Source organism: Pagrus pagrus, assembly GCF_965226575.1.
Source record: "Pagrus pagrus genome assembly, chromosome: 5".
Taxonomy (NCBI): Eukaryota; Metazoa; Chordata; class Actinopteri; order Spariformes; family Sparidae; genus Pagrus; species Pagrus pagrus.
In genome coordinates, this window is record NC_140189.1 from 4,152,514 (window position 1) to 4,440,871 (window position 288,358).

General features: G+C 41.0%; 4 protein-coding genes across 6 annotated transcripts in view; 2 read left to right on the forward strand and 2 right to left on the reverse strand.

Moving 5' to 3' along the window:
* The first annotated feature begins 74,960 nt into the window (after nt 1-74,960).
* ppargc1b (peroxisome proliferator-activated receptor gamma, coactivator 1 beta) lies at nt 74,961-178,107 on the forward strand. 2 transcript variants are annotated; one of them, XM_084352742.1, is made up of 12 exons: nt 74,961-75,063; nt 142,952-143,137; nt 148,168-148,368; nt 159,680-159,805; nt 163,265-164,333; nt 165,189-165,234; nt 167,062-167,126; nt 168,105-168,762; nt 169,851-169,908; nt 170,267-170,385; nt 171,414-171,541; nt 171,797-178,107. In XM_084352742.1, the coding sequence occupies exons 1-12, from the start codon at nt 74,983-74,985 to the stop codon at nt 171,886-171,888; spliced, it is 2,829 nt and encodes a 942-aa protein (XP_084208868.1). In that variant the 5' UTR covers nt 74,961-74,982; the 3' UTR covers nt 171,889-178,107. The 2 variants fall into 2 exon arrangements, with proteins under 2 accessions (XP_084208868.1, XP_084208869.1); XM_084352743.1 differs by lacking the exon at nt 74,961-75,063 and adding an exon at nt 141,125-141,148.
* An 8,511-nt stretch (nt 178,108-186,618) lies between these two features.
* pde6a (phosphodiesterase 6A, cGMP-specific, rod, alpha) lies at nt 186,619-223,412 on the reverse strand. Of its 2 annotated transcripts, XM_084353856.1 has the most exons (23): nt 223,076-223,412; nt 221,741-221,882; nt 217,437-217,589; nt 216,601-216,690; nt 215,841-215,981; nt 214,035-214,109; nt 213,316-213,380; nt 212,908-212,974; nt 207,485-207,532; nt 203,944-204,093; nt 202,399-202,542; nt 201,539-201,604; nt 200,171-200,317; nt 199,855-199,962; nt 199,221-199,330; nt 197,687-197,774; nt 196,446-196,546; nt 196,090-196,197; nt 195,941-196,004; nt 191,535-191,609; nt 188,555-188,638; nt 188,034-188,202; nt 186,619-187,794 (listed from the first exon to the last, which is right to left on the reverse strand). In XM_084353856.1, the coding sequence occupies exons 1-23, from the start codon at nt 223,402-223,404 to the stop codon at nt 187,751-187,753; spliced, it is 2,568 nt and encodes an 855-aa protein (XP_084209982.1). In that variant the 5' UTR covers nt 223,405-223,412; the 3' UTR covers nt 186,619-187,750. The 2 variants fall into 2 exon arrangements, with proteins under 2 accessions (XP_084209982.1, XP_084209983.1); XM_084353857.1 differs by lacking the exons at nt 215,841-215,981; nt 216,601-216,690; nt 217,437-217,589; nt 221,741-221,882; nt 223,076-223,412 and adding an exon at nt 214,319-214,502.
* A 5,564-nt stretch (nt 223,413-228,976) lies between these two features.
* On the forward strand, nt 228,977-236,601 carry slc26a2 (solute carrier family 26 member 2). Its single transcript, XM_084352909.1, has 5 exons — nt 228,977-229,066; nt 231,230-231,855; nt 232,263-232,553; nt 232,725-233,173; nt 235,704-236,601. Exons 2-5 carry the CDS (start codon nt 231,244-231,246, stop codon nt 236,530-236,532), a joined length of 2,181 nt encoding a protein of 726 aa, XP_084209035.1. The 5' UTR covers nt 228,977-229,066; nt 231,230-231,243; the 3' UTR covers nt 236,533-236,601.
* A 47,035-nt stretch (nt 236,602-283,636) lies between these two features.
* Nucleotides 283,637-288,358, reverse strand: part of htr4 (5-hydroxytryptamine receptor 4) — a 175,458-nt gene continuing 170,736 nt past the window's right edge. Inside the window, exon 7 of the mRNA XM_084352815.1 lies at nt 283,637-284,968. Coding sequence (XP_084208941.1) covers nt 284,887-284,968 — 82 coding nt within the window. The 3' untranslated portion in view covers nt 283,637-284,886. The remainder of the gene's footprint in view (nt 284,969-288,358) is intronic.

Consider the following 288,358-nt stretch of genomic DNA (forward strand, 5'->3'; position numbering starts at 1 on the left):
ACGTCTGGACTGGTCTGGACTGGATACACTGGTCTCCTGTCTGTCTTCACTCTCTGTATGTATTTCTATTGATTTGCCTAACTTTTTGTCTCCTCACTCCTTGACTTGTTTCCGAACTCATCGTTTTTTTGCCATGTACACACACACGCACACACACACACACACACACACACACACACACACACACACACACACACACACACACACACTCACACCTATTCCTGCTGTTTGGTGTATATTTCTTCAGCGCCAGGGAAGTTCACCATGATTAACACAATGCATCCCATTCATCATATGTTTGGGCATTTATGACTGTGTGTGTGGGTGTGTGTGTCTGTGTCTGTGTGTGTGTGTGTGTGTGTGTGTGTGTGTATACATCAAGGCTGCATGGGTGGACACCCTGCGATATGCCAAGATTTATACCAAAGTCACTCCAATCCCAGAACACATTTTCTTTCTCTCTCTCTGTGTGTGTGTGTGTGTGTGTGTATGCATGTGTGTGTGTATGTGCCCACAGCTCTCTCATCTCGTCTCAGACTGAATTCATGCTGCTCCTATCTGGTCGTCTATTAAACATGAGCGGCGGTATCTGGCCGGCGAGCTGCTGCCAGCTGCAGCCACGCTGTGTTTGGTGATGAGGTGATTCGGATGATTTTTTGGCAGCGAGAACAAAAAACAGGAACAGATTTTACTTTTATCTTCTCGAAAAAAGACAAAAGAGGCTTCACTCTTGCTGCTGGTGGGTTCTGTTTTCTGTTTGCAACCCAATCAAATCACCTCTTTGCCTAATGTGACCATAATGAGGTATTCAGCTGAGACAGGCTTTATTCACATGAGTAAGGGGACTATTTTGCTATGTACCAAGATACATTACAGATGATCATGCAAGTTATAAACACACCCCACGCTAGAAGACTTATTTGGAGGAAAAAATGAAGGCTAAAATGATTACCCAACCTGTCGTAAACATACATCACAGCACAGTTTTCTGTGTAATAAGGGACTGTTACTGACATTTCAGCGGGACTCACATTTGGTTTTACCCCAAAATAATGTGCTTTAGATAATCTGGCTGAAGTGATGGCTTGTTTACAACGTGTCTGACTGTCTGACTGCTCTTGTTTCTCGACTAATCAGACTTTGAGGTATAGAGATGTTGACGTGTTCCCAGAACTAATCATATGTTATCATAACTGAGAGAAACAAGGCCAAAATGAGTGGCACGTCGTAATAAACCAGAAAAGTCCTTCAAAATAATAAATGCAGCTGTTGTTTGGGCTACTGATCCTACTGAAAACCAAATACTTCATTTTGTTGGACCATTTTTATGTACAGTATACCAATGATGTAAAAATACTTCTGTTAAAGTACAGAAGTATTATCAACAAAACCTTCTAAAGATATCAAAAGTAAAAGAACTTGTACCACAAAAAATTGTCCTCTATTACTGATATAATATTATTACAACATTAAAAGCATATCAGAAGTCTGATAAGTAGTAATAAGTATCTGCAACTGTCAATAAATGTAGTGGAGGAAAAGGAACAGCATTTCCCTCTGCTCTCACTATTAAATATATGTTATGCTTTTATATTAAAAAGATTGGTCTCCACCAATTGTCCCTCTGTCTCTCATCGTGGTCTGCTTGACCTCGTTGTTTGGTTGTAAACAGGCTGATGATGACTCGATGTATAGAGAGCGAGGGGGTGTGGTTTCTATACTACATGTACAATGAAATGAAGACACACAAACACACACATGACCATAAACATGCACGTTTTACAGTGACATCACACATGTTGGTGTGTAAGAGAACAGATAAGCATGTGTGTGTGTGTGTGTATTGCCCTACTTCCAAAAAGATCAATATTGTTATAAATTTGACTCGAGGGCTGAAACAAGATGGTGACCCCTGGTTCAATATACATCTGTCTATATATACACTCATACTGTAATATGTGTCATTGTGCATGTGTGTTTGGGTGTACGTTTTTTGCAAGTATGCGTCTTTATGTACATTTTAATAAATGTCTGTGTCTGTATTCTGGTGTCGGTGTGTTTGTGTGTGTGTGTGCTGTTCAAGTATTTGTGTGAATGCATGATAGTGTGATTGGTATTGGCCTGTTACTGGGTTCACGTGAGTGTGTGTGCGTGTGTGTGTTGTATATGTTGAACATGTGAACTGGATTTACTCTGTGTTGCCTTATCAGGTTAAACTCTAAGCAGACACACTCATTAGAGCGTGTCAATGCTGCAAGTTGGAAATTAACTCAAGGACTGGATCAAACTATTATTAAATTAAACTTGTTCACTTGTGTAAGAAGTCTTTACATAATATTTGATCAATTTAGCAGATAATCTCGCCTCTGTATGATCTTTTGAAGTTATAATCCTTAAATGTTCAGTCCTGGTTACTGTTGGTAACAGAAAACGTGGCTTAATAGTTCAGCAAACACTCTTACAGCAGCTACTCTTGTTATCAGTTTACAGTCAGTCGAACAAACTCTTGTTGTTTTAATTAAGAAGTCAGTCAATAATAACTGTACCCGGGATGTGATTTCATGCTGCACATGGCACAGGTAGCTTTTTCACACACAGCAGGACACAGTAATAGGTGTTTGTTACCTTGCTGGGGAGTTGGACATGTGCAGCTTGCCTCCTGACAGCTCACTGTGGAGGTTCCTTCTTGTTCCATTACTCCCTGCAGAATTTCACTGATTCACTGTCAAAATATCCTGAAAATTACTGTTGTCTTTTGTTGTCTTGTGACACATTTTTGAGGAACAGTCATGGTCAGCAGTGACAAATACATTCTGGTCCTTGTGACTGCTTCACAGTGAAACAGATCCTGTGTTTAGCCAGTTGAATGTGAACATGTAGGAGTAAGAAGTGTTGTGTTTGCATTAGCAGTGACTTAATGCATATGTGAGCTGTAGGAGAGTGAAGACTAAACAGTTAGGGTGATATCCATGAGATAAAATTAAATTATGCCGAATCTAGTGCATGCATGTATTACTTGTGAATGCCTTTTGCGTAGATGGGTTGCACCATAGAGATGACGAGATGAGATGATGTCTTTGTGCAGCCCTTCACAGGTCAACAGTGGAGAAAGGACTACAGTGCATCGTCTATATGCAATCCAAAATGGGAAATATATGCAAGAATAATCATAACTGGATGATTCTGTTTTATTACAGACTATGAAACAACAAAAGAGAGAATCAAGATGTAAATAAATATGTGAACAGAAACCAAATTCTGAGAAAGCAAATACCTTGGGTGTGATAAAGTGGCTCGAGGGTTCAGCACCCGGACAACAGAAAAGAGTAAAATGTTCATGTAATGCTGAAAAAGTCATTGAATGACAGAAGAGAGAGGAAATGAAAGCAGAGGGGAGAAGGTGCGAAAGCTCGTGTCTTGTTGTGTTTCTTGTTGACGAGAGGACTGCAGTGCTGATGATGGCTGACACATTCAGGGTCGGAGGTTACAGTGACTGACAGCTCAGGCCTGGCATGAGCACAGCCTCCGGCCTGACAGCGATGACAGACAGGCGGAGAGACGACCGGTGGCTGGTCGTCAGGACCAAAGAGGGAAACTGGGAGGTGGTGGTCTGCAGTGTGGGCCAGTTCAGCTGGGTTGAGGATGAAGACGATGATGACAAGTGAGGTTTTTTTTTACATAAGTTACTCCCAATTCGACCAGTTGGTGTGTTGAAACAGTCCATACAGTATTATCAGATTGAATATTTACAGGAACAGTGTCCGCAATAGTGGAGGAAGTGGCAGCAGTAATGTACTAGTAGTAGCAATGGTGTCAAGGAGCAGTTGTAGTACAGTAATAGCAGTCAAATGATGGAATGCAAAGGAATTAGTAGCTACAGTTTCAATGTGTGGAGGTCACTGGTGAACGATTATCGCTGACAATGCTCAGTGGAATTAGTGTAAGTAACCAAGAATCATAATATCTGAAGCAGTGGCAGCACTTTTAATCTTTAGGGAGTTAGGGGGTTAACCAATAGTAATATTGTTTAATAGTACTTATTGAATAAAGTTGCAAGATCTTCATGAATAAACACCATGCCAATCACTCTCAGAATGTGGATTAGCATCCTGTTGCCATCAAAAGCTCTGATTTTGGTTAAGTGACTGGATGCACCAAAAATCCAGTCCATAATTTGCGTAAGGTATCACAGGGGCTAGGAATAAGGTGGATAGCATTAGCATTAGAAATGACAGTTACAGTAGTAGTACATATTAGCAGTATTAGCATTAAGTGATAGTAGCAGTTGCTGTAAGCCTAGCAGCAGCAAAAGTCATACTTTCGATGGTGTAGTTGTACACTAGAAGTACAGTTGTAATAATGATTGTAGCAGTTTTTGAGTTGTTCCTGTTGTAGTTTATGTACAGGTGATAATTGCAGAAGAAGTACTACTTCTGCTGCAGTGGTAGTGCTTAATGCTTTAATAACAACAGCAGCAGAATTGGCAGCAACTCCTATGAAAGTAGTCGTAGTATAAGTCACAGAGGCAGTTGCAGTTGTAATAGAAGCACTAATAGTATCAGTAGTAATAACAGAGGTAGTTGAAGTAATAACGGTAATAAGTGCAATATAATATTTGTAATTGTAAAAACAATCATAGAAGTAATATAGTATTAGTCAAAGTAATAGTGGTTTCTGTGGTGGTAGGGGTAGTGGTAGGTAATAATCCAACAGTAGTGGCCACATTAGTAGTTGTAGTTGTAGTGGTACAGTACTAGAAGTAGTACAGTAGTAGTAGCTGTAGTAGCGATGGTGGTTGTAGTAGTGATAGTAGTAGTAGATGTAGGAGTTCAGTATTAAAATTAGTCGAAATAGTAGTAGCTGAAATAACGGGTAGAAATAGCAGTAGTATGGGTAGTAGCATTATCAGTAGTAGTAGGACTAGTTATAGTAGTTGTAGTAGTAGGCATAGAAGTAGTGGTTGTAGTAGTAGCGGTATAGTACTTGAATTAGTACTAGTATTAATAGTGGTGGTGGTTGTAGTAGTAGTGAAAGTAGGAGTACAGTACTAGTTGTAGAAATACAGTAGGCTACCTGTAGTAACAGTAGTAGTAACGACAGTAGAAGTAGTAGTAGCACTATCAGTCGTTGGAGATTGCAGTGATGTTGTAGTGGTGGTACAGTACTTGTAGTAGTACAGTAGTAGTACTAGTAGTAGTGGTGGTGTGGAAGTACAGTAATAGTAGTAGTGGAAGTAGGAGGACAGTAGTAGTATTGAACATTGTAGTAGCTGTAGTAACACAAGTGGTAACATTAGTTGTAGTAGCTGTACAGTATCTGTAGTAGGAGTAGTAAAAGTAGTAGTAGTAGTGGTATAGTACAAGTACTAGTAGTAGTAGAAGAAGTGGTAGTAGTTGTAGTAACACTGGTAGTGACAGCAGAAGTATTGGCAGTAGCAGTATCAGTAGTATGATGAGTAACAGCAGTAGTAATTGTAGTAGTAGTGGTGGTGGTATAGTGGTAGTGCAATTGGAAATACAGACGTAGTAGTCATAGTTGTAGTAGCTGTGGTAACAGTTTACAGCACTGTAGTGGTAGAAGCAGTATTAGTTGTAGTAGTGGTGGTAGTAGTAGTAGTAGTAGTAGTAGTAGTAGTAGTTGAAGTGATTGTAGCAGAATGACTTTTAAATGGAGGTATAGTGGACATGTCTGTCAGTCTGTTAATCTGCAGACTTCCTGCAGTGGTCAGATGTTTCACCTTCTGTCCATTTTAGCCAGATGATGATGCTGTAATCCCACATCTGAAATCTGACCCACTCACACACACGCACGCATGCACACGCACACACAAACACACACAGTTGCCATAACTCATTTCATGAATCCAGATAGCCTTTGACATGTAGTCATTGTATTCATTTTTACATGCACATACTGTCCCCCTGTCTTTATCTGCCTCACTTTCATAACCACACTGTAGTAGAATTACAGTCACACAAACTCTTACTTTGCAAAACCAGCACATACACATCAGTCCAGCTGTGCTGAGATGATAAATGAAGTGTATTATATACACAGTAGAAACACAGAAAAAAACATAATGAAAAAAACGTATTAAGAAACTTACTGTTATCTGAAAACAAGCACAACAAACATACACACTGGAATGTAGGACATCATTAATATCTTTATATGTCTTCTGCAATAATACATATTCTTCAGTAGTTATAATATGTATTGATCAGTTGCTTTAAAAACATGAACTACTCAATTTTGAGAAAATGTAGGCAAATAAGTAATAACTCTTGTGCAGTGCGTGTGTGTTTTTGCGTGTATTTATCTGCATTACATTGAGCACAGTTAATGAGTAAACCACCTCCTTCTCTCTTTCTCTCTCACACACACACACACACACACACACACACACACACACACCATGACCTCTATGACTCCTGCTCTCCGGCTCGCCCTTCATGCTTCTGCTGCTGTGTGTCGTTCACCCATCGTGTCGCTGATATGCTTACTGCAGCACTCCGTTTCCTCAAAGGCAAACCATTAACAGCAACACAGCATCATGACACGGTGTTTGCCTGATAACCGAGCTACACCTCGTTAAAACACCAACACACACACACACACACACACGCATGATGACTTTGTCAAAGGATCAAGTCTGGTCTTGATAAGGCGCTGCGATCGACCTGAACCGCCTTCAAACAAGGATCAAAGTCACCCTTAAAAAGGCCAAATGAGGCTCCATTTCTCGCTACAAGATTGCACTCAATCAATTTTTCATTCATTCATTTTATTCACATCTTGGATTTACTGTGCAGAGGTGATGATAATCTGTCAGCTATGAAGCAAATGGAAGATGGTGGAGAATAAAGTCTAAATCATCAGCAGTGCTTCATAGAATGATGTTGATCATGTTTCAAACGCTAATTTCTTTTAAATTAACCTTTCATTTTTTACTGCTAAGTACTCCAAACCTCTGGTTTCAGGCTTTCCACCAGATTTTAGAAGGTGTTGGATGTGGTTGAGGCCAGGTCTTTGCGCAGGTCAGTCAAGTTCTTCCACACCAAACAAGGCTAGCCATTTCCCTATGGACCTGGCTGTATGTACGGGGTGTTGTCGCATCATTCAGCATCATTTCAGCTAAGGAACCAAGTTGAAACTATCAAAAATAATTAGGGCTGTAACGATTCATCGAGTTACTCGAGTTACTCGATTACAAAAATTGGTCGAGGCAAAAACTCTGCCTCGAAGCGTCGTTAAATTCCTATGACGCGCAGGGATCTTGAATGTTCCACACGGACCGTTGTTACTACTGCGTAAAGTGCCGTACACGGACACAGAGAGCCCTCTCCGTCGCCGGAGAGCCTGACGGAGAGCCTCTCCGTACTCTCCGGGCGCATGAAAGATTTTTTAAGTGTCCGTCACTCCGTCGAGGGGAAACGGAGACGGCAAGGGCTGTGATTGGTCCTCTAAACTCACGTCCTCACGCTGGTTCTCCAGCAGCCCGGGGTGGATTGCATTGCGTATCCGCCACCACGACGGAGAACTGCGAAGGCTCGAGATGACATGCCAGAGCAGAATCAGTTTGTGCGCGTTTAAAAAACGTAGATATGATATCTGCTTTACAGACAGTTGAGACCGACGTGACATGTTCTCTCTCTCTCTCTGTCTGTCTGTAAGTGTGTGTGCACGTGTGTTTGTTTACGTCGGTCCGGAGCTCCTCCCTTCGTAAAACAGAGCGGAGGAGAATTGTAGATGCGCGACGATGAAGAAATTATTAATTAAACGAACACGGTCCGGACCGGTTCTATAGGAAAAGTGACCTTAAATGACTTCTGTTGTGATTTGGTGCTATGTATAACATAAATTATATATAACACAGCATGCGTGCACACACATAGGTTGCTAGGTTACCATAGCAAATAGGCCTATCCCAGAGATGATATATTATTTGTTAGTAGGTGGTTAGAAGGTGCAATCCCTTTTTGTAATGTTGTATAAGACAACACTAAGGCAAAATGGCCGTTAGTATTTAAGTTTGTATTGATTCATAGTGTTACATGTTATACATGTTTTACAGTAAGTTGAAACTGTATTGTTATTTAATTGTTTGCACTTGCACTAAATGGGTAAATTGCAATAAAGTTTTGGAGCCAAATGTTGGAGTTGTAAGAAATACCTCTGTTTTTTTAAGAAATAAAAGCCAAATGGTTGATCATTTTACAGCCACATCATTTTCGTCATGCATTATTTGTTTTGGTTGTTTAAAAATGCAAAAAAAATAAAATACGATTAATCGATTAATCGATCGATAAAGTGCTAGATTAATCGATTCCAAAAAGAATCGATAGCTACAGCCCTAAAAATAATCAACACCAAAAGTGTCTAAATATTTTAATCTGTACACCATCTTTAGTCTAAATTTAAATCAACTTCAATGTGTAATTCTTGCCATTTAATGTCCAGTGCAGAGGCAGACCTTCTGGGGGAATAAACACCAGGAGTCACATCAGATTCTGCTACCGACGGGAGGAGAGCTCAGAGATTACTTTTAAACTTTTGGGATTAAAATGTGAATTTATCTTCACTCCTGTTTATCAACCTGACTGCAGCAGTGATCCACGGAGGTGACCTCCATAGTTGTCCAGTGTAATGTTGACTGCTGACTGGAGCTGGAGGGGAAATGGACTTTGCCTGGTGGACCTAATGTTACAGAGAGGAGAGGGGAAAAAGAATAGAGAGAACTGAAGTCTCTGGTGAGTGCTGAGATCAGTGATAGTTGACCTGAATTCCTAACAAACAGACACTAGTTCATGGCGAATGTGTCAGTGACACGAATTAACACTAATGATCCTGTAGTCACACTTGCTTTGCTAGTGGTGAACTTAGCATTAAAAAAACACCATTGCTGATCAAAATTTGACGTGATTTAGGCACAAATATTTACAGACGAGATAATGTTTTAAGGTTTAGGTTTCACATTCATCAACCTCCTTCCTCACTCTCTGACTTCAAACATATAGTGACTAGTGACCAAATGAAAAGTTACCCTGTTACCCTAGGTGAACCTGTGGATTTCTCTGGGTTTGAACATTGTTGGAAACATTTAGGACAATATAAGTACACAACTCAACAAAATATATAACAAAAGACTCGTTGTTTTTGGACTTTTTACTGCAGAATATTTAATATTATATCTTTAAATTAAGTTTTTGGATTGCATTTGTTGAAGCCTTGACTCCAGCTGTATCAGTGGGTTTCTGTTGAATCAGTATTAACTGGCACTGAGAGTTTCCGTCATGTGACCAGCTGTGTGTGTTTGTGTGTGTGTGGATAGTGGGGTCGTCTAGTGGCTACCAGCAGAGTTATTGATGCCGGTGACCTTCAGGCCCTGAAATGACGGCGTTCTTCTCAATAATAGATTGGACTGCTCTTACAGGGAAAAGTGTGTGTGTGTGTGTGCGAGAGAGAGAGAGAGAGAGAGAGAGAAAATGACAGATATACAGCTCTTTATAAGCACATTTGTGAGTGTGTGTGATTTGTGAAAATGACTTTGAATCTGTGTGTGTGCGTGTCCACCTGTGTGTTATTATTATATTTTGCAGCATCTGCAGGGGAGTTCACAGCTTCAGTACACATGCTGCATATTTTTCTCTCCACAGGAGGTGGTGGAGAAACTGAAGAGGCAGGGAGATGCATGGGGAGGCAAGGGAGATGAGAGAAGGTGAATGCGGAAGAGATGAAGAGGAGGTGAAGTGAGGATGATGGTTTAAGAAGAAGAGGAAAAGGAGGAGGAGGGTGATCATGAGGATCAGAGGAAGTGGGCAAGAGGTGAATAACACTGTTTTCTCATCAAAAAGCAGCAAAGATGATGGTTTAATTGGGTCACTTGCTGAAAGAATTGGATGTGCTTCAGGATTTGGGTGTTACAAACTCAACTCAATAAATCATTAGCCAGAAATAATATCCAAGAGCAGTCTTAGTTTGCTGGATATGTGTATGTTAATACATATATATACGGGGAAACAAGTTGACAATAAATCACTCTACTGATGTCTTTATTGTTAATTTATAGCATCTTTAGGTCTAATAGTTGTGGAGAAAGGGCCTTAATCCCGATGAGGTGACCACACCCAGCAGTTGTGTCGGTCCACTGCAGTGTTACAATTACAAGTTACAGTTTCATTATAACTTAAACATTAGAGCATTAGAAGTGCTGTAAGATAATTGCTGACAATTTCTCAGTTCATCAAAACCCCCCCAGAACTGTAACTTTTGTTGTTTTCAGGAGGGCTCCGGTCTCCAGCTGAGCCTCACGTCTGTCCCCATAATGCAAACACTGGCCAACTATTACATGAAGATTGCAAAGACGGATTCCATGTTCTCACTCATGTAACAACTAGCTCCAACTTATTTTATCACGTAGTTGCAGTTGATGAAAACTGCATTTTGTAACTTGTCATTTTATTCTTGCAATTCCGTAAATTTACAGGCACAATCCATCTTCTGTTGTTTGCTACTACTTTTACAGCATATCCACAGCTAAACTGAGAGTGATCCACAGTCTTACACGAAAAGAAAACAGTATGTACAGATCCAGTCTCAAACCAAAACCCAAACCATGATACAAACAGGTCTGTTATGTGGATTGGTGTGATACCAGGTTGGCATATCTAGCTAGCTTGGTTAGCCTACAAGGTGCCCTGGAAGGAGATCCTTATCTAGTTAGCTAAATAGCTAATCCATGGGGTTAATGTCTATGTTTACTTTTGTTTCGACTTGGAGAGAAAGTACTGTATGAAAGGTTTAATGTAAAAGTCTGCATTTGCATGATCTTTACAGCAGATGTGATGAGTTAAAATGTAGCATGGCCAATAGTCAGGCAGGAGGCGATTATGAAACTACAACCAAGGCTGAAGAATTGTGAAGAATTACATTTTAAAATTAGATTTCCTGGTGGTTTAAATTATTATTTGACTGGCAAATAACCGCTTTTATCTGGTCTCAACACTGGGGTCAGGTGAGGAGCTTGAACATCGGCAGCGAGCTCTGACTAGAATCACAGCCCCCTCACAATGAAAGGAGCCAGTGGAGGTGGTTTGGACATCTGGCTCGGATGTCTCCTCTCTGTTGAGGTACTTGTCAAACTCAGAGGAGACCCTGAGGCAGGCCCACAGTTGCTTGAGGGATAATATATATCTAAGCTGACAAGGGAACCCACTTGAATTCCCAAGGAGGAGATGGAGGAAGTAGCGGGGGAAACGGGTGATAAACAGCAGAAAATGAAGTGTGGAATGTGTGATCGGAAAAGTGCCATTTTTGATTTTCATGCCAACATATTTTCTAACAGTCACTGCTGTTATTTCTAACTTGCAGGTAATCATGCAACAGACTGCTGCTGTTGGAAGTCATTGTTGGAGGAAAAGCTTTCTCAGAGCTTCTCAACACAGGAAATGAATTGAATTTCGTGCTACTGTTCATCTCCTTTTGTCGCTGTCAGTCTGAATTGGGCGTGGGAGGAGCAGGAAGGTAAAAGCAGGTGACGGGGAGCTGAGGTGAGGAAAAAAGAAAAGGAAGAGTTGAAGAGGAAAAGAAGAGCTTCTCTGTATGCATTAGTCAGCCGAGATTTGCAGAGAAGTTCTGCTTTATTGTGTGAGTCACTGTTCCACTGAAGAGGAGATACGGAGGGATAGATGAGCACTACCTGGATCGAAATGGTGTTGAGAGTCCCTGCAGCTGAAACTCCAGCAGAGTGAGAGAGAGAGGAAGAGACAGATGAAATATTTAGTGTAATAAAGTTTAGCTGTAATTGAAAGGAGCTTACAGAGAGGAGGATAAAGAAACACAAAGAGACAGACCATACAGGAAAGTAGGAAGTATTGTATTGCCTTAATGCACATGCAGTCACAGAGGACCCATCATTGGCTCCATCTGAAGACATTTGTGTGTGAAGAAGAATTCAAACCCAAAGAAATCTATTTTAAATAAAATTTCCAAGATGTTTCCAAAAATATGTCTGTTAAAATGAAGCACAAGACCTCTTGAAAGAGTGAACTGATCCATTATCTACTCACCGTCATGCTGGACAATTTGTTTCATAGTTCACATAACATTTCTGGAGCTTCACAATAAAACAGGGCTGCAGCATTCTCCTAAACAACTGAACATAAGATGGCTCCACACAGCTCATTGGGCATAATCCAAGTCTCCGGAAGCTTCAGGATCTCATATTCGTTTGAAATGATGTTATTTACAGCCTTGGCGTGCAGTTAAGCTTGTGCACCCACTTCAGTCGGGGATTTGGGCTTAAAAAGGGTGTATATATTGTCTTCTCAAATTAAGTTGGATCTCAGAGCTTCCGGAGACTTTCAGCTGATTTTTTGGTCTTCATTTATTCTGTAAAATGTCAATAACTCTGACAGTTTGCCATCCCAAATAATCATAACCCAAAAAAGTCTTGACCAACAGCAAAAAAGATTGGCAAAAAAAATTCTACATTAATCAGAGACAAGCAGCAACTTCTTATATTTGAGAAGCTTGTATCAGGAAATAAAACCAGGAAATGATTAGTAATTTATTAAAATAGGTATTTGATAGTTAATAATTAACCTCCTGTGATTGTCCCGAAGTGAAAGTGCACTGTTCCAGAAGCCAAATCACACACAAGAATCACAAAATAACAGTGACACAGCACCAACAGTAATAGCACAAGGAAACGCTGGGAGGGCGGAGAGTTGAAAAGTTGTCTGTTTCTGCATTAAGTGAGAAACTTAAGCGGACTTCTGAGATTATCTGCGTTCATGTGATGACTGTATGTTTTTTGCTGTAGCATCAGTGACAATGTGAGGGAGAAACTTTCTCCCTCACATTGTAGGAAAGATAAGCTTAGTCAATGGAAGGGTGGAGAGAGGAGGTGTGTGCCTGTGTGTGTTATTCCCTGTTCAGACTGCTCAGGTCAGACGTCTTTCGTGCCTTTCATTCCTGAAACATGAACTCACACTGACTTGAAGCAACAGCGTTGAGAGGACACAGAGCAGCACTGTGCATCTGTCAGTGTGTGCATGCAGTAGTACTACTACTGCAGCGAACTCTGGAGAGTAATACTGTAGAACAAATCTCCATGGTCTCTGATTAGTAATGCAGGATTTTAATCCACACACAAACACACACACACAGAGGATTTTATTTTGGGCTCTGAATTTCAACATCATCATGAAATATTAAATAGTTTATTTTTGCAGTAGCTCAAAGGAATGATGATACCGAGGTAACCTAAGTACTTTGTGTGATACTTGCACGTTCAAGTTTTTCATTTCATCTCAAAGTTGAAAGAGAATTCAGTGATTTCCCTTTCATTTTCTCAAATTTGACTTTTTACTTTTTAATTTGTTAGTATGTGTACTGTAAACTTAAAAAGCATTAAAGAAAGCAAGTAGGTAAATACATTATTAAGATACTAAACTGAAAAACAAATGCACTACATGCACTGTAATTTGATTCAAGTGGTCTGTAAAATCCTACAGTGGCAATGTGTGTGAAACACTGGTGCACAGAGCAGGATGCATGGCTCAATCTGATTGGCTGATGCTTTTGCCCAGGAACCAAACAAGAAGTTCACCCTCCTTAGATTGACAGGTGTGTTTGCAGCGTGTATGCGTGCGTGTATGTGTGTGTATGCGTGTGGGTGTGTGTGTGTGTGAGACGAGGTGCTGAAAGGGCTGTAACAAGCATCAAAGCATGCTATGTGTTTCAGTTTCATTTTAAGATCACTGGAGTGTCCGCCCGTTCACAGTAATCCACTTGCCAGCACACACACACACACACACACGCACGTGCGCGTGCGCGCACACACAGTACTTCGAAGCAAATTTAAAACATCTTACATAGAGATTCAGAAGAGGCTGTGAGAAGCTATCTCTGGTCTCTCTGGTCAGCAGACCTCGGAGTGTGAACAGGAACGTCTGGAAAAAGAAGGTCAGCGGAGTCGGAAGAGGCCAAGTCTGCTTGTGCCCTAAAACCAAGCAGTCAACTTTTACACCATGCTCTAAAGGACATACAAACTAGGTCAAGTTGACCCAATTTTTAGGAAGTGCACCACGAATACAGCCATGTTTGGTTTCCCATAAAACCATTATGCACTGAAATAATTACGTGAATGGGCTGTGTGTGAGACAAGGGTTGTGTTTATGATCCAAAAGTCAATATGCATTATTACCCTCTGTTATAAAGTCAAGTTATGAGTCAATAAGTAACCTACCAAACAATGTCAATATCACAAACAGGGAAATATGCCTTAAAACCAATTAAGACCCTAAATAGAAACTTGAGCATTTATCTTTGAACACAGTGTAAATAACAAGGAAAAGAAATGCTGCCACTCAAAATAAATTAATTCACAGTCACAATGCAAATCCTGAAGACAGGTAGATGCAGCAGCCAGTGGAGAGCAGAACTTTGCAGCTGGACGGTCTCACAACACTGCACACAGGCAAACTTGGGTAGAGAAATAAAATCCCAAAAACTAATTTATATTTTAGAAAGCAGTCACAGACTCAGTAGCCTGATAGGCTACTATATAACTGAGCACACAAATACTGACTCGGTCTGGGATATGCATGTATCAGGAGCCATCATACTCACATTTATAACAGGAAAGTTCTTTTTAATTATTGTTTAATGAATCACAATGATCACTTGATTAAAAATTTACATGATGGACCAAATGTAAACCGTCCTGACAGCGCTGACCATTACTGGAACAAAGAGAACTGGAACTTGAAAAACCTAAAATTATATTAGCTATGTGGAACAATCAAATCCTAATTAACGCTACTCTGCTTATGATTTGCAGTCAGTCATGTGCGAGTGGTGGATGGTACAGACTTAATTGAATACCACCACTTACTGGGCAGATGAGTTTCACTGTGCTTCTTTGAGGTGTGACTGGACCAGTTTTCTGACACCAAAATTTGCAGGACAGCATCTCAGGTCTGTACCTTCCAAAACTACAAATTATTATTGAAAATGAATCAATTTTCCAACATTCTGGTTAAGGTTTGGTGAGACTGTGGCACTAAAACAACTTGGTGAGGGTTACAGAAAGATCGTGCTTTTTGATATCAAAACTAGAATGGCACTTACTAGAGACCTCTGTCAGATACCAGACCCTGAATACATTTGTTATCTATATATTTAGTCTATTCTGGACCCATCCCCCATTTATGTTTTTTGGAAGCCCAACCAACCAACAAACGGAGACGGAGGCAATGAGCTTTGTGTTAGGGTTCAAGACTGTTTCAAAAGAAACCAACTTACACTGTTGGTTGGAAATGGGAGACAAATAGCCACATCCCATGTTAAAGTTCAATGTTCCATTGACCTCCTGCCTCTGTGGACTTGTATTGCAACAGCAATGTCACCTTAGGCAGTTAGTATGGCTGCTAGAGGGGTCTGTGACTTGAGTGTAAACATATGTTGTTCTGGGTTATTTGATGAAAAGACTGTCCGTTATTTGTTTAGAGGGACAGCCTTGACTGAGCAATTCACCTTTTACTCTGGTCCCAAACTGCAAACAGGATAGTAAAAACTAGGTTTTCTGCATTTACAATATTTTTTTACAGATGCACTGCAAACATACATAAGAGTAATATGAAATAGTAGCTTTTAAGTGCTTTGATTGAGAAATAAAGTGTCATTCACCAAAACTCATTGTTTCTTTGTAAGTCGAATGCATTTCCTTCTGCATGAAACATTTGCAAAGCCATTTTTAAAGGGACATGGAGCAGGATCAAGAAATAAGACTCAATAGTGACACGACGGCCGTTGCGGCCGTTAGGGTAACTGCAGCCATCAGACAAGCCGGCACGGTAGTGCGCATGAACTCTTCACAACAGTGCAGCTGATGCCTTATCCTCTACACACACGAAGCAGCCGGCTTCGTGTGTGTAGCGACACACAAGCGCGGCGATTTACCGTTATGGTTGATGCAGGCGAAAGGCACAGGCGAAAGCAAAGACGGCATAGTGAGGGACAGAAATATCGTCTGTGATACAGGATTGCTGTGTGTTAGCGGCTAATGTTGCTACACAGACACAAACAAACCGTTAGCCTGTGGCTACATCCAGCTGCTAACGTCACCTCCCGGATAACAGGTTGGGCTTTCGGTCCCATATATAAAGGGACATATTTCTAACTATTCGGTTTCAGACTAAAGGACCGTGGAAAATACGCAGTCTGTAACTATTCAGTGTTACACAGTTACATGTTTGCAGCTAACACTACTGTACTTTGCACGTTAGGTCACTCCGAGTCCTCGGTGATGTCATATGATTTTCAAATCGAGCTCTAAACATGACCTGTAATGTTTTCTTACCTGGTTACTAGGAAATGAGCCATGTCAGCATCTGTTTTCAGTCCCAATTCAAGTTGAAGCTGCCTCCATGAGCCGAACACGTATCCGATGTTTATTCGGGTGCCAGCCCGGCTTTGGTTGTAATGCTGTTTCGACTCACGACATGCGGCTGATAAAGCCTTCGTTTTCTTCATAGTATGTCTTTTTAGTGGACTTTGTGTGGTGGTGGGTCGTTTGCTGGCTGTAGCGGAATCCACTACTACCCAAACACTAGTTTGGGTCCACTGCGCTTGTCTTGTTCGTGTATCCAAGTCATCGAGGACGCGCATTCAGCGTCATCTTACGTCACGTCCGCAGGACTGTGCGGGAAATTTGGACACTGAATTGCAGTACATTATGCAGCACACAGCCTGTTCAAGGCAATGGAGAGATACGTGGGTGGGCTCATTCTTTTTGGTTTTGAACGCTTCATCACCCATTAGCATTAAAAAACTTAAAATGCATGTTTATTTTTTCACAAATCCTGCCCCAAGTTCCTTTAAGTATTCAAAAGCCAGCATTGCCACCACCTGTAGATCAGAGAAATAGTGTAAAACCATCAGTAGGACTGTGCATGTTACCCACATGCTTACACATGCAAAAGACGAACAAAATGGGGACCCACGCATCGAAAAACGTGGTTCAAACTCTGCAAACCTTTAAGTTGCCATACAAAGTGCACACTACAAAAATTGAATCATATGAATTAAGTGTCTGAATGTAAAAAATATATCAATTGGTTATACAACATAGCGCTTGATCGTCCCTCTTTATCACATCCAACACAGTTTCACAACAGATTTACTGGCGTGACTGTAAAAGATATCATTCAGTTATTTTTATTATCACTCTGGTGACATTCTGTCCCCCTGATTTTATCTCTTTTTGTGGACTTCTCTCACCACATAACACTCACACTTGTGCTGTCATGTCTCACAGGACACACACACACACACACACACACACACGCACACACACACATTTCTCACAATCCTCGCAGTCCAGGCTCTTAGTGAAATACAGCCAAAGCTCTTAAAACTGCCACCCCTATTAACACACAGGACAGGAGATACACTTCTAAAAAAAGACCTGTTAGTTTCGGTTAATGTGCTTGTGTTACTATCCAAACTTAATCGTAGCACAGAAACAGCATCAGAAGCACCAAAACACAGTCCACTTTCTCCAGTTACGTATTTAGCATTTCCACCCACAGTCGAATGAATAAAAATGAACTGAACCCAAGTCATCCTGACAAGAACATGATCAAAAAAAACCTTGGTAATCCCTCAATTTTTCATCTTGTTCCATCACCAGGTTAAAATTTCAATTATTACATTACTTTGACTTTTGACCAACATGCCTGAAACACTAATGACATTCTCACAAGACTCAGCTGTAGTCATAATTAGTCCTACATAGAAATGTTAGCATGCAAACATTTCAAGGGAGATCGCGGCCTGTCAAACATCGGCATTTTAGCATTTCATTAGGAGCATAACGTTAGCATTAGCTCATAGCACCTCTGTGCCTTAGAACAGCCTCATAGAGCTGCTAGCATGGCTGTAGAATCGTGTTTAATGTTTAATCAAGATCTCTCTCCTTATCTTAATGCTTTGATTTGCCTAAGCATGGCCATAAAGACATAAACCATGCTTCATTTGCCATGAGAAGATAATGTCAGTGAACATTTTGGTATTAAAATGTTGCAACTTTGCAGATATGTTTATAAAAAAGTTGCCTGAATATGTTGATAAAAAGAAATAACAATGGATTACTGTACATTTCCGGAAAATATCACAAGCGGTGCACAATTAGTGATGCGTTCACCCAGCAGTGGTTGGTCGGCCAGAGAGAGTAGGTGGTTCACATGAGAAATAACAGTTTTGTTTGTGCTGGTCTCTGCTAGCGTTGGGAGTTGACGTTACTGTTAACAGTTGCGGCCGAACAGACAAAGAAAAGACTGATAACAGTGGACGATGAAACTTTTAAAAAAGGTGCAAATCACTTTCATGTGGTGTTGTTATGGAGGTGTGGCAAAGCTGCCAACTGACAACTGACTGACGTCACACAGGCGACACTGGATCTCTGGGCAGCAGTGAGTTCTGGGTTAACTGGTGCCTTCTGACATATCAAAATCTAATTACTACTAAGGTTGGATGGTCTTTGTATAAAGGTGTTAATGTAAAACTGGTTATTAATGAAGTTCTTATTTAGGACATTAATTAGTTCATAAACATGCTCAGTGTTTCATGTTGCTGCAGAAAGGGTCAAATGTCAGTTAACTGTTTGTTTCAGTTGCTGGCTGCAGGCTTGTTATCTTGTGCTGGCCAGGGATAACTGTTATCGTTAGCATGGCTTATCAATGTTTCAAGGAATAGATCTGTTACAGTTTTTTTTCTACCTTGTTCCAGTGTTCTCTTTCATTGTCATTCTCAATCTTTCTTTTCTTCAAGCTCCTCAGTTTTTTTCAGTTTGTTCCTTTTTCCCTCTTTTTTTATTCCTTCACTTTATTTTGTCCACCACCAGTATCATCACTCGCTAGTCTCCTCCCTTCGTCTGGCAGTTGCATTATCATTCTCAGCCAGGGAATAGCTCAATGTGTGTGTTTGTGTGTGGGTGTGTGTGTGTGTGTTGTATTTCTATCATACCACAGGGAGCAGCCACCGGTGTCTGCTCTCTTTTGTGGCACGCTGCTATTTGCAGAGTGTATCACATGAGCACAATGAGCCACACACACACACACACACACATACACACACACACACACACACACACACACACACACACACGCACGCACGCACGCACGCACGCACGCACGCACACACACACACACACACACACACACACACACACAGACTTATCACATACACATGGTGACCTTCACAAACATGCATGCACATAGAATTCTCATTTGGTAACACACACACATACACAGACACTGATACTGAAATTTGCTCACACTTAAGCTACACAGTCCATGTGCGCAGGCTGCACACACACACACACACACACACACACACACACACACACACACACACACACACAGGCTGCTGTTTAAACCATAAACAAATGCCACCAGCATGCAAAACGGCCTCTCCTCCTGTGGGACCCACTCCTTCCTTTCTATTACATTCTATTTGACTGTTTTCTCTGCTACTGAGGTACATTTTCACAAAACTTTTTTCAAACAGATAGTGCTAAATAACTTTGTGGTAATGTGCTGAGGTCAATATGTGGAAGTTATGTGTAAAATGATTGCTAATAAGGATTACAAGATGGATACTTACAAAGAACTAAAAGTTTAGCTGAGTGTTTCCTTTAGACAACCAAGATGGTTTTAGTAAGATGTGTTTGTCATGGTTAAAATGTGTTATCTGAAAAAAAAGATTTCTAAAACCTGCGTGTTGAGAAATGGTAAATCTCTCCACCAATTTGTTTCGCTTTAATATCAAACTATTTCTTCTTTTCCGTTGTCTCTCCTCGACTTCAAGAAGCTATCTCTAAGAATTTTAGTTGTAAAACATTTGAAAATGGACAAAAAGGATCAACAGAATGTGAAGAAATAACAGTTTTGACATTTGTATGTATTGTGTTGTAGAGAAATCTAGTGAAGCTAGCATGCTAACCAGCTAGCCCGGCCCATTCTGTCTTGTGATGACACTTTGTACCTCAAGAAGCGTTAGGATGATAAAGTAGTGCTGGCCCAAGGGCATATGTTAACCTGCCTCTAGTGACGTCACCCTTTGGTTTGTGGACTGCCACTTTGAAGCCTCGAGTTTGGCATTATGGCTGTCACCATCTTTGAGGGGTTTTTTTTAGCAAGAAGTGGCCATATTTGGATGAGAGGGTGGAGCTGGGGAGGATATCCTGATTGGATCTAAATGAGAACACAAGAACACGCTGTGGTAGCATCTTGTCAATCACAAGGTAGCTATGCCCGAAAGCGTACCCTGCTTTATCGTCAATTGTCTCTAAACAGGACCATGATTTACAAAACGAACATCATGCTGTTCTGAAGAAGACTTGAAACTAGTGCTTGAGATGGTAAACCCAATAGGAAACTGTTTACTGAGGTATTAAGTCAGGTGAGAATAGGGCCATTTTCTCATAGGCTTACAGTACATGCAATCAAATCAATAGACTACATTTTTGCAACCAGTGGAGTCGGCCATTAGATGGCCATTAGAAAAAAAGGAACGTTTTCAACACTTCAGCATTGGTTTAACTTCTCAGACACTGAAGCTCTGTCCATATGTTATACAGTCAATGATTCTGACCACCTGCTCTCGACAAGAAACCACATTTACTGGAAGAAGAAGTGATTGTAATAGGAGCAAAACAAGCACTAACACTTGCTTAATGTTTGAGACAGTTCATCAAGTTTGATGCTGAACTCAGAATGTGTGCATATCGGCTGATATATTGATCGAATGTTTTACTCTCTTACATCAGGGTGGAACCCAAAAATCAAGTACTGGTCAGGATCTTATGATTGAAGCGGAAACACAACTTTCTGAGGACATGCTGCCCCCAGTTTGTTTAGAGTATAAATTCAACAGGTGACAATTCTCATACAGCACCTTCAGTCCGATTAGGTAACATTTCTGTAAATACTTTACCACACAAACAATCATTGTTAAACTTTTAGTTAAACAGTAAGATAAGCATTAACAGTACCACATAAACACTCTATCTACAGTACATGAGTGTGTGAGAGTGTGAGGGAGGTGCATGCGCTCATACATGTGATATAGCACGATGATGTGCACATTTGTTGGCACGCAATACAGTATCTGTGCATTGCAGTACACAGCTCACACACCCATGAACCGGTCTCCAGGCTCCATTATGTCTGCACTATCTGTGTCTACGTGTGTGTGTGTGTGTGTGTGTGGTGTCACCTGGGAGCTGGCTTCAGGCTGTCCTCTGAAGCGACTCGAGCTTTCTCGACACATGCTGTTAGAGACAGAAACAAGGAGAGAAGGTAAGGACAAAAAGTGATGAAGTCATGAAACAAGGGAACAAAATGTGGACTGAAAGAAAAAAAATACAGCAGGTATAAAGAAAGAAGATGGGCCGCACAGTCAACCTTTCTCGTGGAACTATGTTCTGTCTATGAAAGAAAAATGGAAAGATTACACAGATATGTGGATTATGTGAGGCAATTTGGATATCATTTTTAAATGCTTTAAGCACAACAAATTCCCTCAGCTCTATTGTATCTGATGGCAGAAGTTGTGGAGACAGATGATCTTCACCAACAAAACTAAAATGATCCACACGGCCGTTTATCACTCGAGAAATATGTTGAAAATATGTTTTTTTCTAAGTATTTTGGAGTGGACTGACCCTTTAACTTTCAAACCCTCAACTTTCTCCCTCCCCTCTTACTGTCTGCCCCTTCGCCTGAGGGCTGGAGCCTCATGTGCAGCCTATCGGCCCCTACATCCATACATCCACCCCCGACCCCTCCCCTACACCTGCCAGGGGTTAAAGGAAGCGTTAGGACTTTTTGTTTTTCTCCACTTCAGCGGCGGTGTGTGTGAGTGTGTGTGCACGTTAAACAAGCATAGCCAGACTTAACCTTTACACCACGTTATGAAAACACAAGAGGTGGGGGCTGCAGCGTGTGTGTGTGTGTGTGTGTGTGTGTGAATTATTTTGCACGTCTGTGTGACCATCACATGCATGTCTGAGTGTCTGTGCAGGTCCGACTGTGTGTGTTATGGAGGTTGCCCATGGGGAAGACTGGAGGCGTTCTTGTTTTGAATTCCTCTAAGCCAGCTGTCATAATAGAGTTGTATGGGAGCAATACACTGAGTGTGAGTGGGGAGGAGGAGGAGGAGAGGAAAACTACCGGGCTGACATGACAACTTCCTCATGTCAGTGGATTTGGAAATGATTTATGTTCATGCTGACACACAGCATCTCCGCCGCAAATCATATCAGCAGAATATCACTGCAACATTTATGAAACACGGATCGATTTTTGAGCTTTCACACAGATTCTAAATGACTTACAAACAAAGCAATTCTCAATTATCCTAAGTGGAGGTTTACAATACAATAGATACAATAGAGATAACAATAATTACATTTAAAAGGCACACAAGCATTCCAGAAAGCCTGTCCCCATTATTAAGGATAATCTCAAGGACCACATTGCTTTCTCAGGGGATTTCTCTTTAGCAGACAGTATTTCCAATAAAAACTGTCACCAGTGAGGTCTGTAGATTGCTTGGATTGCCATTAAATTTCATACAGACATTTATGATCCCCAGAAGATGAATTCTGCTGACTTTGTTGATCCCCTGACTTTTCCTCCAGCACCAACAGCAACTTGACATTTTTAATTTTCAGTGAAATATTTTGACGGGCGTTGGAGGGATAACGATGATGGATGGGTTCATATTTGAAATCCTCATGTGATGTGTGACAAGGACTTTGCTGGTCCACTGACTTTTATCTAGTAACACCAGTCAAGGTTTTCAGTTATCCAGTGAAATCTATCTACAGATATCTACCTGAGGGTTCTGCCAAATTTTTGTACAGACAGTCACGTTTCCCAGAGGATGAATACTGATGGTTGTGTTCGTCCCTTGAGTTTCAGTGTAGGACCACCATGAGGTTGACATTTTGGGTGGATTATTGTTTCTCTTGAGGAGGAGAAAAGCACTGGCAGCGCTCTTGGGAGTGCTGACTTGAGGTGCTTTTGAGATGTGAGAAAAAATACACTGTACATTGATTTTGATGGACATTTGCTAATAACAGAGGGTTCTCTACACAGCTAACAAAAGGTGATGAAAGTAAGACCCTCACGGCCGGTGTGCTCCCACAAATGGGCTTCTCTATTAAGACAGACAGACATGACCATAACAGGCTTCTACTCCATTTTCTTGGTTACCCGGTTGATGGGTGACGTCCCATCTAATACGTTATTGGTTGTCTGAAAAAAGAGCAATAGTGACGTCGCCAGCGCCTTTCTGAAAAGGTCAGAGGTGTTCAACCAGAAGCACTCGAGGTGGCTGCACAAAAAAGTCAGAGCGCTCTGAAAAAAGACTCTGGGCACATCGCTTTTTCTGTAGGACGCCGGACACTGCTGCAGACACTCACTCCTCAACTGAAAAAAGAAACTGGCAATCAAAATAAGAGTGGCATGTCGACAGGTGGGCTTTGTGTTGCAGCTATAGGCACAAAAAATAAAATTCCATTCTTCTCCATTGTATTGGTGTGGAGAAAGATATCAAACCAAATGAAACCAAAAATATCTGCATAGCTAGACATCGCTAAAGGTAAGAAGACTGACCGCTTTCACCCTTTCACTTCCACATTAAATTGGAGAACTTTAGTTTCATTTTGATGAATTTAAAACAATCCTCCTTTTAAGACTGAAATCCAAGATTTATATCCATAGTATCACACATTAATCTGTGACTCTACCTGCTTTGATCTCACACAGAATGAAATACATTATGAATCCTTATGCACCTCGAAATTTCTTTCCATACCCTTTTCTCTCCTGCATGATAAAAATGAGATCTATTTCATGATTAGTGGTCATCTTCATGCTCTTTAGAGTCACCTCTCTGGAAATAGGAGAAATGTAGCAGAAATTAACAGAAGGGTTGTGGGGAATGGGACCCGTACTCCATGTCCTGCCCTCCAAAATTACGCGTGGAATATTCCCATCATTATTTTTCCCATCAGTAAAGCCCCTCCTGGCTGTGGGTGGGTATGAATATGAACTCATCAGGCTTGGAGGGCAGCAGCGGCCTCCAACTGACCCTCGTTAGGCACGATGTGGTGAAAACAAGAAACCTTGCATCAGTTCTCATGAAATTACATGTGATGCGTCTGCACTGCGAGCAGCGAAAAGGTCAACCAGTAGTAAACAGAGGTGTTTCTACTGTTTGGAGGGAGGTCAGTGGTGGTTTCATGAGTCAGGCCATGATGTTGGAGGACTCACACCATAAGGACAGTTTGCGTAACACTATGCTTAATCACCGTGAAAATTACAGCCGAGTTAGAATCAGAATCATTTGTATTCATTACACATTATGGCTGCTCAAACATAATGACTTCTGATTTTTATCTTGCAAGGCATCTGCACCAAGAGGGCTTCATACAACCAACAAACTAGAAATGATCAACTGAACTAATCTAAGGTTAGAATAAGGTCAGAACTGATAGCCTGCCAGCAGCCCCTGACGGCCTCCTCGACCTCAACTAGACTAAATCAAATTGAAAGATTGACTAAATAAAGCTGAACTAGAAAGCACTCAGAGGCCACTAAGACCCAATCCTCTGAGTTTGGTCACTGCAAAAAGTTCTGTGCCTGCCAAGATTTAAAATGCTTTCACTGTGCTATTTTGTCTGCCACTGGGCACGAAATCTCCTGTGAAAATGAAGGCTGACAGTTGATCCAGTCAGGCTGGCAGCCTGGCACCACTTCTATCTGCTTTCATGTCTCCATTTTCGACTAAATTAATGAATAAACTCAGGGTTTGTCCAGTGTTGTTCATAGTTACAAGGAAAACGGAAACAATCGAACAACGATTCCACTTGGAAAGTTAGCGGTTGGGAAAGTTTTCTGTTTGGCTTAATGCTTAATGCTTAGTCTGGGAATCTTTCACTGTTGCTAAAACCAGACACATTGGATTGAGTGATGCCACATGTCACTCTCTTCGACTACAAAAAATGAATTGAAAAAAAAAGAATCAGAAATTATTTGCTTACATCAGTCTTCAGTCTATTTCATTCGTTACTGTGTTGTAGCAGGTCTGATGTCAAGTAACTTGATCTAAAAAACAGCATTTTCAAGCCTTCAAACTCTAATCAGCGCCTACTAATTTCTAGACTGAACCAACGTATTTGAAGGTGTCTTGTCAAAAAGAAATTGTCTCACAGCATGGACAGTTTATTTCACCAGTACTGATTTATTTTCCTCTCGAATTAGATGGTTATTTCCTGTATCTTATCTTCCTTTCCCAGTGAAAATGATGAGCAATTTTTAATATGAACAGGGATCTTTGTCCATCAAAATACACAAAGTGATAGACTATTTTGATAAAATGTTTAAAAGTTCTTGCAGTGCTAAGAAATCCTTTAAAATAATTTCCTGGATCCACAAAATTAATGAATTACAACTCCACCAACTTTACACATTAAAGTGAGTTTACAGGTCTTGGGGAGTACTACTGCATATGTGTACTATAAAGCCTTTTGTGGCTCCAGAGGAAGCTGCGTGTAATCTGATAAACTGCCTTCACTTACGTCACTCAGTGGCTAAGTTGCATTGTGGGTAATGTAGGTTTTGAAAAACAGTCCACTAATCTAGCATTGCACTTGTATAACACTGTTGGACTCATTATGGACAGTTAAAAACAACAAATGATCAAAATCAATACAGCAGAACCAGTGATATCACTGTTTTATTCTACACATTCTTCTTCCTTTTCACAACCTGGTGCCTACATTACCCACAATGCAACTTAGCCACTGGGTGACATCCCTGGAGGCTGTTTATCAGATTACATGCAGGAGCAAAAAAGGCGTTATACATATGCAGTTGAACTCCGAGACATCCATCCATTATCTGAAACCGCTTATCCTTTTCAGGGTGGAGTCGGAGCTGGAGCCGATCATGACATGACATTGGGCGCCGGTGGGGTACACCCTGGATAAGTCAGTAACAACCATTCACTTTCACAATCACACCGGACAATTTAGAGTAACCGATTAACCTAACTTTTGCATGTCTTTGCATTGTGGGAGGAAGCCGGAGTACCCGGAGAGAACCCTGCCACCGTGCTGCCCTTACACGACATGTACGTGTAAAATTGGTTGAATTACCCTTTAACATTAACATTGAGTTAGCTCAACAGCCAGTCATGTTTCATATCAGAGTGCAGCAAATCCTTCATGTATTGGTGCAGCAAGGTGCAGGGAAACGTAGCCTACAAAGCTAAATGTAATTTGAGTTGTGTCAAGGTCCTTCCTAGACCGCTGTTACACTTCACTGCTCTGTTTGTTCACAACTCAAAGGTCCATTTTCTTTATTAATGGATTTCTAGTCCTTTATTCCACAAATATAATAGCATTTTTGGATTTTCCTTTAAGTAAAACATCAGTGAACTACATTAAAGCAAGCTGAGCTAAGCTAGGCTCTCCTCTGTCACTGTGACCACAGCTCCTCCGCTCTCCTCTGTGTGAGAGCATCGATCCAGAAGAAAACACTCAGAGGAAGGTGATGTGGCCTTGAGATGGCCTTGGAACCAGCAGAATTAGATGGAGGCTTATTATCGTCACCTTTCACACACACACACACGCACACACACACACACGCACACACAACCTTCATCAAACATGCATACCAATGGACAATGAAACCTAAGCAGGCCCTCAATCAGCTACATCTACACACACACACTACGTACTAACGCTCACTGTCACGTACACACACACACACACACACACACACAGTCACGTGTAATACCAACCACTGATCAATAGCGGCGCTAATGGGAACTTGCGACAAGCCACAGGGTCCAAGCCCAACACACGCACACACACACACAGTCACGATGCTACACATGCGCATAGGTATATACGTACACACACACTGTCAGTTGTACTGTAACCAAAGAGGGGGAGAGAGAGAGAGAGAGAGAGAGAGAGAGAGAGAGATCCCTTCAAAGTCACAGTCATGATCCTGCTGTGTTAGAATGCTAATGTTGCCTAGAGGTCAACCAACCCTGACACACACACACACACACACACACACATAGCTGAGTGTGACACCACTGGAATGCCGGCCACTCATGTGGAACCAGCTGACCTTCGGCCACTGATACTTGTCCTTGAGTCACATGAGAGAGGGAACACACTGCAGTGCGTGTGTGTGTGTGTGAGAGAGTGGGGGGGGGAGAGAGAGAGAGAGAGAGCGAGAGCATGCATGTGTAAATGCATAACTGCATTTATACACTATGTGTGTGTGCATCTACAGAAACAGCGAATAAACTTGTACTGGATGGACACTGGAGAATAGCAGATATTAATACTGAGCCAACTTTTTTGTTTTTAGTGACAGCCTAAAAATTTTTTTATAATTGAATTATAGGAGCATATCCACCAGCTTTGTTTTCAGATCCAACATAATTTTTTAATCCAGGTTTCATTTTCAAATGCATCGAATATTTGTGAGTCTACCCTGAAGGACACACAGTACTTCAGTAGGAGAATGGAAAATATTTTTTATTTTAAAAAAAGGAAGATAGTGATGAAACATTTATAAGATGATGCAAAATTGTGATATTTTTTCTGTATATCGTAATAAAGCAACTCTTGAGATCCAAATGTGATTTGAAAAGGCGTTATTTACACCCTATTTAAAGCTGAGATCTTCACTGTAGCTGCTAAGTTAAAAGCTTTAGCATGCAACCCGTCTGAAGTGGGTGCCACAGGGTGCTTGCTAACATTTGGATTAGGATGGATTCAGCTGGGTTAAGGTTAGGGTTAGGGTTAGACGAGCTGTATGGAACTTTTACGAAATTTTATGTCCTTGTTTTGTTTTTTTATCCAAGTTTAAAAACATTCCCCAGCTTTTCCAGTTGTGTAGGAGAATGCTGCAAGTTCTTGGTTCCAATCTTCCTCCAATACCTTTTTACAATACAGACTTTCTTGTAGAGTCTCTGTGTTTCCTTGCTAGTTGTTACAGCCTGTGTGTGTGCATGTGGATGGGGGGTTGTAAAAACATGTATGGATATACCTGGCTGACTGGGAGTGAATAGCAAATGTGCACTGTACATCCATATGTGTGCAATGTGTGTGTGTGTGTGTGTGTGTGTGTGTGTGTGTGCTGACAGATCCTTTTCCCACCGTTCACTAAGAGTCCTCTGATTGACCTCTGATCCTCTCAACCCAGAGAGAGATTAGAGCCTTATAGTACGAGAGACAGAGCTCCCTCTTCCTCTCCCATCGACATCACCTCCAACTCGTCCTTCCTCCACCGCTGTTTATCTCCATTTTACCTCTTTTCACCCCGTCTTTACCCCTTTTCCTTGAACATCCTTTTTCTCATCTGCCTCTCCTCTTAAACGCTCTATCTCCAACCCCCACCCCTCTTCCATCTTCTTCATCCCCTTCACCTTCCTTTCTTGTCTCCTCCGAGTTTTCCCCTCTCTCCTCCTCCTCCACCTTCCTCCCCATACTTCTTCAACCTCCACACCTCTTTCTTCTCCTCCTCATTCCTGAACTCTGATCCTTCTTTTTATTGACTGGATTCACCTTCCTTGTCTTATCCTCTGTTCTTGAATGAATTAGACACAGTGTGTGTGTGCGTGTGTGTGTTGTATCATGTTGGTTCAGGGGTTTTAAACCTTGTGTACTTTCAGTTTTGGTTAGAGTGGTTTTATAGACCTTGATGAGGTTCATGTAAATTCACCAGAGGTTCACAAATCAATAAAACACACGACTCTCTCCTCTAGCTGTGTGTTATCTGTTGTAATTTCCTTTAGGCAGCTGAAGGACCTTTGGTTTGAAGCTGATGAATGATAATTGTCATAAATAAATAAGTGCTTGTAATGTTTTATGGCTTTACATGCTCTATCAAAGATAGAATATGTAACATCCCTGCATCAAAATGTCCAAAAATGACTAGACCTGGGTTATATATACAGTATATATACTGTATGGCTCACTTGTGTACTTACATCCTAATGTTTTCAACAATGTTCAAGGTAACACAGCGTTTCATTTGGACGTCTGTCACTATAACTTTGGGGGGAACACCAGACGATACGGCAGAGAGTGAGGAAGGAAGTCGGCTAAACGTGACGTGAATGAAACATTAAACATCACATCCTCATACCTAAATGACTGAATTCTTGCTGAGAGGGAGAAGCAATGTTGAAAAAGACTAATTTCAGTGAAATAGCGGCTGTAAAAATGTGGGCAACCCACTGTAAGCTCTGCAGAGAGAGATGGAGGAGAACAACGTTTTAACTTTGCGAAAGTTGCTTCTCTGCACTAAAAGGTTAATTATAAATTAACACACTGTCACTCAGGGCGCACCACATCATTTTCCATTTGCTTGTGGTTCATGGTCATGTTTAAAAAACGATTATTATTATGTTCCCACTTGGCAGTCCTGTCCAGTAAAGCCTAGTAAGACTTCTAATTCAAATAATCTTAATTCTGGTGACTTTTAGCGGCCGGACCAGAAGGCAAACGACTTATCACTTAACAGCATAAATGTTAGGGTTTTATCTCCTGTTAACAGCAACAGGCCCAGACTGGAACAGTCTACCTTGATCCGATTATTCGCTCAAATCAAAATTCACTAAAATAGTCGTGTGTGTATCTGCCCCTTTAGTTCAGCTCCAGATATTGATAACAAAATGAAAATAGAGTGTAAGATTGATGTAACATTAATTCAGCATGGATTTGTTGACTCATTCACTATCATGTAATAAATAGGCCTTTTCTAGCATACACAGAGCTCTGTATCCTCAGCCAATGGGAGATGTCAGCTTTGCTAGGACTTGTTATGTTGAATGCCTTGCTCAAGAGCACTTCTTTAGCTTGTTGTAAATCACCTTGCAGTAGGAGGAGAGGTCGATAACTTATCAGAGGCCAAGGTTTCGGCTGAAGGCGCTCTCAGACTTCTGATAGTGTAATCAGGGGATGTGATGACAAAAACTAACTTTGCTTAACATTTCTGAGGTGACAGTGTGGCCTTTTCAAGGGCTGAACCACATACAGGCCTAAATGTCATTACCACAGTGTAATTAGGAGGCTGATTGGGCAGAGTAAATGTGTTGCTGTCAGATTTTGACGAGAAAAACAAGGTAGCTTTAACGTGGAGGTTGAGGTTAGACTTAAATATGTCCCGTTGCACAAACTCACCATCTGTGTTGTTAATGGGGTTAAAGGTCAGAGTCATTTAAAGTCGGGTCAACTTAGTTTTTGAAAGCTTTATCACAATAACCGTCTCAAATGGTTTCACATCACATATTAGGGCACACTGATGAGAAGATGAAGTAAACCAGGAAGTTCAGTTTGAAGGGTTATCAGGTGCTACACAGAGGGCTGCCCATTGCTCCGACGGCCCATTGTTTTGAAACCACTGGACCAAAAGCCCATTTGTCCGACAGCCAGTTATCACAAATACAAACTCCCAATGCTCTGAAAATACACATTCTCCCTCAAGTTGTTAGATCAGTGACTGCAGAGCTGGTTTTACACCAAACGAGGTTTCAAGCAACTTTACTATGACAGACATTATTAATGTTAGGATAAAGTCATGAGAGATTTACCTCAGTTAATGTGTGGCCTTGTCACCCGAGTAGGTAGATGAAGACTGAGCAGAGTTTCAGCAGAAGTTGATGATATAGACTATCTTACCCAAGGCTGGAATAAACAGAGTAGAAGAAGAATAAAAAAAACAGTTGTTTGTCACCTGCCAATAAACCTCAAAGAAGAAGAAACAAATACACAAAACCAATCGCCTCGGCCATTTACGAGGTAATGAATGGGAATGTTCATGCAAAATCCAGGGAAGATAGTCGATAGCTGACACAGCTTCACATCTTGACACAGTGTTCTTCTTCTTCTTCTTCTTCTTCTTCTTCTTATTCTTCGTCGTCGCCTACTTTTTCTTCTTCTTTTTCGTCTTCTTCTTCATCGTCTTCTTCTTCGTGTTCGTCATCTCCTTCTTCGTCGTCTTTTTCTTCTTCATCTTCGTCATCTTCTTCTTCGTTGTCTTCTTCGTCTTCGTCTTCCTCTTCATCTTCGTGTTCTTTTTCATCGTCTTCTTCTTCTTTGTCATCTTCTTCTTCTTCGTGTTCTTCTTCATCGTCGTGTTCTTCTTATTCTTATTCTTCTTCTTCGTCGTTGCCTACTTTTTCTTCTTCTTTTTCGTCTTCTTCTTCATCGTCTTCTTCGTGTTCGTCATCTTCTTCTTCATCTTCGTCATCTTCTTCTTCTTCGTTGTTTTCTTCTTCTTCTTCTTCTTCTTCATCTTCGTCATCTTCTTCTTCGTCGTCTTCTTCTTCATCGTCTTCTTCTTCGTGTTCGTCATCTTCTTCTTCGTCGTCTTTTTCTTCTTCATCTTCTTCTTCTTCTTCGTTGTTTTCTTCTTCTTCGTCTTCTTCATCTTCGTCATCTTCTTCTTCTTTGTCTTCTTCTTCTTCGTGTTCTTCGTGTTCGTCATCTTCTTCTTCTTTGTCTTCTTCGTCTTCTTCGTGTTCGTCATCTTCTTCTTCTTCGTCGTCTTTTTTCTTCTTCATCTTCTTCTTCATCTTCTTCTTCTTCGTTGTCTTCGTCTTCTTCGTCTTCTTCTTCATCTTCGTCATCTTCTTCTTCGTCGTCTTTTTCTTCTTTGTTGTCTTCTTCTCCTTCTTCGGACAAACCAATTCAGGTGAGCCCAGAAACCTTTTTTTTTTCAAAATTCAAATTTGAATGATGCTGTTTCAAGCAAGCTTTTGCAATGCAATACTACAAAATGTACATAAAAATACCATGATGGAAACGCGGTCAATGTCATAATCGGTAAGTGTGGCAAAAATGTGAAATCAAAAAACAGTGAGATAAAACTCAAATGACGTAGATCTTATATAACAGCCAACAGGCTCCAGGAGAGGCACATGTATCAAACAGATGGATGCTTCTGACAGGTGATAGCACTCACACACTTCCCAGTAAAAGTTTTGGGTTGGCAGTTCGGTTCCACCGCTTGTGCTGTCTCTGGAAACACCTGCATATCAGCAATTTAGTAATTATTTCATCAGCTACTTGCACTTCTGGATTTTAAAAGTCACTTTCTGTCTCTTTTGGGAGAAAATAAATCTCCATAGAATTTCTGTAAATCGAAGTTAGAACACCTCTGCAGTCTTACAATAAATGTCAAAGCAGTTTTATTATTCCAGAGGGAAGCATGGTGATATATTGGCCTCATTAGACCTTTTCCTTTTACTTGTCCTTAGAAAAATATCACTTCATTATTTTTGTCAATCTCAGTCCATTCTAGGCCTATTGACGTGACACTTTCTTGTGTTTAGGCTGATAAAACAAATAGATTTCTTGATAAACCATTCTAAATGAATGTTTGCTGCTGATATGACAGACTTTTCTCTCTGATCTCCGAGCTTACCAGAGAAATTACTCTGAGTGTGGGAAGATTGAACTCTACAGCTTCAGGGGAGCCACTCTGTAAAACCTGTGATGAAACCTGGCTCACACTGCTGCAAGGAGCCGCCAACCACCCAAAATTATTTCATCATATTGGCTTTCAGGGAAGAGTTGTACTGCGGAAGACTAAATGCTGCATCACAGGCTTTCCCACCCTGACGAGTAGACAACGCTGACAGAAAAACTCTGCAGTCGTGCATGTTTTATTGTGTCAAAGAAGTCAATGTTGTTGTCCCAGTGACACCGTCTAAATCTGCTCCAGTTATGAAGGGACGATGGAGATGAAAGGAACAACTTTTTATTGCTGAACAGCAGCGGGCACAGTTCAGCATGTCTGAATGTGTTTTTAGCATTCTTATCTCGCTGCTTTTCATAAATACACTTTACATTCCTCTCTCGCATGTGTACTCACTGACCCTTGTTTTCACGCTCCCTCTGGTACAAAGGGACACAGGAGCTAATGAACGAGGCCACACAAGAACAACAAAAGGTCAAGTCGAAATCCATCAAGTATATTGCACTTTTACGACCTGGACTCAATGTTTTTTTGAATTACAGTCTAAGCTGATGCTTCTAATTGATGTGCAATGAGTGCAACTGATCCAGAATCTAGAGTGTATCACCACCAACCACCATTATTAATGTAAAACTTCAGGGCCACAGGGAATTCGCACATTCCACCTCCCTTCACATGTCTGTGTCATGGTGCTGTTGGGTTGCTTTGCCTCTTGACACTTGACCTCTTAACTCTCAGTTTCTTGTGATGGTGTTGATCTAGCAACACTGTTTGCTGTAAACATCCTACACTGTGAACACTTGTGTTAAATAGTGTAGCATTCATCAGCACATCCTCATACCTATCTAATATTTTCCTATTTATGGGATTATCAAAGGTTTACACCACCGCTCTTGATGTGATTGAAAATTCATTTGGTTTGGGCCAGCTCTAATCAGTCTCTTCTAATTGAAGTGGTTAGTGATTGGGTGATTATTCTGATTATAAGTGGAATTTTAGGGTCCATGTAAATGCAGCTATTGAGAGAGGTGGTGTAAATGTTTGATAATTCATTAAATATTAAAGCCTTACAACAATGTAGCTGTTTTTCTCTGGTCTGAAAATAATATTCTTTCAGTGCATGTGTGCCTCACGTGGGGTAGCATTTGGTGATGTCATGGGGATAGTGTCGGCGTTATTACGAGCCAAAAAGACTGCCAAACAGCCAACTGCAGTACGAGTCAGACCAAGTGGTCATTTTTCGGGACACCTGGGCACATTTCAAGCCATTTTTGGGGAGACCAAAACCAGCCCTTTTTTTTTTTTTTTACAGGAAATTGGACAATCTCCATCCATGCTCCTGGCAACTTTATGGTTTGAAAAGATGAATGAACCTGGAATCCACCAAACTAGAAACCTAAAAATTCCCAGGACACGATGTGGGTCCATCTTGAAAACTGGCAGAGCGAATGAATGAATGAATGAATGAATGAATTACATTTTCTGTGATACATTTATTGCAGATTATACACTTCACTGTGGGCATAACCACTCTGCACATGTCATAAAAGTTATAGGTTATCCTGATTAAACTTTGGGGCATGTGAACCCTAACCCTAACCCATATCACTTTATTTAGCATCTATGTAAACAGTTAAGTTGGAGCCTGCAATCAGAATGATTTATAGAAATATGGACCATGTAACCACAGCTATTGTCCTGGAGATAGCAGATTTCTGCCAAACTATCCACCACAATCAGTCTCAGAAGTGGGCCAGAAGTTGTTTCAGGGTCAGACTCACAACAAAATTAGTGATTTAGATAACTGGGTTAAATTGTTTTAAGAGCTTATCTGAAAGTTATACAGCCAGTAAATAAAATGTGATCATAAACAAGGACGATTGCCAAAACTACAGCAATAAAAACAGGGTTCTAAATGATTTTATTTTTCAATTATATCATGACACTTATACACATATATAACCAATGTGTGGTAAAGTTGAAATTGCATGAGTGTTTTCTTTCAGTTTACTGCCTTCCTGAACCCACACAAGTACTTTTAGTTCAAGCACACTGCAGATAAAAGTATTTATGCCAAACATAAAGACATGATTGAGCTCTGAGCAACACAATATCTTCCAGTAATTACGCCTTCAAAGTAAGTCTTCTGTTCCGTCGATACAAAGTCTGAATCATTTACAACTTCCTCCTCTGATAGTCAAATACCAGTAGTACCAGCTCAGCAATTTGTTTGATAAGACCATGATAGGTTCCAGATAACCTACAAACTGAAGCAGATTTAATCAATGAAGCAATAAACTACAAGTAGAGCCATGGTCAATGTATCTGTTAACGAAGGTTTAAAGGGTCATCATTATCTTTTGGAATTTAGGAATAATAATAACTTGTCTTTGATGAAGTATCTGATATCGACTGATTGATAAGCTTCAACTTATAAGCTATTCTCTGTCATGCTATGGGTTGAAGTTGATGAACGACGAATTCAGAAGATTGATTTGTTGTTTAGATTGTTACTCAGTTGTTTGGCATAGCGACAATCAGATTTGTAGTTTTTTTTGCACACTCATCTATAATTGCCATGAGGAATTTCTACCCATCAGTTTAGTTGTCTTTGTATGCTGACAGGAGAGTGGTTAAACCGTTTGTAATTTAAGATGTGACATGAGCACTGTTGTGTTCGTCCATTGTCCTCAGAGTGCATTATGACATTTGTACCAAACAGTGTTGCACAGTTAGTTTGTAGACAGTTTAATCCATTTAAACCACTGACTGTATAAAATATGGATGAGTTTTCTGGTCTGAAAAGTTTAAGTTCCAATATAATGTCTATTAGCTTCAGCATAGGTATGTGTTTCCTATATGAACAGACAACTAGGGAGGTACTTGTCCCACATATTAATTGCTGTTTACAGTAGCCAAAAGTAGTGTTGTAGTACTCGAGATCGGTCTTGGTCTCGAGACCGGTCTCAAGACCATTTTTTGAGGTTCTTGGTCTTGTCTTGGAATTGAGGGCATTTTTACTCGGTCTTGTCTCGGTCTCGGACTGGGTGGACTCGGGTTTTTTGAACAAGACCAGTCAAGACCACCGCTGATAGGCTTTTTGTCCATGCCTTACTGATAAGAGTGAAAAAGGACCCTCTCAAAAACAGCTAATAACTTCAAATCATTGGTAGTGTAAAGATTTCCCCCAGCTAAAAAAAAAAGAAAACTCACATTTTGATGTTTTGTTATGATTTTCCTTTGATATATATGGTCTTGGTCTTGTCTCGGTCTCAACCTCTAAAAGTCTTGGTCTTGTCTCGGTCTCGACCTCCAAATGTCTTGGCCTTGTCTTGGTTTCGGTACTCTCTGGTCTCGGTAATGTCTTGGTCTCAGTTGGTGCAATCTTGACTACAACACTAGCCAAAAGTGCTAAATGTGCGTTACGTCCCCTGCCGTGGAGCTAGCAGTCCGTTGACTCTGCCCGGACTGGCAGCTCTCAGTGAACATGGCCGGACCGGGATCTAACAACACAGCTACATTGATCAACAGTTAGCATCACATTAGCAACAAAGCTAAAGGTGTAAGTCCATCAGGAAACTCCATAAATCACCTCAGTCCTGTATTTGGCCTCCATTGTTATGGCCCCGGTCCGGAGGTGTACGTTTGGAGGCTGAGTTAACAGCAGTTAGCAGTTACAGCAACAAATAAAGCTTTTTGTCTAGTGTTGTTGCAGAGCAGCTGGAGGACATCAGAAAAAATACTTTTTCCATAAAATATGATCCAGTTATACCCAAATCAGTGAATAAAGATCTTACATTTTTTTGTACAGTAATCCCAGTCCCCAGAAACACTCTGCTCTGCTGATGTTTCATTTATTTATTCATTCAGTTAAGTTTATTTTTGGTCATTTTCCAACTTTTAGAACTCAAATACACTGATAAAACATTTCTAGCTTATAAAAAAAAAATCAAACAAACAAATAATTAAATAAAGAATAAAACAAACAAACAAAAAAAGAAAACAGGACTGAAAAGGTAGCTTATTACACCTACCCTTTATTATATTTTGTCAGCTGCCTTTAAATTATACAGCGCAATAAAAGAAAGTGACAGCAACTAAGAATATGTACATTTTATAAGCAAAAATCCATAAAATGAATCCCAAAAACTTATTTTATGTACACTCTGGTGTTCATACTTCTGTTTTATATCTGTTAATCATCTTGTGTTTGATTCTTGGCAATGTCACAAAATTTAAGAAAGCATTAGTATACATCACTGAGTGAAAGAGTGAGAGAAAATATAGAGAATATAAGTTAATGACAGAAAGTGAACTCAACTTGACACTCAGCAAAGATTGTGTCAAGCATTACAGACAGATTGTGCTCTTCTCATCCAAAGTGCCTTTTAGCACAGTCGGCCCCAGTGAGAATCGAACTCCCACCGTTGACACTGTTAGTGCCTTGCTTTTCACAGACTTTGAATATGGCAGCATGGATCAGCTCACAAGTATTATATCTGAATCTTCATGTCTTCAACATAAACTATTTCATATTCCTATTTCCATTAATAACATAAGTTTGGAAAACCAACAATTACTATATTTTGAAATGAGAATTTTCCTCCTGGAATCTCGAACTCAATGTGGAAGAACAGCTACAAAACATTTTATTTTTGGTTTAGTTTCGAAGGTTTGGTGACATGTGACTTTCTGTTGTGTGTGTATAAAAGAAACTGTCTTGGCTCATAGGGTCAAACACACACACACACACACACACACACACACACACACACACACACACAAATTTGTCACAGTGTGTAGACCATTTAATCTTTCCAGATCTGCATGGAGGACAAATCCTTCATCTTCTCAATTTCCTTTTTTGTACGTGTGTCTGTCAGCTCTCTCTCTCTTTTTCTACTCTATTTAATGTGAACGTGCTCTCTCTCTCCTGCTTTTCATTGCTGTCTCTCTACCTCTCTCTCTCTCTCCTGCTTTTCACTGCTGTCTCTCTCTCTCTAACCCAGTTTCATGTTTTTTTTCCCTCTCAGCATCTTCTGGTCGTTCCCACGTGTGTGTATTTGGTTGTGTGTGTGTGCACATGTGTATTTGTTTGAGTGCCTGAGCTGTCAGCTTGCAGCATTTTGGATGGATTTACTGAGGTTATTTGAGGATTTCCCCTTTCTCTCTCCTGCTGTGTATTTGTGTGTGTGTGTGTGCATATCTGATGCGTGAGAGCGTGTGAGTGTGTGTGTGTGGTCTTGTGGGCTCAGAGGTAATTATGGGAGATTTCTCCCTCACTGGAGCGGGCGGGGGGCAGGTGCCTTAGGAATAGTCTCTCGCCCTCTCCCTCTTTTTCTCTCCCTTTTCCTTTCGTTCTATCTCTCCCCTCTTCCCTTCCTCTTTGAGCCTCTGTCCCCTTTCTCTGTCTGTTTCCCTCCCCTCATCATGGCGTGTGTGTTCGGGTCATTAGATCATGTCATTTCATCTGTGTTGCCTGCAAATGCCAACGTAAACATACTCTCTCTGTCTCTCTCTCTCTCTCTCTCTCTCTCTCTCTCTCACACACACACACACACACACACACACACACACACACACACACACACATTTGTGCACAAATGCATATAATCTAAATGCTTAGAAAGCAATTTAGCAGTCATTCACGCTATTAAATTGTAAGGTAACACTAAATCTACTTATCTAAGGTTATAAATACAATCACTTTATTAAAGATAATCAATTGATTCTGGTCCCAGTCTACAGTCTATAACACAGACTCATGCTACACAAGAAAAACTGTTTCTCATGTTGGAGTGAGCCTAACAGCCTGAGGAAAGGATCTGCTCTGTAGTCTGGTGTTACGGTCGCGGATACTTCTGCATCTTTTCCCAGATGGCAGCAGGGTGAACAGACTGAAGCTGGGTGGCTGCTGTCTTTTAGTATCCTTTGGGCTCTGTGGAGACATCTCACTTCACCGATATCACTGATGCTCTGTAGATGATGTTATGGGCGGTTTTAATCCCCTGCTGTAGAGCCTACCTGTCCTGGGCCATGCACGTTTCCAGTCAGGATGCTTTCTATGGCTGGTCTGTAAGCCAATAAAAACAGCTCTCTTAAAACTGAAGCGTGTCTGGTCTGTCCATCAAGGCTGGAACATGCTTCTTCAGACAGCTTGTAAGTGAACATTCAAAGACCGAGCCCCCCAGAGCTGTGTGCTCATTCCCTCCTGTTCACACTGTTCACCCATGACTGCACTCCCAAACATAGAGACAACTCCATAGTGAAGCATGCGACCATACCACCATCATCAGCTGCTTTACAAACAACGATAAGAGTTCATATCGTAAAGAAATCTACTATCTTGCAGACTGGTGCCCAGAGAACAATCTACTGCACAATGTCAGCAAAACCAAGGAGCTGATTGTTGATTTCAGAAAAAAGGCTCCTGTCTACGTCAGTGGAGCCGAAGTGGAGTAAGTGAACAGTCTTTTAGGTTCCAGGGAGTCAAAATCACAGAGAACCTATTTTGGTCATCACACATCAGCACCCTGGTAAAGAAAGGCTCTACTTCCTAAGGAAACAACCCCTAACTGGCATGGTTCTTGCACGGCTTAGGGCAGGAATGCTCGACAGCAGGTGCTTGAAACCACCCAGAACATCACTGGTACCATCTACAGAGCATCAGTGACATCGGTGAACTGAGATGTCTGCAAAGAGCCCAAAGGATACTAAAAGACAGCAGCCACCTCAGCCACTGTCTGTTCACCCAAAAGTAAACACTGCTAAATAGTATGATTTATAAGTATAAATACATACAGAAGTATCCACTGCCATACCGCCAGACTACAGAGTAGCTTCTTTCCTGGCTGTGAGACTCTTCAGTTCATCCTCCGCACAAAAGATTTTGTTTTATTTTTTCCTCTATGTAGCAGAAAGGGACTTAAACTTAAAGTGTTGTAAAATGACTTATAAATGAAGCTTTAAATCTTTTAAGTTAAACTTTTCCAAGGTGTCGTTTGATCATGTTTTTAAGCGGCTAACTCCGTTACTGTATATCTGCACAGGAGACATTTTTGTCAATTGTACATCTCACTCATCTCTGACTGAACAGACATGCTCCTGTTTTAATCAATCCAGATGTTGGCACAAGCCACGGATTCATACACTACAAGTCTATTTTTTGTTGTATGCATATAACTCCAGTGATTTTGTGTTTTGAGCTCTGAACACTTCCAAAATGCATGCGACCTACACTCAGGACTGTGCCTAAATGCATCCTGTGAGGACACAGATGGAGCATTGCTCTGCCAACGTGCTGCTCAAGCTACACCTCCTGTGTAGACAAGGTGCTGCAGCTTTTTGAATGTGACTTTGTGTATCTCCTGCTTTGTACTCGCTTACCAACAGAAGGTCAGATAAACAGAGCGTGCAGGAGCAAGTGCCATCTTTATACAGATAGAACAAGACATTTGTGTGTAACTGTGTTACTGTAACTTTAGCAATATATGACTGCAGTGAGGTGGAGGAGGCAGTCATGAGTTTTCATGTATTATTTGAATATGTAAAAAGGGAATTTTCAAGATTAAATAAAGAGGAAGACTCTTTGTCTGGACTCTTTTTTCCCATCATACACTCTCTTTCTCATCACTCATTCCTCCCTTAAACATAAGTCATTCCTCCTTCTCATTCCCATCACTCCCACCCCTCTGTTTTCATCCTCTCTCTTTCTCTTTACTTCATCTTATAATGACTCTCTGCTCCTCTCTCTACCTCATCTTCCTCCTCATCCCTCTCTCCTTCCCCCTCTCTCAGATTAATCTGATGTTCTGGTGACTGTCCAACAACAGCTGTTTCTATTGGCTGGCAGAGGTTTGGTGTGTCTGTGTGAGTGTGTGTGTGTGTGTGTGTATGTGTGTGTGTGTGTGTGTGAGAGAGTGTGTTCATTTACCCTCCAACTCTCTCTCACTCGCTGTCTCACTTGTTCAGCACCTCTCTCGCCCTCTCACTCCACTTCAAATAGGCTTCAGTGGCATTATTTCTTCATAACCGCCACAAAGACACACACGCTATCTTCTGGTCTTACTTGGCACTCGCCTGTGTGTATGTGTGTGCGCGTGCGTGTGCGTGCCTCATGAATCCAGCAATACATTTCAGAAATACTCTCTCTCTCTCTCCACGTGACTCGGGGATTATCTCTCTCAACCAAAATAAAGCTGGGAGAGAGAGAGAGCGGCAGAAAGAGAGGGAGGGAAGGAAATAGGAGGGAGATGGCAAGAGAGGCAGAAAACCTGTGAAGAAGATAGAGAGAGAGAGAGGGAGAGAGGGAGAGAGAGGGAAACCTCAGGGAGAGAGGCAGGTGGAGAGAGGGTGAGAGAGGTAGGGATAGAATAAGAGAGAGAGAGTAAGATAGATTTCGAGAAACTTAAAAATAAGGTAACAGAATATGTTGCATTTTTATTTTTATTTTTTTAAATAAAAAAAAACCTTTAATTGTATTAATTGTGCAGCAGCAGCATCACAACATGCAACATCATGCTGCATGGCGAGATCCCTGCAGTCACTCTGCATTACATCACTCACACACACACACACACACACGCACACACACGCACACGCACACACACACACACACACACACACACACGGCGTTTATATGTGTGCATGATTGTGTATTTATGCTTCCTGTAGTTGAACACTGTAAGTGTGTGTACTGCAGATGTTTTTGTTTACAGTATACATGCATGTGTGTATATGCAGAATGTTAAATGCTATGAGCTTTGTGTGTGTGTGTGTGTGTGTGTACAGTATTCAGTCTCATGAGTCATGTTCTATTCCTGTATCTCATGGCATTGTGTGCTGGTGTTTTGCTGTTGCCCAGACTTTTATGTTGAGAACACACCAGAGTCCCTGCACAACCAGCTGCTCCAGTGCAGCACTCTGATTGGTCTACAACATCCTCAAGCACTGTCGACAAAGTAATGAATTCCCTCTAAAATTAATGTTGCAGTGCTCAGTGTTTCCTGTGCTGAAAGTGTTGGGATGTGTTACACTTAAACCTGATGTTAGTGACATCTGAGATACAACGACATGATTTTTGATCTATCACAGACGTCAGCAACATCAGATTTCAGTTGAATGCTGAATAACATGTACTTAAAGAGAGAGTAATATAAAGTGTGCCTGAGCCTCACACATCTAGGAATGCTAACCATGTAGCAACATTTTCATGCAGCATTGTCACCGTACCCTACTTAACAGGAACAAGCTCGGCTAAAAGCTTGTTAAAACCATTTTTTTATTGCTAAAATTACAGTGGCCTGACTATTGACATGGCCAGGTCATGATCTGGACGTCCATTGACAGCCAGAATTAGTCGATAAATAACGTTGAGAAAAGACGTCCAGTCAGGCCATGATCTAGACATCCAATGACATCCAGAATTAGTTGAGAATAGATGTTCATACTGGCTATGATCTGGACGTCCACTGACAGCCAGAATTAGTCGATAAACGATATATAAACGTCTATACAACGTCCAGAAACGACGTATAAAAAACTTTTATTCTGGCTCCCCAGAGGATGTCTTTTAGACGTCTTGGATGTCCATAAATGATGTCTAAAAGACGTGATCTAGACCACGTTTTGCTCACTGGGTACAGTCAATAATCACAATCCATAGGAATGCCCCACAGAGCTTTCTGTATGTTACCTTCTTCCATTCAGGATACCCTTCCCTAACACCTGAATCTTGCTCTTTCTTCATTTTCCCACTGTATGTTTATTTGTCTTCCACTATGATTTATGTATATTTTCCCTCTCAGCTTTTCTGTCTCGGCTCTATCCAGGTGTGCTGAGGGCGAGGCACAGCTCGGTTATTGTGTTCTTCCTGGCAGGTAGTTTTGGATCACCTCCAAGGAAATTCCAAAGAGTTAAAATGAGGACGCTAGTATAAGTTCGAGTAATGATTTACAGTTTTTGAGATTACAGTTTCTTCTTTGGAAGCTAATCTGCACTGCTTGTTGGAAAATTGCAGTCTTGTCAAGTGATAAAAGAATATTACTGTACTTCCACAAAGCAATGAACGGGTCTGCTGCAGCAAAGTCAGGCTGAGGCTGAGCAGAAATGTTATCCAACACAGGCAGGATAGTGCCATGCATTTCTGTAAGACTTTTAGTGCAGATGCATGATAACTTTTTCATACATTCAAAAATTAAAATAATTTAATACATTTTAAATAACAGATAATGTTCATTCAACCTGTTGTTTATTTGACAGTTGAATAGAGACTCGTAGACATCTGAAAAAGCCCTCAAGTTTTATTTCCAATAGTAAAATCTCAACAAAAACATTATTAGAACACCGTCATTCTTATGGTCAGAAGCACAGTTGGGTGAGTTTTATAATATGCTGATAAATGGCGGCGCCTCCCATATTTACAGAATTTATCAAGTATATATTGTGTGTTGCAAGAGTCTCAGGAGTGTCAGTCTGTCGAACCTGCAGTAAAAGCTGATTTTGAGTTTAAATTTCCCGAAGTTTAAGAAGGGCTTTGCAGTCTGATAAGCAATTCTTGCAATTTTTGAGGATTTCTTGAAGGAACCGTTACTACAACTCCCAGCTGACTAGACACTGAGGGAGATTATAGATCACAAAATGTCACATTTTTGCATTTAAAATGTTGTACAGTCTTTATAGCCTCAATTGATTTTTCTGCCACAACAGTTTCACTTACAGGTCTAGCTGGTTAACACTTTGTTTGATTGAAGAGTGACTGCTTCAATGACCCTGACCGCCTCCTTCTTAAACATGCAGGTTACTTAGCAGAAGAAACACATGCAGTGATTGAGACTTGCAGGTGACAGCCAGCCAGCTCTGCCAGGTTGAAGCAGGCTGTTAGGTGGAGGTGTGAGGTAACAGCAACTGAGATGAAAAGAATTCAGCTGGAGTGCTAATACCTCCAAATATCTCCAGGATCTAAAGCACTGTGATTCCACTCTGGATGAATGTACCCATTATTTTCAAGTTATTTAGATATTTACTTACTGCATGCACTGAAGCTGAGGTCCTCAAAACTAAATACTGAACTTCGGGACATGTTCTCAATATATGTTTCAAATATTCAGCTTAAATTAAGACTCAACATAACAAGAAAAATAATTCATTTTATCACCAAAACACTCCCCTTATTCTCTAACATAGCTTCATGCTGCCTTCATGTATGTGTGTGTGTGTGTGTGTGTGTGTGTGTGTGTGTGTGTGTGTGTGTGTGTGTGTGAGTCCTCTTCAGAGGCTGAAGAGCAGAAGTTGCCTTGAACAGACACTGGCCCATTGAAACATCAATGACAAGAATGCGACACATCCAACGCAGAGTACACACACGCTGCTTTGAGTCAGCCTCACACACTCACAGACGACTGGACACACACACAAACACACACAGACGACTGGACACACAAACACACAGACGACTGGACACACACACACACACACACACACACACACACACACGCACAGACGACTGGACACACACACACACGCACAGACACACACAAGGAATTCAGATGAGTCAATGTTTGCACATTCTCTCCCTCTCATACTCTCAAAGACATGAAACCTCTCAACAATGACAACAATTTACTTTCTTAATGCACCACACACACATGCACACACACGGCTGTTGTACTGTATTCACACAGTTAATTCACAAGAACTCACACACTCACTCTTAGCTAACACAGTAACGCCCAGGTCACACACACACTCTCCTCCTCCCACACACACACTCAGTCTGCTGTCCACACACTCCCACATCAGAGGTAAGAGGTCAAACCAAATATCAAACTTAATAATTTGGCTAAGTTATGGTAAAAACTATAACGATGTTCGCAAAAATGATATTCAGCGATTAATTTAGGTCATTTCAAAGTCTCAGAGTGATGAATCTGAGAACTGGATCAAAGCCACAAGTCCCCAGTAAAGAATCGCAGCCAGACTTCATAACATTACTGAGTCACACAGAATCAGATGAACTTCGGGGATCTGTTGCATTCTTCGTGGGTGGAACTGATTTGAATTCTGACTCATAATTTTTGGAAAGTTCCCCACAATTCAAAAATGTGTTTTTCTTCTTATTCCTACAGCCGAATGTCTGCAACACCATCTCAGTCCCAACTCGTTAAATACAGCAGCTTGGTTAGTGGCCTTAACTACGATGCTCTGCGTACCCCTCTAGTGTCTGGGCTCCAAGGTCATCTTAGCAATAATACAACATCTGATTAGACTTTCAAAATAAAGCTTGCTGACAAACAGTTCACATATTGTGACATTTTATTTCTTTTGGACTGTTATTAAAGCAGTTTGGTTAGGTTTAGGAAAATATCACACTTTAGGTCAAAATAACTTCGTCCTGGTAAGTGATGTAACTGTGTGCCGCAACAATGTCATTTAAGTACGTCACTCACATAATGTAAGTCATGTCACTTATGTGCATTCACTTATTTATGACTTCACAGTGAAGTAGGAGACAGCAGCAATTCTGTATTTTTTGGAATATGTGCCTTTTCAAGAATTTAAATGTTACAGTTACGCTCTCAGACACACATCAGAGAATTTGCATGCCTTAAAGACATAATAAGTAACTTTTCTGAATCAAAAGATCTAAAAATGATCAGACCTTTCTTGTGTATTTTGCTCAGTTGTGTACTTACATTAACCTAAATGTTTCCAATAATGTGCAAACCAAGAGAAATCTCAACCAACAGTGTTGTGAGCTGAGTGAAGGAGCCACGTTCATCACAGATCAGTCGTACGAGGTAAACTGAAGGGAAGGTACATTCACAGAAAAAGTCTACTGCAACAGGATTTTGGCTGCTTGGTCATAACAGCTGGTCAGATATAATTACATCAGAGGTTTTTAAGCTTAATGTTGAATTGAGTCTCGAATTCTGTGAGTGTTCATGCCTCGCTCACAGAGCCTGATAGAATCACTGGGCCACCTAACCACAGCAGAGCTATAATGAAAGTAATAAGAGTAATAAGATGTTTTAATGAGGCTGCTTTAATGAGCGTAGACCTAGTTTAAGTTCTCAGGGCGGCAATAGATTTACTCAAAATTGGGTCCTGGATTTAAAAAGCTTGGTAACAGCTAATGAGAGTTGGTTTAAAGAGACAACTTTTTACAAGACTCCACTCCACTTTGGACCTTTCCAGAACCCTGGATAAGTAATGGAGGTAAGTAGGTAATTTAAAAAGAAATCAGCCAAAGTCCCGTGAAGAACTTCAAGGTTAGAAAAATGTCTATTTAAGAAACAAGTGCAACTTTTTATACTGGATTTACAGACTTTAAAGCAATAATGCGCTTTTTAGCAACTGCAAATATTGTTTTTCTGTGTGTGTGTCCTCTCTGGATTCCTTTGTTTTAAAGTACATTCAATAAAGGACTGGTGATGAATGCAGAATGCATGATTTTGTGGCTTGTATAGCTGCAGGTAATCAGGGGATGTGAGTGAGTCAATAAGGTGAAATGCATTTGGATTCTCTGTGAGCTCACCTTTCTATAAAGGATTTACTGTTTAAATGTTTTTGAGCTGAAAAGAATTGAATACAAACATCAACTTCTCCCACATGCCCCTGCAGCCTCTCTGTCCATCTATTACCTATAAATCTGTCCACACTTTTCACTCATCTCCAGCTTTTTTGTGCCTGTTTTCTACATCTATGCATGTGTGTGTGCTGGGAGGCATGCATGTGTTTACACTCCAATCAATATTCCTTGTGGGCTCGGGACAAGCAGCACGATTCGGCTCACGTCCCTCCCCCCTGACAGCCGTGACAAAGCAAACAGCAGAATATGGATCAGTACCGCTGCTGTCCACCTGCCGCAGGGCGTGCTGTGTTGACTAAAGAGCTAATATCTCAGAGGATGTTCTTTACTCTTAGTTTGTCTGTGACAGAGTGCGTCTATGTCCTACACACCAGCATCAAAGGCCGAATAATTCATGCAAAGTACGCCCTCAGTGGTGTCATGGATTGATTTGAGTAGAGGTGTGGACCGTCTTAGAGGTTTTCCTCATGCATAAACACAAAACCAACCTTGCTGCCCCCTTACATATTTATTCTGCACAGCAACTATTAATCCTGTGATTTTTAGCTTTTTTTATTTTTTATTTTGTGACCCTGAAAATTAAGCTTGTGAGTTGTGACCCTTTGTGGCTGTCATAAACCCCTTGTCAAGTTTTTTCACTTGATTAAAGATCATAGGAGGATTATCATAGGAGTAGAAAATAAAATCCATCATCTCAGAGAGAAAACACGTCATCACAAGGTCTATCAACTTAATGAAGAATGTGTTTGTTCAGCACAGCCCAGTCCCCAGAGAAAAATTATGCCATTTGTATTTTTCTGCAAAAATAAATACGTTCAAATTTGTGCGTGTCATATGTATCATATCAACATTTCTACAATACATGTTACCACGTTTCACATTACATGTGTACCAGCAGATCATCACCCCTGCTAGAGGCTTGGATCCAAGACGAGACTGATAAACAATAAAACTCAAAGTGGTCCGGTTGGAGAGAACTTTCTCAAGCAAACATCCAGAACATTTTCATTTCTAATTTCTAACCGAATATTTTATTTCCTGTGCCCTCACTTCAGATTAGAGTGGGTATGGCCCAATCTCAATGGCCACACTCACAGACAGACGGACTTTGAGGCCTCTTCCCCTTAGTGTGGTCCAGGTCTGAATAGGATTAGCATTTAGCTCTGGACCTGGACAGTGGTCCACCTATTGAGCATTTTACTGACAAGAGGGAAGGCATCCCCCCCTCGTCCCTCCTCAAATCACCTACTGGCTATTATGTACAACCATTGTGATTGATGCAGGAACGTCCCACCACCAGTGGCAGCATTGAGCCCACAACTGCTGAAAAGGAGAACAATCTATGAGCGAGGGAGAACTCCTGCACCATCTTTGTCGTTACATGGTTTGTATTGACTTTAATATAAGACATCTGTTTATATTAAAATAAATCATCTTTTTCAGTCCCAGGTCACAGCCTGTAAGCACATTATTTCAGAATCACCCTCTCTGACGACTCTTCCTCACAGAGTGTTTTTCAGTCCACGGCTTTTTTTTTTTTTTTTTATGATCTTGCCGACATCATAATGTTGCCGTCTTGTTTTTCAGGAGGTTAAGAATGAACCCTGACTGCGTCACTGTGCTGCAGTAAGGAGGGACATTTGGTCATCCTTTAAATAGAGCCCATGCCTTGACCCTGCCCTACTGCTTACCTTATATAGAATCACTTCAGTGCGGTATATGCTTTTCATGCAGTGACACGTAAAGCAGCTCATTCAGCCTATGCTTCTCAGGAATTTTATGCAGACTTGAATGTACAATTCCCCACTCGGTTTATGTCTACACCAACATTCACCATCAGTGTGTGACAATGTTTGTGCAAAGGAAATTGGGATAATTGATGGTTAATTAGTGTGTAATTACTATGTTTTTTGACCTTGGAGGACTGGATTTGCATCAGAACCAAATCATGAAGTCAGTAATACAACTTTTCCTTCTTGAGTCCATCTAGGGTCACGTGGATGAGTCTGCCCACAATAACAAGACTTCCTTGTGTGATTTAGAAATTTAAGGCAGCTTGAGAAATGATTATTTTTTTCTTGAGCCAGAAAATGATTTGTGTATCTGGAAAAAAAAAAATCCCCACTAACATATGGCTTTTGTCTGCGATGGGAATGGGTACAATCAGCATTCATTCCCCAGCTCCAATTGGCTGTAATGGGAACATGACACCCGAGTGGACACACTATTTCTGCCCTTTTCAAGGGTCAGGACATTAGACACTGGCGCTTGAATACTTTTCCTTCCTCCTTCTTTCTCGGTTCAAGTAGCTGTTAAACATTGTTCAGTCAACGGTGAGTTTGACAGAGAGACTGAAGTACTAGATCCATACCACCTGCCTGATCGGTACTGTGCATGTGCGACTCTCAACAGAGATGAGAAAGAAGCGAGATGTCTCACTCCATCTTCTGGATGTATTCTCATGAGGTACACTATGATCTGATGCTTTCTACTGTTCCCTCTTTTCTGGTGCGTTTGTGACGTCGAACACTACACACCAGGGGAAAAAAGTGGGAGAGGAGTCAATCGCCTATTTTTAGCAGGTTTACCCACATACACACACTAAATTTGGTGTAAAATGGTAATAGTGATGGCCTCTTGCACCCCCCTCTTTCTGCCTTCACAGTATGATGTGTGTGTATGTGTGCCTGTCTGCCTGTATACACTAAACGCGTGTTTATATCTCTGCAAATGGGCTGGCAGCGAGGAGCGCTTGGTTCGTCTGCAGGGCCACAGTGGAGAGGCTCAACAAACTGAGCTGCCAACCAGATTGAAGGGCTGAACCTGGATGAGTGACACTGAGAGTGCAGGAGAGGGAGGGAGGAAGGGAGAGAAAGATGAACAGGGAAAGAGAAGGGAAAAAAGAGTGGGGGATGGAAATACTGCTAAAAAATGAAGAGCAAAGATAGGTGTTGGAAACTTTGTGTGATGTCGATGAAGCAAATTTTTTAATTTGAAATTTGCATTAACGCAAGAGAGATTTGGAGATTCAAGGTTGCATTTGCTGCAAGACAATGCCTGCATTCTCATTAAAGTATTTCTTTGATTTACATTTGTTGTTTTATTTGTTAGTGCTCTGAAGAATGCTAATGAAGTCCATTAAATTAGAGACAGACCATTAAAAACAGAGAAAGTGAAGAGAGAGAAAGAGAAGACACTTGAGGAAAGAGGATAGATAAGACGACGAGGGATGGATGCATAGCCGTGGGGAGAAAGGGGCTGAGAAGCTAAAGATGAAGAGGAAGGAGAGAGTGGGTGACACAGAGAGAGAAATATAAAGGGTGGGAGTGAGTGAGGAGAGAGGTATGGATGAATGGGAAGAGAGTAACAGAGAGCGGTCACAGATAGAGAAAACGATAAAGAGAGAAAGAGCAAAGAAGGAGAGCAGAGAAGAGACTGAAAGAAAGAGACAGAGCAAGAGAAAGACCAGAGCATCAGCAGAGCGAGAGCGAGCGAGCATGGAAACAAACAGAGTGACAGAGAGAGAGAGTCATGTGACAGAGCAGCACGTGTTGGCTGGCAGTGTCAACTCTCTCTCTCTCTTTCTCGCTCTTTCTCCTTCGCTCTCGCTCCTTCCACTCAGATACAAGAGGTCCTCTCAACCAATCAGGACGCAGCGCCTCTGTATCACACTGCTTATCTGCCTCTACCTCTCTCTCTCTCTCTCTCTCTCTCTCTGTCTCTCATCCATCTTTATCTGGATGAATGTCAGAATCAGAATCAACTTTATTGGCCACGTCTGTTTAACCCTTTCACACCCAGACACAATCCTCCTCTGTGGTTTTGAACGGCTTTTTGCTGTGCAGGATGAATTTTTAATGATTTTCCTGTGTGCAACATAATGGGATTTAAAAGGGTCAAAAGCCCAGGAAACAAGAGCTGAAACGAAAATTAATCCAAATTCAATCCAATCAATTTCCTGATTTTCTTAATCTTTGTCTAGACCAACAAACCAAATATTACAGACACTAACTTCGACTATTTTACACTATTTTTTTTTTTACATTTTATAGACCAAGCTTCTAATCAGATTAATCTAGAAAATTTATTATTACTTGAAGCTCCACTTCAAACAAACATCTGTTTTTCAGTTACTTTTGCTAATTGGGCTAACGTGGGCAAAGCTATGCTGAATGTTACATGAGGTCACCAGACTCATGTCAGAAAGATAACAGGTGAGACATAGCAAACAGCAGAGTCAGAAAGACAATCATGCAGATTGTACAGTCCCACGCCGTGCTGCACACAAGTCTTAATCAGTTAAAGTAACTGTGATCATGTATGTTTGCCATGAGTGTGCAGGAGCTGTGGACATAACGTGAACTTAAAGAAACAGTTAACGCAAACATGACATGTCTGTTGTTATGTCCTCACCTCCATGCTGATGGAAAGTCAGGTGTCAAAAAGTTTTGTAGTCAACAAAACATTTCTGGAACTTCACAGCAAAACAGTGAAGGATTTAATCCTGAACAACTAAAGTAGCTGTGGATCAAAAAATGTAAGAAAACAAAACCTGCTTTATATCAGCTACAGAGAAGATTTCGGCGTATAAAACGGTGTGAATAACATCTTTCCAAATCAGTTTGGGCATCCAGACTATTTTATGTTTTTCCCCAATTGCGTTTTAAAACACATCCGCAGCTACTCAGGTTTTGTTGGAGAATGCTACAGCGCTGTTTTGTTGTTAAGCTCCAGAAATGTTTTGTTGACTATGAAACCTTCCCCTGACTAATCGGTATGAGGCTGAGTAGATAATGACTTAATTGTCATGCTTACATTACCTGTTTCTTTAAGCTCCTTGTATGTTAAAAGCTCCTGCACACTTTCTCAAGAATCGCTCACCCCACCTTTAAGAGCGTAAACGGCTGCAGTTTGGTTAAATTCAGACTCCAGAATGACTTGGTTAGGTTCAGGAAATTATCATTGTTTTGGTTTAAATAAGTATATTAATACTATAATTAGGCAAGTGAAGTTACATACATAAGTATGTAAGGACCAGTAAACAAAGGACAAGGATTGAGGTTGTAATAGATGGCTGGGTCACTCACAAAACCTCACAAGGGAGTCAGGGGTTGGCTTCCTGTGAGGAGTTTTTTAAACTCAAACCTTGATTTCTTTCACTTTTCATCATTCTTAAATATCCTTTGATTGTCTGAGGAAAAGTATACACGAAGCTACTGTGTGTTGAACCAATCACATGGGATCTTCTGCGTAATAATTAAGCCGAGTTTGCAAGACAGCCACAATCAAAGCTCAGCATGGCTCACTAGTTTTGCATTGGGGAACATAACAATAGTCTAGTTTACTGAGGGCAACATGGAGCACATCTGTAATAAGATACAAAGCACGGCCTGTTGGATTGATATTATGTACATGCTGTTGAAAACACATAAAAATGTTCTGGTACCGTCTGCTCAATCATGTTTAAATGACAGGAATAACTGTTCATGAGTGTGATGTAATGAATGTAAACATTTCTCTTTAATCACTCACTTCCTGACATGTTTATCCGTCTCTCTCTATTCTCATTATTCCTTTAAATCTGGATAAATATTTCCATCTCTCGGTTTCCATCTGTCTCTCTTCCTGCCGTGTGTTTAGTCATGGATGAAAAGCTCACACACACCCATACACACTAGGATGACTAGGTTAAACACAATGCGTGCTAAGCCTCAGTGTCAGTGTGTGGCAGATGGAGGCAGAGAGAGAGAGTGAGCGAGGGCGAGAGACATAGGCAGACAAATGCAGGTATTTTTTCACGGATGATCTGAGGAGCTTTAGTTGTGTCTGTGCACGCAAAGGAGAGTGTGTGTCTGTGAATGGACGGATGCATTTGTGTCCATGTTTACATCTGTGTTGTTTTGTGTTTGTTCACCTGAGCATGTGTGTGTGTTTGTTTCATTCATAATGCATCTGTGTATGGATGAATACATATTTCAACACATATAGTGTGTGCGTGCGTGCGTACTTCGTATATGGTGAGGACGTAAACAACTTCAGAGGGCTGTTTGAAGGTTAAGACTAAGGTTTAAAGGGTTAGGCATTTAGCTGTCATTGTGATGATAGAAGACAAAGTGTGTGTGTGTGTGTGTGTGTGTGTGTGTGTGTGTGCGTGCGTGTGTGAGTGTGTGTTTACATCCATACTGTTCGGACATGTCTGACCAATCTGGGTTGATCAATACACACACGATTGATTTACTACACAATGTTTATGTGTTATGTGAGCGAACATGACGTAACAAGTGGATAGAGTGGTAGTATATGAGTGTGTGTGTGTGTGTGTGTGTGTGTGTAGGCTGACAGATGTTTCTGTTCAGTCTAATCACGATGTTGAATGTAAACATTCCTCTGAGGGAAACAACATAAGCCTCAACACAGATGATGAGTCCTGCAGAGTTAAGAGCGCTTACTTTTTCCTTTTTTTGTCTTTTATCCCATCGCTCACATACCAAAGGTTTCAAAGGCAATGAAGAATCCCTATTAATTCATGTAGTATTAAGAAATTATAATTTTTTTAGCTTTTATTTTATATTTACCAAGGAAGTCTCTTGAAATACAAAAAAGTTAAAAACACATTTTTCTAACCAGTTTTGCAATTGCAAAAAAAGGAAAGTGTTAATATTTGAATTGGTCTCAGACAACTACCAGTCATACCCACCTTTGCCTTAAAATGGAGCAACAGATATAAAGTGTATGTATCAGTATGGTGCACTACAACCCAACACCAGACTTAATGTTGGCAATGTACCTTTCTGAAAACCACAGATATTTTGAAATTGTTACAAGAGTTCAGTTTTTTAATTTTATGTCATTAAAGCGCTGTACTTGTGCTCTGGTTAGGTTTAGGCACAAACACACTTTGTTAGGGTTAGGAAAATAAATTCTTTTAGCTTAAAAAATATGGTTTTGTTCCCACAAACAGGGCTGAAAACTGCCCGGACGTCTTGTTAAAAACATCCAGTACTCTCACACTTACAAATGTCTTCTCGCCCACGTATCATGCCACCACCATACCCTCCAGATGTAGAAGAATGAGGCTTATTTTATTGACTAAGAGACCTTATTAAAGGAAAATCACCCATCGGACTGGACTAATTATTGCCTTTAAGAAATAAAAACTGCTAGAGGGTGTTAGCTGTGACTGAGTCGACAGTGAAGATGCCCTGTTGACATCAGTGTAGACAGCCTTTGATTTACAGCAGCGGGCTCAGTGTTAATCCATTAGCATAAAACAGGGCTTCTGGTCTCCGAGTCGAGCCACGGGTTAGAATCTCACCGCTGACACATTCAATTCATTTACTCGTCCATAATTCACTGCCGTAAATCTGATGCGTTTCTCCTGAAGTGAAATGATATTAATTTATAGCGAGAGCAAAGATACAGGGGAACATATGGACATGTTGCAGAATGATCAATAATTCTTCCTGGAGTTGAAACTTCATCATATCCTTCTTGTAAATAAGCCAAAGTACACCAAGGTCACAGTATATAAGGAGTCCTTGCCCTCCCATACACTGCTGTGTGACTAGCTTGGAGTTGCCAACAGTTTGAGTAGCTAAGTGTTAAAGGACAATATAATACACAGTGGCTTGGGCATATAATTAAATAAAGTAGTGCATGTGTGTATGTAGGCCGTTCGTGGAGCTGATGTGCAGTAGGATCATTTTTTTAGTAGCTTCACCTGCAGCACATGTACATGAGGTTGTGTGAGTCACACACAAACAATACGGTGACCTTTTGTTTTTGGGATTGTAGTTTCAGTTTTTGGACCTGTGTAATGTGGGTAAATTAACACCTACAGACTCCAGTACGCAACCACCAGCTGCTTATTAAATGCCAACAGGTGATCAAGATCCCAAAGTGGAAGCCAGCTAGAGTCATTTCCTGTATACCGTACTTTAATTCAACAAAATATTGACACTGTATGACTGTATACAAGGGCTGCGCCACTACACAAAAATACCCCATATGCCCAGCACTGTCTGCATACGTTACGAGTTAGCCAGCCTGTTAAGGTGAGACAATCCTTAACCACTGTGGAATCTGATCTCTTAGGGGAGGCACGGGTTTAGATCACAACAGCTGCGTCTCTAGGCCCAGTAACAAAGTCATCACCACTTTGAGGACTGCTTCGGTTTTCCTTTTAATGACTTAGGAGTCCTTTAGATTAACTTTGAGAAGCTATACTCATCTCTGAACTAATCTGGGATCATGGGAACTAGATTTAGGATGTGCTGTAGGTTTAAGAGACACTTAAAACCTCACATTACATGAGTATTGCCTTAGTTTCTTAGGTTTGGACACTTAAAGCAATGATGGTCACAACATGCACAAACACTCACTGCCCCAATTTAAAAGACCAAATACATTATTGTAATCTGTGCATGGATCCTAAAAGCTCTACAGGCTTGCACATCTGTTATTTATGTATCATACAGGGTTTCTTAACCTAGATGCACCTTGCACATCTGTGACTCTGACAATGGCTGCTGAATCTGTCGGTGGTTACACTTGAATGGTTCTCTGTGTCTGAGGATGTTTGTGATGGGTTTGGCTTCCAGCTAATGCTAAGCTACCAAAGACTGTTGTTTCTAAGTGCTGAAATCTGTTCTCCAGGTCTCACTCCAGAGCGATCCTTGAGTCTCTGTGAAGAGCCGGCTGTGATGAGCTTGCGAGGAATCCATAAGACGGACAAAAGGCTGATGTTGCAGATTGTTTTATGAGCAAATGCAAACTCTAAGCTCGCAAGAGACGCTACAGAAGCTGGCTGACAGCTGATCCAGCTATACCAAGAGAAACAGAAAAGCTTCAGGTGACGGGGGAAATTCTTCTAAGAATACTTCTCCCCTTGCATCTTTTCCGTATGTCTTAGAAAAGGTTGTACATCACAATCAATGACCAATAGATGATGCAAAGTCTTTTCAAAGTGGAGCAGAAGTGGCTAACTTTGGCAAAAGAGGCTGAACATTTTGTAGAAAAAAACTGTGATGTGTTTGAAGCTGATACTGAGGCTTATTCACACCAATCATAGTGCTGCAAAATCTCCTGAATGAAATCCTCCAAATAAACACAGTCTTAATTTTTGCATGCATATGTATTATTACTGCATAACATCTACAGTGTAGTTGTTAGCATGCAGGCTGATGCACCAACCCTCTCTCTCTCCTGTTTAGATTTGGAAGAGGAGGAGTGCACTCCTGTGTCCTAGTTTTCACGGCAAACCCTTTTGGTTCCTCTCAATGGAAATCAAGCAGCAAGGTTACGGGAATCGTGTAATTTTTTAGGATGGCTTTTACATGTGAAGAGCTGTTCTGCAGTCAGCTTTTATCTCCCAGGTCGCTTAAAATGAGACAATCAGGGAAGCAAGCCCGGTGATCCAAGATCTGCCATTCTGCTCAGGGAGGCTTGAAAAATGCTGGCCTAAAGATAGAGCGTATGAGAGTAAATATAGAGACAGTGGGATGTTTCATCGCTGCTGGTGCATGACAACTGAACTCCCAGATCTGGTCATTTTTAATGTTTTGAACTTGAATTGAAGGATAGTCAAGTGAGTAACATTTACAAACATCAGTACACTCACAGCCAGCTGTAGCGGCTCCAAACTGCATGGTTGCAGGGTATTTTTCTTCATTGACTGACGTTTACAATGTTTCATAGGTCACTAGTTATGTGCTGGACTAAATATAGTCTGGAAAAAACACAACCTCTTGAGGCAGAGCATTTTGCTTCAGTACAGTTATAAGAAAAATGACTTTGAATTCATGGGTCCAAATACTGTCCATGGAAGCAAACTCTATTTTGTTGTAATAATGTATTTGAGTCATTTTTGGCCATGATTTAACATAAACCCAACCCAATCACCAGAATGTTGTAATCTACCTTTTTGCAAACCATGGGTATTTTCTGAAATTTTACATTTGGTATGTCCAATTTTCCGTAAAATATATCCAGTTTTGTTGCCGGAAAATCTCCCCACATTAAAAATATCCACTGGTTTCATGCTTACATATGTTAAATCACAGTTTGTATCCAGTTTTGTTGCTGTAGCAAAAATACCAGTGTCTGGTTAAAAGTATCCAGCGGTTTCACACTTACAAATTTTTAAAATGCAGTCTCAAACACTGGTCTCTCATTGAAAGATAGCCAGTAGTTTCATGCTTAAAAATGTTGGCTCACCATCTGGAAACGTGGTCCCTCATTAAAAATATCCACTGATTTCATGCTTACAAATGTTGAAATGCAGTTCTGAATATTCGTATCCAGTTTTGTTTTCAGGACTGTTGCTGAAAAATGTACCAATGTCTGGTTAAAATTATTCAGTGGTTTCAGGCTTGCAAATAATGACATGCCGTCTCAAACAGCGGTCTCTCATTAACAGTATCCACACAGTGCCATTATTTGATCATTTCAAACCTGTGTTCAGTTTTAGGTCTTGAGTGCAGTGACTTCGAAGTTGTGGAAAGAAGTTTTCACTCTTGAGCTCTTGCCCCCGAGCTATATCATTGGTAATAGCAAGTGTCAGACGATGAGAGTACAAAAGGTGATTAGAAAGAGGAGTCTGCAGTGGAAGTTGTTGAATTTGCAGATACCGTGAAGGAACTCTCTTTATCGGGAATTACAATGTCCTCAGTGAAACAGCATATAAATGAGGACACTTGAAAGCGCTGCAGTTCAGTTTCTCACCTGTGTCTGTGTGTGTGTGTGTGTGTGTGTGTGTGTGTGTGTGTGTGTGTGTGTGTGTGTGTGTGTGTGTGTGTGTGTGTTGGTGTGTGTGAGACACGGGGAGAGTGATATAATACAGAACATGAGGATGGTGGTAATGATGATAGGGGCAAAGAAGGTTGGAGAGGGGTGGAGTAAGAGAGATGAATATCGAAGGAAGAAGAATGATGAGGGGAAAATGTGGCAAGAGAAGGAAAAGAGGAAAAGGAGGTTCTGATGGAAGGCTGTAGGATAAGGTAGAGGGGGTGAAGGAGAGATTGTAATATAGGAGGGTGTAAAGGAGGAGAGGAAAAGGCTGAAGAGGAAAATAGAAAAAAGATGAAAGGAAAGGAGGCAGAGGTGAAGGTGTAAGGGAGGGGAGGAGTGGAGGAGGGAGGGCAGAAAAGGTGACTGAAGATGAGATTTTAATGAAGAAGGTGTGAAGGAGGAAGAGAAGAGAGGAGGAGGTCTGAAGTGAAGAGGAGGAGCAGAGGATGGTGGAGGAGAAGTAAAGGATGATGATGAGGAGGAGGAAGTGTGGAAGACAGTGGTAGTTTCTTGAGGTTTGTTGTGCTGGGCTGTGTTGGTGGTATCTCCTGGTCTGCAGTTGAGCGGGGTGAGTCGAGTCTGTACAAACTGTTGTAACGTCTCTGGATGAGTGGCAGGCTTGAACCCAAAAGCACAATACAGAAGCAGACAGTGACAAGACAAAGCTGGAAAGTCCAGTTTACTGGTAACAGCCAGGCAAAGGTCAGAAGTGGCAAACAAATCTGAGGAGGGGCAGGCAGGGAAATAAGAAGTTCAGGAATCAGGCAAAAGGGGTAAAACAGGCAGGTCAAGAATCACGAATGCTGGAAAACGAGACAATCTGATACACTGGTTTGTCAGCAGGATTACACAAAAACTACCGAACAGATTTCCACAAAACTTGGATGGAGCCCAGCCCAGAGTAAACCCAGAATAAGACTTTTTGTGCTGAGCTGGATGGATCGGGACAGATCCACAAATCATTTTCTTTACAGTGCGAGACATGGCATTTTTCAACATTGTTCATTAATTTCTCAGGGATTAATGCATGGATCTTCATGAAAAGTGAAAATGGTGTATTTAGGTGGCTGGTATCTACGAGTGAGTACAATCTGATGCTGATCCTAGATCTAGTGAGTGTAAATTATGGTTCCTTCCCAACTGAGATGCGAGCAGAGAAAGCGAGGAAAGACGAATCGAAGAAACAGACATCTAACAAAATGAGACATCAGTGCTTTGCAGGCTCGTTTTAAAGCAACGTGGATTAAATATGATGTGTGGCACAGCTGCATCACCTGTCCGTTGTTTGGTCACGCTGTATGTCAGATGATTGTTCATGACAACTGATATATTTACTTTTAATTCAGCTCTCAACGTGGCACAATGTGACTTGAATCATAAGGAGAAATGTCATCCAGGAAGGCTGTTAAAATGGCATCTTACAAAGTGGTGAAGAGCAGAAGGTTAGATCATCTGAAATAACAAATACAACTTATGAATACAGAAGGAGCATGGTTCGTATATACCAGCTGTGTTACACTCCCCTTTTATGTCCCAAGTGCAGAAAAAGACTTCGAAGGATACGACTGTGCGTCTTCACTCATACGGTTGCTACTCCAGCACGCCTCCTCTCTCCTCTCTCCTTCAGATGCATTTTGCGATTTGAGACATCCTTCAAGATGGAGTGCTGGGATCTTTTGAGGATGGAGGAGAGAGGAGACAAGGAGGCACGAAATAGAGAAACTGGAAGAGCCCTTTATGCCTACCTCAGGCCCAGTACTCTTGTTTGAGCATTTGGGATCATTTTTGTGTTCTCGTGTGGACAAAGATATAAGGAAAGATTGTAAAACGAGGTGGTCAGAATTTCTTAAAATAAGATATGCTTAGAAAAACATCCATTTATACGTGTAGACAGTACCTCAGTAATACGGCATGAAAACAGAACATAAAAAAAAGACTAAAAATAGAGAAGTAGACCTCTCAGTGGTTGTGACAGGGATAATATAATAGGACGTTTCAGATTTTCTGATATAAAAACCCTTTCACACAACTGCTAACAGAGAAAATCAATTCATTTCAGTGGATTCGTTCATTGAGGCGACGCAAATTTACGAGGAGCTTTCATGTAGACTTTTGATGAACTTTGACTCATAAATTAGCGCTCAGAGCTCGCCAACATAAACATTTCAAACAGCAACAGTTTTAACGAAGCTCAGCTCGCCTCAGTCTCCACAGAACAGCGTGTCTATTGACCGCCTGCTTCGACAAAGCCGGCGCTGGACGTGCTCCCTCCCTCCCTGCTGATCAATGAACACATGACCCGTCTATGAAATAGGTCACGGCCCTGATTGATAACTACAAACAAGACATGGCCTCCTATAACATACATCAATAGGGGATGAAGTCTGTCTGCTGCTGCGTGCCGCACTATGTAATGTCTCCTGACAGCTTTATGAGATGTTAATATATGAGGGTGATATTAGCTGTTTATTAAAGCTTGACTGATTGCATTTTTATTGTTCAATCGATCAATAAGATATTGGCTGTTTATGGAAGGTGATACTGATGCAACACAGGATTTAACATAAAGAAGACAATTTATTCTGCAGGGTTTTGATGATAGTGTTAGTGTCCCGTGACGGTCTGAACGCTGTCTCTGTCAGTGATTCTTTGTCTCTGATCTTTTAAAACACAGATATAAGATGAAGCTCTCATTAGTACCCTTGTCTGTGGACTCAAACAGCAGAGAGAGCACTCCCTCCGTCCTGTAGGTATTAACGGATCGCTGCAGTTACATACTGTAATGGGAATATAATGTTGTTTCGGTGTAAATTCAACGGCATCATTATCGCTGCTGTTTAGTGTGAGGGAACAACATCCAATGGGACGAGAGAGGGGAATGTGGGAAGAGAGAGAGGATGAAAACATGAATGAAACATTTAATGAGACGAGGTAGAAGATTGTGTTAGCAGAGAGAGACAGAGGGAGAGAGGGGTTGAGCTCGGCAATGGAATAATGACCTCCGTTTCAGCTGAGGTATCAGAACACAGGAATTCTTGGTAGTTCAGTAGTTCACAGAATTTAGGTACACTGATTTTTTTTTCTAAATAAAATGTGAATGATTGCTCGTTTCCATCAAAAGTGAATATGATACATCACTGCATTTCATTGCTGCTTCCTAACTATAATCATATTTGTGTGTATGGATCTGGATTTATCACACCTTTGCTCACACTGAAGTGGATCTCTACTATGAACAGTAAGAACATTTACAGCAAACAGTAACTCTTTAAATGTACATATGGGTGTGACAGTGTTGTTTGACATAGGCTTAAATAATTTCAAAACTGTTTGTTTAGCCCGACACCGTACAGATAAATACTCAGACACTGGGACGTGTAGGTGGTTCCATGCATATACGTGTATTCTTTCTGGTGTCCTCATGGGCCTTGTTACTACAACTATCTACCTGATGAGTACATGGGAAAAACAACCTTTTCTCTCTTACCACCCTTCTCCTGATTAGCCATTGGTGTTTCTTTAGAGATTTATGTACAGTAAGTTGTACTGATGTATCCTGGGAACCAGACAAATCTGCCAAGCTAAAGTTCAAGGTTCAAGGTTCAAGGTTCAAGGTTTCTTTATTAATACCAGCTGGTAAGTGGTATTTGCTCTGGCAGATTCATCTGTCCCTCCCCTGTTCAGACAGATTTTCACCTGACCTGGCTTGCGTCTTTCATATGTTTTATCTAATATGGGGTGGGTTTAATATGGTAGCTGACAGTGAGACGTCACCAGTCAAGAAAAGTCACACGTCACATGTTTCTCTGTTTTTATTTGTTGTAGGTCTATCCAATAGCTTGCAGTACGACCAGGCTCATTAATCTCTGATCAAATTGTTAAACTAGAGCTTGCTCAAACAGTGCTGATTAAATATGAATCAAGGGTATTTGAGATCTTCAAATATGCTCAAAATGTCAAGTATATTGATGTCAAGTATACTGCTATGCCACGGCAGGGAACCACACACCCATCCCCCCTATGGTTGACTCAATGGCTACAGCCATCTGAGAAAATATGTGACTGGGCCAGTGGATTAAGAAATAAGAAATGCTTCAACTTGCACATGTCACTCAGCCATACATCACACATTTTGTTGCTCTGCTTGGATGTAGGTCTTTCAAATCGTGTTGAGAGGTATTTCAAGCTGAGCTTGTTGATAACACCCAGTGGAAACCAAAATTAACTGACACGATGCCAGGTTAAAGTCATGGTCAAACAAGATCGAAATTAACAGTGACAAATATTTGCATCCTGTTCACTTCTATTATGTGTGAGCAAAAGGGGGCGGGTAAAAAAACATTTGAATCTGGCGGCGAAGCAAATTCACACCTTGGCTTTGTGTGGAGTTTACAGCTACAACCAATAGCAAAGACTTGTGCGTGGTTGAACCCTCAAACAGATACAAACATGCAAACTGAGTTCCGTGTGCCTCACATCCTGCACTGGCAGGTGATGTCATTCACCCGTATTTGTTTTCCTGAAGAGGACGGGCTGTCGTGTTTCTGCATCAAAATTATGTGAAAATATAAAAGGTCACCGTATGGTAACTACAGACTGACTCATAGATGATTAAAGACCACAGTCAGGAATCTGTTTTGCAATGTGATCTTGACTTCAATAAACCCCTTCATTGATACATTATAAGACTATAGCATGGCATCAATGATTGGTTGATTTGGCTTTCTGTGAGTGAGTTACTGTAAGCCCAAGCTCTTCCTCTCCCCTTCAGCTAATGTGTTGGCACAACACACGGCCTCCACTGTACGTCATACTGTATGTTCTTCTTCATGTGTTTTACCCTTGAAGAATATGGAGCTACAGTACTGGCTGTGTGAATGTATGTCTACTGTCAAGTCAGCACATGAGGGTTCGACCCCGGGCTTTGTGTGCATGTGTGGGTGTATTTAATCTCCATATATACAGTATATTATTCTGCATGTATGAATGTGAATGGAGCCTTGGGCAAAGTGAACTAATTCTTGCCCTGAGAATTACCCCTTATTAACCAATCAGAGAAGAGGATTCAAGCAGCAGAGGGCAGCTTCTCAAGATGGAATATATTTCTATTTTTTTCCCCCGTCATAATGGTTTCTAGCAGCATGCTTTACTGATGACGTGTAGCTGAAAAGAGGGTTTATGAGAGAGAAACTACATGTGTGAACAGCTCAGTCTGCAGCTGACGTGAATGAATTATGGACTGCAGGGATGTAAACAGAGAGAGAGGAGTGGCTCGTGGCTTAGGACTGAAGGTCGGACTAGTGTTTCTTGTTTTAATGCTGCCTTCAGGTGCTGCAGAAAGCTGTTACATGTTAGCTTCTTGAGTTGAAAATATGGTTTGTTGTATAGTCTAAAAAATAAATCAGACTTGATCATTTTCAAGTCTAATTATGAACCTCTGAAGCCCGTCATTTGCCTCAATGCCTGAACTCACCAAAACTAGATACCATTAAATGTACAATAAGTATTTCTGCTGCTATGGGGTCTCTCAACAGCCGGCTGGAGCTGCTCAGAGTCAGCCAGCTCTTGAGGAGAGAGTTGGGTGCAGAGACAGAACTTCTGAAGGAATAAACAACAAGTTTTCTCTGATCTGAAGCTGTTTACCGACAGGAGGAAAGATCTGAGATGACTGTTTAACCTTTGACAGTAAAAAGTGGATTTATCTTCACTCCTGTTTATCAACCTGACTGTAGCAGTGATCCACAGAGGTGACTTCCGTCGTCGAGTGTTTATGTATTGCAATGTTGAAATTTACTTTACTCTGCTTAATAAAGCATTGTTAGTTGTTACTCTCCTGTAAACTGTAATAGCACACATACATGTCATATTACTCAAATTCCATCAACATCAACACAACAGAAAATATATCATATATTAATTAAAATATTAATGATGCTGTCAAGGAGGCTATTTATATTAAGCTCATATCATATTTTTTACATTACATATACAGTACATTTTCAAAGACTTATGGCATTTCATTTATTTTGAGCATTCATGTAAGATGAATTGAACCAGTAACCTTTACAGTTACTGCAGAGCTGAACCGGCTCAGAGCGCCTTGCTGCAGCAGCAGTATGAATATAAGGAAATGCACATCAGCTATGTAATTGAAGCTATAATTGATTCATTCGCCACTGCTTCCTCTATGTACGGCCGCCATCGTAACATGCCATGTTATCATGTTCTACATCTCCTCAGCACCACATCATTGCAATTCAATTACCAATTAAATGGCCATTTCCCTGGTTGTATGTTTCACTCTGCAGGGCTGCAGTTGTCCACCAAGTGTGCATACAACAGCAGGTGAAGGCAGCAGTACACTCATGTGCTGCAAATATTTACAAAAAACCCTAATGTCTGTCACAAAACTTGATTTCTTCCAAGAGAGGTTGTAGGTTTTTCACTTAACTGTGTTTCCTCAGCCTTGAATTAGATTACGTATGACAGAGAATTGTGCAGTCGATTCAATTTTTAGAAACAATGTTTGGTTAATGGACCCAAATTAAATTGTTGTCAGCTGTCACCACACACACATACACACACACGCACACACATATCTTCCTCACACACAAGAAAACAATTATTCGAATGTGCTCTCTCATCAAATCAGAGTGCCGTGTAAGATCACAGGCCGGAACTAAATTAATTAGATCTGGGACACAAACTGTTGAATCAAGGTGAGGGCTCCATTTCAACCTTCTGATTTCCTAATTGTGACCTTGAACCAAAAAAGACATTCATGGTCAAAGCGATGAGATGTGCTTAGCCGTATTTTTAAAAACTACAACTCAGTCAGTCCTGGTTTTGGACTTAAAGGATGTTCACAGTAGACGGCAAGAAAAAAGGATGCAGGAGAACGAAGAGTTAAAAAGTACACTACGATCAAGTCCTAAAAACATGTGTCAATTACTTTTGGGTTTTCCATGCAACTAGGCTTCTTTTTTTTATTTCACCACCTGTTAGTTAGTGAAATAAATACATGTTAGCGATCCATGGACTATAATGACAGAGAGCTTGTACATGCCGGTTCAATAGATCCTGCTGCACATTCTGTTTTTGGTTTGTTTTTACAACAGGTGTCTATGTATGATGCCTCATCCATCTATCTGCAGCAGCATCCACATCTTCACCATTTAAATCACTTCAACTGCAAGTGGAGTGTGAACACAGACAGACATGCTGATATAAATACCAACGATCACACAGTGAGTTATTAATGAGCCAACAGTCTTTGATAGGTCACTGTGTGAGGACATACCCGATAAAAACTATTTACAGTGTCAGTTCATGTCCAGACCGTTCATAAGCATCTTAGGTTGTGATGTAACTTGGAAGAGAGGACTTGGCTTCCACTCCAGATCATCTCGTAAATTATATCACGGATATGCACGAGAAGCCTGCAGGCAGCTGCCTACAGTGTACTTTATACACCATGGAGCTTTGGAAAAAAACATCTGTATCAACAAGTAAATGTTAAGGAGATACTTCATTGACTCTTCAGTGGTTAAAGTAAGTAAGTAGTCTCCTTTTTTGATGTGTGAAGGACTGTAGAGGCAAAGTGCTCGAAACCTTCAAACCCAGTAAATCAGGGAACCTTAAAGTGCTCTTAAAGTTGAAAATGTGGTCTTAGAAAAAGGCAGAGCAAGTAAGAAAGCTTTTATTAAACCGTGGTTTTAACTTCATCTGTTGCTTCCACCCATACAAGTCTTTGATTTCAATGCCTTAGTATTATCAGGTCTGATGGAGGGCCAACCATGAATCAGACTTTTCTCTGACCCATCAAGGCACGGACACAGGACCTTTGCAGGTGTTCTGTGGTGTCTGATACCAGGACCTGGGCAATGGTTACTTTGAATCCTGTGGGTTGCAGGTTGGGAGCTCCAAGGCCATTCCTTAGCAGTTTTCGCAGTGTGTCCTGCTGGGGGTCCATGAGGGGGTGTACTTGGTCTGCAATGGTGGAGGGGTTGTGCATGTCAGGTGGCATCCACATGAATGCAAGGACCCATGGTTATCACATTTATGTACCCATTCTGTTTATTCGCTATGTGTTTATGTTTGTTGTTTCTGTTTGTTATCACATTTTTGCACCTATTCTTTTTTTTTTATTTGTGCTCTCGACATCATTGAAAATGAGGGCTTGCCCTCAATGATTTTTCAAGATTTAAATAAAGGTTGAATGAGAGGGCTTCCCAGTAGAGCATTGCATTGTATTAAAATGTTATTCACTCTACCTGTCAGTGGTTTTGATGTTGTATCCGATTGGTGTGATAAGTATCTAAGTAAAGTGTGGTCCAAACATACGCAGCATAGCTCCAATCCAATGGGTGCACGAATATGAGTGGACAGACACACATGACACACTGAGCTAAGTAGTGCAAAGGTCAAGGTCAGCCAGCTGGCAGAGTGACTGCCTGAGCCAAACCAACAAGCCAAAGAATGATTGAGTGACGAAGCGACTGTGAGTAAGGAAATTGCTGAACAAGCGTAAGCACAGGCGAACACACCACACAGCGTGAATTAATACCTTTATCACTCAGATTCACTCTGCACAGAATTTTTCCTGCAGCCTTTCACCAGATTGGCCAACCAAGTAATGAAATTCCCCAGTTACATGTCAATGATCCCCACTGCCTTGAATTAAACACTGCCATAAATCAGAGCGCTGTTGATTTAGTAACGTCCTCTGAAAGATGCCTTTAAGGAGGAGAAATGTAAAGTGATTCATTTTAAGGACCCCATCGCTAAATATAACACAGGGAGAGGCAGTCTGCCAGCAGTTGGTTTTTGCATCAATACCATTTAAAATGGAAGTCCTCAACACATAATCACAAGAGGAAACTGCCCTTTGCTTGATATTCTTTTTCTGATTTGAATATCTGCCCAAAACTTCCCCTAAAATTTCCATATCTGGATTTCTATTTACATTTCTGACATTCTCCCTCAGAGGTATCATTCACATCAGTTCATCTTCTAATAATCAAAGCTCGATTACAGTGCCACAAATGTCTGTGACTGTAGAGTCATTAGTACTGTTTACTGTGATTTATTAGGTCTTAATGGAAATATTTAATACTGTAAGTGTTACACTGGTGCACACATCACATATTTTATTAGCCTATTTCACAGTAAAATGTGTTTCATTGGCTCCGCTCTGAAGCTGCTCTGCTGGCTCAGTGGTAGCATGGCTGACTGTCGTTAGTGTGTCTGGCTGGCTGACTGTTTGGCTTTCTGACAGACTGCCTATCTGTCCTATTCAAGCTTAGAAGTACCTGAATCCTTTATTTACTGGAAGTAATGACATATTTGCAATAAGACAATGGAAGAATTTACCTGTATTTAAAATTTTACTTGAAGACATAAAACAACATTAAAAAAACATACAAAACACACAATGTACTCAATAGTGAAAGTCAAATTAATCCTTCTTGATGTGGTTCATGTATTTGGTCCGGTTACAAAGAAATGCATCATATTTCATAAGCTTATCAGATGTCTTAAATCGATAGTAACTACCAGAATGGGGGACTCAAGTCACATGAGAAGACTCAAGTGAGACTCGTGCGGCAAATTTAAGGACTGGAGACTTACCTGACTAACATGGATAAACGCCTCAACTTGACTTTGACTCGGTCATAACCTGAGACTTGAGACAGTTGACTTGAAAGGATTTGACCTTTAGATATTGAGAAGTTATGTTTGGCTTTTGAAACATGAATGGATGACTTCTAGTGCAAAAGGCACAAACCTGGCAGCCTGCCTGGACCAGGAGAGGCCAAGACACGAGGGGGCTAGTCCAAAAATAAAAAAAATTGGCCTCAAGGATTATGTTGTCAATGATAGTAATAGAAAAAGAGCAGAGGTATACAAGGTCTGCAGCTCGATCAGTGGCACGACCACAACTTTATCCGTCACTCCAAAACGCACAAAGAAAGGTATGTGGATGCGTCTTTTTAGCTAACCTACTGGCAAATGTTAGCGAGATAGCAAGAGGCTCGGTATTGATTGCCACAAAATGTCAAATATCAGTAAGACTTATAAGGTGTAAGCAGGCTGCAACAGTTTCGGCTCATGTTAGTAAAACTCAACATCACAGCAGCTCTGCCTCCGGGTTGTTGAGGTTCATTTTTATTGCTGCGAGATATTTTCTGTTGTGTCACAGCTCGCCACTCCTTTTCCATCTCATTCAAGACAGCTTTTTTTTTATTATTGGAAGCAGCACAAGCCTTCCAGATGGTTTCCAATAATAGTTTATTGTATTGTATTGTATTGATCTGTTATCACAAGAAGGTTTGGACCATATTCAACCTGTCCAGCTTGAAGAAAATACAAAAGTTCAAATGCAGTTTTCAACCAACAGTGGCACTTTGAAAGTGTACTGTGAGTGAGAACTCGGCCATAGTGCCATGGCATTTACATGACATTACTTTTGTGCTCTTTAGAAGGTGAACTCCCCCTAATTTTGACATTCAGTGAGCTCCCCCAGTGACCCACTTTGGAAAACTCTACTTTGCAAGAAAGATACAGTATCTCATAAAAATATATAGACTTGCTAGTACTGGCTGAGCTCATCCATGATTCAAAGGGGACAAACTCTTTGTGATCATAGGAATTATGAATGAATTTGACCTGCAGCATCTCTTTAAAAAAACATTGATCAGTCATGAAGCAGATTCTGCAAACCAAAGAAACATTAAAACTGGTACATGTCATTTCTACAATACATTACATGTATAAGACCGTGTTTACATGGCAGGAGGTAGAGGGGATTGTGGTGGTGTTACAGCTTGGCGAGGAGGTGGCGAAGCTACAGACCACTGTAGAAGCCTGCGTTTCAATATTTAAGTGTGAAACCACTGGGTGTTTTTAACAAGATGTCGTTGAAATGTTGCAACATAAAGATTCAAAATATCTGGGATTTGTAGAAATGTACTTTGCTAACATTACAAATAATAAAGTATTTTAATTGGAAAAAAAGACACAATTAGATGAAACAGTTCTTTTTGCTAAATCACCATAAGTTGGAAGCTGCGAACTCTGCGAACTCCAATTATTCCTGAAGTAATCTGAGGTCATCCTGACTGTTGCATGTGGGCAGAGTTCAGGAGCTCACTGTTCACAGCAGAGTTATTTGTTGATGAGCACAAATGAAAGCAGGGAGGTAAGCTGAGGACGTAACCTGGAACATGAGTGGAATGTCCACTTCGATGATATACTGTACTTGTCTTTAAGACCACCTGACACATACCGGCCTCACTTAGAAGCGGTCGGACTTTAGATCGCCGCCTTCTGTGTGGACGGGTTGACCGCGCCCTGAGGACTAAACATTATTGAAATGTCAACCTGGATGGTCTGGATGTTGCTAAGACACACATCATCTCAGCTTACAGTTTAGAGACGTGGATTGTGTTTAGTGTTAGTGTTGGTCTGCTGCAGCTCAGTGTGATATACTGAGCCACTAACGCTGCCTCCCTTTCTGCAGCTTATAGCCTGTTTGTCATCTTGAGTGGACTTTTCTTTCGGGTTGAGATATTTGTTTTGTAAGCCCCCCGCGGCATTTTCCCCGTCTCTGTGGCACATTTTGTGTTTCTTCTCTTTCTTCTTTTATTTCTTATTGTTTTTACACAGAGATAACTAAATATAAAAAGAGCACAGAGTTGTTTGTGGTTGGGAGATGTTTCCCAAAGGAGTTGGTATTCTTAAAAGACAACTTAGTTCAGAGTGTATATTATAAAAAGCAAACTCCTCTTCTTGTTCTGTTAGGTTAAGTCTTTATTCATCAATACACTCATCTCCCCTCTGACCTTTAACCTATTAGTTTCCTGGGACACTGGCCATTAAGAAGGCTATTCTGCTGCTGACCTTGCTGGCAGTCCTTCTGGACCAAAGAGCTGGCTGAAGGCCTAAAATGTAAATATAAAATGAAGTAACATAAGAAGAGAACATCACTGGAACCCAACTCGGAACAGTTTGTTGGCATTCCAGTAATGTTGGCTGCTTCTTCTGAGTCCACCACCGACCAGACAGCATGCAAACAGAGCAGGGTGGTGAATTATGGTAACACTGCTGTTTATGACTCGTACAACATGTAGCTATTTCAGTTCCAGGCATAATTTTACATAATTGTATGATTTTTCTGTTTCATGTTGCATCCCTTATGCTTGTTTTTTGATCCTATGGTTGCTTGTTTTTGCTTATTTTTGTGGATTACTTGACTCGTGTATGGAGGAGAGTTTCTTTCTATAGGCCTCGAGAGGTTTTCTAAGTCTCAACTGCACAATTTGCTTCACCTCTTCCGTTGCTGTGTTTCTGCTTCTTGTGTTTCTGTCAAAACAAATAAGTAAATAATAAAACAAATAAAAAGTTATCACTTACACAACAAAAATGAATGTGATACATCTGACCCGAACCTGTTTGGGACCTGTCAGGACCTGAGGGCTGGGTTCTGACAATAATGTAGAAATGATATCTGGGATTAGGTGGAGTTCAGTCATATCAAGGTGCTGTTAGGTTACTTAGTGAAAATAAAGTGAAAAAAAATAAAAACAATAGTGTAAAAATAAGTGATACGTGATAATAAATGATAACTGATTATGAATGATGGACTGACGGTCTGTCTTGGGGCTACATATTGTGTTAAGTGCTGAGATTTATTGTTTATGTGTGTGTTGTTTAGTCAAATGCAATACAGAGGCTATCTGTTACTTTCCAGGCGGGAAACATTCATGTGGGACTCTGCATGACAGGATAAAACAAACTCAGCATGCCTCTCGAGTGTGGATCAGGCTTGGTTACTACTCTGTCAGACTCGATCAAGTTCAGACATCCTAGTATCGAATATAAAATATACCTGTATGTTTCAAAACTAATTAAAGTTGTATGTATCAAAAACTAATTTTCTGTCAATAAATGTCAATAAATGTACTCAAGTATGAAAACAACAAGTCAAAGCTAAATTATACATATGTTGTTATATATTGCATACTTGGGGTCAATTATCAGATTTGATATTAAACATATTTTTTTATCAGAATCAATGTTTATTTTTCAATTGCTGATAAAATTAATGCAAATAATGAAAATAATGAAAATGACTAGTAACTAAAGTTATCAAATAATTGCAGTGGAGTAAAAAGTACAAAATTTGCCTCTAAAATGTAATGGAGTAGAAGTTTAAAGTAGCTGAAAATGGAAACATTGAAGTAAAGTACAAGAACCTCAAAATTGTCCTTAAGTGCAGTACTTGAGTAAATGTATTTAGATACATCTTACTGTACATGTTGTATATCGTTAAATAGATTAAAAAGAGTCGTGGTTGGATGGTCTCTGTGGTTTAAAGCAGATATTTATCCAATACACCATGCAGAGTCCTTTCGTAATTCTTGTTGCACTTCAATCAAATTGGTGAACTTCTGAGAAATGAAACAAAAACCGGGTTAAAAAATTGTCACAAAAACTTGTCAAATGTTCAAGCAGCAGAGACCCTAACTCACTGAACACCAATGTCATGCCGAGTCGGCATGATTTGCAGTATTTTGAAGGTACAAGACAAAAGTAATATGATATGTTGTGTATTGTGTAATGATTGGGAAATAACTGACATTAGTGGTTGGATTTGCAGTATGTGTTGGGTTGCACAACAGCCACCAGAAGACATTTACTCATAACAAAATCTGCGTTGAAACTGCATTGCATTCTGGTCTATTTCCTGCTGCTGCATGTTGTAGGATTTGATTACTATGCTTTGTCTACAAGTGACTTCTCTCTGTGTGATCGTTAAATATTGGTGAGGAATGGCAAAAATGTATCTTTGATTCTGAGGGAATGATCCAAAGATCAGCTGTTTACCTCTGATAACATGTTGTGCAGTCAAACTTCAGTTTAACGGTTGGAAAAATCTGGACATTGAATAACATTTGACTCCTCAGTTCTTCATGCAATGACAACAAACACCAGACAACTAAATCAAGCCAGGAATACTTAGAAATCCATATTCAATAGCTGTTTCTCAGCAGTGTTTAAGAGTCTAAGGGAGGGATTATTTCCTGTATTGTACATTTATATTTGACTAGGAGATCTAGGTGTGGTTTAAGATACTTTATGATCAGGCTTGACTCATGAGGCTTAACGAGCAGTTTTTTCATGTACCTTTTGATTGCTACAGTGTGACAGGTATAAACAAGAAGGGATCCACAGTGATGCTTTTTAATTAGAGCTGCTGATACCTGAAAATGTAAATCTTTAATGACTGCAGTCATCAAGAGGAAGGGGAGGGTGAGGTCTCCATTATTAAATGACACAGACACACAGACAGTATAAATATATGCACCGACATTTCCCTTTTTTTCTCTCTTGGTTTCTCATAAACACTTCCTCTTTGAACAGAAATATGCAAAAAACATACTTACATTACTAGTATTTCTATAGTTGTGAGGACCTTCATCTACAAAAATGTCCACCTTAGCTCTTAATCCAAAGCTCAACCATCAAAGTTATATTCCTAACACTACCCAATACCTCATTAGCAAAGAATAATTAGTGTGTTTCTCTTGATCTTGAAGTTAAAATGACATCTGACAGAGCAAGAAACATAAGTGGTTGCAAACAAGTCAAAACTTTAGCCAAAAATATCTAAATCTATTTGTATATTTAGATCTATTTGGAGGTAAAACTGAGCTTGAGTGTACCTAAAGTTAAGGTAACAGTCTTTGAACACCAGCCCAGTTAGCAGAATAGAAAGATAGATTAAATGAAATAAAGAAAGTTAAAATTGAAAATAGATCCTAAAGAAACAGAAATTTGCAACACAAACAAATGTGCAGTTACAGCATAACCGTAGTTTGAAAGGTTAATAACAAACGTTAATTCTGCAATGGGGTTGTTCAATACACAGGATCACCAAGTAGTATTAGAAGCATTGTACAGGTCAATTTGGATGATGGTCTGTAGACTGTGTGTGTTGTGTTTTTAACAAACAGTTTTGGAAATTACTTTTCACCTTTGTTTCCAGACAGGGCTAATGATTGCAACTACAAAAATTTGACAGAAAATTTAAATAAGAAGGGAACAATATGTTCCAAAAACTGTCCTCTCAAGTTTTACAACGCATTGGTCCTGACAAAGATAGAAGTACAAGGGCACACACAAACACACACACACACACACACACACACACACACACACACACACACACTCACACACACATTGTGTTAAGGTCAGCGTTGTCAGGCAGCCTTCTGAAGGCATTGCAAAGCTGTTATGACCATCACCTGCCTCAGACAGTTAACCTTTTCCTGACTCACACACATACAGGCAGAGAACCTCTGTGCTGCAATGCAGTGATAACTTTACAATCATCAGTTTCTGTTAGTGTGTTTGTCCTAATGCTCGACTTTCCTTTTGGTTTAAATCAGCTGCCTGTGGAAACTCATAATGCAACGTAAAAAGCACAGAGTGCCATTAAGTTGTCATAAAATCTTACATTAGGTTGAAAGTCTAGATTGCATCACGGAATAATCTGTGTGCGTGATGTAATATTGTGATATTCTGGGATTCATTTTTAAGAATATTTTAATAGTGCCACATAAAATAAATACCAAACTGTATGGCCCCATTCAGATATAAAGTGTGTTATCCTGATCGATACCTGATGTGATGCTGACACACCGAATGTCTGCTCACTCACTCTTACTCTCAAATGCAGCAGTTTTCTTGCAAACTGCACGACTCGCTGACATGAAACTGATCAAATGAAGTTATTGTTATAGCCAAAATGTTTCCGTGTAAATCAAATGTTTTATTTAAACCAGACAGGCAGCAATAAAATAATCCAAACACCCGGTGTAAACATGTTGCAACTGCTGCAGCTACTTGCACATACATTTATCTGCTTTCAGGTTTTATGACATTTATAGAAGCACCACGAGCAGCCAGTGGTGAATAAATTGTTTCGATTTGGGGAGAAAAAAAACACTGTAAATCACAGCACCTTTTTCTCAGGCCTTCATTTCCAAAATATAAAAGTTTTACAGTAGTGGAAACCCAATAAAGTAAAATTAAGAAAACAGCATCAGTGTTGTGACTGAAATAAAGGTGAGATTTATTTATTTATTTTTTTTTTTTACCATTTTTTGAATGGCACTACCTAATGGCATCAACTCTGCTGGCTAAATGATTGACAGAAGTTGGTTTTGTAGTTGCCCGGCAACAGCTAACACTCACGTCTGAGCTGACTTCTCAAAACAAGGCAGAGTGGCTCAACAGGAATTTTCAAGTATATAAAGTGAGTCCTGACTTTGTGATAATTACTGAAGTTGCTCTGGATAAAAGCAGCTTCCAACGAGAGAACAACGTTTTATTACCATTAAATCTACAGATGTGGAGAGAGGACTGTACACGTGTGAACAGTGCTTGTAATGGCCCAGTACTCACCAACACGTTGTACTGGCACTGACATTTTACTCTGACTTTTTCTCACATGTCTCACAAGATGCTTTATATCAGGTTCTCTTGATTCATAATAACCAGGGGGCAATACGTGACACTTACGTTTTCATTCTTGCTTGCCTGCCTTTCTCTGTCGGTGCTTGAGGTGCTTTATTTGTTTGACACACTGAAAGTAAAGACAGGATTTCCCTGGTGCTCCTGGTGGCCTGTCTGACTGTCCCAATGGCAGCTCTGTGGGCCACTGTCAAGGACGTTTCATTAAAATCTGGACACAGTGTTGGAGACCGAGCCCCGTTCATTCCTATGAAAGCTGCTCAGAGGTGTGTGAAGCCAATAAAGCTCGACTTGCCTGGTATGAAAATAGAGACAAGAGACTTCCGCCGACTGAGCCGGCTAACTTCCGGTTTAAGCGCCCGACTAACTTGAATGGGTATAAAATGATTTAATCATGCGACTCTTCTAGACTTTACAAATGTTATTGGACCAAATGGATCAAATTCTGACGGTAAAACAAGTCATTTTGTGAGGGTTGTGACAATAAATATATCCACCGTTTTACAGACGCTTCTTACGATGTAATTACATTTGACCGCTATGAAAACTGGCTTCAAAGCCTGCTGCTCTTCCTGGGGGCTTGGCCACTTTGAGCAAGAACCGACAATTGATTTTTTTTCCACTTCAGGCGCTGCCTATGAATTCAGTCATCAGACGGCAACATGACCCGAAATGCAGCCGTTGCTCAAATTTTTTCAATGTGAGCTACAGGATAATACGTGGTGGGGAGACGTGCTGCATTGCTTTCTTGGCCCGAAAAGGATCCGAAAGTCATACATGGATGTAAACAACACCGAGGCTACAATAGATCGGTGATTTTCTCTCAAAATGGCACTATTTTCATGACGTCATGGATACGACAACAACAAAAAAATAAAATGGATGCAAAATCATGATTTAAGAGGAGACAGGACAGGTGAAAACACCATGTTTTCATGTACCGTTTGCACTCAGTTTCAAGCTTTTTGCGCTGTTTTACCTCCATAGCATGTCCAAAATACACATTTAGGTGGTTGATCCAGTTCAGATTTCTGTTCCGGACATTTGAGCACATTAGAGCATATTAGGCAGCATGAATTGCATATTTAATCCTAAAAAATCAGAAAACTCACATCAGTTCTGGTTTATTTTCATCTCTTAAATATCTTGTAAATGTAATCTATCTATCTATCTATCTATCTATCTATCTATCTATCTATCTATCCATCCATCCATCCATCCTCTAGTGGCAGTAATGTTCCTTTAATCCAATCCCTATGAAATTTAATTAATCCTCATTCCTTATGAGACCCCCAGGAGTCTCTGTATTGACCCCTGGAGGTCCCCAGACCCCACTTTGGAGAACCGCGTGTCTTTTTATGTCCCGGTTTGTTTCTGTGTGTAAACAGATGCGCCCCCTGCAGGCAACCTTCCCCCACTGCTGCTCCTCCTCCTCCTATACTCCGCTCTCTGACTCCACGGCTCCTCATTCACTAGAAGATGGCGGACTGCGCTCCACTATTAGATGAGGAACTCTCGTCCTTTGTCTTCAGTTACCTGACAGAAAACTCCGGCAGCCAGGTAAGACCCCAGCCTCTTTGGATACACGGAACCTTGGGCTATCCACCCCGGGGGGTGTCTGAGCGCGTCGCCGGCCGTGGCGCACGCAATGCCCCGCTGATGCGAGGCTCTTGCCCGGCTTGTCAGCAGCATCTCCATGGCTCAGCGCGAGCCGGTGTCTAGGTCTGCGTGCATGTGTGTATGTGTGAATGTCTACTATGTCTTGACGTCTGGCTTTCACGTGTTTTTTTGGAGGAAATGTCACCAGCCATGGGCAGTGAGGGAATCTGACGGATTAAAACGAATACATTTATTAGTGTCGGTGCTGGAAGCGGAGAGCAGCCGGTGTGTTGCTGCTCCGGGAGGATTATTTGGTATGCAGAGGGGCGCTTTGGAAACTTTTGACGCAATCTTGAGGGAAGTTTTAATTTCAATCCTGGAGACTTGGACACGTGGTGCGCCTTTGAACGCATGGACTTAGCCTGAGGACTATTATGATATTGTGACATTATGATAGTAATCCACCGGCTTCAGGACTGCGTGGTTTAAAAGTTGTGCAGAGAAAAGACACACTTGTGTGCCTTGTTGTTGATGCATTACTCGGGCGGTTGGATGTCATTGTTTTATGTATTTCTCTCGTAGAATCGAAGCGGATGTTTAATAAAGAGTCTGTTTGCGGAAGCTCTGCAATACATCAGTGCTGTGTAATGTTATTTATCCACTCCAGTATAAGCTGCTTGCCACAGCACGGTGAGCTTAACTGGGGATCTCTGTGCTGGATATCTGCAAGGCTGAAGCTCGGTGCGCTTCAAAGTTGAGCAACTCCCACCGACGATTCCTGTAATATCATCTTAATTGCTCAATTTAACAGACGATGTTCAGCAAAGGCAAATAATTGGAGAGGAGACAGCGGGTCTCAGTCAGCTGAGAAAGTTGGTGCAGTTTTGCGTTTTCATAATCGTTTGCGTAATCGTTAGGCAGCGGTTACAAAACGTTTGTCTGGTTCACACGGTTGTTTGATTTGGCGAATGGAAAACATCGCATCCTTGGCCTGAATGCCCGAAGGGATGATAGTTTGTCGACCCTCGGTGTTGCTGTGGGGTGGCAGGGAAGTGATTTTTGCACTGAATTTCAAGAAAGCACCGAGACGCCAAACTGCATTAGGGAATCTCTGCAATTCAAGGATTCCTTGCTCATGAGCAATCATGCATCTCCTGAAACCTGAATTATTTATTTTCAATGAACGGATAGGATCTTTAATTGAATTCGGCACACACCCAACACACTAAGAAGCACTTATTAAAACAATATGGGAACTTTTAGAACTGGCTCTCCAGTTAATCCCAGAGTAATCTCCTACCAAAGTACCCCGCGGAGGGCGGTAGAGAGTGGTGTTAACCCATTATAGAAATTGAGATTTCATCGAAATGGTGTGATGCTTTGCACGTAAAATGCATGCCGAACTTTCCAGGAGACATTATTTATGAGAAATAGCTCCTACATTCTGTGGTTTGATATGCATTTTCTTGCGTACATGGAAGAAAACAGGAAATTGCGGATTTCCGAACGGGATTTGGTGAAAAATTCTAATTCTAATCCCCGTCTCCCTCTTGGCTGCAGACTGCGCTTCTGAACACGCACGGTAATCATTACCGTGCACGTAAGACCATAACACTGTACGTCATCGCAATACAGGACCCCGGTGTTACTGCATCACAGTGTGACGTAAGATTGCGTCGTGGTGATTGCTACGGCTCCGGTTGCGCGGTCATCGGAGGGTGTGTGTGCGCGTGCGTGTTTTCGAGGGGGGCATCTGTCACAGCTGATTGACAGCTTAAGCAGGTTAATTCAGTGTGTGGTGGGACCCAGAGAGACTGTGGGCTATTTATATCGTGCAGCAGTGACATGTGCTTCCACATCACACACACACACGCGCGCGCGCACACACACACACAGGAAGTAAATGCACCAAATGCTCCAAAAACATTCCTTAATAAACGAGCTCACACTATGATGACACATTCTAGTCATACCACAGTGTAATATATCGAGACAGTGGCATTCATGTTGTCCTTTGACATCATTCAACTGTAACATACCACTAATAAACATAAAGGAACATATTGTACTCCCACTTTATTATACTTTTTGATATTAGTATGTCTCATGGTTTTGCCACAAAATTCCTCATGGTAATATTCCCATCATAACCTCATATACAATCCCATAATGTGTCTGTCGTCAGGCTGATTTCTGAAGAAATGTGATGTTAAAGTCAGGGATAGGACGATCATCAGCCTGGCTAATCATTGGGGCAGATACTCAGCATAGTTTTTTGTGATTGTCGATATCGGTATCTGCGTTTTTTGTGTCCAATAAGAATAAAATCCATTTAAAAAATGAACTACTTTGGCTTTCATGCAGCATCCTCTCTCAGGCCATAGTCACCACTCCGTTCTCTCACTCACTGTCTCACCCACAACACCATCTGATTGGTTACATGTCACAAGTAACAGCCAGTCAACACTGAACGGGGGGCAGTGGTAGCCCAAGGGTAAGAGAAGGAAGGGGTCACTGGTTCAACACCCCGGACCGGCAGGATAAATCTGGGTGCCCCACCCTTATTACCACCACTGAGGTGCCCTTGAGCAGGGTCCTTAACCCCGACCGCTCCAGTGCTCAGTGGCCAACAGATCAGACTGTGGTTGCACAGGGCAGCTTCCAGGTGTGAATGTGTAACTGTGTGAATGCGGTCAGAAGAAAGCATCTCAGCACACCCCCCATAATAAATAAAGTATGATAGCAGAAATATTCAAGTAAACTGTACTTGAATAAAGTTAGTTACGTTCCATCACTGTTTTTATCCTAGATTTTGACACCGAGATTACCACAAATGTGTATCTGTCTCAAATATCAGTTATGGCCTCCTTGATTGTATCGGCCTTGAAAAAGCCACAGTCAGTCAATCCCTAGTAAAAGTGAAATAACGCAGACATTTTTCATTTGATGGAATGATGCAGCCATAAAAATCTTTGTTTCGACTATTGCTCTCAGTGTAAACATCATACAGCTTGCAACGAGCTCACGTAGAAAATAAATGATACTGTCAGACGGTGTGCAGCAAGATGATTTAAACATCCACCTAAAGGTAAACGACAGGAGAAAACTGTATGCATTCCCAGAGTGACATGCATGCTGTTCTATTTCCTTGAAATGCTCGATTGCTGCAAAGTCCTTGAGTGACACAGAGGGAGAAAGATAGATCTCCACTTGAGTGTATAAGGAACAGGAGGAGAAAAAACACCACTGTACATTTTATCACTGCTTCAGTTCTTTCTTCATGTGTAGCCTGATAAGGTTATCTCTTCTACAAACGCAGCATTAGCATGTTAATATTTACACAGGGTTATTAGGGCTGGCTGCTTGCTTTCTCTCTCTCTCTCTCCCTTTCAGTGTGTCTCTATGCCGCTCGCCCCTGCCGGCTGGTTATTGTAAAACTACTCTATCCTCGTGACTGGAGTTACAGAACAGGGCTGCTGCAGTCATGTGAGTCGTAGTGGAGGGAGGGAGGGAGGCGTTACCGTGACGTAGACGAGTGACAGGCAGTTCCTCCCCCCTCTTCCTCCTCCTCCTCCTGCTAACATGTGACTGCCCCTCTCTCTCTGTTATACAGTCTCTACCTCCCTCGCTCACCCTTACACTTACATACACTCCACATGGCTGCTCTAATTTCTACCTTTCATGTCTGTTTCTCATTCAAACTCGACCGTTCCTGTTTCTATCTTCCTGTATTTCAGAGGCAGTTTGTGTTACATTCAACCCTCAGTGACTTTGAGTTGTGACTTTCCTGCATTTATTTTGATTTTTTCCAACCTATTCAAGCAATCAGCATCAAGTGCCATTTGATTCAGGACAACCTTGGGTTTCAGTCTGGCTCATTTAAGGTCCTATTTCACATTTGCTTTGTCTGAGAATGGAGGAATTTACCAGAATATTTTGAAAAATGCCAGTCAAAATGTGGTGTTTTTTTTACTGTGCACCCGGATAGAACCACAAAAAGTTTAGTGTTGTATTTAAAAAAAGGATGTACTTGGATGTTTGAGACTTCCATATGAATCCAAAAAAGTTCTGAGTTAATAGCAAGGTTATTAAATCATAACAGAGGATACTGAAGGAAAAGTGACTTTTTTCAGAGATATATATTAACCATTGGACATGACACTAGGTGGGTTTCCCTGATGGCGTAATCACATTCACTTTGGAGCCCCTGAATGGCCAAACAAGACACGTGATACCACTCAAAAGCCAAGAAACTCTGCTTTACGTGAGTTTTGAAAGCATATGGGTAGGATTAGTGGTTCGAGAGTTATTAAACATTTTAGGACAACAGCTATGTCTGTGGATTTATTGCACATGGAATCAATGAAAATTTGAACCTGTTGCAGACAATTTTTAGAAACTGGAATGGTCCTGATTTCCAAAAATGTCCATATGTAAGTTAAAAATGACAAAATGCTGTCGTCTAATTGATTTTGTTTTGCATTTTCTCAGTAACAAAGGCACTTTAAAATCTCTTCCTGGCATACTAAACAGTACAGCAGCCCCTGTTCTATCGATTGACACAATGCCTTGACCCCCTGAACTTTGACCTGCTCACTGTAGGTTGCAGTATTGGTGATCTATACTACTCTCACTGTGATTCACTCAACAGAACAGCATCGGATACAGCCCTGAAATATTAATGCTGCTGTCATCCAAAAATGTAACTGCAGAACGAGCTTTAATGTGTGTGTTCTAGCGCATTTTTATAGTGATGCTCATGAGCTCAAGTGTGTGTCCAGCACACAGTGACAGAAGGGACAGGTGAGTCACTGCAAGGCTGCAAGCCGAACACATTGCACTGCAGTGCTGCACATCACGACTCAGATAGACAGGAAAGAAAGAGTGAGGAAGATAATGACACAGGAATGAGGATGAAACGAGGAATGACTGATAAAAAGCTAAAAGAAGACGGAGGGGTTTTATAACAAAAAGCTCAAATCAGTGGACGGAGAAGGAGAGAGATAAAATATAGCGTAGGGAGTCTGTCTATCCGTCTGTCCCTGGCACGGTACAAATCCCAGTCCCTGCCAATAACACCTGTATCCATCACTCTCAGGTGGAGCTTCAAAGCCTTGTTATTTATACACCTGTCTGTCTGCCTGCCCGTCTACCTGGCTGTCTGGATCCTTCACTCTTCTCTGTCAGTGTCCAATTTAAATCGGATTTATTGGTCTACATCAAGAAAGTGACGCGCTGGTCTGCTCGAGGACCAAATATAGAAGGGAGGTTTATATACCATGCACAGCCATCAAACCGAGTGCGGTCTGTAGGGGACCGCGTGACTTCCGATCCGAAATTGGATAGGATCATGTGATAGCCGAGGACGAGAGCTGAGGGCCTGTTGTGTGGGAGGGCGAGCACACACATAGAGGCATCGTGGTTATAGGATAAAGTGCTGACTGACAGTATGAGGCTCTATAGGGCTACCCAGCAGCACAGTAATGGCTTTAAGCTTTATTAGGTTTTCCATTTGGTACATTGGAGGCATCGTTTCAGTGATGCAATTAACGTGTTAAACACTTAAGAGATGTGTTTTATCTTGATTAGTCTACTTGATATAGCAACATGCATCTTAAGGGCACCAGAGGAGACAAACATGGAAGCAGTGAGATATTTGTTGATGTCTTGGAACAATGTGTTCTTGAAAAGTATTCCCGAAGTTTTTCAATTACCAATCTATTTCAACCTCCAACTCACATCTTATTACTCTCTGAGGCTGGGACTGTTTTCTCTTCTTGGTGTTTTTCTTTATCACAGCCCTCCAGTTAAGTGTTAATTTAATGGCTGTGCAGAGCTGCAGTTGAAAGTCTGGATTAATTTTGAATAGAAAGCAAGTGATGCAGTGGCTTTACATCCCAGAATTCATCAACCATTTGGACTTTTTTTTATTTTAGATGTTGACAACAGTTTTCACAGTAGAATAGTGGAGCGGGATAACTTGGATGCACATAAAACTTTTATGGTCCCTGTAAGGAAACTACTACAACTATTTTTACCCAAGAACTTGACCTCTAGACCTGAAAAAAACTTCAGTTGACAAAAAAAAAGTCACATACGGATTCAAAGCACAGTTTACTCATATGAATATGTTTGTTGTATTGTATTCTAGTCTTAGAGGTAAATATGTCCTTGTGTGCTTGAATTTGCATGTGACTTTCTCCTTCAAGAGCAAAGTTGCTTAACTGGCACAATGAGGGACAGAGCAGAATAACTGACGAGCTGCGGCTAATATTTTACTAGCATATGCCCTGTGGCTGGTTGTGTCCTGTTACAGCAGGATGTGGCAACTGACGTTAAGTCGGCCTGATCTTCCCAGAGTCAATCCCCTGGATGGACCCAGGCCGGCTCTAAACAGCCCGTCAATGATTAGCATTGAAATAGGTCTGGGAGACCAACTGCACTGTGCAACAACCTCTCAACGAGTCCAGCCATACAGCTGGAGACAGAAGCTGCTTTGTCTGTTTTATAAACAAAATATGAGCTTTATGTATGTGGTAACACCCATATTTTAGGTTTATTGCTCTGAGTACAGTTTACTGTTACGATCAGACTTGGCGGTCTCAAATCAGTTGCAATCACAGTGTTCCCTTCCTTGAATTTGTTTGGAAAATAAACTTCTGAGCTTTCTACCCATAATGCATCTGGTCAGCACATAAAGTGGGTAGCTTGTTAGTAGGCTAGTGTCAAAATATTCAATCTGGACTTCCGCAGAAGTGTTCTCCTCTCCATAATCTGAAAGCCTGAGGACGATGTTTTTTAATGCTGCATGGTTGTCTGTCTGCGTCCGGTGGATTTACAGCATACATGTTGTGTCATTGCATGTCCTCTTGTAGTGTTAAATCAATGAAAGAGAAAAAGCTTGGCTCTGTGGTTGCCACTAAAATTGACTCTGGTCTGAGTAATGTTTCCAAAGCCAGCGCTGTGGGAGCCTGGATGATCACTGGTGGTTACTGTGGTGCTGCACCAAGGTGTGTTTGTGTTAGTGTAGTTATCTCTCTTTATGTGTGGTTGATCATTGTGTGTGTGTCCGTGCGCGTGTGTGCGTCATAGCGGGCGCTGGGAATATGGCTGCTTCCTCCCAAATCCCTCTGAGGTTCATCAGGCATCCGGCTTAGACGCTGACCCCCCCCACAGGGTTTGCGTGAGCCTGTAAGCAAAAATGATAAACTGCATGTGTGTCACATGTTGGAGTGTGCTGTTGCTAGCTAACATGCTAGCAGAGGCAGGTGAGGGGTCTCTCAATAATTAATTGCGTGGTGATTCATCAGCTGCTCACTCAGGCCTGCTTGGCATCACAGGCCGCAGCTACACACACTGTGACTCACATTAGGGCTGCATGATTCTGGATTAAATAAGAATGATTTTCTCTCTCAGACTTGAGATTGCAATCATCTCTCACTATAGAGGAAAACAATTTTCATAAAAAAATAGTGCTTCTGTAATCTGATCTTTTCTGGTGTGCTCATGTAATGCGTAAGGCTGCTGTTATTAAAGTTAGCGCAGTCGGCTGAAAACTGTTTCATGGTGTAAAGTTTCGCAGCCTTGTGAGCTTCATCATCCCCAGAAGTATCAGGTCATGCAGCAACTATACAGCATAGCACAGCTCACAGAATATGTTCCTCTGATTGTCACACGTTTCCTGCTGGATAAAAAGCTCCGAACAAAAGAGAAAATAATCTTCGCTTCAAACCAGAGTGCACCGTCCACACTGCTTCCTCCTTGTGTACAGCCTGTCTGTTCATTTGTTGATTTAACTCAGGAGTAATTAAACGCTCTTGATTTCATGCATCAGATACTCCTGCTAATGTGAATATGGTGGAATCCATTTCACCGAGATTGCGTACGAGATGGAGATATGAATCCAAATTGAAATTTTAATATGATTAATTGTGCAGCTCACATATAGGATAGAGAGCGACTAAAGATATGATCCAGATTCATTAAGTTCTTGCTGCAGATTGTGGGACATTATCATCTCTACGATCCATACATTGATTTCCATCATGATAATTTGTCATTTACATCTTCTCTTTTAATCAGCTTTACATTCAGTCTCCCCCACAGAGCACAGTAAGGCTCCGGCAGCACTTACCTTCAGCCTGGTTCTTAGCACAGGGCTAAGCAAGGCTAGTAAAGGCTTGCTGACCAGCGTGGTTTAGAGCCAAACACAACTAGACAATACTTCTTCATCAGATTGGTTACCACTTGCAAGAGGCTACACCTGAGCCTTGTTCCTGCTTCTCTTTGACCTCATTTAGACCTACAGAGATCACACAGTCTTGTTTTGTGGCCTGATTTCCATCATAGAATCTACCAAAGCAAATTTTTAATCAAGTGATTTTAAATCTGAAATGAAAAAAGCTAGTTATTTTGCCACTTCTCAACATTTAATGTGAGATTTTACTGACTAATCCGACTCCAGCTCTCCAGAGTGAATTTACGCCTGCAGCACAAGGGAACAGGAAGAGTCAGAGGTCACAGTGTCAGCAAAAGAAAGTGCTCTCAGATCAGGACAGGGACAGGACAGCTCTTTATTGACTGGGAACTGCAGCAGAATCCCTAAATCCAGTTTGCATCCTATCTTGCATGCACGCGGCAGGATCTTCCAAACAGTTTGTCTTCCCCTGAGGTGGAGCAGCGCTCAACCGTGCAAAGTGTCCAACACGCACAATGGCTTCATTGCGTGTATTACACAGAGAGGCAGAGAGAACAGATAAGATGGGGAGAAAATTCAGCAGCAAAAGGGAGAACATTGAGCGAGAGTCCTATTAGGTATTCATCATCTGACTTTCGCCGTCTTAATTTATATGAAAATCAATTCGGTTGGTCGCCGTGTTCCAGGTTGTTGCCATCCTCTCTGTGACTCAAACCAGAGTGGGATGTGAGGATGTAAATTTCTCCTCCATCTCATTCCCCTCTCTCTCTCTCTCTCTCTCTCTCTCTCGCGCGCGCTCTCTAGGCTATAGATTTAAAACAGATTATATACTTTACAGTCAAAGCTGTGATTCACTGTTATCACCTCTCATCATAGCTTCTTCCTTCTCTTTTTATGGCTCTTATCTTTATGCCACATCCAGACACTCTGCAGACCACACGGAAGTTACCGTTTTGGTTATTTACTGTTAAATCATTGTTTACATACTATTTAACCTTTGCGACTCACTGGCGGCGAACAGGTCCAGCGTGTTGCCCCCGTCATTTGGATAAATGGTTGTGCTCACTGCTGTTGTATTTAAACCAAGAATTTTGATTGGTTTTGGAAATGGCTTGAAAATAATCACGAGTTGAACCCTTGTTGGATTTTGCAGATTTGTTAAAGTGTTTGGATCGAGGAGAATATAAAATAAGGCTGGTCCTGTATTATTATTATCTGTTTCTGTGGCCCTTTCCTGTGTCATAATCCAGTTTTAACACCCTCTTTGTGTTAGTGCTCGCAGGGAACATATCCCATTTACAGGTTGTTTAATCAAATGACCACAAACTAACTGATAACACAGACAAAGCGGGTATTATTTCAGCATAGGAGTGGTGATTGGTTTCTGGCAGTGTTGGGATGTAACTAAGTACATTTTACTCAAGTGCAATTTCAAAGTGCTTAGTCTGGGCCACCGATTGTCTTGCTTGTGTCCTGGACAAGATGATCTCCAAAGGCCCCCCAGCAGTTTATTTAAAGGGTTGCTCGTACTTTACTTGATTATTTCCATTTTGTAGTTTACTCATCTACATTTTGGATTAAAATGTTGTGTTTACTTACTACATTTATGTGATAACTTAAATTACTAGTTACTTTGCAGATTGCATGCTGCATTACTCCATGTCTCGCAAGGGTGTCGGACACGTTTTTCATTTGGACGTCTCATGGTATGTGTCCACAGGATCCATTTCCACACTTCCCATTCATCGTCTGTGTAAGCAGCCATGCCATACATTCTGGTAGTGTCGCATTTTGAGAGACTGCCGCTCCTTATTTGCCTAAAAACTATGAAAACTCACCATTGTGGAGTTAAAACGAAGTAATATGAGAGAAAGTTTTCCAAATTAGCCGTCGTGTTGGTCTGGTTTAAAATCCTGGAGCAGACGACGCTCAAAGAGCCAAAGCAACAACATTTTAGATTAATTTATTTAATCGCAATCAGATAAAAAAACAGTCATTCTGCCAGGTGGATAATCCCAATAGAGGCCAGAAAGATCTGCAGCCCTCTAACATGATGATCTGGCCATATTGTCTTGTCTTCTCTTCTACCTCAACATGCTGTTTGTATTCTAATCAGCACATTGTTTATGCTTTAGTAGTGTCTCTGTATAAATATTGCCATTGAGGTTGTCTTTACTTCGAAAATCAACATTGGATGTATGTATTGTCTTCAGTTTTTGCTTCAGAAGATGAATAAACAGACCTCGTGTTAACATTATCCATTATTTTATACATGTAGGATGGCATGCAGAGGCCCAGGATGGTTCAGCGGATATTTCATGTGTTCTCCAAAGGGATTTGATGCATGCATACATCCCTCATCTGAATTGGTCCTCACGTCTCGGCCTTCTTCCTTTTTTATCCGAGCACGCATGTTGCCACTCGTGTCTATGTGCAGATGTGTGTGTACATGTATCCACCTGTCCTTAGCTAACCTTTACTTGCAATTTGTATTCATCACAGGGACCCTGTTGCTATATTGATAGTGTCAACATGAGCGTGGGGCTGTTTGTCATTCTCCGCACATACACACACGCACGCTCACACACACCATAGCTTGGTACACCACCTGAGGGAGATAGGAAAGGGTTGAAGGAGAGGGAATCCAATCTCACCCAGCAGCTCAGGGCTTTGTAGGGAGGCATGTGGAGGCCCAGCAGTCGCCGAGCTAGCTGGCTGCCCTATTTCTTTAAAGCTCTCCTCCTCAGTTACCTGATTTATCACGGGGGCAGCCACCAGGGAAATGTCTTATTTTAAGGCAGAAAGAGTGCACCGAGGGCCGTGTCTCTTTCTAAAATCTGACGAGATGAGAGGCAGATGAGATGAGAGGGATGCTGATACCACAGCGACATGTCAGCGTCGTACAGAGCCTGATGTTATCCATCTCTCCACATCTGTACACGAAGTGGCATTTGAAGCATTTAGGAGATAAATGAAGTGGGTGGGACTGGATGTTCACAATCTTGGGATTGCACAGCGTATAGCAGCAGTGATGCTTGACTTCTAAAAGGGAATTATATAACTATTCAACAACTATAATGTAATTAAAGTAACTCAAATTTATTGCAGTTCTGATGCCTATTCAACTCTTTTTAAACTGTGTTTTGAGGGATGACTATGAAGGCAGAAATGTTTGAATTCTTTTAAAACAAGTTTTGTTTTATAGCTTTAACAACAAAGATTTAATGTTATCCAAAGCTGTTAAAAGAAGGGTTTCTTCAATGCCACTACAGTTAAAAAATTGGACTTTGACGCTTCCTGCTGTTGTTAAAATTGAGACTTTGACGCTGTGCCACACTGTAATAAAACACGGGGAGATGAATGAGAGTTGTGAGAGCGATGGAGGTTTAAACGCTGCTCCGATATTGGTTTGGGCTCCGTCACAGCCCACAGCGTCGGTCTTTCTCTCTCTCTCTCCTTGACGTTTTGCCAGTGTTTTGGCTGGGGCTCGTCCCGACTTAGTCGCCAGACAGATCGAGTTGTAAAGATGTCTGGACCGTGGATTGGCACACGCCCAGCTGCACAAACACATCATCACTCCTCCGACACCAACACTATAGCCTGCTGGACCGGAGAAGTGACACACACTGATACGCACGCACATATTGTGTGTCTGCCAAACAAAAATGTATATACCCGTATGTCTGTTCCCTCCCAATAATCCACTGGTCCAGCAGGATTATTGAATGTGATTACGACTCATGCTGCACAAGGTTAGGGATTACACGGTGCGTTCGTGGGCAGTGCAGAGTTTCTAAACTGTTCCTCTGCTGGGCTTGAAGAAATACTGCAGCAGACCTTACTCTGCTTGCTGTAGTATTACTCCTATACATGTATTCATTGTGCTTGTAGAAGCATCAGCAGTAATGGTTACAAAAATGAGACCAGGAAGAGTTATTGCAGTAGCAGCAGTAACAAATGCAATCAGATCAGTGGGAGAAACTGTTGAATCTATAGTAGTACTACCATTGGATAGAGATACTGTTTGGTGCCTATTCCCCTCTTACATCTGCTATCTGTTCTATGTTTTCAAAACCCCCATCATTACACGAAAAAGGATAAAATGAGAACATTTGTACGCCAATCCTTTTGGTTTTCTTTGTCTCTAGCACGACTTCAGCAAACACGAGTTTGACATCATTGTTATGCGATACCAACTGTCCGCTCATCAATGTTGGCATTGATAAAAGGAACTGATAAGCATGGAGGCAAACGATTCTGATGGATTGGACACTTTGGAATTGCTTCTCAACTCCCATCCCTATGTGTTGGTGGTGGTATCAAAGCTAGAGATACTGATTACTAATCGAAGGAAGGCAGTGATGGCAGCAGTCGTAGTAGCTGTACTAGAAGTAGTGGCAGTAGTAAGCTAGTAATCAGCCATCAGCAGCAGTAGTTGTTTTTAAGGCGGCCATAGCAGCAGTAGTAGTAGCAGTAGTTCTGTACCATGCAGTTATAGTGGTAGTAGTAGTTGTACTAATAATCATGTGACTGAGTTGGAGACCATTGTTTATAGGTTCAACAAAACAACAGTTGGCTTTTATCTCTAAACTGTAGACTCCACTACTGAACCCTCCCCTGTGTGTGTGTGTGTGTGTGTGTGTGTGTGTGAGTGTGTGTGTGTGTATGTGTGTATGTGAGATTTCAAGGGCACTTGTGTAAATGAGAGAAAAGGTTAAAGGAAATTTCCATGGCATGGCGCTAGGGAACATGAGGAGAAGAGGGCGCGCACACACACACACACGCACAGATGCCAGCATGGCATATAGCCGTGGCAACCAGGTGCCAGGGGGAGGCAAGCACAGACCGGTGTGAACTTGCACTTTTACACATAAACACAAACACAAACACAGACTTAGGCGACCGGTCATTGCAGTTATCTAGAAACACAGCCTATCACATTCAGTACAGAGTTATTTGATATGGTTCAATGCTGCAGCACACACACACTTACACACACACACACTAACCATCTCTCCTCGTCCATTACTCCGCTTTAAAAGCCATTTGTTGTTATTTTTAGATGCTGTTGCTTCCTCAGATGAAAGGTGCATTAATGTGTGTGTGCTTGCTCATTTGTGTGTGTGCTCCAGCAGGGAGTGTGTATTATAAATAGGTCTCTTGGCACAGATGTGCTCCGTCACATCGCCACATTACGACCTGTGCGTGACCTCTGGTTCAATCATAATTACTATAAGACCTCTGTGTGGCTTTAGATCAGGCTCAATCACAGCTGGAGCCACCGACACTGATCCTATCTCCACCCTGCAAAATAAAAGAGCTTATGAATTACAAGCAGTAACTTAGTAACTGCCGACTAATGTAATAACTCATCAGAACTTAATAAATTGCCTTTCTGTGGGAGTCCAAAATGTAATAACCTCATATTGTGATGTAGTCTCCTGATAACGCGATGTAATTTCACTGATAATTCATAATGATAAACACATTAGGGTGGAGTTGGCTTTCAGTGATGGGCTCAGGCGGCTCGGCAGGGCTTAGTGATGGAAAGTTTAGAGGTGTGTGTGTGTGTGTATGTTGGAGTGTGTGAGTCACGCGTGTGGGTTGAAAGCAAGCAGCAGGCTTCTACCTGCATGTAGCAGAAAGAGAGAGAGAGGTGGGTGAGGCCACTAATGTCCTTTGGGATGCATATACAAACACACTGGCACATGCATGTTTACTACACACACACACACACACACACACACACATGTTAGCATTCATGCCATATATGGCGTGTGTGTGTATATATTCCCAGTAAAGACACATCCTTGTCTCTACTTGGTAACTTTCCACTGTCACTTCACCCCTCTGCCATTGCGTGTTCTTATTTCTTCTTCTCCCACTTTATATCCCGTCATGATTTTCTCTCCCTCTCCTCTCTCTCATTCATCGCTCTCTCTCTCTCTCTCTCTCTCGCTCTCTCTCTCTCTCTCTCTCTCACTCTCTCTTGCTCATTGACCTACTTCCCAAGGCTTGCGTGACCACAGTACTCAGTGCTACGGTGATATGGCATTACACACATACACTACACGCACATGAATAATGCTGCACATACATAATTACAGCAACGCATTCATATCATGCATGAAGAGAGGAGACCTGCTACCTGGGTGCTTTGTAATACACCAAAGGCTGTAGTTGTGTAATATTGATATATGTCACACAACTGTGTCACAAATCACATAAGAATTACCCTTAAACCTGATTTAAATGCGAGGTCCATATGAAATTTTGTTTAAATCACAGCTTCCTTGGAGTGAAATAACAAAAGTTGATCACATCACTGAAAGTCATTAAACAGTGAATTCATAAATTGCTGCTTAGCCCTGATGAGTTTACTGTAATAATTAGGGTTGGGTACAGGACTCAGTACTTTTAAGGATGCTGACTGATTTACACTGATACTGCAGGGCACCGATTTATGTTCAGTCAATCGGTGCCAAGTTTTGGTAATTAAGAGCACATCTTTTAAGTAACGTTATAGAGAGAGACGTCCACCCCTGCAAGATCACAGTGAGTCAGGGCAATGCTCACGTACTGTTTTAGTGTATCAAATATATCTAAAACCCAAAGAGTCTACTGAATTTGATAGCCTGAAAGCCAGGTTCCCTGCAGCAGCCGCAGCTAGCGTTAGCACGCCTGTAGGCAGTGCTGAGAGTTGAACCCTCCTACATTAACGACGCAGCATCACCAACTTCATCTACATCTCTCTACCATATCTGCAGATAACTTGCACTATAGGACACCTTTGCATTATCAACACATTCATTTTCTCAGTTCAAGTCATTTCCTCTTGCAGTTATTGCTGATTTCCTCTGATTATTGCGATCAAAAATGCTTTATTTCAGCAGCTGATTTTGTCTTCATGTATTTATCATCTTGCCAGTTCATGTTGTCTGTTTCTGCATAATGTTCCGGAGCGTGAAGAAACCATTTCATGTGAGAATGTGTCACACTCGTCAAAGTTCCCCTGCGCTCTGTTGATCTGAAGCTCTGTCGGATGCTGCAGAGATTGATGCAACAACTTGCATTAATTGGCGTAATCACAAAATTGAGTCCTGCCCGCAGGGAGCATCGGGTTCAGGTTAATGAGGAAATGTTTTCAAATGACTCTGACTTACTGCAATTGTTTGTACTTGCTCTTTCGCACCCTCAGTCTGTCTGTCTGTAGGCAGTGGATATCCTGCTCACATCAACGGATCAGAAACGAGTGGTGTCTTGTTGATTGTACTGTAAAAATATTGACACACCCATGCTGTAGTGTGTCACTCCTCCTCTCTCTCTTCCTTGTTTCCCTCTCACACACACCAAGGCGGGGGTGCTGTTGACAGGAGGAATGTCACTACTATGATGCAATATGGGTAATAAGCCAAATTCTTTCATGGTGAGTGTGTCTGGATGAGTATGTGTTTGAACAAGTGTGCATCCACAGGCCTCTTCCATAGGCTGGTGTGTGAGAGAGGTGTTTGTTTTATAAGTGCAGTTATGAATGTGTTTATGTGGGTAAATGTTTGGGTGTGTGTGAGTGAGCGTAAATGTGTGTGTCTCCTCCTCCTGCTGGTCACTGAATGTTAAACGTGCGTCTCGACAGCTGAACAGTCGAGCGTCTGAACGCTGCAGACCGGATCATCTTGTCCTGGTTTTTCTCGTCACCTCGCTGTAGGAACTCTTCTTCATGTGGTTTCACTGCATTAATAACCAGAGTTCTTCGTGAGATTACAAAAACTGGTGTGTGGCAGCTGCTGGAGCAGAGATTTGTGCTGATGCATGAAGATGAACTGTGTCATCTCGATGCATAAAATAAATATTAGCACAGATTTTCTCCTTCGTTTTTCGTTCTCGCCTGGGTAGAAAAAGCCTATGAAATAGCATTAATACAGTCATGAGGGCTCACTGACCAGGGCTGGGTAATGTTAGAAGATATCGACACCCTGCTCTGAGTAATACAAACAGCAAGTATATTATTTGAATCAGGGGAATCCTGATTAAAGAAGAATGACAAAAAGACTGAGAATCTGACAAAGCACTCAATGCTAGCTTTCTGATGCTGCGGACACATTTGAGTTGACAATAAAGTACTCATGTTTGACGCTTTATATACAACTACTACGTACTAGCAGTACAACGAGCTTACTTACTTTTACTACTTCTACTACTAATAGAGCAATATTACACAAGAATGTGAGCTTTACAGTCACGTCACTAGACTCTTCTGTAATTAAGCAGTTGACCACTTCAGCAAGTAGGCCAACCTTCAGGACCAACTTAGTAACAGAGATGATTTGTGGCCCCTGTTGAGTCAGTCAGCCCACTTAAGCTCACTAATGCTTTTTCAGCATTCAGCGAGGTCATGGGATCCCAAACGCAATAAATACAACACATATTAACATAAATCTGCCTTGCTAGCTCAGTTTTGTTGAAACTAATACATCTACTGAAATAATAAAAGATAATAATCTATTTTCATGAAGTAATATGTGTAGTGATAAGCTTCGTGTGCCGTCGTGCTGGTTTCATCACGTTCTAACTGTCTTGTTGACCAATCGGATTGCTTGATTGCAACTACTTGTTGTATAGCTGCTATAAGTCACTGATTGGCAGTGGTAGTGGATCAGATACTCAAGTGCTGGACTCTAGCTGTAGACTACTTTACTTGAGTATTTACATTTTCTGCTACTTTACACTTCTACTCTTCACTTTACTGCACTTCAGAGGCAGATACTCCACTACAGTTATCTGAAAATGCATTACTTTGCAGACTTAGTTTAATATTGTTAAAGATTATCAACAAATACATTAAAATGTAATATTATAAAGATAAAACATGATCAGTACCGTATAATGAGCACTTTTACTTGTTACTTATTACTTTAAACATATTTTGATGCAAATGCTTTTGTACTTTTTTGAGCAAAAACTTGAATGCATGATATTAAGTTGTAACAGAGTATCTACATTGTTGTATTACTACTTTTACTTAAGTTTATGATCTGAGCTCTTCCTCCACCTCTGCTGGTTAGGTGTCGGTGTTAGCTGATAGCAGCATCGGTGTTTTTCCTCTACAACACAGACACACCACCACATTCAGAAACCCAGCTGCCAATCACAGCAGCACTGAGTGTGTATTGTGTGTGTGTGTTTGTGTGTACGTGTTGTGTGCAGCGTGTTGAAGCCACTAGCCTTTCTCTGTCTGTCTCGCCCGACACACCTCTCTTTCCTGTCACTGCACACCTTTCAGTATCTTTCACTGCGCGCACACACACACACACACACACACGCACACACACCTCTTCTGTGTGTCTCTCTCATGCTTCATGCTTTTCCCTCAGCTCTGCTCGTCTTTGTGCTTTTCTCAGCACCGCCTGACCTCGTTTCAACTCTCTCCCTCTCTTTATTTCGCTCGCTCTTTTCACTTTTCATTTGCTCTCTCTCCCATTTTGTGCCCTGGCAAAGTCTCTCTTTCCCCCGCTTTTCTCTCTTCCTCTCCATTTACTGTATTCATTCCTTTCACTCTTTTCTCTCTCTCTCTCGCAGATTCATTTTCTTTCTCTTTGATGTCAGCATTGCTCTCTCTCTCTCTCCCTCTCTCTCTGTCTCCCTCTCTCTCTGTCTCCCTCTCGCTGCATTTCACTTGAATATCGTTCTACCAATAGTTTAGAGCTGTCTGGTTTGAGATAGCAGCTCACCGGGGCAACACACACTCCCACAAACACACACACAGTGACAAGCACAAGCTACCATAAGTGAGTGATTGATGTTTTGTCAATCACATCTGGGATTCAGTTTGACGGCACACACACGCACACACACACACACTGACAGGATGAGAAGCACAAACACTGTCAGAGGCAGGCTGATAGTCAATTGACACAGCATGAAATACAGGGGGAGAGAGAGGGAGTCTGGGAGTTTTCATGGTCTGATAGCTTATCGATTCCTCTGCAGGTGATTTCAGGAGGAAGACGATTGAGGGAGGAAGAGAGAAAGTAGACAAAAGAGACAGACAGGTGAGGAGAGTGGGTGAAAGAGATAGTGAGGTAAGAAAGAGTCCCATTATTTGGAGAGAGGAAAGCAGATGCTGAAAGAGTCTATCTGGAAAATAGAAAGGGGAAGACCTCTGACCTTTGGTCTCATTGCTATCAGCTGCATGTATTTTCGCCTTTCTAGGAATTGAAGCAGGAATGTAAAATATATTGGAGTGTCACAAGCATAATCAAGTTAACTTTGCACCACCTTCTCTGGTGAAAATGGTATTCATCACAAGGTAAAAAAACAATGTTATATGTCTAAGGACTGAAAGGAATAACTCTGGTTAGTGCACGAGTGGAAACCAAGCTAATCAGTAAGCCTTAAAAAAGCAACAATTCACCCTGTAGTGGACGTCCAGGCTGAAAAGTAGCCATTTATGGCCTTGGTTTGCCCTGCAATTTAAGCTAGGCTAATTGGTGAGCCTTGAGAGCCCGTTTTGGCCATTTTAGTGCATAGCAGAGTGAAGAGCAGCTCTGCAAAGCTGTGTCTTCTCCTGCAGAGCAAAGCAGGTCAATGAGCATGTGTTGACAAGCACTTTATAGCCATGAAGTTGATATTCATGCTAATGAGTAGGCATCGGGTAGCTCCATTTAATCAGGAGACATGAAGACCAGTTAGTGGCTTTCCCCTTGGCCCGTATGGCCTTGGATGTTCCAGTCTTGCAAGCCAGACTTAATTAGCCTCAGAGTGTTCTTTAAGTATATTAAATAAGGTGGCCTGACCAACCCTGGTTAGCCTGGTTAATAACACAGACTCCGTACATTGTGGTTAGTTGCTTGGCTCTGCAGAGGAAATCACTGTAAAGAGAAGACTTGTATAGTCCAGGTTGCTGCTCCATCTAAATGTGGTTAAATGAGCGAGTTTTGGGCCTGATCCCATGTCCGGTCCCGTCTGTTTACATAAACGCCATTGACAACAACTGATGACGTGTGACAGTCTTGAAGGGTTGTCCCACTTCATAGGAGGAGATTTCAACCACTTTCCCTTGTAACTCTGTTCTGAGGTGCAAGGGGGCACTCGAACGAGGGGCAGGGGAAAAATTGGAAATGGGATTGAGCCTTGGTTGGCCCCCACTGGCCCTAAAGTACAAATCATGCTAGTTGGAATGACCTGTTTGGCCCTGTGTCAGAACACTGGGTAATGCTATTTGATACCCAGGTCAGAGTCAGGCCCACTTTCTCTCTTTTGTGGCTTTTATGTGTGTTTGGGTGGTGTTACTGCCATATTGTCTGGTAATGTAGTGGACCGCCTACTAGGAAGACTGAATGATCACCCTGTGTGTGTGTGTGTGCATGTCCTGGTCCCAGTAGAATAGCGGCCTTGGTCCGGTTCATTAGCCCTGTTGCCAGCAGCTGAATGAGGTGCTGAACACCTCGGAAACCAGCGGAGAAAAGCTTTCTAGAGCTTTCTGTGCTTCCTAACACTCTGGTTGTGTTCTTATATGGTGGCCACCAGCGCAACGGGAAGACACACCGCCAATACAGATTTTGTAGATGTCCTGGCACACCAACAGTACATTGTGTGCAGAGATGTGCTGATGCCGCCCCACTGCTTTACATCAGGAACTGTTTAAAAGCCCAATCCTGTTTTTAGTGTTGCTGTCGCCTGGATGTTTTAGCATGCAGAGGTGTACAACAGAGGGACAGAGAGCTCTTAAGTGATGTAATGCCCCTCCTGGCAGCCATTTTGTAGGTCCATTGCTCTTAAATAGTGGCCATAAAGTGCTGATTGTTTCTGACTCAATTTAAGCAGAGCTGAGTGGTAAATTTGTGAGTTTCTGGGTGGGAAAGATCTGATCCGAAGATTAAAATATAACAATAATGTCATCCAAAGGGGACATCTGACAGAAAAGAAGGCAAAAGATACTTCTGCTATACAAACCCAGCAAATATCCGTGCTGAATGCACTGTGTACATAAACTTTAGCAGAGTAGCTGAATAAGCCCGTCTATGGTAGGTCATAGTTTGACTTTGTTAGGATGTCCAGGAAGCTGATGGCCAGGTTGGGTCTGGACCTTGGCACAACATCTATTTTGGAACATTTTTTCTTAATTGGACAATCTCAGGAAGGAAAAGTCCTGGACTTAAGTTATGGAGGCAGGATGAGATGGACATGTTATTGTGTTTCTCAAAGCAAGCAATTCTACACTGGATTTGGTGGTAAAGTCAGTTATGGCTGCTCAAAGATTAGCGACAAAAGCCTCTATAGGTTGCCAGGGGTAACAAGGCTTGAGCCGCCATCAGTAACATGACTCTGTACCTCAAATCTTAAATCCTGCAGTTTATAACAAAATACAGCAATGTCACTCAGTGGTACTGTAGTAATACTTCACTACTGTATGTGGTTGTGTGGTAATCCTGCCCGGTTGGTGATTGACTGGAAGCAAATCTGCCTGTTTCCTCTCGTATGGAAAGAAATGTCAAGACTGGTGAGATGACTAATGCTTGCATAAGAACATCCTACACACAACATAAGCACACAGACACTCGCACACACACACAAGTACTCACACACTTTACAGCTCGTCAAACACCCACAAATTTGCAAATTCACAGAGTGACAGCGTGTGCGTCCATAATTCATCCCTTTTTATCTTGGAGTGTGTGTTTCCTCGAGCGAGGTGTGGTGTGTGTGTGTCTGAACAGTTGCTACACCGTTTCCCTTTGAACCTTAGCTGTTGCTGCTGGCACGCACACTTTAAGGGTAGGACACGCATAAAACTCACACACACATCCCGACAGTGCATTTGGTTTTGTGTGCATGTGTGTGTGTAAAAGAAGGGGGATTGAGGGAAGTGTAGTAATAGAATGAGGTAGTGGCGTGAAGGTCGTTCTGCCACTATAAACATGGTCACACACACACTAACACACAAGGTCTCACATCAGCTGTCTGTCCCACCCTGTGTGTTATTTACTGCGACATTTTCAGAGCTAACCGGCTACCTGAGCTTTGTCCAGCGTGCGTGTGTGGATGTGTATGTGTGTGCGCGTGTGAAGGCCAGTGCCAGCCTGCCAGGTGAAAGATTTGCTGCAGACATGGTGACAGCGAGGGACATTTACAAAAGCAGCTGCTACCTGAGAGAGAAGAGAAAAACATCTTTTCTTTTTCAGGCTCTTTGAACATGTTTCTCTGCATGAATATAACTGACAACTGAGTATTATATGTATATATTATATTATATCAATGCTGAAATAGTAATGATAATCAGTTAGTTACTTTAGTAGGCAAAAAGGTCATTTTTTTAATGTAAAGATTATACTTTATACCATTGTACACTGAACTTCTTTGGGATTTGGGATCTTTTGTGAGCTGTAGTTTCCCCAGTAAACACACCGACCTCTTCGGCTGTTGCAGTGTCTCCTGACCAGTCGGCTGTTGCTCTCCTTCCGGAGCTTTTCAATGCTGCAGTGTCTCTGGGTCAGAGAGATCTCTGAAGGGCGGGATGCCAAGACCTGCATCCAAGCTTGGTGTGTGTGGAGGGGCAGCCTTCTCGACGGTCTGTGTGTTTACTGGGGTACCACTGTATCACCACCGCCAGCAATGCAGACACGCCAGCCCACATGTATAAATGCTCGCAGCGGTATAGGCTGCGTATGTGACGGCATACCATTCAACCATACATCAGCCTTAAGTTTATAAAAATGTCCCCAAAAGCAAAACACTACACTATGTGTGTGTGTGCTTGCAGTATGTTGTGTGTGGACAAACCGAGCCATAATGGCAAAACAAAAGAGGACATTGTGTTTGTGTGTGTGGGTGTTCGTCCCTGTGTGCTCCTGGCTGTTTGTATACACATAACATTTAGCATGTTCTGTCTTATCGTGTGTGTGTGTTTTTGTGGGCCAGCCTGAACATAATGGCAAAATAAAAGCGCATGTGTTGTGTGTGTGTGTGTGTGTGTGTGTGAGTAAGAGAGAGAGTGTGATGTAGAGAGGAAGCAGATCTTTTGATGGGACAGCTGGGAAGTTCAAAGCCCGCGCGGCTTCACATCTGATGAGGAACACACACTTCCAAAACACACGCACACATATTCTGGTTTTTGTAGTTGGCACAGCTGCAGCGACACACGCACACACGCAAACTCCCACGCAAAAACACGCACACACACTCCAGAAGCAGGTTCACTTTCTGCGGAGCTGTATTTAGAGATAAACCGGGAGGTCAGAGGTTGTAGTACAAAGTCTGTGTCTCTCTGTCTTTGTTTCTCTCTCTTTCTTTTCTACCTAATATGGCTCTGCTGCTGCATGAGTCTCTCTGTCACGTGCGTTGCAGTCCAACAGGGAGGCCACACACACAAGAACACACACACACAAACACAGAGTTCACTGTCAGAAGTCCCACACACTGTGATTCTTGTTTCTCCAGGGGTTGACGACTGTTAAAAGTGTTTGTTTGGTTGTGTGTCCACATTTCCTCCTCTTGTTTCATCTCCTCCCCTTTTCTCTTCTCTGTTTGTGTCCACCTGTCCTCCTGTCCTTGATATCCTCCGTCCTCTTACCTCTCTCCTCCTCTCCAATACTATTCTCCCCTCTGTCTTTCAGTGCTATCTCCTTGTTTTCTTGCCTCTCCTCTCCTTTTAAGCTTTATTTTAATAGTGTGCTGTTTTTTGTGTATGAATGTGATTGTGTGTGTTCGGCAGACTTTTGATGTGCTTTGGAGGCAAATCTCATACATTTAACCATCTGTGAGATTAGAGAAATGTGTCTTTTCTCGCTGCTGCAGCAACAAAAAGACTAAAGTGTTAAGAAACTTTAGAAAACAGCACCTTCCAAAAGGGAAATGAGCCATTATGATAACATTTGTGGTAAAAGTAAATGTATTTGGTTGCTGTTTGTACACAGTGTGTTGGTCAGGAACTTCCAACAGTGCAACTGGTTGTACTGGACTAATTCTGTGTGTGTTAAGCCACTAAGCCCTGGTTATCTCCTCACATTTGACTAAGCAGCCTAGTCTGCTAATGTCTTGACTGCTGCAGGTATAATGTAGTGGGCAGTCTGTGTCCAGTGGGAGTCAACGGACACACTGCTTCTGATGTTGAGACCTTTCTGACTTCCTTCCTCCTTCCTCAATGATCATCAATAGGTTTACAGCAGGTTCTGACCCTGTGGTGTATTCCTTATTATGCTAACGCTTATCTCAAATCTTTTAAAGCTTTTTCTCAGATGTCATTTGTCCAGCACAGATTGAAATCAAAGACTCATTTCAGTGCTAAATTGGGGAAAAATTACAAAGAAATGAAGAAACATTTTATTTTTAAAAGGTAACTTGGATTGTGGGTAATGTAGGCACTGGTCTGGCATTGCACTCCTATAACAATGTTGTTAATATACTATATATATGTAATATGTTGAACTCAATTGATCAAAATCGATACAGCAAAACCAGCGACATCACCCTTTTTACTCCATGCATTTTGAAACCTACCGCCTACATTACCCACAATGCAACTCAGCCACTGAGTGATATCACTAGAGGATATTTATCAGATTGCACGGTGCTTCCTCTGGATTCTCAAAAGGCTTTATATATATTTTTTTCCCATATGCAGTAATACTCCCCAAGACCTGTAAACACACTTTGATTGGTGGAGTTACCCTTTATAGACCCCTTACACAAAGCTAAAAGCAACATCTGAGGATGGGATATAAAGATAACATGCTTAGAAGCATCAGATACAAAAACAATCAATATAAAGAGGAAAAGAGTCAGTAAACCATGAGTGTAAAGATGGAGATGGAGTTAGAGAAGTAAAAAAAATAGTTTAAAAGGGCAAAGAGAGGAGAGAGGTAGAGGGAGGATCAAGTGAGACGATGAAGCGTCACTTGAGTTTAATTGAAAACTGTGAAGGTGGAAACGATGAAGATACAGAAAAAGAAGGAAATTGAGAGAGAGAAGGGGAAAAGGTTACAGAAGAGGGGGGGGGGGGTTCAGCTATACTCCTTATCGCTGTAAGGAAACAACCTAAAATGTCACAGAGTAGGAGGAGAATATAAAGATGACACACATGCAGAAAATATAAATTTGTCCTCTATTCAAGTCCGTGTTCAACATAACTTTCCAGCTTTTCTAACAAGCTGTACGTGTGTGTGTGTGTGTGTGTGTAATGCATAGACCTACTGTGGTTTATCGCTCTGTCTGTGCATGTTGTGTGTGTGTGTGTGTGTGTGTGCTAGCTGCCTCTGCGGTGATGTGGCACCCCGGCATCCCTCACTCCGCTCAAGGACATAGTTCCTGATTGCACTGGCCACCCTCCACTGCCTCCACGTGTGTGTGTGTGTGTGAGTGATTGTGTGACAAGGCGTCTGTGTGAGCGTGCATGTTCAAGTGATTGTGTGTCTGTGCATGATGATGCGTGCACTTCAGCTGTTTGTCCTTGTATATTTATGTGTGTTTGTGTGTGTGTGTGTGAGGCGGTGACAGGTTGCAGGTGCTGAGAGGTGACTATGTGGGGGACTGAGGCGGAGGGGGGAGGGGTCCGCTGATACACGAGCAGATCCCTCACTTGATGCAGGTTTGTTCGAGTGTGTGTATGTTGAAGACACACTCCTCTCATTATAGAAGATGCATGAGGTCTGATACCTGATCATAGCAGCACCTGATACGCCGCTGACTGCCAGCATGTATGGCTCTCTGTGTATGTTGCCACGTGCATCTACTGTATGTGTGTGTGTGTGCTCTTTGAGGTCTCACTATGGCCTGTAAGTTAACATGCTAAGCACAGAGCTGCTTACAGCTCAGTCTAACATTAGCCTTCGTCATGTAAGTCTGACTGCACAGGTGTGACCTCCATCCACACATACTTCACTACATAACCACCATATTAGAGGACCTGTAGTTGCTCCGTGGACAGCTGGTTGTTGTGACTGTGGCTATAATTGATCAGATGCAGTTATTTTTAATCAGTGATAGCTGCTTTGTTAGCTAGCTGAGCACCCTGTCAGCTGAACTCTACCATTCTTTGTATCAGGATTATTTTTTATAACTAGAGGTGTCACGATTTTGACTGTAAATTGACAATTTATCGAAATGAACCTGTCAATTTCAGTCATCAAAATCAAAAGCAGGAAAGGTGGTTATCCAATTATTTTTCCCTCCATCCTTAGCTTAGGGTTGCCAAAGTTTTCCTACTGACTAAGAAGGTCGTAACAACACCGGAAATATTGAGAGAGAAAAGACGCTGACTATCTGTAGAGCGCTGTGTTGATTTACTGCTAATGCAAACCCACTGCTGCAGTTTGACATTAAAAGCATTTAACTGACAAAACAAGAGTTGAGTCAGCGGTGCTAAATTTCCTGAACAATGCACTTGCAATTATTCATCCAAAATGCATCTACGGAGCAAAACAACAGTCATACAGCTGCACTTCTAGACACTTGTCAGTTGTGTGAATGAAGAGGTTCAACTGACTCAGACAGCCTGGACATGTTGGGTTTATTTTCCTTTTCAGAGATCCTTTATTGATCTGTTTGGGAAGAGGATTTGCTCGGTACAGTTTTGAGAAATGGAACTTTGTAACTGAATTTCTATCTTTTGCTGTTCATTGTTGAATCCCTGAAGGCTGGTATTTTTTGTTGATCTCTGGACTCCTTACTTTTGGTGAATATGATTTGAACTTGGCCTACCCTAACCCACTAAAAGCCACCAGGATAAAGATAAGCATTTGAAAATGTAAATGACAGTCATCAGGGCATAAAACCAGTGATCTGTTGATCTTCAAAAATGTAGATGCGATAGTCAAACAATGACATGACAGTCACAAATTGAATTCTAACTTGAGCTTAAAATTTAAAATGTCAAATCGAATCATGGATTTGGAGAATCATGACACCACTATATATGGCTAAAATAAATAAAAAGATCAGAGTCTATTATCTTGATGCATGTATTACTTGTGGATATTCATGTAGCTTGTTATAGATCGAGTCTTGGAAATGTCTGCTATCCCTATAAGGACTCAAATACCAGTTCATGTGATGAAGCTAAGTGGGGCCAAAACTAAAATAAGTTTCCTCTTGACTGAATCCATGTTTGAGTGGATTTATTTCAAGGTTTTTAACTGCGATTTCTTATGTTTTTAAGTTCATGTTTGAAGTTATGTCCAATGTAGGTTATTTCTGTTTTATATTGTGTTCTTTTCTTTGATTTTGTTTTTTGTCTGCATCATTTTCCTTTTGAAAAATGTCACTCTTGATCCCAGTGGGGCGAACCCTTTCCACAGTATGGTTAGCCAAGAACACAGCGCTAGTTTGCCCTGGAAAAAATCCTTAGCCAGAGCTGCCAGTGTTCTTCTAAAATTACCAGCGGACCTCCCGCAGTCATCCCAGTCGTCTACATCTGAGTAGACAAAGTGCATTAGAAGTGTGTCATCAGGGCTGACTGATGTGCCCTTTAGCAAGGTGCTTGCTTACCAACTGCTTCATACCTGCAGCAGTACATGATGGCCCAGTGGGCTTTTATGAGTGGGAGTAGAATAGGTCATCTTGTCCTGCAGCCATAAATATCGCCGTTTTAGTCACCTTGCCTGTTTCTAAGAAGGGTTAAAAGAGGTCAAAGGTCAAGGCTTTTTACAGTCTGTATGTTGTGGTCACGCATGCCTTCGTAACTTCAGTGCTCTTGACCTCAGTTTGTGTCGCATGCAACTGGCTCAGCAGCAAAAGTCTCTGTAAGTAGACGTGTTAATGCCTAGTCATGCTTTTATTTTTCCCCTTTCCTTGCATTTCTGTATGCATGTGACGGCTCGTGTAGGCTCTCCTGGGTATATGTATGTGTCTCTGTGTGTGTGTCCACCTGGCGCTCCTGACAGTGATGGATAGGACAGGCTGCAGAGCAAGGGCTGCATCTGCTATCACCTCTCTGCACACACGCACACACACAGACACACACACACACACACACACACACACACACACACTTGCATACGAACATAAAAGCAAACACGCAGAACATGTTTATATCTGTGTGTGTGTGTGTGTGCATACAACGGAAATAACCTGTTCTATTTTGGCGTGGGAGCACATGATGCGTTAGAGAACGTGCCTAAAAAGCTTCTGTCATTTGCATGTTTGTGAGGTCACGTCTGATCATTTGTGCTGTGTGTGTGTGTGTGTGTGTGTGTGTGTGTGTGTGTGTGTGTGTGAGAGGCCTGTGCCAGAGGACAAAGTGCTCTTGTGATGAAACTGGATTAAAGGTGCTCGAAGAAAAGTGAAAGCGGTCAAACTCTTGCGATATTTTCCTTCAGCTCAAAGTTGTTTCAGTCATTCATGTTTTACTCGACGCCCACTCGACCTCTGTGGCACACGTCACCTTTCGACTCGAAAGTCCATATTGAGCAACCTGATGGTGTGTGTTGTCGCTGCAGCAGAGGCCAGTGTCTCTGATTGGCCACAATGTCAGGCCACCATATCGGCTACTTATGGTCTTTTCACGCTGAGTTTGTCAGCGGAGTCAGAGGTTGTTTTGAGGCTGTTAGAAATCAGGAGAGAAGCTGTCAGGGTGCTTCAAACCACACACGTCTTAATGTTGTTGTTGATCTCAGAAACTCAAGCTCATTCTGTCGCTGCATTCTGCATAAGAGCAGCAGCTAAAACGTCTGATTAAAATGGGCTCGGCCGAAATTGGATCTTATTGCTGTCATTTAGAGTTACAGCCCATTTGATGCTCTCTACATCTAGTTTACATTTTGTCCAGTCATTATGCAGTGCATTCCTTATGTAATTGGATTTGTTTCATTTTACCTTCAGGTGATGTTGAGCTGGAACAACTGCCATTCATCACTCTCAGAGACTTTTTTTTTTTGCATGAAAATCACATCAGTTGTATTGTTGTCTTCAGAGTTTTTGATGCAATTTCAACATTGTATTGGCTGATGAGGTCAGTGAATTATGACGAGTCAAAAGTTCAGCCGATTATAAATGTGTTGCAATCTATTTCTCTTCATATTCATGAGATTGTACATGTTTGTTTTTGTCATTTAAAAATGCAAAGTTGCACAGTACAAACCGCTTGAAACAAGTTTTTCCCCCTGCAACAGACACCCTTAATATAGACTTTTATTGTCAGATAATTTGCTGCACTTGACATTAAGGGTTTTTATTGTCAGTCTATATTACTGGTATCATAGCACCCCACTGGGCTGTTACTGTAGGTTAGCCTCGTGTCTATCTGGGCCAAGCACAGTGTTCTGAGCCCTGGGGAAGAGAAACACATTCTCAGCCATCAGACCTCAGTAAAAAAATAGAGCCTCAGTGAAAATGGTTTCAGATAAAAGCTTGAAAGCACATGATGTGCATTTGGTTGAAATAACCACATGATTGGAAACATCTTCCACAAGTTGAGCTAAATCAGGTGCTTAAAACACAGCAGTGCGGCAGTGAGCTACTCTTCTGCAACGACAAGCAAGTTAATGTATTCTGACTGATGTTTTCATGCTAACAAATGTATACCATGACATATCTGAAACAACCCAATCGCTAAAATAAATGTTTGCATGTTGAGCTTATGTAATGTTAGGCTTAGTGACAAAAAACACTTGGTTAGGATCAGGAATAGGCTTACAAATGTCGAAACACAGTCTTGAACAGTGGTCTCTGGCTTGGCAGCCTTCTCGCCTGTAGGTGCCAGTTTCCTCTCTTTAGAAGTGAAACTGCTTCTCATCCTCTGAGACCACAAGACAGCCTTCGTTTGACAGGATTTGCTGATTGGAGTCTTTTCTGTATCTGGGATGAAGGTGCTTTTCTAACTCTCAGACAACTAAGTGGTCACTTTGCTTGGTTGTACTTTGGATACATGTGATCCAGTCCCTGCAAATCCACTTTTGAGTTACATGTGCTGCCCTCTTAGAAAACTTGAGTATAGCCATCGTTTAACGCAGAGAAATGTCAGTATGGTACGGATTTCAACATGCCCTAGGTTTGCAGAAATGTTAACTGCCATCATTTTATTCTGGCGACTGGTCTGGAAATAAATCAGACTTAAGCAATAAAATATCCCCCAGACAACACACAGCACAGCAGTTGTTTAAACTGCAGTAATTGTGCAAGTAATCCTTATTTTAGATCTATCCCGAACAGAATTCCATGAATAGCTCCGTTGAACTGAGGAAACACTGATGATGAAAGTAAATGAAAAAGCATGGTGTTCCAAGAAAGCAAGGCAAACTTAAGAGAGAGTGAATAAGCTTTTGCAAGTTTTCAGGCCGATCATGTTAGATATCGAGCAACATAACTCATAAAATTGTAATTGATAAATATACATTAAATGTAATGGCTCATGAGAGTCTGAGGGGGTTTAGAAGTGTCACAAAACTCACAAAAGGAAAAAAAAATATCTGTGAAAATCACTGAACACTTGGCATGAACATGGTCACATTTGGAGCTAAACTAATCAACTTCACACATTAGTGACTCCCAATTGTGTTAACAGGGAAGTGCTTGAATAATTTTAGCCTCGACTAGCAGAAGTCCCATTAGATCACATGGGCAAGTGGCGTATAAAATGCTCACTCTAACCAGTTTGACTGCTTTGTGTTGGCTTTTACTAAAACCACGAGTAATAAATGATCTATCCAGCCTTCACAAAGCACTCGATGGCAACAAATGAAAGTATATTTTAGACTTGCTTCCCAAATTTTAATTTATGAGCTCCTGTGGGCAGCAGGACGACCCTACCTGACACTGAATTTAATTTGGACAAATTTAATTTGTCTTCTTGTTGATCTGTTACCTGATATGAAGCAGTCTGCAGCTTGACAAGTGTTCAACATTAGTGGAAAAAAATCTATAATGCTCTGTGCAGCTTTAATGTTAGTTTCAAGGTTGGCCTCCAGAAGCCATACGGGTGAGGATAACTAGCTGCTTCTCTACTGATGTCAAGTCAGGTTATAAATAAAAGAGAGACAGAGAGGGGAGAGGTTGCTCAGCCTTAAGCTGGATCCAATGATTCTCTGACATGTCTTGTGTAGTTCTGTTTCTTCAGTCTGGTACTTTTACACTTACAGGTACTGCAGGCAGCAGTACTGAGAAAAGAGGGAGCTGGCTGCATGCTGTATTTATAGCTGCACTGTTTCCATGCTACAGTCTCACATGTTGTACTGCATAGCAGCATATGCTGCATCCGACACCACCGCGTGTCCTTCAGGCGAGCAGCCGGGTGACCTTCATGACTGCTGCATATCAGCAGATATGGACGGAGAGGGAGGGACAAGGAGGAGACGGGGTGACTCAAGGAACGGGGGGCAGAGGAGGAAAGGGGAGAGGGCAGGGAAGGAGGTGAGAGGAGAGAAGAAAGCGAGAGCGACGTCGTTTGGAAATGTGGATAATGGTGCGCGTTATCAGGCAGTCTCTCCTTGAAGACATTCATAGTGTTGTACTCAGCTGTTCCCATGAAAAGGGACAGAAATAGTCGTGTTAAGAATGAAGACAGAGAGTTGAGAGAGAAGTTCAAACCGTGGTGTCTTTCTCACCTCCACACAGCTGACCAAGAAGGTGAATGTCGGATTGTCAGATTTGGAAAGCTACAGAAACGGTCGGACACGGCCACCCCTTGATTTGATGTGAGAGAGGTGTGGAGGGAGGTTTCAGGAGCTAGTCAACCATCTAACAAACACTTCTGATGGAGTATACTGACTCCCCCTTATGAAGGAAGAATAGTAAGGGGCGGAAAATACTAAGGGGTCAAACAAGTGGGAGAGAAGATGAAGTAAGACAGCTCAGTTGCCAGGATAAAATGTTGACACTCAATGTTCCTGCAAACATTTGATTTGTTAAACATTTATAAACATGACACCACAGTAGACGTGACAATTAATGGATATTGACAGGAAGTTGGGGCACCTCCAACCATATTTGTGGCAAACAGGACAGATAATTCAAGCCAAAGAGGACAGGAAGTTAAAGAGGAGTGAAGGAGATGAACGGTGAGAGACAGCAAAGGTTTTAGGGGAGAGAGATGGAGGACAAGGGATGCAAAAGAAGAAAACAGATGAGATAAGGAGGAAAAAGAAGAGTAAGAGGAGAAAGGATGAGAGAAAGAGGGGAGAATGGGTGGAAGTGGACACACAATGCCTCACTTGATGCATTTACTTCTTTAGAGAGAGCAGGAGTTGTGAAAGTCTGCCTCAGTGCATTTGAATGTTAACCGAGTTCGCTTTGCTTTTTGTCGACCAGTTGGCTTCTCTGCCTCTCTTTCTGTCTTTCTTTCACGTGTCCCCATGTGGGTGCCCGAGGTGTGATCATGTGTGTGTACGTTCACGCATGGGTGTGCGCCTCAGTGTGCGTCGCGGGTCGTTTGAGGACGACGCAGCCTGCCAATGTCTTCCTCTCCTTTTCCTTTTTCACCACTTTGGCTGCTGAAATAGAGACGATTCACAGATTTGAATGAGAGGAGAGATAATTAATAGAGTTTATGCGAGTGTGAGTGTGTGTGTGTCTGTTCCTGCGTATGTGTGTGTGTGTGTGTGTGGGCCAATTCTGCAATGCTGACCGTCTCCAAGGAGATGCAGGAGGCGAGGGAAGCAGCCAGCATGGTGTAGTAAACCCAAGAAATGTCACTGTGTGTTTCGCAATGAAAGTGTGTGTGTTGGCAGGGGCGTTAAAGACAACCCTTTACCTGCTTGTTTGTTGCCTAGCAACTCTGCGTATGTATCAAGGCTGGAGAGACGCTTGATCACAGGTAACCCAGGTGAGTTTGGGCAGGCGAGGTTTACAAACATGCCAAAGCGTGTCAGCGAGAGATTATGTTACAGCAGTGAGATTAATTGTCAGGTCCTCTCTTTACTTTGCTTCATTTGTTAATTACTTTTTTCCTGTATCATCCATACATCCTTCACTTCTTGCTTCCTTGCATCACCTTTATCCTTTCTTCTCGACCATCTCCCCTTTTCTTCTCCTATCCTCCCTTGTTTTCCATATTCACATCCTGTTTCCTTCATTTTCTTTGACCAGCGACGGGAGTCAGATCAGTTTTACATCCCTGCCTGGTGAGTCTCTTACATATTAGCTTCGTCACTGCAACACATAATCCTAACTAATCTGTGTTCAGCCTCAGAATCTTGAAACAAAGTTAGCCAGCTAACTATAGTCAGGAAGCTAGAAGAAAAGAAAAAAATAACAATGGCACGATTGAAAGAAACAAACTGAAGCGTCCCACAGAGCTGCAACACTGCTGTCACCAATGCAAACGAGTGTCGTGAGTAAATACGATGTAACGTTAGTGCACCAAGCAGCAACAAACTTCTGCTCATTTTCCCTCCCACGTGTCACAAACGACAACAACTCCTGCCTTACGGCAACTCTGAAGGGACACAGTACTTTTTTGTGCTCTCTTGTGGGGCATCTTTTAAATCACAGTGTTACGGTGGTACAGGGCTCAGAAGTGGATGACTGTCAGCCATTGTCCATCGGCCCAACTCGAACATAAATGATAATAATGATGCTGTTTCAGCTCTGCTTTCGTTTGATCTGAGCTATTGACCCTCAGCATAAACATCGATGGTGTAACTGGGGCCCAAAGGCTGTCAGGGCCAATGAAGAACCAAGGAAAGTAGAGCTTAACTCCATTCACTTTATCCATTCATCTTTGGATATTGGTGGCATTGTTTCCCCCTTTTGGATAAAAGTAAGGTGATCCTGCTGCATGTTTGATTGACAGACAGACGAGACGAGACGATTGGCTTTTCAAACCTAAGTCGGGCTAATTTTATCAAGCAGTAAATTAACTCTTTCAGTTATATAGGAGCTGTTTTTGGAGTTGATTTGTGTTGTTTAGCAGGTTCCCAGTCGGTTTGAAGGATGGAAGTTGTATGTGATAAGTTCTGGGTTAGACTGAACTTTGAAACACAGACTTTTGACGATAACCTGATACTATTAAACCGCTGGGCGTGACTCTCTTTCTTTTTTTCCACACACGCACACACACACACACACACACACACACACACACACACAGTAGATCAGATGTAGTGGCAGTTGAAATTATGCTTCTCCCGTTACTTCACTGTGTTTGTAAGCTTTCTCCTGAGATGTTAATTTGTTCTTACCTCAGCATTGTGTGAGGTGATAATGATGCTGGGACCGTCTCAAGTAGCTACTTAAGGTAAAAAAACTGAGTCACAGCCAACAGTCCAGCAGGGATACGGTGAAGTTTCCATGGTAACGCCGGTCCTGCTCAGGTTAATGAAATGTTGATTGCAATCCAAACTCTTACTGTTGTTGCTGCTTGTACAGACAGACTTGTTATTAAATTGTTTGATGAATAAATTAGAAAATTGAGGCCAGACAGAACAGAGGAGGAGGAACTGGGCTTTTGGATGAATATGGAAAAATGAAACATCCAAGAAAATGATTACAGTCCTAACAGAATCTTTATGAAATTCTTCAGTTCCTCTAAACGGGTCATTTTTCTTACTTGGTTAATTTTTTGCCTGAGAAAACATTTAGACTTTCCCTGCTGCTTACAGTTCATCTGGTTGTTTTATATCCCGAAAATGGAGCCAAATTAGTAATCAGACAATAGACATTTCCGCTTTAGCTGTCTGAAATACCATAATTAAACAGTCTGTGAGAGTGTGTGAGTGTGTGAGTGTGTGTGGATGGAGAGAGGCGAAGGTTTGTGTTGGCTTCCGGCCAGCAGTGGGAATTACAGGTTATTTGTCAGAATAATGCTGTTAGTTGACTGGAGGAGTGTGTGAAGCGGCTGAGCTGGATGGCTTTGAGTTGTATTTTTGGAGCTTTGTTAATTACGTGTGTGTGTGTGTATGTGTGTGTGTGTGTGTGTGTGTGTGTGTGTGTGTGTGTGTGTGTGTTTACATAACACTGCCAGAAAAAATATTACACATTGTACCTTTTTGTCACTGTGGATCCCTTTCCATTAGACAGAAAACTTCTGTTTCTGACACCTTTGTCGACCCTCTAATGTTTTTCCTAGCTGGGTTTATTGACACATCCAGATCTAAAAGAAACCATCCTTAGCCTCTTTACACAGTCCGTTCAAGGTTGTATGAGTTTTTCCCAAATAGGTGTCTTGCAGGTAGAATCATCATTTGACGGCAGTAGTGCGCCAATCATGTAAAAATGTCCTTTTGTTAACAGACTAGATCCGGACTTACCCTCGTTTCAGAAAGATCTGCTACTGAATGAAGTCTTGCCTCCCCAGAATATGAACTGTTCTCCACTCAGTGTTGTAGTTAAAAGGTTTTTCGGAGTTACATAAGTCTAATTTTATCTTATTTCTTAAGCGGTTGAGAGGCCTTGTGTCCCTCAGCTGAAGTTACAAAATCCAGTTCAACAAACTTGGGGTTTTTTTTGCTCGTTTGCACTCACATGGTGTGTAGAGCTAACTCACCCACTCACCCATGATGACCTCGGTGCGCCAGTTAGTGCAATCTTGGATTTCCAACAGTATTTTACAATTCCAGCGTGCACCCTTCCCCCCCGCCCCCCTCAGAGACACACTCCTACAACCTTAATGCCCTTTTCACCCCTTTTTTGCTGCATCTTTAAGCTGCAAATCTCCCACCTCACCCAGACATGCTCTAATCCCTCTGTATTGACTGGCAGATGCATTCTGGGATGTCGAGGGGGCACGGTGCACTGCACAGAAGTGATTCTGCCAATAACTGGAACAGATGTTGTTTTCTCGTCATCAATAATGAGGTTTTTCTTTCTTCTTTTGCAGTTTGCCAGCTCAGATTTGTATCGTCGATCATTTGGGTTAGAGGACATTGGTCAGCACAGTTTGAGTTCTCTTTCTCTAGTTATGTCATAACGATAGCTGCGATTGTTTAAAATCATAATAAACCAGTGGAAAAATTATAAACTAGTTCATTTAGAAGGTGTCACTCTAGCTTGTGGCCCATTGGCTGTGTGTGTTTGGCCCTGTCGCCTAAAACCAGGAAGCCTTTTTCAGCACTTGTTAGCCTTGTAGTAGCAACCAGACACACGTTAAGCTCCATATAGCCCTATAAGGCTGTACATCTAACCTTTGCGTAGCCTTTTGAAGCCCTGTAGTCAAAACCAGGCTAAAGATTAGCCCTGTTTAGCCTGAGTAGTTGCCTTTAGCTGGAACCAGTCTAGTAAGTAAGCCTTATTTAGCCATGTAGACACAACCAGGCTGAAGATCATCCCGACATAGCTGCAGGCTGAAGGGTATTATGTCTGTTCACAAAAAAAACCAGAACAAAATGTTCCATATCAGTGCGTTTCCTCAGTCTGTTTAATCTGAACTTCTATCAGCCAATCACGCTGCTCGCTGACAGCAATGTTGCCGGGGGGACGTTGCCTGAAAAAAGTTGCTGGTGTGCGGTTGCCTTGTGAGCAGATGGCCCAGCCGTCTGTCTCCACATTAGCAAGATACTGATGAGATGAGTCAGTTAACACACACACACACACACACACACACACACACACACACACACACTGTTAGCACCACTTTTGGGGACATTACGTAGACTGACCATAACCACTACTTGCCTAACCCTCACCCTTAACCTAACCGTAACCTAAATTTAAATTCTTCATCCTAAAATGTATTTATTTACTTTATGGGGACATTTTGTCCCAATAAGGAATGCGGGTCCCCACAACGTGAGTATGCACGCACTTCCCTTGTAAATGTCTCTGTGTGTTAATGTGTGTGTCTATGTGTTCATGTATGAAATGTGTGTCTGCAGATGCCCCCTTCCCCTTTGGTTTCCATGAGTGCGCCTATGATGTGTGTGTGCATGTGTGTGTGTGTGTGTGTGTAGTATCTCCTCTGTTCTGCTTCCTCTGAGACAGCAGGGAACATCGCTGACTCACACTATCAACCACACACACACAATGACAGCAATAAAACCGGCTGAAACACAAAAGCTGCCGGCGAATGCAATTGCTTTTTCTGATAGAAAATCAAAGTGTTTCTGATTGAAAACTATGTTTTTTGAACGCTGCATCAAAAACAATCAAACTCTGGAGGGGGAAATATCAATGCGTGGGTATGTGTGTGTGTGTATTGTGAGGGGTCCGGCTGTGGAAACACACACTTAATGGCAAGATGGGCTCTCGTATTCGAACTCCAACGCCTGAGTGCTTCTGATAAACAATCCACCGCTGATGATGCGTTTAGAAGATGTGGCAATGATAAAAAAGAAAGCCGTGATGGATGAAAAAGTTGAACTCTGAGAAGGAGTGGATCCTAAACTCAACACACACAGTCTGAGAAGAGATGGGCGTCTGATTCAGACTCTGGGGTGCATTGATTGAGCACACTGTGGAGCACTGTGGATTTTGTGGATCAGACTCGAGTTATTCTCAAATATTTTGGTTTGTTTGCAATCGGTCATTTTATGTTTGCCAGTGTTTGCCTCTATTACATCAAAAGACACTAAGCTGACACTGTTATCTAGTAAGCAGCCAGTGTTTGTGCCTCTTCATGGACACTTGAACACTTAAGAATTATGTCTTTTGTGTGAGAGGAAATGAGACTTCTGTTAAGAAATCTTCTCGTCCTGTTTTCCCTAAAAAAGCTTCATGTTGGAAGGCTGGTGCATGAGCTGAAGGTCTTTGTGTACTGGAAGTAATGGGTTTTTTTTATACATCAATTTTTCATCACTTTCAACCAAACTCTGAAAGCATTGGCTCTGTTTTGGTCCGGTCAGCACCCTCTTCTTTTTTGTGCTGTTAGTGGAGTTTTGAGTAGATTTTTCTGCTAATTTGACCATGATTACATCTAAAAACAAACAAGAATGTGACAGTTTGTTCACTATACTGATGATTTTTGTATTAATAAATGATATATGATAATGTATTTTTTAAGGAATAGTTTAATGTTTTGGGGAGTGTGTTTATTCAGTTTTAACCCCCCAAGGTTTAGATGAGAAAATCAGTGGCACTCTCACACTACCCAAGGTAAAAGCTGAAAGGCTGCCTACAATTTTTACAGGGAGTTGTGTACAGTAACTTTTTCTTGGCGGGGAGCAGACACTTGGTAGCGACAAGACTCCAGGACTCGAGTCTATATGCTGTCAACTTTAAGGTCCAGCTCCATAAGGTGTAAACAGGCAACCCCCCCTTGTGTTTCCACTGGCGCAAAGACAACCGGTTTGCTTTCCATTTTTCAAATAATAGCAAGACGATGAACGAGTTTGTTCATTTGTTGAGTCTACAATGGAGACGGGATGGTGCCAGGCTGCCAGCCTGACTTGATCTCCAGTCAGCCTTCTTTTTCCTGGGAGATTTCGTCTCCAGTAGACAGAATTGCAGAGTGAAAGCAGTTTATATGGAACAAATCTGGAACGCCAGTGTGGTAATTATTCTATAGCCATTACGTTGCGAAACATCATCAGATAAGTTCATTCAACCCTCGATTAGAAAACAAGCAAGTGGATTTCCCTGCATGTTGCACTATATCTTTGACGTTTATTGTCTCTGATCGATAGTGTTACATTTAAGGTGCTGTATGCGTACATAGATAAAGTTGCATTAACATGCTACAAAGTCTATTCTTCTAAAGAATGCAGTGGAAAATACAGTATAGTTTTCTAGCTGTTGGATGCATGCATGCAATATTTTTTCTTAAAACAAACAGAGGATTAATAGATGTTTTCGAAAGCATCCTCCCCTAAGTGACCCTCAGTCTGACAGTACGGAGAGTTCTCCTGCTCAGCTACCTCCCCTGGAAAATAAATCTGAAAGATTGTAAGTGTAGGAGAGTCAGAGGTGGGGTGTGTAGTTGCTGCTGACTGCCTGTAATGTTTTATAGTGCTGTCGGTTGTGTTAGACTCCGCTCACTGTGTCCCATTAAAAACCTATTGCTGTTCCTTCTACTGCTGTGTATTTACTGCAAAACTGATTACACCGCTCTGTGCTGCTGCTGCTGCTGCTGGGAATTTCAAAGAAGGGTTATTGTGTCTGTGTGTGTAAGTGTATGAGAGGAATAAGCTGTCAAAATGAACAGGACAACTTTTTAAGGCTTGGCCATTACCATCAGATGAAATAACAGATATAAGCAGAGAGCACGCACACTGTGTTAGGATCTGACTCACAGAGCTGGCTCAGTGCAGTTAGAAATGTAGGGCACTGGGACTTATAAGCCTTTTATTGCCTATTTATTAGAAGTTAATACAGTACCAGGGAGACACCAGGCAGAGATACAGATAGAAAGATGATGGTAATTGACGATGCCTACAAGCAGCTCAGAGGACAAATAAACTTTATTGCAGTTTTAAAAATGGCTGATGACGAACTCTTGTGTTTTTTTCAATTATAAATGTGCAATTTAACCTCATTATCAGCCAGTAGCTCCCTGGGCTGGGAAACAGTTCAATTTGTAGACATTTAATTAAAAATACCAACAGCCTTAATGGTTTTCAATATTGCAATTTGCAAATCGAAAAGAAATGCTGCTGGGATCAACTAGTGGAGACAGAAACTCACGGCTTATCTTTACTTTGACATACCCGCACTAGAGGAGGCCTTTTTTTATGTTTTATATTCCATTTCCACCTTTTTGGGTGCAAAAAAAAGCAATTTGATCTTTTGTACATCTGAAGATATGCCTCTAGTTCTTTGTCAGGGACTTTTCTTCTGTATAATAGGACCTTGCCTTTGCTACGTGCACCTGATACCACTTTTTTTTTATAGCCTGGAATCAAGCGCGCAAAGCTTTCACTCCAGCATTTAAAAAAAAAAAGATCCGCAGTGATTCCACCAGGTCTTATGTTGGGGAGATTGCCAAAACATCCCCTCCAAAATATCTATTTTGCTGCCAGTCCCTCGTGATCCCTGGATAAAGCTGCCTGTGTGAGAAAAGCCACACAGTCTGAGTTAGGGGGACGCATGAGGTCGTTTGAACACCGACTTTGATCTTAGTTTAGCTGGCTGTTAAAGTAGGAGGGATCTACAGGCAGGGGTCAGCTCAGATCATACCGGTATTCTTGGGTGTTTTTCGGGGAAGGTTGAGAGTCATGACACAGGTAGTTAACGTCAGGTCAGCTGCTGCAGTAGGGACACTTTTAGGAGGATATTTATATTTTAAGTCATTGTGAGTCTGATTTACAAGAAGTTTCTCTCTGTAGAGTCACAGGGAGAGAATAACATGGATGGATTTAAATAATTAATCTTCCTGCTTTCATAAACATCCCCTCCACTTCAATCGACTGTTTTTTCCTGGAAAAGACCAACACCACACGACATCAACACCACATCCGGATATACTATAGAGGCACTAATGTGCATTACAGGATGTTCAAATGCATTAAAACGTTGTGGATTATTGTCATAGCAGTATAGAAAAGCAGTAATGTGTATAACGTGCAGCAGCAGCAGAATCAGCTGTGTGTCCACAGCTGTAATTGCTGCTGCATGTCAACGTGGCCGAGCGTGCGTGACAGCTGTGCTCGTTTTTACTGTAATACCATCTCTTCTGGGCCAAATGGTGTGTGTCTGTGTGTGTGTGTGTGTGTGTGTGTGTGTGTGTGTGTGTGGGAGGGGGGGGGATCTGTGGAAAGCATTTGGTTAAATTGTACGCATGGGCTTATACAGTATGTGCTTGTGTTTGAAATTTGTATTTTTGTTCATTCTGGAAATTGTGCGTTTTGCTGTTTTGTGTACATGTACGTGTGTTGAAATGATCAGTTTGTGTGTTTTTTTGTCATAAGTCGAGTGTTTTTGTGTTCAGCTGGAAGGGTTTATTCTTCTGCCCTGGAGCATGGCAGCTGTTGGAATCAAACCTGTGACCTTTCTGGTGCTGGACAGGTGGCCCACTGCATCAAAATGAATGGGAGTCAATGGGAGACAAGCACAGCAACCCTGAGGCCTATTTTTACTTGTGTGTAAGTGTGTGTGTGTGTGTGTGTGTGTGTGTGAGAAAAGACCACCGTCACAGCCATGCTAGCAGCCAGTGCCGTCTCCGCTGGTGTGTATTTGTGAGACAGAAATAGAGTGTGTCTGTTGGAAATCTGTGTGTGCGTGCAACTTGGAACAGCTGTTTCTTACTGTGTCCTTTCAACCTTAACACACACACACACTCACGCGCACACACACACACTATCACAGCCACGCTGTGTAAAGGTCAGATCCCCACCGCTCCAGGCCACGCTAGAGTTTCAAAACAAAACTACCCCCCCTTCCGAACCCCCAGCATTTCCCACTGCCTGAGTGGCGTTAGGGTACAGTGACACCCCAAAACTGTCTCTCACACACACACACACACACACACACACACACACACACACACGCATACACAAGGTTGGCTAGAAAGGCGTTGGATTGGATGACTGCCGTCCTTTGACCCTCTTTTATGACCTTTGATCCAGAGGAGCGTCCGAGCTACAACCTCTCACCTCCTTCCTTACTTCCTTCTTCACGCCTTCCCAGCTGTCCATGAGAGTGTGTATGAGTGTGTTTGTGTGTTTGTGTGAGAGAAAAAAGCAGCACGATAAGATGATGGATGCATTTTAAGAGAGAAGTAACGGTCAAAGTTGTGCTTAAGTCTGTGCGTCTCTTTGCATAGGAGCGTTCCTCTGAGGAGGAATGAAGAGCGGAGAGAGATGACGACTAGGGGTGCAAAAATAACTTCCATATTTAGACTCGGAGGAAGAGAGAGATACAGAGGAGAGACAGAGTAAAGATCCTGTGAGTGACTGGTTCAGACAACAGCATCTCTGGTCGTGAGGCTTTTCTTCAGCGTCGGTTTTGAGCTGCCTCACACAAGTTGACCAAACATGAGAAATCGGTGGTCTTAAATCATCCTCCGTCTCCTCCAGCGGTGGCTGATTTAGAGCTTTGGAGACCAAAAGCAGCCTGTGATGGACGTACAAGGTTGTTGTCATAGCTGAGTGTGTGGCGTGAAAGCAAAGTACGTAAAATAAGAGATCGCTCGGCACCAACAAAGAAGAAAAAGCCTCTCTTACACCCTATCTGGATCTCCTTCGCTGTATTGATGTTTTTAAATGAACTTGTCAGATTGCTGGACTCTATATTTAGAACAGAGACATACAGACACATGCTCTCTCTCTCTCTCTCTCTCTCTCTCTCTCTCTCTCCCCGTTTCATCCAACCCCTTTCTCTCATTAGCTGCACACTGACCTTTCAACTGTGCATCATGATCCTTCTTTAGACTGGATTGGATAATCAATAGAAATTCCAGGAAATCCACACATCTTCAGACGAACCTGTGGTAACTACAGTATAAAATCATCACAAATTGTACAACCGGTCATCCAAAATAACATTTCTTCCATTGGGTTACTTTTAAGATTGATCCCCTCTAATGTTCAACTCAAACAATCGATTTCAGGAGGAATTACCTCATATTAATGAGGTAATAATACCGTTTTATGGGATCTTTTAGGGGAAAAATACCCCCTAAAACAGCTCTCAGGGATGTGATTTAGGTTTCTGGCTCCATTTAGCCGCATACTGCGATTCTGGTTTCTGACGTCACATCAGGAAATCTCCCCCAGCTACAATTTGCGAGCTGAGTCTTTCCAGAGCTGCTATTTTCACATTAACATTTCCTACTCATAGCTACAGGAAAGACAACATCTGTAGTATGGGCAGTGACTGACAAGAAAATATCAAGGAATAGTCACTTGATCACTTTATCTTTGTGTCAAATGTGGAGTAAAGAAGCGAGAGAGGCAGGGCAGGGTTTGCAATTACGGGTCTATTGTAAATATTACAATATATTTCCTATGTTCATGCCTGAGAGACATTCTTGTCGATCTGTCTTCATTTTGACTCCGCAGTAGTTAGTCTTTATAGTTTTTCAGGAGTTTTCCAGAGGCGATGAGTCACTCTCTACGGTCTTGATTTGCATAAAGTAGCCTAGAGTGTAGACAATAAAGGGAAAGCGCGGAAATGACGGATCTTGTAGACACGTACAATAACGTGGTGCTATTACTGGCCGGGTCATTTTGTCCTGTAGTGAATGATGCTTCCCAAAGAACACATGAGCTCTTACTCGTCCAGTTTTGTGCCTTAAAGTGGTAATATATAGGAATTTTAGTTAAAAGCATTTTAAAATCTACTAAAAGTATCAACAGACTGTGAAGAAACAGCAGTTTTGACATTATTATGTCTATGTGTTGTGTTACAGAGATATCTACTGAAGTTAGCATGCTAACCAGCTAGCCCCCGCTCCTGTGCTTGAGTGTGAACACCAACAATCCCCTGGTCCTCAGACTCCCAGTTTGGACCGCAAGCTGCACGGCTAACTGAGCTAACTGGTTAACAGCAGCTACAATTAGCAGCAGTTAGCTGCAGTTTCTCTGAGAATATGCTGCCCTCTCTGCTTTCAGTATGAATTTGACAGGTGGCCAGTTTATACATATTGCACCTTTTAAACTGTTGAAATGTTTCAAAGTTTCAGAAGTTTGGAAACCCTTGGAGTGTGTTAAACGCAACTCATCTCAACCATTTTCTGTAGCCGACCAGAGGTTTCTTTAGATTGATGAATGAGATTTTCTTGCCTTCCAGGCAGCCATTAGTTTCCATTCATTTCAGCACAGAATCAAACCAACGTAGACTTGAAACTTGCCTGTAAAAGGTAATCCATCACAGTGAGCAACACGTCCTCCTTTATTTCTGTCAGACGTATTGTTGTGTGGTGATGCGGCGGAAAGCTGTTTCTGAAACCTGCCTGAAGTTGCATTCAGGTGCTTTAAGGAGAGTGGGAAAAAAACAAAAATGTTTTGCATGACTTGTCTAGGTTTGTCTCTTTCTTCTCCTTTGATCTCATCCTTCCTTTCCCTCCATCTCCCCCCCCCCCCCCCCATCTCCCTCTTCTGTCATTCCACCTCCTCGCACCATTAAGGAGTCGTGACTGGACGGATGGATAAAGCGATGGCTGCAGGGACTCGTGGATGGAGGGATGGAAAGGGGGGAGGGTAGGAGAGAGGTGTGTCGTGATGCTCGGCTTCACCTCTCTGCTCTGCAGCGTGAGGGAAGAAAAGAAGGGATGTGAGGAGGAGTGAAGAGGGAGATAAACAGCCAGTGGAGAGGGTTAAAGAGCGAAGAGAAGAGAAGGAGCGAGGGGAAAAAATGAAACGAAAGAATGAGTGTTTAAAAGAAAGAGGACAGGATGGAGAGGATGAGGGAGGGGATGAAGAGAAGGAGTGACAGGGAGGAAGGAGGGTGAGTTTGCAGACACACCGCGCGCTGCATGAGAATGAGACAAGACAGGACGCACACACACAAACACACACACTTAGTCGTGATGCATCTGCTACATGAGCCATCGGATCAGGTGACCGAGGTCTGGTCTGTCACCTTTTACCTGCTTCTCCTCTTCTCTTCATCTGTACATCCTTTCATTTTATAACCTCTTTCTCTCTTTTTCATTCTTACGTGTACACCTCCTCTTCTTCTTCTCACTTCCTCCCCAAATGTTTCTCTTTGTATCCCTCTCATCTTTCTTACTTCCTCCTTCATCTCCCATTTTCCCTCCTTTATAAACCCTCACCTCATCGTGTCGCTCTTTCCCTCTCTTCTTCTTCTTCTCTCTCTACCTCCCTTCTCCCTTTCCCTCCTCTTCCTCTCTTTTTATCTCAGACTCTTCACTCCTTCTCTTCGCTTTTTCCCCTCTTATTTCATCCCTTCTTTCCCTCAGTCTTCTGTCCTTCCTTCATCTGTGTCCTCAGTAATGAAACTCGTCACTGTTCGCGCTAATAGAGTGGTCGCGATACAGAAAGGCCATAAATCAGCCCTTCTCTGTGTGTGTGTGTGTGTGTGTGTGTGTGCTTGAGACCAGGCCATTTAGATACGTCACTGTGATATAAGTGCTAAGTCTGCCTGGATACAGTACCTGCATCACGTGCACACTCACACACACGCACAGCTGTAGCTGGTGCCACCTCATTGTGAGGTTGAGACAAAGAGTTTATACGCCTCTCTCAATTTTTCTCCTTGGGTCGCAGTGCTCTTGCAATGTGTGTGTGTGCGTGTGTGCACATAGGAACAGGTGTGTGTTATCCAAGCTGCAGTAACATTAGACACCTACTGTCATTGTCTCGGTGTAAAGGATACCAAAGTGCTGACTGACTTGCTAACCCCTGTGGTGTGAGTGTGTGTGTTTCCTGCATGTGTGTGTGCGTGTGTGTGTGTGTGTGTATTTTTAATGTCCTGGGAAAATGCAAGTGTTCTGCAGTCATGCATATGCAGGTGTGTGTATGTGTGTGTGTGACAGCTGTCAGCTGGACTGAGCAGCAGCGTACACACAGGTGTGTCTTTATTCCACCTGACAGTGCGACACTATATTACATTCAGGTTTCAGCTAATGACTGTTTTCATAGTCATTTATTGGTTCTTTTCGGGCCAGGGCTAATTGGTTAGCATGCTAACTTCAGTTGGTATCCCTGCAACTAAATACATAGACATCATAGAGTCAAAACTGTTTAAATTCTAGTTAGTTTTTGAATGTTTTCAGCTAAAAGTCTCACAATTTGCATCTTTAAGGATAAATGTAACTGATAATAATAATAAGTGTGTAATATTGTGACGCTTACCTAGTTGAGGTACTAATTTGTTGAGGACTGTAATTACTATTTAAAAAAAGTCATAGTTACAGAGAATAGAAAGACATTTGCTGAGTTGCTTTGAATTACAAAACAGAAAGGAGTTTTTTCTTCCAAAGAAACTTTCAGTGTTTCAGGAAGGAGCCAGTGGTCTAATGGTATATGATGCTTTATGAAAGGGACAGTGAGGTTAATGGGAGATGCATTCATGATTTGATTAATGCTGGTGTGAGAAGGATAAAGGCTTCCCATCGTATCCGTCCACCGTGGTCTCTTTTTGTTTACAGGAATTAAACGAAGGTGTCATAATTAATTTTGCGTGGATGAGCTGATATCAGATGCTCGCTGCTTTAACTACCTCTATCTATATTTGTTTTTCTCCTCCTCAACCCTCCGACCCCACAGTTCACATGCTGAGCTGCGCTTATCTACACATTTCCTAGAAATCGACCTTGAGAAGTGTGTGTGTGTCTGTGTGTGTGTGTGTCTGTGTGTGTGTGTGTGTGTGTGTGTTGCCGAGCTGTGATAAGATTTTTCTATTAGTTACAGCCAGCTAGGCCCACCCTGCTGTAGGGGAACACAGCCCATTACAATCGAATTGAGACTATAGGATTTACACAAATGGGCTCTTTGGATCACTGATAGTGAGTTTGTGTGTGTGTGTGTGTGTTTGCATGTGTGTCTTCATGATGACGCCTTCTCGTGTGCTTCGGGGACACCAGAGTTAACCCGTGTATCTGTGTGTATTCGTTGTACAAAGTGTATATGAGCAGGACAGTGTGTGTTGCTTTCGTTTTTTGTCGTTCTTTTTGTGTCGCTTAACTACTTTTTTCACTTTTTAACTTTGCTTGTGTGTGTGTGTGTGTGTGTGTGTGTGTGTCCGCAAGCTAGGCATCGCATTACCACTCAGTAATGACAAGTCAGTTTGTCCGGTGACCAATCTTCACGATGCAGCGCTACACTATAATCTGCAGGCTGCAACTGACGGAGAAATCGCAATCAGCTGCTATTTGTCTTGCAGCTGACACGCACACAAACACACACACACACACACACACACACACACAAACAAAGGTTTGTTTATGTTTTTCTGTGAGTGCAAACAGGATGTGATTAGGCATGTAATTAGCTGTGTGCTAAGGTTTTCATCAGGTTTATGCCTCTGTTTGGGCTGCGTTAGCGAGCAGCGCCGACCTGAGAGAGAGAGGGAGAGAGAGAGAGAGGGAGGGAGAGAGGGAGAGAGAGAGAGAGAGGGAGAGAGAGAGAGAGGGAGGGAGGGAGGGAGGGAGGGAGGGAGGGAGAGAGGGAGAGAGAGAGAGAGAGAGAGGGAGGGAGAGAGGGAGAGAGAGAGAGAGAGAGAGAGAGAGAGGGAGGGAGGGAGGGAGGGAGGGGGAGAGAGAGAGAGAGAGAGAGAGAGAGAGGGAGAGAGAGAGAGAGGGAGAATCAAAGTTTCAGAGTTCGAGTGTTCACTTTATCAAGTCTGATCCATCTGCTTCAGTCATGTGGTCTTGCTGATCTCAAGGTCGACCTTGTCAGGAACTGATTGGTTGATTGATTCACTTTTTAAGGCGATTGATTGATTGATTGATTGATTGATTGACTGGTGGATGAAAAGACCGACACACAAGGAGCTTCTCTTTTTAAAATTCTCCTTCAGACTTATTTGTCCTCTCTTTTATGGCCTGCTGAGTGGACCGACTTGCCAACTTGGCCGTTGTCCTTCCTTACTTCCTTTCTTTTCTGCTCTCCTACTTCATTCCTCATCCCTCCCACCACTTCTTTTCATTTATTCCATCAACATAATAAATACATATAAAACTATAATAAAATAAAACAATCTTGTCATATGTTAAATATTTGGAATGAAAGGCGACTATGAATTTGACCAGCCATGTACTGATAGCTAGTACTCGGTGCTACGGCCGAATGTCAGTCAGAACCAAAAAAGTACTGAGGTTCAACACAGAATATAGAACTACAAAAGTATCACCTCTGATATCACAGTCCTGTTGGGATGCTACGAGAAATAAAGCATGCCCGTGGAGGGCAACTTCTCAGCTCATTAGCTTACTAGACGAGGTTGCTCATTTCCCTCCTCTTCTTTTGCTTCCTCCGTCGGAACTCCACCTCTCTGTCCCTGATATTTCAGCAGTGGTGTCTGGGATGTGGTTCCTTAGAGGAACCTTATGATGAAGTGGTGTTGTGTTTTACCACCTTTTCCAGGATTTTAGTCCACAATAAAAACACCTCATTGGAGTTTTGCATATGGTCCGGTTGTCCCAGACACGGAGGCATTACCTAATTTGACTCTTGATAATTGATTAAGGCCCGCTGCCGCTGGTGACTCAGTGGTATCGTGTTACAGAGCCGGAGGATCGTATTTCCCCACAGTGTCCTTGCCTCCTCCTTTTCTCTGCAGCTCTGTTTTCTGACGTTACAGAACCTCAGCTGTCCTTTCGTCACAATAAGCAGAAAGCGCTCGTGTTGCTGCTGCATCGTCCTTTTATTTTGCAGACGGCGTCGTCAGGAAGCGGGAAGGACGACACAACATCAGCAGACGGCAGGCTGGTCCAGGGTCAGGGCAGCGGAGCCGAAAACAGAATCCAAAGTAGACGAGAAGCTACGCTGAATGATTATAGAAAAGTTCCAAAATTACATTTCTCAAGTTTAATTTGATTTTAATTGAACCGCCGAGAAACAACAACAAAATATAGATGATTTATGCTGTGACTCCTCTTTCTTGCTGCAAATTGCACAACAGCTAATTTAATACATTCTAACAAATTACCGTGAACAAATACTGGATGTGTCTCTAATTAAATGCGAGCGGCTGAGATCAGGATCAAAACTGCCCATCGGAGGAGTTTAAATGAAGGTGAAGTAATCTGATTGGCCGACCTGTCGCTGCTGAATTAAGGTCAGGTGAACTGGTGGATTTGTAGTTTTTAAAATGAGTGCAATGTGACGCGATTGATCGCAGAGTTGTGACGAGGGTCAGCAAAAGGTGCCTCTAAATGTTTGTGTGTGTTTAGCTTCAAGAACATAAACACCTCAGTGCTCAGAGAAAATCTTTCTACGTTAGTAAACTAATATCCTCCACACACCATCATTAACCCTTCTGCTGACCTTTGACCCGACCCCTGTGATAAGGTTCACTCTGATTTTCTCCAATCCTGTTAAGAGCTTTACAAATGCTGCCTGCCTGAAAGGATAGATTACTAGTTGAGAGGAGGGACGGAGGGGTGGATGGGTGGATGAAGAAGAAAGATGGAGATGGAGGTGGAGCGGAGGGTTTAATAGATATGGATTATTGGAGGAGCGATCATTTACACATTACAGGAAGTCTCAATTAGGCAGTGTTTAGTGCCGATTACCAAAAATCTGACGATTTTTATGTCAAAATGTCCCAAAAATTAAATGTTCAGGATGCAAAAGCCTCCTCCTAGATGTTAAAATGAAGAGCAATTTGTAGGGAATAATGAGTGTCATGCCTTTGAATGTCCATAGCATGTGACAGGAGGTAAAGGAGGAGAAAGATGGAGGGGGGAGGAAAATCAGAAGCAAGACTATGCATGGGTTTGTGGGTATTCCTAATTGTTGCCTCCAAATGATGTCTGGTGTGTTCATTACATTATAGGACTCACATGCATTAATTACAGATCACATGGTTGTCTTTACTGCAAGAAAAAAAGGAGATTTATAGAATAGCAGTGTAGTCAGGATGAAAAAAAACGAAAAAGTAGGTTAAATGTGTGGAGTGAAGAAGAGAGAGGAAACAACAAGAAAGTAAGAAAGGTTTTTCTAAGAGGCAAGGATAGGTACAACTGTAAGTAAAGGTTGAAACAAGTCAGAAGGGAAATGTAGAAACTACAAAAGGAGTACAGAAAAACAAGGAATTAAAGAAGGATGGAGCAAATGAGAGAGAGAACGGAGAGGTGAAGATGCGAGGAGGGAGGATAGAAGAGGAAATGATGAATGATATATTTAAAACTGAAGCTGCAGTTGAGTGTTTAGTTTTGGACAGCTAGCCAATCCAATCTGCTGGTTAGCCGGGCTCAGCGTGTGCTGTTAATTGCTAACGAAGCTATTGAGAATGCCATCAGATACACTGACCTCACAGTGATGGATTCAGTCCTGAAGCAGCAGAGGAAAGGCTCTGCACATAGAAAAGCAAGAGGCCTTTAAGCTTTGTGTTAGCTTCATCGATCCCTGGTTTGTTTAAAATTTTAAAAACAGCAGTCAGGGGTCAGGACCCACCAAAGAGCTCTTAGAATAAGAAGACCCATGGACAGAACACCTCGGTTTTTGTGTGGATTTAAAAAAGGAGATATAACAAGTAAATTTGTCGGATTAAAAGGTGCTGGTAGGCAGATTCTTTTCATTAGGCGAAGCCACCGTAACTGTTTCCCCCTGTCCCAAGTCTTTCTGCTAAGCTAAGCTAACTAGTTGTTGGCTTCAGTTTCATCTTGAAGAGACAGATTCTTCTTGTCATCCAACTCTTCACGTATTCCCCAAAGGTTGAAGTTATCATTGTACAACCAGGTGTTATGTTATTGAACTTTTCAGAGCCAAAGTCAAAACTGTGAACATCAACATCCTTGAGAAGAGAAACTGTGAGTGACAGAACAGGTGAGGATGATGACGGAGGGGGGATGAAGACGAGAGATAATGGTGGGCTTAAAGGAGCCAAGAGCTGCCGCCTGGACTCTGCAGGTAGCTGGGTAATATGATCGGAGGGGGAAAGCCGATTCAGAGCTCAGAAATAAGAGCGGTGGTGGCAGCTGAGACGGCGTGGAGGCCCTGCCAGCCAGGTTCATCCAGGGAGACACTTCAGCGTGAGAGCAGAATGGAAAGAAAGAAAAAAAAAAGGGCCGTTGGGTGGAAAAAGGGAAGGAAGGCTGGGAGTGTTTACAGAGACACTCAGAGTTTAAGAGGATTGAATCAGTTTCACTTTGAGTCGAGCTGTTGGGTTTGCGTCACATAGAACCAAACCAGAGAAAGAAGGTGACTGATAAGTCAACAGGCAGATGGAAGATGTGATGATAAAATATGGTGTAATGGTGGCGGTGCCAAATTCAACATCTTCCTCCAGTGCACGCTGTCGTATCAACATCTATTCCACATCAAAATGTCCTCTGTGTCCTTTGTCATCACTCCTCCAACATGTGGACTCCTGCAATCTCTTTAAGCACTGGTAACCACTTTCCATATTCCCTGAGAGAGACCTTGGTTGATTAAATTGCCACTGAACAGGCTTTAACCCTCCGTGTCGACCATGTTCCGGTCTCAGGTGTCCGGCCGTCCCAATATCTAATTCCACAGCACTCGGACTCAAGCCGCACCACAAACCCCTGCACTCGATCTATCAATCCATTACAGCCGTCTGCGTCGACATCTACGTCTCCGTGTATAATGTATGTTCGCTCAGACGTGGACACGCCACAGTGGCAGACACGCTTTTATCCGGCATCTGTCTGTTTACTGGTAAATCTTCCGTACGTGTTGGGCAGCAAGTTGATGGTTGTAGCTGTTAGCTTCCTGTTACCTGGCTGTGACAGGCTAAACCACAAAGTCAGCACAGAGTGTTTTAATTAAATTAGGTAAAAGGTACAATTATGTTGTAATTCACAGGAAAAAAGCAGTGTTTTTACTTTCCTGTTATGTTAAATAAAGAAATATGTATAAGATTTCTGCCAGTGTGGTGAGAAAAGAATTGTCCTTGAAGTCAATATAGTAAAAATCTTCTTGAAATAATGATTATGTATTTGAAAATAATGAGAAACTTTCCTAAAGTAAGGACATTTCTCATTATATTGACTTATAGGATTTTTATTTAATATCAAATTGGCAGAAATGAGCTTGCATAAAAAAACTCTGCATTTTGCCTCTCGAAATTAGAAAAAAAACCCAATAAAGATGAACTTTAACAGTTCAGATGGAATAAGCTATTTCAAAGCAATCAAACCAAATCTATTTTTCAAGAACTTCTGTTTGTGAGTTTGAATTTAATCAAAAGTAATGAATATTTCAGGAAAATTCTGGTGTTGACTTTTCAGCTGAACTCTCTCAACCTTACAATATTTTTGGTATCTCTCCACATTTACCCTCCATCCGTGCTTCCGAGCTCAGCATCTTTCGCCCACCCACCCCTCTCTTGTTTCACTGAGCTGCTGCATTGCCCTTCTAACGCTCTCGATTGGCTGCCGCTTTATCCATCGGCCAGTGGAACAGTCCGATTTAGCCTTGACTGCTAATCTGACAACAATTAAGCGGGGTGCTTAGTGACAAGCGGTGTGGAGCAGGCGGGGTCCTGCCTGTTATGTATGTATCAGTTGGACCGATCAGATGCATCTGTGTGCAGCCGAGGTAATTTACCAGAGTCCGGGCTGAATTTAGATAAAGCAACAGATATAGAAAAGATAACACAAGCAAACACACCTCACACACATACAGCAGAGCACTGTGCTGCAGTTTAATCAGCCTGTTCACTGGAGTACAGTCTGTTTGGCTTAATGTGAGTATTTCCATCCCTCCGTCATTAGCCTCTTACATGCCGGGGACAGTCGAGGGTTCACCTGCGCTGCTGCTTCCAGATTTAGCTTCTGCGCTTCTTCCTAGCCGAGGGATGGTGTGATGGAGGGATGGCGGAGGAGGAGGAGGAGGGAGGGATAGAGCCAGATTATGTTGCAGAGTGACAGAGGTTGGCTGGAGGTGAGATCAGTGTAACGGATCTCCCAGCAGGAAGGAAGAGCCGTAGACGGACTGGATTCCAAACCGTCAGTGACCCGTAGGAACCTTGAATTAACCAAAGACAGTGACTCTGTCGGAGATCACACTATATTTTTAATATTAAACCATGATTTCCAAGACATCGTCAATGACGCAACCCTTTCCAGTTTTCAGGTTTACGGCTCAAAGGGAGGCACTGGCTTTAGTTTGTGGAATTTTTTTTCGGGAGTCATTAGCAATATTGATGAGGGTCATTATGAAAGTTATTAGAGCATTAGTGCCTTGTTCTCTCCTCTTCTGGGAAGCTTTGGGGCCAAAAGAGGCAAAGACTGAAAAATCACAGATGTGCCAGCGTTTTGTCCTTTTAAAGTTTGCTGCATATAATTTACAATTTTGTTCAAATGAAATCCAGAACATAATGATAAAGATGCAAATACACCCTGGTTTTGGCCTGAGCCACTTTTGTTTGGTTAAATCAGAGAAAGCTTTGTACGGCAGGTCCAAACCAATGGTTTTCTGTCTTAAAATTGAACAGAACTTGAATTGAAACTGTGAAAGTTCCAATGAAACGGCACAGAGCAGTACTAGCTTCGGCACTGCTATGTGTTTCCTGTGCAATGGGCAGATAAGGAGGGGCATGAGGCAGATATTGATTTGTGTTTACAGTAGCTTTGAATGTGCATTCAGCATGCTAATAGGACTGCTAACCGAGCGAACTACCTCATGGCAGCCACATCAGCAGCAGTTAGTGCTTACTCTAGTAACAAGCTACAGGCATCTGTCCACCAGCTCCAACTCCATAAATCACCTCTTGACTGTAACTGGCCTCCATCAACACTTTCAGAGGCCGCATACAGCCACGGTCCAAAGGTGCATTGGGAGGCTGCTGGTTAGCAGCAACTTTAGTAACAGGTAAAGCTAGCTGTCCAGCGTTTAGGTGAAGCATCAGAAGATACTTTCTCCATGAAATATGATCCAGTTTCAGTTGTTTTGTTTCCGTACTAATTCTGTCCTCTGTAATCGTCCATTGTTCACTCTAAAATATCAACTACAGAATGTCTTTTTGTCGTCACTGGGCCTGATACTGGCGTAAAGATGAGAAAAAGGGCAAGACATACTGTATGTGATAAAACCAACAAAAACACAAACATCGATTTTGACTTCGTGGGAACTTTAAAAAGACTCAAACTGGAACTTTTCTTATTACCCGACCCTGTTGTTGTACAAGCCTTGGAGGGTTTCACCTTTTATAGGCAGCGGTAGATTGTCGGACAGAAACAAGAGCGAGAGAATGAGCGTTTGATTGAACTCTGGAGTGTTTTTGAGTTGAGACTGGAAGCGGCATCAGCAGCACTCAATAACACTTGTTGTATTGACTGAAGGCCAGAAATCATTTGGAGACTGTGTGTGTGTGTGTGTACGTGTGTGTGTGTGTGTGTGTGTGTGTGTGTGTGTGTGTACGTGTGTGTCTGTGTGTGTGTGATATGGGGATAAAGATACGAAGGAAGCAAGCGTGTCGGTGTGTGTGTGTGTCTGAGACCGAGCGAGAGGAAGAGAGCCTTTGATGATGTGAGATTGTGTGTGTGTGTGTGTGTGTGTTATAGAGAGAAAGAACAAACGGTATGTAGATGTGTGTGTTCACCAGTGAGTCAATATGCAATCTATCTGTCTCTTTTCATCAATTCTTACTGTCTTTTTTCAAACATTGTAAGCAGCTGACAGTAATGAGGTCAAAGGCCAAAGGTCAGCACAGTAGTCCTCGCTCTGGAGAGGAATATGGAGAGCGAACTTGAAGAGAAACGTTCCTAAATTTGTCACAAACGCTTAATTGGATTACATTTAATCCCTCACATGTAGTAAGAGCAGTTAAATTCTTGCACAGATTCAGATTAGTGATGAAGTTCCTGGATTAACTATTATTGCAGCTGTAGCGCACATGAAAGGACAGTGAAGCCGTCCACACATGATCAGTGCCAGAATTTTTTTGTTGCAGTCATTTGATGTGTGCCTTTTGAGGACATGGTGTGATCAGACTGGAAAAGTGACAAAACAAGATATAATCAAACGGACTGACTGCACGAACACAGTCGCTTTTTGAGTATGCCAGCAATTTAGCCTGGCTGTAGGAGGTCAGCAGGTCGTCTACTGATCAGACGGTCAGTGATTCGATCCTTGGCCAAGAAACTGAACCCCAAATTGCTCCCGCTGGCTGTTCCATGGGTGCGTGAGTGTGTGTGAATGGCTGAGCGTGGACATGTCGTGGGAAGCTTTGAATAGGAAAGGCTTTATCGCTCCTGATGAGCAGGGCGGCACCTCGCCATCGGCGTATGAGTTTGTGTGTGAATGGGTGGACGTGACAAGTGTTGTAAAGCGGTGGACTAGAAGAGCGCGTCCATTTACCATTCGACACTATTCTCCCAAAATGCAATGCACTATGGAAATGAAGAAGCTTCTCACAGCTGGAGAGAATTTAGATGAGTTGAGAAATCTCCAGAAAGATCCATGAGAACAACAAAATAAGTATGAAGGAGATGAGTCCCCTCACTTTTCTCATCGCTCTGAATTTATGCTTTTCCGCTGTGCTCCAAGTTCAGCCAGCTTCAACTTAAACCTTGTTTGTTTGTCATTCCAATGCACAAGCAGCAAAATGACAGCTCATCTGTGATGAACACCAAAATAAAATCCTAACGTGATCTTGACAGAAAGACTATAGCATGACAGAATGCCACAAGTCAGATGTGACTCGCAGGTTTGTGGTTAGGCTGATGGTAATGATAGGCTTTCCTGCTACCTGGTGGAAGATAATCTCACACAGTCAGACCTCCAGGGATAAAAACACTATGTTGTGTGTGCTTGTTTGTATTTCTTGAAACCAATTACAACCATCTTGGGCGGCTATAAACCTTGGATGCAGGAAAGGTGCCCCCTGCAAAATAATTTGGGGGGGAACTAGTGACCATTAGTGACCAGGTTAGGGTAACTTGTCGTTTTCAGCGTTTAGGTTGCTAGTTAGGAAGTTGTTGTCACTTCCCATAAAGTTCTAGTTACCAGCTGCACCAACAAGCCCACCTTTATGAAGAACTTGTCACTGATAACATGCAAAAAGAAGCAGAGAATACAGACTCTAATCTTCTGGCACCGCATTTAAATGAGCGTACTAAGTAGGTGCAGAGTTGTGAAGCTAAGAAAGTTATTTTAGGTTGTTCACAATTTGACTGGCGTAAGAACATTCACCAGACAGCTGCTAACACTGCTGGGGTCTCAGTGTTTTACTGAAGGGCATCTAAGCAGGGCAAGAGTCAGTTATATTACCCTGCTGCACTTCATGAAGACACATAGTCCCATGGAACACACACACACACACACACACACACACACACACACACACACACATATCCTGGAGCAGCAGTGATGGGAACAGCCAGTACTCTGGTTTTTTAGCAGCGTCCCACTTCCTTCTCAATTGGCCTCATTCGTGCTCATCACAGCACATTCACAAACACACACACACACACGCACACACACACACATGTAATTTGACCTCATGACTTACTGACTGACTGCACGCTCGGTCGCCCGCTGGTCATTCACAGAGTCAAAGGAAATGAACTAAATGAATTTAAGAGGAAAATTAGACATACTGTTCCTTTAAATGTTTGGCAGATGTAATACAGCTCTCTCAAACTATTTCTCATTCACACACACTCATTCTCCTTACTGAGGCATGTAATAAGAAACACTGGCTGCCAATTTAGTCTTTCATTCATTATAGCTGCTGTGTGTGTGTGTGTGTGTGTGTGTGAGTGTGTGTGTGTGTGTGTGTGTGTGTGAGAGACAAAGGCATACAGTCACATAAATCACTGTCTGTCCTGTGGTAGCAACACTGCAGGTCAAGGTCACACACACAAACAAACACACACACACACACATGCCTGCACACTTCTGATTAATTCCATAATAATCTGCATTTACTTGCATCATCAAGCTTTAAGACGTGTATGTGTGTGTGTGTGAGAGGTCATCTGTGTCTGGCAGCAGCTTCTCAAGTCACCGGCAGCCCGTGGAAGAACTGGTCATGAGACCAGGATAAGAGCTAAATATAGACACACACACACTCACACACACACACACACTGATCTGTCTGTGTTTAAGTGCAGCGTCTGAATGAAAGAATCAGATTTGCATTCTGGGTAATGTCTCCTTTCTGTTCCATTTATTTTTTCCTCACTCATTCATCTTCCATTTGTCCTGAGAAAAGAGAAACTCCAGAGCGAGCGCAGTGACAAACTTTCTCTCTGAGTCTCTGAGCATCCGACCGACCCGCTGGTTTGTCAGAAACATCTTTCGTTTTGGAGAAGTCTTCATTTTCTCTTTGTCACTCTTTGTGGCCCAACATTTTCCTCTGCTGTCTCTAACTTCAGGCTCATGATAGAAATAGGTTCTAACCAAAGCGAGTCCATAGACAAGCGGCTGTGATGCCTAACTTGTGTGTACCTGGAGGATTCAAACTTAAATCCACAGGGAGGGTCGACTCATCCGAGGTCAATACCTGAATATCTCAAATGAGATCTTTGAATTTTGCGCTGTATTAAAAAGGTTTAATATGTAAGAATTGGCCACTTGTTGATGGTCGCTAACTGCTGCTCACTATACTACTACTAGTTTTGATGATAGTTTTTTTAAGAAATAAAGCCAAATATCCTCTTGGTGTTACTTTTCAGATGTGAGGAATGGCTGCTTTTCTCTTTTATATATTATCGTTAGTTGAATATCATCAATTAGTTGATCGATAGAAAATTAGTTGATCAAATAATGGTTTCAGTCATTTTTTAAAGCAAAAAGGTCCAACATCTGCTGGTTTCAGCTCCTTAATGAAACAACTTGCTGCATTTCTTTAGGTAAAAAAAGCAATTTGAAGACTCTGGATTTATATCTGATATATCTATATCTATCTATATATATATATAATTGTTAAAATGAAACATTAGTTACAGCTCTAGTTCTGGCAGGGTTGGATGGAAAAGAAAGCGCTTTAAAGATTAAAGATGATTATACATAAAAATAACTTAAGAGATTGAGTCGATCGTGACAGAAACACTAGTTGCAGCTCTGGACTGTAGTACAGCTATGAGGTCGTGAGGTCGCAGGTTTGAATCTTGTTTTGGCTGCAGCAGCAGACGACAGCGTTTGTACTGAGCTGCTCCCGCTGTGAAAACGTGTTAACTTTGTGAATGTAAAGCAGGTTGTTGCTGCAAAAACACATTGTGGTGCTCAGTCAAGCTTCTCTGGATAAATAAAGATTAAACAGCGTGAGATAATGATTCCCATTGATCTGCAACCTAATCTAGCTGCCGTCCGTACCCTTGTGAGTTTTCATTGTGTGACTTTGTACCTCAATAATCAAACAGCACATAATTGGCTTTTTGTGGCCCTTATTAAATATGGAGGGGGGCCGCGGATGGAGGGGGCATCCTTTTTGTTCGCAGTAATTAAGCACATCCCTTCTGTGTTGGCAGCAGAGGAGAAAAATAAATTGGGAAGTTTAAATCGTGCAGCTTTCCCTTCTCATTACCTGTCAACAAATTACTTACTGAGCCACGGGCGATGCCTCATGTCATGATGAAGCATTGGTTGTCAACCTGAAGAAAAAGGGGCCCCTCAGAAGGTCACAACATAATTCCAGTCATAAGATGTTCGTATTTTCTTTTTTTAAAATTAGTTGTTTCCTGGAAATAAAGTGCTCCTGCACAGGATGGATTCAAAGTTTTTAAATGAAGAAGAAATCATCCGCTGAAACAGACACCCGACGATGAGATCACTCACAGCGTCTGACAGCTGTACTCTGGGAAATGCAGTTCTGAAACACTACAGCAATTAATGCTTTGCCCTAAAGATGGAGCATTAAAAAGATCAAGACTTGTCTGGATTGCAAGGGGAAAATAAAATCTGTTAATATAGTCACAATTATCATTACTCGATGTTCACATACAGGGTTTCCTCATTTACGGGGGTCATGAGTGGATACGTTAACGTGGTGCTGCAGGGACATCTGAGGTGTCATTTATAAACCACTTCCTGTCAAAGTGACCTACAAGAAAGTGAGAGTTAAGGCAGTGGGACACTTAACAGAGTCCCCAGCCTGGCACTCCGCCTTATATCTTCCATGTCACTTCAATGTACGAGGCTGGAAAGTGATTACAATTCTCCATCCGGCTCCTCTCATCACCATTTTTCAGCTATATGGGCTCTGGTCTGTCACTTAACCTTCACATGTACCCCCTCCCCATTTTCTGTATGACACTGTTCCTCGAAGACAGCTTCAAGGTGTCAGTTTGGATCATTTAAGGTTCAAATCCTGGTTTAGATATTGGAGAAAGTTTCAATTCTTGCAGATCAAGTATACTGAAATACAGTATATCACTTTAATTTCTAATTACATGGAACAAAATGTAATCTGTAGTGGTAATGACTGGAAAAGACTCTTCCTCTTGTCTGTAAATTGTTAGCAGGAGCGATTGGGATTAATGCTCAGTCAAATGTGAGATTTTAATACCATTGCAGCAAAATGTTCGGAATTTTCCTCTTGTCAGGTTAGGAAAGCTTCAAAGCAGCTTTTTCAAAAGCGAAAATGACATTTTGGAGCTTTTGAAATGGAAGAATGTATTCAAAAAGCTCAAATAGATCAACTGATTGAGTAAATCAAATGAAAAATATATCTGTTCTGTTCAGTTATGACATGTCTATAAAGGCCAATAACAGAATTTAACTCTGTGCCGGACAGTAGCTTGTCACCTCTGATGCATGAAAAAGGAGTGAAATTAGATTTTTTTTCCTTTTGAGAAATGAGTTAAAGTACAATCCTGCAATAAATAAAAGGGCCTTCTGCAACATCTACTTCCTTTGTTGCAACCTTTTCTAAAACCTCTTGATCCAGTGCTTTAGCAGTTCAAAACTAGTGGAACCAAAGCCTTGCAGGGTCAGATCTAATTATTCATGTAACACGGTAGTGGATATACCTGCTAAACCTGAGAAATCATCTCTCATATTCAAGCGGAGACTTGCGGTCTTCTTCGCCTTCACCCTCCTGTGATCTACAGCCGAGGGTTGAGAGAGCTTGACCTTGTATGGTGGTGGAGGTGGTGGTGGTCTATCTGTGTCTGTGTGTGTGCGGGATCGAGTATGTGTGTCTCTAAAGGGAAGTTTGGACAGTCCAGAACACTGGCGAGGACTCAGCGGCACATGACCGAGCTTGTGACTGACCTTACATAACATTACAAAGGGCCTCCTGTAGAGCTGCCAGGAAAGGAACAGCCAGGCCTTTGATTTCTCCGTATGGATCAATAAAGTTTCACATTATTATCAGAACCATGTCACTGCTGGTTTATGTGGAGTGTTTATTTTGTTTGGACTAAACGAGATCACGAACATCACGAACACGAAGCTGTTGGTGTAGTATCAGTTAGTGTGTATCAGCTACATTATCATCATTGTGTCCCAGCTGCTGGGCGTTCTCTAGCTATATATCGTCCTCGACTCGGATGTTGAAGTAGCCGTTGTGGCGTTTGTCATCCAGTATTGGATGTTGTGAGACCAAAACCGAAAGTTAACCGAAACCCGCTGACATCGAGGTCCGTGCAAATATTTTTTCCCCTGAACAAATGTTCTGCAGCGGTGTGCATACGTGTCTCATATCAAAACAATGATATATTGCTATATTTGCCTAGCACTAGTATAAAGTATATGTTGATTTCTTTTTGTCATCTATAGTACAAACTATTTACAACTATATATGTAAAATGGAATCGGGACATGGTATAATCATTTCATGTCAGTTAGCAGCTAACCAATAGCTTGAACTTTATGCTAAGATAACTAGCTTGTATGTTCAGTAGTATGCAGTGTTTCTTCAGTTCCAGAGCTTTGTATTTTTAGCTTTTTGTCCAAGAAAAGTGGCTCTTTACCTCCAACCCCAAACACTTAACCCAACCAATGAGACTATTCCAACCTTCAAGGAAGTTCTTGTGTAACTAAAATCCTAACATGCTATTCATAGAAAACCACTGGAAAGACGTGAAGCTTAGAAGCCATACAGGAGATAACCCATGAAAGAATGTGTCGCGTGTGTAAAGATAGAAGTGAAGGATGCAGTCCAGCACATCCACATGCTAGAGCACCGCGGCAGTCTCTCGCTGGCCTTTCCATATCCACTTGCTCGTTTTAGCCCAGATAGCTCTCCCACGTGCAGGCCTGCTATAAATAGCGCAGGTTTTAATGCGCGATTGTCCCGGCAGGCTTTTTATGACTGAACGGGCCAGTAGGTTTTCACTGTTGTTACTAAGGCAGAGATTAACCACAAATGGAAGTCGCCACACTTCATTTTTTCTTACACCCCATTCCCCCCATTACTGCTATTATCACACTGCGATGCCCTCCACAAACACACACTAGCAAGCTGATATTATAGGTTCCCAAAGGTCATAAGTCAGGACGAAGTTTTGCATCACATCAGCACAAATTGCAGATGTAAATACTGTAAATTCCTCAGTTCGTTAGCATTTGTTCTGCTCTGTTTCAGCATCATTCTTGTATTACTGTATATAATTCCATCATATTTGCCTCTGTTTATAAACCCCTTAAACTCAAAATGAACTTATTCCAATTTCCCCTCAAGTGTGCCCTTTCAGTCACTTCAAAGGTGTCTGGATTCTCCATTAATTTCATGCCCATTTGCCTAATCTGCCCATTCTAATGCTCCATTTAAGCCATAAAAGATTTCAGACAGAGACACATTGAGTGATGTGTTCATTCCTGAGATGCTATTGTGTTATGCCACTGCCATTATAGTGTATTCAAACAGGAAGAATAAGCCACTTCTTCTCCTCTTTATTTCCCTCTTAGTAAGCATAACACATTTATTTTTTTCCCAGGGAAGGGTGTCTGAGCACTTTGGTGTTCTTCAGCAAAAAAAAAACAAAAGAAAACTGATTTATATTCATACCTCAGACTTCTTGATTTCAAACTCTTTTCGTAGCTTAAGGCCACCTCAGTAGGGAATGTTCAGGGAGTCGGAGTCAGCTTCTTTTAAACTCATTGAGAGTTTTTCTTTATGGATTCAAACATGCAGGTGTAGGTATAGGCTGACTCCTCATCTCTGGGCTGTTTCACTGCATTACTGGGCTAATCGTGTAATGAACCGTGTGTGACCCAGAGCGGGAGGGCGCTTCAGCTCTGAAAGAAGGATGAACTGTAAAGCTTTATCAGCTTTTCCAACTGTACAAAGAAACTGTCCTCACCAGAAAAATGACAGCGTTGGCCCTGTACAAACCCAAGAACAACCTTTGTGTTTCCCTGACAAGTATCTTTTTGCAGTTGTGTGAAAGACATACAGAGAGTTGGCGTTTTGTTTATGTTTAATAGTTGTGATAAAGCCATGTTTCTTGAAGTAGACTGATTTGATTGACTGAGTAGCATCACGTGAGATGGTTAACCACGCATGCAATGGGTCTGTGAGTCTCTTGGGCCGCAAGTGCCAAGAGAAACCACGTTGCATGGAATAGAAATGCTGTGTACCAGTGAGTAAGGCATCTGGGTCCGTGACGGGCCCACGGTCAACCAATCAGTGACCTCAGGGGGATGGAAAGGGGGATGTGTTTTGGTCATTTTGGCTAACAAGGGGGATGGTGTCCCCACTCATTCCACCTCAAATTCAGTCGCTCGGTTGTTTCTGGACTTGCAGTTTCTCTGCAAATCTTAGCATGCCATAGACCATATTCACAGGGCGGCCATTTTCCTCTAACATCACGTTCAGGGTGGGAAGTTCAAATGCTGTAATAATGTTACGCTGATGTGTTCCAGGCTGCCAGTCATATAAAACGTAGGGAATCAGCAACTGTAAAAAGATGATGGATAGTGACAATCTGAAGGACACTGGGCCATATTTCAAGGTAAAACGATTGCGAAACCATTTGCTACGGTTAGCGTTCAAGCACTTCCTAGATAATATTGCTGTGATTACATCCAGTGTGTTTCACTTAATGTTAATGTTAGTAATGTTAGCTAGGAAGTGGTTGAATGCCAACATTAGCTGTTGTCGAACGAAACCTAATGAGTCATCAAATATGTTTTTTTACCTTGAAATATGGCTGGAAAATGGCTGATGTTCCTCCTGACTTTTAACTATAGTCTTTCCAGTAAGTGGTGAAATGATAATTTGTCACAGCAGTACAATATTCAAGCTTTCCACCCCGAGCGTGACGTCGGAAAACGGCCCCTGTGTGAATATGGTCTATTGTGCAGTAAGCTGGATTTGCTGTTAAACTGTACTGCCTTGTGCCACCTCCTGTGGAAGATTTTGGTCTTATTCAGTCACATTTAAAAAAGACATGACTAAACATCTTTTTGAAGTGGCAAACACCAGCTGTAGGCTTGAAAGGTTTCTCCAAAAAGTTGTTTTTTTCTTTGCAGAGCTTGGATTCACAAAAGTTTCCAGTCGTGACAAGTTTTGATATGTTTGTTTTTCTTTGTAAGATTTCCAGCGGAGTATCCATGTCTGTCTCTGAGCTCACCTGCCTTACGAGTAACCAGTAGGGAGCATGTGTGAGGTCAGAGGTGACTGTTCTCGGACATTAGATGCAACATGTTGTTCAGCCGTCGTGTAAATCGCAGAACTGCTAGTAAAAGGAAATAAGAGCGGAGCAGAAAAAAAAAGCGTTGCTCGTTGCCTGCTTTCTTCCTCCTGCCGGCGTCTTGAGTCATGTTGTGTAGCTGTCAGGGGCTTCATCATTAGTCAGAGTCAGCGCATTCCCCCGGCCGCCTATCGTCTTCTGCTGCTGCGGAGAGGATGTTCAAACGAGCGCCACATATGTGTCGTCGTATGCATGAGATGTCCCATTGTTTTGAATGTGTGTTAGCGTGTGACATGTGTGTGTGTGACAGAGAGCAGGAGACACCAGCAGAGCGTCATATAAGGCAGCAGATTACCGCTTTGGTACGTGAATGTGACGAGGATGACATCACGTGACGTGTGTGGCTTGTATGCATGCTGCTCACGCTCTGCTGTGTGTATGTGTCCAGTTTACCCGTTTAAGTGCGGCATGTGTACACGTGTTATTTGTGTGTTCCAGTTGGAAACATGGGTGTCATGCCCAAGGATGTTTTCATTGATTGACGGCTGCGATGGAGAGAAGGAGGGAGAGAGGGGCTAAGAGGAAACAAAGAAATCAATCAGCCTGTCCTCTGAGTTTATGAGGAGGAGAGAGAGAGAAGGATGGAGGAAAGAAGAAGGGAAGAGAAAACAGAGGAGAAGAGGGAAGCCGAGCAGAAGACGAGGGAGAAGGACTCGAGAACAGAGGAGAGACAAGGAGGGAACAGAAGATGGATGAGCAGGGAAGAAGAGGGGAGAGCTGAAAGAGGAAGATGAAGGGCAGCAAAGGAGAAAGAAAAGAAGAGGAGAGAAGATGATGCTAGAGAGCAGAGGAAGGATGAGAGAAGATGAGGAGAGGATGAGAAAAGAGGGAGGGAAGATACTAGGTGAGGATAGAAGAGGAGAGGAAGGATTCAGAGGAGAAAGGTGTATGAGGTAAAAGGAAAACAGAGATTAGAGGGAAAGGAAGATAACAAGAAAGAATGAAAGGAGGAAAATGGTGGGAGGAAACAACGAGAAGGAGTGGGGAAGGGTTCAAGTTCATATCAGGAGAGGAGGAAACGAGGAAGAAGATGGGTGGAAGAAAGAAAATAAAGCAAGAAAGAAAAGAAGGGGGGAAGAGATTATGAAAGGAAGGGAACAGGTGAAGGAAAGAGGAAAGGAGTCAAGGAGGTAACGTGAAGGAAGAGAGAGCAGAGAAGAAGAGAACGAGATGAAAGAGGAAAGAGGAAAGGAAGGATGTGCTGAGCGAACGAGTGGTGAAGGGGGATGAGTCAGGCGCACGTGAGGGGGATGTGAGCTGCATGTTAACTAACACACACACACACACACACAGTCACACACATACACACACAGTCATACACACACACAGTCACACACACACATTAGGTGAAAACACACACCTGCATCAGTGACTGGAGGGAGAGGAAGCAGTGGGAGGGTCTTACAGAGGGCATCCTCTCCCCTCTCATCTCTCTTCTCCTCCCACCTTCCCTTCTTCTTCTTCTTCTTCTCTATCAAGTCACGACTGCTCTCTCCATCCTTCTCCCCATCGCTCCTCCTCTATCACTGTTTTATTCTCTCTCTTCTGACCCACATCTTTCTTTTTCTTCCCCTCCGTCTTTTCCTTACCCCTGTCTTTCCTTTCCTTTCCTTTCCTTTCCTTTCCTCTCCTACAACTCCTTCTCCTCCTTCCTTTTGTCTTTCCTTATCCCTTCACCACCCCCTTCTTTACACTCTCCTCTCATCCCATCACTCCATCCTCTCTTCTCCTCTCCACTTTGCTGATTGGCTCTTTGATCGTGTCTTCGCCGCTCTACTGTGTAATTCTGCTCTGTAATTTATGAAACCATAAATGATATCAGCTCATGCTATCCATTCCTTGACCCAAATAAACACTCCTCATACTGAACAAATAAACACACACACACACTCTCTGTGAGGCAGAGCGGGAACATTTGTACTCTGAGTTGCATGAGGTCGTAGATCAAAGCGCAACGAGCCGTGATCATGAATACAACACGATAAGATAGGGTCTTTTCTAAAAAACTGAAGCAGGTTTTCTGGATGATGGGAAGTGGAATGTGTGTGTGTGTGTATATGTGTGTGTGTGTGTGTGTGTGTGTGTGTGTGTAGATGTGTTCACCGGAGTGTGTAGAGCAATGAAGGTCAGTGGAAAAAAGCTCTGCAGACATCACTAGTGATTATAAAGTATAGGAAATAAAATAAAAAATATTGTGACTAGACAATGACAGATACATTTAAAATATGTTGAAATGATAAGAAAAATATAGTTGTTTTTTCCTGAAATGAAAGATAAAAATAAGCGTAATTGAAAAGTATGAACAAACACTCAAATTAAAACACACTAACCAGACAAGAACTTCAGGAAGAGAAGAGAAGCGAGTGACAGATGATTATGCTGTTTAGAAGCGGAAATAATTACTTTGACTGTAAATTCATCATTTATATATAAACTGTTTGTCGATTAGTTTTGGGGAAATGTAAACTCTGTCAACAGCGTTTGTGAAACGGTTTCTGATGATTAGTCACGATAGGAGGGGGGAAGAGGACAGAGCAGGATTATCAGAGACAGTATATCAACATGAATCGTTACTATACTAATACTAATACTGTCTTCATTAGCTAAATGATATGATATTAAATGCATGTTTTTTGACTGTTGAAAGTGTAACATACTGTTTTCATACTGCGTCATGTCTAAGACCCTCTGCAGTCTGAATTTACAGATAAAAAAAGAGCTTTGACTAGCTAACCGCTAGCTGCTGCTGATCTAACTTAGCATAAAAAAAAAGATTGAACAAAATGATGAAAATATGGTGAGTAATTTTGTTTACATGTGAACTTTTAGTTCAGTAATTGAGTAATTTTAGTATATTTCCAGACATCGTCAGCTATTAATTGTTTTAACGTTACGTTATGTGGTTGTTTACCATTAGCTAACTAACTGCTAGCTGTTGCTGATCCAACTAAACATTAAACAAATAGAACAAACTGATACAAAAAATACATTAAAATATGTTAATACCTAATACAGTCAGTGACTTTTTTGATTGTGAAATGGTCAATGGTCACTGCATCTAGTAAGCATCAGTATTTTTTAGCTAGCTCGGCCACGCCAGAACAACTGCCTTGTTAATAAGAATGATTTTATCACATTTCCAGACTTACTGACTGTACTGTCACTTTTTTAGGCACCTATTTCTCATAGAACACAATTTAAAATGTTAAAAGTTTTCTGTGGGACATACATTTTAGTAGCTCAGTTGTTAAGATTTAGTTGTTGGCAAAGGCTTGCAACACTGTCAGGGCAAAACCTTGTCACAGTATAACTAGAAGCTTTACATCAGTACCACTTGTGCTTGTAATATTCTTATCACTGTAACGCTGAATAAAGTTATTTCTTGCCCTGGGGCAGACTATTGACTCACAGGGTTCAGGGACAAAATACCAGAGAGTCGATATGCAGTTTATATTCAGTCAGATGGAGATGAGATTACTGCTGAGGAAACCTGATAGTAAATGAAAAACGTCCGTTTGATTCAGTTTGAAAGATGCTTGGTGAAACTGGTCGACCCTGTCTGCTCGCCCATTGAGATGAATGGGAAAGTTATTGTGTGAGCATGTGGGTGTGTGCGTGAATGAAACAAAGACCAGTAAAAAGAGCGTGCTTCCTCATCATACAGACGATAGGACATTGATCTTTTGCTCTGCTGTGGAACCTGCAATGCTTGTAAAAAATCCAGTTTACCAGCTTTCTTTCCCCTCGTTACCTCCTGTTCTCCTGTCTCTCCTCCTCATACTTCTCTTTCCTCCTTCCTTAAAAGTTTTCTCCTTCTTCCTCCTTCATTCTCCTCCCCCAAGAGACCGCAGTCACTTCCCTTCACAATGAATCATGTACGCACACTTCCTGCTGTTCTTTTTTTCTACCCTCTCAATGACGTGGCTCGTGTTTCTGTCTGAATCTCAGCCATGTGTAGTGACTGCGGATCACGTGGTGACTTGAACATCAGTTGAGTAGATCACAAAGAGGGGCTCTTGCAGGGGTTTCAGGGTTTTTTGTTTGAAGAGATCTTGAGGATGATTTCAAGAAGTTTCCATGTGTCGGTAAGAGCAATTTGAGGATCCTTGGTCTCAGGGTGTCTTAAGGTGGCTATACAGTTACTTGAGGGAAATCCAGACATCTCAAGGGGTCATTCATTTGGTCTTTCTTTCAGGGGTCATTGGGGGGTTTCAGGTTTCTTTTAAGGGGTCAGGTGATCCGTTAAAGGAGTCTGGGAGAGTTTATTGGTTCTTGAGGGGGTTTCGGGCTTTTTTTGGGGAGGTTCCCAGAAGGAGTGCCAGATCCAAGGAGGGTCAATGATGGGTTTTGGGGTGTTCTTCGTAAGAGTTGATTACAGTTGAACAGGTTGAGCGAGAAGATTGAGGATATACAGGTTTGAGGTTTCTTTGCAGGTGGTCCAGGGGTCCTTGTGAGGTTTTCAGGGATTCTTCATGAAGTTCCTAGAGGTTTTATGCTACCATGGCGATTCTTGAAGTTTCCGAAGGGGTTCTACGGAATCATGGCAATATTTCATGGATTTGTGAGGGGGGTGGCAGGGTGCAAGGGAAGTTAAGGGGGTTGAAGGGGTTCTACAAGGGATTTTCACAAAAGGGTTCTGAAGTCCTTGATAAGGTTTATAGGAGTCATCTCAGTTCTTCTGTAGCTTTAAATCTTAATCTGTGAATGAATAAATCTCCATTGGATTGTGTTTAACATTCTATGTGCACAGAGCAAATTATTTACTTTTTAGGAAACTGTACAGTACATGGTTCACATGATTCTTGGGATTTGTAAGAAACACAGAAAATAGATTGAAGATTGACCAACAATGTGCCACCGTGACCAAAGTCCACAGACTAAATAGAGCAGCTCATTTCACTGATTAACACTCCCCCCAACCAACGAAGGGGAACTAATCACCTGAGGACCTCTTGGGTCACGTTTGCACTTTGTTGTGAGCCACAGGGAGATGTGCAGGATAAATGCATGGAGACACTTCCAGATAAATGCCGCTGGTGTATGTGACATATTTTCTGACTAATCCTGCATTGTGCTGGGACAGATGCCTCTATTGGTTTCAGTGTCGAACCTCCTCTGACATGAAAGTCTCATTATCTGTAATGAGTAGCTGTTGAGAGATGAGGGGCTGTTGATGAGAGCTCCTTGTGACTCCAACAGTGAACAGTGTAATAATATACAGTATATGCCAGATGATGGAGGCTTTTAGCCAAAGTGCCTCACAGTACTCCAACTGCATACATATTTTAGAAAGCGTGGCCCAATGGGAACTGAACCCCTACTTCTAACAATGGCGGTGCTGCGCTGAGCAGTGATTTTCACAGAAAATACAAACTTTTGCAGTCTCATAGAGGGAACAGAATTATTTCCCATGTTTGGTAGCTTGTGCTTCACAGAGCAATGGTTGCAGAGAAAACATAATTTCCTTTGTGATCGCAGAAGAGAGCAAAGCAGCAGACACGAGTGACGCAAACAGCCTTGTTCATTTCTCACCAAGGATCTTTCCAGCTGTGATCGGCACCTCCAGCTTTGACTCATGCACTTTTGTAGCATCTCAAAAAAGACAAACCGCCTGGGAATTTTGCTTTAATCTCGATGTTTAACTAACGTGACCTTTCCCTCTCTTTTTCCGTCTTCAGTATGGGGAGGAGGAGGTGTGTTCGGACCGTTTGGACACTGACTTCCCGGACATCGACCTCTCCCAGCTGGACACCAGTGACTTCGACAGCGTCAACTGTCTCAGCGAGCTACAGTGGTGCAACGATCAGCCGGCGGACGCATCACCGGCCTCCATCCACTACAGTACAGCAGATGAGCTCTTTGAGGTGGGGCTTCTTCACCAAAATACAGTTCAGTTATACTGTGCAACTGATGCGTTCTATCAAGTCAGCCACAGGCCGCCATCAACATCCATCAGAAATATACCATATGCATATATGGCTCTCGTATGTTTTAAAAGGAATAGACTCAGTAATAAGACTTATGAGTGGATTGACTGAAATCTGGCACCTCTGGTTCACTTAGAAGTTCATGAAAAGGTGTTAGAAGTACAAATGCAATGTTATGCACAATGCACAAACAAGCACTTGCAGAAGAAAAGAATCTCCTTCGTTAACAAATTCAAGTCCAGATTGCTTCAGGTTTAAGGATAATCCACATCGTTGGCACCCTGAAGCTGTACTTTAACTGTAAAGTTCTCAAATCCGATTTGATTTTGAAATCAACATTCAGCTGGAGCCCTGAGCACAACAACAGTGATTCAGCAATAATATAATGATCATCTTGCAGACATCTTTCAAAAGTTAATATATGCTTAAAAATAATTTGTGATGTAATGTTCAGGGTTAGTCGGTAATAAATTACAGCCCCCCAGAGATGCAAATGAGTTTCTGTTCTTCATCTTAGGTTAAGGTTATGGATGAGATGTGGGTGGCTTGCTTTGTGAAAGCTTTTTATTTCTGAATATAATGTTCCAGAGAAATCTTGTTTTTTCAGTTGGCCTTCAACAGATTTGAACATGAGATGCAGAGTCTGAACAGGAAGATGTGATGGCCGAACATTTCTCTATTGTGCGGTGTTCAGAGAAAGTAACTGCTCTAGCAAGGGCTTCTCCAACATGTGAGGCCAAATTCCCAGTGTAACCAACCAGTGTATGATTAGCCTGAGTTTGTTTAGATTTATTTATGTTTTGCATTGCCTTTCCAACAAAGTCAAGAAATCTAGGGTGCGGCTACATTATGATACATACATTTAATGACCTCCGACAGCACAATCATAATTGCCCTGACCTTTAATGAATCTTGGCCTTCAGATCAGTTGGTCCAACATTTCCAAATTTGGAATATGCAGCCTCAGAAATCTGAGGTTTCTCAGCATGTCTCAGAGGACGCTTTCATACAGTAATACCCTGTTACATTGTATCATTGTGTATCATGAAGGTGGAAGCAGTCCATTAGTTTGGATCATCCCAAGGCTTCTGCAGTGCCAACAAAAGCCCTGTGGCTCCGGTATCAGTTGCCCTTGCTGGCTGAATTCAGGGAATACCCTTCTTGTTTTTCTCTATATGAAAGCCAACCTTGGATCATTGATTGTCTATAGGTTTCCAGCCCCAGCGATGTCTCTTGGTCCCATTACAGAGGCTAAATTGAGTGCATCTCGAGAATAAAAGACGGCAACAAAGAGATAAAGTAGCATTTATGTCCAGATCATCGGCTATGTAATGCAACTCTGCTGGTGGAAATTGCTCTGATGCTGCGATGCATCGCAGAGTATTGGTTAAATGAAGACGGGCAAGGCATGATGGGAATGCAGGTGAAGTAAACACAGACTGTCTCTGTCTGTACTCCCTGACTCTGTGTCTCTTAAGGTTTTCATTCTTATTTCGATCCCCATTAGCCGACGCCTGAATGACTGTTTGTCTTCCTGCTGTTGACACAAAACTTTATGACACAGTTGACTGAAAGTACTACATTAACTGTAAGAGATATTGGTATTGACAAGAAAATCTTTATGAGACTGACGCAACAACACGAGAGAAGACAGCGAAAGACTATTTCCTCCCTCTGCTGTTCTTTTTCCATTCTCACATTGGTCTGTCTGTAGATTTTCACTCTTTGTTACCCTCTCATTTTTTACTTTATTTAGTCTCATGGCTTCTTTGTTCCATAAATTTTATCTGACGTTCCTTTTTGTGTCTCTCAGCCATATAATATACCTCTCTTACTGCGTCTCTCTCTTCTTATATTTCTTCTTTTCACATCTTTTCTCTCGGTTCTGACTTCTGAATGTTTCTCCTCTTCCTTTCTTGAACTTTCTGTTTATTTTGCTCACTCCATAACTAACTGTAGCCGTGTATAGGAAATCATTTCATAGATTGTAAATGTAAATTTACTTTTTCATACCTTCCCCTATGCCACCTGCATCGACTTTAAAAAGAACAAGGGATATATTTTCTCAGATTTCCATATCTCTGCTGCCACCCACCAGCCCCAGACACCCACCCCCGCTCCAGCATATTATATTTTAGCCAATACTCTATTGATCAGACTAATACAGCAGAGCAGACGATGGGACAGCGTTCGGTTATAAACACACATAATGAATAGAGTGATAAGCAGACGGATGAAGCCCCCGGTGTCTCTGTCTCTCTCCTGTCCGTCAATATGCCACTTATTTACAGCAGCGTATCGGAATCTAATCCCATGTCGGGCGGGATTGATCGGTGTTTGTGTGTGGCAGAGCGTCATTTAACCTTGGAGACTGTAGACAGAGACATGGATAGAGTGAGAAAGGTTAGGATAATCATATATTATTATTTGAATGATTATAATAATGCTGCATCTATATTGCCAAGTGAATTAGACGTTGTGCTGACTTCTGTCATTTGTGCAACTTTCTTTTGCCGTCTCTGTTTCTTCCCCACTCGCTGTGGAATCTGATTATTATCCAGGAAATCTTATTAATATCCCTCTAATCCAATTAGCATAGTCAGGTAATATCAGTGAGTGCTTTTGAGTGTACAAACATACTAGTAATGCTGATAAAGTCTTTCTGATTAAGAAATATCCACTGAGACAGATGGAGACACAGGAAAGACAAAATGGAAAGAATGTCTTGGTTTGAAAAAAGCCAATTACGTGACTTTAAAACGTGTATCAGAAGTTAGATTTAAACCCTCTAGTGATGTTGTACAATATGGAAAAGTGAGTAAGCTAGGCAAAAAAGACACACATTTAACCCAAAGACAACTGTAAGTATCAGTAAAATATCACATCACAACTTTAACTGTGATTCTGCTGATTTATGACGACTGTTTTTGACATCCTGCAGAGAACTTCAAACTCTAAATTGCAGCAGAAAGAGAGGCAGCGAAGCCCGAGAGAATAAATTTAATAATAAATAGTTTGGCAGCCGGGAACAGATAGAGCTGGATGATAAAAGCAAGAGACAGATGAATGGAGCTCGGTGGCTTCCCGTAGGCCAGCCATGCTATCACCTCTCCACCAGACACTGCTCTCAGCAAGATGGCAGCTCCGTAACAGTAAACAACCCCTGTGTGGATGTAACAGGATGGATGGAAAAAGAACACATTTTGGACTGAAATTACAGATAAACAATATTTTCTGCTGATTATCTGTAAATGTGATTTTCAGGCTTGAAAATTATGGGAAAAAAAGCATGTAGACTGTTTAGAGTTAGATCATATGAGGGGTAGAAAGGGCCAACTGGTCAATAGCCAATGTATAGTTCTTTCTAATGAGGTTAAAGGTCAGGGTTGCATCATCCTGAGCATGTTAATAAATAAGAGCATGACTGGACTTTAACAACTGGTTAGAGGGAATGGAGGAGGAAGAAAGAAGCGAGGGGGATTCAAGGAGTGATTCAGCAATGAGGCACAGCTTCCAGAAGACATTTTTGCTGCATCTGCTGTGGACAACAATTCCCATTAAAGCAGTACATAAAAACCTCAGAGTTATTTTCCAACCGTCTTAATGACTCAAGATGATGTGACTCAAATGTGGCGGTTGTTTCATTTCTGTGGATTGTAGGGTGCGGTTACACAAGGTTTAGGAAAATATAATTGTTGATTTTCTTTTTCCACCACAAAAGCTTGTTTGTATCTAGTGTGCAAGTCTTGTTTCTAGCTAAGTGGGAGGTGTTCCCTGAAAATAAAGCAGGTGGAAAAGCTTATTATTGATTTATGTTCCTTTGGGGGTCCAATTAGCCGCCGTGTGGTTTTTCTTCAGGCCAAAATCAGACAATATTACATCAATTAAAATATTTTCTCCCAAAACGTTTGATAGCATTGAATGTTTCAGTTATCTTCCAACTTCCTTTCAACTGCACATGTGAGCAAGTAATCACGAGGGCCTCTTTCAAAAGCTGCTATTACGACAACAATCATACAATGGAGGACTCACAGGAAAAAGACCAGAATGCAATGCAGCCCCAGGTAGTTTAGTTTATAAGTAAAGTGACTTTCTGCTTTTCTTCCCTGGAAAGTCTCCTGCAATTTATGTCTCATCCTAAATGTAACAGCGGAGAACAAAAACGTGACGCTGCTTCCTGAAGTGTTTCTACATTCTGGGAAATTTAGGAAACTAATTAAAAATAGAAGATGACAAGGATACATTCAGGACTTCCTGTCTTCCATGTTGACTTGAAGGAACAGTTCACCCACAAATGAAAATCCAGTCATTATCTCCTCAGCCCCATGTCCATAGAAAGTCAGGTGAAGTTTCGAAGTCCACAAAACATTTCTGGAGCTTCACAGCAAAACATCACTTCAGAATCCCCCTAAACAACTGAATTTGCTGGGGACTTAAAGAAAACAACCAAAAAAAACATGAAATGGCTCCGTACAGTTAATTCAGTGTAATCCAAGTCTCCTGAAGCCTTGAGATCCAAAATGGATTTCTAAAACTGAAATCTTTACTTTAGCTGCTTTAGCAAAAAGCGTTAGCATTCACCCCATCTGAAGTGGCTGCACCAGCTCCTCCGCGTGTTGACAGTGTAATTAGTCTTTACAAATCCATTTGGGATATTGAGGCTTCCTGAGACTCGTTATACGCCTGACGAGCTGTTTATGGAGCCATTTGGTTTTTGTTAATTGGGTTGTTTTTTACTTTATAAAACAAGTCCTGATCTACTTCAGTTGTTTAAAAGAGTGCTGCAAGGCTGTTTTGTAATTAAGCTCCAGAAATGTGCCGACTTTCCATCGACATGGGGTTCGAGTAGATAATGACTGATTTTTAATTTTTGGATGAACTGTTCCTTTAATGGTTTGTGAGTTTGCAAGGCCTGTATTATCACACCGTATCTCACCCATGTTCTCACTATGCTTGACCTTCTCCAGATAGAAGAGGAGAATGCGGCTCTGCTCGCGGCTCTCACGGACAGTTTGGATGGCATGGTGGATGCCGAAGTGGGTGGGCTCTCCGTCTTCCCCGCCCTGGGGGAGGAGCCTGACCAGGAAGAGGAAGAAGAAGACAACCTTCCTCTTGCAACCGAGGACTTCAGTCAGTCCCTGGGGGCCGAGACAGAGGACCCATCTCTTGTAAGAACACCTTTATACTTCCCGTTTTTCCTTTTTTCCACCATTGCTGTAGGACAGTGTAATTGACATAACATTACACGGAGAGACCTCTGATCAAAACACTCAATCCAGTCTCCCCCTGAGGGTCCCTGACTTCACATTTGAAACCAATATTGGAACATTTACCCTCATTTTAGAACTTTATATTCACCTCAAATACTCTCATGTTTCTTTTTCATCACTGGTCTGTGATTCAAAAAGTCTCTTGCAGCTCAAACAACCGCCGCCTGTTGAAGTGAAGCCTTTCATACATGCTTCAAACACCATCCACTCCCTCCTCTCACGCCCGCCACACTGTGCCTCTCCTTTCCCATGCTCTCCCGTCTCTTTCTCCCCAGTATCTCAATCTGTGTCGCGTTTGCTAACCTTCATGTTCCTCTTGTTGGCCCGCAAGGTTCAAAGTCTGCCTTTAACTCCAGGAAAACAGAGGGGAGCTGAGGCACACAGCGACCTTTCATCCAGTCCGGTCCGATGTGTGTTGTATTGCTGTATATCTATGGACCACGTGTCCTTAAGAGAATAGAAAGGACGGCTAAAATCCTTCAGACTGAGGACAGAAAACAAATACATATTCAAGGAGTTTGTACAGGAATTAGATTTGGATTTGTGCAATGATTAGAATAAAGTCAAGGTCAGTACTGAATAACTTGTAGTTTTAAGTAGCAGTAGGCTAACAGAGTATTTTTCTTAAACTTAAAATCAAACCAATTATATAACAATGCAACGTTTTGAAAACAAAGAAGGCATCCCCCTTGTTAGCAAAAGACCAGGAAGAGTCCCCCTTGTTAACCTGCCGTCCATCTCCCGCCACCATGAGATCAGTAATAGGACCCAGACACCTTCCTATCTGGAACCGGACCTATGACGGATAAATTCATGAGGATTTTAACATTTTGACGGCGCATATCTACTGCTTTTCCAGCCTTTACTTTGCTGAGTAAAATACTATCATAGTTTATAGAAAAGGTGACCAAAACTATGAAAATCAGACTGTATGTTTTACTGGATCAAGTTTAGGTTTTAGAATCGGGGGTAAAAGTAGCTATAGTCCTCACATGTTTGGTAATCCAACCATGTGTGTGTGTGGTCTTCCAGCACGTGCTCTGGTTTATGTGTTTGCTTGTCTTGAACCCCAGTCCCCCCCCTCTCTATCTCTTTTCACACAGTGCTGCTGGATGCCTCTTTATTTTTCTCCGGGCCCCTCCATCATTCCCCGAACCAGACTTCTAGGAACGAACCTTGTTTTTCTCTCTTTGCCCTGCTCCCCTCCTGTTATCAGCCTCTGCCTGCACCTGAACCGCGTCACCCCTAAAAAACACTAAACCTCCATCTCAACAACAAATTGCCGTATCCCTTTACAGTGAATATTGTGCCCTACTCTCTCCTCGGTTCACTCTGCTGTCAGAAGAATGCAGGCGTGCGCTCGGCTCTGGAGCTTAATTGAAGCAGGAAGCTATTTCACTGCAATAAACGACTTATGATTACTGCTGTAATGCAGCCTTATTGCACTTGTCAAGATGAATCCAACCCGCTTCCTTAATTTGACTTAAATTTCACAGCAAATGGGGCTGCTTACAGGGTTTTCTTCCGCGCTCTGATTTAGTGGCAGTCTACAAAGATACTATTGTTTGGCGGCCTTGAGTCATGCCGGATGGCTGAATACCTACAGCGTAAATATTCGACGAGCTGTGCTGCCTTCCTATTTGCAATTACACACCGAGTCGTACTATAAAACAAGTCTGTCAGTGAACTCAGAGGAGGTTTGTGAAGCTCCGCAATGAAAGGTTGGATGTTGAGCAACAGGAAGTAAACTAACAACAGGACCAGCTTTTAAAGCTTGAACAAAACTGATAGTTAATGAACACAAAGTAGTGAAAAAGGATAAAAGCAAAAAGAAACTGCTTTACTCAAGTCTGATTTGGGGTTTAAAAATGAATACAAGTCAAATGGAGGATCTTCAGGTTCCAGAAAAATAGCCATGCTAACAGTGTTGCAGTATGGATACATTCTGATGGTTTTGGTGATCCCTTCACTTTTTCTTGAATTTGGTACACATATTCATATTCCTCTCAGGATTAATTGTAATTACTTTTGTGATTTCCTGACTTTTTATCAAACCAATGTCAGGTCAAAACATGTGCGCAATATGAAATATAAGGGATTCCAAGAAATGAATAATGGAGCAACACATCCAACCTTGTTTAGTAAAGCATATGTGATTTGAGCATAAGTATACGGCAACTGTAATCTGATTTCTGTAATTTAACGCCTCGTTGCCACATAACTTTCTAAGTCCATTCATTCCATGATCTTTGATGTGTTCGCGAAATTACTCCTTCCTTTTTTATTTTTCCCATCTTGAATAGGCCTCAAAATTTGGACCTCTGCGGCGGATGTCGGGAAGACCGTATGCACTGTGTGCCTCAGGAAGTTAGCATAAACTGATTAGCTAACGGAAGGAATGTAATGCAGCTCTATTTATTCATTTTTTCTAAGCGAGACGTTCGACAGCCCTCAGTAGCTAACATTGGCAGCAGGCTAGCTGTGTAGCACAAAGTGCAGGGCTGGGTTCAGACACAAATTTAGAAATGATGTCCAGGTTCACACGTCAACTGACATGATGCTTTCAAGTTCTATTCCTGAAAATATAGTGTAAAAATAAATTAATGAACTATAAAGTGATATAGTGATAAGTGATATTAAGTGATAAGTTATAAGAAGTGATAGACCTAGTCTGTGTTGGGACTACAAGTCCTGTTGAGTGCTTTGGTCTTTATTTGACAACTCTTTGAGCCTGACACAGAAGCTGTTACTTTCTAGGCGGCAAACATTTATACGAGATCAGAACTTCAGCTTACATTAACTGTGATGGACTTCAGTCAGGTTTGGATGCAGAAAACAGAATGCCTGGCAGTTCGCGTAAGACTTGGTAACTACTCTCTCAGGTTTGAACAGGGAAATGCACCTCGAGCCGCACTGTAGTTCATATGTCTTTTAACAAAATATTTCACAAAACTGGCAAACACCTTGCAGGCCAACCTCTTTACTTACTTGTCCCCATGTATAATTCATTCTGTTCTTGTCTTTGAGCATATAAAAACTGGGAATATGAGCTTCTCATGTTTGCAGTGGCATTTCACAAAGATGCATTTCCTTGCATTGAACACTAGGGGTCTGCGTGGAAACGTAAAGGCGTAAAGAGCTAGCATCGTGTGTCATATTTTTACCGATATGTTTATTTAAGACTGCAGTACCACTGTTGGTAGCATTACAGGCTCTGACTGGCATCAGAGACAACTGACCAGAGGAAGGGGCATTCTTTCCAAATTGGTGGAAATGATGATGACTGTAATGACTTCAGATGGTTCAGTACAGGAATAAGGATAGTTTGGAAGCTTAGTAGGCCAAAAAAATGCCAAGCCTCACAGAGATATCCACTAGCGCGTGGCCAAAACTATGCTGGGATAGTATCAACAAACAGGACGCAGTGAGACAGAACTGGTTTTGTTGCTGTTGACGGTCATGGTATTGTTTATTCCAAAACATAAGTCAGTGATACTGCGAGGTCAAGCCACCAGATGCCATCATCTTCATTGTTGTGTTGTGAAACACAGTCACCCCACACATGACTGCCTGCACTTGTTTCACCTTGAAGACTCCTTGGTTATCAGTCAACCTCTGTCAAAGTAAGAATGAACGTAGGCTGGTTAATCAGATACGCCTGCCAGTTCTCTCAGTCTGCCAGACAGTGAAGGTCGAATGAGAAGTGGTAGGTTCTATTGGATAGTAACTGTTTTATACTGAGAAGAACCTCCTTCACTACAGTGTACGTCATTGTAGAAACCTCCTCCATCATGCTTACATCGTCTGTCAGCTTGGTGTCTCAGTCTTGGAACTTTCTGACATGGCACCAATGACTTAAAGTGCAAACAACATCCTCAATATCAGTTGCATTACCATTAAAAGGATTAAGTGCAGGGGACCTGAAAAGAACAGGAAGCAGATTGATACTGAGAGAATAAATTAAGAGGTAATGATGTGAGGTTTAGGGACAGATGGGTGCTAGATTTACAACTCGTCCTCATACAACTAAATGACTGAATAGGCCGATCGTCAATGACCCCCAACATAAGATATAAGACGGGTCCCACAATGACACAAAAACTACGTCATATGATAGTTTGACAGAACCAGCAACAGGCAAAACCAACTGGACCGGAGGTGGTTGTGAAACAGTCACAGTCTGGTTAGTTTTAGGAAAAGATTGCAGTTTGGGTTCAAATAAGCTACGTTAGTGTTGTAAAACATATGTTCTGTGTGTGCCGTATGTTTCCTTAGTTAAAGAACTCAGTGGTGACTTTTGGTTTTGCACAGGACACTAACAGCCGTCTCCTGAGTTAAAGTTCTGTGCCTGTATGTCCCAACCGAGAACCCCGTTCTTGTGTGGAATTATCTGCTCATATACTATGTCTCCTGATGTCCTTCGTGGCTCCCCTTATATACTATGGCCAATAGGAGGTTGCAGCCTAAAAATAAACATAGTTATGAGTTGTATAAGCTGCTTACATGGACGACCTTGATGCAGTTTTGTCCTGGAAGAGAAGTTTCTGTTTTTAGATAAGAGATTTTTACTGTTGCTCATTAACTATTAGCTTGCGCTCAGCTTAGACTGTTCGTGCTCTGCATGTTACAGATTAATAGCCAATACCAATTATGTATCCTGCATTTTATTGCTGCAGTAACTAGAGCTGCAATGATTAATCCAGTGATCGGTTAGTTTTCCTACTACTAACAACTATTTTGATTATCGAATTTTCAGTTTGAATCGTTCTTTAAAGAAAAAAGTCAAACTTCTTTGACTCCAGTTTCTTAGATGTGAATATTTTCTGGTTTCTTCACTCCTCTATGACAGTAATATCTCCGGGTTGTGGAAAAAAACAAGACATTTGTGGACGTTATCTTAGACTTTGGAAGCACTGATAAAAAAATTTCACAACTTTTGGACATTTTATCAACCAACTTGTATTAATTGAAGAAAATAATCATACATTTAATCTGCAATTTAAAAAAATAATCCTCAACTGCGGCTGTAGCAGCAACCCCTGATATTTTATCCTCCACCTGTACTGCACATCCATTCCAGCTTGTTTTTCCTTAAATACTGTAACAGCAGAGCTGAAAAAGTCTTTTCTATCCCCAGACACGCACCACTCAGTCACTTGGTTGCTGCTTCATTCCTCTGACAGCTGGCAAGATAACACACTTTTCCAAAAGTCTCCTCACATACACACAGGTCTCTGTTAGTGTCACACAACCACACAGCGCTACAACTTTTTACTACTGCTGCTGCCAGACTGCTACTACAGTCTCTACCTCTATCTGTGTTGTTGCCTCCATAACTTCTGAAATATTTTCCCCTGGGGCATCATCCCGGTGCACCTCCAGGCAGCAAGGTTGTGACTAGGAAGACAAGTCAAGCCTCAGAGTTTTTCAGAGTTTTCTATGGAAGTTATGAGAAGCCTGTGCTGCTATGCTATTATGATTCACCTGTAGCAGCCACTTAGCTGGAGTAATACCAAACATTTCCCAGTGTAAATTAGTGTTTACACCACTACATGCACCTATATTTATATCAGAGCTCTTCCATGACCTGGTGTTTTTCTTTCTCTTTCCATTAATTAATGTTTTCCAGTCCGGTATTTTACCGTTTGCCCAAGAAAAAAAGATCTACAAAGACAAAATTATAAAATATTTCTTCCTCATTCCTTTAAACTGACTAACTTGTCAAAGTTTCACAATAAGATTCCCTGACTTCTTGAAGATTTATTTTAGATTTACTTAATGATTTGCTTCCAGGACTGACTGTAGACCCCCCGACAGATGCCGAATATTTCACTTCACTGAATATAAATATACCATCCTGCATCCTTGCTCTGTTTCCACTACTTAAACTATCATTTGCAAAAAATAGCAACCTGACATTCACATCCACTCACACAGAAAAGCCTGGTGTAATGACATTATGCTGTTTACTCTACTGAAGCTGCCAGATGTGCGTGTGTCTCTGTGTATGTGCTTCGGCCCCTATTTCTATCAGTTGAGTAGTTTACCGTCACATGACTGATGTCACTCATGTGTTCAGGCCTGAGTGTGGCGTTGCCCTCTACTGGTGAGACGTGATACCGCAGGATGTGTGTCTGTTCATGTGACTGTCTGTCAACCTGTTTGAAATTTTATTAGCTTGATTGGATTCACATTAAAGATGCAATTTATTTTATGACTCCTCTTTTTGAATGAAACATATTAACTAGTCATAAATCCACTAACATTCTTTATTATTGATTTGTGTGTAATTTAATTAATGTATTATAAACCCACACTGGCATGTAAATGTATATTAGAGCAGATTTACAACTTAATTAAAACATATAGATATATAAATGAACCTGATTATATATAGATACCATAAAATATATCAGAAAAGTTATATATCATAGGAAATAAGACAAGTTATAATGTGTTCGGAAATACAGATGGGTGAAATAATAAAGAAAAAAAAACATAAGCCCTAAAGCGTAGGAAACACTGAGGCTTCGATTTAAGTGTCTGTATTACATGCTCTGCTAATTTAATTAAGGCTTTCCTTTGTCACCCATCTGCATCTTGAATTGTTGTTTTTATTAGTCGAACTATAACTGCAGACTGGATTGTTGTTGAGATTTGTCACACTGTAATTACAGCTCATCAAAACACACTTGCAGACATCTAAAATATAATTATGATCAATCTCAACCATTTCACAGTTCACACTAAAACCGCCTGCCTTGTGCTTAGTTGTCTTGATCGTCTGAGTCAAAATCATGTGTCTCCAAGTGTTCACTATTTCTTTGAGGTAGTTCAGATGGTTTTAAGATACTTCATAAGCCAATAATGTTGGCAAACAGACCAACGTTTAAGACTTAAACATATCTGAAAAGTGGAGATACATGGGCTCCGTCCATCCCCTCCTGTTTACACATGTAGTATTTCATGTGCTGATCACCTGTTTAGTTTACTCATGCCTCCTCTTTGATTCACACTTATCATTCCATGCTTTAGTGAATTTACTCCCTCACTGGGTGTTTTCACATCAGCATGTGTGTTCACATGCTCTGTGTGTGTCTCTGTTCGTGGACCTCATTTATAAAACCGACTTGTGATCAAAAATATGAACATTTCACGCAAAAATGACAATCCAGTCATTATCTGCTCCCCCCCATGCTGACAGAAAGCCGGGCGAAGTTTCGTAGTCCAAACATTTTTGAAGCTTCACAACAAAACAGCTTTGCAGCATTTTCTTGAACACCAGAAGTAGATGGGGACTTGTTTGATGAAGATATTATTTTCACCCGACCTTGTGTTGTGGGTGAAAAAAAGTATTTTCAAATCAATTTGGTATCCGTGGGCTTCTGGAGACTTTGATTACACCGGCCAAGCTGTGTGAAGCCACATGTATTTTTTTCTCTTTCAGTTATTTTAAAACATGTCCCCATCTACAAAACTACACTCAACTTTCCACCGAAATGTGGTTGAGTAGATTGTGGCAACATTTTCATTTTTTAAGTGAATTGTTTCTTTAAGGTCAGACCATTTCTTTTTAATATCAGCCACGATTCTGTCGTTCTACCCCAGCTTGTTCACTGTAGCAGCGACATACTCCCACTGAATGACACGTGTTGCCTGGTTTAAGTGTCCTCTACCATCGCCGAGACCTCAGCTTCCTAGAACTTTGAGCTTCTCTTTTGGTCCATGACTATGCCTGATCAAACCCTCATTTGTGCTTCATTATATTTAATTAAGTTGTTTTTAGATTTATAGATCACAAGAGCTTAAGTTACAAATGGGATTCTTAGAACCTGCTTAACCAAGACTTTTTTTATGAATCAAACGTAAGCACACGGAAATCTCAACACTAACATTTTCATAAATGAAGTCCCGTGTGTTTATGTTTCTCCATTGATGTGTTTGCATTTGTCTTTTATTTGTGTGTACGTCCCTCTGTTTATGTGTGATTGCAACTGCACCGGGGCTTTTTCTAGTGTGTTTGTGAGTGTGTGTGTGTGTGTGTGTGTGTGTGTGCGTGTCCCACCACAGAACAAGGCCTCCATTGATGCTCCCGGTGGAGCTCTGGAAGGCGTCCAGAGTAGAGTAGAGTATAGCGGAGAAGAGTAGAGAGTGTTTGAGGGGCCCGAATGCTGCTTTCAGCGTTTCAAACAGACACAAACCTTCAGTCTCCTCTTTACTTCCCTCAATGGGACTCTCTCAGAGGAGCATCATCGCACGCTGTGAGCCAAGTTGGCTCGCCCACAAAGGGCTGCCGTGTCCCCATTAGTGATGCAGGCGATCGTCCTGTCAGTCATTTGACCCAGATAGTATTCTTTGGTTACAGCCAGCTAATGTTGTTCTCATTAAAAGTATTTACAGTAATAAACAATGATAGTGCCGTAAGTAAAACGTGACTTAACTATGACCTGGACAATGATCTGCAGCTTTATGCAACCACCACTATAAATAACAATCTGTTGTATTTTTCAGAGTAGCATCTTTTTAAGCTTTATGCCTCAGAATTTTCTCTCTATAAAGGTTTCCATTACTTTCTCATAAAGATGTATGACAACCCTAAAAGCCCATAAAGTGGTACTAAAAGCCCTTCTTAGATATATGGTTCCCCGTATAAAGTGAACTAGGGGTGGGTCAGCAGGTTTGATGTATATTTATAGCTGGTATGGTGCCATCACTGAGGTCCAGTGGATGATTAAATGGCAAAGCTAAAGGCTAAATATATAACAAGGAAGCTGGATATACATACAGTTTTCTTTTTAGTGTTTCACAAGTTCAATTCAGATGAAAGGTCTGATGAGGTAAATTAAAACAAAAATAAGGATGAACATAAAGTGCTCCTGTTTTTTATTTTGTGTAGCCTAAAATGTTGATCCTTCTAACTAGCCAGCAACTAATGTCCTAAATCAACATGCTGATAACTTAGCGAGTACTAGCAAGGTTAGCTTGCGCTTAAGTTTGATGTTTAAAAGAAGGTAAGCGTTAGCTGAGTAGATACTAGCTAGCTAACGGAAAATACTTGTTTCTGACTGACTCCTGTTTCTAAAGTACTTTTCTTTGTAATTTCCCAAAGTTTACGTTCTTTAATATACTGATGGATTCGCAGCATAGAAACACAGATGTCCTATGGATAATTGAATCACATGATAGGTTTATGTTGTGGCCATCAGTCTGGCATATTGCATCTTTGTTTCTGAGAAATCATGATTTTTCTGTTAGGTGGGTATGGTGGATAGTTCTTAATATACATATTAGCTACTTGCATCCATTACTTATTGTCAGTGTGACCGTCTGCTGGTACTTTGCCATCATAAAAGTGTATACTTTTCACGCCTAGAATAAATTGTGACACTCGCACGCTGTCCTTGAGTGTATTTGAGTGTGTATTACACATTTTGTCAAGAGAAAGGGCTGGAATTCAATCTGAAACTGAAGTGATCCAAACTACTGATTTTTCAGGTGTCTACTTTGGCGTTTAATGTTGAAATGCAACTTAGTACACATAGTAACCTGTTTTTAATTTATTGTATGTTCCATCTACCTGCCCAGGGACTACGGGTGGAAAATAGCAACTTGCTAAAACCCGGTGCAATGCATCTCTCTTTGTTATATGCAGGGTTAATGTTTTATTGTGCACTGTTAGCGGAATAAAAGAAATAACAATAACAATAGTTGTCTCTCTTTACATATTTATACACACAGTCAGCAACTTTGACTTTCGGAAAAAAGTTACTTGTGTTGTTGAACATGTGAAAATGATATGTTCAAAACTGTCAGTCTCCTCAAGAAAATTAAAGAACACCTGAAATACTGGAACTTCTCCCACTTTGCTAGTCTTACTTCAACAAACACAAATCAGCAAAGAATTCAGAATTTTCCCCTCATAGTCACTGACTCCCAAGAGATGAGGATCTCCAACATGGCTGCCAGAGGGTGTGTTGCGTTAACTGAACCCTCCTTGTGCTGGGGTCTTCGCTGTAAATCTTTTGGAAAAGACCTGCATATCCGACTGCTCCAATCCTCATTCCCATCACATCTGTATTTTCCACATCGTCTTCTCCTGGAGCAAACGCTACACAGCTTAGTGGGGGATTTTCTCCCTAAGCTGATTTATATCAGCTGATAGCCCTGTCATGAAGCTAGGCACTGGAATGAATGGATGAATAGACAGATGAAAAAAACAAAAACGCAATGAAATGATAGTAGAGAATGAGGAGCGGTTGTGTTAATATCCATTTGAAAGGTAATACCCAGGGAAGGACATGGGAGGGGGGTTGTTCCGTTTTACTCTCTGTGGCTTCCTGTTTGATCTGAAGGAAGGAGTGTTCGGAAAGAAGGATGGATGGGTGAAGGGGATTGATGGAGATAAGGGAGAGGGCAGATTTGATGTGAAAGCACACAGGTTTAGATGAAGATGAGAAATGGGAAGGGAATGGCAAGTCAGAGGGGACGTTAGCAAAGATTTATGGATGAAAACAGAAAAAGATGGAATGATGAGATGAGTGGAAGAGAAAAAGGGGAAGAAAAGAAAGATGAAGAGGATGAGTTGGAAGAAGGGGCAGCAGAGGAGGAAAGAGACAAAAGAAATCAGGAGGGATGAGAAAAAGACCATATGGGGATTGGTAAAAAGACAAGACTGGTGGGATGGGGGAGAAAGGGAGGAGCAGAGGTCATATTCTCCATTATTATGGAGAGAGAAATGGTCGAATCCAGCTCTTTAATGGGAAACGTGCATGTGCCATGTAGCTGTCAGCTTTAGGGATGTGATAAATGTACAGTATCGTAACCTCGTGGCCTCTTCTGCACATTATTCCCTTGTACAAACATCCATCTGACGGGAGTTAACAGCCGACAGAATATAGATTAAAAATTGGAGTGAAAGGCCGAAGGAGCCAAATGTTGGACACTTTCATCCCATGACAAACCTTTTTTTGTATTCTGAATAAAATGTGTAAGAAGTTGTAATGTTTTACCAAAGATGTATCTTCAAGACCTGAATATCATTTTAACAGAGCAAGGGCTCGAAAAAGATTTCCAACTATCTATCCATGTGGAAACATTCGATCCTCAAAAGTACAAGAACAAAAGCACATCCCATCACTGTACAAACTATGCTGGATGCTAATTTACAAAGTGCACACTAACCAATTGCTCCCATCTTCTTCCTCACTAGCTGAAGAAGCTGCTGCTGACTCCTCCCAATGTGCCCACGGGCATCGACGCACACAAAGACAGAGTCCACGGTCATCGCTATAGCAACAGAAGCCTGCACCTACGGCCGGTCAGACCACTGGTCAAGGTGAGACACCATTTGCTGTAAAAACCTGGTTTACAGTGATAGTTTAATGTGATTTGATCCGTTTTGAAATTCTCTCTTCACTTATTCATCCCCCAATAAACCTCCAGGCTTGTTCAGTCTTTCTCAGGCTGTAAAGTAGAACTGAAGCAGTCTGTTCTGTTACAGACTCACATCTCTGTATTCACCAGTTAACGCCTCATTCCCTGTGTCTTCTGAAGTCTGGCGAGATAACAAAATTGGATTTTTCCAATCACTTCCCCTCAGAGGTGGCGAGTTAAGGCAGAAGTAATTCACTGTTGCGAGCGGGGCCTACAGCCAGCATCACTGCTGTCGTGCAGAAGTTGTCGAGCAGGTGTCTTGCAGGTCAGAGTCGGAACAATACATCAAAGAGATTTCAGCATTTGATCATGAATCATTCAAACATTCAATATGAGAAAATTTACAGTAATAGGTTGTTCAGAAGTTTGAGATGATCTGTAATGTTTCCCTGACAAGTCAACTCTGAGAGACTGTTCTCTCTCATAACCAAAGTGGAGGTAGAGTGATGTCATGATGATGGATGGTCTGACTTTGACATCAGAGCCCATAGTTTGATTCCTGTTGTTTCCTGCCAACAATCAATGTTGATTTCTTTAAACTATGACCACAATCTTTCCTAAACCTTAACCAAGTAGTTATAGTTGCCTCAACTTAATCAACCCAACACTTTATAGGTTCCCTGATAAGAAAATGCTTATATGAATTCTGTAAAAAGGTACTGACATCATCAGTCCCACCTCCAGTGATTCAATCACGATGGCTTCCTAGGAAGAGGTTTGGTATCAAGGTACATTTTTGGCTTTTTTTAACCTTAACAAGGATAAATTATCGTGGAACACCTGAAAAACTTTACTTCGGGAGTCAGCAGGATTTGTGAGATCAAGTCCATCTAGCCAGGCCTCAGGCTATGCACTTGTGGCCGAACTCAAAGGGTTTCAACCAATCAGCATCCTTTGAAACTACTGGCAGCTAGAGACGGCAGCTACAGGCTTGTTGTAGGTGTGACGACAAGCGAGAGAGGTGAGAAGGTTGTTTGAAAACCACAATGGTGGCACCTCAAGAGGTTAACATAGACATTCTGTAAGAGTTTGATTTTCTGCCTGTCCTTTTCCAAACAAACAGTATCCAGTTTCTCCTCTCCAGATGGTTACGTCAAACTATCTGGCACTTCAGGTTATGAAAAGCGTTAGTCATATTTAAAGTATAACAACTGGCTTTTAAGCACTTGTATTGTTTAAACCCTCCTTGTGACAGGGACAGAAAGAAAAAGGCAAACTTTCCAAAGTCTAGGCAGCAACAGTTTTTATTTTCCAAATGACAGATATCTCATTTTAGACGAAAAACTCATCAAGCCTTCAAGCTTGCAGAGACCTTCAGGCTGCTGCTTGTGATAGATGTGGTGTTGGGGAAGAGAGGGCATTTACAATGGCTACTGCTGTATGACTTAGCAGTAATTGCATAGCTGCTAGCATTGTGCTTCAAGTGGTCATCGATTACAATACCAGTCATTTATCTTGTAAAAGCATAAAGCACGGTGTGCCTTCCCACAGCCTTCTACTCTGTCTCAAGCAAGGAAGAAACAGAATATCCACTGGATGCAGCGCCGGGATAAGCCAAGCCTGTATGCATCACACACCCTCCTAACCTCACTGATGCTGGGTGTGTTTGTGTGCGTGTGTGTGTCTGTGTGTCTGTGTGTTTGAGCTTTAGTTTTAGAGTAGTGTAGCTTTGCTGTGGCAGATGGCGGAGTATTGACTGACAGGGCAAGAGGGCAACAGTGAATCATAGTCTCTCTCTCTCTGTCTTCACTCTGTATGAGTAATATAGAATCGGCCATTTCATCCCAGCTGCACACTGAATCATCCCTCACAAAGTCGGAAGGAGAATTTACTGCTGTGTGCTCAGTGTTCCTGTATCCAGGGCAGGAAATTGAAGATACACCCATGCGTTCATGAGTCTGTTGTTAGGTTGTTCATTTTTCTTGTTCCCTTGAACAACTGTAGACAGTGTGATGAGATATTTCCAGCACAGCTACAGTAGAGTTTTATAGAAGATAAAAAAAAAAAAGAACTCTAAAACATCATTAGTAAATGTCAGGTTAAGTGTCCCTTCGAGTAAAATACAGAAGACTTTTTCTAAGGCTGACATTTCACACTGCTGTCCATTGACAGAAGTCTAGATTGTCTTGAGCTTGGATGGATTAAAAGGTATTCTTGAATGCAGACAAAATCAAGTATTAATGTATAAGGCTGGTTTAGGGAAAGTGTGCAAAAATATTTGACAACAATTCAACATTAATGATTTTTTTTAAATTACAAAAACACTAATATGCCTCTAGGGAACATTATTTTGATAAAATTGGATAATAATATTACAAAGTCTTTTAGTATTAAAATAACTTTTATGGACATATTTTAAAGCAATCCCCATATTTTAAAAAATCCATGTTTTTTTTTTGTGACAATGGGTAAAACACCAGACAACTAACCTTGCATACATACTTAGACCGATCAGCCACATTAAAAGGACTAGCAGGTGAACACCATTGGTCACCCAGTTAAAATGCAATGTTGTGCTGGGAAGCCCTTGTATTCATGTGGATGTTCATTGACAAGCACAACCCACCAAAACAACGTTACTGATCAAGTACAACCCCTCATTGCAACTGCATTCCCTGATTCCCCACATCCTAATCCGATCACGCATCAGTGGGTGGATGTGCTGGAAGAAGTCCGAGCCATGGCAGCCCAACAGTGGATCAGACTTGGCTCCGACCCATTGAAGCATGGACGCAGGACTTCTGGGGGTATCTGGCACCAAGGCATTGGCGGCAGATCCCTTGAGGGTTGCAGACTTTTTCCGGCATGTCCCATTGATGCTCAATCAGATTGGGATCTGGGGAATTTGGTGGCCAGGTCGGTGCCTTGAGCCATTCCTGAGCATTTATTTGATGGGGTCCTGGGGATTATCCTAAGTGTGGTCTAATGTCTGGGTACTGATCAAAATGACTGGTAGAGGAACTGACCAGAAAGGTCATACCTTGGAATATTGTAACATTAAGGTCTTGTAGTCTGATCTCTAGTTCACAGACAAATAAAATGAGATCAGGATTACATGTCTAGATCATCTCCATTTGCCCTCCTTTCACAAATTCAAACCTTTTTATTTATCCTTTAATCTGTTCATTTGGTTCACTTTAGCTGAACTATGGTTTCAGTTTTTCCTTATCGTCAATACCAGCATTATTGCCAAACCAGGAAGGAGAAAGACTGATGCTGTGGAACATTTTTCTAATAAGACTCATTTGTGTTGTAAGTGACAGCAATTGTAAGACTGGAGCAAAAACATTTAGACTGCAATCTACAAACAGTTTGAGGATTAAGTTTCTCACTGGTGGTGTTTGTGTGTCTCCACCCTCAGAGTGACCTCCCTCTGGAGCGGAAGCCCCGAGCAGTGCGTCCAGCGGGCCGCCTGTGCACCGAGCTCCACCGCCACCTCACCACCGCCCAGGACTCGGAGGACGCCCCAGCTCCAGACACGGAGGAGGATGAAGAGGAAGAAGAAGAAGACGAGGACAGTGAGTCGGAGGAGGATGAAGAGGAGGAAGGTGAGGAAGAAGAGGAGGAGTCCTCCAGTAGCGAGGTGGAGGGTGTGGCAGTTGTGGCTGCTGTTCCCACTGAGCCAGTCAAGCCTCAGTTCAGCTCAGAGAAAGAACTGCACTCAGTGGTGGAGCTGATCACGTACATGCACACCTACTGCCTGCCCACACGCAAGCAGCAGGGCTGGGAGCGTAAGGACCGTGACCTCCAGAGGTCTCGGGCCAGACCTGAAGCCCCCCGCCTGGCTGCCACAAACTCTCATAGCAGAGTTGTCTTGGTGGCTACTCCTGGGACTAGTGGAGGCTTGACAGGGGCAGGCAACAGTGCCCCAAGGAGGCTTCCCTTTGCAAGGCGAAGGGAGATGAAGGCCAACTCCCTTCTGCGTGAGCTCCTGCAGCAGAGCAGCTCTTTCGATGTGAGCAAGCCTTACAGACTGCACAGCCCTCCCTACTCCCACACCCACAGCCCCAACAAAGGAGGAGTATCTGCTCCTTCTGCCCTGGCTAAATCAGCTCAAGCCCACTCCCCCAGCTCCACCACCCCTAAACCGGAGCTTCGTAAAGACGCTTCCTCCCCTGAGAGGAGAAACTCCTCGTCCTCTGAGGTGTCTCAAAGCCTGGAGGAGACAGCAGAGGATGGCGGCTCCTTCTCAGTACGGCGCTCCCGACGTCTTGCCTCCTTCCCCAGCCGCTTCGCCAAAAGGCTGCGGCCTGGACGGGCAAGGGAAGGAGAATGGAAGGACAAGGAGGAGAAGGAGGAACGAGCAGGGGTCAAACTCCTGCCAACCCAAGCAGGAGGGGGTACCACAACTGAGACACAGCCGGAGCATCTAATGTTGGGTGACGGGAGCCATGGTGCAACAGAGCCGACCAAACCCTGCTGCCACAATGGTGAGATGGATAGAAAAGTAGCAGGCTACAGTCATACCACAGGTTTTTATTCTCCATTCATAGCTTCTAATATCTGACTAATTGTGATCCATATCTTATAGGGTTTTTTAAAAGGCTTAGGTGCTGCACCCAAGCCATTTGGGGTACCACCTAATAACTAAATTACTTTTCCCAGATATTATGTTCACATATGGTGTCCGGTGGACTTCCATAGCAAGTTTTTGTCTTTCAGGTCCTTTGGTGTTGTTATCGTCAAGCTTTTCCAACTTCTTGTGCACAGAAAGGTTCCAAAATGAAGTGAAATTGCTCTTTAGGGAGGAACCCCAAACCGCTTGTCAAATACATGCACCTAAGTCTTCAACAAACTTAGGGAACACACAGTCTCATATAAACTATGAAAGTTGGATCCATTGTTTGGCTGTCTATCCATTTTTGTCTTGTCATCCTCTGTGCCAACACCGTCTCAGCCAAGCTGCTGAAATTGCACTGAAATTATGACAAATGTGACAATGTGAATGGCGTAGGATTGACTGAATGTCCTTGGAGATGTGAGCATTGTAATATAAGTCCCACATATTGAAGCTCTTATGTCTCACCATTAGATTAAAAACGTAATCCATGAGATTCAGACCACAGCTGAAAGAATGTCCTAGGAAATGTGACTGCTGATCACACTGATTATTAAGATCTGAGTCACAGAAGAGGTGAGAAATACCAGTTGAGACACTCAGTTGCAGTGTGAATATAGCCCAGGACACAAACACACACTTTCATACTCATTTTTACGAAGGGAGAAATCACAGACACAGATCTTCTGAGCTGTAATGTAATGGTTGCCTTTTTTTCTGATTGCAGAAAAGCGAGCCTGCCTCTGTCTGCCTCTCAACCCCAAGTCCACCGGGTGAGTATCTCTATACTAAGTACCTGCTGTTTCATCATACAGTCATAGCTTTATAAAACTACTCCTTCATTTTTCATGCAGTATCTAGCCTGCAGTAGCAGAGTACTTAATGTTGAACATTGCAAAAGCATCAATTAATGAATGCCTTTTTGTCTCGCTCTCTTACTGCTCTTTCAGTTGTGTTTAATGCTACATAGTGAAATTTCAAATGATTTCAATTGAAGACTGAGACAAAAACGCAGCATCAGTATTGTTTAATTTGGTTTTCTGATACAGAATATACACAATTACTGTATTGTCCCAAGACTTGTATTTACAATGCCTGACAGAGTAGAGCATGGCTGGGCGTTTTTTCCCAAATTAGAGTCTGATGTAAATTCCAAATTCAATGGTAGTTATTGTTCCACGTTGATAAAGCATTTAACAAAATGGGAATCGTTTATTTATGAGTACTGAGCGAGAGACAGAATTCATGAATGAGCTGAGGATTGTTTCAGCTACAGTATACTAATCTAATGCCTGTAAACATGCAACTTACTGCGTTAATCACCTTTGCTGTAATTTTTTAAATTCTGCACTAATTGATTTGATCCTATTTGGGTATTTAATTTATTATCTCAATACGTTCTGTTTTTAGGGTGACTTTAACATCTGTCTAGGGACTACAGATGAAAAATAGCCTCTTGGCTAATTCTGGCGCATTTACAGTAATGTTATTAATGTGCACTGTCCCTGTTTTCAAATATACTTATTATAATACTATAATCTAATACTTCACAATCTGGCACTAGTCCATTATTAATACAGTTTCACTTCAACTATGAAGTGCTTGGCTTGGAGATTTGTTGCTAACAAATGACAAATACAACACAACACCAATGTACATTGTTACAGTGAGTACACCATAACTTTGACAGCAATATCTAGACCACACGAGATCCTAGATGTCTCACCTAAAGAGTTCCAAGGGAGTAAGAACATGAACAAAATGACCAAACTGTCGTCATGCTTCAAAAGGAGAGCCTGGATCCATTTTTAATGCATATCAGCAAGCAGGGTTTGCAGTCATGTCATGTATAATCTTATAAGACTGCATAATATTCTGAACTTGTAACAAGATAAACCGAGCCCGAATTCAGCAATTTTATTCCAGCATCCCTAATGAATCGGGACCCTTGGCTGGCTTGCTCAGATTTTAATCTGTGCCAGACAGAGTGCCCTCACTGCTCTTACTTTTCCAAATTAACCTCCCCACCCATTCAGCCTCAAACCCTGGAACTTCTCCAGCTACAACCAGTCAGAAAGCAGAATGATTTTCCTGTACAAACCCCTGGCATCAGTCCATCCTCTAAATGAATCTGTCTTCTGAAGCGCTCACCAAAAAGACAAAAAATGTTTCTTTTTTTTATTTTACTCTCCTGTTCACTGTGGAGGGTAAGTAATATCCCCGCCTGAAGCCAATCCACTCGGCACTGTTCCTGCCTTTCATGGCAACTGGAGAAAGAGAAACAGACAGCCAGAAATAGAAAGCAGAAGAAGAATAGGGGAGAGGACAGCGGAGTACATATGGTTGTTGTGATAAGAAATGAGGAGCGCCGAGAAATGCCAGTAGCATTTACAGGGAGAAGCATAATTCAAATTCAGCAGACATCAGCTGAAACTGTGCTGTTTTTACTTTAGGGTTTTACTGAGAGCCTTTTAAGGCTGTTATTGGATTCATGTGGACTTGGATGTGAAAAATACAACAGATTCCAACATGACACAACAATCTTAAATTTCTCTCTCTCTCTCTCCCCCCTTTGATTTCTGTTGTCTCTTCACCACCAGAGAGTCCCAGTACAGCACCAAGCCTTTTGAGCAAACGCTCAGTGTGGATCTGTGTGGAACAGCAGGTAAACACAGCTCACGTTCACTCAGTTGTTTGTCGGGATACACTGTACATCGATGTCAGCAGGTTACAGCTCTAAAAGATACAATCTGAAGGGACAGAGATAGTGGGACCAACTCTCATTTTGTTTGGGATTGGAAGTAACAGGAAGTTGTGTATCAACATTGTTAGAGATTCCTATTTGAGCTGGAGGCGCTGAAAGTGTCTCAAAGGAGCATTATGTAAGTCAATTTAAAACGTTCAAAAATAACTCTTATTAACAGAATGTCAAGAAATAACAGTTTGGACTTCATGTCAAAGATATCTACTGTATATATTGTGTTGCAGAGATACTACTGAAGGTAGCATGCTAACCAGATAGCTCAAGCCTGTCCCGTCTCGTAATAACACCTTGGACCTTATGAGGTGATAATGAGTCATAGTAGCCCCCAGTCTGTCCTCAATCCAACAACGCTACAGTGCTTTTCTTGCTGGGTTTGGGACCTGTCATCCCAGGGCTAGCCCTGTCGTGACCCCAGTTCTGTTGGCCATTCTCTTGGCTCTGTTTCAGCCCATTCTGGTGATGCTACATGCCATCATTCCCTGCTGTTTCTCCCCGCTGTAAGCCTCAAAATGTCTCTGACTGGTGGTCCAAAGCTCCTGTGGTCCACAGTTCCTAGTCAGAGTCAGCTAATAGGACTGCCAGCTTATGGCTGATTCAGCTAACTGGCTAATGGCAGCTACAGTTAGTGGTTACTCTGGTGATATGTTGCCCTCTATTTGTATGGAGTATGAATTCAACAGGTGGCCATTTCGTATTTTTGCTGATTAGCTTAGCTTAGCATAAAGACTGAGGAAGGGGAGAAACAGCTAGCTTGGCTCTCAATAATTAACACATTACATTTGCTGTAAAACTTTCAGGTTTTGGTTATTTGTTGGACTGTTTCTTGGCTGGCGCAGTGTGTATCCTGCTCATGTGAATATCTCTTCCCTCCTCCCTCAGGTCTCACCCCTCCCACCACCCCACCCCACAAACCAGTGGAGGATGAGCTCTTCAAACCGGCAGAGGGAGGAAAGGGCAGTGAAGTCACAGGTGGTGGCAGCAGTGGTGATGGTGGAGGAGGTGGCAGCGAGTCTGTTCACCTTGCTTCAAACACCAACGTTGCCACAAAGGCCTCATCCTGGCTGAGCCGTGGCCACCACCAGCGGAAGCTTCCAGAGCAGACGGAGCTGTATGCCCAATTGCGGCGCATGGGCCAAGCTGGTGAGAGTGACACCCACTGCAGCTTTGGCGACCACGACTACTGTGCGCTCAGCCTCGGGGAGAGTCGCAAGCGTAGCGCTGCCATGCTCGGTGCCATCTTGCAGGCGCAAGGAGGGAGCGACGGAGTTGGCACACTCACACCAAAAGCAGCCGACGATCAGGTATTGGATGGAAAAGGCAAGGACGGCGGAGAACGGCTGCTGGTGTCAGAAGTCACAGAGCCGCTTGAGAAGCAGACAATGACAGCGGTGATATCATCACCGCCGTCGGACTGCCAGTCGGCAGCCGCCACGCCCCCAGTCTCAGAGGAAGAGGCGGATCGCTCGTCTGCATCTCGCTCACCCTCGCCTATCCTCCACCTGTGTCCCGACTCCCCCGCCAGCAAGACAGACTCCAGGTGAGACAGAGAGACAATGAGTGTGAGAAGATGTGGGTCAAGGAGATTAGATTAACAGTGAAATGCAGAGTCCAGATAGAGACAGCGGACAGAGAGAATGTGGCAGAGAGAACACAGAGTAGAACACAGTATGAAACTCAGAGAGAGAAAGGGAAAGAAAGAACAATTCTTCATTCTTCAAAGGACATTTATTGTATCCAAGGATGACTCTTAAGTATAGTTATCTGAGCATATTGTACCACATACGGCAAACCAACTGCTTCGCAACACAGACTCTGCAGTCTGAATCTACTCTTGTGTAGCTGTAAAAAAAGAATGGCCAGAAGCACAGTGTTCTTGCAAAATTTGAATGAAGGGATATTATAGTGTGAGATTCCCCTATAGAAACAGTACGGCTCAGTACAAAGTCAAGAACATGTTGTGAAATCTGGTCATCGGACCGAGTCTGGTATGGTCCAGAGGACACACAGCGAAGATGTGATATAGATGGCAACTTCCCAATAAGGGCCTTGTAGACAAACACAAATAAATACCTATCACATCTCTCAAACAGAAAAGACTGCCCGAGGTTTTATTTATACAGGATGCAATGATGAGTGTTATAAATATCACTGGTCATAAACCTAAGAGCAGAGTGATAGACAACATCCAAGGGCTTAAGAGTAGAGGCAGATGCATGCATATAAATCACTTCACCATAATCCATAAGACTGTAATCGTTCTATAAACAACTCATGTAAACATTTTAATCACAGACTGCACTGTTAGTATAAGGTCAGTACTCTTTTCTATCCCTGTAAGTTACAGTTACTTGACTGTCTCACACAGAAGAAGGTCAGTGGTCATATTATTTCTGTACACAGAGGACAGTGACAGAGAAAAGTGAAGGTAATGTAAGAAATGAACAGAGTCTTGTGCCGTACTGCAGTCAGAGGGAGAAAGTCTTCTTTTTTTGCCGCAGTTTCACCTGTTTCCTCATGTCTGACATTTCAGTTTCACCTTGTGTCCGTCCTTATCTCACTTACCATCCTCTCTCTCTCTCTCTCTCTCTCTCTCTCTTTCCCCTTTTCTTCCTCGTCCTCTCTTAGTGAGAACTCGGAGATCTGTCCCGACGACAAGCAGAGGAACAAAGCCAAGTCTGATGAGGTACAAAGAACGTTCACGTCCTATAGTATTCTGCATACTGTCACAGGGTGCAAACTCCAACCCGATACCCTGAGTTCACTGGCAGTCCCGACTTTTAAATATACCTCTAAGGCAAATGGTCCATGCCCTAACACCCCCGCCAAAGATAATCTAATCGTATATGTAATCGTACATGAAAAATAAGGATATGATGTTTCGTCAGATGCATACTGCTGCTGCAAGATCAGAATAATATGCTACATGTAAATGAAGACAGTATTGTGGCCCGACACTCAGCCTTCCTGCTTCAGTTCCCACATCTATCTGTATTCCGTATTGTCCTTTGTCCTGACTGTTGCCATGGTTTCCCTGTTGCCAGGACAACTGCCAGGTGTTTTACATCCACAACCTGCCAACCAGCGTGACCCAGAACATGCTGAGGAAACGCTTCCAGGTTTTCGGCAAAGCAGAGGACTGCAAAGTCATCATCTGCAACGAGTAAGTGTCCTGATCCGGATTCCTTTGATCTGAAGAGAGGAGATACTGAATGGGAACTTTCTTGAAGATACAGTTAACCTGTTTTTTGGGGAGTTTTTTCGCTATAAGTCGCAGTTTGTGTGCATGACTTTATATTCAGATGGAAGAATAATGCCAATAATGGAAGAATAATGCCAATAATGTCATTAATTCATACTAGACTGAGACGTTAGTGCTTGAAAGGTTCCTGGGCTTGGTAAAGTATGTTCATCGAGTTCATCTTTTTAAAGGTCTGCTACGGAACTGAAAATGACAAACCTTCTAAAACAGAATCCTTAAATCCACTATCTCTCACCTGAAATACAAAGTCAGGCCTAGTTGTACTATTGTTATAACTATTGCAGCAGTTTGAGCCTCTGAGATTCTGTCCCAACGTGGAGTATACTGAGCCGCAGTTCGTGATTATGCCCCCTATAGTTTTGGAGCTACCTTTGAATTCTGGCCATTTCTTACAACTTACACCTTTTAAACCCAATACTGAAATATAGATAACCACTGAGTGCTTACTGTCTAGCACTAACAGCAATCCCCAGGTGCTTTGGGTTCTGTACACCATAACAAAAAAAATCAAATAATAGACACCAGGAATACTCAGACTATTGTCCTTGACCAAGGCACCGACCTCAGAACAGGAGTTGGTCCCTGGGCTTTGCACTGTTGTTGGCCACTGCTCCTAAATAGTTGGAATGGGTCAGTTATAGAGGACAAACTTCCCCATGGGGATTCATTAAATATGACTTTACAAAGTTAATAAAGGTGCTCTCTGTCCTCTGTTTGTTGTAAACAAACCCAAACATTTGTCTTTTCACTTATTTTAGACATTTGTTCTTTTAAAATTGATAGAGGCTGAAAATATATGTATAATATAATTATAATACTATGAATTTCTCCATCTCTCATGGTGCCAGTATGTACCTTCTTCATCGCCTCAAAGCTAAACTGTCAATATTTTAACGCATCTGTGTGTGTCTCTACCTGTGTGTCTGTAGGGAGCGCTGTGGCGTGATAAAGATCCGCCAGCCTGGGGTTCAAAGACACTGGAGAGAACGGGAGACTGTTTTCCAGAATGGACCTGCGGGCCTGAGGAGGCTGACAAGGAAACGCTACATAGATCTTGGTAATGAACATACACACCCTGACAGAGTTAGAAAAGGCCCAAATAATAAACTTGTATGATCTGCCTGCATTGGGATGGCGGCCGACCCGACCTACTATCCCAAAGCATCGGTATTTGACGAGTTGGCAATGAGACTCATAAAACTTTCTTACAAATTGGACCCTTGAGTAAATTGTACTCCAGAGAAACTAAGAGGAAATGTTCTCTACAAAGATCTGCAATTTGACTCGTATTTCTTTGTGTTCTGTCCTGTAGATGAGGCAGGTCCGGGCCCCGTCAAGAGCAAGTACGATGCACTGGACTTTGACACACTGCTGAAGGAGGCCCAGAAGTCCCTGCACCGCTGACAGCACAGTGCCCCTGACTGGCCAGCCTTAGTAAACTGCAGCAACAAGCCTCCGACTACATGGCTCTGCCCTCAGACAGGCCTCTCAGTACCTCCACACAAGGCAACCTCGCAAAATGTTTACATTTTTACCATTGGAATAAAGTAACGATAAGGACCTTGTTTTTTAAGTTTCTTTCACCGGAGGATACTGCTTAAAAACGAGGACGCCGCTGGGAGTTTAAAGGAGTGAACGGACAATGGAGGAAGTAGGACTTTTAACAGCAATGGTACAACAACTACAAACGATTAACGATACAGCTGTCTGCTGAACAACAATAACAAAGCTGTCTGTGTTGGTGACATCATCGCCCCGCCTTGGGAGAGCGGGCATGAGAGACCTCTGTAGCAAATCCTTGCTATTCCTGCGTTGCGTTGGTCGTCGTGGTGTGTGTTTCTGCGTGTGCGTGTTCTTTGTTCTGTTTGTTTTGTAAGAAAAAAAGAAAAAACCTCCCTCTTTCCGGTTACGGGTGGTGAACCTGCAAGCTATGTTTGCCATGAAGTTGTGCGGTTGTATAACCAGAAAAAAAAAAAAAACCTGCTTTGTTTTAGCGAAAAATTGTGGATGTTATAAATTTTAAAAATCTATTGTGTGTGCGTTATGGACAAAGAGTATATAAAAAACATTTAACGTAATCATTTGATGACTGATAAAGTTTACAAATCTAAAATGAAGAAGAAAAAAATCATGTTTTTTTCTTTTTTGTAATTGTAGTGCTTCCTTGATTTGATCTATGCACTGTAAGGAGGTAAATGTCTCCGCTGTCCTCCACTTTCCCCCTTTTGACTCTAATCTCTAACTCTGCCATGCTGACTATTCTGGCTTCTGCTACTGGCTGCTGCAGGCTCTGTTTGATAGGCGTTAATACATCAAGACACTGACTTGGTCCAAGGAGAAATTTCACCTCAAAATAGCTTCCAAATTAAAGCATTTATTGGAAAAGCACTTCAATTTTGTGCACGTACATGTTGTGCACTGGCTTCAAAATAAGCTTAAATAGGATCCCAGTTGAGATCCACTTTTTCAAAATCCCTATTGGTCACAAGTTTCAAGTGTCAAAAATTATTGACTGTATGGTTCAAAGCATCCTTGAAATATATTCCAAAATATAGAGGACCACTGTTATTGAACACTTAGTTATGTCATATCTATTGAAAAAAAGAAATGTAGCTTTAACCTTTCCATTCAGACGATGGATTGTCCGTTTTTTCAAACAAAAATGTTTGGGCTACATGTTTATCCCGGGTGAATTTTCTCCACATCGTGCAGGGTCTTGATGCATCTCTCATAGGGTCCCACTGAACATGTGTCCAATAAAGGCTGCAGCCTAACGACACCCCCGAATGCCACAGCCAATGCAACAGTTACTGTTTACATTTGGACTGCAGCAAGCAGGAAGAAAATGGGGAAATAAAGTTGGTAGCCATTGGCACTTTCAGTATTGAGCTCAGTATGAATTCATCAGAACCGCACCTTGTCCAGTCCGATCTTCTTTCACATAAAGTCCATCAGTCGTTACAGTGCGAAAGTCCTGTAAGTGGAATATTCAGCTATTTGGATTGCCCATGAATCTTTATTTCATTGTGCGATGAGTGCTTGGCGTTGGGTTAGCTTGACGTTGGGTTTCAAAGTACAAAAAAGGCCAATTTGCTCCCCGTAGTCCACCCATGGAAGTATTGCCATTTCTAGAAGATGAATCTGCTGGTTCAAATGGAATGTATTCAAGAATCTGAATGTATCTGAATCTATTGTGTTTTCCCCATTTCTGCTTGCCCAAAGATTGTGGAGCTTTTTGGTGCTTTTTTTAAAAAAGGTAGACTTGCTTAGTCATCCGGCTGACTGCATGTGACTGATTCTGGCTTGAAGTGCAGTCCGGGTGGTGCCTAATTTACATTCCCTGACGCAGCCAGTAGCACCCGCCGTGAAAAAGGGAGAGAGCCTCCAAGCCTGCCAATCTGGTGGCACCTCACCGCCGCCTGCAACACAGCCAGGGAAGGAGCGAGGGGTGGGCTTGAAAGTAATGATAAGTTTCGGACGAGAATCTTATTTCTTGTCTGGGAGGTACTGTATCAGCTGAGCATCTCTACCTCACATCCATCCCTATATGTTTTTGTTTTGTTGTCAGAAATGTTCTCTGTGTGAGGGTTTCCCCAGCTGATGGGTGGTTATGGGTAGTTTTGGGGTTTGTGTTTGATTTTTTTTTATACTATGACTCCTTCTACCACTAAGCCCCTCATGGGGGGAATAATCCCTCTCTCTCTCTCTGTCTATCTCTGTCACTCTCGCTCTCTCTAACCCTTTCCTTCGCTTGCCTCCTAACGGTTTTAAGCGTGTCCGTTTCTTGGAGTCTCGATCTTGTGTCCTTGTGTAACTGAGTGTTTTGTCTTTGTCTCGTGTTTGAGTCGGACACTGCTGACGCTTGCAGGTCGGTTAGGAGGGGACGGGAGGGGTTGAACGGTGGCTTGGTGGCTGGTTGGTCCTCGAGTGCGCTTGGAGGGGAAGATTCCCAATCCTTTCCGCCCCGCCCTCATTTTCTTGTTTCCTCCAGGGACTCACCACTCCTACCCATTTACCCGTTCCTCCCCTCCTTTCCCAGGAGTTTCAATAAAACGCAGCCCGACTCTCTTGCTAACTTTAACTCTATCGCTTTCTGTCTCTCGGTGGGTTCGAGGCCTAGTCTCCAGGTCTTACCCAAACCCTGCTTTTTAGCAGATAATCCCTCTTTCCTCAACCTCTTCCTTGTCGTTTCTCTATCTAATCAACTCCTTGGTAACACACACAAAAAATTGAATGTTTACATCACTCGATTCTCCTTTGACTTTATTAGGAACGCACACTAAGTACAAAGGCGCCTTATTCAGTGTTAAAAAAATAACAGCGAGTGAAGTGGCCTGGAGCGATGCATCTTCTCCAGGCTCACTGATGTCCAAATCTAACAAAAACAATTTAGTGCTATACATACTGATTGAGAAACAAGGTGTCAACTTTTAAAAAGGAAAAAAAAAAAGTAGAAATTTCAACAAACCTAATCGCAAACAACTGAATGAGTATTTGTGCTTAGTATGTATACTACTAAAAAGTGAGAGAATGTGCTGGTTTACATATTAAAAAAGAAAATATATTATAATATATGAATATAAAATGTGTACATAGCACTATGCCTCGTTGTAAACATAAAATGTATTGTGTGTTTTTTTAAAAGGTGGCGGGTCACAGTTGATTGCTAATCAGACAGGAGATGGTCAGGTCGATTTTTGTTCCAATGAGTTCATGTTTGTTCAGTACAGGGAGGAAATTAAGGGAAAAAATTAAGTTGAAATGACTTCATGCTAAAGTCCAACACTGTTGTAAAAGAAAGACAAAAAAGATCCAAGTATCCCTTTAGACTATCACACTAGAAGGTTCTATTTCTTTGCTGTTTATGAAATGACTAAATATTTTTTAATGTTTTTTTTTTCCTGTTTTCTTAAAAAGCAATTTGAAATGCAATACATAATAATCTTATCTTTAACACAGCCTTTCCGAAAAACCGAGGTAATAATGTACAGTGTGTGGTTGGTTGTGGAACGGCAACATGGGCAATCTTTGAGCTGCGGATTCAATAGGCTATACTGTACTGTATGTAGACTGCTGTTAAACACAAAAAAATCATAAAAACAAACTACAGGAAGAATGTGGTCAGTTGTGTCGTAAACACATAACACATATACGAAACAAATTGTACTAATATACTCTTGCACAAATACGTCCCAAGTAGTGAAATACCTTCACAATATTTTCTTCTCATTGAAAGGAAGCTGTCGTAACTATGTTATTACCACATTTTGATGGTGCACAGGTTTGTTCAAATCTGAGTTGCACTGAACACTTACGTATATAACAGTAACAGCTAATAACTAATCATATATGACTCTGGTAATGAAACGTGGGAGGGTGGAAAAGATTAGAAAAAAATACAGTTGTTGCTGGTTTGACCCATTTAAAGTTTCAGACTAGTTGATACGGATGAGGTAGGCACTGTAGAAGTCCCAGTTTCACTGCTGCACCCTTGTTTCATCCTAAATAGGGAGCATTTGGATTAAATAAATTACATTCAAAGTAACAGAATTGGATAATGGTCCAACTCACTGAGTGGCATGAGAGTTTATGTTTGTAAGATAATGCAGTACTAAACTCGGATAGATAACAGGGCATCGTCCATCGTCATCGATCACTGATCCCTGTACCATCTGAACATTGTGACTTCATCTAACTGCTCCCTTTGCTGGTGACGGAAGACAGTTATCTTGGGTGGGTGTTACAAAGATAAAATAACTCATCATTGACTTTTGGACATGTACTGTCTTTTGAATGAAAGTCCTGTGCTTGTGTAGCCCAACGATCCACCCAAACCGCCACCCTATGCAGACTGTCGCTCTTTATACCCTGTCACCTGACTCCCTTCTTTTGCAACCATTATAATTACTATGGCCAATAGAGGTTGCCGCCTAACGAGAAATGTAAATATGGGTTGTAATATGCTGCTTTCACATTTGACCTATATGGCAGTTTTTCTGATGAGGACGGACTGAAACTTCCACTAGTTTGAGAAAATCTTGCGACTGCAGCATGTAATGGGATTTCTACAGTGGCTGCCACTGTGCCTGTGAGGGTACCTCCATTGCTGTAGAGGTGAATGACATCAAAACAACCCCATTTTTCATCATGGCAAGCCTTAAAAATCAATTGGGGGTGGGGAAATGAAGCTACCACTAGCTTTTATTATTACTGTCTCAACTCCTTTCCAATCCAATGTGGTTTATTATTAAATAATTACTGACGTAATTAAAACTTTTTTCAATAGCCATATTATAAAAAGGTATATACATATATATGAATATATATTTGTGTGTTTGTGTAGATATCTAGATAATTATATACTTTCTTATAGAAAACTTTGATGTTGACCATTCTCCTCAGTGTTTTGAGAACACGTTGACACATTTCAACATAATTATACCGCTGTCCGCTTTGGTCTAGGTCCTAGGTCGATGGACAACGAATCCAAATAATAAAAAAAAAAGTTAAAAAAAAAAACTTCCAAAGGGAAATACCCTCGTCAGAATGCAATACCTTTCTTTCCACTCTTCATTTAAAAAAAATGGAAAATGGCAAGAAAACCATAAAACTTGATAGGCAAGTTGACCAAAAAATAAAACTTCAACAATAAAGAGCTTGGCTCGTGACGGCTCGCGAAAAATATTTTTCAACGGCCATGTCGGATTCAGTTTTATAGATGTCATGTTTCCAATGCCATGGCCCACTGAAAACACTTTTGTTTTTATGTCACTTACCATTTCTTTAGTTTGGAAAACAATGTATCTGTCAGCTAAGTACACCATCAAATTTAGCCCCTACCAGGACAGAAGTGCTTGCAATACAAGCCTGACTCTGGCTTCAGATTCCACTTCTGCATTAAATGATTGTGTCACATTTCAACATCAACAGTTGTACAATACACAGAAAATAATGGGTAATCTGTCAAACTTGATGGCAACAGTGATGTCAAATAGGCACTTAGTAGGGACTGCAAACTGTCAAAATCTGCTAAATGTGAGTGGGTGTTTTGTTTTTTTTGGTGGAGGAAAATCTTTTGACATAAGGGCATACATTGTTTTTGTTGTTTTTCATTATTATTGATTTTATTGTCTATTTACATCTAATGACTATCAAATTCACATAAATGATTTTTTGTTTCTTTTTTAACTTAGTTTTTGGTAAAAACAAAAAAGGTAAATACTGCTAGTGAGATTTTATATTTTTACATATGTTGGTTTTATTTTGCGTTTCTTCTTTTTTTTTTTATTTATACGCCACTTAGTTTGGATGTCTTTAAATGGTGTTATTTCTCCGTTTTGTGTGATTTCATATGTCTTGAGAATGTGGAGACAAAGGCATTTCAGTATTTTTGAATTGTTAAAATCTAGTTTCATAGAAGCGGAAGTATCTGATGTTATAAATTATATTTTAATTCATGTAAATAGTTTAAAACAGAAGACTATGGCTTCCTTTTAAACTGAATACATTTCTCTTCAGAGATTGTTTACATTATGAAACTGTAGAGATGTGCTCCTCATATACTGTATAAAGTACATATATTCATTGATTTGCCTCCAAAAAATAAAATCCTAATGAACAGCAGCCTTTTGGTGCATGTGTTGGTTTTTTGAACAAGAAAGAAATGAAGCATTGGAATTTAAAGAGCTCACTGTTGACTGGGCTTTAAAACATCGATAGAAAGCTTGCAGGAAATGGGTTTTTATTTTAAATCACTACTTTTGCACCAGAATTATCTGAATGAAGATGGGTCGAACACATTTGGTCAGTTTAAAAGGAGAGGAGTGGCCTGATTTTATATTTTTCGTATTATAAACAAATCCTGTGAAAAGACCAGAAACAACAATGCACCTTTCAAAAACTTTTCCATGTTCTGTCTATGGCCCATTTTATGTGTGTACTAAATGGGTAAAAGCAAGTAGAACAATCTGGTAAGTTAAGAAAATCACATTACAGTAACGCAGCCTTTAAAACCAGGAAAAGACAACACTTAAGTCATATCATGATATAACAATGTCCAAAATCTGAGACAAGAGAAAGGCTGCATTACAGTAAAGTATTGTAATGCTTTACATGCTTTTACCCATTTAGTTATCATATCCACATTACTAATGATAATTCACCAATAATAATCCCTACAATATTGTTGCAATATCGATATTGCGATATTCAGTCAATAATATTGTGATATTTTGTGGCCCAGTCTTAGCATTAATGAAGTGGTTTTGAGGAGATAGCAGCACTAACATTTCACTCATATCTACTTCTGTCTTAAGGTGAGAAATCTCTTATGATTGGCCAAGTTATCATCATAATATTACAGATGCATCTTTTATGGACTGAAGAGCTACTGTAGAGATGATGTGACAGTTTACAGGTGTTTTTTTTTATTGTGTCCACCCACAATATGTTCTTTTGTCTGCGATAGGTCAGCACTGCTTTTAAAACACTTGCATTCGCTCTATAATTATGTGTACACGGTTATGGTTGTAAAACATAGGGTTTCTCTGTGATATGTTGTTTGCACTTGCTGCTGCAGTGAATCATCTCTCACTGGGATCACACACAAACACACAAAAACAAATGTCAGTTTCTCAGAGCACTCTTTACAGTTTGAAGATCGTCACGCCTTGTGCCTGCCTGAGTGTTTACATGTGTTTGTATACAGCTGAGTGTTAGCATGTAATCATTCTTTGGAGAGATTCATAAAGCGGCATGGACACTCCCCGTTCTCCGTTCTTCCCTGGTTAAAGAGCATCCTATTAACAGGCCGTTCGCAATTTTCCGCCTGGCTAAACTGTGATTCACATGTCAGTGACTGCACTGATGATGTCTGTGCACAAGGCATCACTTTATACCAGCACTGCTGTACTGATTGTACTGATGGTCTCTGGTCTCCTGTCACTACCAAACCAGCAAAAACACACAGGAACATTGATCTTTCATAAAGCCCCAAAGAGACAAGGAGGAAGGAAGAACAGGGAAATCTATATTTATAGCCCTTGAGAGGACAGAAAGCAAGGAGCAAGGATACAAATTAGAGCAAACAATTTCATGGATGGTAAGTAGATTTGATACAGAGATGATGCCTCAGATTACAGCCCTGTCTCCTAGAAAATTACGTTTATGTACAACTTATTTACAACAGCAAATATGTTTTGAGGGAATCATATTGCTGACCGAATTACCTTTTCTGTTAACATAATGAGACAATGTTTGCAATTAAACGCACAATATGCAATTTCTGCCACTCAATCGCAACAAAACAAAACACGCAAGTAGCGTGGGATCATGGGAGTTGTTGTTTTCATTGTCAAACCAACATTGCTGATAACAATCTATCTACCCAATCAAGCAGAGTGTTCATCAATGTTATGGCGAAGCAATATTTTAATGTGTTTAGTCATTTGCTGACTTCCTCCCTCACTCTCTGACTCTTTATTTAGGGAGAGAGGTGACCAAATGAAACGCACCGTTACCTTTAACAGAATTACAGAATCCTTCTTGGTTTGAACATAGCTGGAAACATTTAGGATAATGTACAGTACAAAACTCGAAGAAATGCTACATATTATATCTTCAACAAACCTGATAAGCTGCAAAAATGTTGAAACTTCAGAAAAAAAGGCTGAGATAAAACCTCAAGATCACCTCAGCATAGATGCTTCTTGGCTAAGATGGCACAGATTGTTCATGAATATAACAAACAGATTTTGGAACAGCCTCAGTGGAGCTCACTGCTCACGATCAACACGCTTCAAGTACTTAGGAAAATGCAGACACAGCTCTCACTCGTTATGAATAAACCAACAATAATCCTGCAGACTTCATTCCTGTAGACTAAATATTAGAAACCACCTGCTAGTATAACATAATTCACTTCTATCGCAACACAAATCAAAAGGTTCTCTAAAACAATTTCAACATAAACAGAAAATCGTAACCTTCATGAAGGTAGGATATATTGCAAGGCTGCTAGATAACACTGCATTAGTTTAAGGTAGGTGTCTCTAATCAACTACCAACTTAGTATATATCAAGGTTTCACACATATCCAATACAAGATACGAGTATGAGAATAAATGTGTCAATATCTGCAAACACGATGGAGGAAAATCCTCATTCGGTAGCCAACTGAAGTTTATGCATCCTAAAATTGTTCTGTAAATAGTTCTCTTACTCTTGTGATCAAAAACATTGACTTGATGCTCAGTTCTGAAGCTGTGTTCTGGCACATAATATAGTGATTTCTGATCAACTCATATCAATTTCTGAATTAAAAAAAACCTTTCAGTTATTCATGCCCGCTTCCTGTTTAAGCGCCACCCACTTCTGATTTAAGCTTCGTGTATTCCAAGTGGACATTCGTGTAAAGATAATTTAGTCGTTTGAGAAGATGCAGATGATGATGCTCTTGCTTCGCCTTTAAATAAATACTGACATTATAAACTTCTTATTTTAGTATGGGTATTAATTATTAATGTAGGATTACAGTGACTTTTCTTTGGTTAATACAGCCGTTTGTAAAGCATTAAGCATTTTTTTTGTTTAACTTTGGTAATTAATCGCGCAGCCCAAAGCCAGAGGAGAAGGCAGACGACTAGAAATCATCCTGTCAGCCGTTTCCTGCCCCCGCTGTCCTCTGTTTGGTTGTTTCTGTGGGGCAGTCGTGACTGCAGCAAACAGAGCTGCTCTGCAGTGCAGTGCAGAGTTATTAGACACACAGTGTCATCCCCCTGAGCCCCAGCATGACTCTGACAACAGGACGACAGGCTACTGTCGGCCATTAAGGTCATGACTTCTGTTCAGTCACCCATGTTGACTTCTGGGAATGATTTTTTGTTTTACATTCGATGTGATCATTATCAAAAATACACGTATGAGCCTGTATTTGGGGAAATATGCTTCAAGTACATTTGTTGACTCATTTGTTAAAGCCGTTCCTTCCTAATATCTCAGAAACTGATAGTTTAGTTTTTGAAACTTAAAATCTTTTTTAAAAATTACTTAAGTTTTTTTTCTTGTTTTATTTTTTCAACTAAGCTCAGCAGACATTTTTATCAATCTTGTGTTCTGTGTTAAGTCAACCAACACTTTTTAATTTGCCTGTCTCTGCCACCAGAGCCTGTGACTTTTATGCTCCCATTGCACGGATCATTTGACAAGATTTTGTAGATTTTTACCATTGAAAATTCAAAGCAGCCATCCAACAGATTTGAAAAGACACTATTTACACCCTTGACAGGTGATTGAGCAACCACTTCAGATGGGGTGAGTGCCAACACCTTTAGCTTAGCAGCTACTTTGAAGACTTCTGGAGACTTGGAATATAAACTGTATGAAGACAGTTGTTTGTTCACATTTTAATATAAGTCCCCAGTTGCTTCAGTTGTTTTTCGGAGAATCCTGCAAAGCTGTTTTGCTGTGAAGCTCCAGAAATGTTTTGTGGACTACGAAACTTCACCTGACTTTCCATCAGAATGGGGGTGATGAGATGATGCCTGAACTGTGACTGAACTGACTTTTCATTTTTGGGTGATCTGTACCTTTAAAAGAATGCTGTGTCTCAAACTGATTAACCTTGATTACAGAAGGGGAATAACATTTACAAGTCCAATCAAAGTAAAATGTGCATTAAAACAACCTGTTAATCACTGTATAATTTTCATATTTGTTGTAAATTGGTAAATTTTCCTGTTTTTCATTCTGCACACTCTAGGTTTCATCAAATTTAACTGAACTCCAATTTTTTCCTGTTTAATCAGTAAGATTAACTCAGAATCATTCTGAAAACCAATTAAGTATGCTTTAAAGTGCCTTGCAATAAATGAGAAATGAGGTTTTGTTATCAGCCACAGTGAGTGTTGCCTCTCGAGCCCAGACAGCAGACGTGACACACTGCAGAGACCAGTATCAGGTCAAGGGTCACCTTGTGGGACACACTGATAACTCTTACACTCAATGGATGCTGACCTGCTGTGACACAAAATAATAGCATACAACCAAAGACCACACTTTTTTTTTTTTACCTACAGCTTGAATAAATGACACATTTTAGGCTGAATTTTTATGTTTTTTATTGTTGTATTCATGTCTGAAAATGTTGGTTTGCTGTATTAATATTCATCTTTTAGCCCTAGAGAAAAGATATTAAACACCAACTTGGTTTAATTTTGGTTATACAGTATATCATAATTGTAATTCAGGAAGAAAAAACAACAAAATCTGGCTATAAATCATATTAACCCCAAAACATCCCCTGACACCTCAGGGGATTTTGGCCCTGAGATGGAGAACAACTGCTTCCCAGTCCAGCAGTATTTGCTGTGATATCAGCGAACAGATGCAGGCACATTCATTGTGTTGCGGTTTGTGATATGGTTGGTTTCTGCACGGATCCTGCATATTGCGCGAGTTGCCAGATAAGCCTCTTAACTGTCCTCCTGAGACATTTTGATCCAAGCAGCCGCATACATCACACCTGCTGCGACTGAAATGATTCAGTATGGTTTTTCTGCATGTATTGAAGAAAGGTGAGAAAAGACGTGATGAAAAAGGTCACATCGAGGCGTCCTCATGTCTTTGAAAACAGAAAAAAAATTACTCTGCGTTTAGTTAACTGTCCAAATCATAAAATTGTACGTCAACAACTGGATGAATAGTTGTTGATCTTCAATTTTATTCATTTTGATTTTGACAACAGTTAACCTTGTAAGTGATTTAGTAAGAAGACATGCCCGACCCCTTGTTTCGACCCACATTTGTTTCTTGCTAGGAGGCAACCCTCTAGTGGCCATAGTAATTATTACAGCAGCAAAGGAGGAAGTGAGGTGAAGTAGTATCAAGAGACACACAAAAGGAGGACAAGGTGGACAGTCAGGTGAAACAAGTTGTGATCCTGCATATCCAGCTGCCCTGCAAGGTTATAACCAAGTAGTTGTCGTGCCTAAACCTAACCAACTAGTTTAATTGTCTAAACATAATCAAACTGCAGAATTACAATGAAGGTCAAGTACGCCTGTCGCTGGTGAGCTGAGCATGTTGTTTTGGGAGTCACTGGTAATCGACCTCTACATTGGTTTAGGTATGTGGAGGATGTGTTGGAAATGTCACACATTTGTTAAATACAGCTTCAAAAAAGGTCAAACTTGCAAAGTCTGGAGATTTTCCTAGTATGATAAAAGGTGTTACCAGCATTAACAGTATATTTACTGCTGCTCCAGCATTGACTCTTAATGTTTTCATCTTCAGTCTGTAGGATACAGTCACGAAACTTCACTGGTGTGTAGTTGAGGTCGCCATGAAGGCTGATTTAGAAGATGGGAGTGGTCTGACACATTAGTACTGAGTACTTTTGTAATAATGTAGTAATAACTACTTAACGGTCATGGGTCAGAATGTGAACATGTTGATGGCTGTCGCAGGTAGTGTGGTCCCATCACAAGATAGATATCTGGTATTATTACTATTATCATTAATACTATCATAATATCATGGGTTTTTGACCCCACACTAAGCAACAAATCCCCGATTGACTCAACTGATCTGACACGTGTTTCTCAATTTATGAGGCTTTTTAAAAAAAAAAAAAAAAAAAACAAACACTTGGACAGACAAGCATTTGGGTAATATCTATTCAAAAGGGTTGAATGTTGCTCTTTTATATTTTGTTTTTATCTCTCTATTTTTTATTTACAAAACATTTTGTCCTTTATATTTCTTTAAAACAGTTATCTGGTAGAATTCAATACTGTAGAAAAGCAGATATACATGATAAAAGTGGTATACCAAGACTATACCATGGTATTCTGTGAAATGATATACCTCTGTAATCCATGTTGCAGCTCTTATTATGTCTATTTGAGAGCTGCACGTCTGACACTTGCATCACTACCTGAAATGTAGGTGACCCTGCTGACGGGATGTGTGATCTAAATACAAAACGTGCAAGTCTGCATCATAAAATGCTGACGGATGCATTGCTGGGGCAAGAAAGCCGAGTCAAGTGACTTTTCTGCTTAGAAACTGCAGCCGACCCATGCACAGGCGTCCTATAAATAGTCCTGCATCGCTCTCTCGGCTGTGGCTTGCAGGCTGGCAGCTCTGCAGTCACGACTGCCCCCGATCGCTGCTAGAATGAGGCTAAAGCTCTCTTCCTGTAGGCTCACTGGTTGTACTGCAGCTGCTACACTCGCTCTCTCTCTGTCTGCAGTCACGGGTTATCCCTGCGTCAGAGCCGAGCTTTGCAAGCTCCGCTGATCATCCCAACCATATACGGCAATCCTTTGAGCTCCCAGCATGCCCTGACGTCATGGGGAATTACGTCACACACCAGTGACGACACACTTAGCTTATGTATCCATGCTATTATTATATTACTACAGCATGTGAGGGAGGGAGGGATGGGCGCTGATGAATTTAGCTCATGTCCTGCCCCCTGTTGTGACTCCAGTGGCGATCAGTTTTCATTATCCTACTGAGGCGTCATGTTGTGTTTTGTAACAGTATTATGAATGGCTCTAGGTGGAGAAATTTACTAATGTGTACAGACATGAATGCATGCAAATGGATGGTGCAGCTGGCAGATATGAATACCTCGACAGCTGTGGTATAAGTCGTGTTTTATGCATGTTTCCTGCAGAAGTGCTGCATTAGTGCTGCGGGTGATTCTCTCTCATCCACACAGATATCTACTCTTATACAGTTTCCAGTGGTTACATGTTAAACAGTGAAAAAGACAACATGTATGCTATGTATGTCTATATATTTCCACAACATCTGTTTAAGAAAAAAAAGGAGTTAATTCCACTTGATTCGCTGCTGTGGCTCAGTTGTGAATGACGTCAGGATTTGTTTTTCCCAGAAATCTCCAGATAGTGTTTTGTCCTCAGTGTGAGCTGTTCCCAGTAATCAGGGATGTAATCACTTGCAGGTCAAAAGACATCTAAGTATCTAGATTTAAACTGAGCTAAATGTAAGCAACAGTAACACTTTACATTGAGGTCCTTTTAATAAGTGTTAGTTAGGTAATAAAGCCTTTAAATGTCCTTATAAGATATATTAATAGAAATGTATAAGCACTTATAAGAAGAACGTTTTAAGAAACAGTTTATAGATGTTTAAAACCATTAATAAAAGCCTTGAGTTTCTTATATATCCAAAGCAAGAGAAATACATTCTTAATTATTCACTTATTAACTGTTTTCACAAGACGTATAGCAAGGACTCCAGGCTGTAACTGAACCCGGGCCGCAAAAGTGAGGACTCGCTGAGGACCATACCAGGTGAGCTTTTTGGGCCCCTGCACTTCTCAACAGTTAACATCGTGTTGAAGTGATTAGTGATGTTTTAAATAACGTCAACCTCAATGTACTTACCCCAAAAATTGAACCATTTCTTTATAGTTGGCCATGTGTTTCCCAGCTCCCCATCTGGACTGATCACTACCTTCAGTCAAAGTTGACAGAACTTGTCAACTTTGTCTCAATTATTTATTATCATTTAATACTGATAAAATATAGTTGTCACAATACTGTCACAACAATGGTTATATGTAACCTCGCGTTACTTTTCAAAGGAATTAAACTCAGTTTCAACTTAGAACTTGAAACCTTGTAAATCAATACTGACTCAGTTGTTTTGTTCAAGCACCCGAAGAAAAAATGTTAAAGCCTGGCAACCATCTTGTACAATCAATACACAAAACAGATTATTCTGAATTTAGTTATTTCTGTTCCCTGGCCTGAAACTGTTGCCAAGCGGGGATACCTATTTTTGGGGAAAATATATTTTGGCACAACACTTGGCCAGCTCCTGCACACTGCTGTCAGTCAAATGCTTGCTGGGTTGTAAAATCCTCATGGTTGAAAAGAGAGCAAAACTTTTCAAACGGATTCTCTGGGGAATTAAATCAAAGTGCAGTGAGAGTTCAACAAACATGCAGAAGAAGTGTAACGAGTGTGTCTTCCAAAAGGACATTTTCGGCACGATCTGAATCATTTCTGATATCAGTATGGGAACAACTCTACTAACTACAGGTAAAGTGATACATTGTGTGTTGAAAGTGAGAAATTAGTCCAAAGAAAGACAATTGTGTTGATATTGATAAGCTTTAGTATGAACAAGCTTGTAACACACTTAAAAACAGTACACAGTAACACCAAAGCTGAAGAGCAGAAAACGAACATGATACAATATTTGCAGTGTAAATCTATTTTACAGCAATTTTCTCAATTTTTCTTCATGTTCATCTGCAATACAAAGGTATAGATTCTGAACACTTGACAGCATGTAGGCAAATAAGCTGATACTAATGTGTCATCACAGCAAATGTTACCAAGCCAAAAATACAAAATAGTTGTTGACATTTGAATCATAGTATTGAAAAGCCAGGTGTCAGTGAGGGCTGCAGCTGTTTCACTCATGGAACTACAAAACTGATCGTCTTTCATCGTCTTGGCTTTTTTTTTTTTTGTTGATGTCTCATGCAACAATAAGCACATCTGCCTGACCAAGAAAAGCTTGTGGGACTTTTTCAATCGAGTTTCTCTCACAATCTTTTTCCAACATTTTGCTGTTGTCATCCAGGTGTGACAAACCACAAGTTCAACTCATTTCCATTTAGTTTCAAAATGAAATGTATCAGCACAGTGAATATTATCTTAGGGTATGTACAGTTGACCCATAAGTATTCCATCTGCAGATAACTCACAGGTCATCATGACAGATGCTTTGAATCGACTCTTAAAGGAACAAACAGACGGTTCGCATATTTCAGCCAATAAACTCCTGAACGGTGTTGAAAAAAAAACACTCAGATAACTTCTGGTTGCAGCTCAGTCCAATCAGATCCGGCTCATTTATAAACAGCTTCGAGGATTCTGCTATTTTACCTGCCCTCAGGTGGATCCATGACTACTAAGTTGCAGCAGTCATGAGTGCCTTACCATCAAGCCAAGAGCATCTACTGTTTAATTCAAAGACAAAGGATAGACAGGACGAAGCAGTACAGAAGGAAAACATAAAAGGTTAAAGTTGAGGAGACAAGTATCAATAAATACAGCCGTAGGAGAGAATTGTATCAGGTATTTTGAATTGGAGGATGTGCTGGATCTCTCACATGCGATCGCAAAAATATCACAGAAAAAGAAAAGGAAGATATTGATGGGGAAAACCCAGCGCTGGACCACAACCATGTAGCAGTCAACCTGGTACTGTTGAAGCATCTCTAGCTGAGAGTACAAGTCTTTGATTGTGACTGGGCTGCAGTCGCTGCAGGAGGGAGGAAGGAAGGAAGGAAGGAAGGAAGGAAGAAAGAAAGAAAGGAAACAGAGGAGAATATGTTATCACCATTGAAACTGAAAAATGCATTAAAAACCTTTTTACAACATTTACACCTGCACCTCAAAATTGGCTCACTGATTGTTTCAGCTCAGAGTCAGTATGTCCCACATGAAATATAGAAAGTAATTCATTGTCTGTGTGCGTTCACATGTCTGATAAACTCCTACCTTGTTTGTCGCCTGCAGTTTTCTGAGTTGCCTCCTCCTTGGCTTTCTTGGCCTCCTCGAGGGCAGCCAGTTTGGCCTCATGCTCCTCCTTCAGCGCGTTCCACTCCTTCCTGTTGTTCAGCAGGCGGTCCAGCATAGGAGTGATCTCTACATGGAAACGACTGAACTCCTGGGGAGCAGGAGGAGAGGACGAGTCAACACAAATCAAATCACATCAAATCGATTCTGCTTCATTTGATCCAAACTGTTAAAGCATTTAAAATATAATATGAGTGTAAAGTCGATAATGGTAATCCAGTTGTACACCTGAACCATCTTGGAATAAAGTTACTCATCCAAAATGAAGTCAATACCAAGTTAAAATGCCATTAATTCACAGATTAGACAGATATTCTTATCCTCTATCCTCAGATCAAACCTGCATCAAAATGTACCAACAGTTCAGCCAGCTGCTGTGTTTGGCAGGTTAAAGGGGATCAGCAGTGAATGTTTCTGTGCGTTCGTGAGGTGGGATGTCTGACCTTGTACACAAAAGCGCAAACAAAGTCGATGAAACCACACTGCAGCTTCGGGAGATCAGCCGCTTTGTTTCTGTCCATCATAGGCTGAAAAGAGAGAGAGAGAAGAGAGTTTAACATTCAACTGGTCATCAACTTTACTGCTTACTGCTTTAATGTCTTTATCTGGACTGGTAGTATTTTACTCTTGCAAAAACACAGTTTTGATGTAATGTGCAGCAAACATCTCGTTTCATTACAAACACATCAGTCTATCAATGATTAATGGATTCAGACACTGGGTTGTTCTTTGCCAACTCACCCAGAAATCCCAGAACCCAGAAAAAACCTTCTTTTTAGTAAACTCTGTGTACACAAACAATGTTTTCAATGCTCGTGCTCATGTGTAGAGACCCTGGTGATACTACGAGCAGAATTTCGTGTTGTGTCGAGTCTTCTTAGTGTTTTAAAAATAGCAATTTTGATGCTACCATACAGCTGCCCCTAGCACGCAATTGAAAATGATTTTGACTCGAAAACTAAAATACGGTAAATCTTTAAAGTGGCTTTTTCGTCGTCATTATGCTTTTACACAAAGGTTTGACTCGGGTGTATTCACAAAAAAAGCCTAGGTTGCATTTTGGCGAGAGTTACACTTTAAAAAAAAGCTTCAGAGCTGATGAACACGCTTTTTAATATATATAAAGTATATTTATATATATTTTGACTGCAGATTTTTCCCAAGGATTACTTTCATTTCCCTCAAACATTTTTATGTGGAAGTGTTAAAATTAATTGCATATATATATAAAAATAATTTAAGATCTTACATTATGCCATCATTTAAATTTTTTTTAAAATAGCCACTTTTGATACTTTTTGCTGACCCGAATATTACTTTCAGTGTTTCATAGGATATTTTTTGTACTGTGTATCTTTGTGTGATACCCATTGATCCTGTTTTTTGTTTTTTTTTTGGTTTCAGAACATTTGCAAGTTACAGTTTGTAACACCTTGGTTTGTTGCATATTAGATGATGTCACCTTGTTCCCTTTGTCAGGGGTAAAATAATCATTTCAGTTCCTCGGCTCAGTACATAAATGATTTCACAATTTCAAAGTTTGAACTCAGACTAAAAAGTATTTGGACTACAGTTGCAGGATTTTACAAGGTCCAATGAATAAAAATCCATGACATGAGGGACGTCCTACTGTAGGTGAGTTAGAATGACCCATTTCAGAGCTTGGCTACGACTACTTACACTCTGTATAATGTGCTAACTGTCAGCTACACAGGGAGTGGACACCTTAACAACACCTGCACAATATGATGTGAACCAAACCAACAGCCCTGCTGTCACAACTAATGCATCTTCGAGATGTTGTAGTTGTTTTTAATGTATTTTTGCATAAAGAAATGTAAAAAGAAAAAATAAGAAATAAGTAAGTTTGGGTTGATGAATAGGCAGGGAAATGAAAAGGAAAAATAATACCGAAATTAATTTAAGATTAATAAATACATTGGAAGATTAATTAAAAAAGTCGATAAAAGGGGGAATTTTTACAAAGATAAGTAAATACAGAAGCAAAATTGAACAAATTTACATCACACATTCATTAGTGAATGCTGAAATTTTTTTGGTGTGTTTACTGGCATACTTATTATTGAGCCATTTATTTATCTCTTTTTTGACTGCATGTCCACATGTTATTAGCTACAGTACCGTCACAAAGAGGGAGACTGCTCCATCCTCACTGAGCAAATATTGACAGTTTGTACAGATGAAATTCAAATGTTAGAAGCAGCAGAGAGCGGGCGCTCCAGACAAGCATCGCTCTCTTTGGTATGACAAAAGGAAAGTGTAAACTCTTCATGCTTATAAAAGATGGCTCTAGTTCCTCAGTGTGTCCGTGCTGAGCATAAATACATTTTGAATAAACATGCAACAGTAGATTTACATCAGCAGCCGAATCTCAAATGTACCTGGTGCACCTGCTGGTCTTTATAAAACCTGTCAGAGAAAGTTCACACCGGCTGTAATTGCAGGCAAAATTGCCCACCTACATTTCCTGACAAAAATGTTGAAGTGTCACAGCCTCTGCAAAGTCTTTTTTTCTTTTTTTTCTTGTCAGACCACAGTGAGTCACAGAATCGACTGCTGAGAAAATACAAACTGATCAAAATGAAAAGTTTTCCCTGCTGACACAAATGCTATTAAATTCAGAGTGCTGCGAGGTGAGGGTGTGGGACGGTGCTTTTTGCACTTCAAGTGTCTCAAGGACTCGAGGGAATGAAACGGAGCGAGGGGAGAGAGAGACACAGAGGCAGCATGGAGGAGAGAGAGCCAGGGGAGGGGACGGTCGGCTGGGTTAGGGCCACAGCGCCCGCTCTTTCTGTATCAGTGCTCCACATAATGGCCTGTACATCTCTCAACACTGCCGCCACGGGGAACTAAATCTGTCTTTTCATTTTGTCTTCCAACTGCGTTTCTGTCTCTTGTTCTCCTTCTCTCTCCTCGTGTCCTTCCCGCTCTCCGTCCTAAATTGAAGCCCCAAGGAGAGCTTTGTCCTGCCTCCATTCCTATGATTCCTGTCCACCCACCGAATCATCCTCCTCCTCCTCCTGCTCCTCTCAAACTTTAGCTTACTGCCACAAAATGATTAATAAAAAAGAAAATCTGGAAAGCTATGACAAACAACTTACACAGAAATATCCCAGAACACAAAGTAACAAAAAGATTGATCCTAACTTCAACAGCTAGAAAACAAAACAAAAAAGTTTGATCTAATCAAGGCTCCAACTTGTCATTATCAGGGCTCTGCAGGGCCTCTTTTTGAAGGCTGATGTTTATTATATTATACTTAAATTAAGTGTATTTAACCCTATTTTATCCCATCTCAAATATCACAGAGATTTCCTGGTAATTCTGTCAATAGGACTGATGTGTCCTCCATCTTAACCCTCTTTTCAGCATCTATCTCAAACATCATTGTTGTATGCTTACAATGGGTTGCTGCTCCAGGACCGTCCTCTCCAGGTCTCCCTGCTCCCAGAACTCTGCAGCGACAGACAGCGCCACCTAGAGGGGCAATCACAAAGTTTTGAGAGGTCAGAAGAAATGTAAATAAAAAAAAAAATTAAAAAAAAATCACATTGCCACTGCTGCAGCAGTCGAGCTGAGAACCAAGCTGCTTTTAAACATTTTTGAAAAGTTGACAATTTGAGAATCAAGGTTTTCAAATACAGCAGTAACAACATGTTGCATCTCTACGTTTAGGGCTGCAACCGCACAGGTCCCCAGAGCCCAAGACCTCATCTTTAAAAGGGCAACTCCGCCAATATCACATACTAGTGTGATTACAAGTGTGAAAAAAGTAGTGCAAAACCCTTTGTAGCTCCGGAGGAAGCTGGGTGTCTTCTGATGAATTACCTCCAGTGATGTCTCTCAGTGGTAAAGTTGTATTGTGGGTAATGGAGGTGGGTAACAGGTTTTGAAAAGCAGTCCACTGCTCTAGCATTGCACTCCTATAATTTATCAGATTACATGTAGCATCTCCACATATGCAGTAGTACTCTTCAAGACCTGTAAACACACTTTAATGTGTACATTTGCATCTCAAAGGGTAACTCCAGACCAGAGGAAGTTTTTGTTGGAGATATGTTTTCCCAAATTGACAAATTGATGAGGACTAACAATTTCAGCACCATGTATTTTGAAGCAGGCTGTCACATATTTCCATTTGAGTGGCAGGCAGGAAATCTTCCCATTCATTTAGTTAAAATCATCCTGTAAAAGCCTTCACAATGTCCCATAAATTAGAATCTTTTTCACAGCTCACGAGGTGGTTTCAGGCTTTGTGTCTTGATGAGATGAAAGCCTGTTTTGTCTGCCCTCACAAACCTAAAGTGGAGCAACGTGAGATCTGATGAATAATATGTGAATTCTGCATTCAGGGTAGAAACCTCATTTTAGAACGAGTTAGTCATCAAGCCAGTTTTTGGGAAACAATTGCCATGAGGCTGGCACAGCCTGTAGACAGATATTCTGCACGCGTGGGAAGCAGAACTGAGGGAAAAATAAAATATCCGCCATAAAAATGTCAGCGGAATATCTTATCAAGAACGAAGCCTCTCCAGCTTTTGTCTCTCCATAACATCTTAGTGAGGCTTGTCTATCATCAATAAAAATCTCAGTGAATTTATCAGCACTTTACAAGATTTTTATGTAGGGATCCGACCATCTTATCAACTTAAATCACAAAGTAGAGCTGCAGAGTAATGGAGACTCATTTCATGCCAAAAGAGATTCACACCGGTTAAATTAGATTCCTGTATCGCGTATGGTCTTTCGTGATAAACACAAAAACACCAGAGTTTGGGGGGTCACATATGACAGCTACGATACGTTATCGCTGTATTCAGGATGGAATTCACCTTTAAAAGGGGAAGAGTTAGTCATCAAACTACTTTTGGAGCACAATACGCAGGAGGGCGGCTGCTGCTGTGGATAGATCTCCTGACAGTGTGTGGGATGTAGAGCTGACTCACCAGGTGCAGACAAAGGTGAAATCCAACCAGAGACAAAGTATCTGGCAAAAAATAAAAAGCAAAATATCCTAATTGGCAGCAGTTGTGCAATCCAGGAGGAGGAACAGAACCGAAGTTCTTTTCTTATCAGTTAATATATAATAAAAATAATCAGAACAAATTACACATTAGCTCAAATGGATTTCAACATGAGACACATTCAAAGTCTCAGAGCCTTGTTCTTAATAATTGCTCCTCTTTAAAAGGAAAAGTCAAGCTGCTCAAGCAGCTACAAGAACTTTCTTTTATTTTGTTGTCGAGTCTGGTGCCCCCTGTGGACTAAAGTGATATGAGCCCCACCACCTCCTGTTGTAAAGATCAAGATCTGGCTAGTGTGCACGGGCATACATGTAAATCCCACTGAATTACAGGTCAGTCATTATGTTAGCTAAAGGTTATGTCACAATTTGGGTTTTTACTTTAGTTATTTTCCTGTTTTATTTTGGAAGTTCTCTCCTCACTGGTCATGTGTTATATTACACTTCCTGTCTTTGTCCTTTTCCCACCTTTTTTCCTGCTCACCCGTGTTTCGTTTGTTTAGTCCCTGTGTATTTCAGCCTGTGTTTTTCCCTCAGTCGTTGTCAAGTCTGCTGTTTTGTTCTTGGTGACACTGTTTTCACTCCTCTCGTTCTTTGCCCTTATGTTTTCTGTCGTCCTGCCTTTATTCCCTGAGTTGTATCCTTAGTTAGTGCTTTATTTAGTTTTGTATCTCTCTTTCATCTTTGGATTTACCCCTGCCTGTGTTTTTCAGTGTTGTTGCCTGCCCTTTTGGATTTTGGATTCGTGGACTTGTTTTTCTACCTTCCTGCTTCATTGTGTCTGCATGTCAACTTTTTGCCTAACTGTTACAGGTTAGCTGACGTTTGCTTTTGAGCCTCAGTAACATTAACCAGTGTTTACAGAGAAAAAAAGGAAGACATTTAGTTATCCTTATCCGGCTGAGTGTTTGTTAGCAGAGTTACAGCACTACTGTAACTGTGGTGGTCCCTCTCAGGAACTGCTTTTGAGAAAATATTATGTTGTTGTCCCCTACAGTAACAGCAAAGCCATCCTTCTCATTGTCTAGATCAGTGTTTTTTTTTAGTTTATTACTCTTTGAAATGAAGCTATGTCTACTTGTGAGCCCTTTATTACAGGTTGATTAAAAGACAAAAGGGTAGGACCAGATTAACCAGTGATTTGTTTCCTTCTCGTTTCACCTTTAAGGTCCCAAATGCCAAATTGAGCACCACTAGCAGTCGCAGATCAGCCCCAGCATGTCAGACCAAAAACATCCCCTCTCCCTTTGCCCTTCGCCCCCACTCGTCCCACCCCCTCTTCCTCCGCCGCTCTGCAGCAGCAGGTGTTGGGAAGCGCAGAGGAAGCATCCCCTCAACATAGGAGATAGTGGAATAAAGTTACCCTTTTGTAGACCGTGCTAAGCTAAGGTGTAAGTACATTAGGCAAGAGGATGTACATATTGGCTATTATTTGCTTCAGTAACTAGCAGAGTTGGGAATGAGAGGCAGGCTCTGGCAGGTGGAGTGTAAAGGCCCGTTGAGTGTCTGTGTGTGTGTGTGTGTGTGTGTGTGTGTGTATGTGTGTTCTGACTTATACCACTTTTGGGGACAAACACCAGAGTCAAGACCACATATGCATGAAAAAACAGGTAAACCTAAACGTCAAGACTTCAAATCTAGCCCACTTGGAAGCTGCCAAGTCCACAGTTTATCATTTATAAAGACGGCGGTCCAATGGTTCCGAAGGCAGGGGACTCACATGCACTAACATGCGCTAACATGAACGCGTGGCCAGACCGGCTATCCAAAACAAAAAAACAGGGAAGCTCGATAACAACACACAGAGAGGGAGTGTGACGTCACTCTCTGCTCAGGACAGGTTTACTCCACCATGTCACAGAGCAAATAGTTGTTTCCTGACATCTAGTGAGGCTGAATGTTGTCTGTTGGACCTTTAAGGTCCAGATGCATCAAACTGTATCAAAGAACTAGCGAGGATGAAGGCCAACTTGGTCTTTTGGTTGGTCACACAGGTTAGTGGAAGATCTGACAAATAAACATAATTGTGTGAGCATAAATACATATTTTTTATTTTCAATATTTCATTGATTATCTTCCAACTCCTCAGATTTATTTGGAAAGTCCTTGGAAGGGGTCACGATCCCCAAGTTGGGAACCACTGCCTGAGAAACATAACAGATTATTATCTTATTTTTCTGTCAACAGATGAGGCATCAGTCACGTCACCAGCACGCAACTAGCAGCACTTTAAATCACCATTACTGGTTTTATTATGGGTTCTATGTTGATGCAACTGCATAAATCTTCACCTTATGTGCACATATAAGAATGTGAAGCAGACGTTTCTGAAAATGAGCATATGCTCCCAGTCAATTGGAGACAAATAACGGTAAAAAGAATCACCCTGTGGTAGCGGCTGTCGAGCAGCCAGAGATGCTTCCTGTTCTTATTGATATGCCTGTGTGTGCAGGCTCCATGGCAATGTGTATATTACATAGTTAACTGATATAAAATGCTGAGCCTGCCAGGCGGTGATGAGGGAAATGAAAAGCACCAAGTTGCTTTTGATGCATGAGGCCGTCAGGAGTCACTGCCGAACGCTGCTGAGAGAAATGGCAGCGCTGACAAAATGTCATTCTCCGTCTACTTTATCATTGGTTGCCCTCTCACGGAGCCTCTCCTGGAGCCCGTGTTCGAGTGTGTGTCTCATTACTGTGAACGGCTGGATGTGAGTGAGCCTGGAGTGCCATTCTACAACTGAAGTATGAAACGGAGCTTGTGTGGAGATCACACAGGTGCGTACCTTGCTCTGAATCTCCCACGGTTTGGCGATGGCAGACAGGTCACAGGCAGTCATCATCATGGCCCTGGAAACACAACACATGACTGAGATCTGCATGTCTGTGAATTCCTGGTTGGTGAGTGTGTTTGTCTGTGCGTGAGTGTGCCTACATGACAATCTCTTTGCGTGTGGTCTCCAGCATCATGTACTTGGTCCAGTCGTTCCAGGTCTCGTAGGTCTTGGACTGATCAACGATCTTCTGGAACATCGTCCTCTTTCTGCACAGAGACAACCTCATATAACTTTATCTCATGGGCTTCACAAGGCATTACTTACACAGCCTCCTGCAGATTTCTTTGCATCGTTCACATCCTCCCTCCCACCTGTAAACATATTACCCTTTAAACGAGCCACTAAATAAAGAAATGTGTCCGCCCTAATATGCAGAATAGCATCTTAAGCAGTGGACTAACGTACAGACGGACAAGTTACAATTTAAAAATCAGTGAGTAGCTCTTGTACTGACTTGAAGTAGAGAGCCAGGTCAGTGGCGATGATGGCGATGTCCATGAGGTGGATGACGAGGTCGTGCTGACGGCGGTTCAGATTCTGATAAATGTTTAACCCCTGAAACACGAGAGAAAGGAGCAAAAGTTACTTCAACAGCCTTTGTTCCCTGTACCATTCTATAACTCAGCATCGCAGAAATCTCAGTGTCATTTTTTTAATCAAAGCCTCAGCTTAGAAAAACATTCAATGCTTCAATCAGACTTTCACCATCTCAGAAGTATTTGACCACTGCTTTCAAGTGTTATAAGTGCCTTCACAACCAGTCAATCAAAACTCTACCTGTTGTTTTTAGGTTGTTTTATTGATTACTTACAAAGCCCTACCAGGCCTCGCTCGAGTTACTTAACAGATCCTTTATTGTCCCTTCCTGCTCCATAAGATCCTCACACGTGTCATTCCTTGCTGTTCTCAGGTCTGGATTAATACACATAGAGCCTTTGCCGTCACTGCTCCTACAAGTTGGAATGACCTGTCTGAGGAGAGCTGCAAGATTGCAAGATCTCAGTCTCATCACCTTTGAAAATCCACTTTTTGAAACATCTTTGGTGATTTTTTTTTTTTTAATGCAGTTTTAGTCTCTTTGTGAATTACGTGTTTAGTTTTTTATGGCTTTTAGCCTGTTTTATTTGCTTTGTGTTTTTATTTAAGTGCTTTGCAACTGTGTTTGGAAAGGCTCTATATAAATACATTTTATTAATACTCAAAGAAAAACAAAAAACGAGGAAGCTTAAGAACTGGAGCATATCTGATCTCACAATTGTACACCACACATATGGAGCAAAGGAAAACTAAAATGGTCCGTCTTCTCTGAAACACAAGTTACGAAACTGATAAATTGTATAAACGATTAATGCAGAACACAGAAAGATGAAAGCATGTTTCTGAAACTTCTATGTTAAACACTAAACAAATATGTATTACTGAGCTGGACAGTAAAATATCGGCAGCTCCCATAAGCAAGGCGAAGCCTCAGGGGAAATGATGGAGAGGGGCTGAAAAACAATCATTTAAATGTCACTTCCCAAATGCTTTTTCTCACGTAGTTACAGAAGCTGGTTCAGTTCTTATTGTATTCATTCAAGGAATGTTGTTTTTCATTGCTTTACATTGTACAGGTGTTCAGGTATATCCGCCCCTGTACGTGTGTGTGGGTGTGGGTGGGTGTGTGTGTTGGTGGGTGGGTGTACTGCAGCATACTTCATCTCTCAGCAGAGTCTTGCCAGTTTCCAGATGGTGCCTTTCCAAGATGGAGGAGCCATGAAGCTTTGCCAGAGGATTACCAGACCTGGAAACACACACACACGCACCATGTTGGGCGGTTACACTGTGATAAATCATGCATGTTAAACCCAGGGTGGGCCTGGCCTGCAGCTAATGGCGGCTCTCATTAGCTCATCCATCAGCAGGTGGAGCAGAGCAGCTGGAGGTGTTTCTGGTCAATATCAGCTCATTGATGTTCTCCGTGTGTGACGTTACCTGCACCTAAAGAGCTGAGGTCAGCTCGTCTGTACATGGGAGGAGTGGCTGCTGTCGCTTTGAGTCAATTGAACGCGCTCAGAATGACCAACAGTTTGATTTCAACGTGAGGGAGAGAAATTAGCTCATAAATTAAAGTCATAAATAAAAACAATCTTTATAATATATCATATTGTTTATGTCTGTTCACTGTCGTCTTCGATTTTAGGGAGGATTTTCCCCATTTGACAAGTTTTTACCTCAATTTATATACAATTCATAGTTTAACTAGGACAGGCTACAGGTTTTTGTACTTGTAATTTGTTTGGAAACTTGTTGGCTACAGTATGTGTCTCGTGTTTTCTCTCAGAGACTAAAGACAAGATCACACATGCATTGTATTGGCTCTCGGTTTAAACTACTTGTTACTCAGCTCGCCTCAGCAACCTCAGTGTTCTCGTTTATCAAACCCTGAAGCCTCAGCACTCTCTGACTGATTCTAATATTTACAGGAAGATGAATCCCAAGACATTACAGAGCCTTCAAAGCAAGTGAAAGAATGAACCACAGAAGCTAAATGAATTATTAGTTTTACAGACACAGCCACACCGTCAACAATAATGGGAAAAAAAAATTAAAAAAACAAAGAAATGTATAACCCTGCATCAAACATGTTTCCTCACAAATGATTAAAGGTGTCATTTTTAAATTATGGGCAGAATTCAAAGGTAGCTCCAAAAATATACAGGGCAGCACATCACCAGTGTAACCAACAACTGCTGCTCTTTTGTCAGCTATCCTTGGCTGTAGCTACTGTAGGTACTGTACTGTTAGCGGCCCAGCTCAGCCTCAACCTGAGAATAAACACGGCTGGACGCCTGACCAGGACTGAACACAGCCTCCAAGACTGATGGAGGTCAGGATGAAGACTGGATACAGTACGGAGGCGATTTACAGCAGCTCTGAATTTCCTTTTTTGAGTTTATTTTGTTCATTTATTACACTTAAAGCTAAGAGAGATTGTGAAATGTAGCTTATTTTGCCACAGGAATACATCTCCCAGAAGCTACAGGGCTATCAGACTGATCGCCTCTTAAGGTATTAGATTGGTATTGCTGGAGAGAACGGGCCACGGTCAGCTGGTTAGCAACTGTTGCTTCTAAACATTCTGTTGATAATGCTCAGTTTGTGAATTCTGACTTATATCTTACAAATCACCCCTTTAAATACAATGCTGAAACAGTCCCAGCCCCCTTCTTCCCTCTAAAGTGCTCACTTCATCTGGTAGAGGTTGTTGGTTCCTCTGTGGTCAATATCGTGGCAGAAGCCGGCGGTCACCATGGCCATACACTCCAGGTCCGTGTAGTAACGCTTCAGATCACCTGTCTATGGCACAAACACACACACAAAGAGGAGATCTAGTTTATTTATAGGGTCAACTGTTCACAGGCCGGAAAGTGCGCATTCATGATTCATTGAGTTATATATACGTAAATATTGTTGCATATGGGCATTTGCATGGCATGGCAGCACATAACCAGGTTTCACAGTAGGGCTGTGTGTGTATAAGCAGTGACACTCGCTGGTTTTCTTATTAACGACCAGTTCAGGCAACAATGGCTCGCTTTTCATTCACAGACACACTTCATTATCCCTCCCATTTACATGCAAACATACAAGTATACACACCGATCACACATACAGTACGCTCCAGTGGAATGGAAGAGGTGGATAAAGAATGTTTATTACTCTGAATCAGAGAGGAGGGGGAGGAGGGGTACGTAAGATGAAAGATGAGGGGAGATGAAGAGGAGGAGGTGGAGAGCAGTGGGTTTTACAGGAGAGAAGAGGGAGAAAAGATTGAGAGCAGGAGGTGAGGGATTGATGAGTGTACTGAGAATGTGTCTGACCATCAGCAGGGTGAACATGGTCTGTCCCACGTTGAATCCGTGTCTCCAGTTGTGGTAGGTGATACTCCTGTAGCCTTTACTCAGAGAGTACATGAACCTCACCAGGGCCTGCAGAACACACATACGGTGTTACGCTTTTTACATTTACATGATAGGCAATGAAAAGTTCTGATGAATATGACACTGCTTTATGATTTTTCTACACCATCATTCCAACTAATGATACAAATATTTCTCAGATATGTTCCATATATATAGATCTAACACTATAATAACAATAATACAGGGTTGTAGAAATAATTAACAAACCGCCCACCTCTCTAGGAATGTGAAACTTGTCCACCACTTTCAGTTCGTAGTACATCTTGATGCCACATTTCACCAGGTCCAGTTCACTGTGTTCAAAGTCACAGAAGTGAAACTCCAAGATCTCAGATTTCTTAGAGCTGGGCAAGACCTCCGACTGTGGACAGAGAGGGACAACTATGCATATAAATTTATATTATGAATTTGCAATCATTTTATCATGCCTTGGTGTGAATCCTAGTGTGAATATTGTCGTATTTTATTTTCAGAAATAAGTTGCAGAGTTTTGGAGATATTTGCCATAGAGATGTCTGCCTTCTCTTCAGTATAATGCTACTAGATGACACTCGCCTCAACAGCAATCATGACCCGGTTACTCAACACAATCCACAGACCTTGTTATAAGCATGACTGTATTATAAACTTGGACACGGCGGTGCCACTCAGCCTTGCAGCAAACTGCAGACAAGACAAATTATGACTTTTTCCATTATGAATATTTGATCCATGGAGGTGTATATTCGTATGACTTTCCTTGAGCCGAGAAAAGCAAATTATATCATAATGTAAAGTCTGTGGATTGAGTGGGGACTCATGGGTGGAGCCAGCAGGAGAAACACTACTGTGCATATTGCGTGGGCCACATAACCAAGCAAATCCAGATGCTAGAGAACCCTTTTGACTTATGTTCCAGGCGAGCAATTCTCACTGGACATTATGGGTACCATCTTTGGGTTCACTATTAACTTCTATTAAATATACATGTTTGTGAGTCATTACATGTAAAAACTATTTTCCTTCTACAGGACTGCAACCACTAATGGAAATGCTCCACAGAGGGAAGCGTGCATCTACTCATGAACAAGAGGCTCGTGCTTGTGACAGCGCAGGATGTAAACATTAATGGTGTCCTTCACGGCTGAGCTGTTATGTAAACTAGCCTCTTGTCCGTGAGTAGATGTACACTCTGACATGACACGGCTCACAACAAGGTCTGTGGATCATCCTGAGTAACTAGGTCATGATTTATTTTTTTATTTTTATTTTTATTTTTTGGTGCTCTGAGCGCTACAGCTGATATCTCCACAACACAGAAACTTACACCAAAACAATGTAGATGAATTAATAGCACTACAGGTCAGAGGAAAACTATGCATTTTTGATTTCAGGGTGAACTCTCCCTTTAAAAATGTCACCAAGAGGTCACGTGTCAAGCGTGTACTCGATGTAATGTTACAGTCTGTTCTTTTCTTTTCCAACATGGTGTCATGTCGTTACTGTTTCTTTCCATCTTCACAGAATCATGTTGCATCATGGGAAATGTATTTTCTTTTGCTAAAACACAAGCTGGACATTTTTAATTGTTGTTGTCGTTTACCAGAATCTCTTCGAGCTCCTCTTCCTCGCACTCGTCCGGTTCCTTCCCCCATCTCTCCCTGGTGTTCTGGGGAAACACACATCATCAACGCTCACCTTGGATGAAACGGTTCAGCATCAATCAACCGGCTCCTGATCTAAGGTCAAACCAGGTCATCTTCCTGCTTTTGTTCCCTCCATGTCCACTGACAAATCACCTCATAGAAAATCTGACAGCTTATTTCAGTTTATAAACGATGCTCACCCTCCTGTTTATATCGTCCATATCTACCGACTGCTTTGGAACAGACTGCTTTTGATCTGTCTGGCACAAAAACCAAAATGATAAACCAAGGTGCTAACTGCGAATTTCATTTCCTGTGAAACAAGTTTGTTCTGTCTCCCTCTTTTCACTCCACTTACTTAATACAACATCTTTCATCGCCTCCTTGGAGCACAGAATGTGTTTTTTTTTATTCAACTTCAACAAAAGCCTGCTGCCCCGAATTTAAACAGTAAGATACAATTATTACCATTTTTTATTCATGGTGTTACTTTGCTGGAATTTTAATCAAACTTGAACATCAGATTTAATTGCACAGATCTAGATAGTAATGAATAAAGTCTAACTGCTACAAACTACTGTCAAAATGTCCTGTTGTCATCTAATATCAAATTTTACTAAATTAAATGTGATCTACTTGTTTTGAATCAACATTTTAAAGTCACATGGGACATGAGATATGTTTTATTTACAAATTTTAGAAAACTCAAGTAAACTTAGGAGGGGAAAAACAAAATCCTTGACTAAAAATGTCTGTAATATCTTAGTAGGGCTGAAACATACAGAATTAAGAATTTTTTTTACATTTATTTACTAACCAGAACTTTCTGAATTTCATCCTTGCGACACTTGATGTGGTACATCACCATGTCCTGGAAGATGTCCTTCCTGTTCTCCAGCTTGTTCATTTTGTCGTAGGTGTCGGGGTTCAGCATGGACCAGCCCAGGAACTGGGTGAGAGACTAAAGGCAGGTGGGTGTGTGTGTGTGTGTGTGTGTGTGTGTGTGTGTGTGTGTGTGTGTGTGTGTGTGTGTGTGTGTGAGAGAGAGAGAGAGAGAGAGAGAGAGTAAATAGCCTATAGGTGACACTTCATCTTCTGTTCTGCCAGCGGCTAACAGTTGTCTTTAGCTCTAAACCAAAACATAAACGCATCACTTCCTGTTTGTGGTGCAAAAAGTTCAGATCCACGACTTAAGCAAAAGTAGCAACACTAAAATACGAAATATGAAAAAGTCTTGCATTTAAGATGAATAATAAAATATATAGTATTATCAGAAAAACATATCTAAAGCATCAAAAGTCAAAGTACTTATTAATACTGGTGCACTACCATGTAAGCAGCATCTTAACGTTGCAACGCTTGGGTGGGGCTCAATCTTACTGCTAGGTTGAGCATGTACTCAAGTATTCGGTACAGATAATTTACTTTTTACGTTTTATCTTCCAAGTAAAATCTGTCAATATCCGTACTCACGCTGTGGTAAATGTCTTTATGTTTATACAACACTTGTTCTGTGAATAGTCCGATTACTTTTGTGATCAAAAACATTAATCTGAAGCTCAATTCTGAGGCTGTTCTGTGAACAGTTTTCTAATAAATAATAAATCTAGCAACTTCTGATTGACCCATATACATTTTAAGCTAAAACTAACCACTTCTGATTAGTTCCACTTGAAGCACCACTCACTCCCGGTACAGGTCCTGCCCTCTCTGAGATCTAATGTGGATGAAGATAATTCTGTTGTCCAAACAGATACAGATAATGTTGTACTAGCTCAGCCCTCGCATTTTATATGTTCATCATGTGTTTTCTATGTAAAATGTTAATCTGAATAATAACTATAGGTGGCAAATAAATGTAGTTGACAATATTTCCTTTTGAAATATTCTGCAGCAACAGTATAAAGCTGCCTTTTATGTAAAGGGTCACGTAAAGTTCAAGTATCTGAAAATTGTACTCAGTTACTTTCCAAAGTGTAACTTTGTTTGACAAATGTTACACTACACACACTATTTGTTAAAACACCCGATCTAAAAGCTTTCTGGAGTGGGTTTTGGTCAAATCACTTTTGCGGTTTATCATTTTCTGAATAACAACTCATATTCAAATGGCAAAATTAAACTTGTTCCTCAAACTACTTCGATTTTAAGGAACATATGAGGAACAAACAGTCGTGTTGTGTGTTTCAACTGAAGTCTGAGCAGTGAGGCAGATAGAGAAACTTCAGTAAAAAGCCTCCAGGCCCAACAATAAATAATGCAGATGCTCTGAATGGCCCGAGTGTATTTATAAACCAGTGACTCAGTGCTGCCACACACACAACCACACACACACACACAAACACATATACAAAGCCAGTACCTCCATCAGTCCTTCGTCCATTTCATCAAAGGGTTTCCCGTCCTTCCTGTTATAGAACGTGGCCACACCCACTATCTCTTCTTTCTTGTTGACGATTGGCATAGACAGGACGTTCTTAATGGTCCAGCCGGACTCGTCCAGAGGCTCTTTCTGTGCACACACACACACACAAATACACACACTTATTTCAGTGACCATAAATATAAATATGCTTCAACTGCAGTCATGTTTCAATATGACAGTAATATAGGGCTCCTTTTTCCTCGAATCACAATTTTAGCAGAAAGCAGGAACCCCGCAGAAATGAAACGTGACCTGTGAGAGAATCAATAATTCACCTGCTCACTGCCCCTAAAGTCTGACCATCCTGCAGCAGCAGTGGTTGTTAAAGTTTCACTTTTTAAAATGGGGCTAAATTAACTACTGCTGCACTTTATCCTCATCTCAGAGTGGAAACCATTAGAAAACTGTATGAAAGAGATTAGCTTGGATCACCTTTCAGGAGTTACAAAGAACCAAATCTCCTCTTTTACTAGAATATGGCATAGCTTAACAAAAGTGAGCGAAAACTATCAAGTAGAAAAGTAAAAACTTCAGAAGTTGTATGTTTCTTTGTCGTGATATCTGTCCAGACTGGCAGAATTATGTACAGCAACTTTAAACCTCCCTTTAAAACAGCCCAGTCGCCAGGGCAAAACGTTGGCATGTTACGTTTCTGCAAACCAGATGCGCACAAATTCGTCATACCATGTGAGCATTTCTACAATTTGTGTCATGTCACGACTGCATTTCACGTACATGAGCTGCTGGAGAGGATGGTGGCAGTGTTACAGTGTAGAGACCACTGCTTGAGACAGTGCTTCAACATTTGTAAGTGTGAAACCACTGGTTATTTTTAAAGAGATGACAGTTGGTGGTGACAAAACTGGGTATTTTAAGTCAACACAAGATCTTTTCCCAACCCTTATCAAGTGGTTTTTGTGCCTAAAACTAACCAGACCATTAGCACAAAATAGTGACAGCGTGAAATTTAAACTGAACCTAAAGAAAAGTAAAGTTGCAACACAGGGAAATGTTAGGTTTCAATATATCTGTGGTTTGCTGAAACACACATTGCAAACATGTATTCTGTATTTATTTGATACTTTGCGAGATAATAAAAAACAACACATGCTGCATCAGGAAGGAAGCAAACAGAAATATAATAACTTCACAATTGAATAGTGACAAAATTAAGAATGCAGCCTATTTTTGAGTGCGCTGTTACACAAAGGAAGAGGAGGAGCTGCTCACAGTCGGAGACAGCTTCAGAATCTTGTTAGAAACAAATGAGCGTCAAATTATTACATATCAAATTAAAATGATTATGTCTTGCTTTGTCTCTGTGTTTAATTGGCAGTGAGACTTCAAAGTTGCAGTTTGCTTTACATCCTATGTTGCACATATTGTATAATTTCCTTAAAAGTTTCATATTATCCACATTTTAAGGTTCATACTTTTATTTTGGGTGTCTACTAGAAAAAATTGACATGCTTTAATATTTAAGAAACACATTTTTCCTACAGTCCTTCTATTCACCTTCTTTCTGAACACTCTCACTCTAAGGCCCTCCTCCTGACAGCCCAATCTGTTCTGATTGGTCTGCTCTCGCATCCCTTGCAAGCACAGCCGTGCTGGGGGCGTGGCTGACAGTGATGACTGTACACTTGTGACATCACACCCTTACAGAAGTCACAGTTTCTGAAAACAGGCTGTGTGTGTTTTTACCTCCGGAGTGAGCTTTTTCTACCTTCAGAGTAATTATGAAGCACCTAGACCTGCTGTATAATAAAAAAAATTACTGACTTTTTAAAATACTATATGTATGCTTAAACTGTAAATATATGTATTTGTATATGGATTTGAGCCACACCAATAGTCTGATTTGTACAGTCAGAGGAGAAAATAGACCGTCTACTACAGTACATGTTAATATGGTCCAAACCCTTCATTAGTTTTTCTAATGAGATGAATTCCGGCACAGATCAAACTGAGTATGAGAAGATGTGGACGTTCAGACTTTAAATGTCAGCAGTGCAGAACCAGGATCGATGTAAGAATGGGGACAATGGCTACCACAGTCTCAGAATCAGAGTCTAATAAGGATAAATACAATGGGCCCTTTATGGCCCTCAGGAAACTAATTTAAACGAAGGAGAGCGAGAATGACGACTATATTGCAGAATGGTTCCTCATGATTGTTCTCTGGTGGTCTCTTATGGAACATGAGAGCTCATTATATAGCCAAGTTAATATTTTAATACATTATTTCTACATCATTTCTATTTTTATTCACATCACTCTGGAGTCACATATTACTCTGGAGCAACAACTGGTGTTAACATGTACAGATATGAATGTGAAACCGAGTGTTTTTCTTTCCTGGATAAATAAATCTATAAAAACAAATCATATGGATCCAAATAATATAAAGCTGGGTGTGGATGATCATATTTGCACTTCATTTTGGAGAAAAGCATCTATCAAGTGACTTCATGACTGATGTACAGTTAACTGAAAGTATTATATTTTACAGTTGATAATTACTTTGTGCCCAGAGTAGCAAGAGTTCAGTAAAATGCAGTATCTTTAAAGATATAGATAAACTTGGTTTTAAAATTTAAAAGACACTGTACCTTCTTTTTAGTGATCAATTGTGCAATGTCTTCAACATACAACCTTACAACCGTTTTTCACTTTAAATACAATTGACAATGGTGCCTTGGTTCTTAAAAATCAGTGGTATAAAAGAGGAAGAGCACCAGACAGCTGAGCACCTGAGCTACCATCCATAATCGTTTCCCCAGTGACCTCCCCAGGAAACTCGTCGATAAGGTCATTGAGGGACGAACCATTTACAATGAAAAACAATCTTATAATGAACAGGAATCATCTCCTGAAAGATATTAAACTGACAGACTTTGAATTAAATAATTAAATTGATGGTTGGTGCTTTGCCAAATCATTTTAGTATTGTAGATTTGTTGTCTTTGTCAAAGTCGGAGGTCGAAATTTCCCAGTTGAAATTTCTGACTTCTGACCTCAAATCGTTCCAGGTTTCACATGAGTAAATAAAAAAACATGGCTGACCGTGACAAACTGATGTTTTTTTTGGCAAGTGTACAGCCAAGTGAACCCTCAACAGTGCGACCTTGTTGCATATATAAATTAAAATAGAGGAAGAAAATTTACTTGGAACTGTTTCTGAATATTTCACGAGGCCATTATATACTGTAAATACCTCAGTCAGCAAATATATCCTGCTCCCTCCCCATGTTTGCTGCCACTGTTGTGTGACACCACACAACTGGTCCCTCATGAAGTCGGGGTGGACAGATCTGACCCAGCATAACAAGTAGGAATTTCAACTTCGGAAGGTCAGAATTTTTCCAGTTCCGTGTTGTCTGGAGCGAAGCATTATTGAGCTTGTCTTAAACCTTTGTTGCAACTAAGTAGTTCACGCTTCCTCAAAATGAAAGATAAAAAGTTGTGGCCATCTTACCTGGAATTCGAAAAATTCATCCTCAGCTGCATTCATTATGTTGCAAATCTGTTGAAAAGAGGAAATAAGAAGAGATAACAAAGTTGACCAAAAACACAAATAAATAACCAGCATAATGTGTAAAATTTGAAAGGAAATGGCGTTCCACCAACTTGGAAGAATCCCGCTTAGCCTGGAAAGATAGCCTTAAAACATATAGGAAGGCCCTCCGCAATGCCAGAGCAAGCTATTACTCGTCATTAATAGAGGAAAACAAAAACAACACCAGGTTTCTTTTCAGCACTGTAGCCAGGCTGACAGAAAGTCACAGCTCTACTGAACCATGTATTCCTACAACGCTCAGTAGTAATGACTTCATGAGCTTCTTCAATGATAAAATTTTAACTATTAGAGACAAAATCCATCATCGCTTGCCCTCAACTGGCACTATTGTATCTTTAAACACAGGAACCTCAGAAACAGTTCTAAATTCTGACTTATATTTAGACTGCTTCTCTCCCATTGACCTCCACCAACTAACTTCGATGGTTTCTTCATCTAGACCAACAACTTGTCTCTTAGACCCCATCCCAACTAGGTTGCTGAAAGAAACTTTACCTTTAATTAGCACATCTTTACTAGAAATGATCAACCTGTCTCTATTAACAGGATACGTACCACAATCCTTTAAACTAGCTGTAATTAGACCGCTCCTTAAAAAGCCTAATCTTGATCCAGAAACTTTAGCCAACTATAGACCTATATCCAACCTCCCTTTCCTCTCCAAGATCCTTGAGAAAGCAGTCGCCAACCAGCTATGTGACTTTCTTCATAAAAATAGTTTATATGAGGATTTTCAATCAGGTTTTAGAGCACATCATAGCACAGAGACGGCACTGGTGAAAGTTACAAATGACCTCCTAATCGCTTCTGACAAAGGACTTGTCTCTGTCCTGGTCTTACTAGATCTTAGTGCTGCATTTGATACCATTGATCATCATATTCTACTACAGAGACTGGAACACTTAATTGGCATTAAAGGACCCGCATTAAACTGGTTTAAGTCCTATTTATCGGATCGATTTCAGTTTGTACATGTTAATGATGAGTCATCCCTGTATACCAAGGTTAGTCATGGTGTTCCTCAAGGCTCCGTGCTTGGACCCATACTATTCACCTTATATATGCTCCCTCTAGGAAATATAATTCGGAAACACTCCATAAACTTTCATTGTTATGCAGATGATACACAGTTATACCTATCAATAAAGCCAAATGAAACTAATCAGCTTACTAAACTCCATGCATGTCTCAAGGACATCAAGACCTGGATGACCTGCAATTTTCTGCTGTTAAACTCAGATAAAACCGAAGTTATAGTACTTGGTCCTAAACACCTTAGAGATGCATTATCTAATGATATAGCGAGTTTGGATGGCATTAACTTGGCCTCCAGCACCACCGTCAGGAATCTGGGAGTTATCTTTGATCAAGATATGTCCTTCAACTCCCACATAAAACAAATTTCAAGGTCTGCATTTTTTCATCTACGTAACATTGCAAAAATCAGGCCCATCCTGTCTCAAAAAGACGCAGAAAAGCTAGTCCATGCATTTGTTACTTCCAGACTGGACTATTGTAATTCTCTATTATCAGGCTGCCCTAACAAGTCTCTAAAGAGTCTCCAGCTGGTCCAGAACGCTGCAGCACGTGTACTGACAGGAACTAAGAAAAGAGATCATATTACTCCTGTACTGGCCTCTCTGCACTGGCTCCCTGTAAAATCAAGAATAGAGTTTAAAATCCTTCTCCTCACTTACAAAGCTGTTAATGGTCAGGCACCATCATATCTCCAGGAGCTCATACTACCCTATCACCCAACTAGAGCATTACGCTCCCAGAACGCAGGATTACTTGTAGTTCCTAAAGTCTCCAAAAGTAGAATGGGAGCCAGAGCCTTCAGTTATCAAGCTCCTCTTCTGTGGAACCATCTTCCTGTTTTGGTCCGGGAGGCGGACACCCTCTCTACCTTTAAGAGTAGACTTAAGACCTTCCTCTTCGATAGAGCTTATAGTTAGGGCTGGTCCAGGACAGGCCTGGCCTGTCCTGGACCAGCTCTTAGTTATGCTGCTATAGGCCTAGTCCGGGGGACAATGACACACTGAGCTTCTCTCTCCTCCCCTCTCCTCTCCTCTCCATCTGTATACATTATGCCTGTATACATGCCCCATCTCTGCATGTCACTGACTTGCTTCTTCCCCGGAGTCCTTGTGCTTTCTAGTCCTACAGGCTCCCTTGGATCCTGGCCGCGCCCGGGTCGTGGATCGTGGATGCGCCCACTGCTATGGCCCTGCCTGATCGTGGATGCGCCCACTGCTATGGCCCTGCCTGATCGTGGATGCGCCTACTGCTATGGCCCTGCCTGATCGTGGATGCACCTACTGCCATGACCCTGCCTGACACCCACCACTACTGTCGCTAATATTAGTCACATCTCTGTTACATACGTTCCACTACTATTATCGTACTGCATTGCTACATACCATCCTTGCCATTGATCATTACTACTGTTATCACTAGTAATCACATTTCCATGTGCATTTCATCATTATTGCTGTAATACATCTTTGTGTACTTTCACTCCTGTCAACCATCGCTTATAATTGAATACATTGTGATCTCGTTGATCTGCTCTGTACATGCGACATCTATTGCACGTCTGTCCGTCCTGGGAGAGGGATCCCTCCTCTGTGGTTCTCCCTGAGGTTTCTTCCGCATTTTTTCCCTGTTAAAAGGGCCTTTTTTGGGGCAAGTTTTTCCTCACTCGAATCGAGGGTCGAAGGACAGAGGGTGTCGTCTCTGTACAGATTGTAAAGCCCTCTGAGGCAAACTGTGATTTGTGAATTTGGGCTATACAAATAAAATTTGATTTGATTTGATTTGATTTAAATGTCACCATTACAAAAATAACAGGTCATCAGGTTTGGATGAGATAAGAGCAACAAAATGGCTTGAAGAGGAGGACATCTTTGTTCTCATGTGATCTCACATGAAAAACTTCACCTTCAGCTTATTTGGGTTGAAGGAATTCATGTGTCATTTCCAGGAGTTGACAAAGTTTTATTGCCCCACGGTGAATCCATCCAAAACCCCCTGTGTCACATCCAAAACCATTAGTGCCAATCTGACATGTCTTTTTCCCCTCAATTTATGAAAAGGTTTCACCTCTTACATGATGTAGGAGATGAAAAAAGGGAGACGATGATGTGATGCAGAGTTGAAAAATGGCAAGCGTCAAAGACAATGAGAGGACAGGACGCGAGGAGGAGGAGAGACGGGACGAAGCGAAAGGAAGGATGGATAGATGAGCGACGGCAGACTCAGCGGTTTGGGAAAAGCATAGTGTGATTAATTACAACGGCTGCAGAAATTACAATTATACATCACAGCAGCGTGTGGCTGAGCACTTTTCATTTCCACAACTGTGTGCACACTGACAACTGTGTAATAAGGCCTAATGGTGTCCTGCTCGTCTGACCGCCCGCGGCCTCCAATGAAGATATTTAGAAATAAAGATTTTTAAAAGGACGCTGGTTTTACTCGGACTCCTGCACAGCAGAATAAAAGTTGTTCTCGAAGAGTCAGAGTGAAAAATGAGGAGGAGGATTTTGTAGTTCTGAGCTAGAAACTTTTGGTTGAATCGAGCCACACTCACTGGCTCTGAAAACACATTAACTCATTTCAATAATGCCGGATTTTACAGACTTCTGCCTGTAAGCTGTTTTTGTGCTCACAATGGGTGATTGGGTAGAGATAAGATGTCACAAAGATACTGAATGAAAATAATCTGATGATTCTTAATCTCATTATACAAAAGTCTATCAATTAACACAAGACTAATCAGACAAATTACACCAAATATTTGAATAAAGTAAGAGCTTTAGTCAACATGAACTGATGTAAATTATCTGTAAAAATGCGGCTTTGCTACTAATTATTCACTCCAGAGTTGTTTTTTAGAATCTTGGTTATATAATTAGTATTATATGCCAAAATTCCGCATTTGCAGCAGCTTTTTTCTAAAACTGAGCTGAAACAATCAGTCCATTAATCGAATTGTCGACTGAAAGAAAATTAGGTGCCAACTATCTTCATATTCCATTAATTGTTCGACATTTTTTAAATGTCTTTCTTTATGTAAAAACCCACAGTGATTGGTAAAATGTGCTCTGCCTGTCTTTTGTCCAGGTTAAAAATTGCCAAACTTTCCTAAATATTGCAGGGATTTGTTGAATCTGCCTCACAGCTCTTCTACACAGGAGGTATTTCTGCCTTACACTCATCTGCCTAAACAGATCAGCTGTATATTGGCCAAATAATTCTGTCTTGTATCATCTGCCTTATTGTCAGTGCAGGTTGTTATTACTTATCTTTCTCAGTCCCCTGCTGAACAGAGCCGCCACGGCTTGTATTCAACCTGCTCACTGGCTATTCATTCATTATTCAGTTGTTGTTTAACTCATACATGTTTAGGCTGCAGGGTGTCACATGTTCAATACTCTCAGTCACCGTGTATCCATGTGACCTTCATTAACTCTTTGTAACTTAAGAATGTAAATGTGGCAGCATTTTATTGTAATCTAATCATGTTTCCAACTCTCATTTGGACTGAGCTAAGACTGAGCTAAGAAAAAATTTCTGGCAGACAGAAAAGTTTGACTTTCACAAAATTGAGATATGATGATTATTTAAGTATTAAAAATCCAGCATGGTTTACATCCATGTTTACTAGCCTTTGCTGTCACATTTCATGTTCCCGCCACCTGTTGAGTCAAATGGTTGGACTATGTCTCGTGGGGACCGACCCGTAGAAAAACAGCTCCACATGCTAGTAGAGGCCTAAAACATTCAAAGATGACACATGGAAACTTCCTGCTCAGGCTACTTTTAATTTACAAGAAGCAAAAGAAGCCTCAACGTAAAAAAAGCACTGAATTATAAAAAGACAACTCAGTCACAGCAGTCAAAACGTCTCTGAATTTCACACACGGTACCAAAATCAATGCTGTCAGAGCCATGGAATGAACAGAAACATTTATTTGCTGAGGACTTGTTGGATTTGTGCATGTTGTTGTAGGAGATAGTTTGACTTTTAAAACAGCATGGTAGTAAATGAGGTCATGGAGTTTAAGTTTGATAGCCGACACATGACAAGTTAACAAATCAGAGCTCATTAAAGATGAATTAATGAAACTTTATGAAGTGAGAAACAATGGAAAAATGCTGCGTGAAAATAATTCTGTCATGGTGCAAAAACGTTCTTCTTCAAACTGCATTTGGGACTTTTTGCTCATTTCACAACACTGAGTGAGATTTGTTCAAAATCCCTGAGCGAAGAAATGAGGAGGGCAGCAGCTCTACAGAAAAAACACACACTGACTCACCAGTCCGGTTTCTGCTACGTAGGTTGGTAAACCGCTGATCAGGGCCCAGTGATCTGCCGGAGGACTCCTGAGGATGAACAGAACATTCAACCGTTAAAGTCATCATCTTACATGACAAGAGGAAAACAAATTAATAATGCAAATTATTTTCCTCTTCAGTGGGTATATACATTTGACTTTGCTACACGTTACGTAAATCTTTGAAATTAAGTAGTGGTACATAGTAGTAGAAATAACAACTGTCAGTTTACACAGACAAGATTATTCTGCAGTGAAATGGTGGGACAGAAGTTACAAGAGCAACAACGTCGGATAGTAGAAAAACAATACTGGAACAGAATCTGACTGCTTCTGCTAGCAGTCAAATCTCACAGGGTTCCTTTAAACCCAACCAGTGCTGTGACTTACGGAATGACTTTGATGTCTTCCTTTCCATGAAGGATGTAGTCGATCAGTTTGTAGAAGATAATTTCCTTGAGAGGACAAACAAAATAATCAGTGAGACATTGTGGAGAGAGGACATTTAAATCAAAAGTCATTTATGGTCTTTTTAAATATTCCCAACACAGAATATCATCATATTATTATTGGTCTTAAAAGCAAACTCAAGTTGTAGCAGCCATAGAGCCACATTCTATAAGAAACTTTACCAAATGTTTATGTAAAGATAAATATAATGTGTTGTCACTGTATGTACACGTTATGTAACCTGGATAAAAAAACATGTAAGTACTTTTAACTTAATCCAAACAAAACATTGTAGAGCCTTGAAAGTACTGAACATCTCAAGTTTGTCATGAGGGTCGCATTAGAGAAAAGTCATAGTCCTGGGGGCATTCATTTGTTCAACTGGTGTCATGGAAATCTATCAATCCACTAGTTTTTGATATGTTAGAACATTTTGCCTAATGTTGGTGCACGAAGAAAGGTAAGAGGAAAACAAAAAAAAATTGGATTCATCCTCTTTGGACTGAAAATGCTCACTGCACATTTCTTGGAAATCCTGCAATAAGTTTCAGCGTTACCTTGATGTGAATAAGTTATAGGACATTTTTCAGATGAAGCTGGCACTAGAATGAATGATTGAAGCAGTAACAGTTAGCAGTCAGTGGTCAATATTTCCTCACTCTGCCATCAGGAGTTTTGGGTCCGTCATATGGTGCAACTTCTCCCATCAGGATTGGCCACAGGTCAAAGAACTCCTGCGCACACACACACACACACACACACACACACACACACACACACACACACACACACACACACACACACACACACACACACACACACACACACACACACACACACACACACACACACACACACACACAGACAGATAGATGAAGATTCAGCGTAGGACATCACAGCTGATACGGCTGCTTCTGTAGTTTCATTATTTAGATGCTCTTACTGTTATTATATACAGCCAGCACCACCATTCTGCCTGAAAATGCTAATGCCAGCAGCCTCCTCACAAAGTGCACGAGTTTACAAATCATGGGCTCAAAGCTGAGCGACTAGTTTTGTTTATTCTTAAGTGCTGCATTCATGAAATCCAGCGTTGTTAGCAGACAGCCATCTGTGCAGGCAGACAACATGTGTTTGTTCTCAGATAGCAGGTGTTAGGAATCAACTGGCAGCTGCTTGTAATTAGGTGACATCCACAGCCAATAAGTAGCATTCATGACAATATGTACATGGGGATGGAATGACACTGATCAGAAGATGGTTTTAAGATGGGTTTCTTTCTTCGACTCACTGGATTAAAGCAACAAAAAAAAAAAAATGAGCAGATTAGACAAAGAAACCCCAGAGGAGTTTCTGAAAATATCTCTTCCCAAAAGAGGAGAAAAACAGAAACAGATCTCATCAGGACTCAGCTGTGATGAGAGCGGTACAGACAGACACAAACACAACATTTGTAAAGGCCTATTGTAGTATGCAGAGATACTTCATTTCCAGGATGTTTTTCAGGTTCTAGGATTTTGTGAAACCGTCGCTGCAGTCAAGCTTCTTAAAACCCAAATGAAGCCCTAAATGTAGATTAATGCTCCAAAATCTGCTTTTACATTCAAGTTTAAGTAGTTGAACTATGTAAGGGGAGACACGACAGAAGGATAGGGTGAAATATTTTAATCAATATCACCCTGAAACTTCCCCATTTGATAACGTACATTAAAGCAAAGTTTAAATTTGCAAATTTGGCATTATCTAATTAAAAATGCACCAATTTTCATACATTTCTGGAACGGAAACCTGAATTGTTTCATTTTGCTGTCATATTAGACTCAAAGGTATTACAGAGACATTTTGGATATCTCTTTATCACTCCATAAATCATAAAAATCTATCTTAAGCCATAAGGAATCTATTCTTGTCATGTTTTTTGGAATAAAATGTTCTAGAAATCAGACTATGAAGGACAAATAAACAAACCCCTCTGCATAAACCTTCAGAATATAGATAGGAATACAACTGGAAAGTTTGGTGCTGTTGAAGTTTTAAATTTTAAGTCTAAGAAAGTTTAAGAAAAGTTACAGAAGAGAAGTTTAAGTTTAAGAAATCATTGTGAGAAAACGGCCTTTACAGACATGTATTGTAATTCCATATATTTTTAGTGGATAAGGTAAATTTTTTAACTAGTAGATATCACAAAGAAACATCCACAGTTGATGCTTGCATTAAGACAATTCGTTTTTATGAGTTTTCTGATATTTTACGTTTAAATATGTAAATTAGGCTCTGTAATTATATTTCATGTTATTTTTTATAAATGTCCAGAACAGAAATTTGAACTTCAATAAACAACTAAATGTGTGTTTTGGCAATGTCCTGACCATACAGCACAGATGGGGATCTACAAACAGTGGATTCATTGTTTTGTTTGTGTTCAGGCTTATCCTTTCTGCGGTTGTGTATCTATGGTAACCCACCTTGGTCTTGGTCATGTCCAGCAGACCCACAGAGTAACGGTCACAGTTGAGGAAAGCCCTGACTGTGTACAAGGCCTTGTGGAACTGCCTCTCTATGTCTGTCAGCTCCTCAAACACCTTGCTGGCCGACCACAGCAACACCTGGGCGATGGAACAGAATACAATATGTACAGTTTCATGTACAAGTTCATGAACACAATTGACCCCATGGTTGAACCTGGAAACCCTCCTCCTATCTAACTGTTGCCTCTTTTACTTGCCTCAAACATATTTCTTTACATTTTCGAGCTCTGAGGTACACCAGTCGGTTGAATGACTCTATTTTCCATTTTTATTTTCATCTTCATTCGTACCACATATTCATGTCATGAAAAAATGTAGATCTGTGCACATTCTTGTCATTCACACAGACTCCAAAAAGCATGTCAGTCCAAGGCCCTGTTCAGAGGGTTAGGGTGTGTTAACATCCGTCCTGAGTGATCCAAACACAGGTGGACAGCTCTAATTCAGTCAGTTCACACCTGGTATTAACAATATCACACAATGATTATTATTATTTACTTTTTTTACACAAATAAAAAACAAACTTAATGTATGTATTTACAAGGAGGCCAAAACAATTGAGGACTTGCCAGAGACGAAGTTTATAAAGTTAAAAAAACTCAACAATTCACAAAATTGGGCATTTTTTCAAGGGAGTCTGGGGTCTTTCTGTGCAGATGACCAACAAATAGCCTATACTGGTTGAAAGGAGCCTCACCTGTCCCCTCCTGGTCTCACAGTTGTGCAGGTAACTCAGGTGGAAAACTCTCAGCAGCAGGTTGGCGAAGTTGAGATACTTGTTCATGATCTGGAAGAAAAAATAGCACACACTTTTGGCTGCTTTGTGTAATACTGAGAGATGGATGTGATTGTTGTTTGTTAGCAAGGCCAAGCTGTTTAACATAATTTGTCAGTCACTTTTACCTTTGTGTCTTTGTGTCAGAGAAGGTGACACCTTACAAATGGAAGAAATCTCATTTCTTAATCACCAAACTTTCATGTTTGATAATAATAAAACAAAATGTAATAGTCTATTCTTCCTTTACTTTTTCTGTGTGGTATTTGGACTGAATGCCACAGAGGGCTTCAGCTAATGTCATGAACACTTTGCATCACGTTTATATTGTTTCGGCAGTAAATAGGTTTACTATTTCCTTATAAGACACTTGACAACAGGGTCCTGGGATGCATGCATCCAATATACCACCGAAAAACTGAAGAAGCAGGAAAACACAGTGGATTAGCTGCTGAAGAAATGTGAGTAGGGACAAAACTGACAATGAACGACAGAAGCTAAGTCTACATCATATAGTTTTTTGTGGATTTATAGCAGAACTCATTAACAATTATTTGGTAGAGTGAGTTTAATTGTATTACATCACTGCTCTGCCAGGGAGCCAGTTACTAACAGAGAAAGTTTGTGACATAAACAATGACAAGGAAAAACCCATGAAAGCTGAGGGGAACGCTTGTTTTGTGGCCCTTTGTATCAGGTTTCAAAAAAAGGCTGAATAAATGTGAAAAGTTAGTATTACAGACAGTATTAGATGTTACCTCTTCATCCTTCACAGTGAAGTGCGGCCCGTCCAACTTGTTGATGGCCATCATGACAGCCACCATGTCTTTACCGTTCATGATGGGGATGGCGAGGACGCTCTTGGTCTGATACTCAGTCAGCTCATCCACAAAGTTACTGAAATGAGGGCTCTATGAAAAGAAAAGAAAAGAAAAGAAAAGAAAAGGAAAGGAAAGGAAAGAAAAGGAAAGAAAAGAAAAGACAGAGAGAATATTTAGTTGTATTTAATTTGCCCCTGTACCACTCAAAACTTCCACACTCAACTTTGATGAACACACTACGTCTATCCATAAACGCTGCAAGCAAAGCCTTCCCATTATCTGAAAACTCAAGGCCCTCTCTGCTGCACTCCGCCTACTGCTCCTCCTGTGCAGCAGGAGTCATCAATTGTGTTCCGCCAGGGGTGAAACACAGAAAGAGCAGCTCATTAACTGCCAAGAACGAACAAAAACCTGCAGAGAGCGACGCTTGTGTGACTGAAATGGGTGTCAAAGTCCAGATTTGGGTGAGGCAGGTAAGGACTTTTTGTTCAGATGGTATTTCCTGGTTCAAAAGGAACACTGAGAAGAGCACTATACATATATTCATACGTACATACTGCATGCAGAAAGACGGTGACACCGGCCTGCTCAGGCCTGTGAGAGCTGACCAATCAGAGTGCACTGGGCTTTTTGGGCAGGGGGCCTTAAAGAGACAGGCACTAAAATGGAGCTTATAAACAGAGGGTAAAAAGAGGTGGTGCAGCAATGGACAATATGAGAAAAATAAAACCTTGGAGCATTAAAGCATTTGAACCTGTTCTAGTAGACACTCCAGCAATATGGGATCTTTAGTTTCATCGCTCAGCCTTAGAAACCTGAATACTGCTGCTGTAACATGCAAAGCAAAGACACCTGAGCAACAACTCAAAACCTTTCCTTTTAGCAGGCTCCAAACACATATCCTGGATCTAGAAAAAAAAGAGCTTTGTGGTATTAATGCCTGTGTGTGTCACACTCAATTCAGTAGAGTAAAAAGTGCAACACGTTCCTCTGAACCTGCCTGGTTTTATTGTTAGATTTCATTTATAATTTGTGCACCTGTTTGAGCGATCTGATAGTCCTCATCTTACAGCACAAACTAAATAAGTAAATCATCCCCTGTATTTATTAATGCCTTAAGTTATCTCTGCATAGGGGTCGGCTTGATAGTTTCCTTGCTTGATAGAGGAAAATTAAAGGTAAAAATCACTATGAGAGAGGCATAACTAATCCATACAGCAACTGATTCAACTACAGCCTCACACAGCTTAATAATGAACCTGCTCCAAAGATCTGAGGAGTTTGACAGCTTGTTATTTGGTGACCTTTGACCCCCTAAAGCTCAGAGAAGTCTTCATCCTGCTTGTTATCAGCTAAAGCTTTACCTTGAGCTTTGCCGAGCACCTCGGTGCTTTACTAAAAAACACTAATCATTTATTTATATATTCTATTCATGTGTGCTTTTCTTTGTTAATTAAGTCTTCTAGTTGGGATTTACACATCTAAATACACATCTACTGAAAGGTAGAAACTCTACAGTCCCTGGTTAGATCTGTGATATTTGTCACTTGAGGCTGGTGACAGAAATTAAGTTTAGAGATTCATTTATTTTACATCTACTACAGGGTCACACTGGTCAAAAGACTTCTATTTCTATTTCTTCTATTTTTTTTATTACAAATGATAATAGCAGTTTTGAGTGAAAAGTTGAATCTTTGAAAAATGTCCATGAATTTCAGAATATCGTATTCTGATATTGCTGTATTTGGTAGATTCCCCTTTTGGTTTAATGGTAGCATGCACTTGAGCTGGCATGGTCTCCATTTTGTGAAAAAACTTGATGACTCATGTAATGCCAGCATGATTTGACGGTGTTCCATAAAGCATCTTGTGATATCACAAGATCCTTGGCTTTCTCTGTCTTCAAGTGCCCCCATAAACCTCCATCGTCATCATCATCATCATCATCAGGACCTTTTCGTCTCAGGCACCATTTACGCCCGTTATATGGATTATTGCTGCAGGAGGGTACCCCCGCGGGTCTCCAGCTGCACTTTGAGGAATAAGAAACTACACCGGACTTCTCATCAGCACGAGGGTGAGTCGATAATGACTGAATTTCGTTCTAGAGTGAACTATTCCTTTAAGCTGATATAATTTATAATGAAAAAGAAGTGCTGTATCCAAGTATTTTGAATAGTTGTCTCAGACATCAGTTTGTTAAATAAACACGCTAGATGAGCAGAGAAAAGATGAGAAACTCTCTCTCACTTCCATGAAATGCATACAATTACATTTGTAAACAGATAATACATGCAAATAAATACAGAAACATATCAAAACAGTTGAATACATACATATGTAATAAACTGGTAAATAATCATAAAAATCTACATCCTCCCTGGCCAATTGAGCATATCAGGTTTGTAAACATTAATTGGATTTGAGGGTGTTTCTGCTCCACTAAAGAAATAAAAAAAATAAAACTGGGAACAATAGAGTGCAACCGAATGGATTAAAGGTGTGTTATAGTGCTGAGTCTGTGAAAAGGGCTCAGGGCCTGTGTGACCTCTGGGAGTAATCTGGGATCGCTCTAATTCAGGACAGATTAACCGGCTTCATCTGCAACCTCCCCCCACTGACACTCTCCACGGTCCTCACACGCACACCCGCAGAGTTACCACACCTCAAATGACAGTCTGCGTTATAGTCGGTAAATTATGTGATAATTAAATTCACTTTGAAGGAAGCGTGGGCAGCAGTACTGGGGAGGAAATGAGGCCAGCTGTTGCTCACCACGTAATCCCAGTGACATGTAATCCCCACCTTCAACCTCAAAGAATCCTGACTGGTTGACCGGCCTGCACTGGTTTGGACTGGGATGGAAATAGAGCACAGGGAGCCAGTGATTCAGTGATTCTCTGCATTACTCTGAGAGGCCATCCTCAGTGCATTAGCATCATAAAGCCAACCAATTATATGGAAACATTAGCCGTTCCTGCGACGGGGGAGACTGAGGCTTTGATTTCGTTCCAGTTGCCACATTTCCCATCGTGCTTTCATGTGTTTGTGTGAGGCTGCGGCGTGACGGACAGAGGTTTCTAACAGCACCCTTAATGTTTGTTCTCACAGTGAAGGCACCACCGGCCAGCCTGGCAGCAGAACCAGTAGATAAAACCGAACAGGAACAATCAACCTGCGTTTGTTTTGTTTGTACATCAGCAGCTGATGTTTCTAATCTCCCATGAAAGGAAGTGATTGAACTGATAAAGAGAAGCGCTTGTAATCCATCAGTTATGTGGAGTGGGCTGGTGCCCAAATGTCACAATAATAGCTTGTGCAGGAAGGGCGGGGGGGAAGTGAAGTTGGTGGACATGCCGTAGCATGACAAACTTGAAAGGTACATGGGAATAAGCTTGCCAGCCATTTTCAAATGTCAAAGGTATTGGCTTTAATGGGATTGAGCTGGCTTTGGTTGGGGGGAATTAGTGGATGGAGCACTGTGGTGTCCAGTCACCATCTGGTGGTCAAACAGAGGCAGAGCAGCAGGAGACAGGTTGGAGGCAGGAATTTGAATGTTGACTGAGCAATAAACAAAATTTATACTTAAATGTTTTTGAGTTTGTTTTTCTTTCTTGTTTTTTTACAGAAGAGATAGTTATTGTCGCTTTTGGATCTGCGCTGCTCAATCACGTGACTAATCAGGTGGTCAACAGGTAGAAAACAGCAACAACGCACAGGGTAAAATGGTTTAATTCTCAGTGGGGCCAACCAGACTTGATGATATTTTTTAAGTTAATGCAGAAGAAAAGAAAGAAGAAGAAGAAAGAAGATGGAAGAAGAAGAAGAAAAGAAGAAGATGGAAGAAGAAAAAGACGAAGGAAGAGGAGGAGGATTTTTGGACAAATACTTACAAATACTTCAAGTATTACATGTCAGTATAAAGGCAAGTATAGGTGGCCTTGCTGAGTTAGATTAATCTACATTTTGCCAACAAGGAAGTGTAAGTATAAAGTTAATACAGCATTAGGTTCAGTGGGAGGTTAAAAGATTTGTGCTTTCACACAGAAGAGCATGACTCATTTTGACAAAAAGAAAGGACACTCCGTAAATAAAGTCCAAAAGATGTAATGATCTAAAACAAGATAGAAGTAGAAATGTGCTTCTGATGCTTTGGTCAGTATCACATTACTAGTATATTGGTACAATATTAAACACACAATACACAACACACATAACACAAACAATAGCCGTGCATTTACCTCAGCCGCATTAGGAATGTTGACCATCTTCTTGCTGGTAGCCACGTGGCCCACAATGCCGAGATCCAACGGGTACACGATCTCACTGTCAGGCTGCACCAGGCATTCATCGAACAAGGCATCTTTATGGACATTAAATAACCTGGAGGTAAAGATAAAAGTGTATTATAATATGCTGTGCAGCTAAAGCAGGACTTCTTAATTGTTCTAATTTACATTTTAAACTCAAAACAGGTCATCTTAAAGGAGAAAAAAGTTGGGTCACAAAAAACAGGAAATGCACACATGCCTCAACACTTATTTAGGTGCTGCTGAGCATTCAGGGATGAAGGGGCGAAGGAGTCCACAAAACATTTCTGGAGCTTCGTGCAAAAAGCGTTCTCCTTAATGACTGAAGTAGATGGGGACTTGTTTTAAAGTGTAAACAGACAAAATAATAATAATAAAAAGTTCCATACAGCTTGTCTGGTGGTCTCCAGACGTCCTGAGATCTGGTCAGGCTTTTGGACCCACTTCAGAGAGGTGTGCGCTAACCCTTTTAGCTTAGCAGCTAAAGTGAAGATTTCAGCTTTAAAAAGGGTGTAAATCAGGTCTTTTTATAACAGTGTGGTTCCCTGAGACTTACAGAGTATTCCTCTGAACAGGCTGTATGAAGCCATTTTATGTTTTGTTTAGATTTTAAAACAAGTCCTCAGCCACTTCAGTTGTTTAGCAGAGACTTCACTTCACTTTCCATCAGCATGGTGTGAGTACATAATGACTGAATTTTTATTTTCGGTGAACTGTTCCTTTAAGCTGCCACATGTGAGTGTCCTGTATGAATGTGAAGCGGCGTGCTGATGAAAAACAGCAAATGTGTGTCCAAAATGTTGAGTGTCCCAAGATTAGAGGTGCAATATATAAGAAATACTCCAAACCAATAGGGGGCAACTTATCACCAGAGTAACCGCTAACTGCTGCTAACTGTAGCTGCCATTAGTTAGTTAGTTCAGTTAGCTTTGCAGCTGGCAGTCAGGACCAGGTGCTCGGAGCAGCAGGAGAGATTTGGTGGTTACACTGCTGGCTCAGGAGCTTTGGACTGTGATGGGCGGGGGCATCAAAACTGTTCATTCTTCACATGATGTTGATAAGTTTATTTAATTTTTGGATGTTGTAACTAAAATTCTCACATATTGTACCTTTAACTACTGCTGCTTATTTTACATAAAACTAACGTGTGCAATCACATACTGATTTCATGGCAAAGAAATAAAATCTTTATATTTTGACACTAGTAAATGATCCTTTTCAGTGACAAAAGCTACTTTTTAAACTTTTAAAGAAATCCCTGGTAACCTGGTTGCCAGCTCAGCCACTCCATTCCTCTGTCGGTACATGAAAAGACTCATGCGGTCGGCCCTCATCATGAAGCTGAGGTGTCTCATGAGGTTGAAGACAGACTTTTCCATCTGCAGGTTGTCCTGGATGTCCCGCACCAGGTCGAAGAGGACCTCGCTCTCCTCCACCATCGTCAGGTCATGGAACTTGCTGACGTCCACCGCCGCCTTCCGGTTGTTGTCCATCAGCTCTGAGATGACTTTAGGCCGGAAGTTGATGTCGTAGTACTGCTTGGCAAACTGCGGGTTTGCATCCAGGAACTGCTCTGCTGCCGCTGCATCCACCATGGCTGCTGCTGACAGGCAACAGAGATGGTATTAATGCATTCAAACCCATAATAGGAAAGTCTGGTTGGTCTGAAAAACATCTTCTTTCATTCAGAAAATACTCATGAACTGCTTCTTGGTACGGTATTTAAACTGTCAATTGACAAGTCTTCTGTGATAACTTATCGTGATGAACTAAACGCTGATTGCACCATGTAATGGCTACTGTATGACACCATCTGTGTTTAGATTGGTTCCCTATAAACTCTGCTTTCACAATATAATTTTGTGTGCGACTGAGCACAAAATCTGCTGGGAATATGAAGACTGAGTTGTGATACAGTCAGACTGGCATTCTGACACCGTCTCTATCTGCCTTCACATCTCCATTATAGACTAAATTAACTCAACTTTTGTCCTGTGTTTTCTGTCTGTACTGCTCTGAGGGAAGCTGAAAGCAATTCAGTTGTCTTAGCCCGAGTGGTGCCACAATACCACATGGAAACACTATAGGGGGAAAGGTGTCAGTTTCCGCTTTAAGGTTGATCCACTCTAAAGCAATTGATTATGTTGCTCCAGGGCTAATCATTGTAACTGCCCTGTCATTTTTTTGTGAGGTCATAGCTTTACCACTCAGGAAAAAAGACTGCACATGGGAGATACTAGCCTTTTTAACACCTAACCAAGTCATTTTGTTGCCTAAGCCTAACTGAAAATAATAATAATAATAATAATAATAATAATAATAATAATAATAATAATAATAATAATAATAATAATGAGTTGCAAAGCAATTACATCACAACAACATGATTGGTCAGATGCAAAGATAATCCTGGAACAATACTATGATGTTACAGGAACAACATGGCAATATCAGATAAATCAGTTGCACAATGGTTTTACATTTGTCTGCAAAACATCTGCCTGATGCTGCTGGGATCAGGACTGATGAGTGCTGAGACCGAAAGATACAGCAGGTGTGCTGGAAAACCAAAACAATGAGCTGAAAGATGCTAAAAAGCTCTGTATAGCTGTAGATAATTCTCAGTGTGTTTGTCACAACAAGCAGCCTCTTTTGCATAATGGGCAGATATATTAGCACACATGTAGTATGGACAGAATATTAGACATGCGACAATTAATAGATTAGTTGTGCATTATAAATTTAATTGCTAAATTTTTTTGATAATTGATTCATCGATTTGAGTAATTCTTTTACGAGACAAAAGTCTAACTTCTCTGATTCCAGCTTCTTAAATGTGGATATTTTCTGGTTTCTTTCCTCCTCTATGACAGTAAACTGAATATCTTTGGGTCGTGGACAGAACAAGACATTTGAGGATGTCATCTTGGCCTTTAGAGAAACACTGATCAATATTTTTCACCAGTTATAGACCAAACTGCAACTGTAAATTGGTAGATGTTATCATAGCTGGACAAGTTTTAGTTCATTAAGTACGTTGTTCAAAGCAAATCACCTGAACATTCATCAGTGAAGTTATGACAATAACAATGTACGACTAACATCACAGATGTAATTGATTATTGTATTAAAACACAAATGGTCCTACCTGTTGAAGTCCTTGTATTGTCTCCAGCAAAGTGTATAATCCCTCTGTCCTGCTAACCTACTCTGCAGGTGTCTGATAAAAGAAAAGAGATTACCAGGATGGTTTTAAATGGTCATGTGTGAACATAAGCCTGCATCCAATTACAACACTGGGATTATGACACCTTCCAATGTTTAATGCCACACCCTGGTCTCACTATTAGACACCCTTAGCAATTCTGGGTTCTTGGTGCAGTGTCATGAAAATGAGTACTTGCGATATATAGCTCATTGAATTGACGCTGTTCCTTGTACACATTTTTGCATGTTGTTTGGGCGGGTACCTTAATGCAAAAAACGTATTAGGAGTACCAGATAATCACATTTTAGCATGGATGTGGTTTTAGTTATACACATCTCTAAGAGGCAGTAATATACGACTATACTGTCGTCAAACATCAATGAGCAGGTCCAATCACAGTCCTACAGCTTGTAAACTGGAAAAGAATAAAGATTCAAATTGAAATTACTGTAATTACATTTTTGAAATTCATGACCATGCCTTTCTGACATTCTGTGGTCAACAGGCTTTCATGTGAGATAACCAGCTTAATGACATTCCAGTTGTGGCTTGGGGCTTTTCAGCTATAGCTAGCTAAACCAGACTAGAGTGAAATTGGGTTATGCTTTTATGAGCTGGATGATTATAAAATAAACACTTGCGCTTATTCAAGTAAAGATAACATTTAAGTGACACTTCACCAAAAGTCTGTTAAGAACTTGTTGTCTTTTCTCCTCTTGAATACATGAAAGGATCCCAATGGTGACAAGATTTCAGGGTAAAATCAACTATAAAAACAACACTGTCCAAAACTCATTGTGAAAGCAGTACACCATAGTTGCATTACACTGGTGCCTTGAGGCAAGGCCAGATGTGCTGTGGAGTTTTGTTACAACAATAGATTATCATTGCAATATGCAACTATACAACCAGTAATGAATGAGCTTTTAAATGTTCTATATCATTCTTTTTTACAGATTCATTTCCTCACACAGGCAAATTCTATACCCCCAAGAAATCCTTTAAAAATCTTCCAGGGAACCACAAATAAAAGTGTACAGAGTGATTAGTAGATGGCTCATTATAAAGGCTATTTTGAACAGGTATGAATACAGCGGCGCCCTGAGATTTCTATATAATACATGCCATACATTTGTTTGGACCATAAGGAAGAGAAGTTTATTATTATTCAATTTAAATTGTTAAATTCTCAGTGAAGTTTATAGTTTCAGTGCACTGGTGTCAATTTGGACAATACAGTTCATTGTTAACCTGTATAATATCCTGCCTCCATTACATTTTATTTAACACAATACATAAATATATGGCTGGAGAAGTTGCTTAGGACTCTATTTTCTCAGCAATTAAAAATGTCATATCCTTGTTTATTGTCCTATATTTGATACATTTTAAGTGATTAAGGTTGTCCTTGAAAAAAAAGGCCCGAAAAACCTGAAAAAAGTCATTTCATGTCAGTTCATTGTCCCTTTTCTGAAACAACTCTCCAAGATTGTTTTTTACTGTGCAAACTTGCAAACTATATTAAGTTACCAGTTTGAAAAAAGGTTATATATTATCGTCATTCAATACTGTCAATATTGTTATTCAATCTGCTCATGTCATGTAGGACCTTAGCATAACTGTGAGTATAAGCAAGACTCTGACCCTCCCTCTGTCTTTGGCAGTCTCTCAGTATTGTTGGTGTGTCACAGCAAAAACATTCACTCCTCTGTTTCTCTTATAACTCATACTGTATCATGTATCCCTCCCCTCTGGTGATGACCCACAGTCACTGGGCACCCTCACACCCTGTCTGAGGAATCTGAGACAGAATAACAAACAGTAAAAACAGAAGTCACATCACTGGTGATAACAAAATAAACCTTTTCAGAACAGAACTGTGCAGCTGCTTTTACTTGTGTGTTGTCAGTCAGTAATGGTCTGTTCAGAGAGCTGTAAAGCAAAAAGAGCGCTCACTGCTCTGGCATGAGTTACATGAGTGATGGGCTTAATAGAATTGAGAAAACAGGGGTTAAACAATGGCTTCCTACTGAATAACTGACTGACTTCACTATATTTCAGAGAGTTCTACATTGTGTGGTTTTCCACTGTCCTTTTGTTTCCTTGTGTTGTTTTTGGCACAATTGTTATAGCTGGCGTACTGTTCAGCAACTTACAGGGACTCTCAGGAGTGTTTGTAGAGAGACTGTGTGTGCACTTCCAGAACATTTGTTGTGTTTCATAAGAAAAAGTACTTTGATTAAAGGTATGAAAGTATATGATATTAAATGCACTTACGTATCAAAAGTAATTTTCTGGCAATAAATGTACTTAAGTAACAAAGGTAGAAGTGTAAGTAAATTATAAATTATAAATGTATTTGTATTTGTGTTTGTATATATTATAAACTATGGGTCGAACTGATCCGATATTCAGCATTTTTCTCATTATCGGACTCAGTGTTTAAATTTAACTGATTACCGATAAAATAAATCAATTAAAAAATATGCTTCTTTGGCCCTGATGCAGCTTGTAATCTGCAAATTAACTAGCAACTAAAGGTATCAATAAATGTAGTGGATTAAAAAGTCCAACATCTGCCTCCAACATGTAGTGTAGTAGAAGTAGAAAGTAGCAGAAAATTGAAATAGGCTACTCAAGTTAAGTACAAGTAAGCCTCCTTTTAAAATTTTACTTAAGTACAGTACTTGAGTAAATGTACACAGTTACAAACCATCACTGAACATTTGTGCCAGGATGGTACAGAGAAAAAGGTGAAAGATGAATCACTTTCTAGCAAAATAAGACATCATATAATTTAAGGAATATAATAATAAAGAACGTATGGTATAGTAATAAACTTTGTGTGGTTATTACAGTAAGATAATAAGGAGATTTACTTCAGATAAGGGTTATTAAAGGGGCACTATGTCGTTTTGGAAAAGAATATTATTAAAATACAAACTCAAACATTTTTTTTCCAAAAGTGAATAAACAAGCTGTTCTCAGAAGAAAATAATGTCCCCACAACACTGTTTGAAGCTGGAAAGGTGGCAGGGTCCGCCACATATAAACAACATAAAACAATATGAAATGGTGTTGTCCTTTAAGGTCGGTTTGTTGTTTGAAAACAAAGAGAGTTTGTTTATTCACTTTATTTGGGCATAAAAAAAATCAGTCAATGAAGATCTTTCTCTTCAGATTAAAATGTATTCACCAAAACTACGTAGTGCTCCTTTAAATAAACGTAGTGGTGTAAAAAAGTACAATTGCCTCCAACATGTAGTGGAATGGATGCAGGAAGTAGCAGGAAATCGAAATATTCAAGTAGAGTAGAACTACCTACAATTTTACAGTAGTTGAGTAAATGTACTCTGTTACATTTCATCAATGAATGTTCCTGTAAGGATGGTGCAGTATAAAGATGACAGATGATTCACTTTGAAGGGAAAAAAAGACATCACTCAATAACTGAACTTTATTTTCTGCACTTATTACAGAAAGATGTAAAGGAAGTTTGCTTCAGAATAAAGCAAAGTAAATAGTAACTGAAGTTATCAAATAAATGCAGTCGAGGAAAAAAGTACAATATTTGCCTCCAAAATATAATGTAATGGAAGAGGAAGTACAAAGTTGTAGAAAATGGAAATACTCAAGTACATCCATACCTCAAACGTGAGGTAACCTCAAGTACTGAACTTGAGTAAATGTAAGTCTGCGCCATAATAACAATAACAACAGCACAAACATTCACTTACTTCTGAGGCAAATCTCCTTGTTATCTAATTTATTTGTCGTTTTATTTTTATCGGGCGATGCCTTTTTTTTTTTTGCTACAAGTGAATCATCTTCTGGCAGAGATGATTCACCGCTCGACGTTGCATGACCGGCTGAGACAAAGATGGTCTTTGTCTCAGCCGGTCATGCAACGTCGAGCGGTACGCTCCATGACACGTCATCACGCACAGAGCTGGAGACAGAGCAGTGTAAAATGAGTTTGAGGCGGAATGACAGTCACTCACAACACAACCTCACATTAACTCTGTGAAACGGGACTGGGTCGAGCTCAGGTCAGTTTTCTCTTACTTTAACAATAACTTATTTGTTTCTCCTGTGGAAGAGCAGATTGTCACGTTAGTTTACTGTAGTCGGCTAAAGTTTCTTGTCGCGTCCACGTTGACAACTTGTTTACAATGGTGCCCATTCACAGCCCCGCTAACTCCGGGACCAGGTAAGCTAGCAGGTCAGTCATCAGGGGACTTTAAAGTAGTTCAGCGGGATTTTTAGACGGTATATATCGGATATTAATGTCTGTAGTGTTAGTAACGTTGCACTTTTTGCTAGACAAACAGAAAGCCTGGTCACCGTCAGCATTTAAAGAGTGTAGGATCAGTAATCTCTTTATCTCCACCACACACAAGTCCTCTTTGAAAACAAGTTACTGTAATCCTGTCATTATTTTGAGACTACTTTAAATAACAAGTCTGCAGAGAGGAAGCTCGGTATGGAGGGTGAGAGGGTTTGTGATGATAGGTGATAGTTTGGTTTTCACACTTCTTGTCTTATACAAGCAATTCTGTGTTAGTTTTAGATTTGTTTCGTGATATAAGGACTTTTTCACACTCTTCACATGCCAAAAAAAATAACTTTTCAACCAAGTAAAGCATAGTTTTTACCCAGACTTTAAGGACTTACAGAAAGCTCTTCCTTACCACTACTGGGATAAAAAAACAACAAGCAGGCTTGCTGCTGCATTTGCTTGTAAGAATGGGGGGTAAATGACTGCGAATTATGCTATATCTTTAGCCATATTGCGATACACAACATACATTTCCATATATTGAAATCTCCTCAAAAGCACTCCATAAATACTAGGACTGAGTGTCACAATCCAGTATCACTATATATTTTACAAATACCTGTATATCGATACTGTGACAATATTGTAGGGATGTGGATGTGGGAAATCACGCCTCACTCCACCTCCAATTGGTTATGTCTGTTTTTCTTGCGGTTCTGATGTGGTGGGTTTATGAGCTGTAGTTTCTGTAGATCATATATGCTGTAGTAAACACGCCAAACTATTTGGCCATCTTTTTAGTCTACTGCTGCTCTTCCTGTGGTCACTCGTCCTCTGGAGCCGCTCTTTGCTGTCAAAGTGTCTCTGGGCCAGGCTGAGCGGACAGGCTGGGTATCTACAGCCCAGGCAGCCCTTCCACTGTTTCACCCTGCGGATGCCCAGCCTGTCCACTCGGCCTTACTAGCCCAGAAACACTGCAGCTGTCCAAGAGGTCAGTGTGTGTTTGCATTGGAAACCACAGTTTACAATCCGCTGTAACAGCTCTGCTGCTGGCTGTTTGCTTTACAAACCAACCACAAGAATAACACACGCACACCAATGAACACCAGACAACCACTGAACATACTGTTAAGAAATAGCACACTAGCTAGCTAATTCTTGTCTCATTCATGGTTTGATTTATAAGTAAATTCATCATGGACCATTGACCTCCCTCCCTCCAGTTGTCAGATATAAAGACAAAGTGGGTAAAGGCAGGTACTCGAACAGTTCAGAAGATTAAATCACTTTACTGTAATGCACCTTTTAAAACCAGGTAAGGACAGCACTTATGCCATATCCTGTTATGACAATATCCAAAATATAAGAAAATATATATTTTCATATCATGATAAAGATATAATATTGATATATTGCCAGGCCCTTCCATGACGTATGATTAACTCACCATAAATAAAAATGAAGACATTAAGTAGCTTTAGCCTGTATAAAAAACAACCCCAGTTGTTGAAGGTTTAGTGTATTGTCTTTTTTCTTAGATTCCTGCTTACTTAGTCCTCATTTTGTGGATATATCAGTACTGGTTATTACCACTAAGGACCCGGTTTTCTGTCTAAGGGTCACTGTAAGCTTAAGCTGAATTGTATGAATAAGGGGAAGTATCTTATCAGCATTGTGATGTAACATCAGTATTGGTCTCAGCAAAAGTCAGAAATATGCAGTTAGGCCACGCCCACTGATAGTGCTTCGCCTCACTCTCCACCTCACTCCACACTGCGTGTCATGTGGTTGTAGCTGTAGTTGAGGTGCAGATGAGAACGCATATACATTTTTTTTCAAGTCATTCTTTCTCCTGTTGTTATCAGTTGTTTTTGAGATAAAGTTGTAATGGCTACTTGGCTTAACAGAACTCTTGTTCTTCTAATCACTACAGATAAGGGCTCGATCATGAATCATGGTGAAAATGGCTGTACAACAGCAGAGGATGACGCAGAGAGCGACCAGCAGCAGCCTCTCATTCTGGAAAGAGTGGAGAAAGAAACCAAAAACTGGAAATCCGTTGTGTCTCATCGGCTCAAAAAACACTGCTCATGCACCCCAAAGAAAGCTAAATCCAAAATACTGGGCTCTGTCCCGATTCTGAGATGGCTGCCACGCTACCAGCTAAGGGACTGGCTGCTGGGCGATGTCATGTCAGGACTGATTGTTGGAATCCTATTGGTCCCCCAGTCCATAGCCTACTCCTTATTGGCCAGTCAGGACCCAATATATGGTCTCTATACATCTTTCTTCTCCTCCATCATCTACACCCTCTTAGGCACTTCTAGACACATCTCAGTGGGGATCTTTGGTGTGCTCTGCCTGCTCGTGGGCCAGGTTGTGGATAGGGAGTTAGCTTTGGCAGGATACCTCACAGAAAGCAGCAGCAGCATCAGTGGTAACATCAGTGCCGTCCTGCTGGCTGGCCAGGGGAATGACAGTGTTGCTGTTGTATGTGACAGAAGCTGCTATGCAATCACAGTGGGAGCTACAGTTACCTTTGTTGCTGGAGTTTACCAGGTAAGTGAGCAGGAATGATATCATGCACTGGACAGCCAAATACTGTCACATATTGTTGTACACAAATATTCAAGCAAAATAGCCATAGGGCTACAACTAATGATTATTTTCACTGTTGAATTATTTGTTCATTATTTTGTTGATTAATTTATTGGTGGGTCCATAAAATGTCCAAAGGTGCTAAATATGTCTGTCCATTGCTTCCTAAAGCCAGAGTTGACGTCATCAAATTACTAGTTGGCCATCATCTGTAGTCTTTATGGTGTGTTCAAGTGTCTCTTTTTGGGCGAGACACAGGCAATGCGAGGCAATACAGCCGTCGAGCTTCATCGCCTTTAGTTCTTCTAGCAGACTAGATGCGTTAATTTGAGTATCGAAACCTTCTCATGCTTTTCTTCCTCTTTCAGGTTCTAATGGGCCTTTTCCAGGTCGGCTTTGTCTCCGTCTACCTCTCAGATTCACTCCTCAGTGGTTTCGCCACAGGAGCCTCCCTTACCATCCTCACGTCACAGATCAAATACCTTCTGGGGCTGAAGATCCCCAGACCCCAGGGCTGGTTCACTCTGTTTAAGACCTGGTACAGCCTGCTCGCCAACCTGGGAAACACCAACATATGTGACCTGGTGACCAGTTTGGTGTGTTTGCTGATACTGATACCTACCAAAGAGATTAATGATCGCTTCAAATCCAAGCTAAAGGTAAGTGGATAAAGAGTGGAAATGTTTAGCTCAAATATAAATTTAAGTTTTGCAGGTTTACAGCTTTTGTGCAGACAGGCAACGAAACAGTGGTAAAGATTAACAAAATGGCTTTCAATTTTAATCCATCTGAATATTATGTGTTATGTCTTTCTTCTCCACCTTACCCAGGCTCCAATTCCCTTCGAGCTCTTCGTGGTCATAATTGCGACACTGGCTTCTCACTTCGGCCACTTCAACACAGATTATGGGTCGGGCGTGGCTGGTGACATCCCCACAGGCTTCCTCCCTCCCCAGCTGCCCATGTGGTCACTGATCCCCAATGTGGCTGTTGACGCTTTCTCCATCGCCATCGTGGGATTTGCCATCACTGTCTCACTGTCGGAGATGTTTGCCAAGAAGCACGGCTACACAGTGGACGCCAACCAAGAGATGTACGCCATCGGCTTCTGCAACATCCTGCCATCGTTCTTCCGCTGCTTCACCACCAGCGCTGCACTGACCAAGACCCTCGTCAAGGAGTCCACAGGGTGCCAGACTCAGATTTCTGGGCTGGTCACCGCCCTCGTCTTGCTGCTGGTCCTGCTTGTTATCGCGCCGCTCTTCTATTCCCTTCAGAAGTAAGCATACCAAAATCTAAATTAATTAGTAATTGATTTAAGGGTCTTTCTCAATTGTTCCTCTTGTGATTGAATGTCATTTTGAATAGGTCATTTATTAATAATAACAAGACAAAACATACAATCACAGATTGGGAGTAATAGAACAAGAAAACTCAGCTGTACTTAAACAGCAGATAAGCCATATATGCAGGAGATGCACATTTAGGAACTGAATAATTGACAGGCGGGAAACTGGGAACTGTTAGACCTTAAAGCTGTAACCATTTCCTAAAAATAGCACATACGTCTGCAAAATCTGGTCAGGGCAGTCATGCCTGTTTGACTCGCCCAAATAATAAACAGTCAGACTGTTCTACGTAGCCAGAGGAAGATTCTCACACCAGATGCAGTATTTATCTGTAAAATGCATGTTGAGTAGGATCATCATTGTGGAGCAGCTTCATGAGAGCCATGCACATTTTGTAACACATGACAATCAATTTTTGTACCCAGATTTATACATGTTTCGATAAAGCTTTGGTAGTTTCTACTTTCATCGATTAAATGAAGCAGAGATTTTATCTGTTTACAACATGTCAATACAGAAATATTAACGTGATAAAATTCTTGGGTCTCCCACCCAAAAAGTTTTTGCATAGAACTTAATTCAAAACACACTCTCAATCAACATTCAGTATCAACAAAACTTGTACAAATGTGTTTTCATGGTTGATTATTTTCTTGATGCAGCCGATTAGTTATTTGATCTGAAAATTAAAGCCTCACATGTCGTGTTTAGTCCACAACTCAAAGATATCTAGTTTACAGACGTGGAGGAGTAACAAAAAACCTAGAAAATATGCATGTTTGACAAGCTTCCCCCCCCTTTTTAAGAATTGGCCAGTAATCTAGTAACAACATTTAAGTTGACACATTTGCACATAGATTTAACACATCAGCATGACAATCACATTTCATCTGAACTACAGCCAGATCCAAAGTTTCACACATTCTAACGTGTTTGTTTAATGATTGAAGGGTTTTTCTTTCAAGTTACTCAGGTACTTCAAATCTGCTTGCAGTTCTTATCTTGTTTACCATGAAAAGTGCTTTCAGCGAAGACAAATACAGATAACCTATGGTTGAAGTTCAGGATTGATGCTGACGCTGCTGGTTATCACTCTGTAGAAGCTTTGCTAGTTTAAATATCTTTAGGTCACAACGTGACAGTTGAGGCATACAGAGGTTTAAAAACATGTTACCATTCTAGTCTTACAAGAAGTGATTATGGAATAAGGAGCAGTTGACATGTGTTGACAATAGAGGTAAACAGCAGTTTTCATCTATTAGGGAATGCTTTGGTTCTTGCGTGAGCCTTGATCAGTCTATTGTGATTGCTGCTGCTGATTGATATTGATTTTCTAAAATGCTGGTGTGTTGACAAATACAGACACCATGGAACGTCTTCATCAATAATGTCACATATCTGTTGAGGACAGATTATGTTCTGTCTTTGTTCCTCATCTCTTTCATTATCCACCTGACTCTTTGTTTGTGCAGCTTTTTGCTCTCTTGAGCTGATTTTATCTGCTCCTCTCAAAGTCTCCCCTTGGCACTCAGAGAAAACTGAGATTAAAAACTAAAGAATCATCATTGGCAATTTCAAAACCTCAAAGCCAAATGCAGGAAGTCAGATGCAAATATGAGTGACTTGGCTTGTTTCTTAAACTTTAAGTTCCAGTGAAGACAAAATTGATATTTAAATGTTTTTTAGCACATATGTCGTGCTCTAGATCACACCTATATGGCAGTATCAGGCCCAACAATGGAAAATGATAACGAATGTTGATGACTCATCCTGCACTCTTATACCAATGTGCATTCCAATATAAGCTTTCTTAATTTTTATGCGGTTTAAAAAGAAGAACGCTGTCAGAGCGGAGTATTTCTGGTGGCTGGGCCACGCAGATTTCTGTACAAAACTTTAGAACTTTATCCACTGATTTGGGTGAAACTGGATCATATTTTATGGAGAAAGTTAACCAGCAGCTTCCCCATGAACACCTCTAGACCAGGGCCATAAGCAGCCTCCATGAAGGAAGGAGCCCAATGACAGTATTAAGTTGATTTATGGAGTTTCCTGGGCTTCTACCACTAGCTTTGTTGCTAGGTGTAGCTGCCACTGGCTAGATAGCACAACATGAAAACCACCTTTGTGCTGTATTCCCTGGCATCAAAATGGCCTCTGTCTTTTTACAGGCTGTGTTGTTCTGTCCAGGTTTGGCCATGTTCACTGGGAGCTGCCAGTCCAACCGGAGTCGGTGGACTGCTAGCTCTGTGGCGCATCACCATTGGCTAGTGTAAATGCCAATCAATATCCCTCCCTGGCAGCCTGTTCTTACAGGAAACACATAACTGTCCTGAAGCTAATTGCACTCCACTAGCCATTTCATGGGAGCTTTTTAAATTGCATTCTTCCATGAATAACACCTCATGACACTCCTAACCGTTGCCTTTTCCTGTTTTCTGTCTGTCTTCTTCTGTCCAGATGTGTATTAGCTGTCATCATTTTGGTTAACCTCCGCGGAGCTTTAAAAAAGTTTGCTGATGTTCCCCGTATGTGGCGTGTCAACCGTGTAGATGCCTCCATCTGGTTGATCACCATGGCTACCTCAGCGCTGGTCAACACGGAGTTGGGTCTCCTCGTGGGGGTTTTGGTGTCGGCCTTCTGCGTCCTGGGCCGGACCCAGCAAGCCCAGGTCCTGGAGCTTGGCCGGGCTACGACCAGGGAGCATTATGAGGACATGTCATCTTATCACGGCCTTCGAACACACCCTGGAGTGGCTGTCTTTAGATATGATGCTCCAATATATTACGCCAACCAGAGCTTGTTCAAAAAGTCTCTCTACAAGTGTGCAGGGCTCGATCCTGTGAAGGAGAAAACCCGACGTATTAAGTTCCAAAAGAAGAACAAACAGCAGGGAGAGGCCGAGGGAGTCCCAAATGTGAAGTCAGAGGAGAAAGAGGCTCCAGGAAAAGAGGAGGAGGTAGAAGCTGGTGCAACTGTAACCTTGATGAAGTCCTCCCGTAGTTTACGCAGCTTGGTGATCGACTGCAGCTCCATCTTGTTTCTAGATACTGCTGGAGTGAATGCTTTGAAAGAGGTCCGCAAGGATTATGGAGAACTGGGGATCAAGGTTGTCTTGGCCCAGTGTAGTGCCTCTGTACTGGATGATCTGGAAAGAGGAGGATACTACCCCAACCAAAAAGGATGTGATGGAGGAGAGAACAAAATAATATTCTTCACCATCGCAGACGCCATCTACTACATCCAAAGCCTCTCAACTCCTAACGGAGATTATGAAAACAAATGCTAAAGAGATAATCTGTGTTTACATGTATGCAGTCTATATCTTACATAACGCATAAAGAACAATCCATTGTTACCTATGTGCCTTGCAATGCAGTAATTGCTCGAATCCGTCCTGAGTGTAGTTATCATGCAGCTATCCTTCATAACTGCTGCAGACAATCCTTTATTTAATACCAGTTCAGTGTGTTAAAAGTTCTCCTTATTGAAATGGACTCCAAGTACCTAATACTTCACAATGGCTACATCTGTACTTCACTATTGTAGAGGTAAAGTAGCACGCAGTACTGATTATTTTTCTAAATCTACTGTATAACACAGTACATTTTTAAAAAGGTGGTGTCAAAGTTTTTGATTCCACTATTATATAGAAGTTAGTTAGCATTTTTGCACTTCTGATTCTCTTGTTTCGAAGTCGGTGGGTTTTCTGAATAGGTTTTTGGTTAAATGCCTGAAATACAGTCAGTGGTTAACAGAAGCATTGGAGATTTTCACATTTTCTACCCAAAAATATCTCAGTTAATACCCCATGTATGAATTTAAAAGCACATACGTATCTGTCTTAAAAATGGCGGTTGCTAACAGTTAAATGAGGTTGTCGGTGGATATTAAATGACAAATAATCCCTTGCTCGTGGGAACCAGGGTAACTTCCAGGTTAGTCTACAAAAACACATCCCCGCAGCACTCTTTTAAGTCACATGAGTGAACATTTATGTACTGTAACTTAGAGTAGCCCATAATGTTGTTTTTTCTGTAATAGCGGTGATAATCAAGGGAAGGGATAATTCCTGTGGGAAAGTCATGTTGACAAAACCATAAAGCAGTAAATTAACATTGTTAAATGATTGACTGGGTATAATGGGTGAGAATGCTTAACTGAAGCAGACGATCAAAATTGTGTTAAAGTTCCATGTTGCAGCCTTCATGTATCTGCAGTGCCTTTAGTGACGCCTGTGCTGCACAATTGTATGTTTCAAATGTTTTCATATCAGGTCCTTAGAGACACGAACACCAGCAATCTTTTAATGTTACAACTGGACAATTTCTTCTTAAGACTAGGCCTGTGATCTATAGTCTTTTTGTTACCTTAACTTTAGGTTTCATCTGTTATTTCAAAAGAACAAAGGTCGTGTTTTTAAAGTGAAGGATCTCATTTTGGAACAAATCTCCTCAGCTCTGCTTTTGAGGCTGTGGTGTATTCTACAGCCCGGCAGGCTTGTGATGGATGTGTCACTTTGATAAAGTGCTTTAAAAGTTTACCCTCAATCTGTGTTTGCTAAAGGCGACAACTTTAACTGACATGGCCTAAGCTGCTGCTGCTATAGCTTGGTAAATACAGCAGCTGGGTGATGAATGGGGCTAAAGTCTAAGTTAAAAACTGTGTTCTGCAGTGAGTGCCATGTGAGATTTACATCAAAATGGCGTCCTGGGTTTGTTTTGTGCCAGTCAAACCTCAAGGTGGCTCATTTCTTTGTGTTTAAGAGAATTGCTCATCAAACTACAAACTCGTTTATTATAAGTGAAATTAATTAAGTCCATTAATTTATATTTTTATAATACCAAACTGCTTTGAGTTGGCTACATGAGGATGCGCTTGTGTTCTCAAGGTTCCCTGTGGAATTTTTGACGTCTAGTGGTCCTATGGAGGTGCAGTTTTCATTTTGAATGGAGTTGTCACGTGCACATGTGCATGGATGAAGCAACACATATTCCTGCCGGTGGTTTCACACTATTCCACTGATCTAATCAGTAGTAATGTGTTAAAATGCAGCAAAAAAACCCATCAAAAGATAAAGACTGCTAGTCAGTAAATATGGATGTAAACAATTAATGCAAGTTGCGGTATGTTCAAAAGATTGGCTTTGCAATGATTTATGAGGAAGACTATGAACTTTTTTTTCTTTTTCCCAAGAATACTCAAAGTGCATTTGAAAAAGACTTTGTTTGTTTACAAGAAGATTCCACAGGGCAACTTTTCCTCTGCTGCTGGGTGTAGGTGTAGTTGGGAGGAGCAGCATTAAAAGCCAGGTAGGCAGTGTGTGCTTTAAAAAACACAAGGTCTTCTGGAGCTGGAAGACAGGTTTTGCTGGAGGACTTCACAGAGGATTCAATATCTGTTTATCTTGGTGAAGGATACTCAAATTATCCAGTTGGTGAAAATCTGTGATATTCAAATCTGTTCCTCTGACCGTGGACAGTCTGGCATGAAGTTTGAGCTTGAGTTTTCTCTTTTACACAAAAACCTAAAGAGACGATTATACCTGCTGGGGATTAACTCAGTGGATACTGCTCTGTTGGCTACATTTGCGTTTGTAGCTTTAGGTGTTTCTGTAACCAAATATGCCGCGTTTAACTACCTAATAACATTATTTATATGGAGCTTGTAAAAATTGTTACAAGAAGTTCTTTCATAAAGTATGAATTAAAACAAAAATATTCTAGCCTTTCACATCATACAGTAGTTTTGTTTGTTTTCAAACCAGAAATGTAGCTACCAGTGTGCACAAAAGCCATCTCATACAGGATACGTCCAAAAGAGTCTTTTCAAATCAATGTAGGATCTGGGGGGCTTCGGAGACTTGATTTAAGCTGGACAAGCTCTATGTTGCTTCAGTTGCTGAGAATGATGCAACACTGTTTTGCTGTGAAGCTTCAGGAATGTTTTGTGGACTAAGAAACTTCATTTGACTTTCCATCCGCATTAGGCTGAGCAGATAATGACACAAAAATGAATTTTCATTTTTGGGTGAACTGCTCCTTTAAGGTTTTAGGGTTACAGTAACTTACCTGCCTTTTTGTCCTCAAACTTGCCCGTAATGCACAAATAAAAGTCTACTTCAGGTTCAGGTCTATCTTTCTTTACTTATCAATTCCTCTACGTGTTTTTGACACTGCGGCTGTACAGTTTATCCTCCTCAGTGTCACAAAATCATGTAAAAACACAACAAAAGCATTCCAAGGTTCGTTTATCCCATATGGTTATATTACATGTATCAAACATATATGCAAGATGTTGGTATACTTATTTTTGTTTTTTAACTGTATAGATAATCCTCTTCAGATTATGCTGAACATGTTTTAGTGTGTGCGTCAATATATACCATAATGTCTGGGAAATTAAAGCTGAAGAATACAGTAGTGCCTAACTAACAGGTGGTGTGTGCAGGTATTTGTAGTGAACAGCTGTTAATTATGTTTTTTCTGTCATTAGTTAATAAGAGAGCATCAAAGCCCCATTTCCTGTCTGCAACTACTATTAGTTGAATTGTCACCAACTGAATGCAGCTCTGTGTACTTACACAACACTTCTGACAATCAAACTGTTGTGCTGGAATGTTGTTTCAACAGAAATGACGTGCACTTTCTACCCAGCTATTAAACTCCACCCTCTTTAATAACTGCCTTTACAGTTTAGCTAAAAGGCCTTTTGAATTGGAGCTCAGGGAAACTGGCACAACCCGTCCAGCTGCAACATGTCACCGCAAAGTCAAAACTCATGTTCTTGTTTAGTGGAAGATGAACTCAGGATTTGAACTTGAGTGCACTCTCAATCAATTATCTCCTCTCTTGCAGTCATCTCTAATTGTGCTGCTGTGTCAGGCATAGATTTTTAAAGGTGCAGTATGTAAGAATTGGCCCCATGTCAAATTCATAATAACACCACCACTAGCACAGGAATGTTGGACCGGGACAGGCTGAGGCTAGCGGGTTAGCATGCTAACTTTAGTAGATATCTCTGCAACACAATTCATATATAAAACTGATATTTTTTTAGTAAATTTTTTAATGTTTTCAACAAAAATTTGTACAGATTGCACCTTTAAAATTTAAAATCTTAAATTAATCTACATAGTGTGCCCAGGGACGGCGCCCATTCAATCCAATGAGAATGGCTCGCCTGGCGCATATGCCAAAAAGTTTTCCAGCTTCCAGGTTTACTTCCAGGTTATACTGCCCACTAAATATGCACAGTAGAGTTTCCCCGCTGGCCCTCAAGGTTTCGATCGGCCCATACATTTTTACATTTTGATGTATGATGATTTTTTACGTACGCCTTTCTTGGCTGTTTTACAAATATAAAACATCCATTTGCAATAGAAAGAGTCATAATTGATCTTGTTTGCAGTTCGAGTTGTCCTGCCAACAGTTTTACAAACGGGTCTATAGGGAAAATGCTCTTTGGGTCACAGGGGAATTTTTTGCAGCAATACGGCTTGTGGCTACTGGGCAAACTTTGAAGCGCAGCTTGTATCCAGGTCCATATATTATTCATGGTATCAGGGCTTTGCAATAATTTTTCAGATCCATTTCCCATTTATTCCTGTTGCCCAGTCCCAATGGATCAAGTATAATCTTTATACCTCCACATCAACAATGTGTTAAAATGAGTGCTAATGTACTATTATCACCCAGTTTAAACAAATATAATGCTTTTGTCTTGTCCAATCTGCAAAGTTGTTTTTTTTATATTAGAAACTTGAGATGTTGGGGTTCTTTGTGATGAAGGAGTTTACACGATGTCTTCTCCTTGAAACACAGTGGAGCTTGTTGTGGGTTTGCAGTGTATAAGACATTCATAGCTTCCTTTCTCTATTGTTGTTGCTGTAGTGTAATGGTAGTGTTATATACTTATAGCTGCTTTTATAGAGATCAATAATACAGAGATCATATGAAAAGGAATTATGGCATTGATTTGCTGCAGGATAAACACTGTATAAGTGCGTTGTATGTTTCCTATCAGTTCCTGAAGTTCATCCTACTCTCTCCTAAAATACAATAGAGCTGTTGTGAGGAAATGTTCAGTCAAGGCTAACTACTCTTGCGAATTCCTGTCTCTGTCTAATATCCTGATGTATGAAGAAATGAAAGAAATGAAGAAATAGGACTTTATTTATGACATGCAAATACTCAAGGGAAAACTGAAGTGTATGTACCTTTTGCTTTTGATTTAGTAAAATGCTTCAAAACAGATTTAATCCATGTCTTGTTTCCTTCTTAAACAAACTGCATCAGCAAACAAAAGTATTGATTTAAGTTTTCACTCTTGACTCGTCTGTGTTGCAGCTTCTTCTCTCAGACCATTGGCATGGTTTGAGGTGGAGAAAAAGCGTAGTCATTCATCTTAACGTTCAGAAAATGTTCAATAAATCAGAACTTTGTTTACTCAGGACTACAAACAATAGAGAGGTCTTGCATCACATGTTCTTACCCCCTCCTCACTAAAGCATCGGAATGTTGAAACTGCTTTTCAGTCTTTGTTTTGGGGGATGTTTTATCATTTCTGTCAAAGCTGAATCCGAAGTGTGAATGCCAGCATAAGATTTGTTGTTCTGTAATCTCGCACGGGGGGATTTAGCTTCGGTTCACATTGGAATAAACTGAGTAACATTTTCGTTTACGGTTTTTACATTTTGAATTAACAACTAAATAATGCTAGCTCGTCTTTAAAAGACAGTAACATGACTCACCTTCTCTCTCACGAGCAACAATAAGCTCAAAGACTTAATTTAAACCACAATGTACTCTTGTTCTTACCCTTTGCCTCTCATTAAGACTTTCCCCTGGTGACAAATTACAGAGGACAATAGAAACATTCACCTTGAAACCTGCATTGACTTTTATCTGGAGCCTGAGAATCCTCCAGGGTTCAGTCAGTGGTTGAGTCTCTGAAATTCAAAATTAAACATCATCAAGACAAAATAACCAAGACCTCTTTATCAGTAGTTCCCAGGAGGCCACGGACTCATCTCTCTGCCCTGCTCCAGTGCAATGTCAGGAACTTACAATATCCAGAGGGAATTATTCAAGCTAGTTTTTATACCTTTCCTCCTCTACTCTCCTCATCCATGACTACAGCAGACTTCCTGGGCCATTGTTTAACACCAATGGGAGTTCTTAAGGAAACTGACGTTGAGTGTGGCACTTTCTAAAGACTTTTAACAAACAAACTGAATAATGAAATCACGTGAATGTGAAGATTAGCAGATTAATTTCAGTTTTTTTTTAGCTTTGGTTCAGACAAAATGATTACAACACCTTGTGCTGTGGGGAATGGTGCTCTGATAGCTGGAGGTGTGCTGAGAACAGACCCCACCAGGCAGAAAGACCAGTTTTTATTCATTCTTGAGCTTCAAGGCGAGCGAGATTCATAAAATCCAGAGCCGTCTCCCAAGGCAAGGAAAGCAGAGCCAAAATTCTGAAGATATTTTTAAGAAAGGCCGTTATCACAGTAAGCCGACATGACGGCACACCCTTGTTTGAATTAAACACAAAGGCCTACTTTGGCTTGTGGCCAATATCGACTGTTTCATAAAATGTTAGATAATATAAGACTTTGAAGTTTTATTGAACTACTTCGTTACAGCACATTTAAGCTGTACTTCTTATCCTGGTATTCTTTCATCATCCCCGTTGCTAAACCCAGACAATAGAGGACCGTACGTGGCAAAATACAAAATATTGAGCTTTTCAAGGTGAAAGAAGATCCTTAGATGCCCCACCTGTACTCTGATGCAGTAGTCAATAACCAATCAGGCTCTCTGTAAATTTATAGAGGAGATAAGAGTTTACAGATTATAACTTTTTGGGCCCGTCTTCATCTCCTGCACCCATCTTCCCAGCGCCCTTCTTTCCCTTCATCCTCATCGCACACTGAGGCAACACAAGAAAAACTGGTATTTTTTAAAAACTTTTTTCAGCTTTATGTGTGATGAGTGAGTTTGAGCGTGCCGGCTCCTCCACTTACGCAAGTAATTAAATATTAAATAGGTGACTCATTGACTGTTTAAAACATCTTGTAGAAAGAATAGAAGCCTGTGTGCACAGAAAGCATTTCTAACTCTAATATACTAATACTAATATAATCAATAGGTTTTTATTTCATCATGAAGAGCTGGTGTTGTTGTGAGATCTCAATTGTGAAGAAGGAATGTTTGAAACACAGAAAATATGAAGGAAATAAAGATATCACATAAATAATCATGTCTGAAAATGTAGAACTTTTGCAGTCACACTGGTTTATGTTATGGGGTTTGCATACTCTACTCTATGCACTTGTAAAGGCAGTGACTTCATTCTTCCACCAGGGGGCAGCATTGACCAGGAAACTGGAGAGAATCAGGTATCAAAGTGACATTGATGGGAGAAGTGTGATTTATATTAACATCCTAAGAAAATGCTTTCCTTATTAAACATTTGACGTACCATTTATGTCTGTGAAAATCTACCTTTCAATGCATTTAAGTCCTCACAGGGATAAACTGTTCTCTTGTCATAATTTCTATCTCGTTTATGTCTTGATTTTGATCCCCTGAACCTTATTTTGAAGGACTGTAGAAGGCAATAACAAAAAGCTGACCATATCATTCAATCCCGCTTTATTTCTAAACTCAGGTCCAGTTCAGTTCAAGCAGTTCAACAAGAGATGCCGGTTTTTCTGGGAGGTTTTCAGAGGAGACACGTTATGTGATATGTGGTTCTTGTGATTAAATATTATAATAAAAGAATAAAATAATTGCAATATTTGAAATAACTTGTTTTATTTAGAATAACTGCTGAACTTCTAGAGTCACATCTCTGAACTCTAGCTGACTGCTGACTGTCTTCTGTTATGGAGGATTGAAACTGCCAAGATCCAAATTAAATGAATAATATAATAGTAAATGGCACAATGAATACATGAATATGCCATGAAATGCACCAAAAATAATATAAAAAATAAAATCAAAGCATGAAGTTATTTCTAAAATGTGACATAAATTGATATTTCAGAAACATATTTCAGAAACGTATTTATCTATGTATTTTCTTTTTACATTTCTTTAAGCAGTTCTGTTTCATCATGCAAAAAAATGTAACTACATACAGAGGCAAATTAAAGCATTTGTTTATTTTGATTTTGGCAGTTTCAGTCTTCCCTACTGAAAGGTGACGAGACCAAGTGGTCTGCAGAGAGGTGACGATAGCAGAAGTGATTATACTCTCTTTCACGGCTTGTTGCCTCTTGGAAATTACATTTACTCGGGGATGGCACCTGTGTTGATTGATACACAATTGAAAACTCCCCTAAAGGATGAAGTGCGCAAAATTACACTCCATCTCACTTCCAGTCTGCATATATTTTTTATTTTTATTATCGCCAAATCCCAAACTGACTTTTTTAATCAAGCCAAGGAAAACACATGAAAATGGAGGAGATGGAGAGGAGAGGAGATAAAGTGTTTCTTGCTCTGGAGGTGATGCGGAATTTTTTTCTAATCATAATTGACACCAAGTTCAACTTGAGGCTTGATAATATCTGTGCTGTCTGTTAAACTTTTCCAACAGGCTGCCAAAAGCACTCTTTCTTAATGTTTAGGTATACGGAAACATATTTAATAACACTGTTCGTTGCAGAGTAGACTAACTACCAAGAACAGCTTGATGAGTTCCTGGCAAATAAGATACACAGCAAACAATTAATTATGTTCAGTATACTGTGTTGTAATATGCTAACCTGTTTCTTCACCTATTGAAAAATAATCTACAGCCCTTTATTTATTTAATGCTAAACTCAAGGCTACGATACGGTAGAGTACAAACCAGCGGGTGACGTCACGGTGGGTTTACACCGCAACATTCCTGTACAACTTAACAAAACTTAAAGATCTTTATTCAAAAAGAGGGTCTTGTTTATGTTGTATTCTTGGCATACTATGTTGTAATCTGCTGGGGGTGTGGCTGAGTGTGGTGACCATTGTGACATCACAACCTTAGAGAAGTTCTAATGGCTCATTTAAAAGGTACACTTTCTAAATACAGGCCATGTACAGAGCATTTTAATACTTTAGCAGTGATTATATACAGTAGCACCTAGACCTGCTTTATAATAAAAAAAAAGATGGAAACTTCCCTTTCTATAATTTGGGACCTTTAAATAACCTATTTTATCATTTAGTTATGGGAACTGGTTGAATTTGTCATAAGTGCATTATGCATCAGGGACATTTTCATCAACTATCTTCTGTAAATTCAATTTTTCCGGGTCACTAAGCAGGTTAATATGATCGAACACGGTCAGTGTAAGGTCAAGTGCTCCCAACACGTTCAATTTTCAGGTAATTGAGGAAGAAATCTGGACAATGAGCTGCTTCAGTGGGAGCACAGTCGATTTCAAACAACTTCCAACTACAGTTCTGCAGCTCGTGGCCCTGCTGCTCTCTTTATTTTCAATTTGTCTTTACTGTTGACAACAGCTTCAACCCATGAACGCCATGACTTTACAATGCGCCCATTTCTTTGTTTGCTTTTCCATAGACAGAGACCGAGCGAGGGAGGACTCAGGAAAGAAAAGCTCATGGATAAAGCACTTGTCATCCGGAGGGATTTTTGTTTCAAGCTGTCAAAATCCCAATGTTCTGTGAAGGGACAATTCTATATTTCACTGAGGTTTCGACAGGGGAAGCCAACAGGCGTTTCATGTTTGCTGTCAAAAACAGTTTTATCGCCACTCTCTGGCATCAGCTCCACTTTCTATTCTCTTCAGATCTATTTTTTTCCCCTCAGATACAGCTGACAGATCTGAAACGTCTATTGTTCAACTTTGTACACTAACATAATGATGAATAAAAATGTGGGTTACATCATTGTTTTTCATATAATTTCTTCACATAACTAAAAGTGTGAAAATTAAAACTAAAAAAAGTCACAGATCAACAGCTAGATGCAGGTCATTCCTAACTGGGTCAAATTCAATTTAAACTGGAACGGAGCCGATAGAATCTGTTTTTTGCTTTCAGTAAAAAAACTAAAGGTACTTTCGAAAAATACTTGGCGGGTGACTGGAAGAACCATCTTTCCATCTCCATCAATCACAGGCTAACTCTAACTGCGTCCTTGGTAAATCAAACTTGTACAGAAGAAGTTTGGACCGATATTAGATGCAATCTAATATCACAATATGTGCCATCATAAGCAATATTTTTCACAATATCAAATATTGAACAGCTGTTAAGGCATCTTCAGGTTTTTGTTTGAAAAGAAAATGTACGCAGAGCTGCCGTGGCAGTGGAGGCAACGCACAACGATATTGGGGAGGTTGCGACAGGTTAACTGGCCTGATGCAGCGGCATGCACGCAGCGCCAGCTCGCCAGTTACCACAGATACCGTACCACAGATGTACGGTCTCACCTCAGTTGTAAATATTGTCTATGGCGATTTGTGGCCGGGACAATATCGTGATATGCAGTTTTTGATATCGCCCATACCCAGAGAAGAGTGAAAACATCTTTGCCATCAAGAAGAGCCTTGAGTGTCGTTTTTTCTCTCCGCTCAATAAAATGTTCTCTCCAGCTCTGATACAAGTGCTGCTAAAGCAGCTACACTAACCTCTTGAGGACCGGCCAGTGTTGACAACAACTCCTTCACTTCACCCAAACCGCACCTGTAGCTGCCAGCTGTTCCTCATAGAAATCCAAAGGCTGTTTCAAGGCTACAGGGCATTTTTTGCAATTAAGATTATGGATCCTGATTGTGATTAAATGGATCATGATATCGTTGCTTGGCCCAGATCATCCACCCGTATACATCCACATAATAGTAATTCTGTCGGTGGGTGCTGTTGAGAATCTCTCTGATCTCTACATGTACAAAGAGAGCTTGACCACTGTTCATGCACTGAGCCATCAGAAGTTAAAAATCTCCCAGCAATTACCAGCAAACTGTGTCCATTCTGCTCAGTTTTCATTCTGAGCCACGATTGGACTGTCTGAAGTGGCCTACTGGGGGCTGGAACGGACACCGTACTGCAGCTAGCAGATGGCGTGGAAGAGGCAGAGGGCAGTGACACACTGAAACTCACGCTCACATACATGCACAAGTGACACACAAGCAGGCACACACACACACACTCTGTCATATAATGACCCCTCTGAGCCCTGACCACAACACCAAACACACCCGGCTTCATCCGCTGACTGAAAATTAGTGGATCAGTGGATCAACTTGGGGTCATGGCACACGCTGTCAGGCGACCACCAGAGGCTCTGACCGCATCATCCAAAGGATCACCATCAGATGGGCAGTGTGAGCTGGCTTGGCTCCCTGTTGACGCCTTTGGGACGACATTCAGAGGCAGTAAGGGGGCGCTTCACTCACTGCATACACAAGATCTCCAGCCAGAGACACGTTGTGTTAGTTCAACACCGTGACACACAATTTCCTTCAGGTATCCATGGAAATAGGAGGTAGTTGGTTCTATGTTGAAAAAGAAGTCAGACAGCAAGCTTTGTTTTCCCCTTAGTTAACCATCAAACGTCACTGAGTCTTTGACTGCTGTATTGTCCCCATCGTCTACAGTCCTGTGGCTGCTACATGTGGTTCTTTTTACATATTTATTACCATCAAGGAATTTAAGGTGTAATTAGGTAGGAAATGGAAAATTAAAAAATTAAAAAATCTGCATCCCATCAGCATCAAAGAGTAACCCACAGGACGACAATAACAAACAGAAACATTAAAATCTCTTGCAGCTTATGTATTCCCCTATAAGCAAAAATGGCAATGATTTATTAAAACCAAAGTGCTGTATGTAATAAACTTTATTGAGTCAGTTGCAGCCATTCATGCTCTTTATATTGAAATTCGCAGGCAAACAGATCAGCTAATAATGCCAGAGATAGGACTAAACTATGATCTTCATCTCCTGGCATCTCGAGCTAATGCCTGTTTAATGAACACAGACTCCTCATAAATGTCCGGTCTCTCTCCTCCAATAAAAGAGATGTGATGTGGGTGATGAGAAACACAGGAGTCCATCTCCTCTCAGTTCACTATCAGTCGTTTCACTTCCAAGGGAAAAAGCTTTTTGTTATTGATTCCTCGTGATGGATTCCAATAAGACCTCGGTGTTTTGTTGAGGTCAACTTTAATGTGATCGGGGCTGCTAATGGAATCTGAAGCAACATTTGCATTACGACTCGTACTTCCATCATCCATTGAATTTGTTAGTGTAGTGTGATACAGAGAAGGTGTCTGGCTTTGTTGTTGTCATTTTTTTCCCGGCTGAAATCTTAATATTATTGTTACCATTATTGGTGAGACTAAGTGCTTGTGTAAACATGGATTTTTTATAGATTAGTTCTCTTTATGTGCACTGTACAGTACATTACCTTACTTCTGCATTAAGGTGAATCCATTTTGCCATAATAATAATAATAATAATAATGCTGAAATAATGGGAAACACAGAATGAGGAAGATAATGAGAGGAGCTGAATCATTAACTCCTCTTCACGTCAGGTGAAGATACAAAGTAAATCACTGCTGTACAAATGTATACATGGGCGAAATAAAAACTACAACAGATAGTTTCTGAGTGCAACAATGTCATAAATACAATATAATATAACAATGTTATGACTTGTATGCTCAGGATTATTTACCATGTGGCAGCAAAGTTTGCACAAACTCAAACACAGCACGCCAAGCTGAGCCAGAGACAATCACACCTGGCTGTAACATGCGACTGGTTTATGATCAAAAAATAGCGAGTCAACAACTTAACTAACAGCCAAACATTAAGCATGTGCAACAACACAAGACATAACTTAGCAAGCCAGCTAAAATTAGTGACTAACGGCAACAAGTCCAGCTCTGCATCTGTCTGCAGTCTTTTATTTAGCGCTCAGTCACTATGTCTTTATCTCGTCTTAGTTTCCTTCAGCACCATCTTCAGTCAGCTCCAGTTCTGGAGTCCAGTCTGGTCCCTGCACCTGAAAACCTACTTCTCCCAGTTGCGCTGTTGGAGCTCCAGTACGCAGGTGCTTTCAGGAAGCCCCGTTAACCACAGAGAGTTGAGGCAGAGCCGGTGGAGGACTTTAGATGGATACCAGAGGTTGTTTCCTCCAAAATATGATCCAGTTTCAACTAAATCAGTGGTAGTATGCAGCTGTATGTGATCTAGTGCCACAAAGCGTTATGCACAGTGATCCTACCCACTCACCAAAGTTACATGGCACACAAACAAGTAATGCTGTAGCATTAAAATAATATTGAAGCCGTTATTTTGAGGTAGAACCAGAGCCGGCCCTCTCTATAAGCGAACTAAGCAGCTGCTTAGGGCCCCGCAGCCACTAGGGGGCCCCCAAACTCTTTGCTCAATCATTTGTCTAACCGTCTCTGACCTGGCAACGTGTAACCCTTGACCCAACTGGCAACAATGACCGTGACACGCATACGTAAACGTAAGCCCGTTGTCGGGTAACGAGCGCGCACCCATGGATCTATAATATAACTTATATTAAAAGAAAAAGACATCTACAGTGATAGAGGCGCAAAAAGAGAGCTAGGTGCTGTTAATGCTCGAGTGTCTAGTCTGCAACAGTGTCCAGAGTTTGACCAGGCCCAGTATCGTGTGTTCTGCTCTTGATAAACAAGGAATTAAATGTGCGGTTCTGCACGAACGGTTCGACTTCGTCCTCCTTCCTTCCTACACTTTGGCCCGGACTCCAAGACGCCAGTTACCAGCAACGAGCCAAACATAATAACCAGCTCCCAACTACGGTTCGGTTCTTGTATGTAAGAACCCCCCCTGGCCCCCTCCCTCCCTCACTCACTGAGATCGCGATTTGCGAGGAGGTGAAAATTAGCCTTTGGAGAGCGACGATGTCCAAAAGGATATATCCGTCAGGTGCGGAAAAGAGGAAAAAGAAGAAGGTCGAGGATGAAAAAAAACAAGGACAAGGTAAGGCTAAGTAATGTTATGTTTACCAGATGAACGTTTAGCCGAAAAACATATCGGTTTTTTAATGACACTTAAAACGTCCTTAACAGGTGCGTGTGTTAGCTGGCTAGCTGCTACATGTCCTAGCCTGCTGCAGTTAACGGACGCATGGCGTCTGTCCAACTTCCCATTTCTCCGACTTCCCATTTCTCCGACCATACATTTCTTAATTTTTGCGTCCATTAGTCCGACTCTCTATTTCTCCGACTACCCAAAATTTCGACTTCCCATTTCTCCGACCATACATTTCTATATTTTTTCGTCCATTAGTCCGACCTCCCATTTCCCCGACTTAAGTATGCCCGGTGTTACGACTCCCAGTAATTACGACAGTGTATTAATCCGGCCCAGAAGCAGGATAGACTGAGATATCAACTTAATCTCCTGTATTTTGACGGTGCCACAGTGTAGTCAAAAGCGCGTGGGTCCTGCTCCTGTTCCTTTTATTTTTTAAGACGTGCACAGATGTGATACAGTCAGTGAAAGCGTAATTAATAAACACAAAGTCTCGGCATCCGAAGGAGGAGATGCCTTGAACGGAAGCAGACCGTGGTGGATTTCAATCACACACTCCGACCCCAAATGTTGCAACTTTAGAAAATGTTATCCAGGAAAAAAAAGACTTACTAACACGGACCAAAACGGCTCCATACTATGCACAAAAATCCAAAAGAAACTAAAGTTAAAAAAAATAATTAAAAAAAAATCTCTGCATGACATTTTGTTCAGTGAAATCCACAGACAAGACGGCTGCACAAGTGGGGCGTCGGTTTATTTTGAAAAGTGCTGGGGACAATAACCATATACTGGAGTTTGTTTTGAGGGGTGCTGGGTAGGCTACACTTATGTTCCGTTAGTTTAGACTTTTGTTAACACTAGAGGTGACCCCGAATCATACACCGCGGAACCAGGGGGGGGCATGGCCCAGGTAACTTTTGTGCTCTGATTATTTTATGAATAAAAGCAAGCTCAGCCTACCCGGGGTTACTTTAAACCGTGACTGTGAATCTCCTTCGCCTCGAGCCATGACCCAGAGCCGGTTCGGTCCAAAATCGGAATTCTGGATGGTCGGATTTAGCCCTGGTCGGAATATAGAGATTATTTTGGCCGGATCGGGCCAATGGGCCTATAAAAGTCGGATTAATGGCAAGGCAAGTTTATTTGTATAGCACAATTCAGACACAAGGCAACTCAAAGTGCTTTACAGGCGCATAAAAGCATTTAAAATACATTAAAACAAAACATTAAAACAAGTTAAGAAATAGACATTAAAACAAAACATTAAAACAAGTTAAGAAATAGGCAAGTAGGCTAAAATAGAATAGATTTCCTACGCACAATAATAGAAAACAAAAGTCACAGAGAAAATAAAAGTTACAGTGCAGTTCAAAGCCTTAAAATTGCTTCGGTGAAAGGCAGTGGCAAACAGAAAGGTCTTGCACTATACAAAAGCTTCAGTAAACAGTAATGTCTTCAGCCCTGATTTAAATGAGCTGACAGTTTGTGCACACCTCAGGTGTTCAGGGAGTTTGTTCCACAGATGAGGACCATGGAAGCTAAATGCAGCTTCACCCTGCTTGGTTCTGACCCTGGGGACACTGAGTAGACCTGCCCCTGATGACCTGAGGGCTCTGGATGGTTCATATCCCACCAGCAGCTCTGACATGTATTTAGGTCCAAGGCCATTTAGTGATTTGTAGACCAGTAACAGGATTTTAAACTCTATCCTTTGGCTCACAGGGAGCCAGTGCAGGGATTTAAGGACAGGTGTGATATGGTCCATTTTCCTGCTGTTGGTCAGGACTCTGGCAGCAGCATTCTGGATGAGCTGCAGCTGCCTGATTGATTTTTTACTGAGACCTGTAAAGACACCATTACAATAATCTAACCTACTAAGAATAAATGCATGAACTAGTTTTTCCATGTCTTGTTTAGACAGAAGTCCTTTAATTTGTGCAATGTTTTTGAGATGGTAATAGGCTGATTTAGTGATAGTCTTTATGTGGCTGTTAAAATTCAGGTCTGAGTCCATAACTACACCCAGATTTCTGGCTTGGTCAGTGGTTTTTAGTGTAATTGAGTGAAGTTGGCCACTGACCTCAAGCCTTGCGTTTTTGGGACCAAAAACAATGATTAATGAGTGTTTACTGTGAAAAGATAACAGCTGTTTGCCTGTGAGGGGATGAAGGATCAATCACCCATTTATTAATGGCTGATTAGATATCTTTGGATCATGCAAAATACATTTATGGTTCAAATTTCAATCTAGGCAGTAATATAAAGGGTCAGTAATCACCTGCTCCATACTGTGCAGGCCAGGGTCAGAATATCAACTGTATCTAAGTGTTAAAAACACTCAGCAGTAAAGAGTGTAATTTATATGAAAATAGTAGTGCAATCTATCCCCCTGGACGTACATTAATTTATATATAGCACTATTTTCTGTAAACAATAATTGTAAAATAATTTTTACTGTCTCAGGTGGAGCAAGACTGAAATACTTTTTGACAGTGCAACCTTTATACTGATAGCTACTTGTGCTCCAGCCAATTTAAAAAATAACTTTTAAAATCATCATCATCATCATTCACTGTGTTGTCTTGTAGTTGGAGATTACCTTGTATGATGTATCTTGTTTTATCTACTCTGCATGTAATGCATTTTCCATTTATAAATTATAATTGTCCCACGCAGCAGCTGGAGATGACTCTAAAGCAGCTGGAGATGACTCTACAGCAACACCTGGCTCAGGAGAAAATGTTTCTGGTAGGTAACCATAATGGTCAATCATAAATCTCTTCATTTACAACAACTTGACCTTATGTATGAATTAGTTATGATAAAAAATGGTTTAAACTAACAGACTTCAAAATTAAGAAAAAAACTAATAACAGCAAATGTTAATGTTCTTATTTCATATCAGGCCCATCATCATTCGACCCTCATGTTGCCACATCCTCATCCCCTGTGGCTGGTTCCAGTCATACAGTTGGTAAGTTTCTTGTTTGTTGCCACAATATGTTTATCTCTGTTGGAAAATTAAATTGTGTGTACACAAGTGGCTAAATGTTGATAGAGGTACAATAAAATACGCAAGGGTTGCATACGGTAGCTGGTTTTATGAATAATTGATGGTACATATATACACTGTGAAGCAGGGCCCCCAATTTTATCCTGCTTAGGGGCCCCAGATGTACAGGGCCGGCCCTGGGTAGAACTGTTACTTGCCTGAAATGCTAAAAACATCCACAAATATAACAATACATGATGGTGTTTCCTCCATCTTTGACGCAGTGTAAATAGTGAAGACATCAGCATGCAAAAAGTACAATGAACAGACAGCAGCCAAGATTTTAATCCTAAAGTTTGGCCTCCTAGACTCTTTTTTTTTCTTAAATTTTCGAAAATGAGCTGTAATTAAAATGGAGGCTTCTGCTATTTTAATACTCTTGAAAGGAGAAAAGTGGAGAGGACAAAAAAGTGAAAGCATCAAGTACCTCCACAGCCTACTTTACCTGAAGCTGAGTGAAATGACTCATTTTCTTTGTCAGTCTCTCCCCTCTCCATTGCATCTTCTGCTTTTTCAGTTCGGCAGAAAAATCTCAAAAAATAAAAAATAGGTTTTACGAGGGGAGCGGCAGGATTCCAAACCTCTGAGATCGTCACATCTCTTCTGGCAAAAGTCTAATAAGCTCATCCAGTATGGGCATATTTTCAGATGTGAAGGATGCCTGGAGGGTGATTTAGGTTTTTACTTTTTTTTTTTTTTACTCCATCTGGAGTCTTGCGTTAATGCTGATGTATGACGCCTGTTAAAAATAAAAATATGTTTGACATAAAACTTAACGAGCGGATTCTGCAAGACTGGAAAACGGGAAAAAAAATGTATTCTCAGATAAAGAGAAAAGAAAGAGCAGCTGTCAAACCCGTTATCATCAAGATCATGAGGTTTTATTGTGTGTTTTGTATCGGCCATTGTCACAAATGACTTGAACAGGTGCTGAGTGGGAGACCCTTGAGCCCAGGAGCAACACTTTCTATAATATCTTAAGCACAGAACAAAATTATGTCTTCTCACTTCAGGCGTTAAAATGGTCGTCCATCTGGTGAAAAACTAAACATTTATGCTGTATAGCCCATTGCTTCTCTCAATCTGTAAAACTCTACGATCCAGTCAGAGGAAGTCATTTCTGTTAATCACAAACCTGCTACAGGCAACACTTTAAAAGCAGCGCATGAATTTTTTGGGTACCAATGTTTTTGGATAAGTGGGTGCCACTTTTCACAGAGTGATATCTCGTTTCAGAAATGGTTTGTGAAAGCTGAATCTTTCATTTGCTCATGCACAGGTGCGAGCTGAGCCACAAATCTGAGCGATTTTCTTTTTCCATTCGCCAAGGCAGAACATTACGCTACACAACAGCTACTCCTGCAAACACATAGATCCACAGCTGTCTCTCAACCAACTTTGCCTGCATTCACCTCTAAAATTTCCTTTACATGAAAGACTGACATTACAACAGGTCCTCACTCCCAACTCGTCAAATACAGCAGCTTGATCAGCTGCCTTAAGCTTCAAACTGTGACTCTGCCTACACCTCTAGGCAAGGCAAGGCAAGGCAAGGCAAGGCAAGTTTATTTGTATAGCACAATTTAGACACAAGGCAACTCAAAGTGCTTTACAGGCGCATAAAAATTACATTAAAAGCATTTTAAAACAGGTTGAGAAATAGGAAAGTAGGCTACAATGGAAACATTTTAAAAGTACATTAAAACAAAACATTAAAACAAGTTATCAATAACAAATATGCAACATCCAGTCAGATTTCAAAATAAAGCTTGCTGACAAACAGTTCACATGACTTTTGGTCTGTTATTACATCGTGGTTTGGTTAGGTCTAGGCACACTTATGTAAGGTACGTTTCATTAAGTCATTTAAGTCACGTCACATTATGTAAGTACACCACTTGCACAACGTAATTAACGAATGTTAAGTTACTTAAGTAACAGTCTCAAAACAAATTAATCTTGACTCGTGTCCACACTCTGGACACAAACCCTGGTCTCCTGAGAAAAAGTCGAGCTATGATCCATCCAACCACTGATACCACTTTACAACTCAGACTTTTGCACTACTGCACTAGAGGGTCGCTTCAAGAAGTGACACAAGGGGGGCAACTACTGTGTCAAACCTAGAAGCGTAGGGCCACTGACCAGGCTGCTGTATGTGCCAAATATAGAATGAATAAATGATGATGAATGATGAATAAGTAGATTATTACTTTAGAAATAATTAATCAAACATGAAACAATATAAATTCTGTTTAGAGGCTATTAACCTTTATACTTTTCACTTGCACATTCAGTAGAGGGAGAGCAAAAGATCACATTTCTGGGTAAAAGTCTATGCTCTGCTGTTCTCCCTCAGCTCTTTAGGAGCCGATCTCACAGCAGATCTCTTGGGTTTTCAGACTATTGAAACTGCAGTAAAGATGGCGATGTGATGACCCGTGGGCTAAACCACCTTGTTGCTGAATTTGATGAGTGGTCACAGTAAGCCAGTGGACAAAGTATATAACGGCAGTAAAAAAAATCCCCCCCGACTCTACTCGAGTAATTTATTTGTCAAAAAAGTGCAGAGTGAGGAAACCAAGGCTCATTTAGCTCAGATAAATAACAACTGAAAGAAAACTCAAGGGCAAGAGAAAGTCTGGGGTAAAAAGATCGACTCCACTAGCCACACTGTTGAGGAAGAGATGGTACGAGGTTCATTTAACATAATCAATTATATTCAGTATTCCCAGTGAACTGCTGTAATGTGCTTTCACATGGCATTAAAGATTTCTGTTTGATAAATGGATACCTTAATTTCATCAGAGTTCTTTGTATTTAAGGCTCAATCAATAAGCTGAAATGGGAGCCTGCTTGTCATTCAAGGTGTAAGTAAGCTGCTCAAAAATGATCTTTTTTCAGTTGTAGCTGCAGTTTTGTTTACATACATTCATAAAATAGGGTTTAATTTGAGAAAATATTGGCAGAATTCAAAGGTAGCTCTAAAAACATAGGGGGCAGCACATCACCGGAGTCAACTGATGCTCTTTCATAACTATCGTTGACTGTAGCTCCCTAAGTTAGCTCATTAGCACATGGCTCAGTTAGCCTTGAAGTCAGTGGAGCTTCAGAAAAGTTTCCCTTGAACAAGACCTTGGATCTCAATCAGAGTGATTTGCTGATAATAACACTGACGCAGGAAAAAGTTGGTAATAAGTGCCTTTATTGACTAGAATTACTAACATTGCCCTTGAGCAAAGCACTGAGTTCTCATTAAGCCAAAAGAAGAAAAGAAAAAATGTCATTTTAATACAACCCAGACGGCTGTCTGAATTATTAATAACAGAAACAAGGTGACAATCAATCAGTAAACACAGAAGGCATTGTGAGTCATACTCCAGCTAACTTTAGCCGCCATAATGTGGCACAGACAATTCATGTCAGCCAACATAATGACAAGACAGGAAGGGGAAGGGAAGCAGACACATCTGGCATACCCAAAGTTTTTTCTGACTACAATCTGCAAGAGGGTACAAATTAGGTACTTACCAGTCGTGAAATGTTTTCTGTAAACAGTGGTAATGACTTTGCTGTCAGTCAAGTCCAGAGTGAGTCAGCCTCTTCTGAAGATTTATCGGAGCACCAAGCAGCAGCAGCACTGGTTTGCTTCAGGTCAAATCTTTTCGTCCAGCAACAATACATTCAACCGAAAAAAAAGGCCAAGAGTAATACACCATGTATTAAAAGTCCGTCTGTCTGGTTAACAATATAATTCATTAGGTAGGACTTGTACAAACTATTTATAAGATAACTGTACTGTGAAGTAACTACCTGAATCACTCACACATACCTTGAGAAGACTAATCGTGTCAATCTACACGTCACTGATAAATTAATAATAAAACCTAGAATCTCACATATTCATGGCTGTATCTGACTCAAGACAAAAATCAAAAATATACTCACAAAGCATTTAGTTTATTACTAAAGTGGCCAGGGAAGTGTACATTTTGTTTTATTCTGTACATGAAGCCTGTGGGGTCAGAGAAAAACATCTTCCAGGTAATGTCAGGGGCTTTTGAGCAAGGCACTTTACCTTATGTCATATTGCTCAAGTGCAGGTGCTCACTGAGAAATTTTTGCGTGGAAGACTAGACAGCTCTTAACATTGATAACCCGACATGGTGACCATGTATGGTGTAAAATGTAAAGAGGTGGCCATAAATATTCTACCACAAAGAAATGCACATTTTTAACAAAGCCCCTAGAGTAGAGTTCTCAACGGGCCTGAAAATTACAACCCGACCCGACCCGGCCAGTGGCTTTTAAAGCTCGGACCCGATGTAACCCGACACATCAACATGAATTATCTGTCCGAACCCGGCCCGCGGCCCGACACCGCCCCCCCCTCCTTTTTTTTTTTCTCATACACGTATTATCATGTCCAGCAGACGGGAATTCAAATCAACCTTTAATGTTCACGCCTTTTAACAATACAAACTGCCCCCGCCCCTCTCCATGATGCACGTTGCACGCAGCAGCCTTTTGCGTTCTTCAGAGAAACTTTTGCGTTCTCCAGAGAAACTTTTACATTCTCCAGAGAAACTTTTGCATTCTCCAGAGAAACTCCTGCATCCTTCAGAGAAACGTTTGCGCTCTCCAGGGAAACTTTTACGTCTCCAGAGAAACCTTTGCGTTCTCCCGCGAAGCTTTTGCATTCTTCAGAGAAACTTTTGCATCTCCAGAGAAACTTTTGCGACTCCAGACAAACGTTTGCATCTCCAGAGAAATGTTTGCGTTCTCCAGTGAAACTTTTGCGTCTCCAGAGAAACCTTTGCATTCTCCAGAAAAAAAATTTCGTATTCCAGAAAAAATGTTGGATTCTCCCATGAAACTTTGTTTATATCTATTGGTTTTCTCACAGACTGTGGCCCAGAGCTCTCATTTGCGCTTTTCACAGGTTCCCCCGATCCTCACCTTTCAGCATGCATTCACAAGGAGGTTTTAGACATCATTCTGGTGGCTCGAGAGCGCACGGCCACTGACAATTTCTGAAAGCTGGACACGGGGTTCCATGGATAGGCCAGCATTTGTGGGTTCAGCCTCTGACCGGGATCAGGAAAAAAAGGGGCAAAGCTTAAATGAGAACTCTGGGCTGCACTCAGTGAGAAAACAAATAAATAAAGATGTGAGAGAACACAAAAATTTAGCCAGGTAACGTGAAATAATGTATTTTTTTCCCCCCATCTATTTTTGTTCTCCCCCATGTCCCCTAATATATTCAATTTTTCATACTAGTGCCACCTTACCCTAGCCTAAAACAATATCTTGAAATGAATATGTCTTGCGCTCAAATAACGTGCACCAAGTGAGATAAAGTCATTCCCAGGCAGACAATAATCATGCAGAGAAGAACAGTACGTTGGCTTTGAGCTTTCACAGAGAAAAGTGTAGCTGTGGAAGTTGGAGGATGAGGTGGGTGACTTTAAATCAACTCTGGAAAAGTTTGTACATCAATAACTATATATATATATATATATATATATATGGCTTTTGGGCATTGCAATGTAATGTTGTCTCATCACTAAGTGGCAGAGAAACAGACTTTAAAAGTGTTTGTGCCATTCATCCATAATTTACATTTCATATTTTGTGCTTATATCAGATGTTTTGCCAGACTGTGCTGGAATTAAACATTAATGTTGCTGTTCAGGTCTACATGGCAGCCTTTGAGAAAGATTAGATCATTTATCTGATTCTACTTTGCTGAACTTGAGTAAGATTAGGCAATTTATATTCAGTTCCCCTATGTAGCATTTCAGTACGTTAAGGAGTAAGCCAGCTAAAAGATGATATATGTAGGCAATATTCTGTGTGTGTATGATGCAGAGCCTCTAAAATGGCAATTACAAAAAAAGTGTATAACTCGTGTGAAACTACATCATCCTTACGTATTCTGCTCGCAGGACCGCAGTTTTATTTTAAAACTTGATCAACTTTCTCCATAAGCCATGCCTCCACAAACACAAGCACTGATCTTCACACACAGAAACAAGAAGTATCAGGGGACTCCTTTTTTTAGGACAAAGTTACTCAATGATATCCTAACTTCCTTCAAATATAAATTTATGAACACACTACTGCACACACACTACCAATCGGGCATACGGACAAAGTCAAGCTCAGAAGCACATTTCTCTGCACGAGGGGAGGCGGCGGTGTCTTGTCTTGTCAGCAGGAAAGACAAGGCAGCCGACTGTCAGGGTTGAAACAATGACAGCTGCACTCCACAATTACTTGGAACATCAACAAGAAGCCATTTACCAAGACATCCCACTGGGACATCCCATTATTCCCCCTGTCAAGATATATGCCACTGGGACTCCCTATTATTCCCTCTGCCATCAGGGAAAGCCACACACACACACACACACACACACACACACACACACACACACACACACACACACACTGTGGTCCAAGATAAAAGCAGTAGATTACATACACCCTGTCAGAACACTATATGTGATATCATCTGAAACACACATACACACCAGCGCCTCATCCACCCACTGGCTGTTTGGGTTGTTGTGAGTAGGACTGCAGTGGTATACCATGTCATGATTATTAATGCTTATCATACTGTGACAGTGTTGAACTGTACCATATTATAGTTATTAAAAATATACATGAAGTCTGTATCAAGTTTCATGTCTGTCAGGACATATTTTGTGAAAAACACAAAAAAAACCTTCTTTTTAAATTCATTTAAGGATCAATATAACTGATATTAATAATAATTGTACCGTATTAGAGCCCAACCGATATATTGGTTAGCTGGTTGGCCAATATTAGCCTATCACAGTCATATCGAGTTACTGGATGTAACTTTAGCTCTCTGAGTTCATGTTTAGCTCTCTAGCTGTTAACCAAGCTAGCCTTGACAAGAATGTAACATTACAACCAGCAAGTACTTCTTATTTTACAACTTGTCCATGGACGTCAGCTACAGTTGTTAGGGTCAGTGTGGGGGATGTTTGATAGACCTGGCAACTCAAACATGTTAGATCAAAGTAAGTGCTCTACAGATAACGAGCATCATCGACATATGTATTTTCTAGTCACAAGTCCAGTGTTACAAATAACACGGTGTCCTCACAAGTTTATGAACCGGTGGGAAAATGTCCCCACCTTGGCATCTCTACTAGCAAGGCATGATTGTCAGTGTGTCCCATACAGTACACAGGCTTTACTCCATGTCCCCACTCCAAGTAGATAAAATCAGAATCCAAACTTTTCCAATCAAGACGTGCAGTTTGTCATTTTATAATGCACACATGCTAGCGGACCTTCACGGTTGTCAAATTTAAGGTGTGTTGATTTATTCACAACGTCAACAAGAAAGAGTTATTCATGAACCTTTGTTTGACTAGTTTATTATTGAACTTGTGACCATTACAAACAACACCGCACTCTCACACAAGTACATTTTCAATTTGTGGGAAACATTGATGTGTAGTCATATAATAGACTAAACTTCTGAACCACTGCCCACGTCTCAGATTTGTTCAAAGATTTTAAAAGGTCACAGTATGCCCACTGATGGCTTGATTAAAAATGGAGACTGTACATTCTCATGAAAAATAGCAACAGAGAAATGCCCCAATGATTGTTGGTGAGATATTCTCTACTGAATATCTTGTTGTGCGTGAATAAAAACTCTTACATCAACATATTTCTTTTATCCGTGTGGAAAGCATTAACCTAACTGCTCCTAGCAACATTGACATCATACAAAATAAAGTCAAATGAAAATATTCTTCGGACTGATCCCGGCAGTACGCCAAATCTTGTCTTGAGATCACCTTGTAACAGGATCTGTCCGAATATTTTCAGTCTGTAAGTCCAACCAAAACCCCCCCCACATCCTAACACATGAAACCTCAGCCAGCATGTAGCTGTAAGTGTCACATACTGGTGCAAGCAGGGCGCCATGCATATTAATTAGGCCTATATATCTGTGTGTCCGTGCTTCGTGTCGACCTAACACTTCACACACACACACACACACACACACACACACACACAGTATATATATACAGTATGTGCCTTTTGCCTTTCACATCAGTGATGGCCACCATGTCATGTACTGACATCCCGCATGGTGGTGAGTGTGTGTTTGATCAATGCCCTGCTGCTTCTCAGCACGGGAAGAGAAAAGAGGAGCGACAGAGGAGATGAAGAGTGGACTTCAATCTGGTTTCAGTGGTTGATATGCTGCTCTGTTTTCTTGGTCTACACACAGAGAAACACACGCGCGTGCACACACACACACACACACACACACACACACACACACACACACACACACACACACACAAAAGAAAGCTCATTTAATTCAGTGTTCGTAAAAACGCCTTCCTATAAAATGCCAGAGGCTCAAAAGGTTAAACAAAAGGAAAGAAAAAGTGCAGTCGTGTCTCATTTTATTCCTCTGATCATTTCATTTGTTGAGCTAAGAACAATACCCTTCACACACATTTCCAAACAGTTAACAACCTCCCAGAAGGGAGCACATGTCTATAAGCGCAAATGTGCCAAATCCTGACTCATTTCAAAAATCAGCCTCGTCTGTTGCTGTTTTGACAGATTAATATGCAGTTCAGAATGCAAGGCGGGTGCTCGATAACAATCTATAGTTTACACTCTAAATATGCTTATTTCAACAGGATCTGGTTGACTGGGTCACATCTTTTTTGGCAATAAGACCTGACATTATTCAGAGTGTACTCTTCACCGTTAAAGACAGTCTGCTGTGCTCACAGTTTTTCCTTCAAGGAGTGTAATCTGCCAAAACTAGGAGTGTAAAACTCTGATGCCAGCGACGAAAGAAGCCCCACAGCTCACTCAGTGGTGACACACTTTAATTTTTGAAACTCAAATCCGTGATGACATACTTTGTTTACGTTCAGCTTTTTCTGGCAGGTCACTACCACTCAAATATCACTTCCTACTTACCCAGCATTTTTGTTGTTACTAAACCTACATAACAAAGACACCGAAACATACTGCATCTGCTGTAGTTCTCTTCCAAAGTGCAGTGCAGAAAACAACCCAAAGTGCTAAGGATGATGTTGTTCAGATACTGTCATCTGATGGCTAGAACTTCCTGTACCGATCATTTTTCATGTTTAGACTGCAGAAAGAGAAGGTTAAATCTAATATACTCAATTAAAGACACAGAGACAGGAAACCCAACTTGTTTAGACTCCCCCCATCATCGCCAAAACCTCTAACTTGGCAAGATGTCACGTAACCAAAACTCCACACAATAAACACGCTACTTAAAGAGTCCATGTTAATTGTGTTTATGAGCCCTGGGTTGTTTGTAATGAGCCAATATGAACCAGAACAAAAACCAAAAACATGCAGCAAAGTCAACTTTTCCACTGTGGTTTGGGAGCAAATTCATGCTGAGTCTCAAAATAACCTACGAAGAGAACAATGAGCGGTTAAATGCCTTATGAGGAGTGTTAATGCTTCTCTTCTCATCTCATCTTCGTCATCAGATTTAATTCAGCTGAGGTGGCTGCTATCTCAGTCTGACATTCAACCCTCACCTGTAATTTCATCTTGACTCTGCTTCTACGTGCTGCTGTCTCTTTCTGGCCTCACACGTCATTGTTTCAGTTTTTTTTCATCCTCCCCTCTCTTTCATCCATCTCGTCTCATCTCTCAGGCTATTTCTGTCTTCAGGAAAATATAAAGCTGAGACTTCTCTACTGTATACACGGCACAGCATTCCCACATGGATGTACTTTCATCGAATATAGCATTGCCAGAAAAAAAGCCATTAGATACTACGTCAGTGCTGTTGAGAAAAAGTGACTGATTATTATTATTATTTATTGTACTGAGTTTTGCAACATGAAGCTGAAACTCCATTTCAGCTCCTTCACCAGAGGGCCTGAAATGTATGGAAGATGGATTCAGGTGTGAGAGACACTAATCGGCTGAAACCAGTCAAAAAAAAATCAAAAGTGATCATGTCTTGAACTAAATCTCAGTCCGTCTGGGCCAATAAACCTGTTCAACAACTCTTCAACAAAGACAAACCCCTGGCTGACACCAAAACCTCTAAGTTCCCAGCTGTCCAACCCAGACATAAAAGATCTCGGCTGCCTACACAAGCCTGTGGACGATTTGTTGAAGTTGTTTGATGCTGCTGAACGGTGAATTTCTTTGTGAAGGACTAGCGTCGGATTTCCCACGACAGTCCAAAGGATGTGACTTTATGAACGTTCTTTCTCCTCTGCTAACAGAGAGCGACAGTAGCTAATGTTGGTTTAGAAACTAACGACAGGCTTCCAGCACAACACAGAATCTCCACAGAGCCCCTTTAAATGCTAATATGTTTAATAAACTGCTCTCGATGATAATAACAGAGTAAAGAAACAAGGTTTTCTTGTCTTCTGAAATCAGTACATATCCCAGAGTCCCAGCTAAGCTAACCTCCCTGGCATTTAATTTTAATAACCATGTTTTATTTGCTGAAAAATGAACAATTAACCTTAATTGGAAATGGTCCTGACTCCTCATTATTCTGCTAGTGATACAGAAATGTAACCGTATTACAGTAATAAGCCTATTGTGAGTCAGTGTCTAATGGCTAAAATATGAATACTGTTTGTTCAAATGAGTACAGGACTGAAAATAGGCCTGTGCACATAAGTTAGAGATTAGATCACACTTTCTTCTTCTTTTTGGCAGATGGGTGATGTATTACAACTGCTGGGATGACGTGTGTCAGGACATGCTGTAGGTGGAGTTTCGACATAAAACATACGCACACATACATGCTAACCAACACACATAGGAGAGTGTTATCTCCACGCGTGCTTCTGCATACACATGCACATAAAGTTGCTCTCTCTCTCTGCCCCCACACCACCCACACTCTCATAAGAAAACCTATTCCAAGAGTCATAATTTAGCATAATAACTGAACCATGATAAAATAAAAAGCAATCAGTCTCAATCAGTGCTACAATCAACTGAAAAATTAGTTGAAATGCCTGGAAAAAACATTTAACCTAAATCATGTTAAAAGGCGCAGTCAACACACGTCTCTTCAAGAAGCTGATGTAAAAGTCAAAATAAAAAGATGTGTGTGATCGTGACGTGAATCAGGCCACAGTTTAAGTGCAGTACATCTATTATAGACTATATAAAAAGGTCAGACTACAGAGACAGAATGTGTACATGGGTGGTATCTTGTTCCTTCAGGCTCAGATTTGAGACAGATACTGGGGGTTTTCTTCACAACAGCACAGAGTCATAGTCATAGACCTCGATCAGGTGTGACTGAAATGTTGTACTCAACCTGATCGCTTTTTCTTTATTCTGTGATGACATCAATCACCATCATCATTACAGTTCCAAAGTACAGTGGGATTCAAGTTCACTGTTGGTTTTCAGAGTAGAATATTAGATTGTTATTCGTCTTCAAAAAGCCAAACAGTTAAAATCCTGTTTTAATTTAATGACTCAATAGTTACTTAGCAAGACAAACATGAAGTGTATTGTGAACTCACTAGACAGCCACTCAAATACTTAACTTCAGCAGTAACAAACAAGACCGGCTGACCAACACACACTGCACCACTTAAACTGTGGTGATGAAAATAACTCGGTGCTCAGTTTGTTTCAGCATCTTGAACACAGACAACTTCCCCCCTGAGCTCACAGTGCAGCAGAGAGGCTCCTCTCCGCTGCAGGAGACATGACACTAATAACAACACGGCAGAGTCCTCTGCCTCCTCGTTTCATTATTCCTTGGGATGTTGAGCAGCTTAAAAGCCTTTGAGTCTCTTTAGTGGACGGTCAAGGCAGGTGGATGATTTAAAGAGTACATGTAACTGTGCATACGCTTCATGTCACAACAGCTGGCTGCGCCTGGAGTGTATTGATCCCCGTGTCGACTTTAGGTTCCATTTCATGGCTTTATTGATAAACTTGTGCTTACACTGCTGTGTAAGAGCAGTAGTTAAGCATTAGCTGTGATTTTTGCTACACACACGTGCAGACAACACATAATGTACAAATGTGGACTCACATAGACAGTCAAGTGCAGACACAAAGCTGTTTTACAAGGCTATGATACTGTATATTTGACTGGGGTTTCTATTTTTAAATGTGTAGTCACAACATGTTGTCGAATTATATTATATATTATATAATCATACTGTTCAATTCTCAGCAGGATGACTGATTTAATGTGACCAGAGCAAACTCTCTCCTCCCCCTCTCCCAGTCTAGTGGTTTGCAATCCTTTGTGTTCTACCCTTATAAAATAAAACATACCAGAACTTTCTTAAATCTCTGCAGGGCAGGCCATTCATTTCATTCATTTCGCTGAGTGTCTTTAACCTTCCATGAGCCATCCGTGTTGCATTTCACTTTGGACTTGCAGGCATCAGATAGAATCCATTTATTTCATCAGTTCCTGCCAAGAGAAAGGGTTTGTGTTTTAAGTCAAATGGGACACATTTCATCAAAGAATAACTCCTTGTTAGATTTATAATATTCTACCTAGCCTTGCTTTGCCTTTGAAGCCATCCGTGTATAATCCAGTTAACCTACATGACTTGTGCTCGAGTCAGACTTGAGTCATCATGAGGACGACTTTAGCCCTTGGAAATGGGGGAATACTCAGGGAATATCCTCCACACACCCAAAGATTAAAAGTCAAGTGACAGAAAACTGTGCAGTGATTAAACTCTTTATTTTCCTGACAATGGGGAATAAATCCAACAGTAGGTAGTCATTTTAGCCTGAGTAGGAGGGAGTGCACACCAGCAGACAGACAATAATGACTCCTCAGATTATCATTTTCAAATTTCAAAAATCATAGTAAAAACACCTATTTTCGTTGCTAATGTGAAATTCCTGCAGGTGGGAGATTGACCACCTGGTGACTTGGTGCAGTGAGAACAACTTGGAGCTCAACACTAAAAAATGACTGAAGGAGATGACTGTGGACTTCAGAAAGAGCACAGCCACACCCACCCCCATCACCCTGGGTGACTCCACCATCAACACAGTGGAGTCCTACTGCATCCTGGACACCATCATTTCCCAGGATCTGAAGTTGGAGCTGAACATCAGCTCTCTCATCAAAAAAGCCCAGCAGAGGATGTTAGCCTGCCAAAAACGATGATGGTGCACTTCTACACTGCCATCATTGAGTCCATCCTCACTTCCTCCATCACCATCTGGTACGCTGCTGCCGCTGCCAGGGACGAGGGCAGACTGCAGCGTATCATTCGCTCTGCTGATAAGGTGATCGGCTGCAATCTGCCACCCCTCCAGGACCTGCATTCGTCAAGGACCCTGAGACGTGCAGGTAAGTATGCTGCCAACCCTTTCCCATCCCGGACACAAACTTTTTTGAGACTCTCCCCTCTGGCAGGAGGCTGCAGTCCATCAGAACAGTTTCTTCCCATCTGCAACTAGCCTCATTAACAAGGCCCATGACCCCCACTGACACTGACCCCCTCCCTCCCCCTTCACTTACATTACGTTAATGTAAGTTTTAGACACTTTTATTTTGCACATTGCAATATCCATCTCTACTGTGACCTTGCACAAACTAGGTCAAACTTTTTGCACTACTGGATAAATCTGGACAGTCTTCACCTACTTTAAAATTGGTCACACTCTATTTATGTTTTTGTAGTTTTATTATGTCTTTTAAGTATTTTTAGTATTGTTGGTTGTTTTACACCTACAGACCACAGCAGATTCCTCATATGTGTAAACTTACTTGGCAATAAAAGTGATTTTGATTCTGATTCTGAAATGAATTGAGTCAACAGAAATATCTGAAGAGAAAATAATTGCATTTTTTTTCAATAGCTTTCATGTCATGTGACCCAGTGACTCTAAACCAATGCCGAATGGTATTACTAAATGGGAAAAATAAGACACACCTGTTTTTATTACATTACACCACATCTTCTATTTTATATGAATATTTATTATGACAATTCAGCATTTTTTTTTCAATAGCTTCCATGTCATGTGACCCAGTGACTCCAAACAATGCCGAATTGTATTACTACACTGTCCATGTAGGACACACCTCTTTTTATTGGATTTTACTGCTTCTTTTATTTTATATGAATATTTATTGTGGAAATTCAGCATTTCTTTTCAATAGCTTGATTGTCATGTGACCAAGTGACTCCAAACCAATGGTGAATTGTATTACTACACAGGCCACATAGGACACACCTCTTTGTAGGTGTAGGTATTTTAACTTCTTTTATTTAGTATGAATATTTATCATGAAAATTCGGAATTACTTTTCAATAGCTTCCATGTCATGATAAAATTTGGCAAAAAACACAACATTAGCAATCAAAATAAGCGTGCTACATGAAATCAGTTTAGTATTATTGTTATTATGTAAATCAAGCAAACTTATGATGGTCCCTTTTACTCTGGCATGTCCTTACACTGGAGAGATGCATCCCAGTATATTGTTGATACACTGTCTCTGAACAACAGTAGTAACAAACAAAGAATTATATATATAGTCAATTTGTTGACAATTTTAGTACCATCGCCACAAATCCAATTTCAGCCTCTTAAAACCTCTATTTATAATTTTTATAGCAGCACATTGAAACTATTTCTGATTTAAACAATAAGAAAGCTGCAAAAGCTTTTTATTTGTGCTCAGCACTCCCCCGGGCGCTGTTCTTAACTTGTCCTTTTATGCATTAATGATATTTGTTTTGCTTTTGTTAATAGAAAATGGGAAAAAACAGTAGTAGTAAATAGAAACTCATACTGTCTGATACTAAAATAAGAATACCCTCTTCATATTGTACTGACAGCTACATTTAAGCAGTGATGGGAAAAGTAAAGGCACTATGTAGCTTTTAAGGATACATTTCAGAATTTCAATATTTACAATATTAATGTGGTAATAATTATACAACCTCAGAAATGTGTTTTTTTTTTCATAAGTGAATAAACAAGCTGTTCTCAGAGGAAAATAAGAACACTGTTTGAAGCTAGAAAGGTGGCAGGGTCCGCAACATATAGACACAGTAAAACAGTATAAACTGTGTTGTCCCTTAAGGTCAGTTTGTTTATTTAGTTTGTTTAGGCATAAAATGATCAGTCAGTGAAGATCTTTCTCTTCTGATTAACATTTCTTCCCCCAAACTACAAAATGTACGGAGTGAGAGGGTTTTGCAAGATCTCGCAAAAGTACATCTTTTTTTTTTTTTTCACCCATCAATTATTTCCCCCCATGTCCCTTACGGGGCTCCGTAAAAATGCACCTTTTAGTAAAAAAAACCCAAAATACTCTAAAAAAAAAGTCTCAAAAGATTTGCATCAAAGTGGACTCAAAGTACCAAAGGTTAAAAGTACTCATGCCACATTTCAGAATGATCATATTACTGGATATATTGATCAGTAACGTTGGAGCGGGTGGAGCTAATTTTAATTAAGTCCTGTAGCCTACTACCTGGAAGCTGAATGAAGAGGAGTGACAAATACTGATGTAGTGAAGTACAAATAAGTTACAGTACAGTTATAGTTGCAGTACTTGAATAGTCTAAATGTTTTCATTTATATTCCAACACTATTTTTTGTTTGAATGATTTTGTTGTTATTTTTTGGGAAGCAGCTGAGGATTAGTCACTGTCGTGCTCAGTGTCAACACAGTGAAACTAATACGAACCATTATACTACTTCATAGCATTGTATTATCTCATACACATTAAAAACATTAAGCCTGTCGTCACACACCGTACAACAACAAGCAGAGATCTCAGATCTGATCACAGGATCTCCTTATCTGCGTTTTCAATTAATCGCTTCTCTTTCAAATCAGTTTTTGTAATCAGATGGCTCGTTTTCTCAGATCAGAGAGTCAGAATCAAATCAATGTTATACAGGGAGGTAGAGGACGGTTAAAGAAAATAAACTCACTTTGAGTTTGCCCATGTGTGAGAAGGCGTAGACAGAACAGAGAAGGAAATGGCGATTCAACGTAAATGCCATATTTCTCCAACATGTCTTCAAGTGAGATAATCACTACATGGACAAAAGTGATACTGTCTCTGGTTGATTGTGTAGAATTGCCATATTGCAGTTACAGTCGTGACTTAAAGATTTAATATGAAACATTTCTGCATTAAAATGTATGAAAACAACTATATCTTTTGTATGTATATTCCCAGAAAATATACCAGAAAAAGCCTATTTTTACTCAAGGTGACATTTCATTTTGTCACCTGTTGCCAAAACTTTCTGATGACAGATCTGAGAATGAGGAAGGAAGTTGGCAAACGTGACTCAACATAACATGATTAAAACTGTAACACACTGGCTCATCGGTGAACATTTAAGCCTGAGTCACAACAGATTGATTTTGATCAGGTTGTTTAAAATGAAGACCTTTATCCCACGCTACTTATTTAACTTGTTTTGTTTTGATTGAGAGAACCCGAGTGGCAAAAAATCCTTAAACTGTCGTGATGCCTCACACTGTGACAATGCAGGAAATGTCACCACCAGACAACAGAGTGTGACTTTACTCCCCTCTTCCTTTAATATTGTTTCTATTAGTCACTACATGAGACGGCGCTTTGTGCCTTTGTTTTCCTCGACTGCCAATCTGCAGCCACGAGACCTTAAATGCCAGACGAGCAGGCCAAGAAACAATGGTGTAATTGTCTTCGTTTCTCCTTAATATCCAATATTAATATCTCACTGCCTCCTCAAACCAGAACAATTACAGAGGGGGCTGCAAGAGGACATTGTGAGTGGAAATCGATTTAACGTGTTGTGTTAGAAATGAAAAGACTTCATGTGGATGAAGGGATAATGGCCCGCTGTCAGTCCGTCTGACAGATCAGCAGACATTGTGGAGCATAAAGAAGAATAAAGATTGCTTCAACCTTGAGCTCACATGAGATGTGAGACGCGGGGGACGTTGCAATAGGATGTTTTATAAAGAGGGATAAAACTGTCTCTCTTAGGATATTAAGATCTCCTGAAAAGCATTACATTTTGTCTGTTCGGTATCTGGTTGGCTCTGTGTTCACATCCCACTTTCATATTTTCATTCAAATAAAAAAGAGAATCTGCAAGCATACACCTCTGTGACTTAAAGAATTCAAATGAGGAGCTCAGTGACATCACGATCAGGTTAAAGTCAAACATCAGGAGCAGCGATCTCGCCAGGTGTATTGTAATGAATAGGAGACCAATACAGAGGCTTTCCAGGTCACGATCACCGGGGATTAGCATTGATTGGCCTGATGTACTTTCGAGAGCCCCTCGAGTCTGATGCAGTGATTGTAACAGCTGAGTACAGAATATGAAATGGAGACACAGAGGCAGATGTGGGTGATAAAGTAGTCTACTTGTTTACTTGGTCAAGTGGAAGCAAATGATCCAGGAGATTATTATTCCAAACAAGCAGCACAAAGGGACTGAGGTCAAACAGACAGATGTAGGACACTGAACTGGAAGGAAAGGCTGGAAACTGGAGGCTATGGAGAGGTAATGGGAAGGTGCTGTGAGGACCAGGTGGATTTTCAGGTGATAGTTGAGGTGGGAAAGCTCTCCGGTGAGTTCACCTAAACATCCATCTGAAAATGAAGACAGAAATCAGCTGCAGGCTATGACTCCAACACTCAAGCCGTGGTCCAATTCAACATTATGACTTATCTTTTGTGCCTCTCAGACCATGCAGCAACAATCTAATCAGACAAATCTCCTGCAGTTAAATGAATCCACACCACCTGTTGGTGCATGATTCTGATATAATAGATTTGTAATCGAATACCAAGTCTTCACGTGTAATTGATTTCGTCCTCCACAAAACTGTTGTTGGCCCAGACAGAGATGATAATCATTTCCTAAAGGGAGGGTTAATTCACTTTCACTTTCCAGTATGATTTTGTCCGAGGGCACAAGCTGCTTGCTCCATTGTCAGTAAGTCTGACAGCATAACAGTCCTTTTTACTGAATTCTCCACTTCATATTGGACAAAAACAGTTGATTTTGTTACTGCGGGATGATGAGAAAAAGAAAATGAACATATTGAATTTGTAGGGTTCGTAGCCCACTCTCTAGAATAAAATGTTGACATTGCGTTTGTGGCTAAAAGAAACCCTGGATACTTCTGCTGGGAAGTCTGGTGACATCTCCATTCATATGTGTGGCAATGAAAACAGGTACTTAAACCCAAAACGTGATGTTTTCTGAACCCTAACCAAGTGGTTCTTATGCCAACCAGAGCATAAGTACAATACAGCATTGTCACAACAAAAAACTGTTGTAACTGTCGTAAACTTGTATCATAAAAAACTTGTTCTGGAGAAGTGTACATTGCTAACATTTACTCTGGATGTTGGGTTGCTCTCTTCTACTGTCTCTCTCCCTTGAGGACAAAATGGTCTTAACTGCTCCACTGGACCTTCTCCATAACTCGCAGTTAAAAAGGTCAATAGACTCTTCATGGAGACTATAGAAACGAGACAACATCAGCTAGTTCAGGCAGACATGACCTGAGGGAGCAATGAGGAGGAGGAGAGAACACTTGCGCTGTGTCCCTCTTAAACACATACTGAAGGAAAAAACAAAGGAAAGGTCAATATGATGGAACACAGTGTGGGTGTACTGTATATACACATGCACAGCTATCATGAGCTCCTGGTGTTACATAATTACTCTTCCCCTTTTCTCTTCTATAACTTAAAAGGGATGTCACTTACACTAAAATCATGAGCATGCACACCATCTGAAGTGGAAGCACGAGCTCGACCGCATGTCGAGGGTGTAAATAGTGTCTTTTTTAAATCAATTTGGGATCTCGGGACTTCTGGAGAACTGGAGTTTGCCACAATGGAGCCACTCTATATTTGTCTGCAGCTACTTCAGTTTAGGAGAATGCAGCAATGCTGTTTTTCTGTGAAGCTCCCAAAATGTTTTGTGGATTACGAAACTTCACCAAGTTATCACTTTAGGGTGAAAAACTGCGAACTGGATTCTGCCAAATTTGCCATTAGGTTTGATTTGGAGGGAAATCTACTTCTTAAATTGTTTTTGGCACAGATCTGAAGAAAGACACTTAAGATCAAACAGAGGTCACACTTTAAAGGATTTTGTCATCAGATCATTTTGTGCAGAGATAAAACAAGTGATGATGAAACATTTAAGTTTCAATATCCTACATGTAGTTCCTTAAACTACTGTGAAAGATAAATGCTTTAAGCTTGATGTCTGTTCCCTTGACAGAAACAGTCAGAGAGCTGTCCTCAAACTGTAACCACGTTAAACTCTCATCGGGAAGGATTTCTCTACCTAATTGAATTGACTCAACGTGTGGGCTGGCTGCTCCGCTAACTTCACTATCTTTGTCTGCCCGGCTCGTCTTTAAGTCTTTTTTTTCTGTTCATCAGCTCGTGTGGTAAAGTACGACACTACCATGGCAGCAGAGATTTCAGAAAGGGCTGCACATCATCCTCTTATACAGCATCCATGTTGCCATCGTCTGTCTAGGCTATTTATCTGATGTTGTGCAGTTTACAGTGTCAAGTTAAATCCATTGAATTAATCAAAGAAACAAGTTGCTGTATTCGTTTAGTCTAAATAGGACATTTAGGCTTGAGTATACAAAAAAAGCTAACCCAACCCAATAATATGACCATAAAATACATTTGATTTGAGATATTGATGATGTTTAATTTTGTTTGTGCATTTTACAACTTTTTTCCAGAGACTTTGTAGGGAGTAATCACAAAATACACTGCCACAAGGACAGAAAACACATTAAAAATGTAATTACATCTTTCAGGACAAAAAGAAAACTATTATTTGTAGCTTATCACTTTTTTATCATGTCTTCTTATGCCTACATGCTGTATTTCTGGCAGACACAGGTATCTGTTGGGCCTAGTGGAAGCACTAAGAACACAGAACTCAAACCTGATTGGCCATGTCACGGCTGGTTAATTCAGATCAACAGGTGCTGGACCCAGAAGCAGATGATAGGGGAGGCAGCAGGATACCTTTAGAGATTTGTTGCAGAATCGTATATACAAACCAGCAGACAAAACTCAAATACTGGAACAAGAACAAACTCAGTGTGGTGGGTATACTCCCCTAGTACAGAGCAAGAGTTGGTGAATGTGGCCTTGAATCAACTCCTCCCCCAACAAATTCCCTAATCAGGGCGAGAAACTGGTCAATGTTTAACTTATCTTTCAATCAAACACATGAGTCAGTGTAGATCTTACCCTCTCCAAAGACTAAAAGGGGGATTAGCAGCTCTCCTCACAGCAGTGCTCGGCTCGAGCAACTTCGCATTTGCTGGATAAATAAGTGAAGATCAATAAGCAACTGAACTGTGCACGGAAAATACAAAAAAATTCCAGGGTTACCATTGATACCGCACAGGAAGAAATGGTAAACAAAATTAAAATTCAATGTGGATCAAAATCTATAATGTCTTTACCATTATAAATCTTCAAACATTGGTGTATACGATGATAAGAGAAATGGCACATTTGTCAGCAAATCTCTGGAACCGCAGCACAATGCATCTTTGTGGTTTGTAGTAAAAAAAAAAGTGCCGCCCTGGATGATGTGTGCTGCTTTAACGATATTTTATCCTCCAGGTTTGACCGCCTCTATCGACGCTCTGCAGAAATTATGGTCTGTGGAGATGAATAGAGTCCGGCTGAGCTGATTCAAAAACATGCTGCTAAAGCAAAGTGAGGCTAAACTCTGAGCCAAAACAGTGGAGCATCAGTTCAGAGTGCAGAACGACAGCAAGAATTCAGTCACTGCCAGTCGAGTGATGAATATGTATGTGTGTTTATCTATTCATTATTATTTGAGTGTGCTTTATTATTTATGAAAGGCTGTGTGTACGGTCTTAACGTGTTTACAAGAATGTTTATCATCTAGTATATGAATCCCTGTGAGAATGTGTATGTTTGTATGGGTGAACATATGTTTGTGTCTGTGTGGAGCTCAGCACCCTACACTGAGCTCTTCTTGACTTGTTTGTTATTTTGAACCCAGTGATCAATAGTTTTTAATTTCTCAGTTTCTCACTCCGCTGCACTGATGCTCCCTGCAGATTGCAGCCTCACATCGACTGTCAATAAACACTGATAAATGGAAAGAAGTGTAGTTGTTTGTTTACTGTAGTTCCCAGAGTGAAACGCTGATTCCAATAAAGTCTGAATGCCGTGTAAAATGTCAGTAACACAGAATGTAATCACTTGCAAACAAACTATGTATTACTGTTGATGCTGCTGTCGGACAGCGTTAGCAACACAGCTACCGCTAAAAAAAAAACAACCGTGAATCTCAATTTGACCCAGAAACTCTGATCTCAGTGCTGTGGGTGCACGGTTGTATCAATAAGTAGGCAGGTTTTGTTGCTGAATGCCTGTTTTGAACCGTGTCAAGAGGAAACGCATATCAACAAGGAAACAAGACTTTGACACAACACCGACACGTCTCCGTCCAGTGAATGTCCGTCTGTTCACTCTTGTTTTACCTCGGTTTCCATCACTCTCCCTCTCCACCTTCTTTGCCTCCTCCATCAAGAGGCTTTGTCTTTTGCAGTGTAGAGTTTCCAGTTATTCCAGTTGTTCCATCGTTACCTAGGGATAGCGACCGGGGAATACGATGTCTCTTCCTGTTGTGCAAGGGCAGACATGCTTCTTTTGTGCCATAATTCATTCTTATTTTTTCTGGGAAAAAATCTGGTGGCTGACAGAATAGCATAGTGAGACTTATCAGGAGCTTATATACAGTATATATATATATATATATATATATATATATATATGTGGGTGGTTTCATTTTTCTGCAGCCATTACACAGTGACATCTGAATGATAAGTTAAAGCACAAAAGTTGTCTAATGCCAGTGGAATTCTGAATGCAAGGGCTTTTAGAGAATTTCTGCACTATTATGGATATGTTAACCAAAGTAAAAGCTGAGTATTTCTCCCACCACTGTTCTTAACTGCAATGTGTCTAAATTAGGTCTCACGGAGGCTTCATACCTGTTCTTGTCAAGAGTTCTTGGTGAGATTTTTCCTTTAAAAACTTGCAAAACTCATCAGACTGTTCCTCAAGATTAATGGTTGCTCACTGAGGGGAGAGAAACGAGGCATAACGTTGAATTTGGAAGCTATTTTTTAATTGAAAATGCACTCAAGTTATTTTGTTTTCTTCACTTCGAAGGTCTTCAATCATTTTATTCAAACCAACAAAGTGTCAGGGACTTTTCCCGAAGAGCAATTTATCACCGGAGACAACTAACACAAATAGTCATGACGAGGTTCCATCCCCAAAAAATGACATACCAAAAGATTAATTCATTTTACTCAGATATCTAAAGCAGACCACTTCTCCTGAGTCTGCTCTGCTTAATCTCCAGCTAATGGAAAAAATGATTTTCACCCTTTTGGTGGATGCAGTTGTCCATGGTATTTTTGTGTGTGTTTTGTGTCTCGATGAGAGGAGAACTGCTTACTGCTGCACTTTGGACAATGTCTAATGTGTCACAGTGAGAATCAGGGAGGATATGTGTAAATGCAAATGAGGACTATAGCATCTGAAGCTGATTTACATACCATAGAAGTACAGCCTGCACTGCTCCGATCTTTTTTTCTTTATGTGACTTGAGACCAAACTGAATGCAGAATCAGGACAATGAACCTTTACATATTCTATCACTCAGGAGATAATGTTGCTTTCCTTTTTTATTGGTGCCAGAATGAATGTTTAAAACGGCTTTAAAATTTAAGTAGTCACTCTTAAATCATAAAAGGGAATTGTATGTTTTGATACCCAGCACAGTAACTCCGCCAAAAGCTCTATCATTCTTAACAGTTTAGCTACAAAACTGCTAAGGCTCTGAGAAAAAAAGTATGTTGTTTGCTGTGTCTACTAAATCTGTGTACGAGTTTTACATGGACGCATTCAGCTGCATATTTTCTTCTATCCAAGGTAGACGACAGCTTCCATTTTAACCAACGCAGCTGTCTGGATCAGTGGTGTAACTGCTCTTCAGCTCTGATTTAAGTGCCATAACTGTGAATTGAAGCATATTTTTTATGCCTGTGCTGAGTCTTTTTTCTTCTTTTCTTCTGGAGGAGGATCTTTACTTCTTCAGCACAAGCATTTTATTAACCAAATAATTCACAATATTCCTCTATGATTATTATTATTTAGAAGGCACACTTTCTGATTGAGGCTGTTCTCTTCTTGAATAAAGAAAGAGCTGGGTGGCTTAAAGATTTAAGACGCTGACACGAGTCTAGCCAGAGACAGTTTCTTGGCCTTCATCTCAATCCCCTCATTTTCGGTCAGCTCCCTACTGTCGCCTGTCTAATTAAAGCAAAAATTAAAGATGGACTGCTGGCACGTCCGTGAGCTATTTGGTAGTGACATCCCTGCCATCAGATTGTGAAGTAATACTGAAAAATTCTTATCATTGGGTAGCTGTAGGATTCTTTTTTTTATGTGAAAGAATATATTAAAGGTTATTGCATTTGTTTGATCGAATTTATACTCTTACAAAGATGGTGTAATGAAGGGGTGAGAGACTTGAGGGGGAATAAGAAAAACAACCAAAACAGAATATATAAGACCAAAAAAACATTTGTATCAGTGTCGTCCAAGAATTTTCAGCAGTGCATCCCTGGCGAAACCAAATAATACAAAAAGTTGTCGTAAAAAGTTGCTTTCATGCTGCTGTCACTTGACGAGTGAGACAACTCATTATCATCAATAATGATTTCATCAAGTGGAGACACAATAGCTGAATAGGGCAACATTTTTGACTAATAGATATCACTGACTTTTTGGTAATTATTTTTTTGACTACCAGGATTTACCAAAATGTTATGTTTAAAGTTTGCTATATTTCACAAGCTCTCCACTCTTTAAGTCTACTAAATAAACCGAATCAACCCACAAAATGTCAAGAAGGGAAATTTTCTTATGCCTATATTTCTTATTAAACAGAATAAAAACACTGGAAGGCTGCAGGACCTGGTTTCGTTACTTGCAGTAACACCAATACTAACACCATAGTCCTCCAAGCTCTCGGTCTGGACAGACTCAGTCAGCTAATGGGGCCATTAGTTGCATGGCTAACTGATCTAACTAGCTAACAGCTGCTAGTAGCTACAACAATAGATAGCTACAGCAAAGAGTATGGTGAAAAGCAGTTAGCTGTTACTCTGGCTAAACACGTTTAACTTTGCCTATAGAAGCCTTTATGCACTTCATCTTTTTTGGGTTTTTCTTTCTGAACCGCTGACTTAATCCTCCAGAGTGCCTCTGAGCCATTAATGTTTCACTTTCAATAGAGGAAACAGAGAAAGGGAGGGCTTAGATTAGCTTGGCGAGGAAACAGGAATCCTTTGAGTGAAGTGAGCACTTTAATGACGTTTTAATCAGCAAGCTAACTGACAGGAGCGCTGTTATCAAAGTCACAAAAGAAAGTCAAAACCAGGATTATCAACATCTCTTTAATCTTTAATTAGCCTTTATCTGAACTGTCACATAGCAACAGAAAAAAGTCATACACATTTCAGCTCCCTGAAAGAGAAGCCTTTAATGTTCTTCAATACATAAAAATACCCATTTTGTTCTGTCAAAATAAATACTGAAGAGTTTTATAAAATTTGATTTTTTTTTTTTTGTGTCTCCATTGGACAGTTTGTGGGAGATATTTCTTTATATACACATTCATGCTGTAAGCTGAAAACATAAATGAATAAATTAAAAAAATAAGTGGAAGGAACACAGAGCAGGAATGACACAGGGCACAACTCAGGAAGTTGCATGAATTGCAGCCATTGTCGAAATCCTGCTTTTTGCACCACATTTATATTCCTATAGTTCTTTATTTAATGATAAGGGTGCAAACTAGTCCTGTATTCTGTAGACCTAAGCAGTAGCCTCTCGATCAGAACCAGCCCAGTCATCGGATCAAAAAGTTGGCATTATACGTTTCTGCAACTATGGGTATGATACATTTGTGTTTCATACATATCAACTGTTCTACAATATGTGTTATGGCACATTCAGATTACAAGTATATGAGCTGACTTTCATGTCAGGAGGTGTATGTTATAGTGATGGCGCGACAGCTAGGAGAGAGGAAGGGATGGTGATGGCGTGACAGCTAGGAGAGAGGAAGGGATGGTGATGGCGCGACAGCTAGGAGAGATGACTGTTAAGCGAAAGACAACTGTTCAAAATGATGTTTCAAATTTCAAGTTTCAACATATCTGTGGCTTGCAGAAATGTAAAATGCCAACATGTATTCTAGCCATTTTATTGTACAAAACTCCTTGAATCCCCCTTCCTTTCTCTGCTCTTTTCTTTAAAAAATGTGCTACAAAATAAGATTTAGACAGTGGCTGCAGTTCAGAAATGCTGCAATTGACATTGAAGAAGGCAGGTACGATGTTAAAAATATGTCCAAGGGACATTTCCATTTTGCAAAGAAAAAAGGCAAAGAGGCTGTTTGAGAACTTCGGTACTTAATATTACCTGTGAGGTTACATGAAGTGTAGAGTCCAGCATTTGAAAAAAAGTCATACCTTTATGTGCAAAAATGAAACGTGACAGAAACCTGGTGATAACTCTGGAGTTGCTTACTGGAGTTTCTGTATTTGAAGAGATATTGAACCATCAACTACAACAAGTTTGTTCTCAAATAACAAAAACAAAAAGAACATGTTTTTTGAAAATGATTTCAACATACTGAGTATATCATGGGATATGGAGGCAAAAGGTTTTTAAAGGCTACAGATTCTGCTTAAGGTAAAGAGGAAAAACATTGATTCTTAATGGAATTAAATGCCTTAATTATCTTCCATCCTTCTAATTTATCCAACAACCCTCACCAATCCCCTTCCCAGCTTCATGCTGACCTCTTACATACTGTATTTAGTTGCTCTGTAGTGTGGCAGTGCTGCTTTCTGGCCCTTAACCATTCAGAGGCTTCCCAAAGTCACCTTAGTACTCTGTAATACGCTTAGTACTCTGTAGTACGCTTTATGAGCAATTTGGGGAATTGAAAAATAAATGATAATATTAGACAGTGTCAGAACGGTTATAATAAATTATGTATTTCAATCTTTATTCGGTCACAAAGATTGTTATTTAAAATTTTGGGTTGAAATGACAAAAACTTCAGTGTTTGGTCAGTTAAATGTCTTTCTTTGTCTGAGGAGAACTTTGAGACTTGCCTGTGATAAATGAATATCGGTTGGCCTGCCAGTGTTATTTGATCCAACAGTTAATAACTGACACATGGACTCGACCTTTAGTTTTTGATATCAAATATGTCCCAAAATCACTTTCACCAACCTCCAGAGTTGCCTTCAGTCTAGGTGGGTGTTTGGACACTTACTTTATCGACCTGCAAGTCCGTCTGTGGTACTGAAGACCAAACAAGTCCTGAGGCTGCATTACATTCTTGTCTTTTTCAGGTTTTGCAGGTGCAGAAATTGGCCATTGAACCTCTTCTACAACACAAAATGGCAGCTTAGAAAGAAACTATTCTCTTAAATTCTGCAGCCCATTTGCCAGAATAAATGTTTATATATATATATATTACACCTTTCTTCAAACCACAGATATGTTGAAACAAAAATCTATGATGCAAATTAAAGTTTTATTTCCAATTTTCAATTTAATGTTGTGACAGCACTGTGCTTATGGTCTGGTTTGGTTTAGGCACAAAAGTCACTTGGTTAGGGTGAAGAAAAGATCATGTTTTGTTGCCACAAATGGCTGGAAAATGTCCAGCCATTTGCGGCGACAAATGTTGGCACACTGTCTTGAACAGTGGTCTCTGGCTTGGCTGCCTTATCGCCTAGCTGTACAGCCGAAATCTCAATATGGAACGTATGACCATCCGTGGTTTGTTGAAACGTAAAATCACAACATTTTATTATGGTGACTGGGCAGGAAGTTCTTGAAAAATACAATTAAGTAATATTTCAATGCCTGAGATGATTTTGGAAAGCCAACCGAGCATTTACATTGGTCTTGATCTCTGTAAGGAACACTGACCAAAGAATTCAGCAGACTCTTGCGGTTGACCACAGCTCACTTCCAGTACTCACTCTGCCTGAGCTGACCTGGCGCAAATACTGCAAATGAACCACAGAGTTTGAGGACAGGCGATGGATTTTGCTAAACATAAACTCCTTCACAGGTGGACGGAGGCTCCAACTGTTTCCTTGAAGTAGTGAAAAGAAGAATTTCTATTTGGGGCAGCGGGGCTTCCTTCCTTGCTTCTCCTCTATCTCATTCAACCTTTAACATCCGAACCGGAGTGGGCTCAGACTGATTTTCTTTTTATCTTGTGATGTGTTTGGTACATGTCTAAAAAAAGGCCTTCCTTACACTTTTTCTCATTAAATTTTTTTGAAGGTAGACGAGTCAGAGTTCCCTAATTTTAGACCGTAGAGGAGCTTCCCACGAATCACACACATGCACACGAACACACACATGCACAAACCTCCACACAAGAACGGACATAGGCTGCACGCTGCCTGACATTAGACTTCCACAGATGTCATGGAAACAGCAGCTGTGGACGTGGGCGGATACTGAAAAGCAAAGTAAAGAAAAAAAGAGGCAGAATATAGAAAAAGCAAAAATGCATGACACTCAAACCACAACGTCTGTCTCTTTTTATACTTATGGAACAACAACAAACAGATGTTCGTTTGAAAAGAAAATTGTGGGTTTAAAGATGCTGAAAACAGGAATGTGATTGCTTACAAAATGGCTGAATGTGCAACCTCTTAGGAACTGGTTGTACTGTTTATTATTCCGATTTCATCCTGCACTCTTTGTTCTCAGCCTTTTGTGGTCTCGCTGTGCAGTAAGAGGTCATGTTAGTGGAGGACAGGACGGCCTCCTCGTGCCGATCAAGAGGAAGCTTTTTTGGGAAAACGGCACCATTATTATGTACAGTTACTATTACTTGAATACAATCCAAGTTTGTTCTAATTTGACAAGTTAAAATAGGCTGTTAGCTTGGAGCCAATGTAAAAACACTACCAAGTCATAAATAATGATTCTGAATTTAATTTCAAGCTGTTTGAAATCCAAAATCATCCAACCCACTCTGGAGGCAAAAAATATTAAACCCATTCAACCCAAGTTAACCTGTGGTTCATCTCAAATTTGAATGTCATAATCTTCACGATTCACAGTTAACTTATAGAATATGCACAATTTTGATCGAATGTATTATAAAAAAAATAATTAATTTTATTTTCTAATATAAAATAAATGCCATTAGAGATTTTGTTTTACAATCTTCAGTCTTTCTCTTGTATTACTTACTGTAAAACTTTCTCTCTGTGACTGGGAAAAAGTTTAAAAATGAAGCCTGACAAATTGAGGACTTACGAAGGGGAAACAGATCACAGGGAAACTGGTTCGAATGTATCATTTTCACATCTAGATCTTAATTATCTTAGAAACATTGAACAAATATTGGAAAATAAATAATATTTAAATGCACCTCAAAAACATCCACAGGTTGTTTTAGGGAGGGATTATCAATTTTAGGAATTAATCTATATGATCCCAAAACTATAATAAATCTCCTCACTCTCAATGATCCTTCCTTAAATCACAAAAAGTGCTCGTGCTTCAATTATGGAAGAGGTCACAGAAAGAAAAAAAAAACACAATTAAAAACAAAGAAATGTATGTATTGTTCATCAGTGAACGGGAAACATTTCCCATTTCTGTCTCTTGTTGGATGCTGAAAAATTCTGTATACTGCATAAAATTCAACATACATCAGCTAATGTAAACTCTGTACAAGAACTTTATCTTTTTTATGAATTACTTTTTTACTCGCTGTGTATTGAGGTTGTCGTTGCTGATGTCGGCATGGCCTTTTAATTCCACATCATGTGAAATGATGTAAAATGAAGTGAACTTAACTGAAGTGTGCATCGTGTCTGATGGTCTCTCTCCTGTCTGAGCTGTATTGTGTGCAGCTCATATGTATGTATCTGGAGTAACATGAGGGATTGTGTCATTTATGAAGTTTCAGCCTGGGTTGGATCTGTCCTCTGAACAGTGACCTGCTAAACTGGGTCAATGGGCTCGTCTCTGCAGGGATTGGTAATTACCTTGCCTGCCCGGTGACTCCTTTGGAGAGCTTTTTGGTCTTTCTTAGTGCCGGTGAGTCGGCGCTCAACAGTGTTTTCATCTGATTAACTGATATGAGAGGTTCTGTGGTTGCTCCGACACAAACCTTTTTCTGTTTCTGTGCTGGCTTTGAGTCCAGACACATGATATTCATTGTTTGTCTATATTTTAAAGCAGTCATCAGAATTTGCTTTCCTCAAAATGTAAAAAAAGATAATCAGCTTTAAGTTCAACTATCATACATTGTTGGTGTTAAAGTTTATCTATAAACTGAATTCACTTAATTTGGAGATGCGTGGTTGTCATTGGACGCATTTGTGCGTATGATCAATTCAATCAAATCAATTGAAAGTGCTGTAGCAACATTTTATTCCTAACAAGAGGCCTATCACTGATATAAGGAGGACAGTCAGATACAACTTGAACCAAAAATGGAAATGTGGAGTCTGTCTCACATCATGAGATTCACAACGACATTAGTTCCATCGTTTCTTAAAGTCAAAATTGGAATAATGCCTCTGATAAACTGATTATTATTTGGACCACTCGGGGGCAGAAAAGCTAAAAAAATAAGCTGAGAGACACACAGCCCTGACATATTACGATTTATAATGTTATGGCTAATGCTATCAGTAGCATACTGTATTTGCACTTCCAGCAGACAAAAAGTGACATTATCATACCAGTGAAGTTGTGTTTCTCTCCACCTGATGAATGCAAGTCCAATATTCAGTCTCCTTTTAGCTCTGGTTTGGTCTCAACCAACTTCTGAGGAAACCATCTGGCTCTCGATTTTACACTTTATTCAATAGCTGTTGTTAACTTCGCCTGTCTGCTGTTTGGTGCTGGGCAGGCAGCTGATAGTGGGTTTATTAGTGTTCGCTTGGGGGACTAATTACTAACTTCAGGGACGAGCACTGGACGACAAGTAGTGCAGGACAGAGTGAGGACAGTTTGCAGGGGAGCAACTGGAAATGAGTTTTTAAAAAAACAGGACAAGGTTGCATTATGGGTACGGGTAAACAGTCGTCTTTAGTGTTCTCTGTTTCAATGAATATAAATACATGGAAACATTTCTGGTACATTCTTTAACATGGCCTCTGAGACGAGGCAGCGATGGAGGAAATAGATGGTGTATTGAAATGGAGCAGAGTGGGATGCTGGGAAAACGTTTCATACATACTAACACCACACACGAGGACATGTACATACACACCTGTATAAAGACATGCACCAACTTGGAAGCATACACACACACTCTCTCTCTCACACACACACACACACCATAACCATTCACATATCGCTCCAACATCATCATCACAATCCCTGTTGAATCATTCATGAGCAGCTTTTATGCGTTGTGGTCTTCTAACTTCTTTTTGTGTATAAAAACAAAGACTCAGAGGAGCCGATGGAGTGATGAACATGGAGAGTGAGCTAGCAGCCTCTATAATAATGCACTTCAACAGTTTAGGGTCAAGGATTTAACGCAGCCTTGCAACCACATTTTCCTTTCAGCTTAGTGAGGATTTATAAAAGCTGGAAAAGCTTCGACCTGGGAGACACACAGGTCCTTCAGCTTTGTGTCTAAGGCGAGGACACGTGATGTTTTACATGTGATGTTTAGCAAAAGAAATATTGTTCTCAACTCTGCCTCTCTTCATGAATAACACTTGTTTTTTTAAAGGCTGAACTTATAATGCTCGTTTTACAAGGAACAACCTTCTAAAATCTATCTTTCTGGTTTTGTACTGGAAAACAACAGGGAGCATCACATAATAATCAGAAATAGGTCCTCTGGATGTAATATCAAATAGCTTTGGCAACATAATTCACGTCCATGACTCCCAGTCATTAATCACATCTCACGCTGTGAATTTCTCCTACACATTCCACCGAAGCTGCCGGTTCTCCACAAAACAAGCTGAACTTCTCTGATTCAGTTAAACTGGGACAGCTCAGTCTCTGCTGGCCTGCAGACGGGAGAACCAGAATGACAGAAACAGCATCCGAAAGACAGAGAACTGGTTTGGTTCCGGTCCACTAGGTCCCTGCAACCCTTGAGGACCACAGGATGAGTTTCGACTGAGCTTTAAAGCCAGATGCCATGTCACATTCCTCGCCGGCGACTCCTAAAGTCCCATCAGGGCTCTGGTTTTACGTGTAGCATCTGCATTGGATTTCAGCCGTGGACGTGTGGAGGCTGCGGCATGTTTCCATCGACTCCGTGGTGACAGTGTGAGAGCCGAGGTCGTTGGAGATGTGACTGAGGAGTCGTTGTTGGTCACAAGCAGGACTCGTGGGACTCAATGTGCAGAGACTTCTTCTCCTGCTCCGTGTGGTTCCCGTTTTGAAGGACAGAATACCTGACAGAAAGTGGAGGGAGGGGAGAGGAGAGAGAGAATAATCGTTTCAGTTATTTATTAAGCAAAAACACCAAAGATTCACTGGTTTCAGAGTATGAAATGTGATGATTTGCTGCTCTTCTTTATATAATTTTAAATTAAATACATTTGGACTTTATGGCAAAATGGATTTTGTGCTATACTGCTACTGGGCTGGGTTGTAAAGGCACTAACTACCACAAGAAAAAGAGGTGGCAAGTTGATGCAGTTACTCAAAGGGCCTTGAGGGATGCAGTGAAATTGCAACAGTAGCTCAGCAGAAGTAGAACATGTCCGACAGCTTCATCGACATCTTAAAAAGCCAACGATCTTCCAAACCACATGATCTGGAGCAAGACATTAGCCACTGTGATACAGACTGAACGGCAGCAGAACAATACGCTTATTTTCCTTAATTACCAACATTACAGTTCGCATCAGACTTGATGCCCTCCTGAAGTCTATTTACTGCCAAGCAGTTCAGACTTGATAGGCTTTGTAAAGGGATAATACAATTAGTGAAAGCCTCATAACATTCCCCTGATGGAAAGTGAGTCATTTCTCAACATGCTTACAGGAACAGTGATCACACAGTCAGGGTAAAGGGAGGGTGATCGAGAGGAGCTGTCAAAGCTGACCACGGGTTTGACTTTATTATGAGACGCTAGTGGCACAGAGAGATAAACCGAATATGTAACAGGCTTTTGATAGGTTCTGCTTCAGTGATAGGGTCCATGATCACTTCATGTGCTCAAAGAAAAGGCTGAGCAGAAATACATCTGTTCTCTCTGATCTTGTCTTGAATTGTGATCTAGTTTTATGATCACATGAAGTCCAGAAGCGTGTGTGTCAATGTGTTTTAGTCATTGGGCTGAAGATACAGAATGACGTATATTTGAGTATACCAGTAAAATAAGTTTAAATTCAGAGAACAGCTGCACTGAGTTCTGATCTGACCTGACAATTCTCACTCTGTGACACAACAGTCTCAACTCAAAGGTCCACTATCTGCGTCTCACTGCCGTTATCAGGGAAGAGTGGTTGCTCAGATATCATCACGTGATTCTACAGAAGTGCTTTATCTCTGTAAACAGATATCTGCCATGATACTGAATCTGTAGGCAAGCGCCAAGATTTCTTTTGTAGACGGAAGCTTCCTGGTTTGTTGTCCGTTTGTAATCAGAATGGTATTTAACGATCAAAAGTCAACGCATTCTTTACTCAAGCACAAGTTCAGATACTTGTGTAAAAGAAAAATGACTGGCAAAAGTAGACGTACTGATTCAACTTCTCTACTCAAGTAAAAGTAATAAAGTAATAAATTGTCAAAGTAAAAAGTTTCCCTCTGAAGGACATTTCTAGTGGCCACTTGTGGTCAAAGGTAACTGAAGCTCATGTCACATTAATATAATTCAAAGACTATTAAAGTTAAAGGTAGAGTCAGTAGGATTTGTCCCAGCTGTTCCTAAACGCACCACAAAGATAGCTGATTGTTGAGTCTCATTCCCAGGATGTCAAATAGCCACATTTTGGGTTGTTAAAGCGTCCCGAGCAGCAACAAAGTGAGAAAATCCAGGCAGAGGGCTGCAGGGTCTCTGCAGATACGAGACACTGACACGTCTTTTCTCCCCATTCCAGTCCCCCTCTCTGTCTGTTTCCGTCTTCTTCTGTCTTTGTTTCGTCTCACTACGTACGGTTTAAAATAGTCTTGTGATGTTGGGAAGGCGGTGTGCAATGAAGCCAAATAAAAATAATCCATAATTCCTCTCGAATGCATTCAAACTAAAGTAACGAGCCTGTTTTGACAATGTGAGGAGGAGAAAGTTTAGATAGATCCACTTGAGCATAGTAACAAAGTATTTGTACTTCGTTATTTCCGACCTCTGTGTTAGAGTGGACTCTTCTGAGGCCAAATAAACAATTTAAAAACCCACTGAACTGTATGAAAGACTCATTGTCACAGAGCTGAAAACATGGCTAGTTGTTAACTTGTTTTAGAAGCATGGTTCAGACACGCTCACTGAACCAAAAAGCTGCTTTTATTTTCTCTGCTGTGAATGAAATTAACCTGATGACCATGACGATAATAAGCCCAATTTGTTTCACTGATGTGCTCAAATTAGCATTTCTGATCTGACAAGAGAAGCATTCAGCAGCACAAAGGCTGAACATGACACAGAGGCTGATATGTAGCTGTAATCAGTTCATACAAACAGTCTTTCACACAGCAATTTAAATGTGACATTATGCACAACAGCCGGCACAACTTTGTTCAAGAGAAAGAAGCACATTCATCAACTATAAGAGAAACTCATTTGGCAGCCATGACGGTTCTCATTTACAATCTATAGGCTTCACTGCCTGTGAATGAGAAGAATGAAAGTCTGTGGTGCACATGAAAGCATTCACATATGCATGTGTGTATGACTGCACATTTTGTGTAGACATATCTGTGTGCATGTACAATGTATGTGTGTGTGTGCACCATGGAGTCCTCACGGCGGGGCTAAAACCATTACGAGCTGTTTACACAAACACCCTGACCAAAGACACTTCCTGCTGTCAAACTGGCCGTGACATTTACCTCCTCGACAGCCTCCAACGTTTAGGGCTTTTCAAGAGGAAACAGGCTGCAGATTCCTGCCGGAGCGGAACCCAAAATTGCTGCCACATTGCGGCGTTAAACCCTCAGCTGGTCTCACTGAGCGTGACGCTGTTGCTTCAGCTCTTTGGTGGAAACAAAGATGCTGGAGAGACGTGTTTGTGAGGGGACGTTAGTTACGAGTTTGCAAGACACCTGCTCTCAGTCAAGTTTCTATTGAGTAGAGGCTAAAGAAACGTTAACTTGACTATGTCATGAGTTATGCTCTTTGTAGCTCACCTATATTGTTTTTGGTAATGATTTTTTGGCTTTTCATGGCTTTATTTAACAGGACAGCTTGGAATGAAATACTCTGCTACATTTGCCATTACTTTGAAAGTTTGACTGGACACTGCATATATAGTATTATTGCTGAGTGTTTGCTTCGCCTCCAAAACAGAGACTTCCACTTTTAAAAACTTGTTTTCTCCACAAGTACATTGAAGGAAGTTGCACATACTGTAGGTGACAATGTAGTTAGCCACATTATGTAAGCAAATTCATCATTCAACATTCATCCTTAATGTTATGAGGGTGACATTAACTCATCTTGTACGCTCGTGGTCTGCTGGGCTGTTAAATCGGTGTGCTTTAGAAAGCAGTTAAGCTAATGTAGTGCCAACTTCAACGTCCAAATGATGCTATAAAAGCTGCTGCCATCTGTGAGATGATGTGACAGCACACCAAGTGGTTTTTCTGGCATAAAAATAAGAAGTCCTAAATGGTGAATA

Coding starts and splice junctions, on each gene's coding strand:
- ppargc1b (XM_084352742.1), top strand. CDS start 74,983: ATGGCGGACTGCGCTCCACTATTAGATGAGGAACTCTCGTCCTTTGTC. Junction 167,127..168,104: donor GGATCTGTGTGGAACAGCAG/GTAAACACAGCT, acceptor CTCCTCCCTCAG/GTCTCACCCCTCCCACCACC. Junction 168,763..169,850: donor GCCAGCAAGACAGACTCCAG/GTGAGACAGAGA, acceptor GTCCTCTCTTAG/TGAGAACTCGGAGATCTGTC.
- pde6a (XM_084353856.1), bottom strand. CDS start 223,404: ATGGTGGATGCAGCGGCAGCAGAGCAGTTCCTGGATGCAAACCCGCAG. Junction 213,381..214,034: donor CCAAAACTCCTGATGGCAGA/GTGAGGAAATAT, acceptor TGTCCTCTCAAG/GAAATTATCTTCTACAAACT. Junction 197,775..199,220: donor AACAACCTCTACCAGATGAA/GTGAGCACTTTA, acceptor GTGTGTTTCCAG/GTCTGGTAATCCTCTGGCAA.
- slc26a2 (XM_084352909.1), top strand. CDS start 231,244: ATGAATCATGGTGAAAATGGCTGTACAACAGCAGAGGATGACGCAGAG. Junction 231,856..232,262: donor TTGTTGCTGGAGTTTACCAG/GTAAGTGAGCAG, acceptor TTCCTCTTTCAG/GTTCTAATGGGCCTTTTCCA. Junction 233,174..235,703: donor CTCTTCTATTCCCTTCAGAA/GTAAGCATACCA, acceptor TCTTCTGTCCAG/ATGTGTATTAGCTGTCATCA.